At 41.4% G+C, this 288,358-nt stretch overlaps 3 protein-coding genes, 1 non-coding gene and 1 pseudogene across 4 annotated transcripts; 2 read left to right on the forward strand and 3 right to left on the reverse strand.

Moving 5' to 3' along the window:
• Positions 1-80,031: 80,031 nt before the first annotated feature.
• On the forward strand, positions 80,032-108,967 carry LOC116151880 (zinc finger protein 268). The gene is made up of 6 exons (XM_064479557.1): positions 80,032-80,175; positions 80,559-80,640; positions 85,111-85,311; positions 93,749-93,875; positions 94,166-94,252; positions 99,746-108,967. The coding sequence occupies exons 2-6, from the start codon at positions 80,608-80,610 to the stop codon at positions 101,260-101,262; spliced, it is 1,965 nt and encodes a 654-aa protein (XP_064335627.1). The 5' UTR covers positions 80,032-80,175; positions 80,559-80,607; the 3' UTR covers positions 101,263-108,967.
• Positions 108,968-115,457: 6,490 nt separating this feature from the next.
• LOC105093252 (anomalous homeobox protein-like) lies at positions 115,458-127,275 on the forward strand. The gene is given in 10 exon segments (XM_064479348.1): positions 115,458-115,517; positions 116,328-116,455; positions 118,365-118,488; positions 119,604-119,817; positions 120,228-120,348; positions 121,527-121,552; positions 121,555-121,818; positions 124,781-124,928; positions 126,719-126,803; positions 127,059-127,275. Coding segments are annotated over 10 exon segments (1,257 nt in total). The 3' UTR covers positions 127,146-127,275.
• A 7,673-nt stretch (positions 127,276-134,948) lies between these two features.
• Positions 134,949-136,619, reverse strand: LOC116151886 (methyl-CpG-binding domain protein 3-like 1; annotated as a pseudogene).
• A 556-nt stretch (positions 136,620-137,175) lies between these two features.
• TRNAA-CGC (transfer RNA alanine (anticodon CGC)) lies at positions 137,176-137,247 on the reverse strand. Its single transcript has one exon. It is a non-coding gene; the product is annotated as a tRNA-Ala (tRNA).
• Positions 137,248-141,013: 3,766 nt separating this feature from the next.
• CCDC7 (coiled-coil domain containing 7) lies at positions 141,014-228,097 on the reverse strand. Its single transcript, XM_064479558.1, has 22 exons — positions 227,605-228,097; positions 226,712-226,784; positions 220,282-220,380; positions 208,970-209,080; positions 204,349-204,459; positions 199,942-200,046; positions 192,200-192,310; positions 188,288-188,398; positions 187,815-187,946; positions 184,394-184,498; positions 177,683-177,793; positions 164,608-164,691; positions 161,129-161,212; positions 158,731-158,814; positions 157,366-157,449; positions 153,244-153,327; positions 149,744-149,866; positions 147,933-148,049; positions 146,605-146,730; positions 146,242-146,277; positions 145,373-145,468; positions 141,014-141,570 (listed from the first exon to the last, which is right to left on the reverse strand). Exons 1-22 carry the CDS (start codon positions 227,719-227,721, stop codon positions 141,524-141,526), a joined length of 2,151 nt encoding a protein of 716 aa, XP_064335628.1. The 5' UTR covers positions 227,722-228,097; the 3' UTR covers positions 141,014-141,523.
• Between the last annotated feature and the right edge of the window lie 60,261 nt (positions 228,098-288,358).

The following is a 288,358-nucleotide window of genomic DNA, read 5'->3' on the forward strand; positions in this document are numbered from 1 at the left end:
GAAAAAAAAAATATGAAAGCAATCACCTAGTATTCAGAATTTAATAAATATTTAGATAAATTAAATAACATAGATTTTTTTTTGTTTATTTGCTAAATCCTTTTTTTTTTTTTTTTTTTTTACTGTTTTCCTCTTAATATGGATGTGGCTCATGGATTCTATTGCACACTACACAACAGAAGTTAGTTCAGGCTCTCTTCTGGCTTTCTTTATAAAGGTTGTAAATCTCAGAAATGAGCAAATATGTTAGTTTCAGCTTGCTTCCTAGATCTTTTTATTAAAAATTACAAAGCCCCTTTTTTTAACTTCCCCAAAAAAATGTAGAGGAGGGTATTTTGTTTTTAGGTTTGCTCTATATTTTACAAAGAAGAAAATAACAGCAATAAATTGGGTATTAGAGCCAGTTTCCTGAAGGACTAAGCCACATTTGTTGAAATCCCTGTGTGGGAGGATGATGGGGCCTGCGGGGCGTGGGAAATCCTGTAACAGACCTGGCATCTACACCTTGGTCTAGAACATTTTTTCCTCCATCTGCCTTTTTAGCTTCTGTTTTGGCAGGTGTGGGCTGGTTTGTGGTTAATAAAAATAAGACTGAACCACAAAACCCCCTCATATTTGACACTGAATCTGCCATTTGAATCTCCCTTATGTTACAAACTTGACTACAGATCAAAAATTTCAGTAAGAGAATATCTCCATTTGCTTTGCATGTAAGGGTGTCTTAATTAAAAAAAAAACATAAAAACAAACAAAAAAGAGATAAGCTTGATTAAACAAGATTTTAATTTCTCCATATACAGTATATCTTCCGTAAGGCATTTTATAATACTTTAAGGATTCAAAATTTCAAATACAGAAAGAATAACTTTTAAACTTCTTATTATATTAAAATTTTCTTTTAGAAGATTTACATGAATACGAAAGTACTATTAATAAATAAAAACTCTAAATCAATGTAAAAAAAATTTCAGAACATTTAATAAAATGCCTGAATTTAAAGGAGGTCTGACAGGGGTAAAAATCTACACTGTAGAATGAATGGAAATCATATGTATGTAAAGGAAATACTTCCTTTGTATTTCTTACTGCTTTTGCACTTGTTTTTCTGTATATATTTTTGAAGGGATCACATTCATGCAAAGTGTTTAGCACACCGCCTGGCAGACAGAAAAGTTTAGCTATTATTTATATTCCCTCACAATTGTTCAATTATAACTTTCTCAAGTTCAGAACTAATTTCCTAATTTTAGTTAATTCTAGTGATGATATGTTGAAATTGTTTCCTAAAAAGTACACAACCGAGGCCTTACAAAGATGAGGGTTGTAGTCATGCACTCAGATCAATAATCCTGCTTGCTACCAGGTAATGCTTTTTGAACAGTGAATTTGGGGTAGATCAAAAAAATTATCAGTGGAGGGAGTTTATATACAATAAATATACTATAATTTAAGAATGAAAAACTGAGTGTGAACTCAAAGGCAATACAAAGTCAACTGCAGCACATAAAAAGCTGGGAAGAGGCAGCAGTTGACTCGATTTGTAACCTTGTGTAGGGTAATCTTGTGTATTTCATGTTTTTGTTGGCATTGATTAAAAATCTTATTTTATTTTATAAAATTTAACTTAAAGTGCTAAATAATTAAATAATATCTTCATTAAAATCAGGCAGCAAAAACAGAAAATGAGAGGAAGTGTAATATGACAAAAATAGACAAGGCATCTTGAAGAAAATATGAAAAACCAAAAGACTCTACAATTAAAAACCATGACTCTTAGGTTGTTAAAATATTTCATATGTTATGTTGTAAATGAGACTCCCTCAGCACATGCAGAAAATATTAAATTAGAATAATAAGCAGGTAGCTGTGATTGTGAGTGTATTAAAAAAGAAGAAAGTTTTAATTGAGTAAATGTACAACTTGTAATTTAAAAATGGTGTTTTATTAAATATCTCTCTTTAAACATAAAAATCAAAATTTGTGAAAAGGACAAAATTAGTATTTCTGATTTTTAACAGATTTTGTGGATAAAGGAGGAGATTGTTAAATTATAGAAGGCCTAAATAATTATTGTTTTGATAAAAAAAAAACCCTAATTCTGTACCTTCTAAACTGTAAATACACTTCTGTTTTAAAATCCAACAAAATATAATTATACTTCAGTTTTTTCAATTCATTTCAAAGACAGAAATTACTGTAAGGAAATAAAACCAGAATTTAATAAACAACTTATAATTTGCCATTTGGAAAAGCTTAAAAAGGTTTCAAAACTTTATAGGATTAAGAAATTGGATAATGAGAAGCACACACACACCCCCCTGAACACTGGCGCAGCAGTGCCAAACCTTACAGCCTGGGAATTTCAGGGCTGCCAATATTTTTTAATAAAACAGAATAATAAGTTAATTATTCATCCCAAGAAGTAAATAAAAGGTCAGAAAACATGTATCAGGGAAAGAAATTAATAAAGAAAAAACAAAAATGGTGATTTAGAAAACGAGGAAAAACAGATAAAATTAACAAATTATAATACTTTAAAATTTTCTCTTAAAGAAATAATCTCAAGCTAGTGAAAGAAAACCTAGAGGAAAAGATAATAAAGGGGAAGATATGAGTCCTCTTACTGCAAATTAAACAATTTTAAGGGACTTTTTTAATAAACAATAAAAATGTCATCAGTGTGTCTGAGTGTGGATTCATTTTATTTTTTCTGCTCAGCACTTATTTTGTACTTCGAGAGTCCTCAGGTATTTCTTCAGTTTTGGAAATGTTGAGGCATAATGTCAAATATAAAAGTAGTGCAGGAATTGCCAACTTTTTCTTGCTGAAACAGTCCTGATGGTTATAATAGGGACTTACCAAGTGGACCCTCAGTAACCACTTGCTGAGTGAGTGCATCTTCTCTGTAAATGTGCTTCTCCTTCACGCTTCCTGTCCTCCTTCTGGAGCTTCTATCAAACACATTAGAGGCTGTCTCATCTGAACTTTTGATTTTTCAATCTCTTTATCTGGATAAATTCCTTATTATTATTATTGAGTTTACTAATTCTCTCTTTCATTATATTTCTTCTATTTATGCTTCTTTTTAGAATATAATTTTCATTTCTAAATTATGTATATATTTATATCCATTGGTATGTCATTCTTTTTGTGTGTTATTATTTCAGAATCTCCTGCTCTTTTTCACAGGATGTATTCTTTTTAAAAATTCCACTGAGAATTCTTAACGTATTCATTTTAAAGTCAAATACAGATTGCCATATTTTTAATATTTTCTACGGTGAATTCAACTTCAGAATGCCTGTGTATACAAGTATTTTATTATCTCACACAGTTAACTTTCCTCACATGTTTTGTAATTTTCTTGCACACTCATCTTGGGTGGGAGGTACTTTATTCTTAGTCATACTGTTTTGAGCAGAGTTCATCTTTCTCCACTATCTCCACTCCCCACTCTTCTATAAAATGTACAGTTTCTCTTGGATGCTCTTTATGGATCATTTAACCAAGGGCCCTTGCCAGAAACAATGTGTCATTGACTCTCTCCTTTCAAACGTCTATCAGCTTTGTTTGCTTTTCGTTCCAGTGTTGATCAGTTATTTGTCTGATTATCCCCCTGTGTTAAACTCATACGGCTTATACTGCTGTGAAATGCAGTCACACGTAGGTTATCATTGACACCTGAATTACACAAAGTGTATACTCTTCAACTTTAAAGGGGTAATTTATACGTACGATAGAGACTTAAACTAGAAAACCTATCCTCCATTCTCTTCCAAATTCTGGGTACCATAACTCTGCTGCAAAAATGACTCAACAGTCTTGTTTCATTTTGCTCTTCACTCAGTGTGTTGAAGCCAAACTCTTGGCCATGTCTTTACTTCTGAGAATAGCCTTTTGACTGGAGATTTCTCCCTTTCAGAAAAATAAGTGTGTTCAAGCCGTGACTAACTAACGTGTGGATGGACCAGAACCAGAGAGAATCTCTGGCAAACAGAACGGCTTCTGTGACCTCGTCAAGTTGAAACCATTTCCTCTTTGTTGACTTAGATGACGCGTACTGCCTATGTCAGCGGGCTCTGTATGGTACTTAACTCACCTCCAGTAAACTGGTATTGTTTCAAATCAAATTTTATAGAATGAAGTTTTCTAATTCTCAAAGCATTGTAGGAAGATTTTCCTCAAACCCTGAATCAACCTTGTGAGACATCAGGTGGGATTGTTGTCCCATTTTTTAATTAAGTGGAGTCCAAGAGGTGTTAATTTTTTTGAGTTGGATTTTGTCCACTATTTCATGTAATCAAGCTTGATTCACTCTGCACTTCCTTACTAATTTTGGAAAGTATTTACTCACAGTTATACCGTGTAAAATAATTTTTCTCTTTGCTTGAAAATAGAAACAGGAGGAATTATGTGTAACGTGTGTGGAGATTCTAAAAATCGTTTTGGCTGGACGAGCGTATGTTACTGAATTTATAGACTGAATGGAGCTAAGTCCAGCTACTTTGCCGAGTTTGTTTCCCTTCACACTGACTAGCCGTACAATTTGCAGAAGGCAGTTTTAATTTCTAATGGTTTATGAATGGAAATGGGAAGGCTGAACTCTTCCTTTCAGGTACATCCGTAAGGTTTCCCGCTGATGTTTTGTCAAAGACTGTAATGTACAGCATCTATGTGAGTAAAGCTCCCTGAACAGACACCTACAAAGCCAAATCACAACTTTCCAAGGATATCTGAAATAAAGGTTACTGAACACAGCCTCCTGGATATGGTTTTTCTCTCCTCGCTTATTGAATGCATCTGCTTATAGTTTTCATACTTACCCGACCTTCTACTGCTTAATTGAATAAGCTGATAGAATTTCACCGAAGGGCAGGATTTCCTTTGCTTGGCATTAACGCTTTATTCTGCTGCTTGTCACCTGCCTGGCATCTGTTGTATGGATGTTTACAAACGGACAGGCTGTAACTCAAGTACAGCAGAAGTGCTTTCATTGTTATAAATCAAATTGGTTTAACTTGTGATGGGGTAAAGGCGGCCCCAGCTTTCTGATGACTGTGCTCCTTGCTGAAAATTGCTAGGTTGCTCTTTTCCCCCTTTTTCCTGTCGCCTTAACTGGCTTTGGAGGCCTTTACAAGTCCAGAGCAATACTACTTAGGCAACCACAGCTTTCTAATGTGAGTTAATGGGCCAAATGTGTTCAGCAGAACCGACCTTTGGTTTTATATATAATGTCACTTTAATTGATGTGAACTTCTTTATCTAGGTGTAGATATTGGATTACTTCTTACTTCTTTATTGCAATCAGCAGGGTGTTAATTTGATTTTTTTAACGCCTGAATTCTGTCATTCCCATTACCAGTTTCCTAATGAAAATCGATGGAGAAAATAAATTAAACCTAAATATTATAATCCTAAAAATCCTACTATTTTAAAATACTATAGTCATTTGCCTTTGGCATTCATTGAACCGTGTCTGGCTCGAAGCAGGATAATCAAGGTTTTTTTGCAACAGGCACAGAGCACAAAATACAGAACCAATTGCCAATGTGTACATGCTCAGAACAAGCGTTTATCAAAAGACATACTATGCCCTAGCATAAAGTAGGCATATGGAAAATATTTGAAGCTCAGAAAGTATAACTAAAGCTTAGAAATATATTAAATTAGCTGAATGGTAATTAGCATTTACGATGGAAATTTGGGGCCATTGTGAAACTGGTTATTTTATATTTAAATAAGTTTAATTTAATTATTCCTATAGTTTTCTGAGACAAAAAAAAAAAACATTTTCAACAGCTGCACTTAAAAACTGGAGAATTGGAAGGGATGAAAATACTGTTAATAATTTTGCTTCTTGAGAAGCAAGTTTACAAAGTTCTATGTTCTCCTGTCTTCAAAATAAATATCTTGGCTTCCTATTTTAACTGGTCACCAGACTCCCCTGAGTTTTCATTGATAATATCAAGCCTTGAAGGAAATTCAAGATAATATGGAGATATCCGTAGCTGAGTATAATGTTCAACCTTGCAAATTTAAAGTTAAGAAAAATTATCCTGGGTAAACAAACAGCAAAAGGAATATAGTGTTCATATATCCTATGTAATTCAGAGCACTTGTGTTAGGTATATGAATATTTGTATGAAAGACATAGTTACTGACTCTAAATTTTCTTGAAATTGATGAATGTTGACAAAACAATACCCTTTAGTCAATTGACCATAATATCAGTTTTCCCCATCAGATCAAGAAAGTGAAAACATTAACAGTAATTGCACATTCAGTGTGTGTGAATAAATAAGAGCTATGAGGAATAAATTGGGAATTGCAAATATTAACTACTGTATATAAAATAGATAAAAACAAATTTCTTCTATATAGTACAGTGAACTATATTTGAAGTCTTGCAGTAACCTACAGTGAAAAAGAATATGAAAACGAATATATGTATGTATGTGTGTGACATACATACACATACATACATGCTGTACACCAGAGATTGACACATTTGAACTGACTATACTTCAATTAAAAAAATAAATAAATAAAATAATATAGGTTAAAAAAAAGAGCTACGTTTAGCCCTCCTTTTAAGTTATGCCACACAAATATATGTCATTTTGAGTTTGTATGTAGAATCAATATCTTGCACTCTGGGGACATGTCAAGTATTATATTTATTATATCGATAAAATTATACTAATTACTAACATCAACGTTTTGTTATGTGCCACATACAGTTCCTTGGCGAAAATGGACAGAATTTTAGCTGCAGATTTATAACCAACCTTAGTCACTGAGGCCAGACAGTAAGCAACTGATGATTGCCAGAGAATAGTAAGCATGTGCGTATTCACGACTGGGATCCTTTTCCTCACTTAATGCTGTTTGGATGTCATTAGATTTACAGATCCTGTTATCTCACCATAAAATCACACCATAAATTTCAAGAAATTAATTTTTAACAATTCTTATTACCTAATGCTTACATTTTCCGCATCAACAACTCTGTAGGTTATGTCAATGTTTAACCCTTTTTTTGAAATAGGTAAACTTCACATAGAAAGATGATTTACTTGACAAGAATATCCTTTTTATAATTTTTAAAGGACTATTTTAGTTTTCATATGTGGGTGATTTTTGTGTGTATGTTTTCTCCACAAAATACAGTGTGCATAGGTGTATCTGTATTCACTTATTTATATATACAGTCAAATGAAAAGCTGTTTCTGGATGAGGCTGGGGCTCCAGTCTCAGCTGTGCTGTCCATGGTGGGAGGTGTGGACAGAACTACAATGATAATCTCACAACCATATGTATAACAAGCACTAACAGACATAAATAAAGGAGAAATTGATGGGAATACAATAATAGTAGGAGACTTTAACACCCCCAACATCATTGGACAGGCCTTCCAGACAGAAAATCAATAAGGCAGCAGAGATACTAAATGACACAATAGAACAGTTGGACCTGGTTTATATTTTCAGGACCTTACATCCCCAGAAAACAGAATATACATCTTTTCAAGTGCACATGAAATATTCTCTAGGATAGACCACGTACTCGGACACAAAAGAAGCCTCAACAAATTTAAGATGATAGAAATCATTTCAAGCATCTTTTCTGACCCAGTGGCATGAAACTAGAAATCAGTCATGGAAAGAAAAATGAGAAGAAAACAACTGCATGGAGATAAAACAACATGCTGCTAACAAACCAGTGGGTCAACAATTAAATCAAAGAAGAAATTAAAAAATACTTTGAGACAAATGACAGTGAAAACACAAACACACCAAATCTATGGGAGGCCGCAAAAGCAGTCCTAAGAGGAAAGTTTACAGCAATACAGGCCTTCCTCAAAAACCAAGACCGTCTCAGATAAACAACTGAACCTCCACCTAAACGAATTCGAAAAAGAAGAACAAAGAAAGCCTAAATTCAGCAGAAGGAAAGAAATAATAAAGATCTGGTAGGAAATAAATAAAACAGAGACTAAAAAACAATAGACCTATAAAGGAACACCATCTGCAAAAGGAGAAAGTGACTTGCTTTGCTGTGCGACAGAACCTGAAGCACTGCTGTGACTCAACTATGCTTCACAAGAGTTTTTTTAAGATTTCTAAGTTCACAGTATAATCTTTATTTCTTCTCTTCCATCATATCCCACATTTTGCTTTTATTAACTTTTCTAACGCATAAATATCTGATTGTGTCTCTTTTCTACTTAAAAGCTTCTAAAATCTCTTCATGGTCTAGAAAAAAATTATAATGTGTGGCACAATGTAGATTCAAATTACCATTCCACACACCTCTCCTTCACCCCCAGTCTTCTCTTCCATGTTCACACCCGTTCTCAGTGTCACAGTCACATGGAGTTCATTGTTTCACGAGCATAGGCACGCTTTCCAACTTGCATTTATTTAAACCATCTGACCACCTGGGATTTCCTGTTCCATCCCTGAGTCAGCCCAGAAGATTCAGCATTGTGCCCTCCACGGACATGTCTCTGAACGCTACGGAAGCTAACTAGCGCCTCCCGTGACCCGCCAGCCTTGGCTGTCCACGTAGCAGCCCAGCAGCGACCTAGGGCGGAGATCGCGGGCTTATCTCACGTGGGGTGGTCTGGCGCCCACTTTGCTCTGCCTTCTTTTATTTTTTGGCTTAGTTAATGACTTCTCTTTCTACTTTTATGAAACAGTATGATTTTCTCAGTGTTGAGATTCCCTGCTGTCTCACAGAATACTGTGCACATAGAATTTGTAAGTTAATTTTGAATTGAATTAATTTTCTTGGTGAATGTAACTATCAACTATCCTTCTCAAGTGGTTTCCTTTAGAAAAGTCCTTTTGCACTGATAGATTCTAATTTCTAAAACGAAATTGATTTTAATTTTGACCATAACATCTTTCAAAACAAAATAATGGAAACCACCATGAAATTCAAATGTTGGTTATGGGTAACGTTTTAAATGGTGTATCAAATGTAAAAAAAGAAACCCAATTCCCACGAAAGCCAGAGGGGAAAGAAGAACCCTAAACAATGCTATAACTGAAAGCAGAGGAAATTAATATAATGCGTGATTTTAATCCCAAGATTGGCACTTTTCTCCTTGGTTTGGGGACAAAATGATCATGTTTATAAACTTTTGCTTCTTGTTTTTCCTCATGATGACTTTATACATAGCAGACCATGCAACTAAAACAACAAAGGAGCAAAATGATACATTAAAAATCTAGCATTTTATTGCAACAATTTCTGAAAGTCAATTTTGAATGGAAATGGCACCTGTCTTCAGTCACCAGGAAAGACCCTGAGTGAGCCAGTGTCCCCACAGCACAGATTCATGCTGATAACAGCAGAGCTGCCTCCAAACTATCTGCCTTACTGAGGCTTGAGTGAGTCTCAGAATGAAATCGTGCAGTTTTTCTTTATTTTGGTTACGCCTTTGATCTTTTTTAAATACAAGCAGGTCTGGTTAAGAAAATAGCTAGAAAAGGTAGAAAGACATGCAAAAGAAAATGTTAATCATCACTTTTGTTGTCAAACGAGTTCAAGTTTGACGTTTTGACAAGTATTTGAGGTAAACGTGAATTCAGCTCGTCTTCCTATGGCATACAGGTCTCCCAGGATTTAGTTTTGGCAAAAGTAAATACCTAAACCAAATTTTAATCAATTCTTAAAGACCTCAGTAATGTAAGTAAATGGTGTTTTTGTTTGTTTGTTTGTTTTTAGTTTGGACTTCTGTGTGTAAGTGTCTGTGGAATCTTAGGAAAGAAAGAGTGAAATAATAAAATGAAAGGCCATTTAAATAATAGTTCAATCTGTATCTAAGACATAAGTGTAATATTCTGCTTTAAACAAAGGTGTAAGTTAGTATTCTTTTTTTTTTTTAGTTACTAGTAACCATTTCTATTTTCACCTGATTTATTCCCAGTCCCATATGTCACCTTTGTGTTTGGAGCGAGTTTGGATTAAAGGAGAGACGAGCAAATGAATCTACAATCTGGTTTTTATCAACATACATACACTCCAAGGGGTGGCCTCTAATTCTTATTTAAAAACCCACACCAAGTAACCTGGTTATCGATTTCTTTTACAAACAAGTGCCTTACAATACTGAACCATTTAGAGCGCACTGGTATTATCCTCAGAATTATTGGCAGTCAGCATAGCATTGGTTTACTCCTCCGAAGAGCTGGCATTTGCTCCCTTGACCACGGGTCTGTCTCTTCTGGCTGCCACATGAGATAGCTGAGCAGAACTCACCGCCTGCAAAGCTGCCACTTCAGTCTAGTCTCTCTATTTGCTTCTGTGTGATGTTTCCTGTCCTCCTTATATTAGTGCTATTCTTTGTACATCTCTCTTCCTTAAAGAAGTATTCTTTCATTTAAATGAGAAACATTTTTTAAGAGAGATATTTACTCAGGCCTAGACCTGCGGTTTGTTCCCCACCCCACCCCCCCAACTGCTAATCTGCCCTGAGGAAATGAATCTTGCTCTGCCTGTGATGCTGTTCTTTTGGTTGGATGTCTGCAGTTTATTACAGCCATGGATTTTACAGGTGTCCACGCTAAGCCTTCTCCTTGAGAGCAGAGACTAACTTGCCCAGTGCTTTGCTGACACAAAGACATTTTAGAAATCAACACAGTGCCTCAGTATCTTTCTGGTTAATACCAATTTGTGTCCACTGCTCACAAAAAGTAATTTTAAACTTGTCTCATGATCTGAAAGCTTTAAATCATTTCATGAAACCATACTGCACATACCACCACAAAACAACAAAACATCAACAGAGACATAACTGGGTCTTGTACATTTCTCTATTTTAGTTTTTAAACATCTTTGAGATCAAGTTATCTTTCACAGTACAGATAGAAAGTACCCTTTAGGTGGGAAGATCCCTCTAGGGAAGTCTCAGAATGAAAAATCTGCCTAGTTATGTACCTTGGGAGAAGAGTGAAGAACCAATGGACACACATTCTCTGCCAGTAAGGAATTTTTGCTGTTGTTTGTTTTTTAAAGTCTGTCTACCATCCCAATCTACCAATGGACAATAGTCACCTGATCCAAACAGCAATATTTCAAATACCGTAAACCCTCTTTACGGCAAGAGAAGAAATTAGAGCATTCTGCAATTAATAGACTGTGAGTATTTATACAGCCAGAGTATAATTTTCCAAATGTTTAATAATAGATCTCTCATAAAAATAAAATAACCTCACTTCAAAATTTGTTCTACCCACTCATAAGGGAACCAATGAGATGGGAAAAATGGTTCTATAGTTTTTTTTTTTTTCAAAAACAAGAATTTTAGAATAAGATAGCAAAGTTAAAGTCAAAACTGGTTACTCTCTTTCAACAAATGGTGCTAGGAAAACCTGGTGTCCACATGCAAAAGAGTAAAGTCAGACTGTTACCTTACACTGAACACAAAAATTAACTCAAAATGCATCAAAGTCCTAAATGTAAGAGCTAAAACTAAAAGTTTTAGAAGAAAAATCTTCATAGCGTTGGATTTGACAACCATTTTTTGGCTATGTCACTAAAGATACAGGGAATGAAGGGAAAAATAGATACATTGGACTTCCTCCAAAGTGTGCTCTTCTGCGCACCACACTGTCAGGAGAGTGGACAGACAATTCACAGAACTGGAGAGAGTATTTGTAAATGACATGTACCTGACAAGAGATTATATCTAGAATATATAATAAACACCTACAACCCAACACAGAGGACAACTCAACTGAAATATGGGCAGATGACTTGAACACACCTTCCTCCAAAGGAGACACAAACGGGCAGCAGGTTCAATATCACAAGCCCTCAGAGAAACACAGATCGAAACGCAGCAAGACATCACTTCACACCCGCTAGGTGGCTGATACCAAAAAAACACCAAGAACAGCAACAGGTCAGAAAGCAGGCTTGGTGGAGGATGCTGTGTAACTGGGACTGTGTGCTGTGCTGATGGGAATGTGAAATGGTACGGCCGGTATAGAAAACAGTTTAGAGGTCCCTAAAATAGTTTAATGCAGAACCATCATATGACCCGCCAATTTCATGCTGAAGTGTATGCCCCAAAGCATGGACAACAGGGACAGATACCAAGACCAGCATTTTCAGCTGCATTTCTCATAACAGCCCAAACGAAGGACTCAGATACTCATCAACAGATGAATGAATACACATTTTGTTTATCCATATAATGCAATATTATTCAGCCTTATAAAGGAATGATATCCCAATACATGCTACAGAGTGGATGAAACTTGAAAACTTTATGCTCAGTGAAACAGTCCAGACACAGATGGACAGACAGAATAAGATATAATTAGAAAAGTCAAAATCATAACGGCAGACATTAGAGTAGAGTTTAGCAGAGACTGAGGGTAGTATGTTGCTTAGTGGGTATGGAGTTTCTGTTTGGAGTGATGGAAAATTTCTGAAAATGGATAATGGTGATGGCTGTATGATATTGTGAATATATTTAATGCTGCTGAATCATCAATTTAAAAATGGTAACAACGGTCAGTTTTATGTTATGTGTATTTTACCATGCACTGAGTCTATGGTGACTGAACATGCATGCTAACCCTGATTAGAAGAGCAGGGATGGGATTTTGGCATATGCAAGGGCTCTCATAATGATCTGCTTGGTGACATGTATTCAAGGCAGCTTTTCTGAATGTCAGTAAACTGTTCCCAGTCGTGGAAAACACTGATCATTATCCCCCACCATGGTAGACCCTGGCGCCGTCTTCTTCTACAAGTTAGAAATCTGCACATTGATGTGTAACTTCTCTTCTATAGAGTCAAATAGTGCATAATCAAGTCAAAAAAGAATAAAGTAATCCTTTGTTTGGTCTGTTAAATAATACCCCAGTATAACACTGAAAATAAATGTCTTGTGTCAGAGCTTTGGTTAATTTTCCTTAAGTGTTCTATCACAAAATTATTTTAGTGAGTACTAATTTGTAATTAACTCCTCCTCATAAGCTCTTTATTTTGATACTCATTAATATCCAAATGTTATTCTTGATTAGAAACATGGCCTTACTATGTTTGGCCTTGATTATTTACCTAAGTGTAGAAAGAGGCTGTTAGACTTACAGGTCAAGCTCCCTTCCTCAAGGTTCTCAAGTAGGCTAAGACCCATAGCCTTCTAGAAGTGACTTCGTTACCCCACTGAGGCTAAACCAGCCTTATCCTAGCAGGCCCTGGTAGGCATTGCAACCCTTGTTTGTTACTGGTGAGTTTTCACATCTGATAAGGGAGATGTCTAGCCTTGGATGTCCAATTAAATCACAGAAAAAAAGGACACATTATTAATGAAACTATGCAAATAACATGTTGCTATTTAAAGTAAGGAGATGCAGTAAAATATAGTGTTTTGAATTTTCAAAGAACTCTGAAAATCGGATACAATTTAAATAATGCATTTCAGTTATAGAAGCACAGTCTACTAAACTTAGGATCAGAGATCAATTTGAAGGGCTCTGTCATATAGCCATCAGAAAAATAAAACACTGAAACAGCATCATCATTCTAGACAATTACTACCCACACCATAATTTTCCTCATGAATTCATTCAGTCCTCTGCTTTCAGAAAGTCATCTGCTTCTGAACCAAAAAGAGAAATCCTTGAAACAACAAGATTTAAAAATAACTATATTTATACAATGGAATACTACTCAGCAATAACAAAGAATAAAATAATGCCATTTGCAGCAACATGGATGGACCTAGAGATGATCTTTCTAAGTGAGGTAAGCCAGAAAGAGAAAGAAAAATACCATATGATATCACTCATATATGGAATCTAAAAAAAGAAAGGAAAAATAGAAGGAAGAATAGAAAAAAGAGGGCACTAATGAACTCATCTATGAAACAGAAACAGACTCACAGACATAGTAAACAATCTTATGGTTACTGAGGGAAAGGGGGTGGGAAGGGATAAATCTGGGAGTTTGAGGTTTGCAAATGTTAACCACTATATATAAAAATAGATAAAAAGAAATCCCTTTTGTATAGCACAGGGGACTATATTCAATATCTTGCAATAACCTTTAATGAAAATGAATATATGTATCTATATGCAGGACTGGGACAAGATGCTATGCACCAGACACATTGTAACTGACTATACTTCAACTGAAAAAAATAATAATAACTGGTATGGTCCCTACCTTCAAACAACTGTTACAGGACAGCGAAAGCCACCGAATGACGAGACTCCAGGACTGTGGCTAGCTCACTGCAGTAATCAAGGGCATAGCACTAGAAGAGAGCAAAGCCCTGCATTAGGGTGCAGTGGTCATTATTTAATGGAGACTTCATCAGTGTCTCCCCTGAAGGTGTGAACAGATCTTGGCTGTGACAATCTCCAATATTTTAAGTAATATGTACCGTCCCTGAAATATTCATGTCAATAATACCATACCTCTGTAAAATTAACCAGGAAGGCTGAGCTTTTCAGATTTGACAACTCTCTTCACGTGACTCATACAGGTGTGTGTGCCTAATGAAAAAAGATGCCGTACAAGTCCAGTTGCTTTTCACATCAATTTGATACGGTGAAAACCTTTATAATTTTTCCAGGAGTCCTTAGAAATTTAAAAGGTACTTTATTTTGGTCCTAAAATAAATCTTAAAAAATTTGTTTTTGTAAATTTGGTATGTAATTTTAGGCAGGCAAAAATCAAACATGTTATCAGAAGGTGTGTCACTTGATTAAGATGGGACAGATGCTGAGAAAGGAGCGGCAGCTGGGCTGTCCAACACTGCCTAATGTTCACAGTGACAAGACAGCACGCGAGCTAACCAGAAGATACAACTTTAAGGAAGCGTATCCCCTTCAGTGTGAAAACTTAGGCTGTTTCAAGCATGTTAATATACAGAATTTCCCATAGGAAGATTCCCAAATGGTAAGTAATGATCTTTTATTACTCTTTACAGGAGAATGAGTATTACCAGATTAATTTGTCATTTCAACAAATAAAGAGAAAAATCTAAATTTTAGCCTTGCTTTAATATAACATTTGGCACCAAAGAATTCAAAATGTTTTAATAAATAAAGCCACCGAATCTGAACCAACTTTAGCTGCATGCTAACACACACCATTCTGTTTTTCAGATCCATCACTTGCAGCCATTACAATCAAATGAAAATAAATATGCTTTCCTCAAACCTTCTACAACTTCCTATAAACAGTCATTTTTTCCTTCACTATTTCCTATTTTGAAACTTTACAAAACTACTTTATCTTTTGAAAGCAAAATTCATCCTATTCCCTCGAGTACATATTGTTTGCCACGAATATTCTAGTATAACTGCAACTACTCCTATTGACTATGACTTTTAACCAAGATCTCTCTCCCTTGCAGAGAGAACAGGGAGGGCGAAAGTGGGGACGCCTGCGTCGCACCTGCAGACCGGCAGACCGGCAGACGGGACCCTCGAAAGCTCCGCGCGCACCTTCTATGACTTCACGAGCGGTGTAATCGTGCCACTGCAGCTGCAGCAAAGGTTTTGGTGTCATATCTTACTTTGAAATTATTTATATTAATTAACTCTGGTGTTCACATTTTTAAATCAACTAAGCATTTTGGAAATTACGGTTAAGCTAATACGTTTCAAAACATAATGACTGCTGATACGAAAATTGGCAGGATAATAATTTAATTAAGTTAGACAGTTTTATATCTCTTTCATATCTTGAACATTATGTAGAGTAATATTAAATTAATCAGTAGACAGTATCCGAGATTAAGAAATAAGCTCAAATCTGATATATTTAAAAGGACAAAATCGTATTATTGCCCACACTGACAAAATCAGAGGGCATTTAGCCTTTCTTTTTAAACCAAAATTATTAAGCCATTCTGATTAGTGCAAGGAGTCGCCTTCATCCTATAAATTTGAATTGAGTTAGCACTTTCTTTGAGAAGGCTTTTTTAAATAGGAAAATTAGGTCTCTTAATTTTCTAGTAGCTATGAAAGAATATATAATACAAAATTAGCACGTGTTAAAATATATTTAACTCATTTGTTATGCATTGAGATGGTAAACCTAGCACCAAGAGCATATGAAGAAATGGGTATTTATTAACCGTTCTGTAAAAAATTAGAAATTTGGAATAGATTGCTAGGTTAGAGTTAAAAAAAAAAAAAAAACTACAGAAGATAACAAAACCATAAATTTGCAACTATCTTTTCTACCAAAAAGAAACCTACAAGCTAACACATAACTTCTATGTTTCTGGTCTCTAATCAAATCATCCTAGGTAATTAAAGAACACTTGACTTGGTCTGTGAAATAATTCCTGAGTATAACACTGAAAAGACATGTCTCCCCATATTTGCTTTCTTTCCAAGATTTGGATATTTCTCCTCATGATACCAAGCACCGTGAAAGAACCTGTAAAGGAAACATAAGACATTTTTACTGTAATATAGTATTTAACAAGTTTGATGAAAATTCTAGATATTAAAAGTCTTTTAATCTCTCACATTAATCATCATTATTCATATCATGTCTCCTCTGAGACAGTTTCCTAATTTCCAAAAGGAAGCAAGGGTCTAGATGATCTTTGGGCTCTAAGATTTTTTTTAAATTCTGATGCTAGCTGAGGTTCTTAAATTTTCAAAATTACATACTGACCAATAATTAAGCTTTTCTGTTTCTGGTGGGGTTTTTTTTTTGTTTGTTTTGTTTTGTTTGTATTTTAGGTATTGGAGGACTTTATATGTGAAACAGGCCAGTGGCTTTTCATTAGAGAAGAAGGAGAAAAACAGAAACATCACTGACACTGTGTTCAAATCAAGGCCCACAGGGGAAGGCTAAACCCTCTTGGTTGAAGAGATGGGGAAAGCCAGCAGCAGTTCAACCTTCTCACTGGATTCTAACCCCTGGTATCGCCTTTCCCTGCTCTCCCCCTCCACACTTTCAGAGAAACTCTAAGGCTGTGAGGAACAGAGTTTAAAAGCCACTGATCTGTGCAAAGTTAAGTACGGGGTATCTGTTGTGACACAGATTGTAACTTTGTCTATTCCAGGAGTCTAAGTAGCTTTCTGTTTACATTGGTCTTAATTCAGTAATTTGCAAGCTCCTCAAAATTGTCTTCTCTCTCTCCTTCTCCTTTCCTTCCTCTTTTGATTTCCGACCCTCCCCTTCCTTCCTTCTTTTTTTTCCACCCCAAATCTTTTTTTTTTTTAACATTTTTTATTGAGTTATAGTCACTTTACAATGCTGTGTCAATTTCCAGTGTAGATCACAACTTCTCACTTATACTTGAACATACATATATTGTTTGTCGCATTTTTTTCCGCTGTGAGCTACCACAACATCTTGTATGTATTTCCCTGTGCTACACGGTATAATCTTGTTTATCTATTCTACATCCTTCCTTTTTCTCTTCCTTCCTTTTATTGAATGTAGTTATAAATACAATGCAAGAATTCCAAAGTGAAGCTAGAATTTCATTGTAGTCCAGTCTTCTCAAGTAGGCAAATTGGACAGAGAAACGTGTCTGCTCCTTAGGCATGTAGGCCCTGGTTGTTTGCAGTGTCCATAATTTTGAGACAGGAGGGAAGGGGACAGGGCACTGCCATTCAAAGAATGACACAGCAATTAACACTAAGATGACAGAGGATTCAAATTCCAGTGGGCCCTGAGGCCCAAGGTGGTGGGATATTTGATTTCCAGTAGAATTTGAGCTTCATTATATGCTCATAGTTATACTGTTTTTAATTGAGATATAGTCAGCTTACAATGTTGTGTCAATTTCTGGTGTACAGCACAATGTCATACATGGATATACATACATTCATTTTCATATTCTTTTTCACCATAAACTACTACAAGATATTTAATATATTTCCCTGTGCTATACAGTATAAAGTTGTTTATCTATTTTATATATACCAGTCAGTATCTGCAAATCTCGAACTCCCAGTTTATTCCTTCACACCCTCCTCCCCCCCGGCAACCACAAGTCTGTACTCTATGCCTGTGAGTCTGTTTCTGTTTTACGTATAAGTTCATTTGTCTTTTTTCTTTTTTTTTTTTTTAGATTCCACATATAAGTGATATCGTGTAGTATTTTTATTTCTCTTTCTGGCTTACTTCACTTAGAATGACATTCTCCAGAGTCATCTATGTTGCTGCAAATGGCATTATTTTATTACTTTTTATGGCTGAGTAGTATTCCATTGTATAAATGTACCACAACTTCTTTATCCAGTCATCTGTTGTTGGACACTTAGGTTGCTTCCACATCTTGGCTGTTGTAAATATGACTGCTATGAACTTTGGGGTGCATGTATCTTTTTGAATTAATATTCCCTCTGGAAATATGCCCAGGAGTGGGATTGCTGGGTCACATGGTAATTCTATCTTTAGTCTTTTGAGGAATCTTCATACTGTTTTCCACAGTGGCTGCACCAAACTGCATTCCCACCAGCAGTGTAGGAGGGTTCCCTTTTCTCCACACCCTCATCAGCATTTATCATTTGTGGACTTTTGAAGGACGGCCATTCTGACTGGTGTGAGGTGACACCTCATTGTAGTTTTGATTTGCATTTCTCTGATAATTAGCGATATTGAGCATTTTTTCATGTACCTGTTGGCCATTTGTGTGTCTTCATTGGAGAATTGCTTGTCTAGGTCTTCTGCTCATTTTTGGATTGGGTTGTTTGTTCTTTCCTTATTAAGTCATATGAGCTGTTTATATGTTCTGGAAATCAAACTCTTGTCAGTTTCATCTTTTGCAAATATTTTCTCCTATTCCATAGGTTGTCATTTTGTTTTGCTTATGGTTTCCTTTGCTTTGCAAAAGCTTGCAAGTTTAATTAGGTCCTATTTGTTAATTCTTGGTTTTATTTCTATTGCTTGGGTAGGCTGCCCTAGGAGAACATTGCTGAGATGTATGTGAGATAATGTTCTGCCTATGTTTTCTTCTAGGAGATTTATTGTGTGTTGTCTTATGTTTAAGTCTTTGATCCACTTTGAATTTATTTTTTGTGTATAGTGTAAGGGAGTGTTCTAGCTTCATTGATTTACATGCTGCTGTCCAGTTTTCCCAGCATCATTTGCTGAAGAGACTGTCTTTATTTCATTGTATGTTCTTGCCTCCTTTGTCAAAGATGAGTTGACCAAAAGTCTGTGGGTTCATTTCTAGGATCTCTGTTCTGTTCCATTGATCCATATGTCTATTTTTGTACCAATACCATGTTGTTTTGATTACTGTAGCTCTGTAGTACTGTCTGAAGTCTAGGAAGGTTATTCCTCCAGCCTCATTCTTTTTCTTCAGCCATGCTTTGGCAACTCTGGGTCTTTAGTGATTCCATATAAATTTTAATATGATTTGCTCTAGTTCTGTGAAATATGTCCTGGGTAATTTGATAGGGATTGCATTAAATCTGTAGATTGCCTTGGGCAGTGTGACCACTTTAGCACTATTGATTCTTCCAATCCAGAAGCATGGGATATCTTTCCATGTTTTAAAGTCTTCTTTAATTTCCTTCATCGATGTTTTATTGTTCTCCATGTATAAGCCTTTCAACTCCGTGGTTAGTTTATTCCTAGGTATTTGATTACTTTGGGTGCTATTTTAAAAGGGATTGTTTCTTTGCTCTTTTTTCCTGTTGATTCATCGTTAGTGTAAAGAAATGCAATTGGTTTTTGCACATTAATCTTGTATCCTGCTACCTTGCTGAATTCTTTTATTAGTTCTAATAGTTTTTATGTGGAGCTTTTAGGGGTTTCTATATATAGTATCATGTCATCTGTATATAGTGACAATTTTACCTCTTCTTTTCCAATTTGGATCCTTTTTATTTCATTTTCTTGTCTTATTGCTGTGCTTAGGATGCTCATTGTAATATTAACATGGTAAATGTCACACCCACAGGAATGAAGGCAGTTTCAAGGCTGACCATCAAGGTCAAAAACTGGGCGGTGGCCCAATTCCTAGGAATCTCAGCCGCTTCCCCAAAGTAGTTAAACTAATCCTCCCACTTATTAGCATATAAAGTTACCAAACCCATGAAAACTAGCAACCCCCATACCTCATGGCCACTCTCCCTTCTGAGTGAGACAGACTGCATGTGTGTATCTACTTTTACTTTAAACTGAATACCCAACTCCCACACCTGTGGCCTTTCTCTTGCCTTTTGACACAGCCTGCATCCTGTCTATGGAGCATACATCTCTCTGAATAAATCTACTTTTACTCAATTGTGGCTCACTCTTGAATTCTTTCCTGAGTGAAACCAAGGACCCATACTTGGCGGGGCACACCCAGGGACTCACCCAAGACCTGGGACATGGCCGTCCTCTCGCGCCATGTTCTTTTTCCTGTATCAGTTTCAGAGTCCAAGTCTGAAACCGTCCTGCCTTGAACTCCTTTGGTAGAATCCTGACCTGACCTCTACCTAAAGTGGCTTCATGTGACTTGGTGCAGACATAGTAATATACTGATTGCAAGATGCTCAGTCCGCTACACTGAGAACATGGGCACAGCAGCATCTGTCTAAAAAATCTAAATTTTTGAATCTCACCTGGAAAATACTGTGGGCCTGTATTTGATGATGGGGAAATAATACAATTCAATATTACAATACTCAGATGCCTCGAGGAGATGACTTGTGTATACAGAAAGAGTGAATCAAAATATACTAAGGGAAATTCCACACATGGCCTCCCTCCTGCTCTGGGTCACTTCTTTGGCTCAATACTGTATTTTGCATTTTCCTTAGTTTTCATCAAGAAGCCTCCAAAAATAAATCCCACTTCCTTTATTCTTACCAACTGTTAACCTCCTTTCACTCTGGAGACCTCTCCCCCCCCACAAAACCCGGGCTATGAGAAGTGCTTTTTGGCTCAGGCATGTAGCGAATGAACGTGGATATTGGGGTCACACAGATCTGGGCTGCTGGGCTTAACTGAACCTCACAGCGTTTTGTGGCCAAAAAAGTATCTGTTTTTAAGACGGCTCTAACAAGACCCAAATCTACCTTCATCTAATTCTTCCCAGTATCTCTCTTCTACAAAGTTCCCCAAACCCAGGTAGAAGGCGGCCTAACCCTGATTTTACCCTGAAGTACAGAGGTGTGAACATTCTTTCCTCCCTGCAATTCAGAGTTTCCTGAGGAAATAGCGGAGCCCCCAGTCCTGGGCCCACAATATCCAAGGAGACTTTATTATGGGCATGGCTGACATGCTGGGTAAGATTCCTGGGGACTGAGTAGAGAGAACAGGAAAACTGTGACTGGAAAATAAAACATTTCTTTCCTCAATGTAACAAAGTGAGAACTGCACTTCCAGACTCTTTAAAATTTAAGTTCATTTTTTTCCTAGGATCTTACTTCTGAAAGTAGTAGTAACTTGTTTAATTTGGACAGTAATAAATACCTTCAACGATTTCCATCTTAAAAGTTTAAGAAAATAATAACAGGTCAAGACTGGCCTACCACCATTAATAATGCCCTGACCTGGACTAAGAGCTTTAAGCCCAGAAGCCAACTACGATCTATTTTTAGCAGATACTTGGAAGAATGCATTTAAAAATACTTTGACATATGAGGGTTCTTAAAAAGAAAAACAACAATTAGTAACACCCTCTTGGGTTGTTGTGAACATTTAATTTGGTGATACCTGTGAAGTGCTTCCAACAAGGCCTTTCACACGGGAAGAGCGCATTGTGTGTGTTGTCACTATGACCAGACAGCGCAGTTTAGGGGGGCCTCATCATTGCATCTTTCTCAGCAAACAGAAGGTAATACAACTTCTGTCTTAAAGCGCCCCGCCTCTTTTAAACATATTTATTGTCTAGAAAATTACGTCCTCTTATTTGGTTTAACAAGAACCTAATTTAGTTAGTTTAACTAGTGACTCTTATGCCTGCATCTTCAGATTTAAATTATCTTACGAAACGAATATAAACTTCTAGGTTGTAGACATCTCTGTGGGTATTTAAATGGATCTCAAAGACATCAGGCCTCAAGCTGAACTCATTTCACCTCTTTCTATCTCTCTCTCCATTTAAAATTGTTCTGAGATCAGTTAAAAATGTCACCGTCCACTCAGGTTCCCAGAATACAAAGTTTGAGTTATCATCAAGTTCTAGCCTCATCAATGCCCAGGAAAGTCACTCAACTAGTTACTGAGTCCTTTCAGTTTCATTTAAAATATGTCTTTCAAGCTGGTCGATTCCTTCCACCACCATTGATTTTATGAATTGAACTGAAGCCTTCATCTTTTCCCACCTGGACATCAACTGTCTCCAGATGTTTTCCACTGGACACTGACCCATCCCATATCCTGCAAGATCTCCATTTGACTCTCATTTGACGTCTTCACAACTTACTGGCTGTGAGAACTGTTGTGGGACGCAATGCAGAGGGCGGGTGACGTGAGCTGGTAAAGAATTACCAAAGACTGAAAAGAGTTTAGGAAAGTTTTATAGGGATGCTGTTATAGGCACCAGCGGGCCACACAGGCGAGAGGTGCCTGTGTGAGTGCCAGGGATGGGCATACAAGGTCCGTTATTGGGGGAGGGGGCCGTGCACACAAGGAGGAGGGGGCTGCGTGATCAATTCATGCACAGGTACCTAGCTGGTTGTAAGATCTCTCAGGACTTCCCTGAACAGTAGGTTTTCCGACTTCGATGAGGGCAGGATGTGAGGCCTGTCCTCCTGGGCTGAGTTTTGTTGGGGTAAACACACATTAAGAGAAGGAGCTTTACATCCAGCAGAAATGCAGGTGTGCAGAGGGCCCTGCAGTGGGGAGTGAGGGTTAAGGTGTCAGTAGGCTCCAGGCACACAGAGGGCCCAGGGTGGGGGTTGTGTGACTCCAGAGAATGCCAGCCGCCTCCACAAGAACTTGGGAGAGTTACTTGACATCACCCTGCTGTAATTTCCTCATCCATAACATGGAGACGTGATAGTAACTAGCTTTTAAGGTGACGAGGTGAGTCGAATCCACTGATACATTAAAAGGGATCACAAAGTGAGCGCCTGGCAGATGGAAAGCGCTATTACGACGGCTCATCCAAATGGGGGTGTGTTAGCAAAGCCCGTGCGGTGTCACAGAACTCAAGGGACAGTTCAGTGTCTACGTCTCAGGGAGAACAAGCACCAGTCAAAGTGCCTTTTCCAGTGTTCGTCGGAGAACCGAGGTCGCAGTGAAAACCGCCACCCGCAAATCTGGAGAGACGAATGAATTCAAGGAGTCACAACCAAGACAGGCTTACCTGAGGAAGAGCTCACTAGAACCAAAAAGTAGTAACGTTGGCAAATTGCTGGAAGTTGAGAGGACACCTGCAGAAGGGAGTCTTGGGGGTGTGGTGTGTGGGGTGTCTCCAGCCCCCACGGGTTTTGTCTCCGGAAACATCACCAGATTCTTACCGGGAAGAGCCAAGTAAAATACCCTCAGAGCTCTGACAGTGAAAGGGGAAAAGCAAGCATTCTGGAAGTTTCCCAGAACATTCTCTAGGGGAAGACTTTTCACAGCCCCACCACACTTGGGGGAAGGGCATATTCCTGACTTTAGCCCCCTTTGGGTTTCCAATCTTTCTTAGGGAGCAGGAAGGTAAGTTAAAAAACACTTTTGAAGGCCGTAGCCTTGAGACGTTCACCCACTAATAGACTGAGTTGTAAAAATAAGGTTACAGTTTTTACCACCATACCAATAGGGCTGCAGCGTAAGAACAAGGGATTGCGGCCAAGAGCTGCATAATTCACGCTCTATCTCAGGATGAGTTCTTAGGGAAACTCAAAGACAACAGGGGAGGGGGGAAAAAAAAAAAACCAAGGGCATTAGAGGAATTTAAAATTTCTGGCACCTAAAGCTATAGCAAACAGTAAAAACTGGCACCCAGCTCCTAGCTAGATCAACATAAAATTCACACTAAATACATACTTATCTAGGTTCCTACAACCCAATAAATCATGTCTGGATTTCAACCAAAAAGTACAAATCTTGCTAAAAGGCAAAGAAAACCACAGTCTGAAGAGATGAAGCCATCACCAAAAGCATACTCAGGCATGGCGCGGATTTTGGAATCATCGGGCAGAGACTCTAAAACAGCTGCGATTGACATGTTGCGGACTTTCATGGAAAAAGCAGACAGCGTGCGAGAGCCTGTGGACAACGTACACAGGAGGACTGAGACGTTAGGAGAGGATTCCTAAAAGCGCTGCGGGTCAGAAGCACTAGTGCCGTTTGCCACGTGTTTCCAGTTCCACGCCTGAGAAACTTAGAGGTCACCGCAGCAAGGAGGAAGCTGAAAACTGAAAAGCAACAACTTTTTCAAATCCATCAAAGAATTGAAGTCACAGGACAAACCACCACACTGAAAACTGGAGACACAGACAGACACAAAGAGGAACGGTTTACTCGGAACAGAAATGCCAGAAACCATTGATGGAGCTAATGTCACTTCTTTTTACTCAGAACAGAGTTTTTATTTTATAGTATTGTTTTTTGTCTTAAGATTTCCGTATCTCTGCTTACAGTACCTTGTAGTATGCCTTGTAATTTTTCTGCCCTTCAATAGGAAATTAGAAGGCATTTTCAAAGGTAAAAATCAGAGTTTGAAGAGACAAGAGCAATCATCAGACTTGAACTCAGATGTGGAGGAGAGTTGGAATTACTAGAGCAGCAACTTAAAACTACATTTACTGTGCTAGTAGCCATTACAGAAAACAAGGTGCCAGAGCAGACGGATAGTGTAAGCAGAGAGGTGGAAAGTCTAAGATCAAAGAGAAATCCTATGATTTTATCAAACATTGTTTCTTCTGTTATTGAAAGAATTATTAAAACACAACTTACCCAGCAGCCTTCTTAGAATATTGACATAAGAGATGACAACTTCCTCAGACGAAATCTAGAGGAAACAGGAAACTTCGGTGGCCTCACACAGGCTGTGCAAAGAATGCCTCGCTCTTTACCTGAATTCTTGACAAAGATGAGAAGAAAATTAAATGTAAAGCACTTAATTTATAATAATAATCACAGCTTCAACTTATTAAGGGCGTTTATGGCCCATGTGCAGCTCTATTCATGCTTTCTACTTTACAGCAATCTTAGATAACTAACCCTCTTCAGAACTGCATGTGAGAAACCAACATCCTGGAAAAAAAAGTAACCTGCCCCAAATTGCACAGCCATTCTTCACAGCTCTAGGACGCACATCTGTCTGATTTCAAAGCTTGCTTTTTTCCTGTCACACCACACTGCCTTACAAAAGATAATTAATTTTTAAAATTCTTTAAAACTCTTACTGTTCACTTTCTTTAATAATCTTCCTATAATCTATATGGCTTTGTTTAAACGGTCCAAAGAGTTTAGAGGTCAGGAGAGATAAGAAGTTGTAACTTGAGGTTTCAAGGCTGTGTAGCCTCAGCTGAAATGGCCCAGAGCGAGGTGCTGCGGGCAGGGAGGGCGCTTGGTCTGTTCTTTCAGACCGACCTTAACTTCGAGCAGCTTCCTCTCCAGCCAGGGGAGGGCTTGTGTGGGATTTCAGGCAAGCACGGTGTGCGTACGTCCGTTATGAGGAGCTCATGTCTTATTCTCGAAGATGTTTGAAGAGGGAGAATTGAGCCCTTTGGAGAAACCACGAGAGGACCCGCCGCGCCAGTCCACAGTGCACGTGTGGGGCGCCGTGGTACCTGAGCCAGAGGGACGCCTTGGGATGGAGGCAAGAGCACCGCTGCCTCCCAGAGTGTGAGGCTGTCGGAGGAAAGGCACTTCTGCAGGTCTTCGAGCTGCGATGTGCTTTTGCACTTCTATTTCACCAAACACCAGTTTTGCTTGAGAGTTGGAACTGAGAAAACATTCAGATGCCACACCTGCTGTTCCTTTCCATTGCCCTGTTTTCCCATTTCACTGTACTCTTCCGTTTTCCTTCATCACAAGAGTATGAGCAACAGCGCGAACCCTAGGCAAGAGGATGCTCCTCAGCCAACAGATAAAAGACATGCTTGTGGAAAAAAAAAATTGTCAGTTTAATTATATGAAACTAAATGATGTATTCCTTGTGGTTTTCTCTTTTTAAAATTTCTCATGCACTAAATCAACATATAGTAGAATTAGGAGTTAAAGCATGTTTGGTCTTGTGTACATGAGAAGGCGTTTGGATTTTATCCTATTGGCCTTAGGGAACCACTGTTAGGTTTCAATAGAGGACTGACATTAAAAGCTTTGATTTTTTAAGAAAATCACTCTGATGATCAGACAGATTGGAAAATCTCCTAAAATAACATGATACAACTACTCCTCTCTCAGCCTGAAACTATTTCTGCATTCCAAAGGTTTCTGGAAGCAGTAGCTTCAATGGAATCACAAAAGAGATTTATTCATGACTCCTCCAAATTATAAAATTATTATAATTTTTTTGATGGGAAGGAATAAAATTCCAATACCAGCCTCCTAAAATTCAAGCTTGTAGGGATAGCCCCAGATAAACTTAGCCATGGTACTCTGTTAGGGAAAAATAAAGTTTGGAAATGAAATTGTCCTAGAGAGACAGTGGGTGGGGGGGCCAGAGACACGTCAGTCACAGAATCAGGGACTATCCTTGGCTGAGTAGGGAAGCTCTTCCGAACCCTGGAGAAGTCCTTGTGAGGAGTAGGTCCCCCTCTGACCTAAGCAGGGGCTGGGCCAGCGGAGCCTTCCTACAGAGCTGAGACCAGAAAAGGAGACTGGAGCCCAGGAAGATAAGAAAGGCTAGAAAGCAGGGGTGCAATCAGTTGTGGCAAACAACAGAAAGCTCTGACTACAAAAAAGTCGTGGGTGCGGAGAGTCAGCTGTTTGCTGGTACTGGCAACAGGGCAGGGTGACAGCGGGTGCTAAGGGCATAGGGGTGAGTGAGAGACTCAGCACCCCAGATTTCATGGATAGAAGACTCATTGTCACTCCCTGTGAAGCTGGCAAGCACACTCAAAAGGCAAACACCACCACACAAAATACTCGTCCAAGTTATATGCCTTACATGTGAAGAGAGTGTAAGATTGTACTCTTTGTTCTGTGCCAAGATGCACGGACACAAAATTGTTATTGTCAAAATGCGAAGTGAGAATTATCTTAACAAATATGCATATAACACCATACTAACATGTAGGCTTTGTATGTTTTATAAACATAAATCAAACAAGCTGTACCCAGTGAAATCTGTAACCTGTGGGAGGGCGTCTGCAGGACTTCTTGTGCTAAAAATACTTGAAACAATTAGGAAGTTTAAATTCTGAGACACTGTTTTAAAGGAGTAATTTCTGCCCATGTCAACATTTGTTATATGCTCTGACTTTCTTCACCATCTTGGGATATTGTTACTAATAGAAAAAAATCTAATTTATTTTATCTAGATGCTGAAATGTTTAAACATTTTTCTTTTCTTTTTCTTTAAAATTTAAAGATTTACATTGTGAATTATACAGCTTACTGACAGAGTGATCTGTAATGAAACAACAAGAACTTCTCTAAACTCAATGAAATTAAACACTGAAATGTTAAGATAAACAAGAAGCAAGGAGTTAGACACACAAGGATATCAGGGCCAAGGGCACAGCCTAAGGAAAAAAATAAGTGTGTTTGGTAAAAACTGCAGTTCCTTAATCAATAATGCAAAGCAGACAGTTCAAAGGAATGAATGCAGGCGTAGTTTAAATTGTGACAAGTTCAAAGGAAATAGACTTACCATATGATCCAGGATAATTAGAAAAGACACATGCACCCAGTGTTCACAGCAGCACTATTTACAACAGCCAAGACATGGAAGCACCTAAATGTCAACAGATGTCCTTTACTGGATAAAGAAGCTGTGGTATATTTATACAAAGAAATATTACTCAGCCATAAAAAAGAATAAAATAATGCCATTTGCAGCAACATGGAACGACCAGAAGATTGTCATTCTAAGCGAAGTAAGTCAGAAAGAGAAAGAAAAATACCATATGCTATCACTCGTATGTGGAATCTAAGAAAGAAGAAGAAGAAGACGACACTAATGAACTCATCTACAAAACAGAAACAGACTCACAGACATAGTAAACGAACTTATGGTTACTGGGGAGAAAGGGAGTGGGAAGGGATAAATTGAGAGTTCGAGATATGCAGATACTAACTACTGTATTTAAAATAGATTAAAAAACAAGTTTCTTCTGTATAGCACAGGAAACTATATTCAATATCTTGTAATAAGCTATAATGAAAAAGACTATGAAAACAAATATATGTATGCATATGTATGACTGAGACACGATGCTGTACACCAGAAATTGATACATTATAACTGACTATACTTCAATAAAAAAAAATGGAAGGGGAATCTTGACTTGTTCACCTCTAAAGTAGCAGGCATTTTCTACAGATCAGATAGACTTCTAATGGTGACTCCGCTTTCGTCTAAAGAATCTGAATAAAATACAGTACACTAACATACAGAAGGAAGCAGCGCTGGGCAAGTGTCAGATCACCGATGTACCTTTTCAGAAACTTAGAGAACTCTGCAATTCTCTGGATTTTTAGCAAAAAAAGAAAATATTTATTTTTAATCATGTGTGCAAAAAATAGATACTGTTTCACTATAAACTCCTGTAAACTACCATGTAAATCTAAAATGCAACTTGAGATTGAAGAGGGTCCACAGAGAGCGTGGTGTGAGGGACTGCGGCTGCTCACATGACAGTATCTATGTCTGTCTTGGCGTTTTAAGACTCACATTAAAGTCCTGTGCGCAGGAACATTTCTAAAATATATTTATGATAAGTATTATTGCTAATAACAAAAAATCAATAGGGCGATGTGTGACAATATATGCTTACCAAGATAACTAAGGTAAACCATTTTATATAATAGTATGTACATTTAGCATCATAAGGAAAGGCTTTCAGTACACTTTTAAGTGCAAACAGTTGGTAACTAAGGAGTATGTGTAGTAGACGTACAGTAGGCCTGCACCCATGCTGCTCAGGAGCCTCCCTGGACGTGGAGAAGCTCTGCAGTCTGCACTGCCCAACGTGGTGGTCACCAGCCACACGTGGCGACTGAGCACTTGACAGTGAAGCCGCTGTGACCGAGGAACTGATTTCAAATCTCATTTAATTAATTTTAATGTATATCTGAAGAGCCCTGTATAGCTAGTATATGGTCTAGCTATATGGGGTCTAGAATGTAGGTTAGATTTTCTTTTCTGTGATTATCTAAACTTTAGATAAGTAATCTCAGAAAATTAATGAAAAGATAAACAGTACATTGTTCACATGATTTTCTGTGAATGATGATCTTATGAGTGACTTTGTTTTTCAGTCTTCTCGGTTATTTTTCCAAATAGTCAAAATAAACAAACATGTCATATATACAAGCAGATGTGTGCATGTATATTTGTATACATATATACATGCATGTATATACACACGCACATAGTGGAAGAAACAGTATATTTGAGGAGGAATTGTAAACTGGCACTGTGAGAGCCCAGTATGAAGCTCTAGTGCGGCAACAGAAAGCTCTGCTGACCACATTCAAGAGTCCCCAGGCGGCAGCGTCCTCGGGGGGTGGGCTGGGGCACAGCCCTGTGTGCGGAGCCAGGCCAGAGTACCTGTGGCTCACTGGCCTTTCTGGCCCCTTTGATGTCCAGGTTCTTAAAGTCCTTGACACTCCTTTTTGGAAGATTAAAAATTCATTGAGCCTTTTTATTTCTGTGATATCTCAGTATTTGCAAATTCCTCTCTCTCTTTTTTTGTAACCATGCCATTGCTTGTACAGAATTAGACATAACTCACTGCTTATGTCATTTCAGGGAAACAGGTAAAATCACTTAGATATGCACTCAGGGACTGATTTATAAGATTTTCATAAAAATCAGGAAAAACATTGCTCAGTTATAGTACAGAGTATAGAATGACATGTTTCATTATTCTTTCGTGCTCTTAATTTACTTTCTCTCCTTCACTTTTCTCCTGTTCCTCTACTTCCTTCTCATCTCTTTTTCCTTTTTATTTGACGACATATAGCATGATATGCTGAAAATGTAAGATTACTTTTTAAATCTTTTTAAGAAAGGGAACTACAAGAGGAAATGGTAGTAACATTTAATTTCAGTTATATTTTCTGCACATAACTAATTATACCAGTTATAACTTACTGTTATATCATATTGGCTACAGATAATGTAAAAATTACAGAAAACATAAAGAAATGGGCTAAAATTTGAAATGTGTGCTAGAGTAGCTCTACAGATGTCTAAACCCACTACAAGCCTTATATGAAATTTATTGAAGGAGAAAATCTAAAATAAGAAATTATGCATACTAAAGGATGCATGGACAGATGAATGAGTCAGGACTCCGAGGTTTGCCATAGTGACAAAGGAGATTAATTAACTTTACAAACATGTCTTGAACTAATATAGTCCACGTCAAGGCACTGGTCTAGGTGTTGGGGGTAGAGCAGTGAGCAGAACTAAGTCCCTGTTCTCAATAATGGCACACTATTTGGGTCTATTATAAATGTGTTTATGAAGCTGATATCTCGTTAACTGTCATGAATCCCAGACTTATTTATTGACCTTTACCCAAATTTGTCATCCCATGGTACCTGGCACATGATTGATGCTATGTGAATTTTTGTTCATGAAATGTATATCTTAACAATGGCTCAGTGACCCATTTCATTTTTTTCATTTTAGAACATTGGGTTTGCAACTTCTTTACTCTAAAATCCTACACTATAAATTAAAAATAATTATCTTCTGATATGCCTCATAGTCACTTCCATAGGGATTTGTGTCCATCCCAATGATACAGTTGACAAGAAGTTAAATATGGCTAAAAGCAGAGCTGCCCAGGATTATAGAATCTGAAAATCACTACTTTGTGGTTTCCTTTTACTAAAAATGTCGAGTTTTGCTTGACTTCAATTCAAAACCATACACATTTTTCAAACTTTCACATGACTTTTTCTCAAATGCTTCCTTCCAAATATGCTAATATGTTTTATTTATTTTTTTTTTTTTGCATAGTATAAATGACTAGCCTCAAAAAATATGGGACTGTCCAAATCTAGAACACCTTCTCTCTTCCTCAGGATCTGGTTTAGAATTACTTAATAAAGACAATTTTTTGTTCAGCCCCATTAAGGTATAACGTATGGGTTTTATCAGAAATTAAAAGGCTTTTTAAAAATTCACCCAGATTCTAAAATGTGGTAAAAACAGATTACATCCTTGCCTGAAAAATCTTTCCTGGAATTTTGTGTTTAAATGAGCCTTTTTACAATCAGAAGTGAATATTGTCAATTAGAGGAAGCATGAAACATTGGAGAAAATTTAAAAAAAAAAAACAAAACATAATTCAACAGTGGTTAAGCTTTCCTTGGTTTGGGAAATTTTGAGAATGGTTTTTGGAAACTTGCCTCAAATTTTAGGGATGCCAGTAAATGTTCTGTAAAACAGTAGATACTTCCATTTCATTCTGGTAGAAAACTTTTTTTCATCTGTACTAAAGTCAGAACAAGCTCAAGGTCACTGTTGGGCTTCGGCCTCTTACAGAATTATTTTTCTTCTATAAGGCTCAGGAAAGAGAACAGATTTTAAATACAGTATGCAAAGGAAACCTGCATTCTTACATTCCCAAGTATCTCTTTGCACTTAGAGTGCTTATCTGCAAAGCACCATGTTTCATTTCAGTGGAATATTTGACACACGGGCTCAATAGGTCTCCCACTCATATTTTACTTTGATTATGATGCTGACAATGTACAATCATTTCCTTTATTTATAAATAGCTTTTTAAAGAAAATCAAAATCTGACAAAGTTTAGATTGCAATGCGTTTTTGGTATGAATGGTGACATCAAACGTTTACTCTTTATGCTTTGTTAACCCTTCAGTCACGAATTCTAGCCAGAACAGCCACATATAGCCCTCTTTTCCTCATGTGCTAACCTAAACTAAGGTTCACAAATCTAAAGAGAGCCTCCTTTTGGTTTAAGCTCTTGGGCCTACATTGTGCTTCTGTCATGGGAGTGATGGTAAGAGGGACTAATTAAAAGTCCAATGAATGTGCCAGGGTTAAAATCACAGACTCTGCTCATTAACAGTCGTTTACCTAAGGATATTTCCAAAGAATTCTTTCCATGTCTGAAAAGAACAAAAACAGAAGATGGGGGGGGGGGGGGAGGAAGACGTTGAGAGAATCATCTATAAATATTTTATATTAGAAATGTGATTTTTAAAACAATTTTCACAGATACTATCAGTGGAGGAATCCAAGTATAAGTAGATTTTCAAATTTTTTTTTGGTGTGTGTGCATGAGGGTATGTGTGTACATCTGAGTGTGCGTGTTTTAAAGGGCGAATATCCTCTAAATCTAAAGAGTAGAAAAAGAAATAGGGAAAAAAAATCAGAGCCATTTTGTTAATTGTCTTTTTCCTGCTGTTTCCATGGTAATACTGGCTGCCAGACTTCTCTGCAGAGTGACAGTCCAACAATTCACACACTACACCCTTTCAAGCACAATGAATGGCCGTGAAAGAGGCCGAACAGGCACCATTCAGGAAACATGTGATATCTACTCAATGCACTACCTTTCATCCACATTTTCCAAATCGCAGTTAATTTAATTCTAAACAAATGGCTAAGGGGACAAATGAGGATTAGAAGGAAAAGAACATCTTGAGCTCTAACGGGGACGGTTTGCGAGGAGAACAGCTCAGCACTTTCTTCTGTTGCCAAGAAGCCCGGGTGTAAAGATACGCTTTCCCCCTTCATCTGAGGCCTTCGTTTAGACGCTGTGTCAACAACGAGAACCACGGCAGAACATTTCTTGGCAGCGCGGTTGGTGCGGGCTTTGGCTTTCCATTTGGAAACACACTTGATACATTACGAAGTAATTTCATTTACTATGAAATAAAACATCACATTAGCTTTTTCACGGACATTTAGGAGCTACCAGTTTTTATAAGGTTATATTTTCCTCTGTTTTTAACATCCTTTAAGGTTCATGAGGGGAAAAGTGGTGAATTCTAAAGTTCTTGTAATGAAATACAGGAATTATCTCTTTTTCTCCAAGGAATTATCTTTATTCAGTCTAGAGTTGCATTCTAGACTGAGCTGCATTCTAATCTAGACTTGCAGTCTAGAGTTTGTGTTTAAATATCAGTAAAGTAGGCCACAGTCACTTAAAAAATAAAACAGACCAAGAAAAGGTAAAATGGTGTCCCTGCAAACTATTTCATGCTGTTTAAATGAAAGCATCGTGAAACAGTCACCTCCTGTGTTCATATACTTTTTCAGATAAATGCCTCAGAAAACTCAGGAAAACGCATTTTAGAGACAGCATATATAAATCAATATTTCTAATTAAAAAAAAATTAAGGTAGTATTTTTTATTCCATTGATGTGCTTTATGCATTACAATATCGTGAACAATTTAGTTAGAGGTACACTCGTCAGATACCAAACTCAAAATTCCATATTCAATATGACAAATTCACCTCTAAGCACATTTGCATTTTCTTTGTTAACATTTAACGTTCTAAGAGACAATTCTTATTTATGTTTACCGATCCAGGAAAAAGAATCTGAATAAATTTGCTAATAATTCTTTGTTTCCATTACAACATAGTTCTGCTTGAAATATGAGCACGTCTGTAAACTTATCTTCACCACTGTCATGGTTACATAATACTCTTCTAATCCAAGTGAGTTATTTGAGAGGTATCACATAGGTCTTCAGAGAGCTTCTGTGAATTTTTGACTCTATAGTAGTTTCAGAAGAATACACTTTTGTTCAGTTCTGATTTGTCTGCTATCAGATAATCTATAAAGAAATGAGACTTGTAACGACTTTGGTTTCTGAGTGGATTAGTCATAGGGCTTAAATATGAATTGCCCTAAATCTTTTCAGAACTTTAAATGACACCAGGATCACAATATTTCAGTTGTTTGACAAAAGTCTTAAAATTCTTCCTTCTTTACTCACTTCTACATTTTTTTCTCTAATGGTCAGGACCCTTAGGGTGGACAGCCTATGGGATGTTGAAATGCAACATGAGGACAAAAGGTCATTTTCCTCACGTAGAGGAGCTGGTATCAGATGTTACCTGGTGAAAAAGTTGTGTTGGATGCAGAGATTCAGCTGAGGAGCCAGTACTCCTATTATTTCTGAAAATTTTAATCTGCTCAATGGAATCTTGATGATTTCCTTGTAAAGATGGGTAGAAATAGATAATTTTAGTAAGTAGTGACTTTTCGTGTCTAAGGAACCTGATACTATCATTTCACGGCTGGACTCAAAATGCCCAGCACTGAGCAGAGGCAAAGGGCGCCCACTGCTGGAGTGTCGGACACAGACCAGCCTCCACCCACACTCACATCACGGCCTCAGCTTTGCTTACTGGTTTTCGAGGCTGCATTCCTATGGGACTGAAACATACCTTGGGAGTTTCAACTGCTGAGAGAAGTGGGAAAAACCTGGTTTGATCATAGCCCAGCCCACCCCTGTGTGTTATTGTACAGCTTAGGGGACATGAATTGCAAACAATCCTACTCTTTTGTAATATTCTAAATAGAAAAAAAAAAAAAAACCTATGTTAAGCACTTAGAAGTAGTCTACAGAAGTGGAAATCCAGGTGAGACACAGTTACCGCAAGGAAAGCGTTACGATGCCTGAAGCACGCTCCCCGTGAGCCGTGAGTGGGAGAGGACAGGCTAGCGACTGGACAGCGGAGCTGATGTAGCTACACCCTGCACTGTCCATACACCTGAGCAACATCTCCCAGGGCCCCTTCTCCTTGGGAAAGGAAAACCTCCTGCGCTGGGTTTCCGATAAAAAAAATAATAATAATGACACCATATCGCACAAAGAGAGGAAGAGAACAATAGGAAATGAACATTTTATCCCAGTTGAACAAGTTGTCAAATTCTTCTAGAGAGGACGTTGGTGTCAGAGGATTCCTAGAGACCCAACGGATAGAGAGACCGAGGAAACCCGTGGATGGTGGACCGCACTGAGTGAGTGTCTATCCGAGCGCATGTCATCTGAGGAAGTGGTCCCCATCTCACCTAAATCTCAGAAGGTGGCATTACCCGAAAGTGGGGACATCCCTGGCTTGCAGGCCACTAGCGGTGTTGGCGCTAAAACCACTGTTACAGGGGATTTCCTTAGCTTCATTTCCCAGAGGGCCTGAAACGCTCTCACTGTAAAAAATGAGCAAACTTCCACTCAGTCCAGCAAGCTCCTTAAAAACAAAAACACATGGTGTTCGTCATGTATTTGTTTAGAACGGGTGTCTGTGGCCTCTTCAGGGACGGATGTCCCTGATCTCTTTCACACACTTGGTCCAAATAGAACAGGCCCTAAACTCAGAAGTTTCCACGAGTGCTGCTAATTCCCAAGTGATTTCAATGTGTTTATTAACCCTACTGAGCCACGCAAGAGTGACACTGACAATGGAGACATAAGGTCTTGTTTTACTTTGGGACACAGATATGTGTCTTTAACTTTACAATGTCACCATTCTCAGAAAGGGGGCTTCTGGCCTATTTAAACCTTATTTTGAGAACCTAATAAAGAACAGCTGAAAATCTTCATCTTTAGAAGAGACGGAGAAAAAACAGAAATGAATCACACAGCATTGTCATTATGGGCATATTAAGTCCCTATTACAGGGAAATGCAGGTCCCACGGACCATCTCAAAAGCTCCAGCAAACTCTGACCAAACAGCAGATGTCTGTGAATTTAACTTGTCACCTTAAAAGGCAGTATTTAACTATTTCCCTTCATTCAGGCAACAAACGGTTCTTTTAGGAGAGAAGGTCAGTGTTACTCAAATTCTTTCTACCAACAGACTGCTGATATTCTTATTTTGTTTTGGAGGAAGTTGTCAATGACCACTGGTCTTGGTAGCCATGCGTCTGTTCTAAAACAGGTAGGATAGCAAAGACTGTTGGCGGTTTTCTCTTACCTGGACATCCAGTTACTCCAGTGATACTTCCAACAAAGACACAGGGCAAAGAACCACAACTCCAAGCCTGCCCTCTTGGTGGCGAATGGTTTTGAGTACCTCTATGCAGAATAAAGAGTCTCTAAAGTGACTGGTCCAATCTTAATTGTGAATATTTTTTCTCATTTGCCAATACTCTACTGGCCAACTCTTAGTTATTTAGGTTTTTATTTTCTGTGGAATTTGTGGTTCTTCTCAGCTATTCAGCCATTCTGCCATTTTTAGAGGATAAATAAAACAGAATGAAACAAAAATCTGTCGGAGTTTCTATATTGCTCTAATTATTGATAAAGAGTATATTTGAAAAGCGGTCTAAAGTGAAAATCTTACATTATCAATTCACTTTATCAATAGTCTTGCTCCTTTCAAGGGGCGCATGGTGGGTTTGCCTTCCCTGGGCAAGGGTCTAAGTGTTTTGCATACATGAACTCAGTTTGTCTTCACACAGCCCCTTGAGATGGATGCAACAACTACTCATGTTCTAAGATGAGTGAAAAAGGATTAACAAACTTTCGCTTATTTAAGGTCACAAAGCTCATGAAAGCTACTGCAGGATTTGAAATCAGGCAGTGTATCTCAAAAGTTCTGAGCATTGAAACCAACTGTTGCCTCTCACTTACCCTTTATGTCTTTATATTTTGCCTTCTTAAAAAATATAAAAATATATATAGTGGTTTTTAATTATTTTATATGAATGATGTTTACTTAGATTTACTTATTATTACCATTTGTTTTCTGTTCCTCCTGACATCTAACTTTTTTCTTTCTTCTTTTCTTTTTTCTTTTCTTTCTCTCTTTCTTTCTTTTTTCTTCCTTCCTTCCTTCCTCTCTTTCTTCCTCTCTTTCTCTCTTTCATTTCCTAATTTCTTCCTCAGAAGTTTATTACTGTTCAGTTGGTTGTAATATTCTCTGATTGGTGGTACAATATCTCAGATTCTCCTCACTTTTATTGTTGTCACTGAGGAAGTATTTGATTGATTTGCTTTAAAGAACTTTAAAAAGATATACTATACATTAATACACATGAAAAGCTTTGAGCAGCACATAATAATACATAACTGTAAGAGGCTATTATTCAATGTCAATATCTTAGAAAAATACTTTTCCTAAATTAGCTCACCAGATAATCCAGTTAACTTACCTAAGAGAAACTTGATTATAAGTAACAATGCTAATAAATAAATAATGATAGTAATAACTATAATAATTGGGTGGTCCTTTCTGCAGGCACTCTTCTAAGGCCTGTTCAGCAATTAATTAATCTAACCATTGCTATGATGTGTCTATAGGTATAATTTTCTTTGCATTTATTCTGTTTTGGTTGCACATTCTTGAACTTATGTGTTCTTACTTTTAATTTATTTTTCAAAATTTTCTTCCATTACCTTTCAGATATATTTTCTGCCCCATTTTCTTTATTTAGTCCCATGAACTCACATGCTAAATCTTTTCACTGTATCACATTTATCTTTCACATTTTTTCTAATTTTTTCTGTCTTTCAGGCTTTCTGAATCTCAGTCTGCATATTTCTTCTGATCTATCTTTGAGTTTACCAATCTCGTCAGCTGTGTATCCTATGAAATACGTATGCTGGGTTTTTAATTACTGTATTTGAAAGCTCCAAAAGTCTTTGAATTTCCAAGATTCTGTTTCTCTTTCTTGTCTTCTAGTATCTGTACCTGCTTGAACATCTAGTTTCTTAAACTTATTATCATAGTTATTTTCAAAGTGCAATGCATTTTCACATCTGAATTTCCCGTGGGTCTGTTTTAGGTTTGTCTGTAGCATCTATTTCTTCTCTTGGTTTTAAGTTGGGTGAAGTTATGTCCTGATATGATTGGAAATTGTATTGAACTCCAGATATTGTCTTCAGAAAAATGATAGTATGCAGACTGAATAATGATATTTTCTTCCATAGAGGACTCACTGTTACTTCTGGTGAGCAGTTAGTTAGGGTTGGGGAGATTAATTTAAGGTTAATGAAGGCTGATAAAGAGCCTCCCAGTCTTCCAGCAGCCTCCTCAAAAGTCAAAAATATCTCAAAAGGAGAAAAGCAACATGGAGTGCAAGGCTCACATCTGAGCTGAACTCCAGACTCTCGTCCCCACAGCCGCCAGTGTTCCCTAACTTGCTGGCCCTCTAGTTCTTTCAGACACACACACACTCTTATGCATCTTGGCCTGCGTTCTTAACTGCTATACATAATGTAATGCCTGGCTGTGTCCAGACAATAGACAATCAGTCACTGGGAAGACAAGTATATTTCTAAAGAACTTACCCATGTTTCAGGAACTCTTTTAAGTACCTTACATGTATTATTATACTGATTACTAAAATCTCTAGGAAATCACATTTACAAATGAGAAAACTGAGTTTGGAGACATTAAGCTACTTGTCAAACTGGTGTATCTTCAAATGATAGGGCCAAGATTAAAAACCAGAATTGTGTGAAAGAAAACATTATTATTGCATTGTCTTCTTTATATTATTACTCTCTATTCTTTATCTTTCTGTTTTTTTCACTTCTTCCCCTGTCTCCTGCTCAGTCTCTTCCCCCCTTCCTCTCCCTTTCCCTTTTCTTCTTTCTTTATAAAATCTAAGGGGAAAATGTGATCCAAAGACATGCTCAGCCTGTATTTTGCCCAGCCCAAGTGCCAGCATAGGTTAGGGTGGACGTTATGATGACGCTGGCTAGCTGGTGACTTCGGTGGGGAGGCTGCATCTGCTTACTCGGAGGAGCAGCTGCACCATCTCAGCTGAGAGGCACAGTCCATCCTCCTCCCTGCTCTCCTGGACTCCCAACTGGCCATAAACCTCTCCACTTCTCGCCATCCTCTCTTCTCAGACATTAGTTCATGTACATTTATCTTTGATTGAGAACTGCCTCTACTTCCTAAATGTATCCATAATTTCAGTTTTGCCAGGCCCCAATCCATTCTCCAAACTTCAGCCAAACTGGTATCTCTAAATTGCACAACTTTTAGTCTCTTCAGCAAGTGGTGTAGGGAAAACTGGACAGCTGCAAGTAAATCAATGAAGTTAGACGACTCCTTCACAGCATAGACAAAAATAAACTCAAAATGGCTTAAAGATTTAAATATAAGATAAGACACTCTAAACTTCCTAAAAGAAAACATAGGCAAAACATTCTCTGACATAAATCTTAGCAATGTTCTCCTAGGGAAGTCTACACAGGCAATAGAAACAAAAGCAAAAATAAATAAGTGGGACTTAATTAAACTTATAAGCTTTTGCACAGCAAAGGAAACCATAAGCAAAACAAAACAACAACCTATGGAATGGGAGAAAATATTGGCAAATGATGTGATTGATAAAGGCTTAATTTCCAGAATATGCAAACAGCTTATTCGACTTAATAAAAAAAAAACAAACAACCCCAATCCAAAAATGTGCAGAAGACCTAAAAAAGCAATTCTCCAATGAAGACATAAAATTGCCAATAGGCACATGAAAAAAATGCTCAATATTGCTAAAATGCAAAAGATTTCATGATGTCACGTACCCGCCAAAAGCCTTCAGGGACATTATAAGTCCCTCTGAGTAGCCTCAGGAGAGGATGGGGAGCATCTCATGGTCTGCCCTCCATCACTTGTCAGGGGCTCTGCCTGTTCTCCACGGCTCCTTCACGTGCCATGTTCTCTTTTTTTTAAGTTAATTTATTTTTTTTCACATATGATTGTCTCTCTTTGGAATTGGAATGTCTTTACCCTTCCCTGTTTTATCTTGGGTAACTCCTCCGTTTTTATAATCAACTTAGTCACGACCTCCTCCAGGATTTTCCTAATCACAGAAGGCGAGATTTCCATGCGCTGCCGTCGGTCTCTGCACGGTCTATGTTACCAGCTCACTGGTCGTGTGGCCTTAGCTCCTTGTTTCCTCATTTGTGCCCTTGTCACCATCAGCATGATGTGGAAAGGACCCTGGTTAAATGTTGGTCTAATAAATGACTGAATAAGTAAGTGATAAGAAAATAAAGGCGTGACAGATTACCCATAGTGTGACCTAATTCACATGCAAGAAAAACTCTTAAACACATTTACACAAATAAACATGCATACTAGTAAAATAATCAGAAGATGACCCAGCACAATATTTATAATAGCTATATTAAACATGTGTTCAAAGAGCACTTGTATAATTCAAACAGCTACATAAAAGAGATTATAAGTGTGACTCCCAGTTTTACCACATCTGCATAGGACTTTACTGCACCTGGAATTTCCAGTGCTTTTTCATGCCATCTTCTGAAGTGGCATTGTGCTGCTGGGACTTGAGCCCCGATTTGATTTCATAAATTACACTCAATAGTTACAGGTTAACTTTGTATCACGTTGTTACCGCTTGACTTGGTGCCATGGTAGAAAGGAATGATTCTGCAACTGTTTCTGAGTGGCTTACAAAAATCGGAGAGAAAGAAATATTACTATATAGAGAAAACTTAGAGTTTTTCTACCAGATAATCTGGAGATGGATATACTTGCTCATAGAATAATAAGAGGTTGGACATTATATATTATAATGCCTCTCCGGTCTACTCCTCTCTCTGAACCAGTCTCTTCTGCCCCACTATATTTATTTCTGAGGCATAGAATCCTACACCTAAAAATTTTGAAATCAAGAGGCAAACTGGTGTTTGTCCGACTGTCTCCAGCATTATTGCCAAGTGGTTCCGTTTTTCAGAACTAACCACCTCCAGTAATTGCAGCTCAGTGCCCCTCAGGACTTTACTGCTTTGTCCCCAAGGTCAAGACCAAGTCCCATCCTCTTCCTCTGTTGGCTGGACAATAGCTGAAGGTAAGTATCTTCCTGCTTCTGAACCTTCTCTCTTTATTGCTGTTTTAAAACCCCTAAGCAAATCTAGACAAGAATTAGCTAACTTGTGTGGTTGGCTTTTTGAAACCATGTGCAAGTACATATATATCTCCACAATAAAAAATTTTTTTCTTAGATTCTGGACTGACTGTTTTTTCATCAAAATATTATATATATATATATATAAATATATAATATATTCCCCCAACACTAGCAAAGACTTAAAAATCGGTACTGCTATTATTCCCATAGTACAGATTAAGAAACTGAGGAACCAAGGGGTGAGGTTGATGTGGGAAAAAACGGACATGGGGTGTAAGGAGGACTGTGTCCCAGACTTCAGCTGAGCACCTGGGACTTGCCCTGCCAAGTGTGGGTCCTTGGCTTCATACAAGAAAGAATTCAAGAGTAAGCCACAGTTAAGTAAAGGTAGATTTATTCAGAGAGATACATCGAAAGGCAAGAGAAAGGCCACGAGGTGTGGGGGTTGGGTGCTCAGATTAAAAGCAGGTACACACTCCATAGACAGAGTGTGGGCTGTCTCTGAACAGGAGAGAGAGAGATGGCAGCCTTGAGGCACTGTGTTTTCAGTTTTTAATGGGCTCAGTGGCTTGATATGCTAATAAGTGGAAGGACCAGTCTAACCAGCCTAGGGAAGGGGCTGGGATTCCCAGGAAGTTGGCCATTTCCCATTCTTTGACCTTTTGTGGCCAGCCTTGGGACTGTCATTGCGCCTGTGGGCGTGTTCTTCACCATGTTAATATATTACAATAAGCATATAATGAAGCTCAAGGTCTACTAGAAGTTAAATCTCCCATCATTTTGAGCCTCAAGGCCTACAGGGGGTTGAAATCTTTCACCATTTTGAAGTTAATTGCTGTAGCATTCCTTGAATGGCTGTGCCCTGCCCCCTTCCTGTCTCAAGATAACAAGTGTGCAATGATGGAATTGAAATCTGGGACCAGAACATTTGACTCCAGAGTTCCTGCAGATGACATAGTGCCACTCTGCTATACGATGCTGTGCACAGTTGTACTCTGAAAGTACAAGCACTATGACAAGCGCATAGCTTGTTATTTTCCCTCCGTGATGGTCAACATTTACCAGGGGATCTGTGCCTCCATGACTCAAAAACCAGGGCGAATATTACCGTAAGCTTCTTCCAGCAAGCTCCACTACACATGATACTGTCACCAAGCCTGCTTATTTTTAAAACTCTAGTTCAATTAGACTATGTCATGCAATTATTTTTGCATTTTCCAATACATCACTAAATCTCTCAGTATATAATTTATATTTAAATATAAAAATACATATACGTACTTCAAAATATAACTGTGTTAAATTGTAAAAATCTCTATTTAAATATAAAGCCATATTTAAATAAATACATTAGGAGAAGGTTAAGATGAAATGTCTGAATGGTCTTAATGAAGCTTTTGCAAATTGCTTCCTGAGTCTATTTATTTGGTGAAGCAGCCTGGAGAAGATAAATAATGACTTCCCCCTTATGCTACAGAGCTAACCTGTTTTGAAATTTGAAAGAAATGAGAGGCAATTAGGAAATTTTACCATAATATTTAACAGTGAAAATTATATTTTTCCCCATTATTGTGATTCAAAATGAACATAATGCTTCCCCTCCCTAAAATCCAGTGGAAGAAGTTCAGAAACTTGAGATAATTTTGTCCTTGACAGGGACACAGTGACATCGTGTGGAACAGAAGAGAACAGAGCTACCCTACAAGGCCGTCCTGCTCTCCCCAAAAGAGCACAGCCTGAAATAGGAAACTAATGTCTGATTTCTCAAGTTCAGCTACTGAAGTCTCTAAATTCACCTTAGAATTCTTCATGAAGAATGTGAGTTCAAGGAAAGTGCATGCAGTTAATTGACACATTTTATAAGAAATATTTTAGACTCTAAAAAGAGAACAAAACCAAAGATAAGACATTATGATTCAAGAAAATGAAAATGAATATATGCGTGACTGGGACATTGTGCTATACACCAGAAACTGACACATAGCGACTGACTGTGCTTCAGTCAAAAAAAAGGAAAAAAAGAAAGGCATTATGATGCATACGCATCTGAGAAAATACATTAAATACTTTCCTATTTCCTGCCCTCACCTGCAACTGGCCCCAACACACGCCAAAGTTTATTCATACTTGTATCTAGAAACTTCAGTGATCTCAGAGCATTTAGAATAAAACTCGCAGCTTAAATAATTACTGGATGAACTTTCTTCCAATTAAATACTCTTCGGAAAAAACTGACAACAATGTATCTTATTCCAAGATTCTGTCCTATTTCAGATTTGGGGACATTTCTTCCATTATTTCTTTTATAATTTTTTATTGTTTATTTCCCTACTTTTTTCTCTTGAAAACTAGCTACTCAGACATTGTATTTTCTGGAGTAACACTTTATGTCCTACAGCTTAAGCTTTTGGACAAGTCTTCATTTTATTTTCTTAGTGTTATATTGATTCTTAAATTTAATCGATCATACTTGAAAAAATAAATAAATAAACCCAACCCCTTTTCTTTGTTAAATGTCTTTCTCATTTGTAAACTTTGCCATGAAAGATCTGGAAAGAGCTGCTTAAAACCCAAGTCATATTACACCTCCCATCTGCTTAAGATATTCTCTTCACATCTATTTATTTTATTTTACTTTTTATTGAAGTTTAGATGATTTACAATTTTGGTTTCAGGTGTACAGCAAAACAATTCAGTTATACATATGCATACATATGTATTTTTTCTTTTCAGATTCTTTTCCATTATATGTCATTACAAGAAATTGAATATAGTTCCTTGTGCTATGTTGTAGGACCTTGTTGTTTATCTATTTTATTTATAGTAATATGTCTGTTAATCCTCCAATCCTAATTTATGATATCACTTATATATGGAACCAAAAAAAAAAAAAAAAAAGGAAATTCCATTTACAAACCAGAAACAGACTCACAGACATAGAAAACAAACTATGGTTACCAAAGGGGAAAGGGCAGGGGAGGAATAAATTAGGGGTTAAAGATGTTCCCATCACAGTTATATATGTTGGAATTCTGACTGGGTCTTCTGCGTTGTCCCCAGTTCGACACTCCCAGCACGAGTCAGTGTCCACCGACCACATGCCTCTGCAGCAACTCAGCCCCTCCTAAAATGTTCCTCCCTCATTGCTGCTCTCCTGTCTCCTGTAGCTCAAAGCTGGTCGTGACTGCTGACTCCATATCCTCACAAAGAACACTGTCACTTTCCAGCCTAGTGTTTCCCCCAGAACTCTGCATCACTTCACTCCATCATGAGTCTCTCCTGGACAATTATTGTCGCTGCTGTATTCTTATTTATCTGTGTTTATGTCTTGTCTTGTGTTGGCCCCCACAACAAGAATGTAAGTGCCCAGTGAGAGCTTTTTTGTGGTGAGATATACAACTCACATTTGAAATGAAGGTTGTCCACTCAACGGTGTTCAGCAAGTACTAAAAAATTGAATAATGTTTTGATTCATATTTGTTTATTTACTTATTCATTACACACAATCTCTCCCAAAGAAGAGATTTTGAGACACTTTTTATTCTGTTATTTTCTCCCTCCCTCCTTCTCTCTCTCTCCTTCCTCCTTCTCTCTCTCTCCTTCCTCCTTTTCTCTCCTTCCTCCTTCTCTCTCTCTCCTTCCTTTCCTTTTCTTCCTTCCTTCCTTTCCTTCCTTCCTTTTCTTTCTTTCTTTTCTTTCTTTCTTTCTTTTTCTTTCTTTCTTTCTTTCTTTCTTTCTTTCTTTCTTTCTTTCTTTCTTTCTTTCTTTCTTTCTTTCTCTTTCTTTCCTTTTCTTCCTTCCTCCCTTCCTTCCTCTCTTCTTCCTTCCTTCTTCTCTTTCTTTCTTCCCTTATTTTCTTCCTTTTTTCCTTTTGTTCTTCCTTACAGAAACATGACAATTTTCATGCTTAGTGCTTAAGGAAAAATGATGACTTATTGCTAAATAGAATGTCTTTGTATCGATTCAGTTCTTAAAAGGAGTATTTGAGGGAGAGTATAGCTCAGTGTTAGAGCGTGTGCCTAATGTGCATGAGGTCCTGGGTTCAATCCTCAGAATCTCCATTAAAAAATAATAATTAAATAAATAAATAAACCTTATTACCTCTCCTCCTCCTCAAAAAAAAAAAAAAAAAAAGAGTATTTGGAAGTGGGCCTCTGAACACCATATTAAATTGCTGGACCAAATAGCAAAGCTAATATATATATAACCTGTATACACCAAATAGAGCTTGCACAGTCATATTTTTTTTTTCTAGTGGGAGTCATTAAAGGAACAGAGATATTTGATTTAGAACAATGCAGACATTTATTAGGTATGTTTGATTTTTCAGAAGGTTTTCAGACCTTTAATAAAGAAAGGGGGTTGGGTTTATTCCGTGATCAGTAAGTCATACTTACGTGGGGACAACTTTTAACAAAGTACAAGAAAAAATAAATTTTACAAATGAGAAAGGCATAGAATTCTTGATGATATGTATGTTAAAGTATTTAGGGAAATGATGTCTGTAACTTATTTGTATCAAAAATGCATTAAAAAGATGGGTTGATTGATGGATATAAAATGTCATGATAAAGCAAATATATTTTAATGTTGTTAGTATAATCTGAGTAGATAGATATTGATTACTCATTGTAAAATTATTTAACTTTCTCTCTATGTTTAAAATTACTTAAAATAACACTTAATTTTTAAATTACAACTAAAAGAAAAATTGTATGTTTACATCTTCCTAAAAAAGTCTGCTTTATTCTTAATTATTTTTTAAGATTTAAAGGGTATGTAGTTAAATAAATCAAATTATTTAGACAATTTAAACAACTTGCATTGTTAAGTAGATCAAATTGCTAGGGAGACATATTTTGTATGACTAATTAACCAAGGTTTTTTTCTATAGGAAGATAATATACAGATGAGTGTTTTTACATTCAATCTTTCTGTGTAGCTTTGACCCAGAGTTAGCATTTTGGTTTCTTGCCCTTCCATTGACCCCAATTTTCAGGGCTTAGAAATTGGCTGCAAAATTGGCTTTGGTGCTGAAACTTGGCACCAAAACCTAAAACCCAAGACCAAGTCGTCATTTTTAGTTTATTTTTCAAGTTTATTGGCAATAAGTCATAATAGTCATTTCTTTGCCTGAGATGATATTGCCAGGGGGTGTCAGGACACAATGTCCCTCAGGTGATGTTTCAGGAAAATCTGAAACATATGCAGTGAGATGATGGCCTAAGGAGACAAAAAGCAGTAAGCAGGAATTCAGAAATAAGTGAGAAGTTAAGAAAAGTTTAATTTTCTGGTATGAGGTATCATTCTGCCTCACTCATTAAATTCTCTATTCTTGCATGAATTTCCTGGCCAAAGACTCAATATGTCGATAAGTTGACTTACCATCTTACTATTTTTTGTGTGTGAACATTTTAAAACAGAAAGAATATAATGTCAATAATTTATAGAGGCTCAGCAAGATACATTCTCCAAGCTATGATTTCTCCACCAAAACTGGTTTATTTAAGAAGTAACACTTTCTCCTTATGTAGTACATGTTTGGTTAATTCAGGATACAATAGTAATCTCTTAGTGGAAAATATGTGATTCTTTCTACACTGTATCATTTGATTGGCCCAAAGTTCACCATTTCCTATCTCTCCTGTCTTCCTCTAGATTTTTTTTATCCCAACTAGGATACTCATGTTGGAGAGTACTTAGACCAAATATGGTAATTCATACCTCAAATGGTGTGTGTCTCCTAATTGATATGTAGAGTAACTGCAAAAAAAAAAAAAGCACACAAAATATACTATTATCGTTTCCAATTATTTATTCATTTGCTTTGATACTTGGTTGTCAATTCTAAGGTATTTTGGCTAATAGAACCTCTTTCATTTGTCTCCTATGTCCTTTTGTCATATGCTCATTAGTGGTTTTTGTTTATATTTTTTAACATGCCTTACTTTTCTGTCACTACAGTGTGCTCCAGGCTCACCTTGTATATTTTTTGCTTCACTCCTAGAATCAGTCATTTCTCTAAGGAATCTGGGTACCTTTGGAGAATGGTATTAGAAGCCAAGATCTGGGATCCAGGTATGTTCATTCCTACTGGCATGTCATAACCTTCCCAGCTGAGAGAGAAAAGAAAAAAATGTGTATATTCCAAGCCATATATATACACATAAATATATATATTTCTCTGTGTAACCATCTGCATCCTAATTAGACTAAACATGAGTTCATTCTGATCTCTCCAGCTCTAATCTATTCTCCATCGGTCATTCCAGCCTTCTGCCTTTGTGTAGCTGCAATTTCCCACTCACTTTATTAACTTCATCAACTAGAGTACAGTGCTTATTTGCAGCTCTTTCTACCTTGATTTTTGAGACTCACTTATTTCCAAAGTTATTTGTCAGTAACTTTTCCCCACTCTTTCCCCCCCCCCCACTCTTTTCAGGGAGGTTGTTTCATATATCTGTAGTACAGTTAGATTATTTTGTTAGGTTGTTTTGTTACATTTTTCATTCCCTCCTAAGATCCATTGACCTCTTAAATAATTTTTAAATTTGCATATATTAAGGTTCATTACCTTTGTACACATGTTTTGACAAATGCATAATATCACATACCCACGATTATAGTAGCAAGCAGAATAGTTTTACCCCTCAAAAAAATCCCATGTACTTCACCTATTCAACACCCTTTCTGCAGCTTGAGTCTTTTTAATTAAATCTCTTTCTCAAAAGGGAGGACAAAATATTACCCTTTATTTTGGCATATACAACTATATGGCCTTCATTATCTGACTTACATTTTCCTTTCTAGACATATCTTTAGAGTCATATTCAAAGTCAACCAAACATTGTACATCCCATGCAAATCAAATCAAACTGTATTTCTTAGACTGTATCATCTTGCTAATTAATTTACACTAAATACTTCTCCCTGTCAAAAATGTTGTTGTGGAAGGTAAGCCTGGAAAATTTCCACACACTCTTCAGAAATGATCTTGAATGTTACCACCATCAGAAAAAAAAAAAAAAACAAACCTGCTTGATCACATAAAATAAATTATGTAAAACATCTTACATGTTTCATTTTATTTCATTGTATTATCCTTTTATACTGTTATATTTCTATTATTCTTCCCCCTCACTAGAACTTAATCACCATGAAGAAAAATAGTGTTATTCATCTCTATACGCCTATGCCAGTGTCTGTCGTTTATTATTCGCATATCCAATATATACAAGTTGAACAGAAAAGACAATTAATAAGTGAACAAGTGAGTGGAGAATGAGTGAGCCAACCGTACACTTTTATTTCTGATTCTAACTTCCAGAATTTGAGCTTTTGGGGAGCTGAGGTTGATCTAAGGCTAAAATGTTAAATCTCGTCTGATAAGGGGAGTTCAACGGGACCTGGCATCTGATCAGCTGAGGTTCGCCAGGGCTAGTTATGGAAGGCTTGGGATGCAAACTTGATATAAACTGTATCCCCTTACAGCTGCTGCACAGCTTCCTTATTGCGTCCACTTATTTAGTTTAAAAAGGTGCTACATATCCCCATACGACTGCCTCCCTTGACTTTTATGAGTATACGTGTATGCACACACAGCTCCAAGAACGATTCTCGGCCAAATGGTGAATGTGGGCAGTGAGGCTGCGCTACTACAACCCTCGCCGTGGGAATCATTTTGTTCTTACTTCCACACTCTCAATACAAATTGGGCACAAATTTCAACATATTAGGTAAAAATATCGCCATATTCAGAACAAATTTCACCACTGAAATTCCATATTCCACAGGCCTTCATGCAAATCACTCAAAGCAATGAGACCCCAGCAGTGCCTCCCAAGACCCTCACTGTGCCGCTTGAACCACCATCCTGAACACTCGGAGTGCAGCTCGCGGGCAACAGCTGAATACCTCAAAAATCACGATGAAAAAGTGGTCTGTGAGGAAAGCTTTTCAAGTGTTTTCCTAGGATGGCCACACTCGCTTCGCCAAATCAGCAGGTTTCACATCAAGAACTGAGCACTTCCATGTTTGTCGGAACCAAACCCAGAATGTACTCTTTGAAGTTAATTCTAGTATTGCTAATTTAACAGTAACCTGCAAAAGCATCAATATATAAAGAAAAATCAGTATTTATTGGCCGACTACTCTTGTTCTGGACAACAGGTGTAAGTAAGACACTCACACACGTTCTCAGTCAGAAAACACCAGGTGGCAGTCCCTGAGGTGTGGAAACGCCACAGCCTCCGGCCTGCGTGTTAGTCACTTAGAAACAGAAGAGAACTCACTCTCACTGCTCGCTGCTCAAAAGCCAGGAACTGAGAGGCGAGTGTCAGTAGAAAGGAATGAGGCTTTAATCAGAAAAGCCGGCAGTCTGGAGAGAAGGTGGACTTGTGTTCTGAGACCAACCCTGAAGATTCTGCTCAGCCATGACAGAAGGGAAGCAAAAGCTGGGAGAATCTGAGTGAATCACTGAGGCAGGACGCTGGGCCTGCCTCCTTCTCCTCTGCGTGCAGACTGGCTGACTCCCTCTTCAGGTGTTTCCTTGTTCCAGTGATCTACCTGCAGGATTGCTAAGGGGGCTGTTGGGCCACACAGCTAGTCATTCTTTAACTACCTCGATCTTCATTCTTATGTCTTTTTATCTCAGAAAAGAGTCAACAGGTGAGGCAAGGCATGGTGTGCCTTCAAGAGCACATGAGTCAGGAGTTTGGCTAAAATGCCTAGTGATCGCATTCCTATAATTAGGTGCTTTCAAGGTTAGAGGGAACAGAAATGGGTGAACAAGAAAGCCGCAAAGGGCTGCTTGTTGAGACAGTCTGGAGGGAATATGATCTTCGGCCTGAATGATTCCATTGATTGTAATCAGCACATTCGGAATTATCTGTAATGAAATGTTCTGGCATGGACCTTTATAATAATTACATATTCCCAAGAGCCGACTTTTCAGAGCTAGGAGTTATTGATACTTTTATTTCAATTTGCATCCCCTACCCTCCCACACCTAAAAACAAAAAAAGGAAATTATTTCTACTCATGCTCTGAGATTAATTTGTATAAAGTCCAACAGATATGGTCGGGTGAGTGGTGCAACATTTTTGAATTAGGCTTCCAAAATTCTTGTCCTTGAACTAGGAAAGAATTGAGAAAATAAATGTGATGGGACAAAATATTAACACAGGTTCAGATTTTGAAAAGTTAGTGGAAAGGAGATGGCAAGCTAGGGTTTAGGGAACAGCCAAAACAATTTTAATGGGAATAAATAAATATCTTCATCATTGATTAGCATCAAATGCTAATCTCCTCAATCCTTTGATAATAATGAAATAATGTTTTACTGTCTTTAGCTTAGTAAGGCAGAGCATTTAGACATGTGCTTCTGTATAAAGCACTAAAAATGTTGAATTAAGGTATTTTTATCAAAGAAATACAACAAGTTTACTGGCTAAATGACTTTTTCCCTTTAGAAGTTAAACTAATTTTTATTCTCATTTTATTCTCATGTGGGAGATAAGATTTTTGCAATTGCTCTAACACAAATACTGCTAACCTTTGTTACAGTAACACTGTTCTTTTCTTTGGAGTCAGCGAAGCCTCAAAACCAGTGAACCATTTCCTGCTATGTGTTATTCTTACAGTTTCATTAGCTCCAGATCCACTGCCAGTTTGAAAGCTCCTATGCATAAAGCACTGCCAAGCCTGGAAGTATAATAAACCTTCTGTAATGTTCTTGGAAACCAAAGGCACTGAGCTCAGGGACTGAAGCATTTATACGTTTAAGTCAGGTATTGCAATTCTCCTAATCTCATGAGATTCTAAATGACCGTGGGATGAATAAAAACTGCTCTCTGCTGACAATGAAGCTTCACCCAAGTCCAGCGATGTAAAATGGGAGGCTGCGAAGCAGAAGGCAGGGTTTGCGTTCACAGATGAGTGAGACACCATGAGTGGCGGTATGAGTATTTGAGAACAAACGCTGAACAAAAACGCTCATAGGCTGTGGCCAGAAAGCACAGGCTCAAGAGTTTAAGTAAAAAAAACCAAAATAATAATAATAATAAAGCATACATTTACATGAGATGATAATTTTTTGGGGGGATAAATCTATACTTTTGTGGGGGGTTTTGTAGTCACTGAAAAATGTTTGATTTTCTGATGCAAACTTCCAGTTTGAGTAAAGGAAGTTGAAGCATGTAGAAATGTTTCTCCTCTGTAGTTAGAGGTGTCTGGTACCTATTACAAACTTTCTGACTATCATAATTTGTCCTCATTATGGCTCACAAATAATTCCACTCACTAGTCACGTATGATCCAGGTCTCAGACCTTAGACCAGACATGGAAACCCTGATCAAGCAAGCTTGGGTCCCTTCCTACTGAAGGAAAATATTAGGGTTGAGGTTAAAGTCAAAGTTGAAGCCAGCAGGAGTGACAGTTTAGGTGTCCTCAAGACCCTGAGTCACCATCTGGCTTTCTGCCTGCCACTGCTGAGGCAGTAGCCAAATGGCACAAGAATGCAGAGGCCTCTTCTGGAAAAACCAGGAGTAAGACCATTTCAAATAACAGACATCACAAGGCCTGAGAAAATTCTCTCTGCAGAAATACTATTTTCCTTATTTCTTTTTTGAGGATGTTAAGCCAGCTTCAGAAGTCTAAGGAAACACATACATTTTATTCGAATACGAGGAAGCCTCACACATCTTTTACTGGTTCTGGTCATATGTGTGGGATTTTCATGGCTGAATTGACCTTTTGGCATGCCTCAGTTTCCTCCTGTTCTGTACAAAGGGCGTAAATCAGACCCCAAGGGGTTTAGCCAAAGACTTCGCTTCTGTTGCCCTATTCTTACAAATTAGCCTCAGGCACTACTTCCCAAATCCAGCCTCCTTTCTGAGAACACCTGAAGTTTCGCTTCTGTCCACTGGGAACTGATTCCGAAGGCTGGTCGAGACACTGGCCCTTCCACTGAGTGCCCTGTGGCTTCTTCCTCCCCCCAGCTACATCCGGAACAACCTGACAGTAAAAAGCAGTGATGGCCTGTTGGAAGGTTGTCATTTTCCCCTATCCCTGGTCCTTCCTTTCCCTCGTCTTCCCTCCCTCAGTGATCTGGCTGAGCGTCTGCTCTCTGCATGAGGCGGGGAGGGCGGCAGTGACCGCCAGGCCCCAGATTGATGGTGTGTGGAAACCAGGGCCAGAGCTGCTGGCGGCCAAGAGCTTCTCCACAGGGTCCCATACAATACACTTTCCAGATTTCTGGGCCTGCGTCCAGCTACACACGTCTGTCTTGCAACTCTCCCTCCAGGAGAACGGGGTAGAGGATGGATGGGGGCGAAGGCCTGTGCGCGCGCTTGCTGGCTTATTTACAACTTTAACAAAATGTGCTTAGTGTATGTAACTTTAAGAAGCAGCCAGGAGAGAAAGGCCACCAGACTGTCTCGCCCCCTCCTCGGGGAGGGGGGGCTATTAGGGCCAGACAAGGGCCAGTCTGGGGGTGACGTCTTCCAGCCACGGAGGCAGGTGCAGGTACACACAGCAAAACACCCCTGTTATGCTTCCTGCACCATCAGCCCTGCTGCCACAAGCAATGGGAATTCCCATTCCAGATCATCACCTCTGTGTGTAACTGCTGTTGCCTGGAGACACAGTGCTTCTGGAATATTCTTCACTTGGGAGCTCCAGAAGGCTCTACAGCTGGGAAAAGCCTAACCTCCAAGGCCCCAGGGGGACTAGACTCCACCCCTAGGAATTAACTGAGGACACCCCCTTCCCCAGCTTCTCCCGGCGTGGAGTGAGGTTGTGTCCCCCAGAGTCCCGCAGCAAAGCTAAGGGGGAAGCAGGCAGAATAAAGTGCCGAGTGGCTGGAGTCCGTAGAGGACCCGCTGCATTTGCGCCCTCCGGTGAATCTGAGCTCTGGGTATAAGCACAAGTGCAAAGACATCACAAGCTCAAATCATATTCTAAAAAAGCATGTAACTTTTCTCCCAAGTAACTACAGCGCTGAGGTCTTCTGGCTCAAGGTCCCTGACTTGGCACATAAATCTTTCTTACCTCTTCTGAGACTCTGTTCAAATGACACAGTAAATGAATTAAAAGTTATAAATTCATAATAGCAAAAAGGAGAAGAAAGAAAGGATTCATGGTGAAGATGGCAAGTAGACGAAGGGATGGAAACGATTAAACCAAACAACATGCAAACACAGGAGGTGAGGACAACATAGGCTGCAGGTGAAACTCGCGGAGATCAGCAGAATGACGATGCAAAGTTAAAGGATAAATTCTTTCCTTTAACACATAGAGGAAATCGTAGACCCCCATCAGATCCTGCCTCATCCTGACTTGTGCAGACCAGGAGTTTATTCCCATGCAGCATGCCAGAGCACTGTTCTCTATAAAAGCTTCAAACAGTTTGAGGAACTAGACACCTAAGATGGATACTGTCACTCTGGGATAAATCACTAATAATTCCGGCGTCCTGGAGAACCTCAGGGGCGAGGCCAGCTACTTGACCGCTCATGCTAAAATGCTTTTTGACCGTCTTCAAGCTCCTTGTCTGTCATCTGAATCTCTCCATACAAAATATGAACAAATAAAGGCAACTAGATATTTGAAGAAACCCTCCAGCAATGACAGATGAAGCCCTAGATGAAGGTGACCTCAAAGCAGCAGGTGATTATGGAAATGGAAAAGATATTTGGAAAAAAATCGGTAAAACCCACCTCTACTTAGAAAATTTCAGTAAGTCGTATGTGAAGGAAGAAAAATCAACAGTAAGAAACAACCCAATAAACTACATAATAAAAAAGGAGGCAGAGTTTTTTTAAGTATGACTGATTAAATTTAAAAATCAATATAACACTGAGATAATAAAATGAAGACTTGTCCAAGAGCTTAAGCTGTAGGACATAAAGTGTTACTCCAGAAAATTCAATGTCTGAGTAGCTAGTTTTCAAGAGAAAAAAGTAGGGAAATAAATGATAAAAAATTATAAAAGAAATAGTGGAAGAAATGTCCCCAAATCTGAAATAGGACAGATTTCTTTAAATGATTTCCTTTAAGTCATTTAGCAAGAATCTGTGGAAGACGTACACATAGAAATATTATCAATTATTAAAACACTGAATATTGAAATAAGATTCTAAAAAGTTTCACAGAGAAAAACAAATCAAAACATTTTCTGTAAAGAAATAAGAATCAGTCTTGCATCTAATTTTTTTACAAAAACAATATATCCTAGAAGACAAGAGACAGAAATTTTTAAAGGATGGAGGGAGGGATATTTTTAAGAAATTAAAATTATATCTTTAGCCAAATCATGAATGAAGCATGAGTATGAATAAAGTTTTTTAAAAAGACTTTATCTTACAAGAACCCTCCATGAGGAAGGTTTTGAAACCGTACACCAGCAAAGCAAGGCTGGGAAACGAGAAAGAAAAAAAAAATGTTGCATACAAGAAATGCTGGACATGCTTAGGAGTTCAATTTAAAAAAAAATTCTTAGCCATGTGGAAGGCCTACAATTAATCTTTCCAAATTTGATCTGGAAGCCAGTTGCTTCTAAGAGGAATGTTTTCAATGTAAGAGAAGAGTGTAGTACAAAGGAAGATTCGAATTTGTAAGAACTTGGAAGATGTTAGAAATAAATGTGGTATTGATTTTATATCTCAATAAAAAAAGTGGAAAGCAATTTCAAATTCCAGGAAAAACAAAAATATATCCAAGAAAAATATGATCTAAGTATGAAGCAAAATAGAATGTGACTTATTATAAACAACTGACAGACAAGAATGAAAGGGAAATAATTTTCCTCGATATTTGGAATCCCAGTTTTGTGTGTGGCATAAGGGCCATAACAGCATAACTGAAGGAAAGGAAAGGGGACAATAGCACACTGCTTTCTCCTGCGTGAAAAACGCTCACCTGGTCACCATTATGTAAACACTGCTTATTGGTTGCTGACTTTTAGAATCAAGGTGAAGAACTTTATTTTAGTTACAGAACAGAAATAGGATGTGACAGAATTTGGAAGTAGAACTTGAGCAGAGGAGAGGTTACACTCAGAAAGTTAACATTCTCATCTTAAAAAGCAGCAAATCAAAAGACACCACGGCATGGTGATGAATTGAACTTTAAATGTACACAGTTATCCATGATTAGCCATGTGGTTACAAAGATGTCCATAAAAAGAACTAAAATCAGTGATATAACAATCAAAATACAGAATAGGAGGGAGGAGTAATCGAGGTTTTTCAGTAAACAGAGTTCTTATCTATTGGAACATGAACATATGGACATCAATAAATAGCCCTATTTTTGTAATTTGATGATAATCATAAAGTATTGATAACGGAAATACGCAAAAGTAGGGGCAATGCCTGTAAGAATCTGCTCTGTAATTAAGGGACAAGGAGGGGTGCTTGCCTTTTTATCACCCCTTTTGTGCTGTTCCATTTTTATACTACATGGCACGAATTTTTATAATGTAATAAAACATAAATAGAGCAGAAATGTTTATGAATCTGATTAAAATGTTCAATTTCAATTTCAACAAGTCCACTGGTTTTATTCTTCATATCCCACACTCCCAAAACAACCATCAAAAGTGTATAGAGTATTCAGACAAACAAACATGTAAAATTGAACATTTCAGCCAAATTAACAATACAAATTTGTTCAGTCACATAATTTTTTTTTCTCTTGCCAACTTCACAGCTGTCAATCAGCAGCAGAAACCTTCTAAATATTCCAACATCTGCTTCCATATGATTTATTCTTTCATTTTAAATAATTCCCAAGGTAGGCAGTAGATTTTTAATCAAAATTCATTTCAGTATTTTGGCCATCTTATTAAGCACCCCCCCAAAAAAAACCCTATTCTTTTCCCATCACGCCTTCCCTATTCTTAAACTGTTTTCATTTCTTGAATAATGTAATACTATTCGCCTTTCCTTCTACCTTTCTGAGGAGTGTCAGTAAAAATCCGAGTTCACCACCGCAATGGAACTCAAATGCCTTGCTGACAGGGTCTGGCATCATATATTTATATTAAGAAGGTAAAATTATTCAATATATAATAACCTTCATATTTTGAATCATGACTTGTGCATTTATTCTCTATCTGCTTTATTTGCTTTAACTACTTTCTAGATCATTTGGATTTGTCTTGAAATTTTAATTTTTATGCCCTTTAGCTAAGTAAAATTTATATTTCTGGAATGTAGTTCATTAATTCTACAATGCTGTCAGTTTTCAAAAGTGTTTTTGACAGGCCCTCATGTTATGGGACATTGTCTAGGGAAAGCCAAAGGGAAAAAAAACCAAAACAGAAAACACATACTTAGGGTGGATTTTTAAATTACTTACTATGGTTAGGCATTTCACAGTTTTAACCTTTCATTGAACAGGAAAGAATGATTTTATCCAGACTGTGATTTTTAGTTGCTCTAGTATTTTTTAAAAATGAGGAATGCATGGAGTGTTGTAAAGAGCAACATGTTTTCTGTGCCGGTTAGAAGAGAGCATTTTACTGTCCTCACTTAGAGTGGGTAAGGTTGATTTTTTTAATGTACTGAAATGTGAATATCATAATTTTGTTCCTTTGGTAAACGCCTTCATTAATGGGAAATGAACCTAAATCCTGAGTAGATTGAAAATCTGTCAATTGTTTTCCTGTCTCGAATTTTTAAAGTTAATTATTTTTATTTCCCACTAGTGCTTTTTAAAACTGCTCTGCTTCCTTCCACAACTTTTTTACAGAGAACATCACATTTCATTTTAAAAGCCCTCAGGGGAGAAAAGTCTCCTCCATAGGGATTATCTTAAGTTTAGCACCTTATATAAATGGAAATGAAGACACTGATTTGATACAAGAATGTGAGGTCCAACTATGAGAAAGCAGACTTCAGCTTACATTATTATGACATATCTTGTTTACACAGTACCAAGTCCTGCCCTCTCTGAGCTGGAATGGACTTGCAAGCAGCTTCCCACTGCCAGTGTCCTCCCAGACACGGCCCGTCCACCTCACACTGCTACCAGAGTTAATTGTCTACATCAGGGAAAGTTCTATCACTCTCTTTTGTAAAAACGCATTCACTCCCAGTGATAATGACACAAACCCCAATTCCTCCAGGACAGTGAACAAGGCCCTGTAGGGTGTGTTTGCAGCTGCCTGTGACCTCACAGGGGCCATTCCACTCACGCCAGGTTCTCAGAAGGCTTGCCTGTGCTGTCTCCTCCTCCATTCCACACACTCACCGCTCAGCACCCACAGTCTGACTTCCACTTTTACCATTGTACCCAAATGTCACCAAGGACACTTTTTCCTTCCTAAAGCACATTCTTCTGCTGCTGACTTTAGTGGCTTCAGCTGGATTTCCCCTGACCCTGCCTCCTTTGTGTTTACTCAGTTGCAAGCAGCCGTTTCAAGGTCAGCAGCTCCTCAAAACTTCGGGCTCAGCCTACTCATCCTCTCCTCTGGTCTCTGGTCTTTTTCTAGGGGACTGTACCCACATCTAAGAACGATGGCCATGTATGTACAGGTGACCCAGAAATCAGCATTGGGGAGAGTATAGCTTAGTGGTAGAGCACGTGCTTAGCATGCATGAGATCCTGCGTTTAATCCCCAGTTCCTCCTCTAAGAATAAATAAATACGTAAACCTAATTACCCCCCAATCCCCCAAATGAATGGCTTTTAAAAAAGAAAAATTTTTTTAAATAATAAAGCAGCATCTACACAGTAGCTCACTGCACTGGGCCCTCGGCCCTATGAATCAACTGCCCACTCAACACATTTCCTTAAATGTTGCAAAAGATCCTTAAATGCAACTTCTCCACAACCCAGATCATCAGTTCATCCCCTACTTAGTGTACATACTACTTAGTGTACATTACTACTTGCTATCTTGTAAAATTCTTTAGTGCCAGGCTTGATACAGTTCTCTCATCACCCCTACTTCCTTAACCAGTAAATTAAAAGTCTGTGAAGCATTATATTGTAAATCCATAACATACAATATTGTACATCAACTATACTTCAATTCTAAAAATATGATATTGTAAAATAAGTAAATAAATTTTTAAAAAGATTAAAAAAAGATTTTATTATCATTCATAATAATCTATCCAGTATTTCCACACTGCAGGTCTCAAGTTTGATATAAATCAAATGGGTCGTTTTTTTCCTATAATGAAAAAGAATATACTAAAGCTGAAAGAGATCAGAGTCAAATTTAAGTCACAAACATATACTTTGATTATAGATTTACATCTGGATGCACACATTCGGTTGAAATGTAAAACCATTTCTTACTCTAGACCACAGTCACAAGCTGGTTTCCCCCTCCGTTTCCCACATCTCTGTCCACCACCACCGTTCCAGTCCGAGCTGCCCACAGGTCTCTCAGGTCCAATAAAATAACCTCATGGAGCCATACTGTGATCTCAGCACAGTGTCTGGGACATAAAGTCCATCCAATCAATACAAGCGAATGGCCCTAACTTCAGCTTCTAGTTTCCTATTCCGCAGGTCTCCACAGACTGTGCTTAATCACAGCATCTTCTTCCCATTCTGTGATACATGTGGCACAGTGCTCTCACGCATGCTGTTTCCCTCACGGTAATGCCAGGCTCCCTCACACAGGACTGCACATCTGTGAGGAGAGTCCGAGCTGGTCCTGCTCAGTGACGCATCCGATGAGCCCTGCGGTACCTGGCAGATAACGAATGGTCTACACGTAGCTTTTGAATGAGTGTGCAAATGAATGAGTCTATGTGTAAAGCGCTGTTAGAAATGGAAACTTTTTAAGGGAGTCAAAACTATTTACTTGACAACACAATTAAATAGCTGGTGATTTGAAAGTCTATTTTGTTTGAATGAAACCGATTTGCCTCAAAATAGTTTGTATGTCTTGCTACATCAATACCTAAAATTTAAAAGTCACGTTTCTTTTGAAAAATCAAACTGATTTTCTAAATAACTCAATGGAAAATCTTATAAATGTACAAAATACTTGCTTATATGATGTTATAAACTGTTTTATGCCAAATGTTTTATACCTTTTGCTTTCTAAATACAAGATGTGCCTTATTTTGTTCCTCCCTAAAAAATCTTATATTTCCATTTTATCTATATTCTACCCTTCAAAACCATTACCTTAACCTTCACTTTTTAATAACTTTTAATGGTAGATTTCAGAAACATGATTTGAACATTGGACGCACATAGTATTCTAGACATTATGATTTTACTACATAAAAGAAAGAATAATCTATCCCAAACAATTTTACTTTTAGTCTAATTCTAAAGCAACTTTCTGGATTGCAATGAGTAAGTGTTCACGCGCACATAAGGCTAAGTTTGATGTCACTTAAATGTCATGGATTTAAGATTTTGAATTAAATTAAAATCTTCCCATAGTGAAATATGCATGTTTTTCTTGTTGTTTCAAAAATTGCTTTATATTTTTAAATAATTTTCTGCAGGTAGGTGTATCAAGGTACATTTAATTTTAAAAATAACTATAAAAATTTGAGAAATATTTCTGAACATTAATTACCACTTATAAAGCCAGTTTGTGAGTTAGTTGTAAATAAAGAATATATATATAATTTTCCTTATACTCTACATGGATTTAACAATCATTGTTATATTACATTATATTATATATCATGTACTGACAGTGCTCTTGCCATCTTAAGAAGACTGAAGACTGGAAGACTACTTGCACAAAACTGAAACTCCCAACGTGTCTGTTTTGTCTGTCTGTCCTTGTGTGCGTAAAACAGCAGTGAGTCTAGCTCAGGTGAATAACTGCAACTCAGGAGCGTTAAGCTCTCTGTAAAACATGCAGACTTACGGGCTCGTTGAGCATGCCTCAACTCAGCAATTTGGTCAGATGTGTTTCCTACCTTTATGCTCGATCCATTTATGTCTACATTCTCCTATGTCCTAATGCCCTCAGTTTTATTATTTGCTTTGATTTTGCTTTTCAAATAGAATTCTGAGCACCACACTCCCTTTTACATTTTCCAATGGCTCCCTAACACTTCCATGAGCATGTCCAAGTTTCTTATATTAAATGTAAAGTTTCTAACTATATGGCCGCAATTTTTTACTCTAAAATGTTCTCTCAGTAATCCTTGTCACACATTCTGTATTCCTTTCAACCCAAATCCTTTTTATCTCCCAAAGCTTTTCTACCCCTTTGCCTTTGCACATGGTCTCGTGGAACCACCCACCTCTTTTCCACTGGATGCCTCCCGCTTAACCCCCGAGGTCAGCAGCGGTGTTACCTTCTCTCTGGACATTTTCTGTTTGTCTCCAGCAGCCAAGCTCAGCGGTCATGAGTTCTCCCCCTGTTCCCCGTAGCACTTTGTCGTCAGGTCCCTGTCACTGCATTTGCAGTATTCATCAAACTGCACCACATTGCAGTGTTCTATCAACCTTTCTCATTCTGTTGCAAATATCTTGAGGGTAAAGAATTTGGTTTATTCATTTTATAGCTAAAATATTCTATTTCTTCTCATATAACAAGTAATAAATCTCTAGTGAGTTGAATGATGTGAGAAAACAAGAAGAAAAAGCTGGATTGAGAATTTACACAGGAATATAGTTTATGTTATTGTCATCGTTCTTCATAACTTCTGCCTATTGACAACCTGGTCATCTACATGACCAGGAATCCATGTCTGATGTCTCAGGAGACTTGTAGCAAATTAATCTTCTAGTGGTTTTTTTATATTGTTCTATTTGATCATCACAATTTAGTCTCCAACATGGGAAAGAAAAGGAATTTCATGTACAGGAGAAATGAATAAACAGGAGATAACTGGGATTTGTTAATAATCTGTAAAAATGTGATAAATTTTTATTGTCTGTGATAGGAACAAAATGAAATAAGTTGTATACCTAGGTTTTACTTATAAATTAAACACATTATTACCATTTTATTTTTCTATCTCATCTCTAAGAAAAAAATGTGTTATTTTACAATGATCTATCCAATTTTACATGGAAAGAACAATAAAATTACTCTTACTGCAAATAGGAGTTTCATTGTAATGACAACTATAAAAATGGTTTCTCATTCACCACAAGGTATATGGCACAGACCTATAACAATGTCACTAAGAAGTTCAAAATACAACTCTATAAAATCAGTGGAAACAAACAGACAAAAGTGTCTATCCTGTTTCCTTTGTCCAGTATGTGTGGGTGTTAGTATTGAAGCTCAACCACAAGTTGCAAATTATGTGTGAAATGAACCGGTTCTTCTCAGCATATCAGCAGAGAAGATAAGGTTACTTATGGAAATACAGTCCTGCTGTGTTATTTGCTACAGGACTCAGGTTGCATATGGCAGAAAGATGAACAACTTTAAATGACTTGTATGCTAATGTCACACTGAACCCTCCAAATGTCCCCATGAGATGGGGGTTGCTTTTATTCTCGTTTAAAAAAGGGGAAACTAAAGCCCAGAAAAACTAAATAACATGGCCAAGCTAGTGACAGTCAGCATCGGGGTCACCCCAAATGACCTCTAGAGCGAGTCCTCACCACGATCACAACAGCTTCCGACCACCTCTTCAAGTTTCCATGATGTGTGGGTCAGCGGATGCAGTGGGTACAGACACATCGTGATCACTACCTTCACACCTCCTATATCCTAACAAGTGGGCAGTGGAAAATCCCGCTGTCCTTAAACAAATGAACCCCGCTGGGACCCACCTCGGAGCAGACAGCCCATATCTGCAGACAGCAGAGAGAAGGCAGCCCTGCCGCACACCCAGTCTTGGAGCCTCTAAGGAGACGGCACCCTAATGCGCCAGCTTCTAAACACAGTTTGTACATCCACAAAGGGGATTTTTTTCATTCCACACAATCTATATTTGTAGTCAGATCATCTCAGGTGCCCTGCAAAATTGATGACAATCTGCCATCTACTCCCACATCACCTGAGAGGCAGAAAGAAACTTATTTTGTATGTGTTATGAAGACATCTCCTTTCCTGTCTCTAGCCCTCTTTGTAGGCCAGTGAAGCATGAACAACTGCCCAGAGCACTTTTCTGCTTGTATTTTTCTCCCTAAGCAGTGCCTGTTCTTATGGTGTCATCTAGAGTCTTCCCTCTTCTGTGGTCCAATATCCGTTGTCCTGCTACTTGCCGAGAAAAAGAAAGACAAAAATCTTGAAACTTGCCATGTGCTAAGCAACTTCACACACTCTGAGAAGCCCAAACACTGGGCGCTTTTTTAACTCATGCAGTACACTGGTGGCAGAGCCAAACTGGAATTTAGGCCAAACTAATCCCAAAGCCCATTTGTTACAGGCCACAGTTATTTCTCCTACTAAAAATGAGAAACATTCTACCATGTTTAATAGGAAAACTGCATACTCCTCCAGTTTAGATGTATTCCTTTTATGGAATGAAAGCATATGTATTAGATAACTGGCAATGCTTTTTAGCCTCTAGTATGTAAATATTTGAGGTTATTGAGTATATTACTACTCAAAGTCTGTTTTCTTATCTTTTATTTCTCATCTTTGTATAGTGAGTTTATAAAGTGTCTTCTTCATTTGTGGGGAAAAAGAGACACCTGAGATAAGATAATTCCTCCTAAGTTATAATAGATGAATTTGAAGCAAAATACTGGAAATTACTTATTGAAGTTGAAGCTGCAGAGCAATGTCTGAAGGTAGGTGGTGGCATCCATTAACATAGTCACCAAACAACTGTGGGGTGTCGCACCCCACATGATGTGGATATAATGAGATAGTAAAGATGTGGTTCTTGTCTTTCCCCATGAAAGTCTTCTCATTTCTCCTGGCTGTAGAATCACCCATCTTCTGCAGTTAGATGGGGGAAAAGTAAATCCCAGAGCAACCCAACACTGGTGTTTTCTCACAAAGGTCTCCAGGTGTTCCAAACAGCAATCTGCTGTGTTGAGTTGGCTCCTGGGGCCAAAAGGGGCCAGCCTAATGCAGGTGTATTGGACAGAAAAGCCTTACTACCCAGCTCTTAGAATGAACACCTAACAAAATCCATGAACAAGAGTCTGTGGCTTAAGTTGCTCAAAAAAACTCATGGGCCTAGCAATATACATCACAATTTGCCCCTACTACACTAATTAGATAGTGAAATTTAAGTTAAAATGGTAATGGCCAACAAGGATTTAATGTTTCATGGTGTTCAAATAATATTTACATTTATATAGGACTTTGCTGCCTAAATTCAAAAGAACAAATAATGTAGGGGTTTTACAGGAGGACAGGTTTAAAATAACTTTGTCATTTTTAACTTTATACACATTAAATGCAAGAGTTTATTATCAGAGATGATGGTGTCTGTGTGTGCTTAGCATATGTTCAGAAGTCAGTATTATGGCCACACAAACTCACACAGACACACACATTTCTTATAGTTATCAACTCTTGCTTATAGCCCTCAATATGTTCAATCTCCTATAAAATACTGATCAAATACTCATAGGTATGAGGTAAGTATAAAAGTGGAAGTAGTAGTTGCTATTATTATTATTATGTTACTAGAAATGCCTCTTCTTTAAAGACTATCCAAAAAGATGCTGTAATTTTGTATATTTTTTTAAGTCAAGGATCTTATTCACTATAGTGATGTACAGACTGCAATGGTTAAGTTACGGTGTTTCACATGGTTAGACATGTATCGCAGGGAGAAGGAGATCCATGAAGTTATAATGCTAACCAATAACATTTGTGTTACATTAGCACTTGAATATAGTTTTACTCACCATTCTTTTACAATATATTGATATATTCAATGTATTTTACAATATATTGAAAAATATTTCAAGCAGGCTCAAAAATGTAAGTAGGCACCAATGTAAAAATTATTCAGAATTGTCCAATTTCAGTGTTATTTTTTGTGGTTTCAAACTTTACATATAAAGTGGAATATATATAGGTATTGTTACTGACTCCAAACTCATTCTGCTTGCCGCAATTACAGGCCAATAAATCAGGAGATGAGGTGTTGGAGCAAGGTATAATGACTTTATTCAGAAAGCCAGCAGATTGGGAAGATGGGGGACTTATGTCCTGGAGAACCATCTTCCACAAGTCAGAATTCAGGCTCCTTTTACACTAAAAGTGGGAGGGCGTGTGGTTGGTTTCTGCAAACTTCTTGGTGCCAGAATTCTTTGTTCTTGCAGCTGTCCATGTGGGGCAGTTCATGATGTCCCTGTAAACCTCCAACAAAACAAATGTTATTTTCTATTCAGCAAATTTTTATCTTTATATGTATGGAAAAGTGTTATCCCCTTAAAGGTCAGAGCCTGGAGGACGGGCTTTCCTGTATATTTCAGGCTTTAGGCAATATTCTTTTACAAAAGGTGCAGAACCAGCATGACTGATCCCACGAAACAGAGCACAGTGTTAGAGCCAAAGGAACAGAGCTAATATGAAGTTGGATTTGTTCTTTTTTATTGCAGTATTATACTGGAAGTAACGTAAAATAAGACCTCTGACCTGAGGTTCTTACTGCTTTAGTTTAAGAGAATTGTGCAAAAAAGAGAAGGGTATGTCATTCAGTATGATAGGGATACAGTGTAACATTGGAAGTGTGTGCTCAGTGTAGAGATGAATCCAGAGGAAGTGGGGTGCAGTCTGCTCTCCTCTGTCAACAGTGAAGAGTAAATGACTAAGCCAAGGTCACTTGATGGAATAAAGAGGAGAAATCTTTTATGTATTTCAGAGGCAGTAACATTGTAAGAATGATTTGTGCAGCAGCCTGCATAAACTAAATAGAACAGTATATAGGTCAAAATGATTGAACCATCAAGCACCCGAGGTGCTGTGTTCACGTGAAATTAACACATAGGAAAGGGCTATTTTCTCTTATATGATTGTAATTACTAAATAGGACTTGGAGTTTATCTCATAATAACGAGCTCTTAAATACTCTTAAGCAGAAGAGTATGTGATCATCTTTGGTTTTAGAAGGATCATTCTAGCGGTTTGTTGACAATGATGAGACTAGGAAGAGATATTTTGTTGTAACACAGAAAATAATGCATAGAGGAAGAACTAGATCTTAAGATGCTAAGGAAGTGCTCTTGAAACTCTGTTAACATGCATTTGTCTTAAAAAATATGGAAGCTTAGGTGGTAATTCACCAGACTAGAAAAAAATAGGAAGGCAGTACATTTTGGGAGAAAATGAACATTGGACAAGACATGAAAATAAATTTGAATATGTTGTGGTCAAGACAACTGTAGGATGTTCAGTGGAAATGTTATAGAGACTTGGAGTATGTGGATCTAGAGGTTAGGAGAGAGGTTTAACCTGGAATCACAGGTTTGGACATCATAAGCATTAGTGGAAATAAATACTAATGCTATTGCCAAGATCATCCTGAATAAATGACCGTGGATTTAGCAGACCTTATCTGAAACGGTCTGAAGCATTTTCGTTGGTGTCTTATTAAGCTCCATACACGCCCGCTTGCCTCAGATGTTGCAGCACCAAACACCTCAGCTGTTTCCTGCTGTCACATTCTCACTGACCAAGTAAAAGGCGTTACTTTGATACTTTACACATGTTGTACAATCACATCTCATCTTTGAAGCCTTGCTTGCTTAACATGAAGAAGTCGTCTTTGGCATATCAAGTATTTTAAACAAAATCTAACAGATTTTATATTGTAGTCTCTCAAGTCATGTCATTTGTCTGAAACTTGACCACTTGTAGATTCCTGAGGAAGGACCCAGGAGAAAAATATTCTGATATCTCCAATGCTTTTTCAGTGATCCAGGGTGTTTTATTCCATCATCAATTGCAAAGTCTGAAATCAGTCTAAATCTTTGACTCTTAGAGGTTTTTTAAATCACCTTCACCACCTCCATTCCGCTAAAGTTACCTTTTCGCTCTGTTATCACCTCCTTTGACCACCACATTTCCGCATCGGATGCAGGTAAGATTCCAGCTTCATTCTTTTGCTGGTAGATGTCCAGTTTCCCAGCTCCATCTGTTATTGAAACTGTCCTTTCCCCTTTTGTAGTCTTAGCATCCTGTCTATACATTCTGCATACACACAAAGGGTTATTTGGGGGCATTCTATTCTGTCCCATTGTTCAATGTATCTGTGTTTATGCCAGCATCACAGCATCTTGGTTACTTATGTAATGATATTTGCAATTTCATAACACTTCTTTCCTAACAGTTGGTCTAAATATAAAACCAAAGCACACAATTTCTTTCTATGAGTATCTTAAATATGCTGCACCATTGTATTCTGGATTTGATGTTAAAAAGAATGGTAACAATATGATTTTCTTTCATATTTGACTAGTTTGGTCTTTTTTACCTACAACACCAAAGGATTCTATTTGGTTTCTCTTTGAAGTTTAATTATTTTACCATAACATTTCTCAGTGTTGGCACTAATAGACAAATATCCCAGGAATACAGGGTGTCCTTTCAATGTGAGTTTTCAAATTCTCTTTTATTTTTGGTAAGTTTTCTTGAATTACAATTTTTAGCATTTATCCTTAATAACTTTTATTTTTCTTCTCCAGAGTCTTGTATTGGACACATGTTAGACCTTGTTTGTCTATCTTTTATTTTTAGCACTTTTATCAAACCCTTTATTTTCAGTTTTAAAAAAATTCCTTCTCTTCATATGTCTCTTTAGGCATTATCTGCTGTATTTGATTTCAAGTGACTTCTAGTTCAATTTTCACTTCTGAAATTTATTTTTATTTCTTTCTAAGTACTTTTCTAATTTTTTTACCACTTTTTTCAAGTCTCCTTTTTCTTCAAGCAGATTATTATGAGTTTTTCTAATTATTTTTCATGTTTTTAAGTAACTTTTAATATTTTCTTGAGTTCTTTGGGATCACTTAAAAATACTAGGTTACAGTTTTCACTATTTAAAAAAATATGCTTTTCTGCTTTGTCTGCCAAAAAAAAAATTATTCTACTCATTCTCTTTTCCTTATACAATAAATTTATATGGGACTTAACTAAAATCCATTTCTGTGGACCATTGTTTCAATGAAATGAGTTTTCCTCTACTTTCAGAAGGGACGAATGGACCCAGACATCATTTCTACCTTTATGTTTCAAGAGCTCCCTGTCTTAACTAAGTTTTACTTGAGGAAGTGCTAAAACACGACACAATGCTTTTGTGAAATTTGATTCCCACTGCAACACTTTTATCTGAAACTTCTCTCCTTTGAGCATTATCCCTACTCTGATCAATCTGTGTTCAACTCCCAGCAGTTTCTATTCTCTTGGAAAAGAGATTACGTTTGATAGTTTCTAAAGTCCATGTGCTCCAGCAACATCAGATATCCTTTATTGTCCCTGTGCTCAAACTTGGAATTTGCCTACTATTGAAGCCCCTTCCACAGTTGTCTGTGTTTTCAGATTGATCTGTTGTGCCTACTGGCAATTTTATCGTTCTGCTGTTCTCAAGGCCATTAGAAGCACCGACTCCTTTTTTCTGCCTTTACCCATGTAGACGATGCCACTGAAAGGCGGTGTAGCTGTGGGCAGTTTGTGTTCTTAGGCTCAGGAGAAACTCTCGTCACCTAGGTTTTCTGTAGGTGTTGCTTATAGGTGCTTGCTTCTGTCGTCGCTCTTACCCTGTTACTATTTGTCATCTTCCCATAATCCTTCAATAAAACTGTTTTTATTCATTTGATTTTGTTTAAGAGTTAGATTTACACACCTGGTAAAGCTGTTTACCAGTCTAGGAACAGAAGTTTTCAAGTATCATTACTCTTTTCTTTTTAGGCAATAATTAGAAATTGACATCATTCCCCCAGGTGAGAACAGAACTTTTTAAAAAGAATACTTCATACAATTTAGTAGTGCAACTACAACTAAATAGGCTATTTAATCATTTTCATCCAACAAAAACCATTTCAAGAAAAATAACAAAAGGAAAAAATGGAGGTAAATTACCCTTTGTAGTGATAAGGCATTTCTGCTGGAAACCTAAACATGTTTAAAATAACAGTTAAATATCAAAAAATTATACATTATAGCCTGAAAATAAAAATCTACAGCACTACAAAAGCCATTTCCTCTACACGCCCAACATGAAACCTTGATGTTGGCTGTCATGGTTGCAAGTTAAGTCCTACCTTCAAAATAGCCATATAAGTTATAAATAGTCTCTTATAAAAATGCAAGGTGTTTTTTTTTTTGTTTTTTTTTTTTTTTTTTTAGTGACCAGAAAATGAAAACCCAGCTCTCTTCAACTCACCTTTATCCTTTTTCTCTTAATTTTACTAATGGCCCGAAGTAGGGAATTAATGGAAAGTTTAGCTGGGCTCCATGATGGCAATAGACATTTGTTTTCTATGAGGTTAAGTCATTTTCCAACAATAACAAAGCATTTCCAATAGTGGAGTAGGGAGACAGAGAGGTTCTTTATATTCAAGCAGGATTTTTAGGTCTGTGCTCCTTTTTAGATCTCACTGAAATTAATATTGCCTGACAGCTTTAAGACTTGAGTGCTGATTAAGCTAGACATGTTGTGGGAATAACAATGAGTTGTTCTTTATGGATAATTGGAACTCTGGTAACTTTTTCACTTGACATTCAGCATAGCCCTTTGGATGGAGAGTGACTGCGAATGGAATATTTGATCTTTTTGAGGAAATATAGTATTTTAATTCATTTTCTAACGCTCAATACCTAATATTGAGCCTAGCACAGAGTAAAAGATTAAAATATTTCTTGTATTCAGGACTAAGTAAATGAATGAACAAGTGAATGAACTAGTAAATAGAATTCAATTTTCATAAAGGCAACATTACCCTCTTCATCTCTTCAGATATTGAACATAGTCCTGGGCAATTTGCTATATGATATTCAATACATGATCACTTTAAGTAGAGTAGTCTGCATTTAGAATGGCGCATTTTGTGGTTAAGGTGAACACCAACAATCTGTATAAGGCACTGCGCCACAAATAAAACGGAAAACATTAATGTGGAAAAATGCTGTTTTCCCTGAATGTTTCTTGTGCCCTCATTCTGTTTTAGAACATGAGTGATGACCAATTTTTGCTGAAGAACACTTGAAATAGAGGATTTGACAGTTCGGTTTCTCACGTTTCTTTCCAGCATGCGGCCGCCTTTCTGTTCGGGGCGCTCTGATTTCTGCTTTGTCAGGTGAAATGCACTGGAGAGAAAGAAGACTGTATTTCTCTTCTTTTATCTTGATTTGCAACCTAAGTATTGCAAAATTGCTAAAGAAAACCTCAATACACAGGGAAAATGTGTCCAAAATGTATAACACTATGTTTTAGTTAATTAGGGCCATGCTCCTTTGAGAATAGCAAGCAAATATTCTGCATTTATAACCAGCTTTGTACAAATCCAATGACCTGGAGGCAAAGACTACATGAGTTAATTACTTCCACTAAATATCCCAAATCTCATTTTTGTATAAGTGTTCAAATACCTCACAAAAGCTGTTAAAAAGGCACAAGACTTTGTAAATTTAAATCTTATTTTTTTGTTCACATCATAAACTAGAAATACTAACTGGCACCAAAAAATACAAAAAATAAAAAAAACAGAGTAAGAAAAGAAGGCAAAAAAAAAAATACATTTTTTTATGTGAGTAAAAAATGAACTAGCTGCACATCGGTATTATGCTTATTTTCCAACGTGTGATAATTTTAACGTTCAATTCTAATGGAAAAATAATTTGTTCAAGCTTTAAACTACATCAAGAAAAATGAACAATGTCCATAATGATAACAGTAACCAAGCAGGTTAGCATCTTACCTGAACACTTTCACAACGTCTCTGATTTTAAATATATACATATATATAGTCAATGTTATTCTAAACTTCTACTTTATGTACTTGATCATGTCAGAAATTTACTTTTTTTTTTTAATTTCTTAAGAACTTTATCCTGGAGATGATTTTACTTGTATTCCAACTTAAGGCCAAACAAATAGTTTATTCGAACAACTCCAAGGAGCCCAAACCAACAAATTAATAGTTTGTGCCTAAAAATATGAGGAATTTTTTTGTCTTATTTGATCTGTGGGATTAAGCAATTCTAGTTGTCCAGATGTACTAGGTGTTGGATTATCTCAGGGAACTTGAACAAAATAGAAATAAAACTTGGTCTTTATTGCTAAAAATGGAAAGTCTGAAGATTGGAAACTTGACCTACTAGTGGCCTCAAATGGAAGCAAATTCAAACCAGAGCACAAGGATGGAAGACGTCCATGATGTCATCAGCCTGCACTCGCAAGGTTATCATGAAATGAGGAAAATCACCTCCTGATCTTGGCTCAGTGCCTGAGGATACAAAGTCCAAGGGGAGGCCTAGGTACTTTCTTTATCAAAGCTTTTTTATTTATCCCTAAAGTGCTTCTGAACACATTTTCCAAAAGTACACAAATGTGTGCTTCAGTGTACTAACAGGTGATAAAGGGAAAGACAGTGGTGTGCGGATGAGGGTTAGACGGAGCGATGTTTGGAGCCTAGTCCTGCGTAACGTGCTGGGCAGCACATACTTAATCTTTCTGAGGCTTCCTTCCCAAACGTAGGAAAGGTTGGTTTTTGCACGGACAGAGTCTGGCCCAAAGCAAAGGTGTCAGACGTTGTTACCTCTTCCTCTCCTTTCTCTTCTGCTGCCTGCTTCTAGACTGCTGCACATCTGGTCCTGTCCCAGAACCATCTTGCCCACAGCATTGGCGTTAGTGAGACTTGCTGTGTTTTCTTACTTGATTAATATTTTACAATCTTAAATAATGTATCCACATAGTTGGAGATTGTTGTACTCCAGGCTGCTGACTTACCTTGAGAATCACAGACAGCACAGCCCCTTTGGGGTGGATAATTGTGTGATGAGCTATCGGGCCTGGGGATTAGGCAGGTGGGGTTGGGGGTTGGGGGCGGAGATAAATTCACATGAAGCAGAGCTTGTGACATTTGTCAACCAGGACTTAAAGAGTAAAGGAAGAAGCAGGTAACACATTCCAAGCAGAGAAGAGACAAGCAGACTACAGGAGACAGTGTGACTATATTCTCTCTTTTTTCGTGTGGATGGTCTGATGAGAGAGGCTAACTATACATTACCTGAAATTCCTTAATGAGATCAAAAAAAAAAAGGAGCTGTGGATTACTGCCTCTGGAAGGATATTAATCAGCTTCTTACCCTGGTGGAAGAAGCCGTGTGCACGGAAGTGGACCAACTTGTGACAGTGCTGTGCAAGAAAGCACATCTCGGAGAAGGCTGCTGCATCGGTGTGCTCGTGTGACACATCCAGTCTGGAGGTGGGGTCTTCCCCTTCTTCCAGGATTGAGTACTGTTCTGGGTGTCCTGAGTTTGCAGGTGACTTTATACATGGCATTCATGAGTCCTAGTCTGCCAGGGATTGGCTTCAATTGGCTTCAGAAGTGCAGGGAGCAGGGGGCATGGAAAAGAAAGATGGGTTTTGGCTAATTTTACTTCATTGCACTAATAATCAGATAGTCTGAGAAAAGTTCAGGTATCATATATTTAGTGGCCTGATGAGGTACTTTGTACAGGGAATGACAGACTCTAGAGAATGAAATACATCAAGTAGAAATAATTTCTAGGTCATTGATGTCCTGTCTTTCATCATCAATGCTAAAGTAGTTCTACCAAACAGGACAGGATGTTTGTTTCAAGATTTGGATTGAAATTGCCTTGCTTGTTTCAAGTATGTTCACTACTTTATAATTTTTCAACTTACTTTTAAAGTGAATACTTCTCACATGCTTATTTTAAAGGTAAACCATAAATGTCTTGCTGAATATGCTTATATATGTGCAGCGCTGAGCCAGGCACCAGGCGGAGGAGGTGAAGGTGAGACATATTTCCAGTATCAGGCAGAGTTAGCACTGGCAGGAGCGAGGGCACGCTATGAGTGGCCAGCTCAGAGGAATAATCACTTGGAGGGAATAGGGCCAATTTGGAAATCTGTACCCAGAGGCCAGTGCAGATAATTGCTAAACAGAAATTATTTTCTTTCTCATAAATATCATTCTAACTATATAGAACATATAAGAACTGGTTTTAAATTTTAATGAGTGATTGTGTAACTGAACATGCATTTGGAGTTCCCCAAAATCTATGTCCCGTATTAGTTTTTATTTTCATTACACGCCCCCTAGCGTCCAGCATAAGAGGGGGAGAAAATGCCGTCAGACACTGAGGTGCCTCTCACAACCTGTTAGACCAACTGCGGCAAACTGTGCCTTCACTGAAAAGACCTCTTTGAGGCTCATGCCATTCGGCTATGCTGTTTTCTGTTCTTCCTTGTCACAGTCATTTCCTCGCATGTTAGCTTTTGCTGATTAACAAACTGACCTAAAACTTAATGGCCTAAAACAACCACTATTTACACAACTCATAATTCTGCAGGGCAGCAATTTGGATTGTGCTCCACTGGGTTTTATTTCTGGTCTCAGCTGGACTATTCCTGCCTCCAGGTTGCCTGAGGGATGGCTAGAGCAGGCTGCCCTCAGATGAGACAGCATATTTCTGCTCTGTGTGGTCTCCATCTCTGTGTGGTAGAGCAGCCTGGGCTGGCTCAGAGGTGCTGGGAAGAACCACAAGGGAACAATTTTGGAGGCAGCCAAGACTATCAAGGCTGAGGCTCCAAAGTATCATTTGCCCACGCTCCAGACACGTCTCCGCACACTCCACACACCCACTGACACAGCAGCAGGACCAACACAGATTCCAGGGGAGGGAAGAGATTTCTCTTCTGGACGGGGAGGTGGGGAGGTTTACCATCGCTGCTGGTGTGGATGTAGGGACACCGCTGGCTTGGACGCAGGGAGGGGCGCAGCCTGGTGGTCTCATCTGCTTCTCTGACCTCATCTTCAATTCCTTCTCCTCAGTCACTGAAGACTGTTCCTTTGCGTCATGGTCCATGTCCCTTCCCTATGACCATCCACCCTCTGACTGACTTCAGGGTCTCCACGCAGCATTCTCCTTCCCAGGGTCTTAAGCTCTTGGTCACCATAGCCCTTCTCCTCCATGTCCCACTGCTCACTGTTATCTTGCCACACGCTTGACACAGTCTACACTGGAGCAAATCTGCTTTGCAAATAAGAGAAGTGAACACCCCATTTCCTGGCATAACCTAAATCCTTTGGGCTCTCATCTTGACATGACCCTTGCTCACCGACATTCTTGGCCTTTCTTCTGGGCCTTTATGCCTTCTCCCCATATATCAGCTCCCTTCCTGGTCACTTCTCGTATTGTTAGATTCTGTGCTAAGTCATTTTAGTCACTCTCCCAGTTATATCTTCAAATTCTTTCAAAAATATGGCACAGCGACGTTGCAGGTTAGGTGCTGCTCCCTAAAGAAAACAAAGGGCCACAGCCACCCCGACATTCAGCAGCACATTAGGGACACAACCAGGCCGCAAAGCACACGCCTCACACTGGGGCCTGCTGTGCAGTGCACACTCCTTGACCTCTGCCACGGGGGTCGTCACTGTCTGGAGTACGTGGAGTCCTCACACGTGTTCCTTGTTTATTGCGCTATTTTAGCTCAGCCAGGACATTAATAAAGCAAAGGAAGATGAACCATATTTACAAAGGGACACAGAGGAGAGGCTTTTTTCCTCTGAGCTTTTGGCAAATAAACTTGAAACAGCACTAGGAAAATTTGATGGTTTGCACTCCACCCTCCTAAGCTCCAGCCATCCTAATCTCACTCCCCTTCCTGAGAGGGCTGGAGGCACACAGTAAATCCTTGGATATTTCCTGAGCCAGTTGTCATTTTTCACTTCTCTGAAATAGAGGAACAAAATACTAACAATATATTTTTTTAAAAAATTAACACTGAAAATGAGTTTCTATTTGTGGAAGCCAAGTAGTAAAATGTGGCATTTGCTGAGGAGGAACAGAATGAGCGCCCAAGTTCCGCTACCCGTGACTGAGTGTGCTGGAATCAGGGCACTGGTGAGACTTGCTGCTTCCACGGTGCCAACCTCCGAGTAGGGAATGGACTTCGTTTTCTGCCTTGGACGCTGACGGCTACCGGGCACTCAATTCACTGTAAAAATAAATACACTGTGTTCTTTTACCTCAAAGGTCATTATTTTATTTCAAATTTTTTGTAAACAAATAGAGCGTTTAAGACTGAGGAGAACACTTACGCCCATGGAAATGACCTTTTCACCAGGTCGCAGTGCTAACATTGAGATAAAGAGAAGTCCTTCTGGCTTACCCATGAGTTACCTTGAATTTCATGCTAACTAAAACAGCCTGTCTGCGGCCCATCAAACACACACTGTATATCTTCTTTAATCATTAAAGAAAAGAGCACGTTGACCAGAAGTAAAGAACGTCCATGTTTAAAATAAAGACTAAACGCCTCCCTTCCTCGGACACCCACGCTAGCACTCGGCTGACGCTGAGACCCCTCCCGCATGCCTAGGCCTCGCTGACTCGCCGTGAATGTGCCGACCTGCTTTTCTTTGAAACCTTGAAGAACTGGGTCCCAGACTCGTGAATGTTCTTTGTTCTGAAAAGATACGAAACTGTGCTGGAAACCCTGCTTGCCTGGAGCAGCACCTCAGAGCCATCTGGGAAGCGGGCTGCAGGCTAGTGTTCAGTTTGGCTCAAATACAAACCTTGATTGTTCTTACTGTTGATTGCTTATTGATTATTTTTGTTGACACTTTGAATAGCAGTGCAGAGTACTCACATTTGACACCAAGTTCTCTAGTATATTTTACCCCAAACTGGGATAATCTCCTTGGGAACCAGCACAAACCCCAAATAAGGAGGTTTAATGGTTCCACCTTGTAATTGCATTCTCAGGCCCATTTCAACCTTCCCCATTGCCCCAACTTATGAAAATATCTTTTTCCATTCTGATCCAGTTTTCTTCTTCTGATACCTTCACTGAGACCCCCCTTGTTTTCAGAACCTTGATGGGCTTGAAGCGCACAAGGTGAGTGGAGGCTGGATGGCCTCTTCCGTATGGTTTCTTTCACGTAGAATGTTTTCAATGTTCATCCAAGTAGTAACATGTTTTATTAGTGCTTCATTTACACTTTTCATTGTGATTAAAAATGCATAAAATGACATTTACCATTTAAACCATTTAAAATATACAGTTTTGTGGCATTAACTACACTTACATTGCTGTGAAAATGCCCTCAATATCCATCTCCAGAAGCTGCTCATTTTCCCCAAGTAAAACTCTGTACCCAATCGATTCCTGAAGATGGTGGAGTGGTAGGACCACGAGCTTGCCTCTCCTCGTGACTACAACGAAACCTCAGCTGAATGCTAAACAACCGTCAAAAAAGGCCTGGAACCTAGCAAAAACGATCTTCTGCCACTGGAAACATGAAGAGGGAGCCGTAGAGGATGGTAGGAGGAGTATTCTCGTGATACAGTTGGGCCCTGTGCCCCTAGAGTGGGTGACATACAGGCTGAAGATTTGTTGTGTCACAGGGGCCCTCCCACAGGAGTGAGAGCTCTGGGCCCCACGTCAGGCTCCCCAGCTCAGGTTCTGGCATCAGGAGAAGGAGACCCCAGGACACCTGGTTTTGAAGGCCGGGGATGCTTGGCTCCGGGAGCCTCATGGGGCTGGGGGAAAGGGAGACTATTCGCTTGAGAGGTATACATGGAATATCACATGCACCTCACCATCCATCTCCAGAATGTACACATTTTCCCCACGTGAAATTCTGTATCTATTAAACGCTAACTCCCCTCAGCCCCTGGCAATGACATTCTTTCTGTCCCTGAATTTGGCTTCTCTAGATACCTTATATAAGAGGAATCATGTAACAGTTTTCCTTCTGTGTCTGGCTTATTTCATGTATCATAGTGACTTCAAGGTTCATCCACATTATAGCATGTGCCATAATTCCTTAGTTGTTAAGGCTATGTAGTGTCCCATTGTGTGAACATCACATTTAGTTTATTCATCCATTGATGGAAATTTAGGTTGCTTCCACCTTTTGCTATTGTGATAAATGCTGTGTGCACAGAAAAATACTGCAAACCATATCAGTAAACAAAGAATGCTGAAACCATCAAGTCATCAGCTATTGCTGCCACCCCCCAATGAAGACAAGCCTGCAGCCCAGCCTCTGCAGCCACTTACAGTGGTGCCCTCTGTGCACTTATTTCAGTCAACAACCCCTAAGCAATGTTAAAACCCTTTCCCAGGACAGGCGTTTGGGTGAGAAACACCATCTAAACGCTGTTAATGGGGCAGGAGGTGGGTCTGGGTCTGGGGTGGGGAGAGTTGGAAAATCACCCAAAGGCCTGTTCTCCCTGCGGTGACCCCCCAGGTGAGCCCTGCTGCATGCAGAGGTGGCCACTTCAAGCTGGAGCCCTCACAGCTCAGACATCCACATCCTGGGCCTTTGGGCGAAAAACACCTGGGCAGCCCCATACTTGCCTAAATCTGCTGAGGTTAGGTCCAGCTCTGTCTTCTTCATGGCCAGGTTCTCTCTCTTGGGGGCTAGTGGGGTGGGGATGTCCACAGCAGGATTGTAAGGTCCATGTCCACACCACGGTCATAGGCCTGCACACAGCGTAGCAGGCTGTCAATGTGGTGGAAGGTGCAGTGGTCCAGGGACCCCTCCAGCCTGTTGGGGATGCCCAGCCTGAGCAGGTGTCTGACTACTGTGGGGTAGGCATAGAGTATGTACAGGGAGCCCTGGCCGTGCTTCCACACTCCCGGGGTGGATGCCTTGACAGGGTCCCTGGAAAGACCAAGAGGTCAGCCAGTAGTGTCCCCTCTGCCCACTGAGTTGCAGCAGGAAATCAAAGACACCCCTGTGCAGAAAACGGAACACTGCCAGCCGGCAAATATGCCCTCGGCCGGCATCTGGGAACTGGGCTGCTGTATTGGGTTGAATGGGGGTCTGCCCCAAAGTTATATCCACGTCCTGACCCCCGGAACCTAGGAAAGGGACCTTATTTGGAAATAGGGTCTTTGCAGATGTAATTAGTTATGGATCTGGAGATGAGGCCATACTGGATCAGGGTCCCATGGAAATACATCTTAGCGCTACTACCCTTGGTGACAAAGGCTTTTACATGGACCTTGGCAGTCAGAGCCCCGAATGTGCATGCAAGACCAAAGGATTAAAATTAACTGAGGCCTTTGTGAAGGACAACAATGGACAAGGGCTTTGATCTACTACTTACAAGGCGTGATCTAATGATACAATAACAAGAGAAGCTGTATTAGCACCGTGTGGACCAGGAGTTGGCAAACAATGGACAACAGGCCAAATCTGGCCAGCTGTCTGCTTTTGTGATTAAAGTTTTACTGTAACATTCATGCTCATTTTATGTAGTTTTATCTATTCCTGCCTTTGTGATACAGTGGCAGAGCTCAGTAGTTATGACAGACCTTTTTTTTTTTTTTTTTTTTTTTTTTTGGCCAGCCGCTGTTTTTACTTCCTCCTGGCTGTAGACATCACAAAACCTAACATGTTTACTGGTGATTGTTAGGGGCTGACTTGTGTCCCCTAAAATTCCTGTGTTGAAGTCCTAATCCCCAAACTCAGAATGTCACTGTTTAGGGTCTTTGAAGTTTAAACATTTTAAGGTAAAATGAGGATATTAGATGTATCATGGAAAAGAATCTGAAAAAGAATATATATATAGTGTATGTGTAACTTAATCACTTTGCTGAACACCTGAAATGAATACGACATTGTAAATTACCCATATGTCAGTAAAATAATAAATAACAAATGAGGATATTAAGTTGGGCCCTAATCCAATCTGACTGGTGTCCTTATAAGAAGAGGAGATTAGGACACTGACCTGCACACCGGGATGCCCAAATGAGGACACAGGGAGAAGACGGCCACCTGCCAGCCAAAGAGGGAGGCCTGAGAAGAAACCAACTCTGTTGCCACCTTTATCTCTGACTTTCAGCCTCCAGAACTGTGGAAACATCCATTTCTGTGGTTTAAGCTGCCCTCTGGCACTTTATCATGGCCCTCCTAATACTAATACCCTGGCCTTTTACAGAAAAGATCTGCAGACCCCCGTTATGGGCGTATATCAATGGGACAAAACGAAGAGGCAGGAAACAGACTCACAGACACATGGCAGGCAGATAATGGCTCTGGAAAGATGTCCACGTCCTAATCCTGGTACCTATTAATACATTACCTTACTTGGCAAAGGGGAACTAAGTTGGCTAAGCAGCAGACCTGAAAATAGAAAGAGTAGCTCGGATGGTCCAGGTGTGCCTAATGAGCCCTTCAAAGTGGACAAGGGAGGCAGAAAAGGAGGCCAGAGTGATGCGGTGTGAGGAGACTCAGTCCTCTCTTGCTGGTTTTGAAGCTGGAAGACCGGGGCTGCGAGCCAGGAAATGAACGTGGCCTCTAAAATCTGGAAAAGGTGAGGAAACAATTTCCCCCAAGAGCCCCCAGAGGGGAAACGCAGCCCTGCCAACACCTTGATCTAGCCCAGTAAGACCTGAGTCGCACCTTGACCTTCAGAACTGTAAGATGATACATTTGTTTTAAGCTACCAAGTCTGTGGTAGTTTGTTGCAGCAGTGAGGAAACTAACACAGCATGAGACCTTAGTACCTAACAGAGATTGGTTAACAAATCAGTGTGCAAAGGATGCTAATTCTACCTTTCAGCCTAAAACTTTTAGAGCCTTCCTTTCCACATTTAGTATTTAATCTATTTAGGATTTATTTTAAATGCATTCTGAGACAGCAATCTTTTTTTCTGTTATTGTATAGCTATCTCATTTTCCTACACAAATTGTTGAAAAGTTTGCCTTTTCTACAATATTTTCCTCCCATATTTTATTATGAAAAATTTGAAAGATATGGAAAAGTTGAAAGAATTTTATGAGTACTGGTGTTCCCAAACTTCAGACGTCACTCATTGTGTTGAATTTGCACTGATGGTGCAAAAGCAATAGGGGTGCATCGGTGGGCACTCAGATGCATCAGGGCGGTAGCACCAAAGTGTACTTGTTAGTAGGCATTGTGTTCTTCATCGTCACATTCACAGTTAAAAAAAAAAAAGGGAAGGACCAATTTCACTTCTGGTTGTCCTCGATGGAGCAGTGAAAAATAATTTTATTGTATCTCATCTCTCGAGCCATGTGTTTTTAATATCTGTGCAACATACATTATGTGCTGCAGTGAAATTCCTTAGCTGTCTCCAGAAAAAGTACTTGTGTGATGATCTGAGTTGGGAGTTGAGGTTTGCATGAAAGGACTTTTCTCAAAAATCAACCAAGTGAGCTGTCACTTCAAGGAAAACAAAAGACAACATTTTTTGCCAATGTAAGTGAAAACAGAATTTTGGAAATCTTGTATCTGCCACTGTGAACATAGATTCCCAAAACTTAAGATCCATGATAATAATGAATACGAGTTTTCATATTGTATTATGAAAGGTAGCAACATTTGGAGGATCTGCATTAGTCAGTGAACCAGCATTTTCATAATGACCAATGCATGACGTTACAAAATCATCCATGGTAAAACTGTCCATTCAAAGTACAAGGTAGACCAATGGATTTTAATATAATAGAAGTTCGCCCGTGTGGTTTCAGATCGTGCACTGCAAGTGACCTATCCCTTGTTCAGCTTTCACTAGGAAAAGATGCGCAGTTATCTGAGTATATTAAAATACCCTGTCCTGTTCCATCTACATACCTATGTAAGGCCAGATTTTTAAAAAATATACTTCCACAGAAGCAAAGATGCAACATATTGAATGCAGACGCACTTACGAGAGTCTAGCTGTTTTGTATCAAGCCCGGCGCTGGAAAGAGTCCTCCACACGCCCTCCTCCCCGACCCTCCCCCGCAAAGTAGGAAGAGAACACCACTCCTGTTTTTCTGGAAAATAAATTTAATTTTCGTAAAAATGTCATTTACATAACGCAATGAATCTTTGCGTTATTAAACTGTAATTTCGAGCTTCTACCATTCGGAAAGCAGGGACCTCAGCACACTTCTAACTCTATTCATTCCCCTCCCGAGATGCGCTCCCTCCATCGGTTTTCTTATTCTCGGGGTTGGTTTAGTGCCCGCGCGCAGGATGGGGCCCTGGAGCCTGCGCTTCGCGCCGCAGCGCCCCCTTCCGGCAGCGCTCGGCTGGAGCCGCCCGGCGCCGGGGGAGCGCCCGCAGAGGCTTCTGGGAGTGGTAGTTCGCCCCGCCCTCGCGTCGCACTGACGCATTTCCTGCGCGTCGCTGGCGGCCGCCATCAGCTCGGCACTGGCGGGGAGAGCCTCGTTCGGCGGACGGCGTCCTCTTCCCGTCACGGTGAGCTGAGCTGGACTGGGCTGGCCTCGTAGCCCCCGCGGGCCGTCCCCGAAGCACCCGGAACGGGCGCCGCCACGTCAGGAGCGAGGACCGAGCGGGTCTGGTTGCGGTTCCCGGCGCTGCGCACGCAGGGACTGGAGGAGCCGCTGGCGGGAGACCCTCCAGTTTCCAGGCTGCGGGACGGTGCCGACTAGTCTGGGTCCCCCTCTTCCGCCCTGACCCGATCGCGTGTGTGTTGGTGGGCGGAGGCGGGGAACCCCACGGCTGCTTGAGGGAAGGAGGCTCAGGCGTGGGGCGGGCAGGTGCCGGGCCCCTCCTGCGGGGGCGCGGGGGCGCGCGGGCGCGGGGAGACCTGTGCCCTCACGTTCTCGCTCCTCCTGCAGCCGTGTGGTCCCGCCACCCCCCGCAGGGCGCGCCCAGCTGGCCGTGGGGATGGCCACCCGGGTCCGGACCGCTGCCGTCTGGGTGAGTAGGGGTTTTAAGGTTTTCCTCTCGTGTCTGAAAAACTCCCTCGACGCCGATATGTGCTCATTGCGTCTCTTGTAGGGTCGGAGCTTGCCTGGAGTTTCCTCTCCTCACCCCGCTTCCAAGCCGCTGGGCCACCTTTAGATGACATTAGGCCGTCCGGATGTGCTTCTTGTCACCCACCTGTTAATTTACTCCTTCCTTCAGTCTCGTTTCTGCCAATTCTGTACCTTGAACCTTGAGTTAAAGAAGGGGTAATCATCTTCCAATTACTTCCACACGTATTTTCTTAATTTTTCTTTCTGTGTCTCAGATTTGGGGGCCTCCTTTGGGGAGTTGTGCAGTTGTTTATTTGCTTAATTAACAGTTTTTATTGTCTTTTGTTGGCTGGATCCTGGGCAGGTGCTAAGGGTACAAAGAAAAGTAGTTGTTGCCTTCGGAGAGCAGTGGTCTGGTGGGCACAGTGACACTTTAGGGGTCCCTCTGTGAGCACACTGTGGACGGGGGCGGGGACACACAGCACAGGGTCGGTTTTGGAAGGTTGGACACCCCCAGGAAATGCTTCAGAGATTAACGGGAGAGTCTTAAGCTGAGATTTGAAGGGTGAGTGAGGTGAACAAGGGACTGGAGGTCAGCCTAGGAAAAGGAAGCAGCGTGCAGATTTGCAGGGCTTGAAGCGAAGCGCTCTAGTATGTTGGTGAACGTTGAACGCTCTACGGTTGCTGAAAAGTAAAAGAATGGAGAGAGGTTTGTAGGTGATGAGGGCGGTGGAATGTGTATTAAGAAATGAGGCCAGAGCTACAGGCAGAAACCAGATCATAAAGGGCTTTGAGGATCATGTTAAAAACTTAGATCATATTCTCTCGAGGAGAAAGACCTATTGACACGTTTCCCAGGATTTTTGGAGGGGAGAGGGGAGGTAATTAGGTTCATTTATTTATTTAACAGAGCTACTGGGGTACAGGACCTCATGCATGCTAAGCATTCGCTCTACCACTGGGGTATATACACCCTCCTCCCCGGCCTCCCAGGGATTCTTTTTTGCCTTAGAGTCTGTTTTATCTTCATACAACTGTAGGAGCCTCCCTCTGAGTAATTGCTGGTTATGTCTTTTTCTTTAGCTTTTGACCTTTTTGGATCTTAATATTTTAGACGTGTTTTTGAAAAATCACATCATTGCTTTTTTTAAAAAAGTCAGTCTGTCAGTCTTTGTGTCTAAATGGAGCATTTTTTTAACTTTTTTTATTGAGTTATAGTTATTTTACAATGTGTTAAATTCCAGTGTAGAGCACAATTTTTCCGTTATACGTGAACATACATATATTCATTGTCACATTTTTTTCCCTGTGAGCTACCACAAGATCTTGTATATATTTCCCTGTGCTGTACAGTATGATCTTGTTTATGTATTCTACACTTTGAAATCCCAGTCTGTCCCTTCCCACCCCCGCCCCTTTGGCAACCACAAGTTTGTATTCTATGTCTATGAGTCTGTTTCTGTTTTGTATTTATGTTTTGGGGTTTTTTTTAGAGTCCACATATGAGCGATCTCATATGGTATTTTTCTTTCTCTTTCTGGCTTACTTCACTTAGAATAACATTCTGCAGGAACATCCACGTTGCTGCAAATGGCATTATGTTGTCGGTTTTTGTGGCTGAGTAGTATTCCATTGCATAAATATACCACATCTTCTTTACCCAGTCGTCTGTTGATGGACATTTAGGCTGTTTCCATGTCTTGGCTGTTGTAAATAGTGCTGCTATGAACATTGGGGTGCAGGTGTCATTTTGAAGTAGGGTTCCTTCTGGATATAAGCCCAGGAGTGGGATTCCTGGGTCATATGGTAAGTCTATTTCTAGTCTTTTGAGGAATCTCCACACTGTTTTCCATAGTGGCTGCACCAAACTGCATTCCCACCAGCAGTATAGGAGGGTTCCCTTTTCTCCACAGCCTCTCCAGCATTTGTCATTTGTGGACTTTTAAATGACGGCCATTCTGACTGGTGTGAGATGATAGCTCATTGTAGTTTTGATTTGCATTTCTCTGATAATTAGTGATATTGAGCATTTTTTCATGTGCCTATTGATCATTTGTATTTCTTCCTTGGAGAATTGCTTGTTTAGGTCTTTTGCCCGTTTTTGGATTGGGTTTTTTTTTTTTTTTCTTATTAAGTCATATTTGCTGCTTATATATTCTGGAGATCAAGCCTTTGTCGGTTTCATAACTGGAGCATTTTGTTATGATTAATGTGATGACTGATAGGTTTGAGAGAGAAAGGGGAGGAGAGAGAGGATGAATGAGAAGGGGATCTGGGGTTCTGCTTTATTGGGGTTGGATTGGGGGGTTGCAGGTTCATTGTTTATCGGTGAATTTAAAATATAAGGTGAGAATTAAGACATAGGAAGGGGAGAGTAGGGTCACTCAAGCAAGCGATTTTCGGCCCCCAGACTGTCTCCGATGGATCCTCAGGGTGGGGTGGCTGGGCTCTTCCTCAAGTTGTGTAGCAGCTGTGTGCATCCAAGACAGATGTCCTTGACGTCAGAGGCTTTCTGTACAGTCAGGTACTTGCATTACAGTCAAAAACAGCTCATTGTGAGGCAGCTATACTACAAACGTTCATCACCTAGTAGCATTTTTCGGTACTTCATTCCTTTTTATGGCTACATAGGGTACCTTTGTTGGTAGAGACCATGTTTTGTTTATCCATTCCACCATTCAGAGATGTTTGGGCTGTTTCCAGTTTTTGGCTATGATGAATAATGCTGTCACAAACATTTCTGGGTAAATGTTTCTATGGACGTAGGTTTTTAATTCTCCTGAGCGGATACCTAGGAGTGGGATTGCTGGGTAATTCAGTAATTCTGGGTTTAAGAATTTGAGGAGCTGCCAAGCTGGGTCCGAAGCAGTGGCGCCAGGTTACATTCCCACCAGCCATGCACGAGGCTTCCCCTTGCATCTCTCCCTCACGTGCTGGATACCTTGGTCCTTAGTAACGGTAACGTAACTGTCATGTCCTGTAGCATACATGCAATGGTTGTAAGGTAACAGTTTTGTTTTTTTAACTGCTAACAGGGAGACTAAGTAAAGTTCAGTATGTATTTGTAGCTCATTTTATCCGAAGAATACAGTTAAATACCACACATTAAGGTCAGTTAAAAAAAGTATTGTCTCTTGTAGTTTTGTTTCCAGTCGGAAAAACAAATGTATCTGTTGACATTTATTTTCAACTTCAGGGATTGCCTGCCTCCTTTTGGGTCATGTGAAATATTTAGGTGATAATTAAAAGTAGAAAATGTAAATGGTGCCTTCAGACAAGCCTCTGTCCCTCCTGCTCTGTTCTTCCTTCCCCCGGAGGTGACCGTTTTTCAGTTCCTGGTTCATCTTCTCAGGGATTCTTTTGTAAATAGAAGCAGACATACATGTACACACGCCCCCGACCTGACTCTACGCTAAGCCTCATCAGGAAGCCTTTTTCTGCCTCTGACCCCATGTCCCTTAGAGTCCAGTGTGCCTCGTCTTCCTTGTATCTCTCCCATTTTTACTTTGTGTTTTTTGTTGTTAAAATGGTTTCTGGAAAGAGCTTCCTCTGGACCCTTCCCTCTGACCAACTCGTACTTCTGTCTCCTCCCTTTCTCTCCTTTCCCACGTTCTCTGAATCGCCGTTCTCTCGTCTCCCTCTCTGCCCGGATCTCCTTTCTCGCTCTTGTGCTGAGCAGTTTCCCTCCCCTCCCGGCGGCTCTCCCTCACAGTGAAGACCCATCGTTCCTCCGACCTTCGTGTTCCTCGGGGACCCAGCACCCTTAGTGCCCTTAGCACCCTTGGGGACACTTCTCTTAGTCACTTGCAGCTCTGGGCTGACGGGCTCAGGTTCCCCTCGGGAGGCCCCCTCCTGTCGGGGGTGCCTACTTAGTGGTGACTTGGGGGACCTGCAGCGTGCTGGAGATCTGCCACCTGGGTCCGTTTGTCTGTCTGTGGCCATCTCTGGGCTTTTTCTTTTCCTCTTCTTGGAGGCCTCTTCTGTTTTTATTGGGAGATTCAAAAACGACCCTGCTGCCTTGCTCTCCTCCTGCTCTCATCATGTTAGCAATGAAAAGACTCAGAGAGGTGAAGTGAATTGTTCTTGGACGTCAGCTATCGAGAGAAGCGACCTGCTGGAACGCAGACTGACTATCTCATTCAAAAGCTGTTCCTTGCGGTCTCCTGCCGACAGTAGGGCTATTTGCTTCCTGAAAGCTTGGGGGCTGCTGCACTTTCGGGGCTTCTGGGGGCCTGTGCAGAGTCTGGGAGGGGGGACTTGTCTGTGCGATGGGTCCCCCGTTTCCCTTCACCCTCACTCCTGCCCCTCAGCAGCACTGACCACAGTCTGCGGAACCCGCAGCCAAGCCTCGTATGTTCACCCACAAAGGGGACCAAGGCTGGGGCCCAGACAAAATGTGTTTGCTAAAGTGAGCTTGCTCTTGGGTCCACAGGTCCCACCTCTCCAGGAACGAGACAGTCCTTGCGGTGGGATTAGAAAGCTCCAAGGCAAGGAATCCATCCTGGGTCCTGGGACCCCTGACCAGAGGCCCGTCCCTGGAGGAGCCTGGCAGAGGCGCCAGAGTCCCGGGACAGAGCAGCTCCTCAGGTGGCTGTGTGTTTCTCAAGACCAGCTGAAAACCAGCGATGCTTGGGTGAGCTGCTTTTTTCTTTCCACATCTTGCCTGTGCCTGTTTTTGGTGGGGAGGGGGCTGGGGATTCTTAGGAGGGAGAGTTAAATTAACTTCAGATCGTGTGAGATCTGTTTCCTGGTGTCCCCAGACTCAATTTTCAGCTGCTTCTCCGCTCCCCAGAATTACTCTTTTAATGGATGTTGTTTTGTTTACAAAATGTGTACTGTTTTTGCTGTGCCTGCATTTCTGTGTGTGTGGGTGGCATGCACGTGTGAGTCCTGCTGTACTGCTTTTATTTCTCATCCTCGTAGACTCCCCAGCTTATCCTGCACTTGCCTCACAGTCTGCGCCGACTTTTTTTTTTATTTCTGCTTTTTTTCCTCTGCATTTTTTTGGGGGGGAGGGGGTAATTAGGTTTATTTATTTACTCATTATATTTTTTTAGTGGAGGTTCTGAGGATGGAACCCAGGACCTCATGCGTGCTAGGCATGTGCTCTACTGCTGAGTCGCACCCTCCCTGGTCTCCTCTGACTCTCAATTGTTGTTCTTTTCCATTTGAGCCATCCTGGCGTGGTGGGACCCTGTACGGCTTTGCTTTGCATTTCCTGCTGGCTAAAGAGGTGGTTTTTGGACATTTGTTACCTTTTGTGGATGTTTTCTGTCTTACTGACTTAAAGGAGGTCTTCATATTCTGGAAGCTTATTAGTAATGCTGAATTTCAGGCCCCACCTCAGTCCTGTCATATCAGACTCCACGTTTCAGCAGGATTCAGTGATTCATGCACGTTGACGTTTAAAGCAAGCTCGGTATCAGATCCATATTCAAATTTTATGTGAGGTGCTTCCCTTACATCCAGTATTTTGTTAGGACAGTTTTCAAACATGCCACAGTTGAAGGACTTTACAGTGACCATCTGTATACTCACCTTTAACATCTTACTATATACTTACTTTATCGCATGTTCCATCTTTCCATCCATCTATGCATCTATTAACCCACCTGATTTTTGGTGCATTTCTTATATTTCAGACATCAGCATGCCTCCCTCTAAATACTTCACGATGCATAACACTAACTCTTGTTCAGTATTTCCTTGCAAGTTGGGTTTTTTTTTTCCTGTCTTGCCTTTTCATTCTATTAATGCTGGTTTTTTTTTTTCATCTTTTTTGGGGGGTGGTAATTAGGCTTACTTATTTATATTTATTTATTTTATTTTTAATGGATGGACTGGAGATTGAACGCAGGACCTCATGCATGCTAAGCACACGCTAAGCACACGCTCTACCCTCCCTTCCAGTGCTGTCTTTTGATGAATAGCTATTTCTCATTTTAACTTAATTCAGTTTACACATTTTTTTGCTTTTATTATTAGTGCTTTTTCTAAGAACTTTTTTCTTACTCAGTGCTTATGAAGAAATTTTTTTGTTCACATTTACCATTCACATTTAGGCTCACAGACATCTAGAATTAATTTTTTTTTTGGTGATTTAAGCATCCAGATTTACTTTTTTCATAAAGTTGTCTAACTGCCCCAGTCTCACTGAAGTGGTTGACCTCTGCCTGTGACTCTGCAGTGCCACCGTGTCGTATGTCAGGTGTCCATAAACCATACTTATGGTTTGGTTTCAGAACTCTTTATTCTGTTCCATCTCCTCCTCTTCTGTCCTTAGGCCAACGTCACACTGTCCTTATTTGGTAATAAGTCTTGCTATCCACATACTTCTAGTTCTGGGTGATTTTGAAAGCTGCCAGCAGTCACATGTGGGTCCTTGCGTAGACATGTGTTCTCAGAGCAGTTGGTTAAGTACCCAGGAGCAGGATTGCTGGGTTACATGGCGATTCTATGGTTAGGTTTGTGAAAAACCATCCTCCAACGTGGCTGTGCAGTTGTGCATTCCCGCCAGCAGAGAGTGAGAACCCCTGTTGTTCCTCGCCCTGACCAGTGCTGGGGAGCATCAGGTTGTTAAAAATTTTGCCTAGTCTATTAGATGTGAGGTGCTGTTTTATTGTGGTTTTCAGTTGCTTTTCCCTAATGGACAGCTAGTGTTACTGATTATTTTTTCACATGTTTTATTCTCTGTGGATCTTTGGTGAAGTATCTGCCCAGGGCTTTCCCCCATTTTTCAGCCAGGTGGTTTTCTTGTTACTGATCAAGAGTTCTTTGTTATCCTCGATTTCAGTCCCTCATAAAAAATGTGATTTGCCAATATTTTCTCTCCGTCTCTGGTTTGTTTTTTCATTTCCATAATACCAACTTCCACAGGGCAAAATATTTTACCTTTGATAATGCTTATTTTCTTAAATTTTTTTAAAAAGTCTTATAATAATCTGCTTTTATTCAACAACTTTGTGGCTTACCAAGATTTGAATTTTCTAAAATGGGTTTTGCTTTTGGTTTCGTATCTAAAATCTCATTACCCAAACCAAAGTGCTCAAATTAAAAAAAAAACTTTCCTCTGGAACTTTTATAGTTTTAGCTTTGCATTTAAGTCTGTGACCCTTTTTTAGTTAATTTTTGTATCAGGTGTGGGGTATGTGTTGAGGTTCACTTTTTTGCCTATGGATGTGCAAGTCTGTGCTGTGCCAGCACCACTTGTTGAAAAGATTATCCTTTCTCCATTGAATTGCTGGTGTCTTTGTAGGGGGAAAAAAAGAGATTCAAGAGACAGTGTTTATGTGGGTCTATTTCTAGGCTCTCTCTTGTGTTCCTTTGATCGCTGTGTCTAATCTTTCACCAGTACCCCCACCTGGATTGTGTAGGAAGTCTTAGAGTGCGCTAGTGGGGGTGTGGTACCTTTGTTCTTCTTCAGAATTGTTTTGGCTACTCCAGTTTTTTGCTTTTCCATATTAATTATAGAAGAGCTTGTGGATAGCTATAAAAAAAAAAAGCTTGTAAGGACTTTGATTGGAATTTCATCGAATCTATGAAGCGAATTAGGAAGAATTTACATCTTAGCAATACTGAGTTTTCCAATCCACAAACACCCTGTACCTTTCCACTTTTTTAGATCTTTGATTTTTTTAAACCACTGTTTGTAGTTTTATGCATTCATGTTCTGCACTTGTATTTTCTTTTCTCACCTGCACCATTTTAAGTAACAATTCAGTGGGTTTAAATACATTCATGAAGTTGGTAGTCATAACCACCACCCATCTCCACAGCACTCCTCCTCTTGTAAAACTGAAGCTCTGTACCCATTAAACAATAACTCCCAGTTTTCACGTTCCCACTCCCCGCCCCTGTAACCACCATCCTACTTTCTGTCTCTAGGATTTTGACTACTCTAGATAGCTCATGTAAGTGGACTCATACAGTAGTTGTCTTTTTGTGGCTGGCTTATTATTTGACATAATGTCCACAGGGTTAATGCATGTTATAGCACATTGCAGGACTTCCTTTTTAAGGCTGAACACTGATTCACTTATGTATCTACCACCGTTTGCTTACCCATTCATCCATCGACGGACTCTTAGATTGCCTCTGCGTTTTAGCTACCGTGAATAATAATGCTGCTTCTGTGAACGTGGATGTACAGATATCTCTTTAAGACCCCACTTCCTTTGGGGATATACCCAGAAGTGGAATTGCTGGACCACATGGTAATTCTAATTTTTTATTTTTTGAGGAGCCACCATGCTGTTTTCCACAGCAACCGCACCGTGTTGTATCCCCACCAACAACGCACAAGTGTGCTACTTAGTCCACATCCTCGCCAACCCTTGTGATTTTCAGCCTAACTGGTGTGAGGTGGAAAGCTCATTATAGTTTTCATTTGCATTTCCCTTATGATTAGTGATGTTCAGCATCTTCACATGCTTATTGGCCACTTGTGTATCTTCTTTGGAGAAATGTCTATTCCGGTCCTCTGACCACTTTTGAATAGGCTGGCTTTTTTGGTTGAGTTTTGGTTCTCTATATACCCCTGGCCTTCAAAACCAGTTGTCCTGGGGTCTCCTCCTCTTTGCAATGCTGGAACCCGAGCTGGGCAGCCTGATGTGGGGCTTAGAGTTCTCACTCCTGTGGGAGGGCCTCTGCGACTTAACAGATCTTCAGCTTGTGGGTCGCCCACCCGAGAGGTATGGGGCCCGATTATATTGTGAGCACCCCCCTCCTACTGTCCTGCCGTGGTTCCCTCTTCATGTTTCCAGTTGCAAAAGATCTTTTTTGCTAGGTTCCAGTCTTTTTTCGATGGTTGTTTAGCATTCAGTTGTGGTTTTGTTGTAGTTGCGAGGAGAGGCAAGCTCGTGGTCCTACCTCTCCGTCATCTTGACCGGAAATCCCTTTTTCAAGATTCTTTAGGCTCCTCAGGGTTCCTTGAGCTTTCATATGTATTTTAGTTTTTATGCATCGCAGAAAACATCATTGGAATTTTATTAGGGACTGCATTGAGTTTGTAGATCATTTTGGGTAGTATTGACATGTTATTAAGGAAAATAACATTTATGTTTATTTCTGTCTCTTTAATTTCACTTAGTACTATTTTTAGTTTTCATTCTACAAGTCATTTAACTACATGGTTAAGTTACTACTTTGTGATGCAGTTTTAAATGGAATCGTTTTCATAATTTGCTTTTCAGATTGATCATTATTAGTGTATAGAAATGGAACTGATTTTGGTGTTTTGACTTTGAATCCTGCTGTTTGCTGAATTCATTTGTTGTAACTGGTTTTGTGTTTTTTTTTTTTTTTTAGATCTTTAAGGTTTTCTACAATAGGATCATTTTGTCCATGAACAGAGAGAATTTTACTCCCTGTTTCCTAAGCTGGATGCCTTTTATTTCTTCTTGTTCAGTTGCTCTGGCTAGAATCTCCAGCACTATGTTGAATAGAAATGGTAAAAGCAGGCATCCTTGCCTTGTTCCTGATCTTTGAGGAAAAGTTTTCAGTCTTTCACCATTGAGAATGCTATTCACTGAGTTTTTATTATCTTGACGTGCTTTCCTTCTATCCCTACTTTATTGAGTGTTTTTATCATGAAAAGTTGCTCAGATCTGTCAAATGCTTTTTTTTGCATCAGTTGAGATAGTCATTTTTTTAACTTCATTCTGTTAATGTGGTGTATCACACCGAGGGATTTTCAAATGTTGAGCCATCCTTGCATTCCAGGAATAAATCCCATTGGTCATGGTGTGTAATCTTCTTAATAAGCTGCTGAATTTGATGTGTTGTTGTTGTATTGAGGATTTTTGCATCTATTTCATAAGGAGTGCTAGTCTTTAGTAGTTTCCTTGCAGTATCCTTGTCTGGCTTTGCTATCAGGGTAATCCTGGTCTTACAGAATGGATTAGGAAGTGTTCCCTCCTCTTTAGTTTTTTGTAAAAACTTGAGAAAGATCAATGTTAGTACTTCTTTAAATGTTTGATAAAATTCACCAGTGAAGCCTTGGCTTTTCTATTTTTGGGAAATTTTTTTTACTACAGACTCAATCTCCTAGTTACAGTTCCTTTCAAATTTTCTATTTCTTTGTGATGTAATGTTGATTGAAAGGCAAATGGAATTTACTCATTTCAACTAGGTTATCCAGTTTCTTGGCACACAGTTTTTCATAGTCCTTTCAGATAATCATTTTTGAGTCTGAACTAATCATTACTGATTTCCCCACTGTCGTTTCTGATTTTAGTAATTCAGATCTTCTTTTTTTTTCTTAGTCCATTTATCTGAAGGTTTATCAATTTTGTTGATCTCTTTAAAGAACTAAGCTATGGTTTCATTGATTTTTTTTCCTATTTTTCTAGTCTCTATTTTGTTTATCTGTATCTAATCTATATTATTTCCTTTCTGTTGCTATTTTTGTGTTTAGTTTGGTTTTTTCCCATTTCCTTAACTTGTAGAGTTAGATTGTTGGTTTGAGATGTCTCTTGTTTTAAATATAATTATTTATAACTGTAAGCTTTCTCCTCAACACTGCTTTTGCAGCATCCTGTCAGTTTTGTTCTGTTTTGTTTTCATTCATGTCCAAGTGTTTACTAATTTCCATTTTGATTTCTTTGATCTGTTGGTTAATACTGTGTTGTTTAATTTTTTTTTAAAGTTTGTGAATTTTCCTTTTCCCCCACTTTTTTAGTGATGCTTAACTTGATCCTTTGTGGCCAGGGAAGATACTTTGTATAATATTTATCTTTTAAATCTATTGAGACTTAATTTGTAGCCTAACATTACGATCTGTCCTGGAAAATATCTCATGTGTACTTGAGAAGAATGTGTCTGTTGTTGGTTAGAGTTTTCTGTATATGTCTGTTAGAACTAATGAGTTTATTTAAATTCTGTTTCCTTATTTTCTGTCTGATTGTTCCATCCATGTTTGAGAGTGGAATGTTGAAGTTTCCTATTATTATTATAAAACTATTTCTTCTTTCAGTTCTGTCAGATTTTGCTTCATGTATTTTTACGATCTATTATTAGGTATAACTATTTATAATTGTCAGTCTTCTTGCTGTATTAAACTGTAATAACCTGTAATTTCCTTCTTTGTCTCTTATAATCTCTTTTGATTTGTCTGATGTTAGTGTGGCCACCCCTGCTCTCTTTTGGTTACTGCTTGCATGGAATATCTCTGTTCATCCTTTCATTTCCAGTCTGTTTGTGTCTTTGGGTCTAAAATGAGTTTCTCATAGACAGCATATATTGGGTCATGTTTTTTAATCCATTCTTCCAAACTCTGTCTTTTCACTGGGGAGTTTAGCTGATTTACACTTACAGTAATTACTCATAAGGAGAGGTTTATTTCTGTCATTTGCTCTTTGCTTTTTATATACCTTATAGCATTTTGGTCATTCAATTCCTGCATTACTGTCTTTTGTGATTAGTTGAATTATTGTAGTGGAATATCTAAATTCCTTTTTCATTTGCTTTCATATAAGTTTTATAACTATTTTCTTTGTGGTTGCCATAGGATTATATTTAACTTCCTAAAGTTATAGCATTCTGACTTGAATTTATACCAGCTTAACTCCAAAAACATACAGACACTATGCTCCTTTGGGGCTCTGTCCCACCCCTTTTGGTTGTTGACGTCACACAATTACATCTTTATACGTTGTGTGCTCTGAAACATAAAACAATAGTTATTTCAAAAGCATTAGTCTTTTCTAATTATGTAGAAAAGAAAATGTAGAGTTACAAATCAAAGTTAAAATAATAACTACCATTAATTATTGCCCAGATGTTACCTTTATTAGATGTTTCTTTAGGCAGCTTCAAGGTATTCTCTAGTGTCCTTTTTCACTTTTATTTTTTTAAAGGATGAGACAGATTTATAGAACGGTATCCAAGCACACATTTTGCTTGCTTTGTTTTTCATGAGGGGAAGGTAATTAGATTTATTCATTTATTTCTGTTTGGAGGAGGTACTGGGGATTGAAGCCAGGACGTCTTGAGTGCTGAGCATGTGCTCTGCCACTTGCGCTGTACTCCCCCTCTAGGGTCCTTTTGTTTCACCTGCGGGACTCCCTTAAGCATTTCTTGCAGAGCAAGTCTAGTGGTAGCAAACTTACTTTGTTTCTCTGGTGATGTCTTAATTTTACCTCACTTTTGAAGGACAGTTTTGTCAGGTGTAGGAGTCTTGGCTCACAGTTATTTTGTTTTAGCTCTTTGAGTGTATGGGTTCATTGCCTTTTGGTCTCTGATCTTCTGATGAGAAATCAGCTTATACTCTTACTGAGCAGCCCTTTTGTGTGACAAGTCATTTGTCTTCTGATGCTTTCACGGTTTTGCCTTTGTAGAAAATTTGATTATATCATGTCTCAGTTTTGGGAGTCTGCTGAGCTTCTTGGATGTTTATATTCATGTCTTTCATCACATTTGAAATTTCATTTTCAAATTTGGTGTTGTCAGTTTTTGAAAATTTTAGCCATTCTAGGTGTGTATGATGTCTGGCCGTTTTAATTTGCAGCTCCTTAAGGATATATGATGTTGAGCATCGAGTCATGTGCTTATTTGCCATCCGTGCATCTTCACGTTCAGATCTTTTGCCCCACAAAGTGGTGGCTACTTACATCCGTTGCCTTTTTTTATTCCTCCAAATTTTCACAAGTCTTCTCTTCCATGGCAGCTCCTACCGGCCCCTTTCTCAACTCAGTTGACACTTCTCGGCAGCGCTGCCCGTTCCTCTGTTCTGCCCATGTTCTCTGCAGGTTCTTTTATCTGAGCTTCTTTACTCCCTGTTGCATTTTTGTGTATTTAAGTTTGCTTTCCTCTGCCATGCTGAACACTTCTTGCAGGCATGACTGCCTTGCATCCATTTTTATATCACCTACACCTAATTGAATACCTGGCACATGGTATTTGCATTTGTTTAATGAAAGGTTAACTGATTTAATGCATATAGATGGAATGCTTTCAATAAATTTTTGCTTTTCTCACAAAACAACATGTGAAGAATGGCCACCCTTGGCAGCCTTTTGTTTATGAGAACTGAGTAAAATAATTTGACATTGGATGGGAATATGCTGTTCCAGGGACCACTGTCATTCATGGACGTGTTTGTGGACTTTACCTGGGAGGAGTGGCGGCTGCTGGACCCAGCTCAGAAGCACCTGTACAGGAGTGTGATGTTGGAGAACTATAACAACCTGGCGTCCCTGGGTAAGTACTGCCTCCCTGGAAAGAGGGTATGGAATCTCCAGCCTCCCCTTCTTGGTTGCTGAAAGCTAAGGGACTTCTGTAAAATGTTTGGTGTTTCTGTGCTTATATTTAGAGACCAGGTTTTCTTATTCTCCCTTTGGCATCACATTATGCTGCTGAATGGTGTTTACTGCGCCAGAGTGCCCAAGGGCAGCTTCACCGTGCTGCCTCTGAACCGAGTCTCCCCATTCTTGAGAATTCCTGGATCCTGGGCAATCTTGGCGAGGTTGTGTGTGATTTTCCACTCACAGGGCACCAGCACACCAAACCCAGTGTCGTTTTCCAGTTGGAACAAGAAGAGCTGTGGATGATGCAGATCCCAAGTCAGGGCCATGCAGGTGAGTGAGCAGGACACGGAGTGCTTTTCCTCCGTGCCCAGACCTGGGCTGAGTTCTGACGTGACTCTCCCTTTGGGTTTGTACTTCTGTCTCGTTTTAACTATCCTGTCTTCGTTACTCCCCTCTCTGGCCGTCTCAGCTTCCTTCTTACGTTCCCGTGGTAATAGACTCATTTCATTATGCATTGAAGCAAGTGTTCCCTGTTTACTGCCCTCGGTATGACTTTCACACCCCTTCTCATTCCTGTTTTTTTAAAAAATGTCTTACGTTTATATTCAACAACCACAGTTCCAGTTTCCTTCTCCTTGGAACCTACTGATTAGGAGATACCACCCCTTCCATGTCTCCTTGCTGACCACCTTGCCACCATGCTCTCCTGCCTGAGCCACTCCCTGCCCTGTTACTCAGGTCACCCCACTGAGCCCCTCTCACGCTGCATCACAAAGGGCTCAGCCTCCTCATGGTTTACTGGCCCCTCTTGCTCTCCCCTCTGAGTCCAGAGGGGTCTTTTCTTATATTCTCCAGTTTCCTCGTATGTTGGAAGTTCAAAAGACTTCCATTCTGAAGATTTAAGCTCTTTTTTCTCTGTCGGTGACCGACAGCCCTGTCCCTCTTTCGTCTGCCCTTTGGTACTGGATTCAGTCAGTGCCCAGGGCATCTTTTCTGCATGTGCCACCCCCTTATCTCACTTTCAGAAAGTGGAATTGGAATGTCTCTCCCACTGCCCCATCACTATATGGGAACGTCCTCTCACCTTTCTGATGGCTGGTTCCTCTGTGCTCCTGGCTTTTCTCCTGGCACTGGGGTGTCAGCTTAAATCTCCTTTGTACACACTTCTCTTCACTAGTCTTGCCGTAATATGGTACTGTTTTGGTCCTTTAAAAAGAAGTCTTTTAAGGCCTCCGTCTTCTCCATTCTCACCCCAGACGAGGTCAGCATTACTTCATTTCTTGATTGTTCTACTTGTTAGCCAGGTTCATCCCTTTTCCTCCTACACTCCTAGTTCACTTTGGTGTTACTGTCAGACGTTTCCCTCTGCACCTGTGTGTTCTGTCATGAGCATGAGAGAGTAAATCAGCAGTTAATCTTGTATCGTTAGGATTGTTGCAGGTGCAAATTTTTTTTATTAATCCAAGTCAGCCTATTTAAGCAAAAGTGATTTATTACCATACATTGCAGAGCGTCCTGAAGTGGGGCACCTGTGGGGGTAACTAAATCCCCAGAGGTCTCTCTCTGCCTTGTCATCTAAGTGCATCAGTATTTTCCTCAGATTTCCTCCCTCATGGCCATCAGATGGCTGTCACAGTTCCAGCCGACACCTGCAGCTGTACCTGTGGCCAGTGGAGTAAGGAAGACTGTGTCTTCCCACATAAGCCTGTTTCCCAGGCAGTAAAATCTGCTCCAGGAGGCCCCGCAGACTCCCCGTGCTCGTTAGGCCGGGCTGTGATCACACACACTTGTCTGAAGGAGACGCTGGCGAGGGGAGTGGAAGCACCCCTGCTGGCTCAGGAGAAGCACACGTCACCTCCAAGGGGGCCGGCGTGGAGGTGGGTCCCCATGTGCCCGCCTGAAGTGCGCGGATGAGGTGGGAAGCAAAGGCCAGGCTCGGCTGCCCAGGAACGGGCAGGAGAGCTGCTGGGCAGGCGGCACTGCCCTCCTCCATCTGCCTCCTTAGCCACGTCGCGTCCAGTCGCACCCTTCCTTCCATCCACCCATCTTCAAAACCATTCTGCCACTCCTGCCCTCATGCTTGTCCTGTGTAAGTGCAAGTGTAGGGTCCCTGTTGGTAATCAGACCTGGTGGTGGTTCTCTGTGGTCTGGGGATCGCTAACTAAAGGTAAGTGATCCACGTACGGCCAACCAGACAGATGGAGCGGCAGAGAGAGGTGTGGGGCGGGTGCAACAGGAACGCTGTTCTGGGAGAGCAGCAACAGTGGGCACCACAGAGAAGCCACTGGTTTGCAGTGCGTGGGGCCCCTGGTTGGGCAGACTGTGGCCTAGTGAGCCCTTGGTTCTGCTCTCTGAGCTTAATTTCCTTTTCCGCTGTCTCCTGTGGCTAAACTCAAGATGGGCCACGGCCAGTAATAGTGATTAACACAGGCCTGAATCGTGTTCGAATCGTCTGTAACCTTGTGAACTCCTGCCTCCTGCTCTCTGGCTCCGCTGTTCCTTCCTTGTTCCTTAGTTTGTTGTGCTGCTCCTTGAGACACCAGCAGTGACCTCATTTTCTGCAGTTATTGAACTTTGCAAGTCTTCAGGGACAACACTGACAGGCAAACATTCGAGCAGGTCTGACTCGAGGGCACAGATTAATTACTCACTGGCCTGTGTTCTTCTTCTGGAAATAGTTCTGACTTTAAGACCATGTGATAGACAGTTATACTCCCTCCGAAGCCATTGTCATAGTCGAACAGGCTCATGTCCATTGCTCAGTGCATCCAAGGCGGGTACTGCCCCAGCTGGGAATCAGTGTTTGGGAAAATACAGTTTGGAGCCTGTGTGCAAAATGAATGAGCGTTCAGGTTTAGGATGTAGTGAAACTTGGAGTGCGGTGTTAAGATCCTGTGATGTGCTGTCTTCAAACCTGGCTGCTGCTGTGCTCCCTGAATACCCTTTTCTGTCCATTCCTTGGTCAGCAGGTTCCTTTGGGACATCTGGGCCGACTCTCCGCATTCTCTCTGTAGTCAGCCTCCAAGTATTTGTCACTGTGCCTGAGGGCATAGGCCTGTGTCTGGTTCCCTGTCCACTGGTACCTTTGCGTCGATGTTTAAACAGCATTCTGTCCACCTTGCCCCCTGTGTTTTTCATTCCCCCAGAGAAAAACCGTTTTCATCTCTCTTAGCTCCTTCTTCTGGCATTTACCTCCATGCTTTCTGAATAACCAGCTTCTGCTACTGCACCTTCACTCTCTCCTGTAGTTACTCAGTAGGAAGGGTAGAGATTTAATTCTCTCTCATGCTCCTTCCTCAGACTCCCCAGGATACACACGCTGCCTGGTCCCAGACCCTCATCGTCCTAATCGTACTTGTGGTTAGATCAGTCTTCAGTTTTTACGTCTTTACGACTGTAATTTCTGTTCACGGGTAAATCATGCAGGTGCACGATGGTTAGTTTTTGTTCATAAATCATTTTTTCCTTGAGTTGTTTCATTTGCCTGCCCACCTTCCTCTGTTCTCATTAATGTTTTTATAATTAATTTAACAACAGATTCTTCTTCATATATCTGAATACTCTTTTGGTGTATTCGGCTCAATTGGTGATTCTGTCCATTTCACCCTCGTGGTGACAACACTCCCGTGTCGTTTGACTTGCTCCAGTGAAACCTAATTTTCCTCAAGACGTGGCTGTACAATTATTACCCTGGAATCTCCTTTCAGATTTTATTGTCTGTTTTCATTGTGTCATCTTTTTTCTTGGTTTGTTTTCACAATAGCTGCCTGTGAAAGGGTGCATTTGGTATAAATTTTGAGACCTGTGCTCTGAAAATGTTTATACTTAACTCCTGAATGCTCTGTTTTCTCTCCTCTTGAGATGCTAATGAGAATTCAGATGCCATTCCAAATTTTGATCCGTTCTGTGAGGTTTTTTGTTTTTTTTCCTGGACCCTTGAGTAGCCACTGCTTATTGTCAGTCACCGTCATCACAGCGATGCTTCTTGGGAGTCTGTTTCCATCTGCTTGGGCGTCAGCGTAACTGCTCCCAGGAGGCGTGTGACTAGTCTGCAGCGTTTCCGCTGCTTCTCCTGGGCTGAGCGTGTTTGGCACGGAATAGGTATTCAGCCGCTGTTTGTTCAGTGAAAGTGATGAGCAGAGATCCCCGCCCACCTCTTTATAGTTTGCTCACTTTTCCTTGTGCCTTCTGAGGAAGGCATTATGCAAAATTTTACTTTTTATTTTTGTTTTTTTACTTTTTTAAAATTGAAGTGTAGTCAGTTTATAGTATTGTGTCAATTTCTCATGTACAGCATAATGTTTCAGTCATACATACACATTTGTTTTCATATTCTTTTTCATTATAGGTTGCTAGAAGATACTGAATACAGTTCCCTGTGCTATACACAGCAGGACCTTGTTGTTTATCTATTTTATATACAGTAGTTAGCACCTGTATATCTCAAACTCCCATTATATCCCTTCACCCTCCCTTTCCCTCTGCTAACCATAAATTTTCTGTGTCTTTGAGTCTAATTCTGTCTTGTAAATAAGGTCATTTGTATCACATTTTAGATTCTAAATGTAAGTGATATCATATGCTATTTTTCTTTCTCTTTTTGGCTTCCTTCATTTAGAGTGATGGTCTCCAGGTCCATTTATGTTGTTGCAATTGGCATTATTTTATTCTTTTTTTATGGCTGAGTAGTATTCCATTATATAAATAAACCATATCTTCTTTATCCAGTCGTCTGTTGATGGACATTTAAGTTGTTTTCATATCTTGGCTATGGTAAATAGTGCTGCTATGAACATTTGGGTGCATGTATCTTTTCGAATTAAAGTTCCCTCCAGATATATGCTCAGGAGTAGGGTTGCTGGATCATATGGTAAGTCTATTTTTAGTTTCTTAAGGAGTCTCCATGCTGTTTTCCATAGTGGCTGCAGCACACTGCATTCCCAGCAGCAGTGTAGGAGGGTTCCAGCATTTGTAGTTCATGGACTTTTTAATGATGGCCATTCTGACCTACGTGAGGTGATACCTCATTGTAGTTTTGATTTGCAATTCTCTGATAATTAGCAATATTGAGCATTTTTCCATGTGTCTTTTGGCCGTTTGTAGGTCTTCATGGAGAAATGCTTCTTTTGGTCTTCTGCCCATTTTGGAATTGGGTTGTTTTTTTTTTTTTTGTTATTAAGTTGTATAAGCTGTTTGTATATTGTGGAAATGAAGCCCTTGTCAGTCTCATCATTTGCAAATATTTTCTCCCTTGCCATAGGCTGTCTTTTTATTTTGTTTATGGTTTTCTTTGTAGTGGAAAAGCTTGTAAGTTTAATTAGGTCCCAGTTTATTTTTGCTTTTATTTCTATTGCCTGGGTAGACTGCCCTAGGAGAACATTGTTAAGATTTATGTCAGAAAATATTTTGCCTGTGTTTTCTTCAGGACGCTTACAGTGTCTTGTCCTATGTTGCAGTCTTTAAGCCGCTTTGAGGGTATTTGTGTGTGTGGTGTGCGGAAGTGTCCTGGCTCCGCCGATTCATGTTCACCTGCCCAGCTTTCCCATCACCAGTCACTGAAGAGACTATCTTTCCTCCATTGTATGTTCTTTCCTTCTTTGAAGACTGTATTTATTGTCAGTTCCTCATGCCTATTTTCATGTTTCGTTTTATTTTACCCAGAGCACAAGAGTTTGGGTACGCTTACACTTTAGATTTTATTTACATTCAGAACTGATACATGAAACTAAGAAAAACCTCACGACATGGCGTTTTTAAGGTCACTCTGTGCTATATACTAGGATCATGTTGCTATTTATGACATATGAGTATTTTCCTCTCTAGATGAAGTCCAGGAAATTGATGATCGTGTGGAATGGCATCAGGGAAGTCACGGCAAGCTGGGAAGCAGACCAGAAAGCTACCAGTGTACTGCGTTTGGAAGACTATCTCTTCATAGTACAAATTATGTTTCTTCAAGACAAGAACTTCATAAATGTGTTACACATGGAAAGAGTTTGAAATATATAGATTCTAGTAGTAATTTTGCTGGGAAATATCCCAGTGGGTTTCATGATCTTAGGGAATCATTATTCCATTCTAAACATGAGCAAGCTGTTACTGGAAAAAAATACTGTGAAAATAGTGGATCTGGAAAAAATGTCAAAAGAGAGTCACAGCTCATATGCCAACAAATGCACGTGGCAGGAAAGCCCTTTGAATGCAGTTCCTGTAGGGAGGCCTTCAGCAGCAAGTCATGCCTTGTGGTGGATCAGCGAAATCCTGCAGAAGAAAACCCCTGCAGATGTAATGGATGTGGGAAAGACTTCAGCAGCAAGGCCTGCCTCGTTGTGCATCAGAGAACTCACTCAGGAGAGACACTTCATGAGTGCAGTGAATGTGGGAAAACTTTCCGTTTCAGCTCACAACTCATCATACATCAGAGAATTCACACCGGGGAGAATCCCTGTGAGTGCTGTGAATGTGGAAAAGTCTTTGGTAGGAAAGACCAGCTCGTTTCACACCGGAGAACGCATTCAGGACAGAAACCCTATGGGTGTAATGAATGTGGGAAGGCTTTTGGTTTGAAGTCACAGCTCATGATACATCAGAGAACCCATACAGGAGAGAAACCCTATGAATGCAGTGAATGTCAGAAAGCCTTTAATACAAAGTCTAATCTTATGGTGCATCAGAGAACCCACTCGGGGGAGAAGCCCTATGGTTGTGGTGAGTGTGGGAAAACCTTTACCTTCAAGTCACAGCTCATTGTACACCAGGGGGCACACACTGGGGTAAAACACTATGGATGTAATCAGTGTGGAAAAGCCTTCAGTTTGAGGTCACAGCTCGTACATCAGAGAAGTCACACAGGAGTGAAACCTTACGTATGCAGTGAATGTGGGAAAGCTTTCAGGAGCAAGTCCTACCTCATTATACACGTGAGGACTCACACAGGAGAGAAACTCCATGAATGCAGTGAATGTGGGAAATCCTTCAGTTTCAGTTCACAACTCATTGTACATCAGAGAAGTCACATGGGAGTGAAACCGTATGGGTGCAGTGAATGTGGGAAAGCTTTCAGGAGCAAGTCCTACCTCATTATACACATGAGGACTCACACAGGAGAGAAACCGCACGAATGCAGTGAATGTGGGAAATCCTTCAGTTTCAATTCACACCTTATTGTGCATCAGAGAATTCACACAGGAGAAAACCCTTATGAATGTGAATGTGGGAAGACGTTTAATAGAAAATATCAGCTCATCTCTCATCAAAGAACTCATGCTGGGGAAAAACCTCATGGGTGCAGCAAATGTGGGAAAGCCTTTAGCAGCAAGTCCAACTCATTATACACATGAGAACTCATTCAGGGGAGAAACAATATGAATGTCACAGACGTGGGAAAGCCTTCATTTGGAAGTCACTACTCATTGTACATGAGTGAACGCATGAAGGGGAAAACCCGTATAAGTGCAGTCAGTGTGAGAAATCCTTCAGTGGAAAATTCCGGCTCATTGTACATCAGAGGATGCACACAAGAGAGAAGCCCTACGAATGCAATGAGTGTGAAAAGGCCTTCATTAGGAAATAGCCCGTTGTGCATCAGAGGGCTCATTCAGGGGGGAGACCCTGTGGATGCAGTGGCTGTGGGAGAGCCTTTTGTTGGAAGTCACAGCTCATCACGCATCAGAGAATTCATGCAGATGAGAAATATGTTGGTGAGTTAAGTGTAAGAAACCATTTCTCAGGAAATTCCAGAAAATTCATATAGAAGAGAAACTCTATAAATGGAACCATCTCTGTACACCAGAAAACCCATCCTGAAGAGAAGCCTCGTGTGTTTACAGCACGTGGAAGGACATTCAGAGAAAGCTGTTTCCTCTGCACTCAAAAAACGTCACTACATGTCACAGGAACCCTGTGAAATCTGTGAACCCTGTGAAAGTTATCAGGAGGAAGTCATACCTTTAATCTTATGCAGGTGAAGAAATACACAAATGAAGTGAATGTCAGTAATTTTTTAATATGCTAGCATTTACAAGGGAAATTCCATAATGGAAATGAATATGGAATACAGTCTTTTGAAATTCATGATCTATTAACCACTAGGATTTCAATGAGAAAATGTAAAACCATTGAATTTCAGGTATCAGAATCTCATGCCTTGGAGAAACCATGCTGTAAGTTAGGGAAATTCTTCATCTAGAAGTGATAAACTTGTAGCAGAATAGAGTATAATTCATACTATATATGTCTACACACACACACACACACACACGAAGATATATGAATGTTTCAAGTGGGGTAAATTCTCAGCAGGAAGGTTATATCACTATTACTTTGATTCATTCCTTTACAAGTAAGGGAAATTATGTTCCAGATGTTCCAAACTTTTAGGAAAAGATTGGAGAAAATATTCAAGTATCAATGATAAGCATGTTCATAACAGAACATAAAGATTTTTGAAAGTGTGTAAATAAATAATCAGGGTAACAGGACTACATCGTAAGGCCTACAGGGATACTCAGGTGTTCTGTTCCTCTCTGTACTATAAAATATGTTTCGTGTAGTTTGGCATTTTGCTTGTGAATACCACATTTGATAGAGAAATTTGCCAGGTAACAGTACCGCTTCTCAGGTATTTCTACTCTGGACAGCAGCATTCTTATTAAGAAATACAACCTGTTACTATAACAATATGGCAGTTAAAATGCATCTCAGCACTTCCAGACTTTTCTGTTACTTTGTGCCCTTTGTAAGTGGGCCTGACAACTACCTCTTTAGTTACGTAATCAATGTAGTGCCTGTTTTATGTGGCTGTGTGCTAGAATCTGTTCTGTCATCACTGGTGAGAACACCGTGGTTTTCTTCAGGAGCGTCTACAGCGCGTGCAGTCACGACGGGACCCTCACCCACGTGGCCCAGAGCTGGCCGAGATGCTCCAGGATTTACATTTTTAATGGACCCCCTCCATACAGAAAAGAAAGCTTAGCTTTTGTTCTCTGGTGGCATCTTGCTGCAATTCTCAATTAATTCCTTCTATGTAGATTACCCAGAGTAGCTTTCATTACCGTCACTTTTTAATCCTAGTTCACCTCTCTTTTGCTTTGACGTACCTGGTGTCCTCTCAGTACATTGAGTGGTGCTCCTGCAATGTGCACCTGTAGCTGTAGACTCAGGGTGGTGGGAAATCATCCTGCTGATTGCTTACGTAGAGAGTCGGTGTTTTTTCACAACCACACCAGTTACCTTATGTGCATGAGCAGTAGTCTGGAAAGAGCTGGGACCCTGGAAAGTGGGTCAGGGCTACCTTGGAGGAATACGAGGATTCAAAACTGCAGGTATTTCTGAAACACCCACTGCTTTGTGCTCTTCACTTCAGCAGGGAATCCCGTCTCTTACCCATAGCAACTTTCTTTCTTGAAGGATGTACTTAATGATTTTCTGAATGCCTGATCCTTGTGTGCTCAGCGCATAATGCAGGACCCAAAGTCAAGACACCGGGGGTGGAGAACGTTGATTCACAGAAGGGAAGAAGAGTCTTGCATAAGCAAAGAGTTTCAGGTACTTGCTACAGTTAAACCTGGAAAATACTGTGTATGTTGCCCATGTATTGCTATCCCAAGGAACATACATACACATATTAAAGAAAGAATGAACACATACTGTTCATCCTCTTCCCAGAGCCAGTTAGTTTAAAGCTTGCTGTATTGTGTGATGCAGACCCACCTGCAGCCTTGCCCACTAGAAGCCAGAGATGTTAGCATAATGTTGAAGGTATAAGTCAGATACTGTGTGAATGGATAATGCTGCATTGGGTCTGATCTTAAATGAAATGGAAAAGTTACCAGATAAATGAAACTTAGCAGAAATGAATAGGTCTGTAGCCAGTAAACAAAATAGAAAAGTTAAAAACAGTCTCTGGCTTGAAAATCTACCTTGCTCCTCTAACTCTGCCCCAGCCCCGGAAGAGAAGGAGGGTCCAGCGATTTTCAGTAGGAGTAGATAATTTTCAGGAAAGCTAATTCTAACATTTTACAGTACTTCACAGAAAATAAGACATTTTGGAAAAAAATGATGAAGTCATTTGTGAACATATATTTAAAAATCCTAAATGGACTTACCACAAAAATGTATCTAATAATGTAGAGTTTTTATTTTTTAAAGTCACGATGTGTAGCAGGCCACTAGTAGTGAACCCAGTGTTTCTTCATGACTAACGGGATCGCTGCAATTTTCGTGATGTCTGTGTGCCCAGCTAAAAAGCTACATTTCTCCATCTTTGTTGTAGCTGAGTGTGATCACGCTATAAATTCTGAGCAATGAAATGGAAATAGAAGTTGCTGAGAGGGTATAATGGGAATGTTCTTCAGAAGGAAAACATACAGCTAGGGAGAGCTCTCCCAGTGTCCTTTCATCTTTCCTCTTTTTAACATGCAACACATCAGACGTTTGGAGACTCAGTAGCCATTGTAAAACCATCTTAGAATTCTTCTTGAGGATGGAAGCCATCTGCTAGAGTTGAGCAGAGAAATAAGAGTGTCTGGGCTCTCTGGTGATAATGGTGTGGTTGTGCCAGCCCCAGACGACCAAATCTGGGCACCTTCTTACACAAAAGAGACACGAGCGATCTTGTTCAAGGCATTGTTCGTTTTGATTGGGAGGAGATTTGGTTCTGTCGTGTGAAGCGGAATCTGATCCTAGTTGAGACATGTTAGGATGTTTGAAAGATTGAATTAGAAATTCTTTATGTAAAATTAACCACTATACCAGAAGAAAGCCATATGAGTGTCTCACTACGTGTAGGTAAATCATTTGATGGACTGTAATACCCATGGATGATTTTAAATATTACTAAGTTGGAAATAGAAAGTAACTCCTTTAACTTTGTAGGGGATATGTTTAAAAAATGGTCAAATTTCTTGTTAGTGGTAAAACAGATACATACCATGAAATTAAGAAAATTAAAGAATGCTCATGACTTTTATTGAGCAGTGTAATGGCAGTTCTGGCCAATGTGTGATAACAAAAAGTTGTAAGGAATTAGGGGTTGGGACAGAAACAAAAGTCCTATTTTTTTGTAGGTAAGATTTTCATTTAGAAAAACCAACATAAACTACAGGCAGATGTTTAAACTACAGGCTGTAACTCATAGGCATAGAATACAAACTTGTGGTTGCCAAGGGGGCAGGGGGTGGGGTGGGAAGGGACAGACTGGGACTTCAAAATGTAGACTAGATAAACAAGATTATACTGTATAGCACAGGGAAAGATATACAAGATCTTGTGGTAGCTCACAGCGAAAAAAATGTGACAGTGAGTATATGTACATTCATGTATAACTGAAAAATTGTGCTCTACACTGGAGTTTGATACAACGTTGTAAAATGACTATAACTCAATAAAAAATGTTTAAAATCTCAACAACAACAAAAAAAAACAACTACAGGCTGTAAGGCAAGGAGATGTTTCACACGGCTCCGAGAGCTTGCGGCTTGGCCTTGAGCACAAGCACATCCCTACAGTTCCTTCGTACTCAGATCCCAGGCCCTGCTGAGGAAGACTTCCTGCCCTCCAAACGTCTGAAGGCAGTTTTGTGCTAAATCAATCAGAAGTTGCGACAAAGCTCGAACAGCTGAAACAGATCAGATTGATTGGGCCCCAACCTGAGAGCTGGCATTAGAACATACGTTCCCTTTTCTAGAAGTAAATATATAATCAGAGCAAAGAAAATGATCAGAACATTGTAAAATGACTGTAACAATAAAAAATGTTAAACAAACAAAAAAACCAAAATGATCAGGAATGTGAATAATGATAAAAGCAGTGTTTCACCAAAGACAGCCCCTTAAACGGGCATGCACATAACAACAAAGCCTCAAGGTCATGCAAAGACACAGCTAAAAGGAGAAATACACTCTACCAATTTAGGTGGACACTTCAGCGTTTCTTTCTCGGTAACATGACTTAGAGACCAAACTCAGCAAGGCTGTGGAAGGGCTGAATAACATCATCGGCAAACGACGTGGTGGACACGTCTAGAGCAGCCAACAGCAGAAAACACACTGTTTTCCGTTGCATGCGAGGCATTCGCCAATAGTTCATGTCCTCGCCCACTAATCTTAAAAATTTTTAAATAATTGAAATTGTACAAAATGTGTTCAGACTATAATGCAGTTTAACAAGACTCAATTGTAAAAAGAACAGGAAAATCTCAGAACACTTGGAAATTAAGCAACCCAATTCCAAATAATTCATGGGTCTGAGAAATTTCAAGAGAAATATGGAAAATCTTAAAGTATTATTCTATAAAACATGCAAATTAAAATACAACAGACCAAAATTTCTGAGATGCAGAAAAATCAGTGCTTCAAGGGAAATTCATAGCACTGAAATGCTTATATTAAAAAAGAATGAAGGTCTCACATCAATAATTTAAACTCCTACCTTAAGAAACTAGAAAAAAGAGTAAAATAAGCCCAGTGTAAACAGGAGTGAAATAAAAAGACTAGAAACTAATGGAACAAAGAGTGGAAGGGAATAAAGAACACAGATTTGACAACTTTGATGAAATGGACTAAATTCTTGAAAGAAACCAACTAGCAAAGCTTACTCGAAGAAATAGGTAACCTGAAAGTTGCTACAGTTATAAAAGAAATTAAATTCACAGTTAAAAATCTCCCAACAAGAAAAAAATCCAGGCTCAGATCATCTCACTGATGATTTCCATGAACTTTTAAGAAAGAAAGAATACCAGTTCTATACAAACTGTCAGAAAATAGGTGACAGGTACTTCTTAACTCATGAAGTCTGTGTTACACTGATTGTTTTTAAAAGATGTGATACTGACAGGTATATACAGAATGGATAAACAGGATTATACTGTGTAGCACAGGGAAATATATACACGATCTCGTGGTGGCCCACGGTGAAAAACAATGTGACAATGAATATATGTATGTTCGTGTATGACTGAAAAATTGTGCTCTACACTGGAAATTGACACAACATTGTGAACTGACTATAACTCAGTAAAATAAAATTTAAAAAACCCCGATGTTATCAAAAAGCCTACGAATGTTCCACATGAACATAGAGGTAAAAATCCTAAATAAAATGCTAGTTAATTTAATTCACCAGTATATAAAAGGGGTAATACATGAAGGCAAACTGGAGTTTATCTTGGGACTGCAAAGCTGAGATGGATTCCGTATTCAACCAGGGGTAGGAAGTAGCTTCCTCAGACTAATAAAGCACATCTGGAAAATGTCTATAGTTAATGTTATAATGGAGAAAAACTGAATAGCTCCCCCAAGATTGAGAACAAATCAAAGATGCTCACTGTGACCACTCCAATTCAACATTGTAGTGCAAGGCTTAGCTGACTGCATAAGGCAAGAAAAAGAGATTTAAAAGATACAGATTGGAAAGCAAGAACAACTTTATTCAGAGACAGCATGATTGCCTTCACTGAAACTTTTAAAAAACTTTACCAAAAAAAAAAAAAAGAAGCCACCATAATACACATGTCAGTTTAGAAATCTAGAATATAAAATCAATATTCAAAAATAGTTGTATTTTTACATACTTGCAATAGACAACTGGAAATTTGATTAAAATGCACTACTATTTATGATAGTACCACAAAAACCCATGGAATGAAGTCAAGTGAACTATATGCCGAGAACAATGCAGAAGAGGAGACGATGGCCAGGACAACGGGCGGACGTGCTGCGTTGGTGGAGTGGGAGGTTCAGTGCTGTTACAGCGTCGTGTTCCCCACGCGGATCTATAGACTGTATCCCATTCCAATCAAATTCCCAGGAGCGTTTGCTGTAAAAGTTGACAAGTGTGATACTGAGATTTACGTGGAACAGCAGAAGAACTACATACAGTGTTGAACAGGGAAAACAATGTTGCAAGACACACCATTTTATTTCAAGGCCTAACCGTCAGCTTCAGTAGCTATGACACTGTAGTTTCGTGAAAGGAGGGACATACAGATTAGAGTCCTGAAAAAAAAAATACTCTATAGTCAGTTTGTATCAAAGTTAGAAAAATAGTTCATTGGAAAGACGACAGTATTTTTTTTTAATGGTGCTAAACTTGCACGTCTGCAAGAAAAAAAAAAAGTCTTGATCTGTACTTTCACCACATACAAAAGTTAATTTTCTCAGGACTATATCAGAGGCTGAGCTTTACCCTGCTAAAGGGCTGGTTGTTAGCATTTAATATATTTAATTTCATATCTAAGACTATGAGGGTTGAGCCAGGATGGAAGAATGCTATATAAAGAATTTCTGGTAAAGTAGTAAAGCTCTGAGTCAGCATGGGAACAGGCGAGAGGGAGCAGTAAGAGATTGCCATTAATATTAGGAGGAAACCAAAGGGAACCCCTTTAACTGACTGGCTGATAATAAAAACGGAGAAATGTGGGATTCAGGACAATACAAAAGTAACAGCTGGAACAAAATTACGAAGCCTTCTAAATTACGAAGTAAGCTATTTGAAAGAACAAAGAACCACACAGAACAGAAAGGTGAATAGAAATAAGATGCACTGAAATAATAGAGGAAGCAGGAGAAAAACTATGACCGTGGAATTCCAGCTGGTAAATGTAGAAGAAATGATGAAGTTAGAAAGATTGTTATTTGGCAGCCACTATAGTGAGGACTGTTTCAGGCAGGAGTTACGATGAATGCTAAAACTTGTAAGCAAAAATGTTATGAGTAACAAATATTTCAAGAATCTTGTCATTTGGAAATGGTGGCCAATTACCCACCTCAGAGAGTCTTGTGTGCTCAGTAAACAGCCCTGGGCTCCGAGCCCCTGACCCCACCTCGCCCTGAACTACCAGCGGAGGCAAAGGTTTGTAGCAGGTAAAGGGGCCTTGCTTGGTCACAGCATCACTGCCCAGGCACCTTTGAGCCTGAAGCAAAAGGGAAAACCAGTAATACTCATCTTTAAAAAAAATTGTTTTTAATGTTTTGTTCATCATAGATTCTCTGGCAAAAATAATTGATCATTTTCAAAAATACTGTATTAAAATGTGACTTACCTTAATGGTTTGTTTTGTGATTCCTCGCTTGCCTCTCCCTAATCCCAGCCTTATTTGGAAGACGCAGGACTCTGGCCTGGACCTTACTGATACAGACTCCAGGGAGTGTTGGGCACCACCTGCTGGGTTGCTGCCCTGAGTAGTGAGCCTGGAACCCAGGGTGATGAAGGAGGCATGCCCTGGGCAGGGGCCATGCATGGCTTGGACCCCCTGGAAGACCTTCAGCTGGAGGTGCCACTCATCTGAGCTTATAAAAGAACAGGGTCCAACCCTCCTCTGCGGCTGTCAGCCTGAACTGCCTCGGGCAAAGCAAAAACATGGAGCACTCCTAGTGCCTCTGGGTCAGTACGTGGGTGGGGGTGTCTCCTGCTTCCGGCCCCACCTGCATCTGCTGTCTTCCAAGAAAGGGAGGGAGGGAGGACAGCTGAGTCACTCTCTCAAGCTCCTGTTTTTGCTCCTCCTGTCCCTCACAGCAACCTGCCCAGGACATCAGATACCCTGTCTCTTTTTTCCATTAGGCATCTATCTACTTGTAGTTCTGTGAACCCAATGGAGGGTCCAGAGCACTGGTCTCCAACAGCCACCAGCACCCCTAATGCAGACAGACATTCAGCAGATCTGATGAGTCTCCCAAGAGGTACTTACCCTGGAGCCTTCCAGAAGGCTTCGTGGGGCAGTGGAGGTTGGGCAGCAACTCCCTCAGGGGAACCCCTGGGGAGGAGGCAACTTCCTGGAGGGCAAAGAGGGGTTCAGGGTGAGGTAGACGTTCTGAGGAGGCTGATCTAAATGGCCTTCCAGCCTCCTGTGGATCTGGGATTTTTTTTAAAAAAATGTGTTCAGTTAATCATTATGGGGAAAGTTCACGAATCACCAGGAAATTTCTGAGAGGGGGGAAGTTACCTTGCCAGGTTTTGAATGTCTTAAAAATAAACAGCGTAGATAAGGAAATGATGGACATAGCACATGTTGAGTATTGACGCACTTAATTATCTCAATGCAATGAGGAAAGTGGTCCTGTTATGATTACAAATAATAAACTACCCAAGAGGAGAGAGAGTACAGAGGGGGTCAGTAACACAGCTATAAGTAATCGAACTGGGAATCCACCTCAGGTAGCCTGGGTCCAGAAGAGAATAGAAAATCTGGAGATAGTAAGGAAGTACGTACTAGAATGCATTAGGCGATAAGGGCTGCATTTCAGACTCAACAGCCCGAGAGAAGAGGAGAGAGGCCGCCTCTATTATCAGTGCATGTTGGAGAATCACATTTTGGCCTACCTTTTGCTGGAAGAGCAGGCCTCTATTGAAAGTGAAGCTTATGAGGAGTTTACCCTGATTTAGGATACTTAAAATTGTTATGTGCTTAAGTTAAAATGTGTGCTTTTGAGCCTGACAGTTAAAGGAGGCCCCTTATAGGTGGAGGGCTTCTGGAAAGTGTTTGTTGTAAAATTCACCGGTCCTATTTCCTTATTAGTAACATGAAAAAGGGACCTAACTCTCTCTTGGAGGGGCCTTGGGAGCCTCAAAGAAGACGGGTGTAAACCGTAACATCTTACCTGGGATGTACTGAGTGTTCAGTCAATGGCAACCAAAGAAGGAAACTCATAAAATGTCTTGAAATACATTTAAATGTAATTTAATACGGTAGATACTTGGGCACGTTGGGCCCCACTGACGGGTGAAACTCATCGGTGCTTTTCGGGTGGAGAGGACTCGGGAGTGTTGTCACTGAGCACCCAGCCCGTCCTAGAGGGCTGCGGCTGCCTTCCCACTGCAGGCGGGTTTGCCGCGTCCGACCGCTCATTTCCCCTGTTTGCGCGAGTCAGGGTTGCTTCTGCTTCAGTATCCTTGGTCGGTGGGGATTGCTTCCGCCAACCCGCTTGTCTCTAATTTTTCTTCCACTTCTTGAAAAGAAGCTTAAAAAGAGAAAAGCAGAAGATGATCTTTTTTTTATAAAACATGGGTAAGCAAAAAGAAGAAAATTAAAAAGCCAAGTAAAAAAAAAAACAAAATAGAAATTTTGTGAACCGGTGGCAACCAGAGTTTAACAATGTGGCATGTGTCATTTTATGTCTGTACTTCTCAAATGGGCTTGTATCACACACAGGTTTGCACCACGCAGTTTTTCTTGCACAAAGTATGGTGATCACTAGTTGGGTTGATAGCATTCTTCCTCGGCACCATGACAGATTACCTTCCAGGAGCCTGTCCACTTTCTTTAGTGTGATTTATTTAGCAAATCTTCCACCAGACGCTTGGATTCTTTCCAGATTTTCACGTGAACAAACGCTGAAATGTTTCAGTCTGCCGTTTGACGTCAGAGAATTTTGACCCTGCCCACCCTTTCAAAACCAACTTGAAGTCCTCTTTGTCTTATGTCTAGAGCCCCCTCCAGCTTGCTGTGCGCAACAACTCACAAAACTGTCAGCGGCACAGGGGAGAGGCCAGACGTGTCCGAGCCAGGGCGACGGCGGGTCCGTGGTTTCCCCTGCGTATTTGACCAGGGTTGGCGAGGACCCAGACCCACAATCGCAAAGGCCTCTCCCCAGAGCGTGGAGATATGTGCGCAGGATCCTGCAGGGGGTAGGATTCGCAGTGGCCTTTGCTACGACCAGGTCTCCTTGAAGGCACCCCTTCCCGCGGGGGACAGGCTGCGGCGTGCGGATCTCGGCCCTGGCAGGGCTTTAGCTCTGCAGAGCACCAGGGCGGAGGCATGGGGTTAGTCCAGGGTCACAGCTTCCTCCTGCTGCAGTGGGTGGGGGTCGTGGCGCCCCCTCCTCCACCCTAGCCCATGACTCCAGGACCCCGGAGCCGCTCCTTCCACACACTCTGGAACCTTCAGACCCCGAGACGCCCTCAGCTCATGGAGAACCAGAAGAATCCCCACCCCCCACCCCGAACCCAGGCGGATCCCCAGGCCCCCGGACGGGGGCGCAGAGCACAGGCCCGGGTCGTTGGGCGGGGCGCTTGCCCGGATTGGGAGAAGCCTCAACACTTTGTAGCGACCGTTCCTTTTCCGGCGCCTCCAAGGCGGTGCGGGCAGGTGCGGGCAGAGCACGTGTGCGCGCCGAGCGCAGAAGCCGGGAGCCAGTTCCGGGCTGGGGTGAGCCGGAGGCATCTGGGTGAAGGTGAGTGAATTTGGGAGGCGTCTGGGTGGGGGTGACTGAGTCTGGGTCCCGGGTGGGCCTCTGGGGCAGGCATCTCAGCCCGCGCGGGGAGCACGGTACCGGGGGCGCAGAGCCAGGGCCAAGCAGAGGGTGACCAGGCAGGACGCACAGCGGAGCCCCCCGCCCCCACTGGGCCGGATCCCCTGCGTGTTCACAGTGCGCCCCGGCACTACTTCCAGAACTCCGGAGTCCCGTCCTTATGCGCCCGGCTTTGGCCTCCTTCCTGCCCTTCCTGGAGCCAGGCGTGGAGGTGGGGTTGGTGCGGGAGGAAACCAGGGTCCCTCGCCTCCTGCCAGTCGTGACCGGCAGAAACGTGAGGTCCTGTATCTAGAGCTGGTGACAGGGCGCTAAGGCTGGGCAAAGGTGGCATAGACGGGAGTCCCCACCCCCACCCCCGGCGGGCGCCCCTGGAAGCAGTGTGGGGCGGAGCGGGCTGGAAACAGGCCAGACCCTCTGCCAGGAGCCCGGCTGTTCTCTGCGGATTCTCACAGCCTGTGTGGAGAGTGGTTTGGCAGCGTCTCCTCAGATCGCACCCTTTAACCTCGCTTCCAGGCGTCTGCTCCATAGGAGTAGGGGCAGTTGTGAACACAGGTCTGAACGTTATCCTGGAAAAAGCGGTCCCTGGCATGCTGCCTGAACGTCCAGGGCTGGGGAGGCGTTGCTGCAGGCTGCCGCCCCTCCTTTCGTGGGGTGCTTTGCAGGCCCGGGCAGAGACCAGGAGTTTTCTCTGCGGTGCTGGCCAGATTAAGTACCGCCAGAAACAAGCTCTCCCAGCTGTTAAAACGCCTTCAGTCCAGCTCGGCGTGGCTCACCTGTTTGTGTGGAGGGTGGGAGGGCAGAGCAGGGGGCGCAGCAGAGCGGGGTTTTGAGAGTAACATGTCAGGGTTCCCTCCTTGAACACACAAGTCAGCCTGCCTCGGGCCCCACTTCCGGGCAGAGGCAAGGCACCTCCACTGTCTCATCCTCAGTCCTCTCCCGGCAGAGGGGAAGCTCGGTGCCCGCAGCGATGTGAGGGCGAGGGCCCGGAACTCCAGCAGGGCTGGGCCAGGGAGGCTGGCGCGGGTTCATCCCTTTGTGTAGATTCCCCCCCTCCACCCCCTTCTCTCTTTCTCTCCTTCCTTCTTCCCTTTTCTCCCCTTTCCTTTCTTCTTTTATTAATTTGTCAGATGAGGGCAACCTTTAAATCTTACTGGTTTTCAAATATAAACTTTTTTTCAAAATCAAGAGTTAAAACCACATTTTGCTGATCCTGTCGCGGGGTTGGGCCCCTGGACTCCCCTTCGCAGGAGCGAGAAGGGCCTCTGCCCTGCCCCCGGCCCAGGGCACCGCCCCCCCCCCAACCCCGGCCACCATTTAGAGAGGCCTGGACACCCTTCTGGCAGATGCTGGGGAAATCTGATGACCGGACCCGGGTGGGCCCCGCCCCCACTGAACGCAGAGGAGAAGCACAGGAACCGTAGTGACCACGTGCGTGAGATGTGGGGGAAGTGGAGAGGAGGAGGTACGGGGAGGAGGCAGCAGCAGAACAGAGGGAAGGTTCAGAGGAGCGAGGCGAACTCCCAGCGTCAGCACAGGGCTGGGACCTGGTGCACAACCAAGGGCTGGACAGTTGTGGGGACTACGAGGCAACTCTGGGGGGCAACAATGCCACGCCTTCTCTCCTGACCCCCGCCTTCCAAGCACATGCGGCGGGACGGGCCTCGCAGAGCTGGTCTGCGGATTGCTGTGTGGTCAGCCTGTGGTCGTCGCGGGCCCTTGTCATGACCGTTGTCTTGTTCACAGAGGGGCCCCAGCGGACTCCGGATGCAGCGCCTCCTGCAGCTGCTGAGTGGCAGGGGCGGCGCAGTTCCGCCCCTGGCGGAGCTGGTGAGCTTCACAGGCAGGATGTGCCGGGAGGTCCAGGACGACCCCGCCCGGGCGCAGCCCTTGGTCACGGCGGTGCTGAACAGCCAGCTCCGCCTGCACCTCCTGAACAGCGTGGACGTGGCCCTGGTGTGCGCCCGCGTGCTGGCCCAGCAGCAGCAGTACCTGGCCGCCCGCCATTTGTTAGAGGTAGGACTGGTCTGCACGGGGGTGCAGACAGAGGTGCGGAAGCCACCACCTCCCCAGACGTGACAGAAATCCCCAGAAGTCAGCAAGAGCCTGGGGAGAGATGCTGTACACCAAGTTGGAACCATTTACTCTCAGCCAGTGAGAATTCCTCACTGGGTAGTCTGAGACAAAACTCTCCGTTTATCAAATCCCGATGGGCCTAGAAGGGTGGTCCTGGCTGGGACAGTCGGCATCCCAGGTAGTGAGACAAACAGTGAAACAGACCCTAGGCTCCTGGTCTCCATTTGGGAAGTCTGAAACTGCAGGTTTCTGGGTCACTCCTCTGGTGGTACTTTGAACCTCAGCTCATTTGGCGCCAAAACCTGAGCTGCGTGCATGTGAAGCTACTTATGCTCTTTATTTGCTCGCTTAAGGTGACTGGTACATTTTACTACCTAAATACTGGCATGTTTGCTTGCAGGATGCTGCCTGCCCCAGGCTATGCTGGGGTGGTGCAGATTACGCACTTTCTGCCTGTATTACTGTCTAAAATCTGAGAAATTCTGAATTCCAAAATCCATCTGGCTCACAGGATTGCAGTAGGACGTGTGGGGGGCTGTGTTTCCCTCTTTCACTCCCTGTTACATGCTGCTGTTGCCTTCAGGCTGCCCAGTTCTTCCCTGTGCCTTCTGTTTCTGCTCCCCACCCCCATCCCAGCCCCGGGGCGTCCTCCTGGCTGCCCTCCCCCGGTCCTCTCCGGCCCTCTCAATCTAGTCTTCACGCACCAGCCAGAGGGGGGTTTAAGACAGCAGGTGGCACCCCGGTGTGCACCCAGGCAGTGGCCCCAGAGCCTGCTCTCCAGTCCCGACAGTGGCCTTACTGGCTTCCGTGCTGTCCTCGAAGTCCCCAGCTCTTTGTCTTTGACCCCGTGTGAGCCACTCCCTCGGCCAGAGGTTGGAGCCCTGCTCTTTGTGTGGCTGGTGCCTTCCTGCCAGTCTGGTGTCTGCTTTCAGCGTCACCCAGTCCAGCTAGTGCTTCTTTATTCTCAAGGAGAGTCCCTCGTGTCCCTTCGTGGCTCCTTCCTCAGTTCAGAATGAACAACCTGTTTCTCTGTCAGTCTGTGTATGGTCTGCCTCCGCTCCTGCACCGCAGGCCCCAGGATCGAGAACGCCTCAGTTCTGCTCATTAAATGATCCCAACATAACACCTGGAACAGAAGAGGGCTCCATTTTCCAAATATGTCTGAATAAATGGATGAACACACAGGCTTGTAACAGCTGCTGTGAAGGCAACCGATGATGAAAAACTCCCAGGGGAGGGACTATAACTCGGTCAGGATGGTCCAGAAGTATCGGGAGGTGATGTGCTCTGAGACCTGAGACAGAGGACAGGGCCACCACATTGAGAAAGGGCGTTTATGGCCATTGGCCACTCCTGCAGGCGGGGAAGCCCCGCGTGGCTTCCCTGACGATTGTGCCTAAGGCCGACTGCTGCATTCTGCAGAAGACTACAGGCCTCAGCCCAGCAAAATGGGCTTTTCCTGATGCTGTGGAGTGAAAGCTAAATGATTCTCAGCACCTCCCTCACCAAGATGGTCCCAGGAACACTGGGGTTGAAGGCAGGAACCACACACTGACCATAGGGCCTGTGTCCAGGGTAGGCCCAACTTGGCGTCTTTGGCCAGCTCCCAAGCCTGGTTCCAGGACCAAGGCACACTGGGTTGGTGAGCTGTCAACTGGCACAGGCCGGGACCCCTTCATTCCCCCATCTCAGAATGTGCTCACTGAGCCCCAGGAGCCCGCCCTGCTGGTGGGAGAGAAAGGTCTTCCATGCAAGATGGGGGACAAGCCTCGGGCCCCTCAAACCTGACCTGTGGTTTGCGGTGCAGCTCTGCCTTGTGTGTTATGGCCGCAGGCTCGTCCCTGGTCCTCTTGCCGGTGCTCCTCACCAGTGGGCAGTGATGGAGTGCTTTGCCCACCTTGTCTTCTGGAAGGGCAGCAGTGCTCAGTCAGTGGGTGAGGCTGAGCCCCCAGGGACTTCCCACCTAGCCTGGTGGGGACTGGAGCCCGGCTGGCCATGAGGTGCCAGCCAGTGGGTGCCAGCCAGCAGCTCGTCCCAGGGCTCCCGGGCTGGCCAGGGCTCAGGTCTCATCAGGCTGTCGTCCGCAGGGATGCCGGGTGCCAGGAGGCAGCCCCGAGCTGGTGCAGCTCTGGAATGACATTCACTACTGTCTGCTCATGAGGAGGCTTGGCGTGGCCCTGCTGACCCCCGTGCAGAAGTTCAGGTGCAGGAAGAGGTAGGTGCCTGCCTTGATTTGCCCAGAGTCCCTGCGGCCCCCAAGGGATCTGCCGTCCAAAGCCACAGATGGGCTGAAGGGCAGTAGAGGCAGGGAGATAAGGGCAGGAAAAGCCAGGAGAAGCAGGAACAGTCAGGGTAATAGGTGCGCCATCAGCTGGTGCCCTACACTCAGCCACACTCTCCTCCTGCCCCACCGGCTGTGGAGACCAATGCCTGCAGGGCGAGGAGGGGGAGCCCTTCTTGGGACCCAGGCAAGAGTCCAAGCTGCAGCAGGAGCCACTGTCCATCCGGCAGGACCCCACAGGGAGGGAGTCAGTGGGCGGACACTCTGATCCCACCCTCCTTCCGAGGGATGGATGTCCCTCAGGTTGGCTAATCCCCATGGTCAGACACTGCAGATGGCCTGGCCTGGACCCCAGCACGGCCCCTCAGGGCTGCAGGACCCTTGAAAGAGAGAGAAACACGAGGGTGCTGCAGGCACGATTTGATCAACGTAGTGCTTAGAAGACTGTCTGGCACACGATAGCTGCTGAGTGGATGTTCATGGTAATTACCACCATGACCATGGTCAGCACTAAGTAAACGTCACGACCGGTTCTGGCTGTTTCCATCCTCACCATTCATGGATGAGGAAACCGAGGCACAGAAGGGTTTGCCCCAGGTTCCGCACTAGAGAGATGCAGGATTCCAGCCTAGACATCAAGACTGTGGAGCCTTTGTTCCTAGGTGCTCCCCACTGGCCAGGAGGGGCTGCAGGACTCGCTCTGGGCTCCTGACAGCCCAAGGGACAGGGGTTGCTGAGCCATGGGCTTGACTGACGGAAGAGGTGGAATCTTTTTGGGTCAGAGCGAATTGTTCTCTGGTGCCTGCCAGTTACGACTTTGAAGCCCAGCAGTTAATCCGTCCTGGAGTTTTCGGGGATGCAGTCATGAACCTCAGTACAGGTCCTGACAGCCTGCCAGAGGGTGGTTCTGCAGAGTAAATGACTGGGGGACCAGCATGGGGTGTTGGTGAAGAGGCCTCTGGTTGCTGGGGCCCTGCTCTCCTGGAGCTGCCCGGGAGCGTGGTTGGTGGACCATAGACCAGGAAACAGCAGGTCCCATAATTCAGAGCAAGAACTGCTAGATGGGACACGTTCTGTAGCGGCTGTGATGCATTGGCCCTTTGTTGTGGTGGGGGCTGCAGCAGGGACCTGGCGAGCCTGGGAGAGGCCTGAGCATGGGGACAGCTCTCTCTGGGCCTAAGGAGGGGTGACATGGGAGTCACAGCAGATGGCCAGTGCAGGAGCAGAGGCAGGAGGTTCTTGGAGTTCCGGGGAGTGGCTGTGGCTGGAGAAAGGGTGGTGTCAGGATGGGCTCTGGAGGATTTGCTGGCAGGCTGGATGGACTGGAGAAGGTAAAGGGAAACAACCTGGGCTCCGGGGCTCTCGGCCTGATTGGCTGGCGCGTGGTGGTCTATCACTGGATACCCAGGAAGGGCTGGGGGTGGGGGGTGGAGCTTCACTGGGAGGTGGGATGTGTGGGTGCGTTTTTGTCCTTCATGGGGATTTGTTCAGTTGACATTTGGGTAGCAGATCGTGTAGAGACAGGTTGCTGTTTGTTTATATGTCACTTTTTTCTTTTGGAAAAATTCCAATATACACACAGTCAAGAGAATAGTGTATCCAGCTTCAGTATCCTCATCATCCAGCTTCAACAGTCATGGACCATTGGTCAGTGACTGGTCCTGGGAAGTCTGGTGAGAGTGTGGCAGTGCCAGGCCCCTCCCTTGTTCGGGGGATGGACTGGGGGGCTGCAGCACACAGCCCGCAAGGAGAGTAGCCAGTGAGAGGAGAGGAGGTCTAGGCGAGCACACAGCTGGGCGCAGAAGAAGGGATCTGTAACCACCTCCCCACTGCCCTCATCCAGGAACCCACCGCCTCCCTCCCTCTGCCCTGACGGCCTCAAGAGCCGGAACTTCCCCAGAGAAGTTCGCCAGAAGCTGCAGGACTTTGCCTCGAGAGTGAGCGCCAACCCCAGCAAGGCCCAGCGGGTAAGAGCAGTGAGAGCCAGGCCACACACCCCTCCCTTTACCCGACCCTCTCTGTCCTTAGGGACACCCATCACTAGGTGCCTGACCGCCGACCCTTAGGTGACCATGCACCCTTTGGGGACGCCCACTTTTAGGGGAAGCCCCATCCTTAGGAGAACCCCACCCTGAGGTGATACCACACCCCTAGTGACTGGTCCACAACCTCAGTCACCCCTCATCCGACCCCCTACTCACCCCATCGCCCTAGTGGCCTGTCTGCCAGGGCGCTGGTGGGCTCTGCCTCCTTTGAACTGCCCTGGGGACGGCGTTCTTTGGCTGGCGGCCCCTGAACGTCGGTCCAGCTTGCGGAAGTACGGGGTCTGGTTTCCTCAAGGGTGTCTCGATATCCTGTCCTCCAGTGTGGCTTCGACAGGTGCTCACCGAGCACTCGCGGCGGCCAGGGCTCCAGCAGGAGGGATGGAGGGGCTGAGCTCTCAGGGAGTGGGCTGAGGGGGTGCGAGTGGGAGTCCTGCAAGTCGGAAAGCTGGCTTGCTTCCTTCTCTCCGAGTCTGATCCGGGGGCCTTGCTCAGTGGCCGCCCCGCCCCTTCCCTCCCCGTCCAATCAGCTGGACTCTCCCAATGACGCCCCACCCCCTTCCCTCTCCCAGTGACTGCCCCGCCCCTCCTCTCTGTCTCCAATCACCCGGAGTCTGGCAGTGACCGCCCCGCACATTCTCTTTCTGTCTCATCGGCTGGGTTCTCTCCCAGAGCTTGGTGCCGGGGCCCGTGAAGGTGGTTGGGATCTGGGTCCAGAGGAAGGACAGAGGAAGGACAGGTGCCTGATCGCAGGGTCGATCGTGGCAGACGCGCTGTCACACCGAGCGGGCCGGCGGACAGTGGTCTGGTGTCACCTCTGGAGGGTCCAGTCTGCAGGCCCTGCCCTAGGCCTCCAGACTCTGGGTGGTTGTCGGCGGTGCGGCAGTGTGACTGAGGAATGAGGCCAGAGGCCAGTCTGCCCATCGGCTCCGTGTCCCAGCCCGCTCCGTGCCCCTGCTGCCTGGTGTCCAGGCTGGCTCACTGTCCCGGCCTGGCGCTTCAGGAGCCGGCTGGCCTAGAGGTGCATTGTTTTGAGGCAGGAGGACCTGGCCTCGGAGACGTGCTTGACCGTGGAGCAGGTCACCAACTGGTTTGCCAATTACCGGCGGCGCCAGAGGGCCCTTGTGCAGCGTGCAGCGCCAGCCCAAGACGCGGTGGACAACCCCAGCGCGACGGAGGCAGGTCCACGCCCTCTGCAGCCTGTAGGCCACCCCCACCTTGGCTTTAGGTGTGTGGACAGGCCTCAGTGGTCAGGTGAGTGGCCCGTCTCACAAAACCTATGTCTATGGCCAGGCTGAGGTAGGGTCCCTGGTTACAGGACACCCTCCCCCACTCCACACGTTCAAGACTTCACCCCGTGGGGAGTGAGATCCCTGAAGCTGAGTCAGGTTGGACTCAGGATGGGCCTGGGTGGTGCTGCAGCAGCGTTTTGCCTTCGAGTTTACTGTGTGGTCAGGGCCAGGAGGCAGTGGGAAGTGAGCCAAGTGCCAGAACTTAGGATGTCCTGGGCTGGTAATTGCCGTTCAGGCCAAAGACAGATCAAGGGACAAACAGAATGCTGGGCGACAACCTTTTCCAGCTGGTGTGGTTGCTCTTAACCTGCTGGGAAGGGGTCTGGGATTCAGAGCACCCCCAGCCGCCTCTCGTGTCTGGTGCATTTTCAGCAGGACCTGAGGAAGGTGGGCCTGTACAGACCCAGGAGGCCACCCAAGGGCCGTGGGAGCCCCTGGCCCCGACCCCGGACTTCTCTGGAGATGGGACTATGCCACAATCACTGGCTTCCGGGTACTGCCCCCCTCATAGGCCATGGGACCGTCTTCCTGCTCAGCTCCCCCGTCCTCGGTGGGAGACCAGACCTGAGGTGGGCGTGGGAAAGCCTGCTGGACACTGGGACCAGGTCGAGGACGGCTGAGAACAGAGATGGCTGTGACCCCAGGGATGGGGGAGCCACTGGCAAGGAGCCCACGTCGGGGACCCACACTGGCTGCCCGGAACCTGACTCATAGTCTGGCTTCACGTCAATTTTGGAGACTGGGAAACACAGACTTGGAAAGACACACACGCAGACCTACCTCCAAGACAAACCATCTATTCTCGTGGTTTGTTTCTCTAGCATTTGGTCCAGGTAGTATTTATTCGAGTTAGTAACAGGCAGCAGTTCTTGAGTTCCTACTGTGGATCAGGCACTGTTCAAGCTCTTTCCGTCACCTCCTGGGACGCTGCATGAATGCAGTGAGGCTGAGGGAAGTGTGGGTCAGCAGCAGGACGAAGTTTGAGCGTGGGGCCAGGTCCACTATGTGTCACCAGCAAGCTGTGCCCACCTCTTCCACTTACCCTTGTGTGGGCAGCGTCTCTCATGACGCCACCGGGCTGGCAGCTTACACCCAGGCCGGCACTGCCCAGATGTGTGACCGCAGGCAAGTCCCTGTGACCTCAGTGTCTCACTTTTGTTCACCTGTGAAATGGAGGTAGCAATAGGACCACCAGTGCCATGCGGGTTGGTCCACAGAAGATAGGGGTGGGGAGTTGTTAACAAAAGCCCAGGAGTGGTGTCTGAGATGCCGCTAGCATTTGTGGAATATTCACTCTTTAAGTTACTAACTGCTGCCTAATATTCCTTAAAGATCCACCTTCATGTGTTTACTCAACTCTTAGGGCTTCCTAGTCACTTCCCACTGTCAGTACTGTGCAGCAACGCTTCATTGAAGGGCCTTGTCAGTCAACTGCCAACGTGGCTTTGGCTTCTAGCAGTGGTAGTTTTTGTGTGTCTGGAAACCTTGCAGCCCCAGGGAGAACTGTGAAGGCAGTGTGACTGGAGATGGGGAGGACCCCACAGCCGTCAGAGGCTAAGTGGCGTTGGGAGCCCAGAATCGCTAACTGGGCTGGAGTCTCCCCCAGGTCCCCCTGTCCCGGCCTGAGAGAGCCTCTGCCCACCAAGGGATGATGTGTGCTGTGTTCCCCAGGTCTCTGCAAGGTGGTGAGAGGTACCGGGGGGACCTGGCCACGGTCCTGCCGCTCTCCCCACTGTCCGCCCTAGCCCGGGCCTCTGCCCTCTGGCTGCTGGCAACGACACACTGGACCCCTCTCTGGCTGCCCCCAAGTCATGGCTGATGTCCCATGCACTGGCGTCCTCCAAGGAAGATCCCCTCCAGACTGGGCAGCTGGTCCGCGGTCTTGGGGTGGACTTGGCCATGCACCCTCCTGATGCTGCTGTGGCTGCGTCCATCGCTGCCCCCAGTGAGCCCAGCCCCACAGGTGGGTCCACTCTAGACAGACCCCATGCTTCTGCATCAGATGCTGTAACTGCTTGCGTCCTGTTTGAGGGGGCAGAATTTTGAGGTGCTTGGACTTTCTGCTCAGATCCCGTGTTACTTGGATCAACCCCAACCCAGTGCAGCTGGAACACATGCTCTTCCCACAGACAGCCCGAATAGGTCCCCTTTATTTTTGTTTCCAAAAAAAAAAAAAAAATGTGCACCTGCCTGAAAAAACAAGACAGCGAGGAAAGAGAAAAATGAAATGAAACGGCTGCCACCCCGGCAGTCTCCACTCCAGTCCCCGTAACTTGTCAACACCTGTTACAGCCCAGGAGGGCTGAGCTGCTCACACCCCTGCGGCCCCCCTTCTCTGGTTGGAGTTTCTTTCTGAGTTATAATTGTAGATCTGAATACCTTCCAAGAATATGTATTCAGGTATATATTTTGTCCACCAAACATGACAGCATCTTGTGACAGCCCAGCTGGTAAGGAGGATATCGGCACTGAACTCGGCCCGTGACCTCAGTTTCTTAGTCTTCGATGGTCACACACGTTTTCTTGGAGTTTCTCAGTGCTTTTCCTTTTTCGTGCATTGTCTGCTCTTACCACGTCGTTAACGTCTCCCCGTGTTTCACGCGTCCCCTCTGAAGGCTGCCTGCCGGGAGCCTGCTTCCTGCTCCCATCCAAGTGCTCGCTCTCTCGGCCTGAGGGGAGCCGCCCCCCAGGGCCCCTGTGGCTGCCTCCCTGGGTCTGCTTTGGCAAATTGAATTGCAGGCCTTATTCTTTCTTTCCTGACTCTTGTTTTGTTAGAGAATGTCTTCAGTGAACTTTACGAGGAAGGGTGCCTGCAAGGGACATTTTCCGAGTCCTTGCATGTTCTGAAATGGTCTTTAATCTACCCCCATATTTGATGACCACTTTGTCAGGGACAGAATTCTGAGTTTAAAATCCTTTCCCCTTAGAAATCTGAAAGCATCTCATCCTTGGAGCATCCGGTGTTGTCATTTTAAGTCAGATGTCTTTCCGATGTTCACGTATCTTTCCTCCCTCGGAGCTTTTTATCTTGGTGTTCTGAAATTTCAGAATGGTCCTGAGACTGGGTGTGAGTCTTTTAAATTAACTTTGTCAGCTTTCAATTTAAAGAGTCTGTGAACAAGGTCTCTGTTACGCTCTGGGCATTTTATTAGACTGAAGTGTAGCTGACTTATTCTGGGATGATACTCTTGGATAGTTTCTTTGATAATCTCCTCCCTCCAGTTCTCCCTTGAGAGCACGAATGTTGTTTGGATGTTGGAAATCCTGGAGCAATCTCCCAAAATTCTTATCTTTTAAAAAAAAAATGTTTTTATTGTGTGTGCTTTTGCCTTAAATTCGGTCTTCTGATACTTTATTCTGACCGTTACATAGTTTAAGAGAGCTCCAGGCTCTGTGGTGCCGTTACTGATTTTCCTTTCTTCAGAGATCCTGTTACTTTTCTAGATGCGATAGCTTCTATTTCTCTGAGTATCCTAATTAGAAGTTTCAGGAAGTACCTTTTGCTGCCTGAAGTGGGGAATGTTGGGATCCTGGATTTGGGTCCTTCCTTGAGTGGAGGAGGCGGGGCCCCAAAGAGGGAGAGCTCGAGTCTGGTTTCTCCGAGGCAGCTTTTCCGTCTGAGCAGACTGGTCTTCTGTTTCAGAGGCTTGCCTTTGCCTGCCCATATTTACTAACAGGGCTGGAGTCGGGAGGGCCTTGGGCAGCCTCACCCGGGGGTGAGGGGAGCTGGTCTTCACGCCGCGTCCCGTGTGTGTGAGGGGTGGTGGTCTCCGGGAGGTGTCCAGCTCCCTGCTGACCGACCGCCTGAGCACCAGGAGGCCACCCCGCTCCGCCTCCCTCGCTGCGAGCTTCTCAGGGTCCTTGGCCTTGGCTTCCCCTCAGACACCTGCCACCTGGGTGGGATGGACCCGTGCTCTGTGTTTGCAGAACAGGGACCTCTCTCCCCTGCTGGTTACCCATCCCCTGACACCTGCTTTGTTCTGGGCTTGGGGCTTTTTATTTCTCTTTCTCCTGGAGGAAGAAGATATCTCATTGATCTATTACGTTTGAAATAGAAATGTTCAAATTAGTGCTTAAACGAATTTCCTGGACCTCAGAATATCTTGAAAGTTGTGCAGGAAAGAGGAAACAGCATAAAACAGGGGTGGAGTTGTGTACCAAATGGCGGGGGAGATCTGGGCAGCTGGCTGGCAGACAGGAGGAGGGACTGTTGCCGAGGATCTGAGACCAGGGACTCAGGCTCGCTTTACCACCTGACAGACTTAGGGCAGAAATGGGCCGTCCTTCTTAGCTCGCTTTGCTCCTAAACATCTGTCGACCAGAACTGATCAAATCCACAGTGGCTTGCCTTAGAGAGGCCAAGGTCCCCTGAGATGTTTGCTGAAACATTTTAAGCGGAGGGAAAGTGCAGAGTAAGGTAGTGACACCTCGCACCTCAGTGACGTCGGGGTGAAGCCCAAGGTGAAAGGGGAAGGAAACAGCCCAGCCTCTGGCGAACGAGTACGAGAGGCAAGGAGGAAGCGGATGCCCACCTGTCTGTCCGTAGGCGGCGCAGTGGACATGGGGCAGGTCTGGATGCTGAGTCTTCTTCTTTCATTGAAGTACAGTCAGTTCACACTGTTGTGTGTTTCTGGTGGACAGCGTCATAGTTCAGTTGGATTCTGGATCTTCCGCACTAGGGGCTGGCGTGAGGTCTGCAATGACAAAGCAGAATTTGAAGTCAGCAAACTGTTACTTTGTTCGGGTCTTTGGGAGCCTGAAGAGGCCACTGAGCTCACCAGTGGTGGCTGCCCTCCCCTCAGCGAGGGAGCTGAGCCTGGGGCTGGACAGGTTGGACGCGGCCTCTCTGCAGGATTCTCTGTCGTGCTGCATGGGGACCCTGCTGCCTTTTCCAGCCCTGAGTTGTGGCATTTCTTCCTGTGCAGGATTTGCTGACCCTCCCAGCGTCAACCCCCAGAGCACGTACCTGCAGGAAGGTCCAGGCACCAGCGGTGGCCGGGCAGAGGGACTGGCGCGTGGCTTCCTGATGACACAGCCCCCAGCGCAGGCTCCCAAATTCATCCTTGCCCAGAGGTAAGCCTCAGAGCCCTGGAGCTCAGGCCACACATGCCATGGGCCGTAAAGAGGCCAGTCCTGGTGAGGAGATTTGCCCTCCAAGTGTGCAGCTCTTTCCTGATGGCCCTCGACTGAATGAAGGTTGTACTTTCCCCAAGAGTAAAGAACACACGGAAATACCGGAGGAGTTATGGGCACACATTCTGTGGCCGGTGCTCAGGCGTCGCCCCTTCCCCCAGAGATCTCCCTGGGCCCCGGCTGCCTCTTTCAGGCAACTTCTCTTTTTTTTTTGTGCAGTGGGGGAGGAAGGTGTGGTGGTAATCAGATGTATTTATTTATTTACTGGAGGTACTGGGGATTGAACCCAGGACCTTGTGCATGCTAGGCATGCACTCTACCACTGAGCTACACCCTCCCCTCTTCAGGCAGTTTCTTTTCCCCAAAGACTTCGTTTCTGAACAGCAGCAGGGTCTTGGCTTTATATTCCAAATTGTAGTTGTAAAAGGGCTCTGGAAGGCAGTGAGCAGCCCAGGGGCTGCACACTGTGGCGGTGGGGCTGGGGCAGCCATCCAGGTGACCTCCAGAGCGCAGCCTGTTAGGCAAGGGGGCCTCTGCAGCAGAGGGAATCTATGGTAGCGGCCACAGGACTGGGTCCCCAGGGTGCAGGAGCTCCCTAATCTGGGCAGAGTCACAGGGGGACGTGTGAGAGAGGAGGAGCCCCCCCCCCCAAGTCGCAGGCCCTGCTTGGGAAATAGCCAGACAGTGAGAAAATCCAGCCCGTGCTGACGGACTCACTTTTCCATTTATGACTGGGCGCCGCACAGACCAGAGGCCTTCACGGGGTCCCCTTGTGGCTTCTCCACTGGCCGACTTGCCCTTGGGCCCTACTGCCCTGGCCCATCCTTGCTCTGGTGACCTTGACTCCTTCTGTAAGAACAGCTTTGTTGGGGGTCTAACTGGCTTAAAGTGACCAGACGTGTTCAGTTGTTACAGATGATAGTTTTCTGAGTGTGACGCGTGTGTCCGCCACAGCCCATAACCGAGCTGCAGGTCTCGGCCATGCAGGCTGTTTCCACTCGCCTCCACCCCCACCTCCCCAGCATCGGGGATCTGCTTTCTTCAGCTACATTTTCTGGAATTTCGTACAAATGAAATCGTACAGCACATGCTCTTTTTTGGGGGGGTGCAGCACTCTGCCTGACTCCTCCGAGACCCACCCCGGTACTTTGGGTCCCCACAGTCCCCTCCTCCTCATTGTGAGTCCTGTCCTCGGCCCGGGTCGACATCACCGATGGGCGGGCACTTGGGAGCCTGGTCTGGGGGCTGCTGTGAGCCTTCCCGTATGCCTGGTGACCTGCACGTTTGCCTTTGTGTCTCTGGGGGAGGACCCCTAGGAGTGGGTGACCAGGTGCGGTCAGACTTTTAAGGATCCGCCTGGCCGCTGTTCTGAGGGGCCGCACCTGTTACCTCCCCTGAGTTGGCCCTGAGGGCCTCCTGACTCCTTCCCGCCTGAGGCCTGCCCCTTCTTTGTGGCCTTTTCTTCCTTCACATCCCCGCTGGCTGTCCCCTTCTCTGTGAGCCTGTGCGGATGTACTTAGACGTCCCGAGCCACCTGCTTCAGGTGCCACACAGGCCCCTCCCACACCCCACCCACCCGAGAGCCCTGCAGGCAGAGGCTGGTCCTGAAGAGGCACCTGGAAGGGCCCCTGATGGGCAGAGAGCTCTCAGGGCACACTGCTCATGGTGGACTGTGTCACCCTCCAAGAGGGCCTGGAAAAGGGCCTGTCCCGACCCTGTCCCTTTTCCAGCACCCCGGAGCTGGCCCCAGCCCCGCCTGCCTTTCCTGGCCCCTTGCCTGCCGTGGAGCTGAGCCAGCCCCTGCCCTCTGGCCAGGTGAGCCCTCCTATGAGGTTCCGTGGTTTCCCTCCTCCCTCCTGCACCCTCAGCTCGTGCCTTTAGTGTGAGTAAAACGGGCAGAGGTGACCACGGGGCAGTGGTGTCTTGAGGCTGAACTTCAGTGGAATGAGGACTGGACGCAGTGTTCCTCACTGAGTCCAGAGGGGCTGGGTCCCAGGGTCCAGGGTGCCCAGTGGGATGGCAGAGGTGGCAGAGGGTCCCTCCGTGTGTGACGCTTTGTTGGCCTTCCAGGTGCTGTGTCCTGATGGCCAGGCCTCCAGTGACGCCTGCTGGGGAGCCAGGATGCCCCTTGAGCATTCAGGGGGCAGCCTGGGCTGAGCTGCCCTTCAGGAGCCCGGCCGGTGCCCCAGGGGGAGCATGTGTGGACATCCAGCAACACAAGTTTCAGAGCCTTGTCCCCACTGGAGGGAGGTCCCCAGAGTCCCCTGGGGTCCTGCTGAGAAGCACCGAGGGCAGCTGAGCCCCCTGCCATGTTGGAAAAGTTTGGTTGGCAACTCCCTAGACTGGAGGCAGCACCTGAGGTCAGAAGTCAAGGTGGGTCTGTTCTCAGGCAGCAGCTGGCTGCAGCTAGGCTCCTGGGCAGGGCTGGGCAGTGAAGCCCTTCTCCAGAAAGGGAGGTGGCACTGCTGGCCACCCTCTCGCCTGTCCTGTCCTGTGACAAGGCCTCTCTGACTTGGTGAGTGCAGTGTGGGCTGCGTTGGACATGGCTGTGTCCGGGGCTTCCTCGGAGGCACGAGTGCTTGGGGACAGCCAGCCAGGGTGGGACGGGCGCTTTCCCCTCAGCCTGGGATTCACTGTGTTTGCTGCACCGATGTTCTGTTCAATTAAAGTTTGATGTTCTGAACTCCCTCATTCTCATTCACTCGTGTGTCTTGGACATCTGGCCCTCTCATGCCCGGCCGGCCTTTCACAGGCGAATGCACAGTCGGTGCACTGGTCCCGGACGGATGGGCGTTCAGATCATTTCTGGCATCTCTGTTTTACAAGCAGCGTCCAGTGGGCATCTCTGCAGGCCGCCCTTTACCTGGTTCCTCCTGGGAACAAGAAACCGCCCCGGAGGAGGAAGCAGCGGGGCCAAGCGCACAGACCCTGGTGCCGCTGACCCTCTCTGCCTGGTGACTTTGACGCCCAGGACAGCCACCTCCAGGAAAGGGCCCCTGACCTGGCCTCCCCCTTGTTGGGGGTCACAGATGAGATACAGCAGGGGGCAAAGCCACATCTGTGCCCTCAGGGCTCACAGGACGGGGCAGGGAAGCTGGGGAGTCAGGGGCACTTGCAGTTGTTGGGGGGTGGGGTGAGGTGTGGCGCCTCTGAGAAACCTGGATGCCTGGAAGACACGGGAGCTTCCCGGGGAGGGGGTGTCTCAGCTGAGACCACCTGTGCTCAGTCTCCCGCCCAAGGGCCCTCGGCTGCACCCTTCCCGTTGTCGCAGAAAAGTGCGTCACAGCTCGGTGTTACAGCTCGGTTGTGACAGCCACCTGGATCCGGGCGAGAAGCCAAGCAGCACTCGGAGAGTTGCAGAACCCAGTGGGGGTCCTTTCGGTATTTTTTATGGGGCTTCCCACCTCACCATCACCCCACCTCCCTCAGGAGTGACAGGCAGTCCATTTGGACAGCTGCTCCCAGGCTAGGTTCCCTCCAACTCAGGTCTTTCCATTTTAAAACATGCTTTTATTTTGAACCAGTCGAAAACTTACAGAATGTTGAACACAGGATACAGAGATTTCTGTCCTTGAACCATTTAAGAATGAGTCACTTAGCTGGTGCCCCACCGTTCTTGGGACTTGTTTGTGTTTCTATCGGATACGGAACTCTGCCCTCACAGCCGCAGGGTAGAATTCATCAAAATCAGGGCCTCAATGCTTTGCCCCCTCCTAGTTGCCAGCCCCCATGAAAGTTGTTAGTTGTCCCAAGAATGCCCTGAATTGTGAAAGAATCCAACTCTGCCTCATAACATGGGCTACGTTTACCTGACACCTCTTTCAGAGCCCTTCAGCCTGGAGCAGTCCCTGGTTTTTCCTGGGCTCCCATGACCTTGATACTGGAGGACTACAAGCCAGTTACTGTGTAGAACACCCCCAAGTGCCATGTCTGACGTTGCCCTGGAACTTGGGGTGTACATTTTTAGAAAGGATATCCTGGAAATGCCGCTGGGGCCTCGCCATGTCCTCCCAGCAGCACATGGTTTTGCTCACCTCATCTCCAGTGGTGTTCATCTCGACCGCCTGGTTCGGATTTTGCCAGCCAAGCTTCTCCACCATAAAGTTCTTCTTTTATTCTTTGTGTAAGTATTTTAGCAGGTGGTGCTTTGAAGCTATGTAAACATCCTGTTGTTCATCAAACTTTCTAGTAACTTGTTAGTTTCCCTAATCTCCTTACTTCAATCCCATAATTCATGAACACTTTACTCTCTCATTTACCCCAATTCTGGGATCTCAGACATCACCCACTTTCTCCCATCAACACACACACAGTGAGCACCCCAGTCTCCCAGAGTCACGTCAACCTTAGGATTTATCGTTCCCCCAAATGGTGATTGATGTAAATAACTGGCCTCCACAACCCGTCTTTTTCCCCACTCTTACCCACACAACCCATCACCAGGTGAAGAGCTCTCTTCAGACTCACACCTTCATCCAAATCCTGCACAAAATGTCAGGACAGTTAGTGAACATGTTTTAGGGTTAGGGGTTAGAGGGCCTTGGGAAGTGGGAAGTGCCCCCCCCCACCTCCTCAGGACCATGCAGAGCCCTGGGCCTGTCCTGGTCTTGTTCTGGGTCCTTTCCTAAGGCCAGCAGAGCCTGGATGCTTGGCAAGGAGGTGCCCATGTGAGGGTTGGTCTCAGTCAGAGGCAAGACCAGGGTGAAAACGTCGCACTAAGGTCTCCAGGGCACTTTCCTCCCTCCTGCCCTTGGCAGACACTGGGCTTCACCCTGAAACTAATAATTAGACAACAGAGGTTGAAATTCCCCATGTTATAAAAACCACTGTACCAAAACTGACACAAAAAATAAGATAAGAAATTGCATATGTCTAGTAGATGAATCAAATCAATAGTTGAAAAGCCAAAACAACTAACCAAAAACAATTATAAAAAAACTTTCCACAACGAAAGCTATAGGACCATAATCATGAAATATTCAAAAAAATTATACGTTAGGAAAAAAAAAACACCTGAACTCCTCAGGTTTGCCTGGCCCTGCACAACAGTAGGTGAGCACCAGCCCTGGCACCCACTGTGGTCCTTGCCCCACCCACCTGCACCAGCATCTTCAGGTCCCAAGCCATAGCACCCAGGACCCAGTCCACCCATCAGTGGGCTGGCACCAGCCCTGGGGTGTGACATTACCCACTAGTGGGTGGGAAACAGCTCCATCCTACATCAGCCACACCAGCTCTGGGACACCTTGAGCCCCTCAGCCGGCTGCTCTGGGATCTGGACCCATGCACAAGTGGACCGTCACCAGTTCCTGGGCACAGTAGACCCCACAGCAAGCCGTGTCAGGAGCTGGACTCCCCACCAGCAGGGCAACACCAACCGTGGGGCCTCCAGGCCACGGTCCTGTCCATGAACAGCAGCACACTAGTTCTGGGACCCCTGGGCCTGCAGCCAACCATGCTGGGACTAGGCTCCATCCACCAGTGAGCCAGCACCAAGACCAGCACCAAGACCTCCTCTGGCGAAGCAGCCAGCGTGCCAGGACCCAGCCTCACCCACCAACGACCAGTATCCTTCACACAAGGCAGGGACTTCAACCATGCACACAGGGGGCCAACCATACCTACCAGCATGTTTACAGTTGTCACCCCACCACAGCAGTAGGACCCATGCAGCCCACAGAGGGCCACTCCTAGGGAATGTAGTTCTGCTTCAGAGGGGAGTGTGCTAAAGCTGCCAGGGCATTTCCGACAGAAGGCCAATTCTCCAAGATCAGGAAATGCACAACAATCTACAGATTCAATGCAATCCCTATCAAGATACCAATTACATTTTTCACAGAACTAAAACAAGCAATTTTTTTTGGTGGCGGAGGTAATTAGGTTTATTTATTTATTCTTAGAGGAGGTGCTGGGGATTGAACCTGGACCTCCTGCATGCTAAGCACACCCTCTACCACTTGAACTATACCCTCCCTCCTAGAACAAGTACTTCTAAAATGTGTATGGAAACACAAAAGACTGCAAACAGCCAACACAGTCTTAGTAAGAAGAAAAAAGAGGAGGTAGCAATCTTCCTGATTTCAAATTCTACTACAAAGCTATAGTAATCAAAACAGTGTGGTACTGGCACAAAAACAGACACATAGATCAATGGAACAGAATAGACAGCATTGAAATAAGCCCAAACTTATATGGATAGTTAATCTGCAACAAAGGAGGCAAGAATATACAATGGTTAAAAGACAGCCTCTTCTATAAATGGTGTTGAGAAAAGTTGACAGCTACACACAAAAGAATCAAATTGGACTCCTTTTGTACTATATACAAAAATAAATTCAAAATGGATTAAATAAAGACTTTAATGTAAGACCTGAGACCATAAAATTTCTAGAAGACATAGGCAGTATATGCTCTTTGACACTGGCTTTAGGAATTTTCTTTTTGGCACTGCCTCCTCAGGCAAGGGAAATGAGAATAAAAAAACAAATGGGACTATATCAAACTAAAAAACGTTTGCACAGTGAAAGAAATGATCAACAAAATGAAAAGGCCACCTACCAAATGGGATAATGTATTTGCGAATGGTGTGTCCAACAAGGGGTTAGTATCCAACATATATAAAGAACTTATGCAAAAAAAAAAAAAAAAAACCAAAATAACTCATGCAGCTTGACTTACAAAAAAAAAACCCAATTAAAAAATATGCAGGACCTTACATTTTTTCCAAAGAGGACATACAGACGGCCTGCAGGAACATGACAAGATGCTCACCATCACTCATCATCAGGAAAGTGCAAGTCAAAAACCACAGTGAAGTTATCACCTCACACCTGTCAGAATGGCTGTCCTCAAAAAGACAACAAAAAAATAGTGTTGGTACGGATGTGGGGACATGGGAACTCTTAATACTCGGTTGGTGGCAATGTAAATTTGCGCAGCCAATATGAAAAACATTATGGAGAGTCCTCAAAAATTAGTGATAGAACTACCATCCAATCCAGCAATTCCACTCCTAAGCATTTAGCTACTTTGAGAAGATATATGCACCCCTATATTCATGGCAACATTGCTTGTGACAGCCAGGATATAGGAGCAATGTAAATGCCAGTCAGTCCAGTCAGTAGATGAATGGATAAGGCAGATGTGAGCTCTCTATCTGTATCTATATCTATATCTCAGTTTCTCTTGATTTTATTGTTCTTTTAAAAATTAAAAGTATATCTTTTGCCAATACAGGTTAGACTATTGCTAATGTGATGAAGTGAGCACTCAAGTTTAATTCTCTGCTGAATTTCAGTAGCACTTGAAAAGTTCTGTTTTCAGCTCAAGGATATTTATGCTGTTCTTCTGGAAGAACAACTTAGTAACACACAGCTGTTAAGCTGTACGCATGCACCTGAATTCATGTGTGCTTTTATTTGCAATATATATATATCATGTAGTACTACTCAGCCATAAAAAAGAATAAAATCTTGCCATTTGCAAAAACATGTTTGGACCTAGAGGGTATTATTATGAAGGAAATAAATCAGAGAAAGGCAAATACTGCACGATTTCACTTATGTGTGGAATCTAAAAGACAAAGCAAATGAACAAACATAACAAAACAGAAACAGAGTCATGGATAGCAGAGGAGAAACTCTCCAGAGGAGAAAGGATGGAGGGAGGAGAGACATAGGTGAGAGAGATTAAAATTTCAGATTAAAAAATACATGAGTCACTGGTATGAAATGTACAGTATGGTGAATATAGTCAATAACTTTGTATTTTGTGTGGTGACAGATGACCGCTAGACTTACCATGGTGATTATTTTGAAATGCATAGAAATACTGAAGCAGTATGTTGTGTACCAGGAACTAACATAGTTTCACAGGTTGATTATACTTGAGAAACAAACAAGCAAACACAGAAACTCATTGAAGAAGAGATCAGATTTGTGGTTGCTACAGTCAGGAATGGGAGGAAGGGGAATTGGATGAAGGCGGTCAAAAGATACAAACTTCTGGTTCTCAGATAAATAAGTACTAGGGGTGTGCGACACGGTAAAGAGGATTAACATACTGCATGGTAGGTATGAAAGTCGTTAAGAGAGTAGATCCTGAGTTCTCAACACAAGGACAGTGTTTTTTCCTGTTTAATGTTGCATCTAGGTGAGATGACAGATGTTCACTAAACTGACTGTGGTCATCACTTCATAAGTCAAATCGTTGTGCTGCACACCTTAAACTTACATGGTGCTGTTTGCCAATTAAACCTCAATAAACCTGGAAGTAAAAATAAAAACAAAATGGAAGTAAAATCTAAAAAAAATAAAAATTAAGATAAAGACTCCCACATTTCTGGGGTTTTGGTCTGCCTGTGAACGTTCCTTCAATCTCCACGTCTGGGGAGTTCTGAAAGGGTGTCTCTGCTCCTGGCCCACGTGAAGTGAACCAGTAAAGAATGTACATCATGAAGAAGCAATGTGAAACCGCCAAAACATATAAGGAGTCATGAGGAAAAGAAAAAAAAATCAGTGTGGCTAAATAATCATTGGTTTTAAAACAAGACGTTAAAATACATTCTTTTTTAACATTTTTTATTGATTTATAATCATTTTACAATGTTGTATCAAATTCCAGTGTAGAGCACAATTTTTCAGTTATACATGAACATACATATATTCATTGTCACATTTTTTTCCTCCATGAGCTACCATAAGATCTTGCATATATTTCCCTGTGCTGTACAGTATAACCTTGTTTATCTATTCTACAATTTTGAAATCCCAGTCTATCCCTTCCCACCCTCCGCCCCCTTGGCAACCACAAGTTTGTATTCTATGTCTATGAGTCTATTTCTGTTTTGTTATTTATGCTTTGTGTTTTTTTTTCTTTTAGATTCCACATATGAGTGATCTCATATGGTATTTTTCTTTCTCTTTCTGGCTTACTTCGCTTAGAATGACATTCTTCAGGAGCATCCATGTTGCTACAAATGGTAAAAGACATTCTAACTAAAGTTCTGGATGATTATCACATGGTAGAGAAGATACAATTTTATTTTTTATTGTTTTATGTATTTCAAAATTTTTTGGGGGGGTGAGGTCACTAGGTCTATTTATTTATTTATTTTTTAATGGAAGTTCTGGGGATTGAACCCAGGACTTCGTGCACACTAAGCATGCACTCTACCGCTTGAGCTATGCCCTCCCTCCCCAAGAAGATTCCATTTTAATATAACTCGGTTTAGGGAAGATATACATATACTCTTACTTTTTTTAACACATCTCTTCAAGAAACTGATAAATCCATCTGGCAAAAGTAAGTAATGATGAAGAGAATCTGACTAGTACAACCCACGTGACCAGGCAAATAGACAAATGGATACAACCAAGCTCAGGCTTCTTGTTAGATTAATGATGCTGCAAATAGTCTCTCTCGGCAGCATGGGTCCCCCCAATGGCATGTCGATTTTCATGAATCAAACTTCAAACACATACAGATCTAGGAAAAAAGGGAAAGTCTGGCCTTTCATTACATGCAACAAACCCCAGAAAAATAGAAATAGATATCTTATTTGAGAACATAGATATAAAATCCATTGAAACCCGATGAAATGTTTTGGGATCTATTGGGGAATATCACCTCAAACGAATAACCCATTCTGACTAGGTAGCTGGTGCTCTGTAACTGAGGGCAACAACCTGATCAATCCCATGACTTTGGTAACTGTTAACTTTAAAACACAGATAAATAACATACTAATTGAACAGAAATGAAACAACAACACAGAGGTAAGATCATCTTTCTCTCCCCACCTGAAACTCAATTTCTTACCCCAGAAAGCCCTGTCTTTGTTTTCTATGTTACACAAATGAGTTTACAATAAAGGAAAGTATTAGTATACTTTTTTTTCTCTTTTAAAGTATAGTTGTTGTTTAAGTTTTTTTTATTAGTATATCTTAAAGTTTCACAAACTCAAAGCAAGAACGCTGCAAAGAGACATTAATAAAGCGCCGTGCAGAATTTCATTGGCACCATCATCTCTCCTTGTCGTGGTGTTTGTCAGGACATCCTTCTTGGCCCCTCATTCTCTCTGCCTTGCTCGCCAGTCTGTCTGCAGTCAGTGCTATTGCCAGTCTCTCTCTCGCTGTCTTCACTTTCCTTTCCTGATCACTGATCTCCTCCTCAGTGACCAGACACTGTCTGCAGAGGAGCTGCGGGATGCCCAGACCAGCTCCTGGAGTCATCTCTGACAAATCTGAAGACTGGGCAGAGGTGGTCCCGGGGCTGGGGTTGGGACCGCCTGTGTGCACCCCTGGCAGGGATTCACCAGCGCATCTTGGTACAAGTTTTTGCAAGGCTTTGGCAAGATCCAGAGGACTCAGTGGTTCTCCTGTGCTGCTGCGTGCCTGGAGTCCTTGCGGTCTCCTCTGCCAGCACAGCTGCTGGGGGGGGTGTCCAGGGTTTCCTCCTCGTGGCAGCATCTGACCTCATTGCCGGGATGGGATGGGATTCTAGTAACTGGTCTCGAATATGTAAGTGGACATCCTCAAAGGGATGGAGATGTTTCAACCTGGCTTTGGTTGGAACTGTTTTCCCCAGTCACGATGCTTCCTCTGCGAAGTCCTCACCATGGAAAATCCAAAATCATCTGCATCTACTGGAAAGCATCCACAATGCCTGGAAGTTTAACTTTCTTTGTATGTGCTGGCATATTTACTTTCTGATTTTTTTCCAAAGTCTGTTTCAGGTGTTCTCCAATTTCCTTTTTCCTTCACACACACCCTATGTCCCTTAACTTGTCGGGTATCTCACAGAGAATAACTACTGCTAACTACTAGGTGGAAGCTTTACCCTGGTAGTTGCCAGATCTGCAAACATCTCTGAGATTCCATTGTTCCCAAATTTCACCTGATTATACTAACACAAACTTCTTTTCTCCTCCAGTGGTGATCTGGTCTTCATCCCTTCATCCTTAGTAAATTCAGGATCCTGACACAAAACCTCAGTATTTTCAACCTCTCCTTTTCTACTGAATCTTTCCATCAGCATTTAAATACCTTCCGATCTCTCCGAACTCCACAGAAACCTGTCACCTCATGTTCCTGGGGCTCTCAGCCACCATCCCTCCACTCCTGAGTTGTGAACCACTGAGAAAGGTCATTTGATTGTGTGTCTCTGTCATCTCACCTCCAACCTCCTCAGACCTCCCCACCCTTCCGTCGGACTTCACCATTCTTTGGGGGTTTCCACCTGGTAAGGGCACAATCACCACTTTGTTACTAGGCCAAACATGGAACTTTTCATTATTCAGCTGACATGATCTTTAAGTGGAAAATGGCTAAGTATGTTTGGAACAATTGAGACATGTGAATCACATTTTACAGCTGTGAACCTTACAAAAATCTAAATATGGAGTAGGTATGTTGGGTACGATTCCCCTTACAAAGTAGGACTGTGCTGTAAGTGCGAAGCACAAGATGGATTTTGGGAGCTCAATACCAGAAAGGGAATATAAACTATGTCATTAGTCATTTTTACATTGATCGCGTTCAGAAATTAAATAACATCCTTGGCTGTAACGGACAATGAAAAAATATATATAATATAAATATTAGGATTTGTTCTAGTTCTGAGAAAAACGTCCTGGGTAATTTGATAGGGACTGCATGAAATCTGTAGTTGTCTTGGGTGGGTAGTATGGCCATTTTGTTGAGTACTATGCTGGCTGTGGGTTTGTCCTAAATAGCTTTTATTATGTTGAGCTATGTTCCCTCTATACCCACTTTGGTAAAAGAGTTTTTTGGTTTTTTTTTTTAATCATGAATAGATGTTGCATTTTATCAAATGCCTTTTTTTTTTTTGCATCTATTGAGATGACTGTGATTTTTGTCCATTCCCTCATTGCTGTGGTATCACTTTGATTGACTTGTGTGTGTTGAACCATCCTTGTGTGAATCTGACTTGATGACGGTGTATGATCTTTTTTTATGTGCTGTTGGATTCTGTATGCTAATATTTTGTTGAGGACTTTTGCATCTATGTTCATCAGTGATATTGGCCTGTAATTTTCTTTTTTAGTAGCGTCTTTGGTTTTGGTGTCAAGGTGATGGTGGCTTCACAGAATGAGTTTGAGAGTGTTCCCCTTCTTTAGTCTTTTCTTTTTTTTTAGTGGGGGAAGGTAATTAGGTTATTTATGTAATGGGGGTACTGGAGATTGAACCCAGGACCTCGTGCATGCGAGGCATGAGCTCTACCACTGAGCTGTATCCCCCCCCCTTTAGCCTTTTGGAAGAGTTTGTGAAGGGTTGGTTTGAGCTCTTCTTTTGTATGTTTGATAGAATTCCCCAGTGGAAGCCATCTGGTCCTGGACTTTGGTTTGCAAGGAGTTTTTTAAATTACAGATTCTGTTTCACTTCTGGTGATCTGTCTGTTCAAATTATGTATTTCTTCTTGATTCAGTTTTGGTGTGCTTTATGCTTCTAGTTCACAGCATTTTCTTAGGGTTTTTTGCATTTCTGTGGTATTGGTTGTAATTCCTCTTTCATTTCTTGAGCCAAGAGATTAAATCTTTAAACTGTAGAACTTTAAATACCTCCTGACACTGTTTTCACTAATGCAGTAGTGATAAGCATGGTTTGAAATGTTGCAGTAATTCTGGATACTGGGAAAAATCTAAATACATAAGAGCATTATTTAGTTTTATTTCATTTGGGTTTTCAAACAGATAAGGAACCAAAATATTTAATAATACTATTTAGAAATATTAGAAGCTGGTAAAAATATAATAAATAAAGCTTCACATAAAAAGAGGCACATGATTAGATAAAAACAGGAATGAAAATTCACCAATCTCAGGGCCAAAAATATAAAACAAAACAACAAAGACACCAGGCTATTAAAACTCAGCCAGTATTTACAAGTTTTTTCCTCCCATTCTTTTCAGTGTCCCTTTAACACCAGTATCAGTGAAACTTGATATTAATAACACTCTCACATGGAATAAGTTCTTTGAGTTTATAAATGATCTTTTATAGTTCAGCGAGAGTTAGTAGTATGATTTGTAAGTCTCACTAGGTTTAGTAAGTATTATATAAATACTAAAGGCTTTGATCTCTTTAGTGAATTTCAGCTTTAATATAAAACAAGGAAACTAAAGCAAGTTCTTTTCTGAATTCAGTTCCTCTACCTGGACGTGTAAATGTATGGAGGTGGCTTTACACAGTGTCATAAAGAACGGCTCTGCAAATAACTGACCCTTAAATAACCATGACAGTATCAGAACACGTGGAGCACACGTTTCGTTTAATTGCTTTCACAGCAGAGGCACGGCTGGGACATTAGTGAACAGAAGCCAGGAGGACTTCAGCACAGAGTCCTTTCTTACCATTGGCAACACAGAGGCTTTGATCTTCGAGTTCCTCGTTTGTTCCAGACAGTAGAGTTCTGAGAATAAACAAAGTTACTGGATTTTTCACTTAATTCAGCCTCTGATACACACACAAGCATTTCTAAAACTCAAGTTTTGTGCGTTTCTCATCATTAGACTACATTTCACAGTACATGGCATTTTTCAAAATACTATTTAGCGATTTTACCAGCGCAGTGCTCACCACCCCGGAGAAGGGCGCAGCACACTGAGAACTGTTTTCTGATCAGAAAGTGCACGTCGCCCCTGCCCCCTGACTCACTGTGACATCTGCTGGTGCTGGGGGACCTCCCAGTGAACACGCTCACCCTCAGCCCTGGACACCAGGGCCCTGCACATGAAGGTAGCCGCCAACACACGACAGGGGAAGTGCGTTCCCTAACCCTCCCCAAAGTCAAGCCTCCTGTTCTTCTGGGAAGATGTTTTCCTCTCATTAAGTACTAAGGCATCAAATGGTTACACTTAGATCACCCTCTGCTCCTGCTGGGACTCGGCTCCCCTGGACCAGCTCCATGCGAGACTTTGGAACTGAGTATTCGGGACATCAGCTGCTGATTAGAGATGGTGACAGATGGAAAACGGCGTGCTGCAGGCGCTCCCGCCACCTGAGTGCGCCTTGACGGTGTCAGTGAGCCCGTAGTTTTTATGAATAAAAAATTTTTCTCCTAGCTTCTGCACAGAGCTTGTTTATAAAGATGATACTCTAATTTACATACCAGAGTGGGCCTCTCAGAACCCTCTGGCTGAGGCAGTCCAGGTCTGTCTTCTGCATCTCACCGCCTTTAGAACAGCCAGAGCACAAAGGTATTCAAGAGATGAAAGGGATACACACGGTCTGGAGCTTTTTCAGTTTACTTGAAGCATCAGTGTGATCTCTGTCTGACCTGCCTGATAGTTGATGGCAGCCACGCCTTCCAAAGACCCTACTCACTTGTGCCCACTAATCCTGGACTAATGCAGGCTGCTCAGAGTCCCTGGTCGAGACTGAGGTCTCCTGCCCACTACTGAGGGCCGCCCTGCCGTCCTAAGAAGCACCCCCCCCCCACCCCCCGCCAGCAGCTCCGCTGAAATCCCACGCCGGCTCCTACCTCTCCGGGAGCTGCACACAGCTGCACCTGGCGCAGATCAGCAGGGAGGTTGCCGAACAGCCCCCCGCCCTCCCCAGCCCTGTCAGGATCTCTAATCACTGGCAGTCCTCGAGCTGTGTGCTGTCTGCCCATCGTAGGAGCCACAAGTCTGCCGGCTACTTAGATTTCAGCGAAGTAAAATTAAATAAAAAAATTTAACCTCTAGATTCTCAGCCCCACCAGCCACACTTCAAGAGCTCAGTAGCTGCGGGTGGCTCACAGCGCCCGTCCCGGAGGGCCCAGGTACAGAACACGTCCGTTACCACAAGGGAGTCTTGGGGAGCGGGCTGTGGTTGCCCAGGAAGAGGTGTCTGGGAGGAACACCAACGTGAAGCCAGGACAGACTGAGTCTATTTTTTGGGCCCCGCTCTGCCAGTGGCTTTAAGATTCAGATTAAAAAAATAAAAAAAATCAGCCGCAACAATTTGTATATGGGCTGAGGTATTAGTTGACTTCCCTTAAAACCTCAAGTAGAAGCATCGTGTCCACACGGGCTGCACGTCCAAGTCACCTCTAGAGTCTGCTTTAACTGGGGCCGAGAGCGCGTGGCCTTTAGAGCACCCCAGGGGGGGCTCACTTTGTAGACAGGCTTGAAAGTCAGCACTGCTGTAGCACACACGTTAGCTCATTTAATCAGATGATCACATAACATAAATCCTACCCACTGTCATCTGGACAGTGCACAGAAGCAGACAGATGCAGCACTGGTTCCAGCAGTCACCACTGATGGGGCGGGCCGCCGTGCCGAACTAGAACTCATGTGGGAAAAGTGATTCCACAAAGAAGCATAAAACTTACATTGCTCACAATCCAGCTAGTGGCAACTTAGCCACAGTTCTCTTTCCTTCATGTATTCTCTCCAAAACTTTGACAAAAGTTATTAATACATTTCATTTTTATATAATCTCTGGGATCTTTGGAAGCTTCAGAAAATAATGTTATCAGGGAAGGATTACTGTTTATTTTCTTGACTGATACTTCATGCTCAATTCATGATTTCTTTTTATGTATGTTATACATATTTTTACTGCTGTGTAAAGTATAAATATCTGTATACTGAGAGATTATAGGGGATAACCACTATTTCATTCATTTTATTCTACTTCATATTGTTTTTTTAGAAATCCAATATTTCCTTATTCAATGTTGATACACAACAGAACTCCGAAATACTTAGGTTAGTATTGTTCATTGCTCTAATTCCTGCTGCGGCAATGTAACATTCAAGGTGCAAAAGGATTCTATGTAAGTTTAAATACCTGTGTCAGTAATAACCCAAACTGGATTTAAGACAGTCCCATCTAATGATACTTATGCTTTCCAGAGCACAGTCCAACTGTGGCTAGAAACACCTTTATCATTATAAACATTACCAATAATGCTGATTTTCATATTAATAAAATATATAACATATAATTATAATAAATATAAGACTGATGTTAGCAACAGTGCTGTTAACACTGATAGGCAAGATTCACGGTTACCACTCCCATCACTTGTGTTTGCACCCCTTCAGACTTGCTCTCACGTGTCAGTGAGGTTCCTGTCACGAGGCATTTATGTTTCCTTCCTTTCCTTTTTGACGTTGGTCGTGCAGTGTTTGAACAGTACCATCTTGAATCGGGAGTATTTTCATCGTTTGAAATTTAGAAGACAGCTGGCAGGGAGCAGGGTACAGTGGCGCGCAGTGGTAGAGCACATGCTTAGCATGCATGTGGTCCTGGGTTCCATCCTCAGCGCCTTCATTAAAAAAATCAATAAACCTACACCCTCCCCTAACAAAAGACGACTGTGATACTTTCAAAATTAGAAAAAAGGAAAAGCAGTTCAAACATTCAAACTCACCTGCTGCCGATCAGAGCACTCCATGGGCAGCGGCCCCTCCCGCTGCCGTTCAGGACGCACCGTGGGCTCCAGGCCTGTTGTTTTCATAAGGCTTCCACTCCCGCAGTTTCACTACTGTCTCCACAAATCTGCTCGTTATTTATTTATCCTCAGAAGTGTGGGCGGGTTACAGGTTTTTGGGCAGCTGTACGTGGCACTTTAAAGGAAAGTTATTGCGGGATTAAAAAAAATAGTTTTATCATACTTATGGTGACCAAAGGGGAAAGTGGGCTGTGGGTATAAATTAGGAGCGCGGGATTAACAGACACACACTACTGTATATAAAATAGATGAACAGCAAGGACCTACTGCACAGCACAGGGAACTAGATTCACTGTCCTACGTACATATATACATGTATTCTGCTTAAAGTTCTTTTCCATGGTAGGTTACTTTAAGTACGTATAACTGAATTACTTTGCTGTACACCTCAAACCAACACATTGTAAATCAACCATCCCGCACTTTAAAAAATGCCACAGAAGTTTAATTTCATTGTAGTTAACACAATTTTTATATGAAAAACACTGTCAAATATGAGTATTAACAACAGAAATGGAAAAGGAGTACTTAGGTCTGACTCCCTGTTTGCATGGAAACAGTTCACATCACAGTACCCAGAGAGCTTGTTAAAGCCGGTTAGTGGGCTTGAACCAACATACAGCTTCTGTTTCAGTAGATCTGAGATAGGGTCCACGAATGTGTATTTCTAATAGGCTTCCAATTAATGCCCAAGCTGCTAGTCCAGAGACCACACCTTGAGAAGCACTGACAGAGGAATTTAAAAGGTTCAAATTCACTAGAATTTCGTTTTTTAGAATACATAAAATGTGTATGCATAATATATCTACAGTTCTTCAAAAAAAAAAGTTTTAAATGAAAATCAATTTCTGAGCTGCAAAAGAAAGGTATCAAAAGAAATCCGCGCAGCTCCTCTGAGGAGAGGACTCGTCTGTGAGTTCATGGGGTCCAGAGTGGACGGCACACGGCTGTCAACTCCAGGGACGTTTGCTGCGACACTGTAACCAGATTGCAAACTGGAAACCAGCAAAGTGCCCGTTTCACAGAGGCCCAGTTACACAAACTTTGAAATGCACAAATACAAAGGACTGGAAAGGAATTAGGCTGCTTTGGATGTGCTGATCTGGAAAGATTTTCAAGATTTATTATTATGCTTTGAAAAATAAAGGAGTAAAAATAATGCATGATTTCTTTGAATACACAACAATAAAGGCGGAGGGCCAGGAGCCCCGTGCTCGCCTCCCACGTGGAAGCAACCGGCACAACAAACCAATGAGAACAGCCCCGGGGAGCTCTGCTCAGAGAAAAGCAGCAGAGACTCGGAGGCGCTCAGAATCCAAGGGTGGCTGCACTGGGAAGTGTAGGAAGCACTTCCCCTGAGTCAGCTCGTCCTCCAGCCCAAGGCGGCCCCTGGGGGGAAAGGAGAGGACCCCAGCAGCCTCACCGCCATGAAGGACCCGCACAGCTGCACCGAGGCTCGTCCTGAGCTGACCAGGCTGCCTGGAGTCCGTCTTACCATCCCCTCCCCATCACCCCCTGGGGCAGGTGCTGTCCCTGTCCCTGTGCTGAAGACCTGCCCCCAGGACCCAGCTGCTGGCATGTCCCATTCTCTGATGTTGAGAAGCCATAGCGCCTCTCCACCTGTGAAACCAGAGGGGCTGCCACTGCTCTGAGACCCACCCCGGGGCCATTACGAGGCCAAGCTCCTGCTGCTCTGCACTCCACGTTCTGGCTCGAATGGGTCATCACCTGGATGCCCTGCTGCTGCTCTGTGACTGCCTCCTTGGGCCAGAGCTGTGACCTTGACCCACCATCCCCAGGTCACGCTGCTACTGCACCTGCTCGCGGGGCCCAAGCCATCACCACCCTGTCACCCCAGAGCCCGTGCCGTTGACCTAGGCCTCATTTCCGCAGGACAACTGCACACACCCACATCTCAGATGCCAGACCAGACAACAGCAGCACAAGGGAGACAACAGGCCAGTCCTTGACAGACACACACAGACATTCTTAACAAAATACTAGCAAACAGAATTCAAGAGAACATCAAAAGGATTATACACCATGATCAAATGCAATTTATCCCTGAGATGCAAGGAAATCAATGAATGTGATATGCCCCACTGACAACATTAAGGATAAAAATCTCAATAGATGAAGAAAAAATCTGACATATTTCAACACCACTCATGGTAAAATCTCTCAAGTCCGACATATAGAAGGAATGTACCTAATAGAAGGAATGTACCTAATAAAGGCCACATGTGACAAGCTCACAGCTAACGTACTCAGTTAGGTTCGAAGTTAAGAACTTTTCATCTCAGATCAGGAACAAGACAAGATGTCCATGCTCACCATTTCTACTCAGAACAGTACTGGAAGTTCCAGTCATAGCAGTCAGAGAAGAACAAGGAAAGGCGCCCAAGTCAGAAAGGAAGAAGTGAAGTGTAGCTGTTTTCAGGTGATACGATCTTACACAGAAAGCCCAAAAGACTCCACACACACACACAGTCAGAACCAACAAATTCAATAAAGTTGCAAGATACAAAATCAAAATTCAGAAATCAGTTGAATTCTTATACACTAACAATGAAACATCTGCAAGAGAAAATGAGAAAATAATCCATTTTGCAATACCATGAAAAAACAATACTTAGGAATAAATTTAAGCAAAAACTATCTTAAAAATTATAAGACATTAATGAAAGAAATTAGACACAAATAAATGTAAGATATCTTGTATTCTTAAATTAGAAGAATTACTGTTGTGAAAATGTCTACACAAAGCCATGAAAAGATGCTCAACATTGCTAATTATTAGAGAAATGCAAACCAAAAGCAATGAGGTATCAACTCACACGTATCAGAATGACTATCTAATCAAGTCTACAAATAACAAATGTTGGCGAGGCCATGGAGAAAAGGAAACTACTGTACACCATTGGTGGGAATGTCTGTTGCTGCAGCCACTGTGGAAAACAGTACAGAAGGTTCTTTAAAAACTAAAAACAGAACTACCATATGATCCAGCAGCCTCCCGGGTGTACATTCAGGAAAAACGGAAACACTAATTTGAAAAGACATGTGCACCCCAGGGTTCACAGCAGCACTAATTACAACAGCCAAGACATGGGTGCAACCCACAGGCCCACCAGCAGAGGACTGGGTTAGCTAAATGCGGCATGCTTGTGTGTGTAACGGGCTACTACTCAGCCGTGAGAAAGAACACTGTCGCGTGCAGCAACGTGGACTGACTTGGAGAAGACCGTGTTTAGTGAATTAAGTCAGACAAGGAAAAACATGGTATCACATGCAGAATCTGAAAAATGGTACAAATAAATGTATATACAAAACAAACAACTCAGATACAGAAAACAAATTTGTGGTTATCAGAGGGGAGAGGGAAGGGGGTACAAATTAGGGTTGTGGGATTAACAGATACAAACTACTATGTATAAAATAGATAAGCAACAAGGATATACTGTATGGCACAGGGAATTATCTTGTAATAAACTATAATGGAATATAATCTGCAAAAATAATGAATCACTATACTGTACATCTGAAAGTAACAGAATATTGTAGATAACTATACATCAATAAAAGAAATGGAAATGCCTGTCAGTCGAGAAATGGTTAAATCAGTTACAGCACATTCATATTACAGAATATCATGCAGCAACTTAAAGGTGTGAGAAATAAAAGACCTATGTCAATTTACCTGGATCAGAGGTAAGGAAGATCCATGCACATATATATAAGAAAAAAAGAGACAGATGGACAGATAAGAAGAAAGGCTTGGAAAAATTTACCTGCCTCCTGGTTGTCTGTCTGTCTGGGGGAGGGCCCATAGGTTTTAGGCGACTGGGAAATGTGGTCGCTGGAACCACGGTATGAGGTTTCATTTCGTACACCTTTGTACGGCAAGGATTCTTTACCTTTATAGATAGGTTTTACAGCTGTAGAGATCATAGCAGGCAGAGTATCTTTAAGGTCAACCTTTTTATTCCCTGAGGTCAATTTTTTTTGATGCCCTAAAAAAGCGGAGACTAGTTTCATTAAATTATTCTAGAAATGACCTTCTTTCAACTTTTAGAAACTTAAAATCTTATTAATCCACTTCTAAAGTACAGCTTCTGTATATTTTTCAATAATTTACATAAAGCAGCTTTATTAACCCAGATATTTTCTCTGGTTTTCTGTTGCTGGGTATTTGGTATTTATAAACATAAACAGTAAGAGTATAAATGAAGAAAAAGAAATAACAAAAATTACATAATATGTTAGAGAAAGACCTTTTTAAATAGGTCAGTAAAAAGAAAAAAATACTTAAGCAATCCAGTCAATAAATTCTCAAAGTTTTTATCTGTAAATGAGACAGCATACCTTAAAGAAAAGTCTGTATTCCTACGGTGAAAAAGTCGAGAGCTAGAATAGAGGGGGGTATGCTAAAGAAATGCTATTTTAAAGAGACATATTTTGAGCACTGTCAGAAACAAAACTGTGTAATAATGACAAGTTCAATATGCTCACTTGAAGAAAAATACATTAAAATAAAAAGCAGAATGTGGAGAATTTAGATGGCACTTTCTCAAAGTTAATAGAAAAACCTACATTAATGTGTTTAGTTTTCACAATATATAGCTCACAGAGACATAAGGCATGATTATATAACACCACTGGAGCAGTGGGTAAGAAACAGGGTCTGCAAATGAGTTCTTAAATGTTAGTAGATTAGATGGTTGGGAGATGGTAACGAAGGGAATGGAAGAAAATGAACATAATATTTATTTTCCTTCACACTTACCCTCATGTTTAGTCTTTCTGTTGGACTTGCCTGGGACTGGACAAAAGAGAAATACGTAAATATAAGGAAGAGGAACAAGATGGGTTTGTGTCAGTCATTTGCAGGACCTGTGACAGCGTGGGAGACGGAAAGGTTGAGAACAAACTGGTTCCGACTCAGCAGTGGGGAAGGGGGAGCTGCGCCAGACACTGCTCATTCGCCGAGAAGGCACGTGTGTCAGACAAACTTCGTTCAGAGTTTAGTTTCTCTGATATTTTGCTAAACTGGTTATATGGCTAAAGCTAGTAAAATCTGATTATTTTCATATAATTAAATCTTTAGTCATTAAAAAACCATACCGTACACTAAGAATATTAGAAATACCTGAATGTCCTTTGTCCGGTGAAGGAAGCTGCTTGGTTTTATAAGCACTTGGTCCAGCCCCCAACGCTCTGTGAAGTGGTTTTGGATGTCCAGTCACAGGGGGTGAAAAGTACTCGGAAGGTTCTTCTAGAAATAGTTAGAAAATATGCTAGCTGTAAGATGGGTCACATTGATAACTAGTTTTATTTTTAATACTCACACAATAAGTTAGTGGCCAATAAAGATAAAATTTAGAAAATTAATGAAAATTCTTGGAGATAAGTAAAATAATAAAGATATATATATACTTAGAAGGACCGTTTGGGGATCAAAGCTAAGGGAAAAAGCAAATCACAGAAGGCATCATAAGACCCCATTTCTGTGAAATATCCAGTGCAGGTAAATTTCATAGAGACAGAAATTGGTGTAGTGGTTGCCTCGGGCTGGGGGACTAGGAGGACCAGAGGACAGAAGGCAGTGGGATTGTTTTCAAAGTGATGAAAGCAAAAATTTGCAAAAAAGAATTTTATACCCAGGAAAACTATCATTCAAAGACCAAAGATGAAACAAAGGCATTTCCAGATTAAAAAAAGAAGAGATTTTGTTTTTATACTACCAGCCAAGTCTTAAAAGGCCAAGACAAAATGACACCAGATAGTAACTCAAATCCACATGAAGAAATAAAAAAGCACCTTACAGGTCATTATGTAGGTAGATATAAATGACAATGTAATTTCTTCTCTCTTATGCAGCAGTCCTTTTAAGCATAAAACTATTGCTGGATGTATAAAATAAAACTCAATTTTACTTCTACATAAGAGCATTGAATTATTCAAAAACTACATTAGGGAAACAATTTTGTTTGCAATAGCATCAAAAATAATAGTAATAAACTTAACAGAGGGGCATGGCTTGTACTAAAAGTTACAAAATGCTGCTGAGGGAAATTAAAGAAATCTAAATAAAGAAGTAAATTCAATGTTGATAGACTAGAGGAATAGTATTCCATTGTGTGTAGAGAGTGTGTGTAGAGAGAGAGAGAGAGAGAGAGAGTGTGTGTGTGTGTGTGTGTGTGTGTGTTTTGTGGCAAGTCACGCCACAGGAGCTGCCTCTCAAATGACCACAGGTCATAAGGCTGTGGTCTCTGGCACAGATGCCAAATACTGTATCAAAAGGCTACTATTCTACTGCCAGGAAAAAAGGGTAAATTAAAGCCATTTCATGTTCAGGCTTGCCAGGATTTATCTACGATATTTCTGAACAAAAAGTGAGACATAACAAGAAACTGTACTATAATAACTATGCTAGGAAATCACACACTACTTTACAGTTCCCTCTGCAGCGTTTACCTTCGTTGTCAAAGGGCGCTAAGTGAATCACTCTCGTTGTGTATTTACTTGCTGTGTTGTGCCTGGAATACAGATCCTGATGTGAGAATGCGTTTTTGTTTTCAAGTAAATTCATACCTAAAATAAAATTTAAAAAGAAAAATTACATGATAATTTCACATCAAATTCCTTTCCAACTTGGATGCCTATTGCATGTTTCTCCCCAGTTTCACTGAGAAGTAACTGACATACACAGCTGTGTAAGTTTAAAGTGTGCAGCAGGAGGGCTCAGCTTACATGTATTGTGCAATGGTTACCACAACAGACCGAGGTAACATCCAGCGTCTCATATAAACACAACAAAAAGAAAAGACAGAAAAACAGAAAAAATGTTTTGCCTGTCAGGAGATTTACTGCCAGGATTTACTCTCTTAATAACTTTCCTATGTATTGTATCATCTCTCTGATATGTCCAGTTCTTCAGTCATTTAGACAGCTTTCCCCCATCTGGTTGAGAAAAATTCTCTTGTAGAGGAAGGTTCTTTTATAGCATTTTGATGTGGTGTTTTTAGTACCTGCAAACACAGATGTACAAGGGCACTTTGGGGGTGAATTAGAGTGATCAGCAGCAGAGCCCTCACTGTGTGTTTTTAACCTGACGTGGAGGGTGGCACACTGATGAACACTTTCCATTCTTAGCATCTTCCTTAATATTGACCCTTTTTCCCAACCCTGTAATACTTTGAAGCAGAATATTCACTTCTTCCTTTCTTCTGTGTACTACATTTAGAAGGACGTGTGTACAGGAGTCACTTCAGAGATCAGAGCTCCACGCATGGAACACTGGCCTCCCCTCACCCCAGTCAGTCAGCGCTCGCTAGACTTACTTTTCATAAGCCTTACTTCCTTGTGAATGTAACAGGTACAGTTGTAGAACACTCCCATTTAAACAAAGATTGTAAACCTCCTAATGTACTTAACCAGTGGCTAGAGAGTAAACTAAAGCCACAGGGCCAAGAGGTTGTAAGTGAGAAAATAAACATTGCTGACATAATTTATTTAGAAACTATGACTCTAAGCTAGCCATTCATATTTGTCGAGTAAGAGTAAAGTCTGGGGAGGGTATTTAAATCACTAAAAATCAAAGCCTTAAGGCGCGTTAGGGTCATGGGTCCTCACTGTCACGTTTGCATGTGTTCTTGACCTTATTTTCATGAAAGCATCAAGGCTACACCATTTGCATGAAGGTATTTGGTAAACTTTAGTATCCAGTGTCAATACCATTCTGGATGCAGGCGGTAGAGGTAATACCTCACATGACCTCTCGAGTTCCAACAACTAAAACGTAGATTAAAAAATACACTGTAAAAAAGTATTGCTGAGATGGCATAAAAATATACTCTAGAGACCAAAAAGGAAGTAAAAGCATCTAAATTGGGAGTTTGTGCTAGAAAGGAGTGTGCATGTGCGTGTGCGCACATGTTTTATAAGCCTGGCTGACCTGCAGTAATGTGGGCAGTCGGGGAGAAGACAAGGTGGGAGACTCCACAATAAAGACAAATAAAAAATAAAGAAGGCACAGTCAAGCAGTTTAAAATAAAATACCCCCAAACAGGACTTCAGTATGTACAGCTGGCGGCCGCCTATGACAGAAGCTGAGCGGAGGGACGGGATGGTAACAGCGCGGAGAAACATCAGAGTGCTGTGTTTTTTAAGTTAGTGCTACGTATTTTCTGAGTGTTTAAAATATTTCCTAAAGACTAAACTTTAAAAAGCATACTACAAAAAGTACTCTAAATAGTCAGATATTTATTTTATATCATATCTTTTACCTTGACTGTCAACAGGTGAAACATTGATCTTGTTTGTTGAAAATTTAGCTGGTGCAATGGGCCAAGTAAAAAGATCTGCTTGATGCTGTGGGGACATATCTTTGTCTTCAAATAAATTCACACCTAAAATTAACAAGACATGGTCACTGTGTGCACACTGCTCCCCAGTCTCTGTAACTTAGTCTTCGTTTCTGTGCCTGTGAATTCTGCCTCCCTCGTGAGGACGGGGTGGCCACTTCACCACTCCAGTCTGTATGAACAATTCCTTCATTTTTGCTTTGTTTTCTTTGTTCTGCGGTCTGACTCAGCATCTTACTTAATTTTGATCTTTAATCCAACCATATTTCACCTTAAACAAGAATATCCATGTCCATATTTGACCTGTACTCTCCTTTCAATTCCTTTTCTCTTAGTAATTTATATTGCTCAAATTTTATTCAGAGCATTTAATTATAAACTCACCCTTAATAAATAACTATAAAATAATTAAGCTAATTTTGTTGTTAAAAGGCATGACATTGTATTTGGCTGTAAGTGGGAGCACTTTACCGCCGTGACTAAGGCTGTTGCTCAGAAATGACAAGGACCCCATTAATAAGCAACAATGAAGCAAAAGTAACTGAAAAAACCTAGACAACAATACTCTAAAAATTAAAGACGTGGAAAATGGCTCATTGTAACAGATCAAATTTGTCACGAGTAAAACACAAAACAGATTTAACTGCTTGGTTCAAACAATTTCATTTTTACATCACCAGCTTTTCCCCCATTAAAAGCTGCTTGAGTAAATAATTTTTATATGATTCATTTTTAACAATACTTTTTTCAGGAACAAAAGTGAGGATGTAATAAAATAAAGCATTCAAAAGCAAAGTTTCAGAACTCTTGCCTTAATCTTAAATTTCAGTGAAAACACACATGTGGGTGCTTGTATCTGAAGATTCAGTTACTTTCAAATTCTAGCTTTCAACATCAATTCTGCAGAAAGTTCATAACTACAGTACTTCTTGCATCAAACAGAAATGTGTCTAACACTGTTACTATTAGGACTAACGTGGTAACTGTGAATTGTGCAGCTCGGCTAGAAAACGCCACTCTAATACAGACACCGTTACCTGCCAACCAGTGAAGCAGCCCTCTCGTACCGCTCACCACCTAGCCTTTTTGCTTTTGCAAATTCAAAGCAACATTCCTTTCTAAGCCAGCAAAGACAGTGAGCAGAATGGCAGCTGCAAATATAAACCAAGAATATTCCAGAGTCATTTTGCATTAGATTTGGTGGATTACTTTCCAAATGGATGAGTTTAAGAACTAAGTAATATCTAGCTAAATTTCCATTGATAGTAAATACTAGAGTTTAACTAAATAGAAGAGGAAATTCATGAAGATTTCTGATCATTAACACTAACATATAGTTACTGCTGTCACTAACGATGCACAGTTAACTGGATCCCAGAGACAGCACAGAGCATAAATGCTGAACTTGAAAACTTCCTGTTATTACCAGGGTGATTCTTAAATTGCGTCTTGATTTCATCACCCATTGTCCCTCTGTCACAAGTTCTATGAAAGTCTCTACGGACATAACACAGGTTTTAAAACACTCTCTGAGGTGACATCAGTGCACACGTCTGTCTGTATGTGTGTGTGCGTAGCGCTGGCTTAATTAGTATTCGTTACTGCAGATGAAGAGTCACGATAAGTATCTGGACTGCAGAATCAGAAGCCTTAGCACTGGAAGGCTGCTAGCCGTCATGTCAGCCTCACGACCCTGAAGCTGCAGGTGTTCCGTGATGTGATTGAGAACACGTATCAGGACAACTAAAAACTAAGCACAAGCGGATGCCCCATTAATTCCATAACCAGTGCTTTTATACACAATGCCATCTCTCATATGATGTTAAGGGTCTTGGGGAGTTCATGTGATCAGCAGTAGCACCACCGCTGGGGCTGCATCCCACTCCGTTTGAGTTTTTATGATGTGATTTGAACATTTCGATGGATTTAGAAATGAATAACTACGTCAAATCAGAGGAAAAATACACAAAAGTTATTAAAGAAAAATTCAAATTGGAAAGGGATAAGTAAAGAATGTTGATTACAGAAGGGCATGTACCAGAGGCTGGAAACCTACCCGGAACCCAGCACTATTATTAGGCAGCTCTTACTTTGCTGTAACAGCTGAGACCAGGACTAGGTGTAAAGACTACACTACGAACTCTGGAGCCAAAATACACATCAAAATCCAAAAAGAGGTGGCAACCAGCTTGGGTATCGTCACCAAAACGATCCACAAAACTTACAGTTGGGAAGAACAAGTTTCAGTAAGTGCGTCACAATATTTTGTGAGAGTGACATGAGCTATGGCGACGCACAATGAGAGGTGTCAGCGGTATGACCGAGGCTCTGGTTCCCTCCACCTGGTACAGGGGAGAATGAAAGGCCTCTTTGCAAAGAGCACACAAAGATGCTTCTATCAGCAAGGAAGCATGAAGAAGAGCATTTCACAGCAGACAGAATTAAGGACGAGAAAAAAAAAAGAAATGTGCTAGAGTAATCTAGAAAGAATCACCGTCACCCTCCTTCACGACACCCCACCCCCACTGCCTAAGTTACTTTCCAGCCTGCTCTCCTGGACTCCCTAGGACATGGTCCGCACTGCACTGCTTCTTTGCCTGTCTCCTGTTTGGGGGGTGAATCCCGGGCATGCGAGAGGACGCCCTGCAGGAAAGCAGCACGCAGGGCGCCCTCCCCTCGGGGGCTGGCTGCTGCCTGACTGCGACGTGGTGACGAGGCTCCCGCAGGGCCTGCAGCACTGAGTCTCCTTCTGGGCGGTGAGAAGCTAGCGGCGCTGCTCTGCGGGCACCGCCGTGCGCGCTGGACGACAGCTGTTTCCCTTCTGACTGTCCCTTTCCCCCGTTCTTCTGGTAAGCTCTCTGCCTCCTCTCAGTTCACACCGAAGATCAAGACGAAGTGTGTCAGGCTGTTACGTCGGACAAGGGGCGGGAGCGTGTGAACCACATGACAAGACTGAGGACGTCTACTTCCCCTGCGCTACTGACAACGTGCCCGATATTTTAATTGTGCAGAGGGAGCTCGTAATTAGTGAAGGAACTGTCTGCTAAATCCCTCTTTCAGTCTCATTCGTAAGCTAGCCTTTCTGTCTGTGCAAATCCAAAGCAGCTATCCCTCTAGCCTGAAAACACAGTGATTAGAACCGCATCTGACATGCTTCCGTCAAGCACATTCCAACCTCACCACGGCCCTGAATGTCTGAGGCTCACGTTTGAAATGAAGGAGTCCTGAAATGTACGCCCTGTAGTTAATCTCCCGTTGATGGTAACTGCTGGAGCTCCACTCATCACAGCAGGGAATTTAGGATGACAGTGTACCGTGTAGTACCACCACACAGGTGCTGTAACCATTCAAGACTCAGACTTAAAGAAACTCTAGAGAAGATAAACAAACCAGAAAGATACTTGCAGTATCCTTGTTCTTACCGAGATGACTCTTGGATTGCGTCTTGACTTCACCCTTTCGTAGACCTTTCCCGACAGCACCTGGGAAGCGCTCTGTATCGGTCTCTACAGAAATAAACAATTTCAAAACACTTTGCAAGGTAAATACTGACTTGTTGCGTGAGGTTGTGTGTGTGCAATGCTCCTTTAATCAGCATTATTTCATTACACAAGAAGAGTTCTAATGAAATGTCTGACCTGCAGAATCAAAAGGCTTTAGAACAGAAAGAGCCAGTAAGCCATCATACAAGCTTCATCGCACTGAGGCTCAGAGATGTGTCGAGAGGCGACCAAGGCCACGGATCCAGGTAATGACACGCTGGTCCGTAACTCATGCCTCATAATTTCCTTAACTAGGACTTGTCTCATAAAATACAACGTCTTGTGCACATTTGTCATCCTAGGAGAGTTTACCTCAATAAACATTAAGATACATTCACGTGTGTACATTAAAAACACATTCCTATGGTAAGGATATACCTGTGAAGCGGACATAACATTTCTTCCCAGGTCGAGTTACGAAGTATGGGCGTCAGACTCACAGAATGTTGCTGTGAGGCAGAGATTCTTGTCACATCCAGGAATACTTTAATGTCTTTTTTTAAAAAAGGATTGTTAAGTCAAGTCGGCACCGTGACGGAAAAGAACAAGTAACCTGCGGACAGAGGCAGGCGCGCTCTCGAGCGCTCTCAGCGGAAGGCCTTCTGCCCGCGGAGGAGGCCGCGGGTCGCCTGCGGGAGCCGCGTGGCCGCGCAGCCCTTTCCGCTTGGGTCTGTACGTGCTTCTTCCTTTCTGCTGGATTCAGACACTACTCTCTAGGTCCAATGTCAGGAAAAGAAATTGGAATGTAGGTAAAAGATTTCATATTGCAAAAGGAATCATTAGAATTGGTGACTCTGGGTCAAGAGTCACCTATTGGGTTAAGTTTTGTGGGCCACATTTGGTTCTAGCACAGCAAGTAATTCGAACTGGAACCTGTCGTATCCAGATAGTATACACCAGAAGTCTTGTTTTGGAGAAGGGGTTGCCCACCAGCATGCCCAGCATGCGTTACCAGGGCAGCACAACTCTATCACCACTGCAGTCTAAGCAAAAGACTGAAACCAAAGGCACGCTGGACTGGGCAGGACAGGTTCTCAGCAATCCAGCTGGCAGCATTTGTAAAGTAACGTGTGCTACAGCGACACGTGACTGGGGACACGAGCAGGCACGCTTCAGCCCTCCGACCCTTCTGCAACACACACAATTAGAGGAACTGACTTGTCTGAGTCGAGGAAGCAGAGGGCCCTCAAATAAGCAGGGAGGCGCCGAGGGCAGCCCTCGTGGGCGGGAACGGTGAGCGCAGGAGCGGGAACGGTGCGCACAGGAGAGACCGCGTCTACTAGAGCCACAGTTGCCTCCTTCACAGTATGTTGCTTTAAAAATTTTTTTAAATTCTGTATTTTTTAATTGAAGTTCATTAGTGTCATATTTTTAGATTCCACATATGAGTGATATCATGTGGTAGTTTTCTTTTTCTGTCTGACTTACTTCGCTTAGTAATGATGATCTCCAGGCCCATCCATGTCGCTGCAAATAGCATTATTTTATTCTTTCTTATGGCTGAGTAGTATTCCATTACATATATACATATATACATATACACGTATACATACACACACCTATCTCACAACTTCTTTATCCAGGCATCTGACGATGGACATTTAGGTTGTTTCCATGTCTTGGCTATTGTAAATAGTGCAGCTGTGAACACTGGGGTGCATGTGTCTTCTTGAATTGTGTAACAATCATCATAGCCGATTTTAGAATCAACTTCATACTTATACCGATTAAATTCCAGGGAGATGGAGAAACATGATTCCCATGTAGTTTTGTTCCCTTATCCCCATTTTTGTGCTAACTTATGTTACACCTAAAAAATTAAAAACAGTGTTAAAATTATTCCTATAATCATTTCTTTATGAAACTTCATAACTTTTAAAGTAGCTGAGAAAGGTAGAATGAGTGTAGGGTATTTTTACAGTGTCTGTGAAACCAGCATTCTTATTTACAATCTGTGGTTCTTTTAGTTGGTTCCTGTGGATTCAAGTTACCGTCTGGTGTCTTTCTCTAACCTGAGTTCATCCTTGTTCACATCAATCCTCTTCTTTGTGCTGCTCTTGTGAAGTGTATGTCCATACGTTAGCGGCCCAACCACACATTTATATCTCTTGTGTTATTACAATCGTCTTTAAATCAACTGAGAGAAAGAAAGAGACAATTAAGCATTTATACAGTCTTTTGTAATTTTGGAGTTATTCTAAACTGTGTTTTTGGTTGTGTTGTTTGGTTTTTTATTTCTTTCTTGTGAATTCAATTTACTGTGTGAGATCACTTTCAGTGGCAAGAAGTTCCTTTGGCATTTCTTGTAAAGCAGAGCTGTTAGCAATGAACTGTTTGAATTTTTATTTGGTTGGGAATCTCTTTAATCTCACTGTCAGCTTTGAAAGACATTTGCCTGCCGTCAATTCCTTGGCTGACAGATTATCCTTTCATTGTTTCAACGTTCCATCTGCTGCCTCCTGGACCCGTAATCTCTGTCCCTAACGAAGGTTCCTGGGGGCCCGTTTAACAACCTCAGCTGGTTTTCTCCTGTCGCTCTCAAGATTTTACCTTTGCCCTTGTGTTTTACCAGCTTTACGTTTTCACTCTCACGGGTCTGGCTGTGGTTTCTCTGTGCTCATTCTACTTACATTTCACTGAGCTTGAATGTGTGGATTCATAGTTTTCACTGATTAGTTTTCATACTTCTCGGCTGTCTTTTCGAACATTTTTACTGCCCCTTTCTCGCTCTGTTTCCTGTCATTCCCAGAACCTCACGTTCGTTGTTTTCTTCTCTTGAACCCTTTGGCAATATTTTCAGAGTTTACATTTGGTTCTTTGACATTACGTTTTATTTCTTGTTGATACTGTCTATTTGACAAAATACTTTCATATCTTTCTTTTCTTCTTTAGGTGTTGTTTCCTTTAATTCTCTGAACACGTTTATAATAACTGTGAGGCAGTCACTGTCCGCTGGGTGCCACATCCAGGATTCTCACAAGCACACTCTGTTTCCTGCTTCTTCCTACGCTTGGGTCACAATTTACTATTTCTTTGCATGTCTAGTTTTTTTCTCTTTTGCTAATAACTGGGTGTTTCAGACAATATATCATCTCTGGATTCTGTTTCCGTTCCCCTTTCTGGGGCTGGTTGGCTGGCTGGTTGGTTGGGGTTTTTCAGAGCTCTCCCACTAGCACCTCTCTCGCCTGATGTGTGCAGCCCCAGTGCTGCCCCTCAGAGGCATGTCCTTGGCTGCACACAGCTGCCTTCTGAGGTTCATGCTTTAACAGGCTCTGAACATCCATTTCCCTTTTTTCTCTCTTAAGGTGTTTTCTTTTTTTTTTTTTAACATTTTTTATTGATTTATAATCATTTTACAATGTTGTGTCAAATTCCAGTGTTCAGCACAATTTTTCAGTCATTCATGGACATATACACACTCATTGTCACATTTTTTTCTCTGTGAGTTATCATAACATTTTGTGTATATTTCCCTGTGCTATACAGTGTAATCTTGTTTATCTGTTCTACAGTTTTGAAATCCCAGTGTTTTCTTCTTTCAACATCACAGAAAACAGCACAGAAAAGTGTGTCTAACTCTGTTACTCCAGGCCTAATAAAGAGGGAATTGATAACCAATGAAGCAACCATCTGTCATATTCTTCCTCCCACATTCCTCAGCTAGCCCTCCTGCATTTGCAAATTCAGGAGACATGTCTAGGCTGAAAATACAAAGTGAACAGAATATAGTTGGGTATATTTGTACCAAGCATATTCTAAGGTTATTAAAGATTGTTTTTTATGGATTATATCCTAAACGAATGAGTTCTAAAATTAATAATATGTAGCAAGTTTTACATTGATATTTAATACCACAATTCAACTAATTAAAGGAGGGAATGCATGAAAACTTTTGCCCATATAAGAAACCATCAATGTTGTTACTAATGATCCGTATTTAATTAAACTCCAGAGGAGATAAGTAAACCTAAAATCTCAGATCTGTAAAATTCTTGTTCTTACCAGGGAGATGCATTGATTGTACCTTGAACTCTCCGTTCATTACATTTCTTTGAATTTTTTCTGCCAACCGTTCTACCTTAGTCCCTGTAGGAAGGAACAAATTTCAAAACACTTTGCATGGTAACCATTTACATACTAATATGTGTGCTTGCACATTTGTGGGGGACGAATTTAATCAGCATTTTTTATTGTGGAAGATGACTTATGTTGAACCGTCTGGTTTACAGAATCACAAAACCTTACGTTGGAAAAGATTAAGCAATTATACTAGCCATGTTACACTGAAGTTTAGAGATTTTCAGTAACAGACCAAAACCAAATACCCAAGGAATGACAAAACTGCATAATTCCTTGCTAGTGTTTTCTTTTCTATAGACTGCTATCTCTTATGCAAACTGAAATCATCCCAGAGAATTTCCAGGTTTACATTAAAAGTACATTTATTCTGTAGGGATCCTGATAAGGCAGAACTTAGTATTTTTTCCTAACAGGACAAGATGCAAACCAATCTTCTTAGTCACAGAAACTTAGCTTGAGCCAGAAATTCTCTTACTTAACCCAGGAGAATTTTAATACCATTTAGGCTATGTAACTGTAAATCACGGAGGCATCACTGGGTTGGGAGAAGGTGCCTCTGAGATTCCTCCAGCATGCAGACCTTACGTCTTGCCTAGCAGAGGAAATGGTGAAATTTGTTCCAGAGCCAAGACTCTGACTGGATCCATTTCCATTTGAGTTCTTCTGTGATTTGAACTTTTGGCAAATAATTAACAACTATTAACTACGTTCAATGACATGTAGAACTCCTGGGATTGACTAAGAAGGTATTCATACTGAGAAGGGATGACCAGGACTGGGACTGAGAGGGGACGTCCTGGGTGTGCACATGTGCACACGAAGCCACAATCTCTACTGCAGCTGCCATACCGTCAGTGGGCTACAATTTTAATTATACAGGGAAATGCGTAATTAATGAAATAACTATCTGTTAAATTCCTCTTTCACTCTCATCCACAAGGTTGCAGTTCTGCTTCTGCAAATACAAGACAGCTTCCCTTCCCTGGCCTGAAAAGCAGAGTGAGCATGGTAATATCTGACACGCTTCCATCAAGCACGTTCTAAGCTCACTGTGTCACTGAATAATCATGGACCATTTTTGATTGAATCAATTCTGAAATTAGCACTCAGCAGCTAGTGCTCCAGTGGTCGTCACTGCTAGAGCTCCCGTGACTACGGGAGGGAATTTGTGAAGACTTGTTACCCTGCAGTAACAGCAGACAGGTGCTGCAGCCGTTGACGAGCCAGACTGCAGCTAACTCCAGAGTAGGTACGTAAGAAACAGGCTTCAAACATTCTTGTTCTTACCAAGATGACTCTTGGACCATGTCTTGATTTCAGTCTTCACAATACCTCTTCCAATAATATCTGGGAAGGATTCTGTATTAGTCTCTATAGAAATAAACAGTTGTAAAACACTTTTGTAAGATCAATAGTAAAATGTGTATTTTGTGTGTGTGTAATGTACCCTTTAATTAGACCTTTTTATTATAGAGAAGAGTTAAAATGAAATGTCTGGAGTGCAGAATCATAAGACCTTAGAATCGGAAGGGACATGAGCAATCATACAAGGTTCATTATGCTGAGGCTCAGAAACGTTCAGTGAGGTGACCAAGGCCATGTAATCAGGTAACGACAAAATGGGCCATACACTGACGCCTTGTAATTCCTTACTCAGGGCTTTCTGTATAAAATCCAAAGGCTTTGGTAAATTTAAGTCTCCTAGAGAGTTCTCATAAACATAACTCTCATGTATACAATAAAAACACACGCACATGGTAAGGACGTGCCCTGTGAGGCAGGACGGGACACTTCCCCTTTCTGTATTTCATCTGTGCTCTCCTTTCAGCTCCTTTCCTCCTAGCAATTTTTATTGCTCAAATTTTATTTAGAGCATTTACTTATGTATTTCCCATTAATAATGTAATGAAGTTAATTTTGTTCTTGAGACATTTTATTTTCTTAAATTTTACTTTCTTTTGAAGGGTACTTGACTTACGATGCTGGTTTCAGGTGTACAGCAAAATTACTCAGTTCTACATATTTATACATGTATTTTTTCTTTTCAGATTCTTTTCCATTGTAGCTTATTACAAGAAACTGAATACACTTCGCTGTGCTGTACAGTAGACCCTTGCTGTTTATTTTATATACAGTAGTGTGTGTCTGTTAATCCTCTCAAGAAGACATTTTAAATTGAATGGATGTAAATGGGAACACTTTGCTGCTGTCCCTAAGGCTCTTATTCACAGCTGAAAAGCAACTAAATCAGAAACTGAGAGAACCTAGACGACAATACGCTGACAATTAAAGACACAGGAAAACGGCTCATCACACAGACCAAGTCTGTCAGAGTGAAACACAGAGAAGGTTTCATTTTTACATCACCAGCTTTTCCCCAGTTAAAAGTAAGTATTTTTATTTGATTCACTTTTTAACAATACTTTTTAAGGAACAAAAGTGAGTATCTGAGAGTTCAGCTACTTTCAAATTCTAGCTTTCAAGATCAATTCTTCAAAACTACAGAATTTCTTGCATCAAAGAGAAATGCATCTAACACTATGATAATCCAGGACTAAGGCAGTGTCTGTGAGTTATAAAACTCAGCTAGAGAACGCCACGAGTTCTCTAAAACCATGAGATGAAAGGCCTCTTTGCAAAGAGCACACAAAGATGCTTCTATCAGCAAGGAAGCATGAAGAAGAGCATTTCACAGCAGACAGAATTAAGGACGAGAAAAAAAAAAGAAATGTGCTAGAGTAATCTAGAAAGAATCACCGTCACCCTCCTTCACGACACCCCACCCCCACTGCCTAAGTTACTTTCCAGCCTGCTCTCCTGGACTCCCTAGGACATGGTCCGCACTGCACTGCTTCTTTGCCTGTCTCCTGTTTGGGGGGTGAATCCCGGGCATGCGAGAGGACGCCCTGCAGGAAAGCAGCACGCAGGGCGCCCTCCCCTCGGGGGCTGGCTGCTGCCTGACTGCGACGTGGTGACGAGGCTCCCGCAGGGCCTGCAGCACTGAGTCTCCTTCTGGGCGGTGAGAAGCTAGCGGCGCTGCTCTGCGGGCACCGCCGTGCGCGCTGGACGACAGCTGTTTCCCTTCTGACTGTCCCTTTCCCCCGTTCTTCTGGTAAGCTCTCTGCCTCCTCTCAGTTCACACCGAAGATCAAGACGAAGTGTGTCAGGCTGTTACGTCGGACAAGGGGCGGGAGCGTGTGAACCACATGACAAGACTGAGGACGTCTACTTCCCCTGCGCTACTGACAACGTGCCCGATATTTTAATTGTGCAGAGGGAGCTCGTAATTAGTGAAGGAACTGTCTGCTAAATCCCTCTTTCAGTCTCATTCGTAAGCTAGCCTTTCTGTCTGTGCAAATCCAAAGCAGCTATCCCTCTAGCCTGAAAACACAGTGATTAGAACCGCATCTGACATGCTTCCGTCAAGCACATTCCAACCTCACCACGGCCCTGAATGTCTGAGGCTCACGTTTGAAATGAAGGAGTCCTGAAATGTACGCCCTGTAGTTAATCTCCCGTTGATGGTAACTGCTGGAGCTCCACTGATCACAGCAGGGAATTTAGGACGACAGTGTACCGTGTAGTACCACCACACAGGTGCTGTAACCATTCAAGACTCAGACTTAAAGAAACTCTAGAGAAGATAAACAAACCAGAAAGATACTTGCAGTATCCTTGTTCTTACCGAGATGACTCTTGGATTGCGTCTTGACTTCACCCTTTCGTAGACCTTTCCCGACAGCACCTGGGAAGCGCTCTGTATCGGTCTCTACAGAAATAAACAATTTCAAAACACTTTGCAAGGTAAATACTGACTTGTTGCGTGAGGTTGTGTGTGTGCAATGCTCCTTTAATCAGCATTATTTCATTACACAAGAAGAGTTCTAATGAAATGTCTGACCTGCAGAATCAAAAGGCTTTAGAACAGAAAGAGCCAGTAAGCCATCATACAAGCTTCATCGCACTGAGGCTCAGAGATGTGTCGAGAGGCGACCAAGGCCACGGATCCAGGTAATGACACGCTGGTCCGTAACTCATGCCTCATAATTTCCTTAACTAGGACTTGTCTCATAAAATACAACGTCTTGTGCACATTTGTCATCCTAGGAGAGTTTACCTCAATAAACATTAAGATACATTCACGTGTGTACATTAAAAACACATTCCTATGGTAAGGATATACCTGTGAAGCGGACATAACATTTCTTCCCAGGTCGAGTTACGAAGTATGGGCGTCAGACTCACAGAATGTTGCTGTGAGGCAGAGATTCTTGTCACATCCAGGAATACTTTAATGTCTTTTTTTAAAAAAGGATTGTTAAGTCAAGTCGGCACCGTGACGGAAAAGAACAAGTAACCTGCGGACAGAGGCAGGCGCGCTCTCGAGCGCTCTCAGCGGAAGGCCTTCTGCCCGCGGAGGAGGCCGCGGGTCGCCTGCGGGAGCCGCGTGGCCGCGCAGCCCTTTCCGCTTGGGTCTGTACGTGCTTCTTCCTTTCTGCTGGATTCAGACACTACTCTCTAGGTCCAATGTCAGGAAAAGAAATTGGAATGTAGGTAAAAGATTTCATATTGCAAAAGGAATCATTAGAATTGGTGACTCTGGGTCAAGAGTCACCTATTGGGTTAAGTTTTGTGGGCCACATTTGGTTCTAGCACAGCAAGTAATTCGAACTGGAACCTGTCGTATCCAGATAGTATACACCAGAAGTCTTGTTTTGGAGAAGGGGTTGCCCACCAGCATGCCCAGCATGCATTACCAGGGCAGCACAACTCTATCACCACTGCAGTCTAAGCAAAAGACTGAAACCAAAGGCACGCTGGACTGGGCAGGACAGGTTCTCAGCAATCCAGCTGGCAGCATTTTAAAGTAACGTGTGCTACAGCGACACGTGACTGGGGACACGAGCAGGCACGCTTCAGCCCTCCGACCCTTCTGCAACACACACAATTAGAGGAACTGACTTGTCTGAGTCGAGGAAGCAGAGGGCCCTCAAATAAGCAGGGAGGCGCCGAGGGCAGCCCTCGCGGGCGGGAACGGTGAGCGCAGGAGAGACCGAGTCTACTAGGAGCCACAGTTTTACTCCTTCACAGTATCTTCCCATTGCTCTTAAGTTTTTAAAAAAATCCTATCCTGCTTGGAGTTCCCTGAACTTTTTTTAAAAACATGTTACATAGTATATACAATTTTCCCTTTTAAAATGTCTATTCTATGAAATGATGCCATTCACAGCAGCATGGATGGACCTAGAGATCATTAAGTGAAGTAGCTCACAGACAAATGACATATGATATCACTTACATGTGGAATCTAAGAAAAAAACGATACAAATCTTATTCACAAACCAAAACAGACTCATGAACATAGAAAACAAACTATGGGTACCACAGGGGGAAGCGCAGGGGAGGGATAAAATTAGGAGTTTGGGATTAACAGATACACAGTACTATGGATAAAACAGACAACAGGGACCGACTGTAGCACAGGGAACTATACTGAATTTCTTGTAACAACAGATGAAAATCTGAAAAAATATATATGTATGTGTATGTAAAAAGGTCAGATTTTCAAGTCTTATTAAATTGTTTGGTTTCCTGCTTTAAAAATGCTTACTAATATATTCACGGAACTGTGTAACAATCACCACAGTCAATTTTAGAATCTGCTTCAGATTTATACCACACAGAGTAAATTCTAGGTAGATTTAGAAATGTTACCTTCATATTCTACATTTATAGTTCTCTTTATAACTTGTTACCCTATTTTTATATTTGTAATGTGTAAGCATAAATTCGCTTATCACAATTGCTTTTTTAATTATTTACATAACTTCACGTCCTTAAGAGAAACTGAGAGAAGACAGTGCATGCATGTGCAGTGTTTATATAATACCCGTCTTGTGTGTGACGTCTGGCTCCCGTCTCTGCCATTATTCAGAACCACACCGTCTGACCTCTGCCGTCCTCGCTGTGCCCTGCACTTTGAGCTGCTGATTCTTCCTTCTGACGGTGTAAACGTACTGAACTCTCCACCGGCTGCTAAACTTTCAGTTACTGTACTTTCAACTCCTGGATTACCATGTGGTCCCTTCTAGGTGACATATTTCTCTTTCTAAGTGGTGTATACTCCCTATTTGGTGAAACACTGTCATCATACCTTCGCTTCCTTCTTAATAATGTTACATTTACTTCTTTGAACATATTCATAATAACTGTTTTTCAGTTGTTCTTTAAGTCCAAAGCCTTGCGTGCTCGTGCGCAGTTTCTGCTATGTGCCTTCTTCCCTGTTGTACATCACATTTTACTGTTTCTTTGCATGACCCATAACCAGATGCTGAAAACTGGGTATTTTAGATTCATAATACAGCCTCTCACCATACTGACTTCATCCTCTTTCAGGGCATACTATTACTGTTTTCTTGTTTGTATTTTTAGTTATTTGGCTGAAATATTTTACTGAAATCATTTCCCTCTGCAGTTTGAAGCCACGAGAATTGCTCTCCAAGGGAAGAAGCCTCGGATATGCAGTCCCCTCTGGACTTCGGTGGCTTTAGCAGTGCTGTCTGTCTCCTTCCGTCAGGTCTCTGCTGTCTGCCTCTGGGTGTCACACCAGAAGCCCGAGGGCAGTGTGTCTATCACTTACAGGAGTCGAGGCCGCAGCGTGATCTCTGAACTACCCAACACAACTAACGGGCTCTACTCTACTACCGAGGAGACACAATAAATGTGCCTGATCTTCCCAATAGATGGAGATGGAGAGCACTGGTAACCAAGGAATTAGCCATCTGTTCACTCCTCTTGTCACTGTCACATTCATTCACCAGGGCCTTTCTCCTTTGGCCACTGCAAGCAACTTTCTATCTCAGCCGGAAGTAGAGAGCAGAACGAAACTGAACATACTCACATCAAGTATATTCTGAGGTCCCTGTAACATTAATTTTATAACTTAATTTCTAAACAGATGATTTCTAAAACTCATAATACCTAGCTAATTTTTAAATGTCTAATAAATACCACAGTACAACCAATTATCAGAATATTCACAAAGATTGTACCTATATAACAACAACACATGGGTACTCCTGTCATTAAAAATTCATACTTAATTAAACTCCAAAGAAGGTAAATGAACCACAGAGATTAGACTTGCATAACTCTTGTTCTTACCAGGGAGGCTCTTTGGTTCTATCTTCACTTCCCCCGCTAAGAGGCGTCTTCCAACAGTATCTTTCAAACGTTCTAGGTCAGTTTCTACAGAAATAAACAAATATCAAAACACTTTATAAAGTGATCCTAACGTGATTGTGCATGTGCACGCGCGCGCATGTGCGTGTGTGTGTGTGTGTGTGTGTGTAGCAAGATGTTCGTTAGCCATCTCACTAACGAGTGGGCAGCACGATGCGACGTTTGGGCTGCAGAGTCACCAAGCCTGAGAACTGGAAGGGCTGAGCCTTGTTAAGCTTCCAAACCACTGACGCTTTGAGACGCTGATGATTTGACAGAGACTGTGTATCCAGACAATGACAAACTTGCTGTATAACCTTACAGCTTATAATTCTTTATCCTGAAGGGTTTATGATAATAAAGTAACTTTTAAGTTTCCATTAGAGTCATAATCATACTGTAGGGGTACATATCCACTGATGTGGAACGTAAAATTTTTTTCTCACAAGTTATGTTGCAAACCATGGTCTGCACTGTCACCATGGAGAAGAAATTCTTGGACTCATCCAGGAATAAATATTAATGCCCTTCTGTTACTTAATTGTAAACAAAGTGGGCATCAGTGATGGAAAACAGTAACAGGACGTTTTGCAGACTGAGAGAAGAGTGCTCTCCCAGGTCCCTGAGGCTTGAAGACCCTGTAGCTTGGGAGGAGGAAATGGTTACATCTGTACAAGTACCAGGACTGAGATTGGGCCTCCTTCCATTTGAGTTTTTAATGTGATTTTAAATTTTTGCTTGATTTGAAAACTGCAACTAGGTCCAATTACAGGAAAAATACATGCACGTTATTAAAGGAGAGTTTATACTAAAAAAGAAATAATTAGGAACGATCAACTACTGGGTCTGAAAGTTGTGGTGAATTTGGTTCTAGCAGAGCTAGTACCTGAAGTTAGAAACCTGTCACCATCAAGACACCAGATGGAAGTCTGTCCTGGGAAAGTGGCTGGGTCAGGCGGACGAGAGGCTGTGCAGCCTGCACCAAGCGGCTACTGCTACAGCGCCGCCAAGAGAACGAACAGAGGGGCTCAGAGGAGGCAGAGCACGTTTTCAACAATCAAGTAACAGCACACTGTGAAAGGATTAAAGATCCACAGCAAAATAAAGCTGGGGAATGTTAGCAGATAAACTTTAGCTTCTCTGGTTCTTTAGTGGGGAGGACTTGTTCATCTGAAGTAAGGAAGCAAAGAATCCTCAAGTAAGCAAGAGGCAATGACACAAGGTCAGGTCAGGTACTAGGAATTAAAACGTATGTGCTGGAAATTTTTATAATTTATAATAGCTTTTAAATTTATATTCTAGTAAAAGTCACAGTTTTCTCCGTATCCTCCCATTTCTCAGATTTTTTTAGCCTATTCTTGTTGGTGTTCACTGAGCCAGTTTTTTTTTTCCTTTTTCTTTTCATTTTTCAGTTTTATTAGGTAGGATTATTACTGTTTGCACATACACAATATATTGCATGTAAATACATATACACAATATACTGCATATATTTTTAAATTTACATATATGTACTGTTCACTGTTTCTAAGAACATTTAGAGCTTTAGCTTTTTAATCTTACATAGTTATCAGAGGAAAAAAGCCAACCACAAAATAAGAATTATTTAAAAAAGACACACACACCGTGCTATTAACAGCAACATTATTCACAACCGCGAAGACATGGAAGTGTCCCAAGTGCACACCGACAGACGGACGGACAAGGAAGGTGCAGCACATACATGCAGTGGAGCACAGCGCACCCCTGAGGAAGGATGTTTTGCCTTTTGCAGCCCTTCATTCACTCTTTTTTTCACTTCAAAACCAGAATTTTATAACTGGCATAAACATTTCCATTGCATAAAAAACAACAAAACACATAGAAATAAACTTAACCGAGGAGGGTACCTATACTTGGAAAACTGTAAAACACTGACGAAGGAAACTGAAGATGATACAAAGAATGGAAAGATATCTTGTGCTCTTGGATTGGAAGCATCAACATTATCAAAATGGCTGTACTACCCAAAACACTTCACAGATCCAATGCAGCCTCTCTCAAAATACTCACGACATTTTTCACAAAACTAAAACAATTCCAAAATTAATATGGAACCATAAAAGACCCTGCACTGCCAAAGCAATCTTTTGTAAGTCTTTTTTTTTTTTTTCCTCTTCTTTTTGTTCTCTTTTCTTACGGTCTGATGCCTAGAGAAGGTCCTTTAACATGTGTTGCAAAGCTGGTTTGGTGGTGCTGAAATCTTTCAGCTTTTGTTTATCTGTGAAGCTTTTGATTTCTCCATCAAGTCTGAATGAGAGTCTTGCTGGACACACAGGTAGTTTTTAAAAACTATATGACAAATCATACAATGTGCCCATTTAAATTGTTCATTTTAATGCTTTAAAAAATATATTCAAAGTTCTATAACCATCACAATTTTAGAAGAGACTAGACAATGTTCTGACCACAAAAAAGAAATAGTTATATGACATGATGGAGGTGTTAGCTAAAACTAGGGCAGTAATCATGTTGCAATATACAAATGTATCAAATCGACATGTAAATTTTAAATATACAATGCTCTATGTCAATTTTTTCTCAATTGAAAGAAGAATTTACTTCAGACTTGTAATTAAATTCCAGTAATTCCAGTGAGGTACAGAAATGCTACCTTTATATAGTATTAGTCTTTCTTCCCCATTTTTGCACTATTGTTATACATATTATAAATATAATAACCTATCATATAATTATTACAATTGTTAAAATTTTGTTCAATTATTGTTTAACTGTTTATTTCCTTATGTACATGTATGTATACTGTCCTTTGTAATTACAGAATTACTTGTACCCAGCCTTTTTTTTAGGGGATTCAAATGTTGACGGACATTTAGGCTGCATGCCTTGGCTACTGTAAACAGTGCTGCTGTGAACACTGCGGTGCATGTAGCTTTTCAAATTAGAGTTTCCTCTAGATACCTGCCCAGGAGTGGGATTTGCTGGATCATGTGGTAACTCTATTTTCAGTTTTTTGAAGAATCTCCATACCGTTCTCCACAGTGGCTGCACCAAACTGCATTCCCACCAGCAGTGTAGGAGGGTTCCCTTTTCTCCACAGCCTCTCCAGCATTTATTGTTTGTGGACTTTTGAATGATGGCCATTCTGACTGGTGTGAGGAGATACCTCATGAGCACATGAGAAATTCTTTTAAAGACACACGTTAAGTGATACATAGATTGGTTAGTTAGAATGAAATTATTATAGTTGTCCCTCAGTTATCTGCAGGGGATTGGCTCCAGGACCCCCTGTGGATACCAAAATCCACAGATGCTCGAGTTCCTTACATGAAATGGCTGAGTATCTTCATAACCTATGCTCATCCTTCCGTACACTTTAAATCCTCTCTAGATGACTGTAATACCTAATACCACGTACATGCTACACAAGTTGTTGTAAATACAAAGTAAATGCCATGTAAACAGTTGCCAGTGCATGGAAAATTCAAGTTTTGCTTTTTGGAAATTTCTGAAAAATTTTTTTCCTGAATATTTTTGATCTGTGGTCGACTGAACCTGCAGATGCGAAACCAAGGGGCACAGAGGACCAAATGTATTCAACTGCTCCACGTTTGAGTCTTCTGTTTTCTTTTGTAACTGCGCTACACAGCTGAGCTGCTTTAACTCCCGGCATCGGCTCCACTGTGCCCAAACGCAAACCTCTACTCACCTACCACTTTGTTTAAACCTAATTGAAATATTAGGTCACTAACTGATGGATTCATTTCTGGAAGATTTTCTGCTGTATCTGGAAGGTTTTCTGCTGTATCTGGAAGGTTTTCTGCTGTATCTGGAAGATTTTCTGCTGTATCTGGAAGTTCTGAAGCTGCTTTATTTTTAACTGTAATAATAAAAGATTACCAGATTAGTTGATTTAAAACTAACATTTTGTTGGGGTAAAATTATAGTACATAAAATTAATTAGAGATATGTTACCTTACAATTACTTAATCCTGTTTAATTAATAACTTAATATACTGCTTATTCAATTAAATACAAACAGGGCTAATAATTTTTAAAAGCTTAATAGCTACTAGAGGCCAGCCATGATAACGAGCATTTTTCACATATTATCTCATTTAATCCTCACAAGAATTCTAGGAAGTAGGTATTTTTATTCTCATTGAACAGATGGGGGAAGTAGAGTTTAGAGAGATTATGCATACTTTCAAAGGTCACACAGTGTTGTTAAGTGCAGGAGCTTGAAATGAATTTTGTTCTTTTAGACTCCAAAACTTATTCTCCAGCAAGCGAACTCAAATGTCCTCTGGGACTGGGCATGTGACGTGAGTGCACCGTAACCTGACGCGCAGTAGCACGAGCGGCAGATGCAAGGCGAGGGCACAGGCACACCGCACTTTACTGCACGTCACAGATACTGCTCTTTGCAAACTGAAGGTGTGTGGCAACCATGCACGGAGCAAGTCCATCAGTGCCATTTTTCTTTGTTTTTTATTTGAAGTATAGTCAGTTCACCATGTTGTCAAATTTCTGGTGCACAGCATAAGGTTTCAGTCACATGTGTTACACACATACATTCCTTTTCATATTATTGTTCACCACAGGTTACTATACTTGTTGTTTGTTTAGTTTACATATAATAGTATCTGTGAATCTGAAACTCCCAATTTATCCCTTCCCACCCCCTTCCCCCTTGGTAACCATGAGTTTTCTATGTCTGGGAGTCTCTTTCTGTTTTGTAAATGAGTTCATTTGTGTCAAGGTTTTAGATTCCACATATAAGTAACATCATATGGTATTTTTCTTTCTCTTTCTGGTTTACTTCACTTAGAATGACAATCTCCAAGTTCCATCCATGTTGCTGCAAATGGCATCATTTTATTCTTTCTTATGGCTGAGTAGTACTCCATTGTATAAATATACCACAGCTCCTGTATCCAGTCATCTGCCGATGGACATTTCGGTTGTCTGCATGTTTTGGCTATTGTGTATAGTGCTGCTGCGAACACTGGGGTGCACGTATCTTTTAAAATGAGAGCTTCCTCCAGATGTATGCCTAGGAGTGGGATTGCTGAATCACATGGTAAGTCTATTCCTAGTCTTTTGAGGAACCTCCACACTGTTTTCCACAGTGGCTGCACCAAACTGCATTCCCACCAGCAGTGCAGGAGGGCTCCCTTTCCTCCACAGCATCTCCAGCATTTGTCATTTGTGGACTTTTCAATGATGGCCATTCTGACTGGTGTGAGGTGATACTTCAATTGCAGTTTTGATTTGCATTTCTCTGATAATTAGCAATATTGACCATTTTTTCATGTGCCTGTTGGCCATTTATATGCCTTCACTCGAGAAATGCTTATATAGGTCTTCTGCCAATTTTTGGATTGGGTTGTTTGTTTTTTAGTTATTAGGGTATATGAGCTGTTTATATATTATTATTATTATATATATTAATATTAATATTAATCAATATATTAATATTAATATATTAATTAATATATTAATATTAATTAATATTAATAATAATATATATTATATATTATTATTTGCAAATACTTTCTCCTATTCCGTAGGTTACCTTCCTGTTTTGTTTCTATTTATCTTTTCTGTGCAAAAGCTTATAAGTAAAAACCACAGCTTGGCCTCCCACTTTGGGAGGTATGCAGGCCCTGCGGAGTGTTTCCTCCCATCACTGTGAGCAATAAACTCAGCCTTGCCTTATCAAAAACAACAACAAAAAAGGACGAGTGATAAGTGTTGGCGAGGACATGGAGAAAAGGGAACCCTTGTGTGCTTCTGGTGGGAATGTAAATTAGTACTGCCAGCGAGAAACACATGGCGGTTTCTCAAAAAATTAAAAATGAAACTGCCACACGATTCAGCACTCCCACTTCTGGATATGTATCTGAAGGAAACTAAGTCAGAATCTTGGAGAGAGATCTGCACTCCCACGTTCGTTATAGCATTAATCACAATAGCCAAGATACGGGAACAATCTAGGTGCCTTTCAACAGACGGTGGATGAAAGAAACATGGTGTGTATATATATATATAGAAGGGAATATTATCCAACCATATAGATAAGGAAATCTTGCCATTTGTGACAACATGATGGACCTCGACGATACTATGCTCAGTGAAATGTTTGACAGAGAAAGACAAGTACTGTATGACCTCACTTTTATGTGGAACCTAGAAAGTCCCAAACGCACAGAAACACACCGAGTAGACTGCTGTTTGCCAGGGACCCAAGGATGGGGAAAATGGGGAAATTAAAGGGTCCTAAACTTCTAGTTATAAGAGTAAGAGATACAGTATGGTGATTGTAGTCAACAATGTTGTACTATACTTCAAAGTTTCCTAGAGAATAGAACTTAAAAGTTTTACTCCAAAAAAAAAAAAATTATGTGAGGTGACAGACATGTTTATCTTTCTGTGGAATTCATTTTGCAATGTAAGTGTGTATCAAATCATCACATGGTAAACCTTAAACTTACATAATGTTATATGTCAATTATATCTCAACAAAGCTGGAGAAAATTTTTAAAGAATGTGTGCATCTTTTTATGTACCTGCTGGCCATTTGTATGTTTTCTTTGGGAAATGTCTGTTTAGATCATCTGCCCATTTTTCAATTGGATTTTTAGAGATTTTACTATTGAGTTGTGTAACTTCTTTACATTTTGGATATTGATATCTTACCCAATATGTAATTTGCACATATTTTCTCCTTTACTGTAGGGCGCCTCTTCATTTTGTGGGTTGTTCCTTTCGCTGTGCAGAAGTATTCTGGTTTGATGTTGTCCTACTTGTTTTTGCTTTTGTAGTCATATCCCCCCCAAAAAAAAACTCACTGCCAGGACCCCACTGTCAAGGGGCTTTTCCTCTATGTTTTCTTCTAGAAAATTTATGGTTTTTGGTCATATGTTGCATATTTTAATCCATTTCAAGTTGACTTTTGTGTCATGTATAGGCTGAGGGATCAATTTCATTCTTTCGCAGGTAGATACCCAATTTTCCCAGCACATTAATTTAAGAGACTACCTTTCCCCACTGGGTATTCTTGGCTCCCTTGTGAAGTATTAGTTTACCTTATATGCCCAGGTTTACTTCTGGACTCTCGACTCTGTTCCATTCATCACTGTGTCTGTTTTTATGCCAGCACCACACAGTCATGATGGCAGCATCTTCGCAGGATGTAGTCTGCAATCAGGAGGTGCTATGTCTCCAGGTCTGCTCTTCTTTCTCGGGATGCTTTGGCTGTTTGGGGTCTTTCAGTTCCACACAAAATATAGAATAGCATTTCAATTTCTGTTGAAATGCTGCTGGAATTTTGATAGAGACTGCATTATATCTATCAATGTTTTGGGAGGTATGCACTTTTTAACAATATTTAATTCTTCTACCCCACAAACACAGGATATTGTTCCATTTACTTGTGACCCAAACCATTTTTTTTTTCATCAAAATCTTACAGTTTCTAGTATACAGATTTTCACCGCCTTGGCTAAATTTATTCCTAAGTAATTTATTGTTTTGATGCTATTTTAAATGAGATTTTTCTCTTTTCCAGGTAGTTTTTTCTTTCATTCTTTGCTAGTGTACAGAAACACAACTCATTTTTCTATATTGATCTGTATCCTGAAACTTCACTGAAAACTCTTTTTTCTTCTGAAAGGTCTTGGTGGTGTCTCGGGGGCCTCCCACACACACCACCACGCCATCTGCAAACAGCTACTTCTGCCTCTTCCTTTCTGACCCGGATGCCTCTTCTCTCTTTCCTGTGGCTCACTGCTTTCAGCTAGGACTTCCATTATTTTGCTGACTAGGAGTGGAGAGAGTGGGCACCTGGTCTCATTTCTAACATCAGGTGAAAACCTTTCAGCTTTTCACAGTTGACTATATTACTAGCTGTGGGTTTGTCATATATGGCCCTTAGGATGTTGACTATGATTCTCCTGTACCACTTTGTTGGGTTTTGATCATGAATAAATGCTGGTTTTCGTCAAATGCTTTTTTTTCTGCATCTCTTGGGATGATCATATGATTTTCGTCCTTCATTTTGTTAATGTAGTGATCAGGCACATTTACTGGCTTGTAAATGTTAGACCATCCTTGCATTCTGAATGATTCCCACTTGATTACAGTGTATAATCTTATACTATTGAATTTACTTTGATAGCATTTTATTGAGGATTTTGGTATTTATGGTCACCATGGATACTGGACTGTCATTTTCTTTTTTATTGAAGTATAGTTGATTTAATATGTTGTTCGTTTCAGGTGTACAGAAAAGTAATTCAGATATTTCTTTCACAGTTTCATGATTCAATCTTTATAGGTTTTACGTTTCTAGGAATTGATCCATTTTTTCTGGGTTATCCAGTGTACTGATGTTCATATAGTCTATTATGATCTTCTGTATTTCTGTGACGTTCAGCTGTAATTTGGGGGAAACGTGGTCTCATGCATGCGGTCTTTGAGCTCCTACTTGCCCACGTAAGAACAAGCCTGGGGCTGGGAACACTTTTTACCAAGAGATAAAGAACACACACAGACTCTGTCAAACTGATCACTTTGTGTGGGGGAAATCTTTCCTTGTTTCACACTCAGTGCGTGTGCGTGCTCTCGTTCAAGTGCGGAGATTCTGGGTCTTGTGGAATCTGCCCCACTGTCTTCTCTGTCTCCCGTGGGGCAGGAAGAGGGCTCTTCCTCTGTGGCACAGGAGGAGCGTGCATAGGCAAGTCGCCTTCCACTGGCCCCGGGGAGAGACCTGCTAACCGTGGGGACCGACAGTACTGAGGCTCACCTTGCTCTGGCTCTTCTCATGTAAGCAGAAATTGTTTCACCCAGTGTTCGACTGTATTGTGTTTTCATTAGCAATTCTGATACCAAGAGGAAATGGGCAAAAGTGCTCAGAGTCCTCGCCTGAACTTAGTAACCAATGAACAGCACCTGCTCCCTTGGTGCGCAGTATTCTACTGGTCAGTATTGTTTCCTCTTTCAGTTATAAATTTGAGTCCTTTTGTTTGTTTGTTTTTTGTTAGTCTACCTAAAGGATTTCCAATATTGTTTATCTTTTCAAATAATCAACTCTTTGTTTCACTGATATTTTTCTATTATCTTTCTAGTCTCTACTTCATTTATTTTTGCTTTAGTCTATTATTTTCTTCCTACTGCTAACTTGGGGGTTATTCTTCCTTCTCTAATTCCTTTACGTATACTTAGGCTATTGACATGAGAGCTTCCTTTTATCTTAGTGTAGGATTTATTGCTGTAAATTTCCCTCTTAGAACCACTTTGCTGTATCTCATCAGCACATTATTTTTCATTTTCATTTGTCTCAAGATGCATTCTGATTTCCTTTTTGGTTTCTTCTTTGACAGACTGGCTGTTCAGGAGTCTGCTGTTTAATTCCATGTATCTGTAACATTTTCCATTTTCTCCCTGTTATTGATTTCTAGTTTCATAGCATTCTTGTTAAAGATGCGTGACATAATTCCAATCCTCTTAATTTTGTTGATTTTCTTTGTAGTCCTGTATATGATCTATTGTGGAAAATTTTCTGTGTGAGCTTGAGAATAAGAATGTGTATTCACGTCAGGTTGGATGGAATGTTATGATGTCTTTTAGGAACCTCTGGTCTATAATGTTATTCAGGTCTATTGTGTTTTAATTTTGTCTAGATGATCTATAATGTTGGAAGTGGGGCACTGAACAACCCTACTATTATTGTATTGCTGTGTATTTCTCCCTTCAGTTATGCTAATATTTGCTTTACTGAGATGTTCTAATGTTCTCAACACTGGAGCATCTAAATAATCATACATATCTTATTCAACAAAAGGATATAATTATGTGTGTATATGTATAGATATACACACAAAATTGTATCTTCTTGTTGAACTGACCCCTTTATCACTATATAGTGACCTCCTTTGTCTCTTTGGACCAATTTTGACTGAAACTCTGTTTTATGTGATACAAGTACAGCCACTCCTGCTCTCTTCTGGTTGTCGTTTACATGGAATATCTTGTTCTGTCCCTTCACTTTGGGCCTATAAATTTCCTTAAAGCTAAAGCAGGTCTCTTGGAGGTAGCCTACTGTTGGATTTTTCTTTTTAATCCATTCACCCATTCACTGTTTCTGAGTAATTACTGATAGGTAAGATCTTGTTATTTTCGTTTTGTTAATGTTTCTTTTAGTTCCTTTGTTCCTTTCTTCCTCTCTTGCTGTCTTCTGCGGTGATTTATTTTTTGTAGTGATATGCTTTCATTCCTTTCTCCTTACACATGTTTTTACCACAAATATTTTCTTTGTGGTTGCCATGAGGCTCACATACTACATGTTACAGACATAGTCTATTGTAAGCTGGTAACAACTTACTTCAATCACATACAAAAACTTTACATTTTTCTTCACCTCCCACATTTTATGCTACTGATATCACACTTCATATCTTTTTACATTGTGCATCCAATAACAAATCATTGTAGCCACAGTTATTTAAAATTTTTTTTAACTTTTATACTAGAGGTGAAAATAGGTTCCTTGGTTTACTTTAGCTCTGCATTTTAATTTCATTTACTGTGGGACACTTTTTGTTCCATGTTTCCGCCAAACGAAAAAACTGTTAAAGCACTTTCTAACCTTCCAAGATGCAACATTAAATGCAGAATTTCTTCTTATTGGGTCTATATAAAAAAATTGATGTGATCAAACTTTATGTTCCTTCACCATTATATTACACCCTTAGTATCAATTCCTACACATATTTCCAAGATTTCTAACTGTTATCAATTGGAAAAAAGAATACAGTTCTTTTGGAGTGCAGCATACCTCCTCATAGATCACACCTTGTACTTCATGTTCAGAGGTCTGCTGAAACTTGAGCCTAGTTACAGGTCGAGAAGCAAAGAGGAGAGATGGGATGAGTCTTGAGGAAAATCAGGAGTGTCTTGCATGGTGACCACCTCAAAGGAGGCGATTACAGTTTCCTCAGTCAAAGCTTAATCTCATCATACAAAGGTGGGAAGCCTTCTTGTAAGGACAAGGAAGACTCAGCAGGATTCAAGTGTCAGTGTCCCTGGCTTCATCACTATCTTCCCATGTATCACCACTCCACTTTTCAAGATCCCACTCCTTTCCAATCAAAGTTCTCATCTTAATAGCAGAAACTCTGTAAGGTTGGAATTCAGTGTGTTTTATAATTCAGCCACTTTCAAGAAGACACTAGATTTGGTTTTCAGCAATCTCAGCCCTGCAGCTGCAGGAGATGCGAGTTCCTTTCGCAGTAGACATAGAAGCTTTCCAGTCATTTATGTGGTGCTTGAGCTGGGAATGTGACTCCCACCTGAGCTCGCCGTTTACTTTCCCCCATCTTGTCCAGCACAATCAGGAGCAACCAGTCAACCTCATTATATTCATTAGTTTGACAAAAATGTTCTAAAGTATCAAAGAGATGGTCACCCAGAAGCCTACATCGTAATTATTTGATTATGAGAAGTCAATGGTGATTTTTGGTAGATTTCTCTTGCAACATCAAACCATGAACCATCAGTGTTCTCTTTACTGCTGGAAATAGTCATCTGTGCATTTAAAACTAATCAGATTAGAAAACTAACTTAAAAAACCCAGAACCAATTTGGAAAATTCATCCTTGAGATTCTCTTCCAAAATCTGTACCAGGTTGGGCTCTCCAGAGGAGAAAGAGAAAGAGATTTTAAGGAATTGGCTCATCAATTGTGGGGGTTGACAAGTCCAAAATCTATACGGCTGGATTGCAGGCTGGAAATTCTGGCAGGAATCAATGTTTCAGTCTTAAGTCTAAGGCAGTATGGAGGCAGAATTCCTTCCTCTCTAGAAGACTTCAGTTTTTTTTCTCTTAAGGTCTTTAACTGAGGAAACATGCCCACTCACATTATGAAGGGTAATCGGCAATAAAACCAAATGAACAAGAACTACAATTATCAACAGTGATGTTGAACCAAAAAAGCAAGTTGCCTAAGAAGACGTACAGCACAACTATAAACAACCAACAGCACAAACCCTTTACAGACGAAAGCACCCCTGATGCAAGTGTAAAGAAATGCACTGCAACGACAAACACCACACTCAGAACAGCAGGAAGCAGTGATGTGCGAAGAATAGAGGGAGGACTTAAAATACGAAAGACACGTTATATTTGTTAAGCTGGAAACAGACACACCAGTGTTCATTACATTAATTCTTATACCTTTCCATATTTGAAAATAAAAGTAACGGAATCTAAAACACCTGGGTTTTATTTGGTTCATAAGATGCTCAAAGATAGATTAAATTCTCTATTATACTAAGTTAAAAATCCAAATAAAAATTTTCTAGTCCTTCTGATAATCTCCATTTTTCCTCAAATCCATTTTTGAAGCAAATAGAAAAAAATAGATAAATAAATTTATTTAAAATATACACCAAAAAATATACCAATATCAAGAATTACAGTAGAAAATACAGAGCAATATCAAAAGCAAGATCCAGTAAAGAATGAATGCTCCTTTTCCCTTCTTGAAACCAGATTACAGTATCAAGAACAGGTGTACTGAATAACAACAAATACGTTTTAGCAGATAATGATACTTGACAAGAACTGAAATGTGAATGCTGGCTAAATGTCTTACCTTTAAAAATGAAGTAACCATAATAGCTCTATAAGATTCCATGAAAAATATTTCCTAAACTTGTTCTCTATGAAACAATATTCCAAAAAATGAGAAAGGTAGAGTTCCTTCCTCAATAAATTTAAGAAATATACTATAAGAATTAGAATAATAAAGACCATGAGAAGTAGTGAGGGGTGCTAATAGCATTAAAGCATTTACAAGTTCCGCAGAAATCCAAGTTTTGGTAAAGTGTGTTCTAAAACATTTAACTTCAGGAAAATATTCACCTAAGAACATAAAGTAGCTGTACACTTAAATGTATTTTTAAATTGTCAAGTGTTTTATGACAACTATGTTTAAATGTCAATATCATACATACCTCCCAGTCTTTCCAAGAGGTAAACTCCACTTGTTTGAATTTGATCCTTGTATCCTGCAGCTGATTCTACATCGTTAAGTGTAAAAGTCTCATCTGAGAGTTCATCCACATCTTCATCAATCAAGATAAAGAGAACTTTCAGTAAATTAAACACAGGAAACACGACTGAGACTATCTATTGGGGCCTAATTCCAAGAAGGTTAGGAAAATATTCTTTCATACTACGTCAGGTAAGAAGAAAAAAGTGATTACTTAGTGAATGCCAGAAGTTCATTTAACAGAGTTTAATGTTTATGCTTGATAAAACTCTGTGAAAAAGCAGAATTATCAATTCACTCCTAGGCATTCATTTGCTTAGTACAGAATATATTTCTGTCTCAATCCAAAAGTTAACACCTTGATTTATGGTGAAGCACCAAAAGATATTCCTATCAAAATTATAAAGTAAACTAGAATTATGAATCATTATTATGTTAACAATTGTTTAGTTCTGGTAAAGCTGGTATGGTAAATATATGAGGCAGAAATTATGATGATCTTCGGCTAATATTTCTTACATGACTAACCATACAGATCTGTCAGTATAGATCTGTCATATACATTTTTTTAATATGATGAAAACTCAAAATCATCTTAAAGCTGCTCAATGAGCTACAAGAGAACACAAATATACAATTAAATAAAATCAGGAAAACAATACATATACAAAATGAGAAGTTCAACAAGAGATAGAATCCAGATAAAAGAACCAAACAAATTCTGGAGCTGAAGAACACAATGACTAACCGAAGAATTTAATAGAAAGCTTTCAGTAAGCAGACTTGATCAGCAAAGGAAAAAGAAATCACTGAGCTCAAACACAGGTAATTTGAAACTACCCAGTAGAACAACAAAAAGGAAAAGAGTGAAGAAAGCCTACAGGACTTAAGAGATGCCATCAACTGAACAGTTACACACAAGACAGGCGTTCCAGAAGGAGAAGAGAATGAGAAAAGCACAGGAAGCATATTTAAAGAAATAATGGCATAACACTTTCGAAATCTGAGGAGGGAACTTGACATCCAAACTCATGGATCTCGAAAGACTGAAAATAGACTGAACCCAAAGAAGTCTATGCTGAAACATATAATTAAGTTGTCAAAGCTAAAAGACGAAGAAAGAGTTCTGAAAGCAGCAAAAAACTTACTGCATACAAGAGAACCCCCCATAAGATTACAGTGGATTTCTAAGCAGACACCTCACAACTACAAGAGAGACAGAAAACAACTAATAAAATGGCAATACTAAGTCCTTAACTATCAAAATTACTTTAAATATAAATAAATTATAGTCTTCAATCAAAACACATAGATTGGAGAATGGATAAAAAATAAGATGCTATTACATGCTATTAACAAAAGATCCAGTTTAGACTTAAGGACATACATAGGCTGAAAAGGAAGGGATGGGAAAAGATATGTCAAGCAAATGGTAATCAAAGGATATCAGAGGTAGCTATACTCATGTCAGACAAAAAAAGACTAATAGAAAACCCTCCCAAAACACAAAAAGAAGGTTATTACATAATGATGAAAGGATCAATTAAACAGGAGGATGTAACAAGTTAAAATATATATGCACCCAACAAATGATCACCTAAACATATAAAGCAAACATGGACAGATCTGAAGAGAGAAATAGCAAATCAATAATAGGAGACTTTAATAATCCATTTACAATAATGGACGGATCATCTAGACAGAAAATCAGTAAAGAAAAATAAATAAATATAAGTAAAATCAGTAAAGAAACAGAAGGCTTGAATTATTCTAGAGAGCAACAACAACCACAACAACAAATGCAAGGCATGCTAAATGTCAAAAACCAGTCTGAAGACTATCAGCACCAGACTCGTATGACAGAGATTTTAGAATTATCATACTGGGTGTTTCAAATAATTAATATGCTAAGAGCTCTCACAGAAAAAGATGCAACATGCAAAAACAGAAGGGTAAGGTAAGCAGAGATCATTTGGAATCTCTAAGAAAAAAAAATCAAAAGAAAATGTTACAAATCAACAATACTACAACAAAAACATAGAATGCTTTGATGTCCTCATCATTAGATTGGACATAGTCAAGGAAAAAATCAGTGAGCTTCAAGAGATGACACTAAACACTCCCCAAACTGAAAAGAAAAGAGAAAATTAATGGAAAAAAAAAGGAACAGAGTATTAGAGATCTTTTGGACAATTACAAAAGGTGTGATATACACATAATGAGAATATCAAAAGGAGAAACAATGCAACAGAAGAAATATTGGCTGAGAGTTTTCAAAAATTAATGACAGACATCAAACCATTGATCACAGAAACTCAGAGAACACCAAAAAAGGATAAATACTAAAAAGTCTACACCTATACATATCATACTCAAATTGCAGAAAATCAAAGTCAAAGAGAAAATCTTGAAAGATTCCAGAGCAAAACAAAAACAAAATACAAAAATACCTTATCTACAGAGGGTAAAAATATCTTGTACTTCTCATCAAATTACGCTAGCAAGTAGAGAATGGAGAGAAATATTTAAGGTGTTGAAAGAAAAACAAAATCAACCAATCTAGAATTCTGTATCCTGAAAAATTATCCTCCAAAACTGAGATAAAATGACTTTCTCAGATTTAAAAAAAGAAATGAAGAAATGTATTGCCAATAGGCTTGCAATTGCAAGAAAATGTTAAAAGAAGTTCTTCAGAGAGAAGGAATATGATACAAATCAGAAATGTAGATTTACATAAAGAGAGGAATGGCATTAGAGAAGAAATAAATGAACGTAAGTAATAGAACATTTTTTTCCTCAAACTTGGTTGATATAACAGGTAACAGTTTATTCATAATAATAATAGAAACAATGTATTCAGTGATTATAGCTTATAGGGAAATAAAATGAATGAATGAATGACAAAAATGTTAAAAGGAGCAGGAAGAAGGAATTGGGATTATAATTATCAGATTACCTATACTACTCATGAAGTGGCACAGTGTTATTTGAAAGTGGCTTTCAATTAGTTGTAAATGTATACTGCAAATTCTAAGACAATCACTAAAAAAAAATTTTAAAGAAGTGTAATTGATATGCTAAGAAAGGAAAGAATATGGAATCATATTAAATATGTGATTAAAGGCAGAGAAGGTAGGAGAAGAGTGGAAGATGAAAAATAAAGTACTTGGGCATTGAAGAGAAAATAGTTACAAATACGGTTAATATTAAATCAAATATATCAATAATCACTCTAAATGTGAATGGTCTAATTAAATGGTCTAATATCAATTTAAAAAGATTGTCAGGGTCAATAAATAAACTAACCCAACTATACGTTGTCTATAAGAAACTCACTTTAAATATAAAGATAAGGTAGACTAAAAATAGAGGGATGGAGAAACATATTATGCTAACACCAATCAAAGTAAAGCTGGAGAAGCTATATTAATATGAGACAAGGCAGACTTCAGAGCAAGGAAAATTACCAGGGATAAAAAGAGCACTACATAATAATACAGGGGTCAATACCACAGAAAACATAACAATTCTTAATGAGCATGCACCTTACAACAGAGCAACAAAATACATGAGGCAAAAACAGAACTGCAGGGAGAAAGAGACTAATCTATTATTATATTTGCAGCTTTCAATATCATCTTATCAGTAATTGACAGATACAGCAGGCTGAAAATCCATACCTTAGAAAATTTAATAGAATAGAAAATGTATGAAGTACACACTAAGACCACGATAGATTTAAGCTACATTACTCTAATGCCAAAGCTAGACAAAGATATTACAATACAGAAAATATACTTCACAAATAAGATGCAAAAATCCTGAACAAAATATTTGTAAATTGAGTGTCTAAAAATAATTATATACCATGACCAAGTAGGATTTATTCCAGGTACGGAATGCTGATTCAGTATTCAAAAATCAATTAATACAATCCATCACATCAACAGACTAAAGAAAAAATTATATGATCAGCGAAGCAGAAAAGCATTAAAAAAAACAAAACCCAAAACCCATTCATGATAAAACTCTCAATAAACTAAGAATAGTGGGGAACTTCCTCAATCTGATAAAGAACATCTACCAAAAAAAAATCAACAGATAACATCACACTTAATGGTAAGAAACTAAATGCTTTGCCTCTCAGGTCTTGAATAAGTCAAGGATGCCCCTTCTCATCACTCCTGTGCAATCTCACACTCGAAGTCCCAGCTAATGTAGTAAGTCAAGAAAAGGGAATAAAGGTATATAAATTGAGAAAAATAAGCAGAACTTTTTTTGTGGATCAACAACAGCAACGGAACACCTGGAATTATAAGCTGTTATAATAAGTTTTCCAGATACAGGTCAATACATAAAAGTCAACTGATTTCCTATATACCAGCAATGAACAAGTGGAATTTGAAGTTAAACACAACAGCATTCATATTAGCACCAAAAATGAAATATCTAAGTATAAATCTAACAAATGTAAGAGAGACATCAAAGATTTAATGTAGAGATGTTCCATGTTCATGGATAGAAAGGCTCAATATTGAAAAGCTGTCAGCTCTTTCCAACTTGATTCAATGCAATCACAATCAAAATTCCAATAAGCTATTTTTGTGAGTTTTGGAGAAACTGATTCTAAAGTTTATATGGAAAAGCAAAATACCCACATTAGCTAGCAAAATACCCACATTAGCTAACAAAATATTTGTAAATTGAGTGTCTAAAAATAATTACATACCATGACCAAGTAGGATTTATTCCAGGTATGGAATGCTGATTCAGTATTCAAAAATCAATTAATATAATCCATCACATCAACAGACTAAAGAAAAAATTATATGATCAGCAAAGCAGAAAAGCATTAAAAAAAAAAAACCCAAAACCCATTCATGATAAAACTCTCAATAAACTGAAGAAAAATAAGGTCACAGGACTGATGCTACCCAACTTCAAGACTTCCTACAGAGTTACAGAAACCAAGACAGCTGGTGAAAGAACAGAGGAATAGGTCGACTGTAACAGAACAAAGAGACACAGACCTACACAAATGTGGTCGATGATCTCTGACAAAAAGGCAAAGGCTATTCAAGGAGAAACAAGTCTTTTCAGTTAATAGTACTGACACGAAAAAGGTGAATCTAGACACAGACTCGTCACCTTACCAAAACTAACACAGAATGGGGCACAGACCCAAATGGAACATGCAAAACTCTAAACCTCCTGGAAGATAACAGGTGAATGTCTAGGTGATCTTCAGTTTGGTGTTGACTTTGTAGACACAACACCAAAAGCACAATCTTCCCCCTGCCCCCGAAAAAAAAAAAAAAACCTGGTAAGTTAGACATCATTTCTTTTAAGTTTAACATTTTTTATTGAGTTATAGTCATTTTACAATGTTGTGTCAAATTCCAGTGTAGAGCACAATTTTTCAGTTATACATGAACATACATACATTCACTGTCACATTCTCTTCCGCTGTGAGCCACCACAAGATCCTGCATATACTTCCCTGTGCTACACAGTTTACAATCTTGTTTATCTAGTCTACATTTTGAAATCCCATAGACATCATTTTTAAGAAAACAAACACATGCACGCAACTTCTGCTCTGTGAAAGACACTGTTAAGAGAATGATAACACAAGCTGCGGGCGGGAAGGAAGTATTTGCAGAACACATCTGATAAACAACTGTTATCCAAAATACACAAAGAACTCTTAAACCCTGACAATCAGAAAACAAACAACCCAATTACAACATAGGCAAAGACTGAACAAATATCTTACCAAAGAAGTCACTTAGACAGCAAATAAACATATGAAAAGATGTTCACAGGGAATCGCAAATTCAGACGAGATACCACTACACACCTATAGCGAAATCTAAATGCTGGGCACAACAAATGATGTCAGGGATGTGGAGCAATGGAAACACTGGTGTGTAGCTGGTGCGAACACAATACACTACAGCCACTTTGAAGACGGTTTGGCAATTTCCTACAAAGGTAAACACAGTTCTACCATATGGTCCAGCAATCGTGCCCCTCAGTATTTACCTAACAGTGCTGAAAATCGATGTTCCCACAAAAGTTATGCAGTCAGTACCCAATGGGTGCTAAGCGGTTTGGACACAATGAATGAAGAAAAAAGCCATTGAACTTTCTTGTGGTTTAGGATCATTATGAAAAAATTACTGAAACCGTACAGACACCATGAACTTCTGTCTGAACTGTTTATAAAAGACTGTGCAAACACTTACCACAAGAAAGCAAATAGTTATACTATTATCAGACAAAATAAACATTAAGGCAAAAAAGGTGTTTTTAGAGATAAAGAGTGTACTTTTACAGAGACAAAGGCTCATGTCTACCAGGTAAGTCTAACAAGTATAACTTGTACCCATGAAATAACATCATTTTCAAATATATGAACAAATCTGGCAAAACTACCAGGAAACATAAGAAATCTACCATCACAGTGGGAGACTGTAACATCTTGGTAACACAAAATGAACAAACAGAACTTCAACGAAATTAAAGAAGCACTGATCACCATAGTAAACAAATGTGATCTGACAGATGTACACAAAAGATGTGCTTCAACGTTCATAAATCTAAGACAGAGGGGTTCTATGCTCACTTCAACTAAAAATAAATCGATGATATTGAAACTTATCATACTTACTACTTAGTGTTTCCATTTCGACAGGCCAAAGTTTCTTAGTCTGAGGCTGGTTTTTTGACAATTCCACTTCCTCCTCGGTTAAGAGATTTAGTGCCGCTTTCTGAGCTACAAGAAAGATGTTTTTAATCCATTAAACAGAAAACTGCATTTATTGAAAATCCTCTGTAATTCAAATACCTGTTAATTATCCAGGAATATTCCTTCTCATGTTTTGAAACAAAGTCAAATACCACATTATTGAGAAAGTGAATTACAAAGTGAGTACGTGAAGTGTCGAAATAATGGAAGTGCTTTTCAAAAGAATAGTTTTACAAGGCATTCACATTTTAGGATTCAATTCAGTATTTTCGTAACTGATATGGGTGAGAAAAAAAGAAATGATAAATAATACATTCAAAATAAATTTAGAAGAAGATTCAAAAACAGATTAGGTAAGAAAGACAGAAAATACAAGTGATGATACACTTACTTCTCAAATACCCATACTTCCCATAAAGGTAAATGTATTAAATGCTCCATTAAAGCACAAAGATTGTTGCACTGGATTAAAAAATAACTAATCATATACAGTTAAGTCAAAACAATATAAAAAGGTTAAAGTAAAATGATGAAAAATTATTTTATGCAAATAGTTACATAAAGACAGATACTGAGCTAACATAAGGCACAAGAGACAAAAGGCACAAAAAGCTACTACGAAGTGTCCATCACAGAGACGGGTTTCAGTTCACTAAGAATATATAACAGTTTTAAACGTGTATGTTCATTACCTATAATCTGTATGTAATACATATGTATCTGTGTATTTTCCCTATGATACAAAAACTTTGGAAACATAAAACTAAAACTGACAGAACTACAGAGAGTAATGGAGAAACAAACACTCAAAGTAACGTACGTTACGTACGTTACGTACGTTAACGTACGTTTCTCACAAATGATAAAATAAGCGTAGGGCTTCAATGAAATTAAGACGGTAAAAACAACACATCAACTTCACCTAATGGAGAACGTACGTGCACACACACGTTTTATATGTTAGGTGCATGTGTGCACACATGTATACATGATACAGCATATAGCATGTACGTGATTGAATATTCAAAAACTAAAGAAAGAAATTTAGTTAAAAATAATTATACAATATTCTTAATAATTATACATACTACCAAGTCTCACTTCTCTGGCAGTTCCAAGTGTCTTAGAGATGAGCTTTTTAAGGTTTAAACTGCATCTTTAGGTGAAAGATTTTCATCTGATTTTTCATCCATTTTCTCAGCTACAGTAGAGGCTCTTACTCCAACAGAAAGTCAAATAGCTGCGTTGTGAAACCTCTGGATTATTAATTCATACCAAAAACAACTCAAACTTTCCTTCCAGTTTTGTAACAATTTAAGCAAACACACACAATTTAAACAAATGATCAGATCATCCTACCCCCTTCTCCTGCCTCGTCTTCCCCCCCATAAAAACCCTCTGGTGCATTTTCAAAACAGATTATGAAAGTAACTATAAAAATCACCAGAGTGCTTTCCTGAAACTGTGGAGGATTCTTGTTGCTTCATAATACACTTAGAAAGTTGTAATTATAGACTTTATCTTACTAAGGGTATTCACATTTTAAAAATACTTTAAAATTTTTAACAACATACACGACTGATTTAAAAGTTAGACTGATTAAAAAGTAATAATTCCAAAATAAGGAAAGAAAATAGAAAGAAACCTGGATCAGGAAGAAAAACAGAAAGCACCCAAAAAAGGAAATATTTAAATCCAAATGTATTAATAAGCACAATAATTTTAAGTGGATTACAGGTTGTAGGGATAGACAAAGACAGTCATACAAGATTTATGAACAGTTTAACTATCATTTATTTATAAGAGAGATCACTGAATTATAAGAATATAGGCAACTGAAAAGTAAAGAGGTGGGAAAAGATGTACCGCGCAAACACCAACCAAAACAGTCTGCCGTAGCCATATCAATGTCATACAAGACAGGGTTTTATTCAAAAGGTCTTACTGAAGACAGACTTTCATAAAAAGGAAATGTTGAGTCCATATGGAATATCCAACATCTTTATTTGCATGCACCTAACAACACAGACACTAGCAGGAAAAGGACAATACCACAGGAAACAGGTAAACCGCAGTCACAGTGCGAGGGTTCAGAACACACTGCTCCACAACTGACAGAGTGAACACGATTCAAGAAAACCAAGAAACAGGAATTTAAAGAACAATAAAATTTGACTTAGATGTCTGTAAGCTTGTAGCAGATACACATTCATAAACAAAACTCTCCTTAAAACAATTAAAATGTAAAATGATTGAATATACTCATAATTAGAATGCTTTTCATCTGATGCCTCGTCTGTTTTCTGGGCTTCAGGAAGAAAGGCTTAAAAAGCACTAGATAGAGAACCAGATCTGTGGTGGAGCCTCTAGATTTACAACACGTGTTCGTTATCCGAAAATATTTTATCTCACTTTTTAACGGTAAACAAACACATCTAACTGAAGTGTAAACACGTGAATACACTTTTCACATGTGTGTATATAGATGCAGTCTTGTTACTTTCTGGATATACAGAAGTATTAAATATATTAATTAGAAATATTATTAACACTATTATAAATGTTTTGAATTATTTAGTTTTCCTACAATATTCATACTTTTGAATAAAGTTTAAAATTGTTGGTATCAAACATGAATGAGGAAAATACATATAATAATAAAAAAACATATAATAATAAAAAATACACATAATAATAAAAAATACAGAGGGTGAAAGAGTGAAAGAAACATATCAGACGGGAAAAATGGGGCGCGCCAAGAAAGTGGTGGAGTTAGACCCAAAAATATCCGTAATTAAACCGCAGATGATTAGGAGAGGTAATTAAAAGACAACAATCAGGCTGAATTTTAAAATACATATACTTATAAGTTTCTTTGTAAGAGATACAGCAAAATCATAAACATACAGGAAAATTAAAGGTCAGAAAAAAATGTATCATGCAAACACCGACCAGAAGAAACACTGACAGCAGATAAGACAGTTTTAAAGGAAAATAAATAAAAACTATAAAAATGATGGAGTTAGTCTCTTCATTAGGACAAAATGTCTTGTCTCCTGAAAATACTATCAACTTAAAATTTATATGCATGTCAATAGGAGAGTGTCATAAGATATAAACCAAAGCCTCCCACAACTACAGGGAGAAATAGAGAAATCCCCCAAGTGTGAGGTTTAACACATCAAATTCAGGAATTCTAACAGAAACAGATAAATCATCAGCAAAGATCCAAGGTCATGGCGATAATTGCTACAGAAGCAGAGAGTTGAAAACACAGTCATAAACAAAACAGTGATCTGGGTTTAATTAGAAATAACTGTAAGATTTATATTTAACTACTTACTATCCAGATCCTCCTTTCTGGTAGCTCCAAGTTTCTTAGCCTGAGACTGGTTCCTCGAAAATAAATCTTCCCTCTCAGGAGGGAGATTTCCAAGTGTTGTCGTGTTCTTTTTCTGGTTTTCAAGAGGAAATGCTAAGTAGAAAAAAAATACATGTGTAATGGAACATCTGGATATGCCAAATAATCATCAATTTTTCTTTCCAGGTAGGTGACGTGAGAAAAACCAGGTGAAGAGTTTTCACAAGTGTGTGTCTTGTTACTTAGCAATTACTGACTATGCAAATACCCACCCAAAGGGATGATGGCGTTTACTTCGGTTCTCTAATTATCTCAGGGTATCCACACCTTAGGGTCATTTATTTTTATTTCTATAAAATATATGCTCAAATACATATTCATGAACCAAAGGGGAAAAAAGTGTTTTGATGAGTTTCATTTAAAAATGTGAAGTTTCCTTTAATTATCGTACTTACTGTGGCGTCTTTCCCCTTTGGAAGTTATTTGTTTCTTTACTTGCACTTGGGGTTTTGAAACTGAATCCTGATTCACGAACGTAAGGTCTTTATCTGGCGCTCCATAGTAACCTTTATAAAGAGATGCAGTTAGTCCACTAAACGGAGAGACACATCTATTGTGAAATCTCCAGATTTCAAATTTATAACAAGTATTCAATAGCGTTTTCTCTCATTTTTATAAAATAAATTATTATAATACTAGATCTGTGATAAAAATGGATGATGTTGAAGCAGTCTCATTATTTCATAAATAACCCTAAACAGCAAATGCATTGTATACTGGTCTTCAGCTTTCACCAGCTTTTTATGTCAGGTTGATACATAATAACAGAACAAGCAATTTAAATGCCGCACACAAGGTCACTCTAACTGCAACACACTTCACAACCATCCAAGTGTTCAAGCACAGGAGACTGGGGGAATAAGCTGGACACACACACACCAGCTATGCGCCGGTGCAGCTAAGTGCTGCTGCAACAGGAGGCAAGGGTGTTTACGTCAGACGTAAGTATCTGTACACAGAGCGAGACACTCCCTCCCCATCTGCACTCATACACTGGACGCTTGCACGCCATCATTTCATGCAAAGATGACAGACTGGCTGAAACACTGGTGGAGCTGGTGCCCTTTTCTGTTTAGACTCTCACTTATATTACTGCAGTAGCTGAATAAAGGCTTAACTGTTACTGTCAGTTCTGTTCGGTGTCTTTACAGACCACCTGCACAACTGGCAGCTCCTTCTCACTGACAGATGGCTGCAGGTGGGGTGGCCCAATTCAGCACAATGTCTTTCTGGAAAAGCAAAAAGCATGGAGATCCCCCAGGGCACTTTGGGGAGATGCTAGGGAAGTCTACGGGCTTCTCGGGGAGCACTAGCTGGTCAACTGCAAGAGGCTGAGGGTGCAGCAGCACGCCTGGCCAGCCACACCAGCGAGGCTCAGAAGCGCTGAGTCAGGGGTGCCGTGCAGCCCTCTGGGGAGTGCTAGCCGGCTGCTTATGGAAGCTTCTGGGTGACAGGGGACCAGGGGTCCTTCTGTTCAGCCCCAGACTCCCTGCCCACATGCCCGGGGGGTCCAATCAGAGATGAAACAGAGGGGCTCTGGGAACTCTAGGGAAGCGATTCCTTGGCTACTGCTACTGTCCTCTGATGACGGGACAAAACCTGCCGCGTACTCTGCAAGCTAAGCGCACCCAGCAACTGCTGTACGTTAACGAGGCCCCGGACAACGACGGGCAGGCCACAGCACAGCACGCTGCTGACGCTCATGACCTAGCGCAGTGAGGACAGGACCCTGGGGCCGCAGGCCCAGGATGTAAAGAAGCCTCAGAGACCTGGTCGGGTTGCACGGTGAAGGAGGTGACCTTCTTTCCTTTTCTTCCTTTTGTATACTTTCTAATTCTAGTCTGATAATTTGCTTAATTCATAAGGTTTGCAAGCAAGCAAAGTACAGAAGGCACTGATTTCAAGGAGGTAATCTTACAGGTAGTGAGAGACAGTGTAACTTGTGGGCTGTGTCGCTATAAAGTCCCTCCCTCCTTAAGAGTGTCCTGACAGCAGAAAGTCGGCTCAAGGAGGCTGCGGGGAGCAGCCAAGCCCCTCTTCCCCAGCTGGGAACCACTGGGCTCTGACAGCTCTGCCCCCCACCCCATGGGCTCCCGAGGACTAAATGCGTGTCTGGACTGAGCTTCCAGAGGTGACAGCGCACTGTGAGCCACACTGCTAGGCCTCAGTGACAGTCGTGGACGGGAAGGCTGTTAACGAGACTCCAGCTCACCGGTGTCCCCCCTGCTGGTTATCAAGCTCAATAAACCTCCTTCTAAGTCTGCCCATTCATCAGTGACATAATCCAGACCGTCACTGACAAATCCCTGGGCAGGAAAAAAGCGACTCCTGCCAAAACGGCAGAGAAGGAATGTCACAGAGAGCGACATGAAAATCACCATGCTATGAGCATACACTCCCGGGGGATCCAGGTAAGGGTTTTCCCAAATATACCTCCAGGTCTGGTTTTCACACAATGGGAGCTCAAAAGAAGAGACGACTGGGCTCTGCAGCTGGGAGCTCACGGCCACACAGGGTGCCATTAGGGGCCAAGTGGCAGCTGCTCCGGGGCCACCCGGCAGGGACCCCTACGACTAACGCAAGGGCGGTTCCTTCTGCTTCGCCCTGTAAGCTCCCGGGCGGGGGGGGGGGGGGGGTCAGAGAGCCCCCCCCGCCCAAGTTTTACCCAGCCTTTCTGGCTTAAAGAAAATGAGACAATGAAACGTCCAGTGTCCTTTCGTCCACAGTGAGGAATGGAAGCCCTATGCCGTGGGTCACATTTCAAAGCAGATGTGGGGGTGGGGACTGCATTTCTTGGGCCTTTGGACAATGGTGTACAGGGGCCTGTGACCCCCAAGCCCCCTTGCTTGTGAATGAGGGGGAAATTAAAGCTCTCTGGCTTCCTGTCTGAAGACACCACCACCAAGGCCCCTACCCAGACCTGACTGCAGCTGCAGCCCCCTACTCCTGCAGGGGGGACCCCCACTGCAGGGACTGCTGTGGCTGGTGCCCTGTCGTGTGCACCCCTGACTGCAGGCACTCCAAGCCCTGAAGGAAGGTGCTGCAGGCGGGACCGTCTCTGTGGGGCGTATGGACGCCTGGAGACCTACCACACTGCTGGTGCTAGCGCTCTGTCTCTCAAAACAGCACCAGCTGTCTCAGGAATTGGAAGAAAAAAAAAAAAGCTGCCCTCACTGCTGTGCTTAAGGAAGCCCAGGTTCACATCTGACCTTCGCCCAAGGCTTCAGGCCCCTGGAAACTCAGTGAGGCATCCGTGGCTCATCAGTGCAACACGGCCCTTGACGCGGGCACCGCCTGCCGCTGTGACGGCCACGGAGGCTACTGCCCGATCTCGGGGAAGCAGGTGTGAAGCCATTCACATCACAGATGCCCTCTGCAGCACCCAGTCCACATAATGATCACGGTCAGCAAGCTTCATGCTTAATGGGCTGCGATGCACCTATAATGTCCTTCCACGAGGCCACAACAGGAAGGAGTCCCACTCCCAGACGGGGTGCCAGCCTCCCACAACACTGGTAACACCCTCCTGGTGGGTCCAGACAAGGGTACTGCCCAACCAGGCTGGACGCCCTTCCGACCAACATGTAGCAACACATCTAGGACATTAATACGGACAAGGCACAAGCACCTATGACCCACGTGAAGGTCCTCGGAATAAACTTTGAAGGGACAGTATATCCCTCTCCAGAGGCAACAATTTGCCAAGTTTTTATCATGCTCAAGCTCTCAGCCCCAACAAGTATGAAGGATGCCCAGCAGTGGATGCGGCTGTTCAGCTACCGGTCCTCATGGATCCCTGCGTGGCCACCCTGATGACAGCACCCGTCAATCAAGTACCGAAAAGACACCAGGATGCCCTGGAGACCCTCCAGCTGGCTACACAGGCAACCCGTTCCTCGCCCCCCTGAATCCACTGCCTTTTAAGTCGACGGTCTCAGCCGTCTCTCTGCCAACTGGATCCTGTGGCAAAGGAAAGCTGCCTCACGAGCCAGGCGCCAGCTGGACTTTGAGACCCATGATCTCCCGGAGGGCTGAGCGCAAACGCCTCCCGGAGGACCAGTGACCAGTTACCGAGCCTTGGTAGGTACCGCGCCTTGGTGGGCACCGAGCGCAGAAGTCACGTCAGCAAATAGCCTCCAACCAAATGTTACATGGTTTTTGTTCTCTAGTTGTTTTATGGTATTCACATTTCTATCAAAATGGAAGATTTCTATAAATTATATGGTCAAATACATATTCATGAACTAAAGAAAAAAGATCTGATTAATTTTTCTAAACGTTAAGTCACCTCTAATTGTTATACTTACTATCAGGTCTTCCCCTTCCGGACGTTACTTGCTTCTGTACCTGCATTTGGAGCTTTAGCACTGAGTCCTGAGGCTTAAGCACAGGGTTTCTGTCTGGAATGTCATCACGAGCTACATAAAGAGATGTGTTTAGTTGCTTAACAGAAAAACAGATCTACTGTGAAATCTTTGAATTTTAAATTGATGACATACAGCAAAATTTTTCTCTCACTCTGATGAAGTTATAAGTAAATTACCATAATGTCAGATGTGACATACAAATTGTGAGAGCATTTTTAATGCATTTATGTTGAGAGTATCACTAATATTTCTAGGTGTCTTACATATATATAAACATATATAAACATATATACAGTCTAATTTTCTTAGGGTATTTATACTTTAGGCTAATACATATTCATAGAACTAAAAATAAAAATGATTATGTACAGAGTTACTCATAACATACTTGTAATTGTAAAATATTCAAAACCTATAAATTTTCAAGCAGAGATTAGTTAAATAAATCAGGTATATATTATGCACTGTGGTATAATACAAAGTACAGTAAATAATGTGGAACAAATAGCTGTACACAGGGCTATCACCCCAGTGAAGCAGATCTCCATAAACTGACTTGGAGGAATTTCTAGAAATAATAGGAAGTTAAAAAATGAAAACTTAAAAGGGGCAAACTTGTACTCTCTGGGTAAGAAAAAAAAAGAAATGAGAAAAACAGAAAAAATAGAGGAGACACAGGAAAGCCGTCACAGAACAGCAAGCCTGGTGACCCCCAGAACGAGAGGGAGGACCAAGGGAGGGGAGGCAGCCCTCTAAGCACAGCTTTTCGGTTCATTTCTATATATTTCAAAATAAACCTAAATCAAGAAGGCTAAGAAGACGGGATGAAGACAAGAAAGCAAATGAAACGAAACTGCTGAAGGGAAAATAAAAGCAGTGACCCATCAATGCAACATTTAACACAAGCCCTCTGTCGGACAGGAGGGTCGGGCGTGTGGGGAGGCAGACCGCAGACAAATCATGACATCCTTTAAACCCTGGTTGGTTTTTCTAGTGGTGTGTGCTGAGCAATTCTGAAACCGTCTGAGAAGCATTACAGGACTGAGCAAACGAGCAGATGTGCTGATGACGCTCAGAATCCAGCTCCCCCGGCCGTAAGGTCCCTAATGTAGCAAGAGCCTCTGTCTGGGTTCCTTCTGCTGTGAGGCCATCCCTCAGCTCTGCCTGCACTGCTGGGTCCAGCCCTTGGCGAGTGCTGCTCCAAGGGCTAGAACAGAACAGCAGTGAAGCTGGCGCCCCTGTCTGGACCACCGCCTGTGCTCTGGGGGCACGTGGATCAAGGAGAGGCTGCGTCACTGACATCTTCAGGCATCTAATATGCATGCACAGGTGCCAGTTTTCACTTTACGCTAACACAAATTCATAGAACTAAAAATAAAAACCAATAGGTAAATAAGGGTTAATTGTTACTTTGTACAATTGTTTGGCTTGTTACCTGAATAGACCAACTCAAGAAACTTGTATCTCTCTCCTCTCTCTCTCTCTCTCTCTCTCTCTCTCTCTGTCTCTCTCACAAATTAGTACAAAAAGGAGGCTGGTCCGTGAAGCACAATGCTTTTCTGAGAGGTGCTAGTAGGAGGCAGGACTGGTGGGCAGGGAGGCACCACTGGGTGACTTGCAGGACACCAACAGGGCACTTTGCCTGTGAGGTAAACGAGTCCCATGAAGTACTAGAGGGGCTCTCGAGAGAGCCACCGCATTGTTTACATGCGCTTTTTTTAATTGAAATGTATCTGATTCACAATATTGTGTCAGTTTCAAGTATACAGCATGGTGATTCAGTATTTTGCAGATTATATTCCATTACACGTTATTACAAGAGAATGGGTATATTTCCATGCCATACAGTATATCCTTGTACTTATCTATTTTATACATAGCAGTTTGTATCTGTCAATCTCATATCCCTAATTTGTCTTTGTCCTCTTCTGTTTCCCTTTTGATAACAAGTGTGTTTTCTGTATCTGTGAGTCTGTTTGTTTTGTGTGTATATATATTCATTTGTATCATTTTTTAGACTCCACATAAGTGATATCATACAGTATTTGTCTTTCTCTGTCTGACTTACTTCACTATATAATATCCTCTAGGTCCACCCACATTGCTGCAAATGGCAGTATTTCATTCTTTTTTATGGCTGAATAATATTCTACAGTGTGTGTGTGTGTGTGTGTATAAAATCTTCTTAATCCAATCATCTGTCAATGGGTTGCTTCCATAAGCTTTTCAGTTCTGAAGGAAAACAACTGTCTTTCTCTTTAGCCTGATTCACCAACCAAGATGCTCAGTAAGTCAAATGGAAGACTCAACAGATGGTCTGTGAGAAAACTAGGGAAGCAGTTGTATAGCTACTGATGGGTCCAAAAACGTTGCAGACCCTGCATGCTGACTGGCACCAGTGCCTGCCGTTAGCTGTAGCACACCCCTGGGACTAAGGGACAGCCTTTGATGCAGGGAGTTACTGAGACTCACACTTAAATGAGAAAGCATGTGGAGTCCTGAGGATTGCTTTGCTTAGCAACTCAGGTAGCATGAAAAAGAGGGTGATCTTGCTCAACTTAGTGTAGGGTTTGTCACTGTGGAACCCCACTGCAGAACCTGACAGCCCCATACTGCCCAAGGGGGCAGAGGAAAAGGAGGACGAAAGACTCGCACATCTGAGACCTTCCTCACTCCTTGGTTGGGTACTACTTTGGCGCCAACAGGGTAGCCCACCCACTGTGAGGTCCCTGCCCCTGAAAAACACACCTGGATCACCATGTGAAGAGGCTCTGAAGTCTCCGTGCACCACCTGACTGGTCTCTCAAGTGGCGGACGGAGTGAGCACAGGAATAATACAAACTTTAACCAGACTTAGATTTCCAGTTCCATTCAGGCCAACCATGCTGATTCCCCAGCCCAATTAAACCTACTTACAGAGTGACATCAGCTGGCTCACGGCACCGTCCGGATCTTAACTGGCAGATTTCCAGGCATGGAAAAAGCAGCTACCAACAAGACAGTCTGTCATTTGGTCAGGACTGTCAGTACTGTCTGACCACTGAGCAGACCTGAAGATGGTAAAGGGCTCCCACTCCAGGATGATCTGGTTAAAGATCCACCCCTCCAAGTCTCTAGGTCTGGTTACTCAACAGTGGACTCTCAGGAGAACGCTGCTGGACTTCCCACCGAAGACCTCTAGGCCAGGCACTGGCCATGGACCCCAGCGCACGTCCCCAGCTAACAGCCAAACTGTGACGCCCCTATGACTGATACTAACGCTCCTCCCTCTGCTCCTCCAAGTGCCGCTGGAATGACTCAGAGAACCCTTCACTCCTTCCACCCAGACTTCTCAGCTCCAAAAAAAAAAAAAACAGGTACCAGGTCAAGATTCCTACGTCAGCAGCAGTGGTCTGGGAATGCACGCCAAGGTCAGAATTCAAAGCGGGGTGGGGGAGTACTGCATTTTTAGGCCTTTTAGGACATCGCTGCACAGGTGACTGACCCCCATAACATCTGAGCCCACGTACTGGGGGAAAGAGGTAACGCTCCATGGTTTTCCATCTGAGGCCATCACCGAGGCAACCGGTACTTAAACACTGCTCTGAGTATATCCTCTCAATCACAAGACTCCGTTTTTATAGCCCTCACCACTGAGTGCAGGTTGGTGTAGAGGCATTCAGCTCTAAGCCCTGGGGGAACTGCTCGTGGGGCGCGTGGAAGACTGTAAACCTCCACGCTGGACAGTGCCCAGCACCTGTGTCTCCCAAAACACATTCCTGGAACAAAAAGAAATAACTGCTGTCATTGCTGAGCTCAACGAAGAGAAAACTCTCCATGAGACCATTTCCCACTCTAATAATGAACTTGACCTTTGCACACAGCCTCGGGTGCAGGTGACTCAGTGGACGATTCTGGCAGGCCAGGTCTGCAGTGCAGCCCCGAGTCCTGATGGGACCTGATACTGCAGCTGTCACACAGGCTGTCTTCCTAACAGGAAGGACTCGACATCCAGCAGCCAACCAGTCAAATGCCCTTTGCTGCATCCCTCTGCACACAAATGATAAGGGCAGCTTAACTCACATGGAGTCAGCTGCAACAGCCCACCAACGTCCTCCACGTGGCTACAGGCCGCTCAGGTGTCTGCCATCAGCGCAGAGACTCAGTTAACGCACAGTCATGACCTCTGAGGGGCCTGCTCCGAGAGGGCGTGCTGCCTGCTGCCCAAGTAAGCCCGAGGCGGACAGCACCCAAGAAGGAGCAGACGCCCTGCCGACCGCCCACAGCTCCCGACCGGGCCGCCAGCACAGACGGGGCCCCACTGCCTGCACCCTAGTGAAATTCCGGGCCGTGGTCTCTACGGGGCATGACACCTCACTCCAGGGGAGGAGATGGCCACGCTTTGGCCATTCAACCGCAACAAACAAAAAGAGGCCCAACAGACAGTGAAGAGTTCTTCAACTACCTGCATTTCCACTTTCCTGTGTGGCGTCCTTGCTGCCTCTCAGCAAGGACACATCCAAGAGGACACCCGGAAGGCCCTCGACCAGGCCTTCCGCGCCTCAGCCGGCGTCTGCGTTACAGACCTCGGAAACAGCGGTGGCACTCACGCTTTAGTCAGAGCGTAAACGTCTATAAGCATTTGCCCAAACACCTATGTGTGAACCCAGATGCAAAAATCTTCCAGCGGGGTTACTGTAAAATAACTGAATGCCTTCTGTGACTGTTCCCCTCGCCAGGAAGCTGTTCCCCTCTGTGAGCACGCGCTCTTCACTGGAATTTCTGGCTGTGACACTGAGTCCCATGGCTCAAGCTCAGGGTTTCCGTCTGGTCCTCCATCCCAGGCTACATGAAGAGAAGAACTCAGTCCCCGAAATAAAAAGGAGATCTACGGTGAAATCTCCAGATTCCAATTTATAACCAGTGAACAGCCACACTTTCTCTCATTTTTATAAAGTTATAATTAAATTACCATAATGGGAGATCTGACATGAAAACTGTGAGAAAAGTTTAGACAGCTGTGCGTGTGTAAGGTGTTTTATCAAATCATTAATATTCCTCGACTTTAAATATGTTTTATATTGGTCCTGATTTTCTTAGTTTTTTAATATTCTTAGTTACTATATATTCCAAGCAATGAAAACACATGTGCGCAAGCTTCTTCATGACGGCACACCTGTAACGGCAGGACACTCAGAACGACGTGAACACCTGAGCACAGGAGACTGAGACTGAGTACCGCACGGAAGCCGTGGTAACACAGACACGGGACGTAATGTGGTACCAGCAGCTGCACATACACGTCGTAACAGGAGCGAAAAGGACCCCGACAAGCTGACCGGGAAGCATTTCTCAGGAATGATGCCTAGTGGGGAAACACCCGGAAGAGAGTATCCAGCATGCTGCCTTTCGAGCAAGAAGGAAAGGGAAGCTGTACAAAGTGAAACACCACTCAGCGGTGTCGCTGCGCACACGAGTCACTGCAGACACTGCCGGCCCAGCTGTGCCAGTGGCTCCGGGCAGCTCTCAGCACGTCTGTAGCACTGATGGACAGGCTGTGATACAGCGAGTTTCTGAGACTCGTGTTTACTGAAAAAGAATCCAGACCTCTCAGTCTCACTTGACCAGCAGCCTGAGGAGATGGAGCCGCCACCCTGGAGGCGCGCCCCTTGTGAACGAGGGGAGGGACAGCGGCAGCTGCTGGCCACGTCACTGCAGACCCCTGGTTCTGAGTGCCCTGGCAGGGGCCACTTTGTCCAGTGAGGTCAAGGAAGGGGACGGGGAAGAAAAGACACCAACACCTGACACAGTCCTCCTGCTGCTGGCTGACATTTGGTTTCTGAGAGGCTCGTCCACCCACGATGAGCGCCCTGGCACCACCTAGTTCCTCAGCAACAGCGCCCCGAGGACGGGAGGCACGGACTCTCCACCGAGCATCTTATGCCAGGAAGCCACGGGGGCCAACACGCAGCCCCACGAGAACCAAACGGTGAGGACACTTAGTGCCAGGACACATGCCCCTCTCTCTGCCCCTCCCAGAATCAGAGAGCTCAGCCTATGTTTGCCGGAATGCTTGAGTTTAAGAGTAAACCGATTAGGGGTTGGGCCAAGGTCCCTATGTTCCCAGTGGCATCTGAGGATGTACGCCAACTCAGACTTCCAGGAGACAGTGGGAGGAGCCTGCACTCCTTGGGTCATCTGGATACCAGTCTGCCAATGACTGTTATTTCCACAGCTCTGACACCAGGAGGAGGGGGAAAGTCAGTGCCATCTGACCCTCACTTACACCCGACCACAGGCTCGGGGGGACTCCCCTGGGCACCACAAGCCTCTAGTTTTCTAGCTCCCATGACTGAGTGCGTTATTAGTACAGACGTATCTTCTTTGTGAACTTCAACTCGCATCAGCTCCCAGCCCTGGGGAGTAGCGCTGCCGTCGGGGCCATGGCAGGGGGGCAGATGCAAGACTGAAAACCTACCAGACCACCAGTGCTAGAGATCTGCCTCCAAAGACAGCCACTAAGGGAAGAGAAAGAAATTACTGCCCTCTTTGCTGAGCTTAAGCAAACCAAAGACCTCTTTGAGACCACTCCCCGAGTCAGTACCTAAGTCAGCACGGCCTCAGGTGCCTGTCGACTCAACTGGTTACAGGCAGTTTAACCCTGTGGTGCAGACAGATCAGGACGCTGGTACTGCCTGCCACTGTGACGGCCACAGAGGCCACTGCCTGAGCCCAGGGAAGCAGGTGCGAAGCCACTCGTGTTGCAAATGCCCTCTGCAGCGCCCTGTCCACGTAAATGCTCAGGGTCAGTTAGCTTTGTGGGTAATGGGCTGCAACACACCTGAAATGTCCTTTCACAAGGCCACAAGCAGAAACAAGTCCTGCTCCCAGATGGGGCATTAGCCTCCCACTACACTGGTGACATCGTCCTGGAGGGCCCAGGCAAGGGAACTACCGAACCAGGACAGGACACTACGTTCACCTGCGTTCTGCAACACAGCCGGGTCGTTAACGGGGATGTGGTGCAAGGACCTCGCACCCAGGCGAACCCAGGGAAAACGGCAACGTGCGTCACTGCAGGGGAGACAACTGCCAACGCCTGTCCTCTCGGCCGCAGCAAACACAGGAAGGGCCGGAAACCTGTGGGATTATCCACCGCTCGCACTCACGTGCTCCCCAGTGCGGTGCTAACTGCAACCATCTGTTGAGTTACCCAAAAGGCCTCTTCATTCAAGTGGCTGTCAGCCAACAGGATGCTCTGGAGGCCAGCGAACGGGCCTCCCCGGCCTCTCCTCCCCAAGGCCCCTGACCTGCTGCTGAGTTACAGCTCGCAGCACCTCCTCTGTCCAGCAGCTGGAGCCTCTGGAAGGAGGCGGCTACACGGGACACTGGACTGCATTGGGCTGGTGGGCTCCGCACTTCGGGGAGTTACCTGAAAGGCACACACCTTTTGAAGGACAATTATTTGCCTTTTACTGGTGTTAGTGGATAATGAGCACGTGACCCACGGCTACGAAAACCGGAAATCCCGAGCAAAGCCGCGGACGCTCCAGCCTTGGCGCCCCGGTCACCTGAGGGCAGGTTATGCTTCGAGTCCAAGCATAACGTTTCCACAAGATCTACAGTGAAATAGATTTATGAGCCAGAGGACAAGGTCTTTGGCTGTAATCGATCTTCAGTCATTTAAAGCTACCTGTACTTACACTTACGGAGTCTCTTCTCTCTCTGTCTCTGTGCTTCTGGTTGGGTTTCTGACGCTGGTTCCTGGTGCTCCGGCGTACGATTTTCATATGATGCTCTATCATAACCTACGTGAGATATATATTTAGTCCACTAAATAGAAAAATACATCTATTGTGAAATCTCTATATGTCAAATTTATAACAAACACACAGTAACATTCTCATTTTTATGAAGTTGTAACTAAATTACCATAATGCTAGATCTAGTAAGGTTATTGTGAGAAGCATTTTAATAGATGTGTTTTGAAGCTTTCTCGTTACTTCATAAACATTTCTAGGCATTACATATAGTTTATATTTGTCTCTGTTTCTCTTAGGTTATTTATGTTTTGTAGATCATGTTGACTTCATAGACCAACCAATAAAACGCATATGTACAATTTGCTAATTACAGCATTACTTGTAATTGCACATAAATGCTCATGCATGGGAGTGAATGAATAAGCTAGTATGTACTATAAACTTCATCAATTACGGTAAATATGGTTCAAACAGCTGTGTGTAGATAGTTAAAAGGAATCAAATGAACCTCTATAAACTGAATTGGAGAGATTTTAAGGAGACAATATTAAGCAGGGGAAAAAACCCAAAAGGGAAAAACTTGCAGGGTACACACTAGATAAGGAAGAAAGGGAAATAAGAAAGAGAATTAGAGATACTTACCTTTACAAAATGAAATAAGTGAGACAGAAAATAATGGAGCTGGTTACCTGCAGGAAGAAAGGGAGAGAGCTGGGGGAGAGACGGCTCTCCTCTAAGACACCTGGATGCATTAATTTTTACCTTGAGAAACAGGTTCATCTTCCAAATATTTCAAAAATAAATTAAATCACAAAAAAGGAACTAAAACTGAAAGCAAACTTAAAGAAATGAGCCTAGTGAGAGAGAAAAGCACTAAGGCCAGCAACTCGTCAGCACAGTGTCTGACACCCGCGGGCAGAGGCTGGAGACTGTAAACACACGGCGAGCATCTTCAGTTGGCTGGTGTTTCTAGACCTCTGTGCTAAGCAATTCCAAAATCATGTTAGAAGCACAGCAAGATGGAACAAACGAGTAACGTGTTATGTTTATTCCGTCAGGACTCACACGTGGAAGAAATACACACACAGGAAATAGAAGAAGGCAAGAACAAGCCCTGAGGGAATGGACCAAATCGAAGATTTCCAAGATTTATCATGAACTCTAAGCGCGTCTATGCAGGCTTGTACGCACACGTGCAAGTCTGCGGGCACACGTGTGTATGAATCATATGTGGATACGTATATACGTTTATGTAAACACGTGAATGTACTTAAGGAGGCTGACTCCAGGCTGGGCACAATCACAGACAATCAGAGGCCGACCCGGCAGTTTTCATGGGGAAAGGAGCGCCTCAGCCCACAAGAGACTCGAGGTAGCTGTGGTCGTGGACACCGCTGCCTTCCCCGCCACGCTCTCATCCTGCTGCTTTCTGAGTCCGCTCACCTCACGGGAAGCCTCCTGGCAGGGGTGGGGGTAAGCGGGGGCTCACTGGGCACTGACCTGTGCAGCGGCCCACTCACGCACCACACTGCCTACATTGCCTTGTGGGTGGGGCTGGAAGACCCTTTCCTCAGGCCCGACTTGGCACTCAGGACGAGCCTCCACCCAGCCCTCCCACCACTACCTCCCAAGGACACAGGACCCACAAAACAGCAAGAGCCTTTTGTCTGGGCTCCTTCAGCTGTGGGACCGTCCTCTCCCACGTCTCAGGCCAGTCTGCAATGGTGCATCTACCCTCAGCCCTGCTGTTTCAAGAGCGGGAACAGAACGCTGCTGGAGCTGGGCCCTTTCCTCTCGCTTGCACTATTGCAGTACATGAATAAAGGCTTGATTGTTACTTTGAGTTTGGCTTGTTACTTTAATTGGCCATCCCGGGAACTGGCACCTCCCCCTCAAATTGGAGCAGCAAGCAGGGGCAGTAAGCCCAGTGCTCTATGGAAGGCAGAGCCCAGGGGGCGTAGTGAGTCTGGGGGCACGGCGGGCTGGGATGGGGGAGGGCGCTGCAGGGCCATCAGCAGGGGGCCAGCGCGTGCAGAAAGCGCTGCGGCCACGCGGGCGCTCCCGGGGGCAAGGGTCACTTGCAGATGGGCTTTCAGCTTGGGGGGGCAAAGGTTCTTCCCTTCAGATCTTGATCCACTGGCCAGGACACCTGCAGGGCAGTCAAGTTAGAGACTCGGCAGAGGGGCTCTGAGAAGCCCAGGGACGCAACCTGCGGCGACTGCTGGGGGTCCGGCAGTGCTGCCAGCGGTGGGGCCAACGTCACCGGGGCCACCCCTCGTCGCGGAGCACCCAGGGACCGTGCTCGGCTCTGAGCTTGTTCCTGGAACCGAGGTCAGCCTGTGACTTACTGGGCCATGTGCTTTAGTGAAAACAAACATGAGAACCATGGGGTCACTTTTCCCAGCTATGAAAGAGATCTTAAACCCTGGTAGCCTGCCTCCACGTTGAAGGAATTCATCTTGTTAAACTTAGTGGAAAAGGGCGCACGCACTGTTGAGCTTGTCACTACACAACACGTTCTTCAGAGAGTCTTGGGAGCAGTCACGTTGGCTGACGAGGTGGGAAAGGCGGGAGTGAAAAGAGCAAACACTGGAGACCCCCTCCGTCCTCAGCTGGGCACAGTTCTGGCTCTGACAGGATGGCCCACCTCTGATGAGTTCCCCGCCACCGAAAGCCATGTCCACACCACCAGTGCAGAAATGAGAGCGTCCCTCTGAGCCACGCTGGTGGTCCCAGAGTCTACACCGATGGAGTGAGGATGGAGATTCTTCACCAGACCCAGACTTCTTGATTCATTTATTCCAGTCTTTCTAATTTCAAACTCAAGTAAACCTCCCCATAAGCTCTGGTCGCTGGGCAGCGCACAACCTGGGCATTAACTGACAACCTGCTGGCGCTGCTGCCAGGGCAGCAGCGACTTACCAACCATAAAGCAACGTGAAAATGGTCCCCAGGAACCTGCTCCCAGACAATCCGGGCCTAGATCTCTAGAAGAGACCTACAGGAACATCCAGTGATGAGGGTCAAAGAAGCAGGCCAAAGGGCTCGCTACCAAGGAACCCGGCCTGCAGGGGCCGAGGGATGCCCAGAAGGAGGCTGACCTGGGGGCCACGTGCTGACAGCCCCTGTGAGCAACACATGTGCTGTCATCATCTCCTTCTGCTGAATCTTCACCAGAATCTGAGAGCCCACCAGCCCTTATCAAGCACTCTCCACTTTCAAAGATGAGCAAGACAGTGGGTTAGACCAGGTCCCTCATTCCTCAGCGGGAGCGTGACGACCTAGGCTAAGGTCAGGGGTCAATGGGGAGGCGGGGAAGAGCTGGATCTCTCGGCCTTTTGGATAACGGGACTGGGGCTGACCTCAGCCCCGACACCGGGGTGAGGCAGAGACACAGTGTCCACTAGGTGAGGGCACGGGGTCCGGGTAAGGGTCCCAGGCCATCGGGTCGGAGGCTATTACCAATGGGCTCCTTACCCAGACCCAGCGGGGGTCGTGGCCCTTCAGCTCGCTACACACAAGCTCACAGTCCCACTCAGGGCACAGAAGACGTCCTCTCTGTTGATGACATCCTCTCAGTGGGCCCAACATGGGCACTGCCAAAGGCTGGATGCCCAGCAGACCCACATGCGGCAACTCAGTGGGGCCTTTACTACAGACAAGGCAGAGTTACCTGGTGCCCTGATAAAATTCCTGAGTATGATCTGTAAGGGGCAGACACCTCACTCCAGAGATGAGTCCCAGGCGCTGGTCCTCTCCACCGCAACAAGTGGAAAGAAGGCCCAGTGCCGGCGGGGTAGTTACATGACGTGCACGCTCCTATTCCCCATGCAGGGTCCGTGAGGGCACCTCCCTTCAGTGAGGCCACGACCAAGGGGATGCCATGGAGGCCCTGCGAGGCCCTGCCTCCCCCTGCACCCTTCTACCCAACGTGCTCTCTGAGTTACAGAACTCGGCAGTATCTCTGTGTACCAACTGGAGGCTATGGCAGAAGACCACCAACACAGGGCAGAGGTGCCCCTTTGCGCTTTCAAACTCCTATCTCCAGGAGCCAGCTGGAAGGTACACAATCTTTACAAGACATTTACTGGCCTATTACAGAACCATGGTGGATACTGAGTGGTTGACCTATGACCACGGAACACCCACGGGGCCAGAAATACCAACCAAAGGGCACGGGTAATTTTGTCTTAGTTCTCTAGTTAAATTAGGGTAGTCACACTGTAAGTCAAGATGTAAGGTTTCTATAAAATATATGTTCAAATACATATTCATGAACCAAAGAAAAGACCTTCTGAGGAGCTTAACTGAAAATAATTTAAAGTTATCTATAATTAGTATACTTACCACTGAGTCTTTTCCCTTCAGAAGGTCTTTGTTTCTTTGCTTCCAGCTGGGTTTCCAACACTGAGTCCTGGTGCTCAAGCACAGGGTTTTCAGCTGGTCCTTCATCATGAGCTACATAAAGAGAGGTATTCAGTCCAAAAAACGGAAAAACAGAAATACTGTTTGACTCTATACTTTTAAGTTATTGACAAACGTACCTCAGCACTTTCTCCCATTTTAAAGAATTATAATGTTCGTAATGCTAGATGCGATATAAAAATGGCGAGAAGGGTTTCTAACGGATGCGTGTGGCTCAGGGCCACAGGACAGCTCTGGACCCGGGGGTACCTGCTGGCTGTGACCTCCACAGAGGCTTACTGTCCAGCTGAGAGAAGCAGGTATGCAGCAGCTGATGCCACAAACGCCCTTTTAAATACTCCTGTTCGCACAGAAGACCAGGATCAGTCTGCCTTACGCGGAATGGAGGCACACGTCAGGATGACTGTATGCGTAAGCTCACTACGTGCACCTGTATGTGGATGTGCATGTGTTCAAACTGAGGCACTGACTCCAGGCCAACATCCTACGTGTGATCTTCCAGGCCCAACCTCAGACAATCACAAAGGCTTGACTGTCAGCTGTCGTGGGGGAAGTCCTCCCCCCCCCACTGCACTCGAGGCTCGGCCAGGGCCCTGCAGACACCGGAGGAAGCTGCAGTCATGGACTAAGGCCCCTCCAGGCTGGCAGGATCTGCATTCTTAGTCTGGGTGCCTCGACGCCAAGGCATTCTTTGGTGGGTCCCCTCAGGCAGCACACTGACCCAGACCACCTTCCACTGGCCCCCGCAGACACTCTCACTGGTTCTGACTCCGTTTCCAGTGCTTTCGCATTCCTAGCCCTCTCCACTTCCACCTCATCTCAGCCTCCAGTCAACAGACAGAAACAGCTCTCTGTCTGGGGCTCCCCCCGCTGTGGCGACCACCCTCCAGCCAGCCCTGTCAGCACGGCTACCTCTGACCCCCATCAAGGCTGCTCTCGGGGGACAGAGCCCTGGTGCAGCTGGGACCAGCCTGTGCAGACTCTTCTGCTACCACAGTGTGTGGTTAACGCTTACTCCCGCTTTCAATTTACTTTCTATCTTAAGTGACCAACTCAAGAACCGGCAGCCCTCTCCCTGACAAGTCAGCGCAGCCATCAGTGTGGTCAACGGAGCGCAGTCCCCTCCTGGAAGGAGCCGCAGTGCGTCCTCAGGGCTCTGTAAGGGGCACGACCGGCTCATCTACAAGAGTCAGAGGCCCCCCGGGCACGTGAGCACTCCGGTCACCGCGTCTCAGGAGGTGCTGGCGGACTGTGCAAGGTGCTTTAGGAGAGCGCTGTTTCATCGTTACAGCCGCTTGTTTGTTCTCTGAAGGAACTACGGTCCTTCTATTTTAACAGCCCTGTTTTACTGGCCAAGATGACCAGTGGCTGGGTCAAATTAAACATCAAACAGAGGGATTTTGACAAAACTGGGAAGCAATTCCTAGGTTAATTACAGTTCCATCAGTCATGGGCCTGAAAGCTGTTGGCGACCCTGCACTCAATGACTACCGTTAGTTCCAATGCTCCTGGAACTGACACTCGGCCTGCGACGCAGTGACTCCTGAGATGCAAGATTTAATGACAAGGAAGGCAGAGTGCTTAGCACCAATTCTCCCAGCGACCTGAGGAGACCTTAGAGATGTGGGTAGCTCATCTTCACACTTAAAGAAGCATTCTGTTAAAGAAGTGATCCTGTAAACCTGCTGCGTGGCTAATACAGAAACCCGCTCCTGGAGGACTTGGCAATGGCCACATCGCACAAGGAGGTGCAAGAAAGGAGTACGAAAAAACACAGCCAACATCCAAGACTCTCTCCTTGCTTGGCTGGGTCCTGGTCAGGATGTGACAGATGGCTCATCTTTGTCTGTGTAGAACCTGTTCTGAGTGTACTTGAAAAGACCACAGGGACTCCATGAGCCACCCTGGTGGTACCAGGATACACAGTGAAGGAATAATGATGTAGATGATGAGAATTTTTTTTTTTAACCAGACTCAGGTTTCTCGGTTCATTTGTGCCACTACTCCTGGACACCAAACTCAATCAAACATCTTCATAAGGTCTGGGAAATTGGTCTACAACATAATCTTTTTTCCAACATTTTAAATCAACTGTACTTCAGTTAAAAAGCAAACAAACTACCAACTAACCCATTTAAAATATGGGCAGAAGAACTGAACAGACACTTTTCCAAAAGAGGAAAAGCAGACAGCCAACAGGAACATGAAAAGTTGCTCAACATCACTAATATCAGGAAAATGCAACTCAGAATCACAATGAGACACCATCTCACACCTGTCAGAATGGCCACCATCAAAAACAACACAAACATAAATGTTGGCAAGGATGCAGAGAAAAGGGAACCCTTGTACACTCTTGGTGGGAATGCAAATTGGTGCAGCCACTATGGAAAATAATATGGAGGTTTCTCAAAAACCAAAAAGTAGAACCACCATATGGCCCAGCAATTCCACTCCTGGGCATATATCTGAGAAAAACAAAAATATTAATTCAAAAAGATATATACACCCCACTATTAACAGCAACACTATTTATAACTGCCAAGATACGGAAGCACCCTAAGCGCACATCACTAGATGAATGGATAAAGAAGATGTAGCATATGTGTGCAGTGGAACACAACATAACCTTGACCTTAACTGACAACTTTCTGGACACATAGTAGTGGATAACGCCAGGAAAAAATGACTGATCAGAAGAGAGAGTGATGTAAAAACGGCAGGGTAGTAACCCCTCCTGGACCATGTGGGCAAAGGCCTTAAAGAGATCAAAGCGTGTGTTTACCCCAAAACAGGGTCTCAAAGGAGCAGACTGATGGGCTGTGTACCAAGGACCGGGCAGTGGGGTGAGGCGAGCCGGACTAACGCAGACACCACGCTTCTGCTTTTCCCAGGGACACGCACCACAAATCAGAGCACTCTCCCAACTTCTACCAAGATGTTATGGGTTTCAGAATAAACAAGACCACGGGTTAGGGCAGGCCCCAGGTACCCAGGGGGAATGTGAGGACTTGTGCTGAAGTCAGAGTTCAGCAGAGACGTGCAGGAGAACTGCATGCCCGGGCCTTTGGGGTGCTGGTGCTCTGACCACTGTGTTCCCCACAACCCCCAACACCCGGTGAGGGGGCAGTGATAACGCTGAGGCGGTCGTCCAAAGCCACCAACCACGGGAAAACTCCCCAGACCCCACATCAACAGTGTGCCCACTCAGGCCACCTCAAAATCCCTATGCTGTGGCCCCCGCTACAGAACGTATCATTGGTATAGCTGTACTGCTAACACGAAGCCCCACCTGCACCACCCCTAAGTCCTGATGGAAACTGCCACTTTAGCAAGACGGGCAGAAGGCTGTGACACCGCCCAACTACCAGAATCTAGTGCCTTGCTTCCCAAAAAGAAATGCCTAAGGAAGAAGAATAAGTAATTGTCCTTACTGGTCAGCTTAATGAAGCAGAAACTGTCCCTGAGATTGCTTCTTCATTCAATAGCTCAGTGGACCTGGGCATAGGTCCTTGTGTGTGCACAGCTCCAGTGACGACTGGCAGCTCAGTGACGCAGTCCCAGGCACCAGCTGTCTGTGACGTTGTGACTGCCACAGAAGCTACTGTCCAGGTGAGGGGATTTGGTGTTTTATAACAGACAATGAAACACCCGAGGCAGCATCACGGTCAGCTTGCCACATGGGGAATGGATTGCAACGCCTCACTGATGTCCTTCCAGAAAGCTACATAAACTCAACTCTCCGTCATCAGACAGCCATGCCTGGGAAACATCCTGCACCCAGAGGGAGCACATCCCCCAAGGGCACCACCAAACAAGGGCCAGTGGTCCTCCTGACCCACATGCAGCAACGTGGCTGGACCATTACTACAGTTACCCAGCACCTAACCGAAGCCCCTGGGCGTGACCTGTAACCTCCCATTCCAAAGAGGAAGCCTGCCAAGCCCCGGCCCCCTCCACCTCAGCAAATGAAAGCGAGGCCCCGCGGTGAGTGGGATGTTTGGCTACCGGCACTCTCATCTTCCTTACGGGGGTTCTTGGTGGCATCTGCCCATTAGGTTACCAAAAAGACCACTCCTTTCAGTGGAGCCACAGAGGAGGCACTTGAGGCTCCCCAACAGGCCTCTCAGGATACCCTTCCCTTGCACCCACTGATCCCCAGTTGCTGTTTGAGTTACAGCTCTCAGCAACAGTTCTGCTCACCAGTCACAGTCTGTGGCAGAAGACTACTGCCACAGGGCGCGGCGCCCTCTGCTCTTCCAGCCTGCTGGAAGGTACGTGTCCTCTGCAAGAAAATTATTGCTCTGAAACTGAGTGTCCGACTGTATGCCCCACGGCTGTGAAACAATACAACTGGCAATACCAGCGAAAGCTATGAACTCTCTGACTTTTGTTGTCTAATGGTCTTAGCGTATTTACAACGATGGCCCAAGAAACGAGAAATGTTGCATAAAATGTAATGTCAGACACATATTCATGAAATAAAAAAATCTGCCGAGCTTAATCAAAATAATTTAAATTTATCTGAAATTATCATACTTACTAACGTCTGTTTCACCTCCAGGTGTCCTTTGTGTGTTTGCTTGCTCTTGTGTTGTCGATGGTAAGGTTTGATGCTCATATGTAAGATTTCCATCTGGTACCTTATCCTGAGCTACTTAAGGAGAAGCACATAATCAAACAGAAAGACAGATCTACTGTGAGACCCCTAACTCACATTTACAGAGATTTATGCACAGCATACATTTTCCTCATTTTTATAGTCATATGTAGATTACCATAATGCCAGATCTAATATGAAAATAGAAGAGTCTTAGTTGGTATATGTTGAAAGTGTCTCAACATTTTATTAAAAATCCTAGGCATCAAATATGCTTTATATTATTTCTCTTTTTCCTAAGCTTTTCATGTAAGTTAAAGCTTAAATACAGCATCAAACACCAGCAAGACAGAGGACTAAAGAAGCTCCAAGGCCCTCTTTCCCCCATGGACACAGAGGTAGCAACATACACCGGCCAAAATACCTTGATGTGAACTCTAGAAACCAGTTAAGAATCTGCATCACTTATGTGGATTATTTACCAAGAAAACCTGCACCAAAAAGGGTAGGAAAGCTCATGGCATCTTGCCCATCGTAGCCCTCCCCACCTGCCCTGCACAGTGCGCCACAATCACAAGGAAGCCTTCTAATTTCCAGCTCCTCCACTGGGGTAAAAAGAGTGAAACTTGCATGCAACTTTCTGGCATGTCTAGGCAGTGCCTGCGGCACTGGTTTCTGTCTTGCCTGACCTGGTGAGTTGGATGGGGACAGCTGCAGAGCTGGGTCCCAAGTTAAAGGCTGCTGAAAACAAAGGCGAGTGCCATGACGCATCAGAGCTGCGGAAGTATGAAGCTGTGCAAATGACGGAGGAGCAGGAGCTCACAGGCTGAGGAACGTAGCAGAAGCCACCAACACAGTTCCTGAGAAGAAGCAGGAGAGAGACTCCTAGGAAAAGAGTTAAAAGTAGCCACACACACTAGAAAATTAAATTTAATTAAAAAATATAAAAATGAAGACTAAAACTGAAAGCCAACGTAACGAACTTGCTGAAGGAAAAGAGAAGCACAAAGCCAAGCACCTTACCAACAGGACTCGACACACTCTCAGCCTTGGGCAAGAGAGTGGGATGTAAAAAACATCCACAAAAATGTCAGTGGGCGTTTTCCTGGTGGCGTCAGCTAGGCTGTTGTGAGCAATTTTAGAAGTGCTACAGGAAGGAGTGAGAGTTTAAACGTGCTGACGCTGCTGGAAGCCACTGTGCAAGGACACACATAGAGGGTGGAGGGAGGCAGGAACGAGCCCTGAGGGGCCAGCTGGAGCTGAGGGGCCAGGAAGAGCGCAGGATTCCAAAGTGTGTCTGTGTTCGCAGGTATACGTGTGGATGGATGTGTGTGTGCACATCCTGTGTGTGACCTCTCAGCCCCACAGGAACTCACAGAATGACTGGAGTCCGCATAGCAGAAGCCTCCAGCCCACGCTGACGCGACGCGCAGTCCTGCGTGCACCGCTGCTGACCCCGAGCCCCACTCCAGCTGACCAGGGTCCCACACGCACCTGCGTTCCAGCCCAGGCATCTCCACTCGGAGGCCTCCTGAGACACTGCACTGCTCAGACGCCTCTGCCTAGACCACCTTATTAGGTGCACCTGGAAGGCACTTTTCACAGTCTGACTCAGGGTAAAGTACTCATCCACTCTCAACTCTGCCTTGTCAACCTCAGGGCCCAGGGCCCAGGGCTCTTTCAAACAGCAGGAGCCTTTTGTGTGGGCCAGGGAAATCCTGCCCCACCCTCTCCTGTCTCTAATGACACACCTGACCCTTGACCAGTGCTGGAAAATGCAGACTGGTAGAGCTTCAGCCCTTTTCTGTTTAGATTCCTGCTTATACTATATCAGGCTAAGTGAATAAATGCTTACTTTTACTTTGTTTGGTTTGTTATCTTAATTGGCCAACTTGGCAACTGGCAGCTCTCTCTCTGGTACAGTGAGCAAACTGATCAACAGAACAAAATGCTTTTCCAAAAAAGTAAAATCCCTGTAGACCCTACACAGCACTCGCAGGTGTCAGAAAACAGGTGGGTCACCCTGGGGCAGGAGGTGTCGGGGAACAGGTGGGTCACCCTGGGGCAGGAGGTGCCGGGGAACGAGTGGGTCACCCTGGGGCAGGAGGTGCCGGGGAACGAGTGGGTCACTCTGGGGCAGGAGGTGCCGGGGAACAGGTGGGTCACTGGGGCTGGGCAAAAGCAGCACTCCAGAGGGTGAGGCTCCAATGGGAACCTCTGCCAGTCATGCCAGTGCAACTCGAGGAGCGCTGGTGAGGCCGCAGAGCACCCCAGAAGGTTCTCGAGAACTGTTAAATACGACTGTCAGTTTGAGGGGAACACTGGTCCTTCACTTTAGCCTCCAAGCTCTGGTCAACTTCCCCTGATGTCCCTCTGACCTCAGGGCTGAGAAAGTGAGGGCAGCATTTCCCAGGTTAATGGCTACGGTTCTCCAGGTGGACCAGATGTCATCAGAGACCCTACAAGCTCAGTCACACTCTCCGACCACTGTTAGTTGTGAGGCCTGACAGTGAGACCCCTGCTTTCAGTGAGAAAGAACGTAAAAGGGCTTTGGAACACTTCTTCCACTGACCCGGAGAGAACCCCAAAGAGTGGGTCGCACCAGACCCAGGTTACTAGGTTCGCTTCTGTGACTCTCGCTGGTTACCAAGCTCAATCAAGTCTCCCCATAAGCTGTGGCCATCAGTTGTCACACAGTCAGATCTTAGTTGGCAAAGTTTCAGGCACACAAAAATTGGCTGCTGCCCAGAAAGGAAAAGTGACGTAAAAATGGTGATAATGCTCCCTCTCCTGGATGACGTGGGCAACAGCCGTAACTTAGGGTCCCCAGAGGAGTAAAGTAATGCTCCCCGCCAAGGCAGAGCGCTGGTCAGATTACGGGCTGTGAGGACCCCACGGGTAGCCCCACTAGGGCCCACTCTGTGGTGGCCGCCGTGTATACAGCAGGTGCTGCTCTCCCTCAGTCAACCCTGAGATGCATCAGACACCGCCACACACACTCATCCCTACTGCAGCTGCCAATCCAAACAAACAGCATGGGGTTACACCGAGGCACCTACGTCCCCAGGGAAGACACGAGGGCCCGTTCCACGGACGAAGTTCACACTGCAGGTGGAGGGTAATCGTACTTCTGGGGCTTTCTGGACACCTGTACACTAGTAACCATAGTCCCTACCAGCCTCACAACAGGATGAGGGGAAAACAAACCATGCTGTCTGATCTGGGGCCACCAGCACCGACAGAAACCTCCTCCGGCCAGACTCTGGTCCATTCCATTGTTACCGCCTCTACTACTGAATGCACTTTTGGCAGAGATGTGCCATTTATGTGACCCAGCACTCTCACTCACTCTAAATTCTGATGGGATTTGCTGAAGTTAGGATATGTTAACAGGCGGAGAATCTTCAGCCACCCAATGACCAGAATCCAGTGCCCCTATCTTCCAAAAGCAATACTGACCACCTGGGTGTAAACAACAAACGTGTCCTTGCTGCTGAGCTTACAGAAGCCAGCACATTCCATGGACGATTTCTCCACTCAGCAGCCCCGCGTGGCTTACGCACGACGGTCTGGGGGCTGATTAAGGCTGCACAAAGTGCCAGTACCAAGGAGGCACGAACGCTGTGCCTGCCGTGGATGCTGTCGCCCAAGAGGAAGAGACCTGGCACACAGCAACCCTCTTCATGCACATGACAGGATCAGTGAACCCTAATGTAGGGGTAACTGAAATATGCCACTAACGTCCTTCCCCAGGGCTCCCTAAGTTCCCCATCTGCGTGTCTTCAGCCAGTCGGGCAGGACATGGACAAAGCCCACTCAGAGGGACTCCTAGCCTTCCACTACACTGACAGCATCCCTCTGGGGGGCCCAGACAAAGGCGCCATCCCACAGGGCTGCACTCCTGCTCATCCACATGGGGCAACGCGGCTGGGCCATTAATACAGACAAGGGCCTCATGTCCAAGTGAAACTCCAGGCCATGTGACCTACAGCAAATGTAACATCTTATTCCAGAGGAGACGTCTGCAAATCTCTTGGCCCTCTCTTCCCCAAGTTATACAGAGCCTGAAGGCTGGTGGGACTCTGACTACTAACATACTTGCGTTCTTCCCGCAGGGACCTGACGGCTCACATGGACGGGGTGAGCATAAGGGTTGTTCCCTCTGAGTGGAAACCCAACCAGCAAGACGCTCCAGAGGACTTCCAATAGGCCACCCACGCTGCCTTCCCTGGGCCTCTCTGACCCCTGCTGCTTGCTGGTGACTGAGCTCAGCAACATCTCTTCACCCACTGGAACTACTGCAAAAGGACACTGACACAGGTCAGAGGTCTGTTGGCCTTTTGCAGCAGGAATCTCCCAGGGCTGGCTGAAAGGCACACACCCTTTGCGAGTCAACTATCCACCTGTTAAGGGATTGCCCTTCACAGATACTGAACGTGGAATAGTCTTACGATCAGGAATTCCAACTAAACTGTATCAGTAATTTCACCTCTGTTCTCTGGTCATCTTAGGGTACTCACACTTCAAATCAACATGTAAAATTTCCACAAAGTATAAGCTGAAATATATCTCCAGGAAGCAAATAAAAAAGATCTTCTGAGGAGTTTAATTTAAAATAATGTGAAGTTACTTATGATCTTTTTTTTTAACAACCCCCAAAATACAACTAACAGAAACAAAATGAACATGATTGCATCATACTAAACAGCTTCTGCACAGCCAAGGAAACAACCAGGAGAGTAAAGAAACAACCTACAGAATAGGGGGAGACACTTGCAAACCATGTGTCTGATAATATTGATGATCACTAAACCTACTAGAGAGTCTTTCACTCTTGAGAGTTCTTTGCTTCTTTACAGGCATTTGAGTTTTTGCTACTGAATCCTTTTCATCTGACACTTCATCATAACCTACATAAAGAAATGCACTGAATCTACTAAATCAAAAAACAGATCTACTATGAAATACCTAGACTCCAACCTCATACAAGTGTACAGCAGAATTATCTTTCATTTTGATAAAGTTAAAAATAAATTACCATAGTGCTAGATATGACATGAAAATCGAGAGAAGTTTTAATGAGTGTTTTGAACACATTTCTGTAAATCTCATGTTTTGTTATTCATACTTTGTTACTATATAATCATAGGCCAAATAATGAAAACACATATGCACAAGGTTACTCATTATAGCATCATTTATAGTTGCATAATATTCAAAACCACCTAAAATATCCATCACTTATTCTTTGAATAACCCAAGATATATACTATAGTCTATGATGTGGTATAAATAATGGTACATAATCTGACATAAACAGCTGTACACATAGCCATAAAGTGAATAAAAAAGTTCTCCCAAACTGACATGAAAGAATTTCCAAGAGAGAATGTCAAGTGAAAAATAAAAGTGAAAAAGCAGGTATCCAGTGTAATACCTTTGAGGTAAGTAAGAAAGGAGGGGAAGTTAGGGGGGAAACTGAGAAAAATACAGAAGCACTTACATTACACAATGAAACAGGAATGATAAAGCAGAAAACAATACCGACAGTCCCACACAACAGAAGGCAAACGGAGGAAGCTGGCGGAGGGGTTCAGGAAAGGATGTGCGTGCGCGCACGCGCTCTAGCTCTCTCTGTGTCTCTCTTAGAAGTAGGTGAATATTCTGCATATCCCCCCCCCAATTATACTAACAAGGATGTGAAGAGAGCACTAAACATGAAAGCAACTTAAGAACTGAACCAAATGAACTAAAAAAGAAACCAAGCCCTGATCCAAGTAACTCATGAACACAGCGTCATATCTCCGTCTCTGGTAAGAGCAATAAAATCATGGACTCTTCTACCTGGTTTGTTTTCCTACTGGTGTGAGCTAATCAGTTATAAGCAACGTCAGGGCCACACAGGACAAGCGAGTAAACAGGCGGATGTTGTACAGAGTTAGGATTTACACCATGAAAGAAAGGATGCCGTGCACAGAGGGAGGAAAGGACACGCCTGAGGGGTGGATTGGAACCAGAAGCATCTGCAGGAATTCATCACTTCTAAATATGGCTGTGTGTACATACATGCACGTACGCACAAGTATGTGTGCAGGTCTATGTATGCATGAATATGTACATGTATGTTAGGATATACGCAAGTGTTTGTGTGTATTTTCTAGTCTGGGTGCTCAGAACACCTCAAAGACACCCCATGGGAACAATCAGATCTTTGTTTCTAACAACATTTCCCACTTAAAACCATCAAGGCTCCTAGGAACAACAGCTGACGTCAGCTATGAGACAGGAAACGTGCAAGTCGGCGAGGGACATCTTGTCATACTAAATAGCAGGGCGTTTCTCAGTGACTAGGAGCACTGGGGTCATATAAGGACACAGAAATTATCTTGAATAAATTCCTACTTGCCAATGCTAGGGTAATTTTAGAACTAAAAAAGAAGAAAAGTATGAGCTATAAAACCGCAGAGAAGACGAGAATCCACAGCTTCACATCGACAGTAAAACAGTAAGTGGAGGAAGGAAGAAGTGCGGGTGAGGGCAGGGCAGACCAGGTGCCAACTGCTCGAACACAGAGGTGGTGCCGGAGTGGGGGAACCACCATCGTGGAAGCGTCAAAGCAGAGATTAGTTCAGGGAAGCATTGCGACACATCCTGAATCTAGGCAATTTTGACAGGGAATAGGATATCTGCATGATCTTAAAGTATCTTTGATAGATTACTTATTACTAGATAAGGAAAAAATAGTAAGGTAGAGAAATCAGAAAGCACGTTGACAGGTGATCATTATTAAAATCACAGATTAATGACGGATATACACAGTGCAGCGCTGGATGTGATGACCTAAGAATTACATCAGACAAGTCCAAAATGAGGACCCTTTCTTTAGTCAATATCCTTCAAAAATGTTAATGTCAAAAAAAAACAAAGAAAAGCTAAGGAAATATTCTAGACTGAAGAAGCCTAGAAACATAACAACTACATGCAACACCTGACACTAGACTAGATTCTGTACTGGAAAGAAAAAAATGTCATAAAGGATAATATTGGGTAAAATGACAAATGCTGGATTATGAATGGTAGGTTTAAAAAAGTATTACATTAATCTTAAGTTTACTGCAATTGAAAATTGTATCGTGGCTATACAGAAAATAAGCTTAAACCTAGGAAATACATGCTGAAGTATCAGGGCTATGATGTACGCAACTTGTTTTCAAATAGTTCAGAAAAAATATGCTATATACACATACGTAACTGATTATACTACATAAAAGAGCAAATGATAAAGACAAAAAAGCAAATGGAAAAAATTTTAATGATCTAGATGAAGGACATACAGGTTTTCTTTGTACTAATTATTTTAACTTTTCTATAAATTTAAAATTATTTCTGAAGAAAAACTTCCTAAAAGATAACCACAATCAAAAATGGTAATATTCATACCATCCAAGGCAACACTCCAAAGTACTGATGCATTAGCAGAATAAAAACACTGAAACCTACTCCTCCGTGGAAGCAAAGAAAATACTGGCCAAAACCCAACAAAGTCAGCATTTTCAGAACTCCATGTTTTAAATAAAGGCCTGCAGTAATCTGAGAAGCATTTTTTTAAAATGACTGATTCTTGGTAAAACCAGTGAGCCTTCCAGCATGTGACTATTCCCTAATTCCACTCTCCTCTTCCCAGGTCCACTGCTCCCTTGTAAATCAACAGGCTTACAACTACAGTTGTACAGAATTTATAGACTAGTCCAATAAACTCACTAAGCAATAAAATAAATAAAAACACCAAACCCTGGGGAAGGGGAGTAACCTGATCTCCATAGTTGCATATTATATTTAAAATGGCTAGTCTTCAATTTAAAAAATGAGGCATGAGAAGAAACAAAGCAGCCAATACACAGTACAGAAGAGAAGCAGTCAACAGAAACTCTCAGTGAGGAAGCCCAAACACTGAACTTACTAGAGAAAGATTTTTAACCAGCTTTTATAAATATGTTCAAATAACTAAAAGAAACCATGTCTAAAATTAAAGGAAAGTATAAAAATTATATCTCACCATCAGAGAATATCAATAATATGACAGAAATCTGTTAAAGAATCAAGAAGAAATTCTAGAGCAGAAAGAACAGTGACTGAAATGCCAAGAGGGAACCAAAGGCAGGACTAAAGAGGCAACAAGTCAGTGAAACTAGAGGTAAACTGAGACTGTCCAGTCAAAGGGTCAGAAAGAGAGAGGGATGAAGAAAAATGCACAGAGCCTCAGAGACTGGCGGAAACAAGAGTACCAACATATGTGTAACGGGCACCTCAGAGGAACAGGAAAGAAAGAAGAAAGAATTTGTGAAGAATAATAATCATTAACTTCTCCAATTATGAAAAACTCTAATCTTCACATAAAGAAGCTCAACAAACTCAAAGTGCAATCAAAGAGATCCACACGTAAACATATCATAGTGAAATTGTCAAAACCAGTTTTTGAGCTTCCACAATTCTTAATTTGAGATGGGATTTTTGAGGTTAAAACTACCTGATGTCCATTTTTTTCAGAAGTTTTTGATCCACTAAAACATTAAACTGTTTTATTCTGAAGCCTCTGAATTATTAAGAACCACCAAAGTTTCCTTTCATTTTTACAGTAATTTAAGCAAATGACCACAATTTTTTAAATGATTAAAAAGTAAGTCCAGACTATGAAGTGTAACTAACCATGAGAGTGTTTTTACTGAAAGCAGGAGTAGGCATTGCTGTTTCATACACACACTTAGAAAGCTGAAAACAGACTTCATTTTTCCAAGCATACTGAGTTTTTTTAAGTTTTCACATTTTAAAACATAATTGATTTAGAAATTGGAATAAATAAAAATAATGATTCAACATATTTTAAAAAGAAAAATGGATTAGTGGGGAAAAAACAGAAATTACTTCAAAATATTTAAATTCAAATAATCAATAGTTATAATAATTGTAAACAGATTACATGTTCTAGAAACAAGTAAAGTCACATTGGATTTATAAGCAATCTGACTAAAAACTGCTTGTAAGACATACCACCAAAGTTTACATTTAGAAATGTAGAAAATACAAAATACAGAAAGGTGGAAAGAAAATATATGAAGAAAGATATGCTATGCCTATATTAACCAAAATAAATCCTCTATAGTTCTGTCAATGTCAGACAAAGTAGAATTTAAGATCAAGGACCTTACCAAAGATTAAGATGGTCTCTTTAATATAAATAAAACATTGAATTCAGCAGAAATATGTACTTTTAAAAATTTGTATACAACTAATAACACAGGCAGTACTACAAGGAGAAATAGATAAATCCAAAATCATAGCAATAGAATTCAATGTGCATCACTCAGTAAATGGTAGAACAAACAACAAATTTAAGAATACCAAGAAATAAAAAATTTAAATAATATAAGTTTTAAAAACTTTACAGTGATGTTTATAAGGTTGTTATCAGGCTATACATTCATGATTCAAATTTTACTTGATTTAAAATCAATTAATTTAAAAAATAAATTAATAATTTTTATAATTATCATATTTACTACTGAGTCTTTTCTTTCTAGCAGCTCCAAGTATTAGGCAAAATATTTTCATCTGATACTTTACTCACACTCTGAGCTGTAAGAAGACTTCTAAATGCACTAAGTAGAGAACCAGACGTGTGGTATCAGTACCATACGCAACACATGTTAATTACCCAATACCTTCTCACATTGTTCAATGATACAAGCAAAGCATACTTTGTGGTAATAAACTACTAAAAGACACTACCTACTTAACTATAAACATATGTGACTATATATGTTTTCACTTGAGCAAACAGAACCAGCCTTGTTATTTTTTTAGATACTCTGGGATATCAAAAAACTTTAACTAATAATTTAATATTGGTTGATATTCTCTAGTTTTCTTGGCATAGTCACACTTTACAATAAAGTTTAAACTGGGGGTACCAGATATGTCTAAGAAAAAATATGTAACGATTTAAAAATAAAAAGCAGAAACAAGACTAAAAGAAAGTTATCAGGCAGGAAGCACAAAGAAAATGGTGTAACTTAAATCTCAGAATATCAAAATTTGACCAAGTGTGATTATGAGTGCTAATTAAAAGACCAAGAATCAGGCTGAATTTGAAAAATATACAGTACAAGCTATACTACATACTATATACTATACTATATACTAGAGACACAGAAAAATCGTAATGATACACAAAGGTTAACGCAACAGGATAGAAAAAATGTGTCGTGCAAACAACCAGCCAGACGTTAGGGCCACATTAATAGCAAGCATGGTAGTAAAAAAATACAAACAAAAACTGTAAAAATGATCAAGGAGTTCCCTTTACTGGGATGAAAAGGTCTGTCCTTTAGGAAACTTATTAATTTTAAATTTACGTAAATGTCAATAATGAAGTATGATAAGATAGAAAGCAAAACTTGACCAAACATAAGAAGAAAGAGAGAAATCCATAATCTTAGCAGGGAATTTAACCCAGCTAACTCAGGAATTTTAGAGCACACAGATAAATCACCAATGGGCAAAACAGTGGGAGACATATCCATGAACCATGGAACAAAGCTCTGCTGAATTTAGTTGAAAATAATTTTACAAGAGTTTAAGTTAGTTACTTACTATCGAAACTGTCACTTCCAGCAGCTCTGAGATTCTTAATTTGAAGTTGGCTTCTTAACATTAAAGCTATGCCCGCAGGCCATTGATCTCTAACAGACAGCATATCATTTGGCTCAGTTATAAGAAATGCTAAACAGAAAAACAGATCTATTATGAAACTTCTGGATATGCCAAGTAATCACCAAAATGTCTTCTAATTTGTGCAACTTTACAGGAAGAGGACTGCAAAGCTACAGCAGCAAACTATCTACTTAAACAGACCATGACAGTGAAGTGGGAAACTGGTGTGAGTAGTTTTCACGAGTGTGTGTGGAGGCAGTCTTGTCACACAGTCTTGTTACACTCACCACACAAATACCAAACAAAAGGTACCAAAGCTTCCATGTCAGTTCTTTAGTTATCTTAGGGTATTCATGATTAACATCAAAATGTAAACTGTTTACAAAATACATGCACAAACATTTTTAGAGTGTTGTTCAATTATTCTATTTCCTTCTTGATCTTAGTTGTTTTACCCATTATTTAAAGAAATCCAAAGGAAAAAAAGATCTTTTGATAAACTTAACTTAAAATAATTTAAAGATACCCATGATTATCATTCTTACCAGTGCGTCTGTTTCCTCGTTGTCTCAACATTGGTGTGTCAGGTTTTGACAGTACTTCATTCTCAGGCAGAAGGCTGCCATCTGACTCCTCATCCTGAGCTGCATAAAGAGACTCATTTAGTCCACTAAACAGAAAAACAGATTTACTGAGAAATCTCTAGATGTAAAACAAGTACACAGCAGCATTTTGTCTCATTTTTATAGTTACAATTAATTTACCATAATGCTAGATCTGGCACGAAAATTGTGAGAACAGTTCTAATGAAGTTGTGTTTTAAGCTGTTTTATCATTTCCAGGACATAATGTGCAGTGAAAAAAATGAAAAAGAGGATACCTAGTATGCTATCTTTTGAGTAAGAACAAATGGGAAAGGAGGGGGGTGGAATGGAAAGAAACAGACATTTACTTTTACAAAATGAAACACAAGAAAGATAAGTCAGAAAGTAATATACTTAGTTCCCTTCAAGGGGGTGGTACAGGAGGGCTGGGGACTGTGAAGGGAAGGAATGCCGGAGGTATTTCTCTAAGGACAGCTGCCCTCTGCATCTGCAGGTTCCACATCCGCAGATTCAACCAACTGCAGATTGCAAATACCCAGAAAAAAAATTCCAGAAAGTTCCAAAAATGAAAACCTTAATTTGCCACGTGCTGGCAACACAAAATTTCCATTGTATTTGTAACTATTTGCATAGCATTTACATTGTCTTAGGTATTATCATCTAGAGATGATTTAAAGTACATGGGAGAAAAAAATAAAGTATATGGAGGATGAGGACAGGTCCTGTGCAAACACTACACCATTCTGCACAAGAGACCTGAGCATCTGTGGACACTGGTACCCAGGAGGGTCCTGGAACCAACCCCTGTGGATACCGAGGGGGCAACTACATACCTTTTGCATAATTATACTTTGAGAAGTAGGTTAATGTTGTACATATTCCCCCCAAAATAAAATTAAATCAATAGAATAATAAAAGGGAAGCAACACTGAAAATAAATAAACAAACAAATCTTCTGAAGGGACAAACAAAGCACTAATTCAAGTAACCCAAGAGTACAAATCTGGCGCACAGCCTGGCCGAGTCAAGAGCGCGAGATGCAGGCAAAGTCATGAAATCCTTCCAGCAGGTTGGTTTTCCTAAGGCTATGTGGTGAGCAACTCTGAAACAACTTAGCAGCATTATAGGATCCATCAAATGAGTAGATGTGATGCTGTTGTTCAGAGTCAAGCACAGTGCACTGTGGAAGAAAGGACATATACATACAAAAGAAAGGAAAGGAAAAGCACGACCGGAGGGGATGGACTGGAACTGAAGATGTTCATGAGAACTCTTGATTTCTAAACATGGCTATTTATATGTATACGCATATATGTGCATGTAGGTATATATACGTATGAATGTGCGTGTGTGTGTACTGAGGAGTCCGGCTCCAGGCCAAAATCTTATGTGTGATATTCATGATTCACCATACGCAATTACAGACAGACATTTCAACAATACTATTTGGAGATTTCAGTACCCCCAATTTAATGGATAAAGCAACTAAGATCAAGCAGGAGACAGAATGACTGAACAACACTATAAATTAACTAGAGCCCTGCAGAGGTCTACAGATATCTATATCCCTCCAACAAAAGCTGAACACATGTTCTTCTCAAATGCATGTGGAACATTTGACAAGATACACACTATGCTAGGCTATAAATCAAACCTCAATAAGTTGAATAGGATTGACATCATATGAGGTAGGTTCCTTACACTCTGTAGAATGACATCAGAAGTCAGCAACAGAAAGAGATTAGGGAAATCCACAAATAAGTAAGAATTAAACAACACACTCCTAAATGACCAATAGGTCAAAGAAGAAATCACAAGGGAACTAGAAAACAGTTTGAAATAAAGGAAAACAAAAATATACCAAAATTTATGGAACAGTTAAAGTGGTGCTTAGAGGAAAATGTATAGCTCTAAACACCTCATTTTGAAAAACAAGAGAGCCCACAATCAGCAAACAAACTAAACCCAAAGCAAGCAAAAGGAAGCAAGAAATAAAAACCAGAGCAGAAATAAGTAAAATAGAGAAGAGAAAAACAATAGAGAAAATTAACAACCCCAGAAACACTTGGTTGCTTTAATAAGCAAAAATAAATCACTAAATGTACTAAACCTTATTAACAGAGTAAAAGACAAAATGTAATAGAGTTCCTAGCTAGGGCGACTGGGCAAGAAAAAGAAATAAAAGAGCAATGCTGTAAAGAAAAAAATTAAACTATCTCTTCTCGTAGGTGTTGTAAATAGAAATACACACACAATCAAAAGACCCAAAATCTACTTTAATAAATACATTCAGCAAAGGTTTCAGATTATAGGATCAACATACTGACTCAACTGGACTTCAATACACTAGAAATAACTGGAAAATAAAATTAAGAAAAATAATCCCATTTTCAATACTATCAAAATCAGTAAAACACTTAATATATTTAACAAAAAAGTGTAAGACTTGTACACTGAAAACTACAAAACATCACTGAAAGTAATTAAATAAGATACAGTAAAATGAAAGACATCCTTGGTTATGGATACATTAGACTTAATATTGTTAAAATCACAATACACTCCAAATGATCTACAGACTCAGTTTAATCCCTAGCAAAATCCCAGATGGCTATTTTGCAGAAAAGGGTAAGGTGATACTAAAACTCATACAGAAATTTAAGGGACCTAGAATACCCAAAACAATCTTGAAGAAGAAGAAAGTTGGAGAACTCCCACTTCCCAATTTAAAAACTTACTATAATAATCAAAATAATGTGATATTAGCAATAAGCACAGTCGTAGATACTGATGGAATAGAACTGAGTTCAGAAATAAACCCTCACATTTATTTATGATTAACTGATTTTCCAAAAGGGCATGAAGGAAAATCAGTGAGGAGAGATGAGTCTTTCCAACAAATGATGGTGGGAACTACTAAATACCCACATGTAAGAGAATGAAGTGGATCCCAGTGTCACACTATGTACAACTCAAAGTGGACTGTACACATAAATATGAGTCAAAATAATGAAACTCTTAGAAGAAAATATAAGGGTAAATTTTTACAACCTTAGGTTAGGCAATAGTTCCTTGCATATGGCACCAAAAGTCCATGTGACTAATGAAAATGCAGATAAACTGGACTTAATCAAAATAAAACTTCTGTAACTGGAAGTACAATGTAAGCTAGAAGTGTCATCACTCACATGTTTGCCTCAACTGGGACTACTGATCAGAAGACCTGTGTGTGGCCTTCCTGTAACATGAGCTTGCCAAGACTGAGCAAATTCCAAAAGAGCCATGCAGAAGGCGCAGGGCATCACTTAAACCTTATTCTATTCATGGAAATGGGTACAAGCCAGCCAAATTCAACATAAGGATACAACGGACGATCTTTTAGCTAGATTAGCTAAGGAAAAAGAGAGAAAACTCAAACAGCTAAAACAAGAAATGCAGGCCAGAACACTAGAATAAATTTTACAAAGCAAAAAAGATTTTAAGTCAACTCTGTGAATCATTGTATGCCAACAAATTGAATAATCAAAATGTAATGAACAAATCCTTAGAAACAGCAACCTACTAAGACTGAACCATGAAGGAGGAGAAAATCTGAAAATACCTGTAACTAGTAAGGAACCGAATCAATAGCCAAAAACTTCCCAATGAAAAAAAGTCTAAGAATGGATGGCTTCACTGGTGAATTCTACCAAACTCTTAAAGAATAATTAATACCAATCCTTCTCAAATTCTTTCAAAAGACAGAGTAGTAGGGAAAACTTCCTAAATCACTCTAGGAGTCCAACATTACCTGTTACTGAAGCCAGATAAAAACACTATTAAAAAAAAAAAAGAAAGAAAATTGCAGACCAATATCCCTTATAAAGACAGATGCAAAACTACTCAACAAAATACCAGAAAACCAAATCCAGTAACATATTAAATGGACTATATACCAAGACCAAATGAGATCTACTCGAGGAATGCAAATGCACTTCAACATAAGAAAACCAATGTAATACACCACGTTAAGAGAGCAAGGGGAAAAAACATGTAACCATCTCAAATGATGCAGAAGATACATTTGACAAAATCTGACACCCCGTTAAGGTTTTTTTTTTTAAAAAAAAAAAAAAGGACACTGAGAATAAAATATCAACATGATAAAGGCATTTATGATAACCCACAGCTAACATCCTACTCAATGCTGAAAAACTGAAAACTTCCCCACAAAGACTAGGAACAAGACAAAGACCTCCGTTTCTCCCACCCCTGTTCAACACTGTACTAGACGTTCTACCCAGAGCAATGAGAAAACAAAAGGAAATCAAAGGCAGCCAACATAGCAAGGAAGAAGTGAAACTATCTCTATTCACAGTAATGTGATCCTATGTACAGAAAACCCCGAAGACCCTGCATAAAAACACTGAAGTTAATAAATTCAGCAAAGGTTCAGAATACAAGATGAGCACGGAAAATCAGTTGTAATTTCTAAACGTCAGCCATGAGTAATCTAAAAATAAAGAAAAAAATTCTCTTTACTAGAGTATCAAAAAGAGTAGCATACTTAGGAAAACGATTAGCCAAGGAATTACAAGAACTGTACACTGAAAACTACCAAACATTGCTAAAGTAAACTAAATACATGGAAAGGCACCCTGGGTTCATGGATGGGAAGACTAGTGTTATTAAGACGGCAATACTTCCCAAGGCCATCTATAGATTGAGTGCATTCCTTATCAAAATCTGAAAGGCCTATTTGCAAAAACGGAAAAAAATTGATTCAAAAATTCATATGCAATTGCAAAGGGTCTCTAATAGCCAAAAATGGTTTAATATCCAGAATATATAAAGAACCTCTACAATTCAGCAAAACAAACAAATCAATTAAAAAATGGGTCAAGGAGTTCTATGGACATTTTTTCCAATCTTTTGCCAAAGATTACCAACAAATTCCCAACAAGCACACACAAAGACGCTTAACATCTTTAGTAATCGGAGAAATGTGAATCAAAATCACAGTGAGATACACTTCACGCCTACGAGAATCACCACAACTTAAAGAAAAAGGAAAGCAAGTGCTGGCAAGGATGCGACTCCTTGTACTCTGCTACTGGAACACACAATGGTGCAGTCACTATGGAAAACAGCTGTGCAGGTCCTCCAAAAGCCGAACAGAATTACCTTATGATCCAGTAGTTACACTCCTACCTGAACAACTGAAAACAGAGATTTAAACAGATACAGTACACCATGTTCATTGCAGCATTATGAACAATAGCCAAAAAGGGGGAATCAACCTAAAAGTCCATCAGCAGATGAATGGATAAACAAAATGTGGTATGTACACACAATGAATATTGTTCAGCCATAAAAAGTGATAAAATTCTGACACATGCTTCAATGTGGATGAACCTTGAAAACATTATGCTAAGTGAAACAGGCCAGACACAAAAGGACAAATATTGTATGATTCCACTTACATGAAACATAACAGGCAAGTTCATAGAGACAGAAAGTCAAGTTAGAGGTGAGTGGGGGCTGGATGGAGGCGTGCATGGTAGTCATTGCCCAACAAGTTCCTTACTGGGTGATGGAAAGTGGTGGAAACAGATGTGGTGACGGCTGCACAACGCTGTGAATGTACTTAATGCCACTGAATCGTATACTTTAAAGATGATTAAATGTCACTTTATGTTATGTATATTTTACCACAATGAAAAAAATTTTTTTGTCAATTGATTATAAATTCTGTTCAACTACTGGTAAAAATTCATTTAAGAACCATGAACAAAAGAAAGTGTCCTGACCATAAGAAGACATATTCATCTCAGACAAGCAATCATCCTAGGGGGCAGGTAAAGGCATTCTCACTTCAGTGCACAGAAGAAGAGCACAGCCCTCCCTCTGCATCACAATCATTTAATTCTGTTTGGAAGTCCAGGCCAATGCAATCAGACAAGGGTCGGTCAGAAAAGCCATGTATGTTGGAAAAAAGAACAGATTTACTATTTTAAAAAATATGTTACACATAAAACACCTAAAGAATCAAGCTAAACAAGTAATTACTCAAGTCACCTTTTTTCCTGCTGTACCCTGATGGCCTTTGGCGTAATACCACGTTAAGGACTCATAACACTCAACGCTGTCATTTGGTTGAGGCAGAGCCATCAAGGCCCTTTTACATAAATTTTAGTGGAGATAGACTGAGTAATATGTAAACTCAGCAGGTTAATTTTTATATACTGGTCAATATACTTGTATATTACCTTACGACTGTCTAAGAAGTTATTTCTCCGTTTAAGTCATGTTCTCGATTCATTTATTTAGAGTTATAATATGGGAACACACAATCATTAACATTTTCATCTTATGAAACAGGAAATCTTACCATCCAATTCTCTTTCTTCTTGGTAAGTCTGTTTTTCAGTCTTACTTTGTAAATTCTCTTCTGAAATGGTAGCCTTAAGAACAAAAGTTAAAATAATCACAGATTATACATTTCAGAACTCTAATTACCGTCTTTGATATCTGCTCTGTCATCACAGAAACATCTGACTTTTCACTTCTTCCTGGCATCTGGGAATCTTGGAGTGTGGCAGGGTCCTGAGCACTACTGGGCTCTTCCTCTTAAATCATTCCAAGTAAATCGTGTCAATAACTTTTTATTATGATTCTAGTTTAGATTTATATCTTCACGTGATTCAATCTCTAGACAAACTCAAGCGGCTTTACAAAATTATTTTTATAAGGCCACTTTAATAACTTCTACAGTAAAAACATTGTGACCATATGTTAAATATGTATGGCCATAGTTTCACTTCTCTTCTTCCCAGAATTTTTACACCAAGAATTTCTTAATTAAACACTATTTTAACAAAAGCAATTCTAATAATTTTCTAGGGTTCGTTTAAGGCATATAAAGTTATTTCAAAATGACTATGCTTTCACAAATACCTTAACAAAGAAAACTCATTTTTGTGTATTAACGTGAAATAAAAATTTCCCTGTCTCAGTCAGAAAGTATGTCTTTTAATTTATCATTAAAGCTCTAAGCCACAACTTCTTTGTTGATACAGATTACAATTTTTATTTTAAAATATTCCCTTGATTCCCAAATATCACTTTAAAATCCTAAATGTAACACAGGTTGTATCCAAAGGCAAACGTTTTATTCTGTTTAAGTAAGAAATGCTGATGTTTTGAATGAACACTTACCAACAGCACTGAAGGGGTCTAGCAACACAAAATGAATAGCTTCCAAGTTACTGCACTGTGTCTCACCTTTGAGATGTCAGTCTCCAGTGGCTTTCTTTTAATAACAACAGTGGGGGCGACGAATGGTGCTGTTGGTCTGTCACTCCCTGGAAGTGATGCTCTGGGAGACTGTGAATCTTTCATTTCCTTGCTCGGTAATACTCTTGTAAATGATTTACCACGGGTCTCTGATGAAAGTATATGGAAGAGATCTCCATCAGCTAAAACGTCATCTGAACTCTTCAGAAAATGTGATCCGTCCTGAGACTCGAGGATCTGTGAAAGATCTGAAGTATCAGGGCTAGCTCTTCCCTTCTCTGAGGTTTAGAATTACTAAACGTCTGCATTAGGTTATCTGAAGAACATTTTTTATTTGTAACTGAAGACTCATGTTCACAATCTATAAGAATAGTGAATACACAGTTACAGGTGTTCATTAGTGAATATTAACACAAACATGAAGTGATGCTGGATAGGAAGCCAAGACACCTGCTGGGCTTCCAGACACACACACGGGCTCAGCGTGGCCAGGATGCAGAATGGGAGACCCTGAGTTCACCTCCCCTCACAGGCACACCAAAATCATACCTATTTACAGAGCAACTACTGATGGGAAAAGCAGGAAGATCAACACAAAAGACCCACTAAAGACACAAAGGACGAACCACGACAAGCTAAGCAGGAAGGGCAGAGTCATGGTACAAAGGAGACGTGCACCCCAAGCAGACAGGCCACACAGGGAAGACAGCTATGTGTGCACAGGTTCTCCTGGAGGAGCCAGCGGGCCAAACCCACTTCGGGCTCCCCTGCCCAGGGGTCCTGCACCAAGAGGATGAGCCCTAGAGCATGTGGCTTTGAAGACCAGTGGGACTCACTTTCGGGAGAGTCGGTGGGCTACGGGAAATAGACTCCACTCTAAAAGGAAACACACACAACCTCATGCCCCCAGGACTCAGGGCAGAAGCAGTAACTTGAAAGGAGCCTGGGTCAGACCCACCTGCTGATCTTGGAGAGCCTTGCAGAGGCAGGAGGCATCGGAGCCCCCCATGGGGACACAGACATTGGCGGGCGTTTGAGTGAGCTCATTCCATTACGTGGCACTGGTGGTGCCGGGAGCCACTTTGGAACACGGCCTCTAGCTCACCAGCACTGGGACCCAGCCCTACCCTCCCGTCTGTCAGCACCAGAATTCAGACACCTAGGAACAGGAAGCTCTCCAGGCAGGAGCATACCACCAGCTGCCTTAAGACCCCCTGAGCTCACAGCCACCTTGGGACATGTCCCTGTCCATCACTGAGCAGATACCAGCCCCAGGACCACCACAGCCTACAGCCTGCCGTGGTAGGACCCAGCCCACCCACCAGCAAGCCGACACCAGCCCCAGGCCACCACGGCCCTTCAGCCAGTAACTCTGGGATCCAGCCCAACCTACCAAAATGGGCAAACACTGGCTTTGGGACTCCCAGGTAGATGGGACAGCCACATAATCAATCCAGAGACAAGAGCCCAGAAAGAGGAATATTTCTTAGACATGCTGGAGCAAGAGATTTGCTACAAAAGGCAGACATGGAGCAGTAAGTTGTAAGCAGGTGGCTAGAGCACTCTTTACCTAAAGAAGGAGAAAGAGGTCAGATTCAGTGAAGTCTGGAAAAAATGGCATGAGTATGGCTGGCAGTTCCCAGGCCAACAGCAAAGCCTGAAAGGGGCTGGAGAAAACTGCCGGGATGAGCTGCTCTACAGCTGGCCTTGAAGCAAAAGAAGGGAGGGAAACTATTGGGTTGACACAAAGTTTGGCATGATTTTAAGAGTTACAGATAGAACAAACTGAGACAGAGGGTGGAGCTGCAGCCCTGTCCTCCTCAGCTTCCCCGAGGGTGAGACCTCAAGCCTCCCTATGCTTACTCGGCACTGAGAGTCCTACACAGTGTGCAGAAAGGAGGTGAGCCGCGTGGAGACGTCCAGCCTCGGGAGGTCCTCCCTATAAGGCTGGCTCCCGGCTGGCGTCCGGGAGCTTGCCAGGGTTCCCACCACCCTGAAACTTGCCAGAGTGCCTCCCTGGGCCCAGACTGTACAAACGATGTGGTTTGTGCTGAACACCTGCTTTCCTTCTAGGAGTCTGGTTTTCGGTCTGTCTGACCACCCACCAGTAACAGCCCTGGGTACCGAGTGTCTCAGGAGCTTGCTGCCACAGTGCGCTGCTGGAGGGAGCAAAAGCATCCAGCGTGGCTTCACTGAGACAGGACTCTTACGTGCTGATACCCGATTTTTCCCAGACTTTGCCCCACGTGCCTTCTCCCTTTACTGAGTTTGCTTTGTATCCTCTTCCTGTAACACCATGATGACTGTGTACTGAGTCCTCTGAGTCCTCCTAGCAAATCACTGTACCTAAGGATGCTCTTGGGGATCCCCAAAACAGCTGCCATCAGAAGTGAGATTCACTACAATGGCCCCTGACTCACTACAACAGGGGGAAAAGGAGTCGTGAAAGGCTGGGATGGGATATGACTAACTTTTGACCACCAGGCAGTTGCTCTGTATGAAACAGCAGCTGAGCCGCTGCCTGGTGTGAGAGGTAAAGGTACCTACGGAGTCTGAACAGGGTACATTCAACTCCAGAAGAACTGACTTACTGGATCCCCTGGCTGCTCTTCTGGTGCTGAGTAAAGCGAGGGGAAAAGGTGCAGCCTGGGTGATGTCTCTGGTTTTTTTTCTCCACCAAGTGGGAGGAGAGAGGACCGGAAAATTTCCCAAAAGTGAGCCCTGGATGGGCCAAAGGCAATAAAAATTAGTTTGCGGTTTCTCTCTCCTCTGGGTGGAAAAAGAAAAGTTACACTAGCTCCTAGAGCTGAAACAATGCTTTAAATAAACCGGAGGAAGAAGCGGGCGTGGAGGTGGAGGAGGAGGGACGCCAGCGTTCCCTTCAGCCTGCCCTGCCACTGCCGAGGCACCGACCAGTTCCCTGTCTCACCTGTGATTCCCCTGCAGCGGTAGTGTTAACCCTGTAAATGCTAAGTTCACAGCTAGTATAAATGTGCAACGAGGACAAAAGGGGAATTATTTTCATGGCTTTGTATTTTGTAGCTCCTGTATGTGGATATATGATAAAAATTGACATGGAATGTTCCATGTTTTAAATTTCACAAATGCTAAACAACATCCTGATAAGGGAAAGCTGCAAAGGAAAGTGTTAACAGGACACATCCTCCTGGCACTTACACCAGGGGTGGCTGGTTATTTAGGTTCTTTGAATATTGAAAAGAGGACGAGACTCCATGATTCGTGATTTTTGCCTACTGGAACCTCTGAGAAAGGAGAGGCAACAGGGACAGAAGAGGCAACCCCTAACTGAAGGTATGCTCTTGGGGCTTTAAAAAGCACTTTCAGTTGCTAATAGATGTCTGGTCCTTAGAATACGATGATTCTCCATCCCGACGTGCCCGTTTTTGAGCAAGTCCATTTGGGCTCTAAAACTGACAGAAATGCAGCTTGGGAAAGCCTTGACTGTCAGCTGGAATAAGGCTGTCTGTTTCTAAGCCTCGGGGAGGGGCTTCAAGGTGGAGTAGAAGGACATGGGGCTCAATCCCTGACAAACACATCAAAAATACACCTCCACGTGGAATAGTTCTCACACAACACCCACCAAGCTCTGACGGAAGATCTCGTGCAAGTGGAACTACAATGTAAATCTTTACCAAAAAAAAAAAAAGCAAAAGCAAAAGGACATCAGGGCAGGTCCTGTCCTCTGGGGAGGGAGCAGCAGAGAAGGAAGGGCGCCCTCACACTGGAGCCCCCTCTGCAGCAGGGGGTCAGCAGAACAGAAGGAAAGCTTCAGAGGCCAGAGGCGAGCACAGGCCCGCTTTGGGGCAGGCAAAATGGAGAGGAATCCAGGGCAGAGGGAGTCCATGGGGTCCGTAGCCCGAGGGGCAAGCGGGCTGTGCTGGGATGGAGTGCTGAGTTCGGGCTGCAGAGAATGGAGCCAGGAAGAGACCTGGGGTTGATGGCGCAGAGGCAGCATCGGGGGGAGTGTGTCCAGGAGAGCCCGGGCCCACTGGAGAGACTCCCCAGTTGACTAAGGTGACGCTGCCATAGTGGCCTCCTCCTCTACGAGCCCACAGGGTATTGCTCGGCCATGAAGACCTCATGGTGAATGCATTCTCGCAAACGGGGTGTGCAACACCCCCATGGCAAACTCCTTCTCTGCAAGCCCACAGGGTGTGGCTTGATCCTGAAAGCCCTATTATTAACAAGCTGTGTGTAATGAGGGACAGGCGATGACACCACAGAGGGCACCTCCCAGGGGACATCTCCTCTCCAGGTGGAAGCAGGGTAGCCCAACCAACCATGCACAGCAGTCAAAGTGACCTGGGGTTTCTACTCCAAGAACTGGGGAGCAGACCCAGCCACTAACAGGGATGTGACAACTACAGAGCAAAGAGGAGGCCCCACTCAACATCCAGGGCAGGCTCTGGAAAACTCATCAACAACCACATCCCCAGTTAGTGGGTAGCAGCCAGCACACATGCAGGACAGGCACGGCAACCATCCACACTAAAAGCAGCTCTCACAACAAAAATATCAGATGCACGCAGTCTGCACGTGGGCTTGTCCACATAAAAAGACCACAGTAGGTAACTATTATTCCTAAATCCATAGAGTTAGAGAAAGTAAAATGAAGATGCTGAGGAATCACTCCCAGTTAAAACAAGAGAAACTCCCGAAAGAATGAACCAAGAGATAGACCTCTACAGTCTACCAGAACTTGAGTTCAAAAAGGAGGGGATAAATGCTCTGGAGGACACAGAAGGAGCTATCAACAAAAATGCAGAATATTTGAAAAAGGAAATAGAAACTATAAAGAGGAGAAAATTAAAATCAGAAAACTCAACTGCCAAGATAGAAGCCAATCTAAAAGAAGTCAAAAGCAGAGCAAGTAATGCAGAAGAACAAATAAGTGATTTAGAAAACAGGATAATGGGAAAAACTTAATCAGAAAAGTAGACAGAAAAAAGAAAAAAAGTTGAAAGCAATACAAGAGCCCTAAGGTATAATACACAGTGCGCCAGTCTATGCACAACAGGGGCCCCAGATGGGGAAGAAAGAACAGAGAAAGATCGGAAATGTATTTGAAGAAATTATGGCTGAAAAATTCCTATCCCTAAAGAATGAAACAGGTATCCAAGTGCAGGAAGCACAGAGGGTCCCAAACAAGATGAACACAAACAGAGCTACACCAAGACATATTAGTATTAATACGTCCAAAGTTAAAAATAAAGAAAAGATTCTAAATGTGGCAAGAGAAAAAGAGTTACCAGGAAACCCTCCACAGAAAAACTGCTGGCAAGAAGGCAGCAAGATATATTAAAAGTCCTGAAAGAGAAAAACCTAGTACCTAGAAAAACTATCATCTGGAACAGGAGAGAGAATTTCTCAGACAAGCAAAAACTAAAAAAACGCAGCAATAGTAAACCTACCATAAAAGAAATACTGAAAGGTCTTTTCTAAATAGAAAAGAAGCAGAATCTATAGAAGAGAAAATCACAATTGGAAATGTAGTAACAACAGTGAACAGCAAAAAAAACAAAAAAACAAAAAAACAAAAAAAAAAAACCCCATAAACATCAAGGTGTAAAAGAGGACATAAAAATCATAAAATGTGAGAGAGAAAAGCAAGAAAATGTAATTTTTTTGTTTTTTTAGGATGTGTATGAGCCCATATGGTTACCAGTCTAAAGGAAAGGGATATAGTAATACGTTAATATACTTGAAAAACAGGGTAACCACATATAAAAGAAATCAAGCATCACTGAAAATCATCAACTCAAAAAGGAAAAAACAATAAGAAAAAGAAACAAATAAATAATAAACAACTAGAAAACAAGGTTTAAAATGGCAATAAACAGACATCTATCAATAATTACTGTAAAAGTCAATGGACTAAACTGTCCAGTACAAATATAGAGAGTGGCAGACTAGATAACAAAAAAGAGCCCACAATATACCACCTTTAAGAGACTCACTTTAGGGCAAAGGACACACAGACTGAAAGTAAGATGGAAGAAGATATTTATGTAAATGGAAATGACAAGAAAGCAAGAGTAGCAATACTCATATCAGACAGAACAGACTTTAAAACAAAGGCCATAAAGAAAGATAAAGAAGGACACTATAATAATGATTAAAGGAGCAATACAAGAAGAGGATATTACAGTCATTAACATATATGCACCCAATATAGGAGCACCCAAATTCATAAAGCAAATACTAACAGATATAAAGGGAGAAACCGATGGGAATATAATAGTAAGAGACTTTAACACCCCACTAACATCATTGGACAGGTCTTCTGAACAGAAAATCAATAAGGCAATAGAGATACTAAATGACACATTACAACAGTTAGACTTAGTTGATATTTTTAGGACCTTACACCCCCCCCCTAAAGAAAGACTATACATTCAAGTGTACACAGAATATTTTCTAAGATAGACCACATACTCAGACACAAAAGAAGCCTCAATAAATTTAAGAGGACAGAAATTATTTCAAGCATCTTTTCTGACCACAATGCCAAGAAACCAGAAATCAACCACAGAAAGAGAAAGAAGAAAAAAACAACCGCATGGAGACTAAACAACATGCTGCTAAAAAAACAAAGGGTCAACAATGAAATCAAAGAGGAAATTTTAAAATGCCTTGAGATAAACGACACTGTAAGAACAACCACGCAAAATCTATGGGTGCAGCAAAAGCAGTCCTAAGAGGGGAGTTCATAGTGATACAGGCCTTCCTCAAAAAACAAGAACAATCTCAAATAAACAATCTAACCTACTACCTAAAAGAATTAGAAAAAGAAGAATCTAAAACCTAAAGTTAGAAGAAGGAAAGAAATTTAAAAGATCAGGGAGGAAAGGAATAAAACAGAGATTTAAAAATAGAAAAAAGTCAATCAAACCAAAAGCTGGTTTTTTGAAAGAGTAAACAAAATTAACATACCTTTGGCCAGGCTCACCAAGAAGATGAGAGAGAGGACACAAATAAATAAAATAAGAAACAGAAATGGAGAAATTGCAACCAACACTATTGAAATTTTAAAAATATGTAACAATACTATGAACAACTATATGACAACAAAGTGGCCAACTTACAAGAAATGGACAAGTTTCCAGAAACATACAGTCTACCAAAACTGAATCAGGAAGATATAGATCACTTGAACAGACTGATCACTAGAAGTGAACTACAATCAGCAATTATAAAAAAAACAAAAAAAAAAAACAAAAAACAAAAAACCTCCTTGCAAACAAAAGTCCAGGCCCAGATGGCTTCACTGGGGAATTCTATCAAACATACAAAGAACTCATACTAATCCTTACCAAAACCTCCTAAGAGACAGAAGAGGAAGGAACATTCCCAAACTCATTCCATGAAGCCACTATCATCCTGATACCAAAACCAAAGATGCTACCAAAACAGAAAATTACAGGCCAATATCACTGATGAACATAGATGCAAAAATTCTCAACAAAATTTAACAAACAGAATCCAATAACACATAAAAAAGATCATACACCATGATCGAGTTGGATTCATCCCAAGGACGCAAGGATGATTCAACATATACAGATCAATCAATGTGATACACCAAAGCAACAAAAGAAACGACAAAAATCACATGATCATCTCAACAGATGCTGAAAAGGCATTTGACAAAATTCAACACCCATTTATGATATAAACTTTTACCAAACTGGGTATAGAGGAAATATATCTTCACATAATAAAAGCTATATGACAAACCCACAGCCAGCATAATACTCAGTGGTGAAAAGTTGAAAGTTTTCCTGGTAAAATCTGGGACAAGACAAGGATGCCCACCCTCACCACTTCTACGCAACATAGTATTGGAAGTTCTAGCCACAGCAATCAGACAATAAATAATAAATAAAAGGGATCCAAATTGGACGAGAAGAGATAAAATTGTCAATATATGCAGATGACATGATGCTATATATAGAAAGCCCTAAAGGCTCCACACAGAAACTACTAGACCTGAAATAAGAATTTAGCGAGGTAGCAGGATACAACATTAACATACAGAAATCTGTTGCATTTCTTCACACTAACAATGAAATATCAGAAAAGCAAAGTAAAAAACAAAAATCCCTTTTAAAATCGTATTTAAAAATACTTAGGAATAAATCTGACCAATGAGGTGAAAGACTTACATGTGAAGAACTACAAAACACTGATCAAGGAAGTTAAAGATGACTTAAAGAGATGGAAAGATATCCCATGCTCTTGGATTGGAAGAATTTACATTGTTAAATGGCCATACTACTCAAGGCAATCTACAAATTTAATGCAATCCCTGTCAATTTACCCAGGACATTTTTCATAGAACTAGAATAATCCTAAAATTTATATGGAATCACAAAAGACCCAGAATTGCCAAAGCGATACTGAAGAAAAAGAACAAAGCTGGGAGAATAACACTCCCAGATCTCAGACAATACTACAAAGCTACGGTAATCAAAATGGCATGGTACTAGCACAAAAACAGACATATAGATCAATGGAACAGAATAGAGAGCCCAGAAATAAACCCACAGACTTAGTCAATTAATCTTCAAAGGAGGTAAGAATATACAGTGGAGAAAAGACAGTCTTTTCAACAAGTAGTGTTGGGAAAGCTGGACAGCCTCATGTTAATCAAGGTAATTAGAACACTCCCTCACACCATACACAAAAATAAATTCAAAATGACTCAAACACTTAATACGGAACACCATAAATCTCCTAGAAGAGAACATAGGAAAAACATTCTCTGGCATAATTTGTACCAGTGTTCTCCCAGGACAGTCTACCAAGGCAATAGAAATAAAAGCAAATATAAACAAATGCAACCTAATCAAACTTACAAGCTGTTTACACAACAATGGAAACTATACACAAAACAAAAAGAAAACCTCCAGAATAAGAAAATATATTTGAAAATGATACAACAGACAATGATTAATTTCCAGAATACACAAACAACTCATACAACTTAATAACAAGAAAACAAACAACCCACTCCAAAAATGGGCAAATAACCTAAAAAAGCAATTCTCCAATGAAGACATAAAAATGGCCAACAGGCATATGAAAAAATGCTCAATATCACTAATTATCAGAGAAATGCAAATCAAAACTACAATGAGGTATCACTTCACACAAGTCAGAAAGGCCATCATTCAAAAATCCAAATAATAAATGCTGGAGAGGGTGTGGAGAAAAGGGAACTGTCCTACACTGTTGGTGGGAATGCAGTTTGGTGCACCCATTATGGAAAGCAGTATGGAGATTCCTTTAAAAATTAAAAATAGACTTACCACATGATCCAGCAATCCCACTCCTGGACATATATCTGGAGGAAACTAATTCAAAAAGACACATGCACCTCAATGTTCACTGCAGCACTATTTACAATAGCCAAGACATGGAAGCAACCTAAATATCATCGACAGATGATTAAATAAAGAAGTTGTGGTAGATATACACAATGGAATACTATGCAGCCATAAAAAATAATAAAATAATGCCACTTGCAGCAACATAAACGGACCTGGAGATTATCATACTAAGTGAAGTAAGTCAGAAAGAGAAAGAAAAAGACTATGATATCACCTATATGTGGAATCTAAAGAAACAATACTAATGAACTTAATACAAAACAGAAACAGATTTACAGACAAAACAAACTTATGGTTATCAGGGGAGAGAGGGTGGAAAGGGATAAACTGGAAGTTCGGGATTTGCAGACACTAAATGCTATACATAAAATAGACAAGTTAATACTGTATAGCACATGGAATTATATTTAATACCTTGTAACATCCTATAATGAAAAAAGAATATAAAAAGGAATATATATATATGTACAACTGAATCACTATGCTGTACACCAGAAATTAATACATTGTAAATTGACTATACTTCAAGAAAAATAAATAAATAAAACAAAGACCTTACTACAACTAAATCAACTGTACTGAACTGAGGACCCTGAGTTGAGAGGCCCAGGGTGGAGGCCATGTGGGGGCCCTGTTACCGCTACTGCCTGACTAATGCATGTCCTCATGGGATGTACAGCCATTGTACCACGTGCTGCTCTGTGTGATTATATTTTGTGTGTGTGCCCTGACGGCCATGACACTGTCTTGGCCATGACACTGTCTCAGCAGTCAGCTGTAACTTACTGGCTGGAGTTATGCAGTACCTGAACTGGTACCCCCTTAGAAAACTAGTAAGGCAGCCACTCGGATTTCTAAGATATGGTTAACAGGATTTCTTTTAACTAGCTACATCCAGGACTCCTAAAAGGCATAACTGGGACCAACACTATATGTTGGTGTCATCCTGGAGTGTGGGGTCCCACTGATAATAATTTTACTCCTGGCCAAGGGCCATGGGGACGCACTGCACAGAGAAGAGTGCAAACAGCAGAAACTAAGCTGCTATTCTTCCAAAGACCTGACTGCAAGGTGGAGTCTTGGCCTGCATTTGGGGCCCTAGACTTTGAGAGGGTTCCTACAATTCTCAGAACTGATAAGAACAGTTTACCATGTCCAAACTGTTAATACAACATAGTGGTCCTGCAGAACACCTGCTCTCCTCCTGGGAGTTTGGGGTTTTAGCACATGACAGTCCGAGGGCGCTACACGAGTCTCTAACGAGCTTCCCTGCAGACATTTCACCTGTGCTGTCACAGTTCACTGCTGGAGGAGTCGAGAGCATCCTGTGAGACTCCAGTGCAAGAGGACTCTGGGGAACTTGTACCTGGTGTCTCCTGGGTCTTTCCCTTTGCTGACTTTGCTTTGTGTCCTTTTGCTGCAACAAGTTACTCTATGCTGAGTCCTGGGAGTCCTCCTAGTGATGGGGGTGGTCTCAGGCATCCATCACACAGGGCTACCGTTTTCGTATTTTATATTACAACTGAGTTTGCTGTTTCTTTCTGAGATCATGTAATTGATATGGAAGTCCTGGATTACTAAGTCCAGCAAAGGTACACAGCCATGCAGGTTGGACAGCTGTCCTGCTGATCAAGTACATGAACTGGTGAAGAACCGTCTGAACGGCTATGATCATCCAACAGTACTGCATGCAGAGAGGGTAAAGTGCTCTCCAAACAAAATGTGGTGCGCACGGGAGTGCTGCGGAACACTAGCGTGTTTAGTTGAAACGCTGCTGGGCACCAAAGTGCGCTCAAGGGACAGGACCCTCTCCTGTTTCAGCTTGTAAGGGTTCCTCTTTAAAATCTACCTTATGCCTACAGTTTGGGTCACTAGTAAGTAATATGTTCCTTGCACAACAGTTAACTGAGGAAGTCATGAGACGTCCCCTAGTGTTTTTAATGACAAGGTAAATTTTCATTTGTAGAAGTTTCTTCTGGTAAAAATTTGAAAGAGAAAATAATTTTATTTTTTTTAATTTCATAATGAGAGAATACCTTTTCTTCACACATAATGCCTTCCTTGATCATCTAATCTAAATTATCCTTCCCTGTGACTCCCTGTATCAGGGAGTTTTATTGTCTTCATTTACTACTTTCTAAAATTACCTCGCTCATTTATTTCACTTGTTTATTGCCAGTCTTTGTCACTATACTGTCAACACCACAGGATAACAGGCCTTATTTGTAGTTTCTCAGTAAAACCTAAAGCCCAAAAGAGCACTCTCACATGAAGGTGATAAAATATTTGCTGAATTAATGAATTTGGTGAATAAGGGAATGAGCAAATTTAACAGCTGATCATCTAATCTATGGAGAAGAAATGCACATGTATTAATGCACTTCCTCTCTAGTACAGATGTGCTTTATAGCAAATATAATCAGTACTGGGGGAAAAACTAAAAAAAGGATTTAGACTAAAGTAGGTTGGCTGTGTAACTCTTAAAAATAAAACATAAATAGTTTACATTTTCATTTCTAAAAGGTGTAAATTTCAATGCTGTAAAACAATTAAGAAAAGACAACGCGCATGAAGTGAAACACTAAATTACTAGCATCTGTTGTGTCTGATTAAATATTTGCCACTAATTCATTCCCTAAGCCAAAATAAATTGCTAAATGTTGTTAAGTGCGAAAACTGTCCTTTATTGTAACCAACACCATGTGTCTGCTCAGGTGGGATCTCCTTACTTTACTTCCATCCATTCTCTGAAGGTTTGGGAGACTTTTCCAAAGTACTTCAGAAATTCTGTTGGGGTCTAAAAAGTAACCCAAAAGGAAGTTCGATAAATAATATTATGCCATATGCTTGATAGTTTGAATTTTTATTATATTCAGCAATATTCAACCTAAAGCTGTTAAGGGCAACTCTGTAAAAGCTAGCAAGCTGAAACGACACTATTCCATGTCTTATCTCTCACTGTTCTCCTTAGTACAGGCTCCAGAAAAAGTAACAACTGACCTTCCCCTGGCACACTGTGCACATCCTAGGCACTCCTCTTTGCTTCAACTGTTCAGTGCACTTCTAACACCATTTCCACATATTCCCGTTAAAATCCACCCAACTGTCTTTCTTAAATTACACACTGTGTTACTCTCAGCCCAGCCAGAAACAACCGTTCCTCCCATCTGCTGCAGCTTCTCGTTAACTTTCTATGGAATGCATCTTCTGTATTGTGCTCTACTTATTTCTTCACACATCCTGCGTGTCTCACTGGGATGTCGATGCATGGAGGGCAATGACCGCACAGCTGCCATCTTACACTCCCCAAAATGTCTAGCACAGAGCCTTGCAGAGCATGGACAGCCAGCCCATGTTTCCCTATTTAAACTAAACTTAATTGAAATAATCTTCCCCTGAAGTTAGTAAACTTCATCCATTCTTCCACATCCCGTCCTCAGTCTGCAGTCCCACCTGGCCCATTGGTCATTCTTCCACGTCCTATTATCATTCCTGACTCTCACTGATCAGCCACGTAGCAGTAACTCACAGCAACGCTGCCACAGCCCCTCAACATGACTTTTCCAACAGATCGTAGGAAGAAACTGAGACTGCCTTTCTACATCTTCACAGGGACTGGAGATTCTCTTTAAAGCACCTTTAAGTTAATGATTCTGCTTTCCGACACTCACTAAATACATAAAGATTCTATCAAATTCATCAGCAGCAATAAATGTACAGTATAAAAACACCTTATATGAAAAGTTACCACTTCATGTTCTTCAGGTGACAAACAAATCACTGGCTTTCCAGCATTTTCAAAGCCTAAACCTCACCATGTTTCCAAAGGAAAAGTACAGTAGTACGTCACGTTCTGCCATGAACTTCACATCACTATACCAGAATCACACTTTGTTTCTATTTCTTCACTGTTCATAAGCTGGTTGTGGTCCCATTAAAGCTGAAGATAATTATTAAGACTTTTTCTTATACCTTCTCAAATATCCATATTACTGACCACTCATTATTTATAATGTAAAGGAATAAATGACAGAAAAAAATCGACCCCTAAGTTTACAAAGCAACAAGTAAATAAACCAAAGTCTAATTTTTTCTGATATAACATTAAAAACATATATGCTTTAAAAATATAAATAATCACTACAGACATTAAAACTGGATTAGTCATTACATTCATTACCTAATTCTTGCTAACTCATCTGGGTCTGTAATCTAGAACTATTTAAAATAGCCATGAAGCAGAGAAATACATGCTTCTAGGTAATTCCTCTTTTCTGGGTGGCCAATCTAAGCTAAAATTTTATGTGTACAGTAAAAAAAAAATAAGTCTCATGGACACTGAATTTGAATTCTCAGTAATTCAGGTCAATGACTGGAAAGAAACACTGACACAGTTTGTTCTTACTCTCGCTGGACAGCAGCCTCTTACTGACCCAGGGTGACGCTGCCCTGATGGGTCTGGCGCAGGCTTTCTGCTTCTACACTGCTTTGTGAACAGGTCTCTGAATCAATCATAATGTGTTCAACAGACCACTCACTAGTAACAGCTTTAAGATTTAATTGGGTAAGTCAGTCAACTCAATTATTAATGTGCCTACATATGCAAGAGTAACTGAGCAAAAATGGAAGGAAGAAAAACGTAGTTCCTCACAGATGCCCGCTCCCAGGGCACCACACGGACAGCAGGCTGAAGCCCACTCCCCGTCTGGCTCAGAACAAGGCCCCTGCTTGCCTAGGAGCTTTGGGCGCAGGCGGCTGGCTCTGCGCTCACAGGGGCCTCCAGATCCGGGCTCGGGGAACGGAGGCCCGTGCAGTCTTCACCCTCCCCATCTGCCTCGCTCCCTCTCGCCGGTGTCTTTGAAAGAAGCTCATGCCCTTCTCTGGTGCCGTGACTGTAGCAGTGGACACCCAGGGACACCTCCACATCGCCTGGCTCTGGTGGCCAGCGGGCTTATGCTCCCAGGCCCCACAGGACAGTGACCAGCACAGCAACCACTCCCAGGGCACAGCAAAAGGCCACAGCCCCAGGGAGCTCAGCCCTTCTCTAAGAGGCCCACTGGTTTATCATTACAGCTGCAGCCTGAGGGGAAAAGTTCTAATTAAACACACATCTAGGGCTGATGGTAAACACTTCCTGAGACATCAGAGAGCAGGCAGTCTTCACGCTCTCCCTTTGCCAGGCTCCAGACACTAGCGTATCTCAGAGGGAAGCTCTCCTATGTGTCTGGTGACCTAGTGTTTTAAGCCATCATCCAGGGTACCCCCTGACCACCTGACTCTGATAACCAGGGGGGCTTGTGTTCCTGGGTCTCACCAGATGAACAATCAGAGAGACAGTTCTTGGCAGGCTACCAGCTCCAGGGCACTGCGTAGCCAGCAACTGAAACACACCCACAGCCTCTCTGCGAAAGGGCCCCACCTGCTGGACCAGGGAACACTGGCCTTCGGTGCAGGCCTCAGCCTTGGCACTCGCCTGGGTTACAGAGCAGCGATCACGGCACAGAGACTAGGGGATGCCAAACTTGCACCCGCCCTTGGCCGTGCTACAGCTCACTGGTATCTCCCAAATGGAGCCTGCACACTAGTCTGGAACCCCAACTCTTGCGGCTGCTATCCTGGGGCCACCTCCACTGTACCAGGCCGGGGGCCAGCCAGGCTTATGCTCTCAGTCCCTTACAACTGTGCGCATGTGCATTCTTTAACAGCTGTTAGGCAGAGGGTCTCACTTCAGATGAGCCTGAGTCTGGAAACTGAATGAGATCCTCCCTCTGAGACACTGACTGGTCATGGAACACCCTAAACTACTAGAAGATATTACAACTAAAATCAGAGACAACACAGGCCTAAGACAGGGTTGAAAAACAAGGTCACCCAACACGAGACCAACCCTTTGAGACTGGGAGAGGAGACTGTTTCATCTAATGCACAGAAAACAACAGAGTCAAGTAAAACGAAGAAAGAGGGGAATATGTTCCAAGTGAAAAATCAAGATAAAATCTCAGGGGGAAAAAAAACAAGAAGAGATACAAACTACAATGTATAGAATAAGTGAGCAACAAGGGTATACTGCACCGCACAGGGAAACACAACCACTGGCTTGTAGTAACTTTAAATGGACTGTGACCTATAAGAAAATTGAATCACCATGTTGTACACCTGAAACTAATATAAAATGGGGGCTCAGTTACACATCAATTAAAAGAGGAAAGAGTATCACAGAGATCTTGTCCGGGTGGTGGAACAGACAGCCCTTGAGCTCACCACCTCTCACGAACACAACAAAACCACAGCTGACTGCTTCATAACCACTGACGGAAAAAAAAAAAAAAAAAAAAGCCTGGAACCCATTGAGAAAGATCTTCAGCTGGAGACACAGAGAGGGAACCGTCACATCCCCCCGGGTGAGCTACCCCCACCCCCCACAAGCTGGACAAGAATTACACCGCAGAGGCTCACACACAGGAGGGAGAGTTCTGAGCCCCACATGGCTCCCCAGCCTGGGGATCTGGCAGTGGAAGTCAAGCCTCCAGAGCATCTGGCTTTGAAGGCCAGCGGGCTTTGGCCGCAGGAGCCCCACAGGACTGGGGGAAAAGGAGACTCTGCTCTCACAGAGCACACACAGGCTCACAAGCACCAGGGTCAAGGGCAGAAGTAGCGATTTCACAGGGGCCTGGGCCAGACCCGCTTGTTCCAGAGGCCTCCAGGGGAGCTGGGGCTTGGCTGCAGCTCTCCCTGGGGACACAAAAGCTGGCGGTGGACATCTGGGGAGTGTTCATCTCCATGAGATTTCCTGGAGGCTGACAATTTGCTTGGGTCATTGGCACCAAGACCTGGCCCCGCACAACAACCTGTAGGCCTAAGAGATGGGACGCTTCAGGCCAAAGAACAAACTAGGTGGGAACACAGCCCCACTCGTCAGCAGACATGCTGCCGAAAGACTTCCTGAGCCCACAGCTGCTGCCAGACACGGCCCTGTACATGGCCCTGCCCACCAGAGGGCCAGCACCTAGCTCCATCCATCAATATCAGGCACGGAGTCCTCCAGCCAGGAAACTTGCACAAGTGTCTAGTCCAGCTTCACCCAAAAGGGGCAGACACCAGAAGGAAGAAGACAATAATCCCACAGCCTGCGGAACAACTCCACAGATGCAGGCCTACTCAACCCTGGGACCAGCTGGCCCCTGGCTCCTGGGTGATGAGATGGGAGTGCACTGCTGGGACACACAGGACATCGCCTACAGACAGCCACTTCTCCAAGGTCGAGAAACATAACTAATGTACGTAAAAATGCAACCAGAAATTTAGACAAAATGAGGCAGCAGAAGAATATGTTCCAGGCAAACATACAAGATGAAATCCCAGAAGAAATAAGTAATGAGGAGAAAGTCAATGCACCTGAGAAAGAATTCAAACTAATGATCATGATGATGATTAGAGAACTCAGGAAGAGAACAGATGCACAGAGAGAGAAGTTGGAAGTTTTTAGCAAAGAGTTAGAAAATAAAAGGAACAACCAAGCAGAATTGAAGAATAAAATCACTGAAATGAATAGCACACTAGAAGAAACCAAGAATAGACTAAATGAGGCAGAAGAACGGATCAGTGAGCTAGAAGACAGAGTACTGGAAATCACTACTGCAGAACAGAAAAGAAGAAAAAGGGAAAGAAACGAGGATAGTGTAAGAGACCTCTGGGACAAACATGAAGCACACTAATGTTCACATTATAGAGTCCCAGAAAGTGGAGAGAGAGAGAAAAGACCTGAGAAAATATTTGAGCACACAATAGCTGAAAACTTCCCTAACTTGGGAGAGGAAACAGTCACCCAAGTCCAGGAAGTGCAGAGATTCCACACAGGGTCAACCCAAAGAGGAGCACAGCAAGGCACAGAGCAGTCAAACTGACAAAAGTTAAAGTTATGAAGAAAACGTTAAAGGAACAAGAGAAGAGCAACAAGTGACACACACGGGAGCTCCCATAAGGCCACCAGCTGATTTTTCACCAGAAGCTGCGCAGGCCGGAAGGGAGCGGCGTGATATATCTGAAGAGATGAAAGGGGCAATCTACACCCGAGAACACTCTACCCAGCAAGGCTTTCACGCGGATTTGATGCAGAAATCACAAGCTCCACAGACGGGCGAAAGCTAAAAGGGTTCAGCACCAATAAAGCAGCTTTACCACAAATGTTAACAAAATTTCTCTAGGTAGAAAAAAAGAAGGCCACAGCTAGAAACAGGAAAATGACAAAATGGGGGGTGCTCACCAACAAACATACAGTCAAGGCAGGAAATAATCTACATACAAACTAACCGGGAAGTTAAAAGAGAGAAGTAGCGAAATCATCTGTATCCACAATAAGCAGTTAAGAGATACACAAAACAATTAGATGTAGAATATGATATAAAATCCAGTAATCATGAGAGGAGGAGGGTATGAAGGCAGGGTATCTAAAATACATTTGAAATTAAGAGATCAGCAATTTAAAACAATCAGGTATAAATGTAGACTTCTATACCAAAACCTCATAGTAACCACTAAAAATCTATAGTAGACAGACACACAAAAAAGAGAAATCCAAATGTAACTCTATGCTCATCAAATCACAAGAGAACAAAAAAAGGGAGGTGGGGGAAGATCTACAGAAAAATCCAAAAATTAACAAAATGGCAATAAGAACATTAACTATCAGTAATTACCTTCAACATAAATGGATTAAATGCTCCAACCAAAAGACAGACTGGCTGAATGGATACAAAAACAAGATCCATATATATGCTGTCTACAAGAGACCCACTTAAGAGCTGGAGACACAATACAGGTTGAAAGTCAGTGTCGGTGTCGCGATATCATGTACACATACACACCGTATGTGGAGGGAGCTGATGGCTACTCTCTTAATTGATTTTTGTAAAAGGGTTTATATAGGACATGCATGATGCCTCACATACCACCTAAACAATGCTAATAATCTTAAGCTATTTAGGTTCCCAGGCTCCAGGTTCCCAGGCTCCTGCAGTAAGCACAGGATGTTACATGATCAAGGACAGATTGTTTGCAGAATAATCATTCTTCTCAAGTGCACATGGAATATTCTCCAGAACAGATCACATGCTGGCCCACAAAACAAGCCTTGGTAAATTTTTAAAAATTGAAATCATATCAAGTATCTTTTCCAGCCAAAACATTATGAGATTAGAAATCAACTACAAGAAAAAAATTGCAAAAACCACAAACATGTGCAGGCTAAACAAAATGCTACTAAACAATCAGTGGATCACTGAAGAAATCAAAAAATACTTAGAGACAAATGAAAATGAAAACATGATGATCCAAAACCTCTAAGACACAGCAAAAGCAATCTTAAGAAGGAACTTTATAGCGATACAAGCTTACCTCAGAAAACAAGAACAATCTGAAATGAACAACCTAACCTTACACCTAAAGCAACTAGAAAAACGAACAAAACCCAAAATTAATAGAAGAAATCATAAAAATTAGAGCAGGAATAAATGGAATAAAGAATAAAAACAATAGATAAGATCAATGAAACTGAAAGCTGGTTCTTTGAAAAGATACACAAAATTAATACACCTTTAGCCAGACTCATCAAGAAAAAAAAAGGGAGAGGGCCCAAATTAATAAAATCAGAAATGAAAAAGTTAAAACCAACACCACAGAAATACAAGGGATCATAATAAGGCTACTATGAGCAACTACACACCAACACAAAGGACAATCCAGAAAAACTGGACAATCTCTTAGAAACGTACAATTTAACAAGACTGAACCAGGAAGACACAGAAAATATGAATAGACCATTTACCAGCACTAAAATCAAATCAGTAATTTTAAAAGTCCCAAGAAACAAAAATTCGAGGCTGGATGGCTTCAAAGGCAAATTCTACCAAACATTTTGAGAACAGCTAACACCTAACCTTCTGAAACTATTCCAAAAAATTTCAGAGGAAGGAACACTTCCAAACTCATTCTATGAAGCCACCATCAGCCTAATACCAAAACCAGAGATAATACACACAAAAGAAAATCACAGGCCAGTATCATTGATGAGCATAGATGCAAAAATCCTCAACAAAATCCTAGCAAACCAACTCCAACAATACATTAAAAGGATCATCCACCATGATCAAGTGGGATTTATTCCAGGGATGCAAAGATTTTTCAATATCCATAAATCAATCAGTATGATACACCACATTAACAAATGAAGAGTAAAAATCAGACGATTATCTCAATAAATGCAGAAAAAGCTTTTGACAAAATTCAACACCCATTTATAATAAAAACACTCCAGAAAGTGGGGATAGAGAGAGTATACTTCAACATAATAAAGGGCAGATATGACAAACCCACAGCTAACATTATTCTCAATGGTGAAAAACTGAAAGCATTTTCTCTAAGATCAGAAACAAGACAAGGATGCCTCTCTCGTCACTTTTATTCAATAGAGGTTTGGAAGTCCAATCCACAGCAATAAGAGAAAGAGAAGAAATAAAAGGAATCTAAATTGAAAAAGAAGAAGTAAAACTGTCACTGTTTGCAGATGACATGGTACCATACATAGAAAATACTCAATATGCTAACAGAAAACTACTAGAGCTCATCAATGAATTTGGTAAGATTGCAGGATACAAAATTAGTACACAGAAATCTGTTGCATTTCTAAATACTAACAAGGAAAGATCAGAAAGTGAAATTAAGGGAGCAACCCCATTTACCATCACATCAAAAAGAATAAAATACCTAGGAAAAAACCTACATAAGGAAGCAAAAGACCAAAAAAACTTCGAAAAAACTGAAGATGACACAAAAGTTGGAAAGATATACTGTGATCTTGGATTGGAAGAATCAACACTGTTAAAATGACCATGCTACCCAAGGCTATCTATGGATTCAATGCAATCCCTATCAAGTTACCAATGCCATTTTTCACAGAACTGGAACAAAAAATGTTAAAATTTGTACGGAAACACAAAAGACCACCAACAGCCAAAATAATCTTGAGAAAGAACAACAGAGCTGGAGGAATCATGCTCCCTGACTTCAGGCTTTATTACAAAGCTACAGGAATCAAAACAGTATGGTACTGGCACAAAAACAGACACATAGATCAATGCAACAGGATAGAAAGCTCAGAAACAAACCCACACATGTATGGTCAATTAACCTTTGACAAGAAAAGGCATGAGTATACAATGGAGAAAAGACAGTCTCTTCAATAAGTGGCACTCAGAAAATGACAGCTACGTATAAAAGAATGAAATTAGAACATTCTCTAACAACACATACAAAAATAAACTCAAAATGGATTAAAGACATAAATATAAGACCAGATGCTATAAAACTCCTAGAGGAAAAAAAGGAAGAACACTGACATAAATTGCACAAATATTTTTTTGGATCCGTCTCCTAGAGTAATAGAAAAAAAAAAAAAAACCCAAGAATAAAAAAAAATGGGACCTAATAAAACTTAAAATTTTTGCATATCAAAGGAAACCTTAAACAAAATGAAAAAAACAAACTACAGAATGGGAGAAAATATTTGCAAATGATGTGACTGACAAGAGACTAATTTCCAAAATACACAAGCAGCTCACACAGCTCAGTATCAAAAAAAAAGCAAAAAAAAAAACCACCAATCAAAAAAAGGGCAGAAGATCTCAACAGACATTACTCCAAAGACGTCATACAGATGGCCAACAGACACATGAAACGATGCTTGACATCATTAATTACTCACAAAATGCAAGTCAAAACTACAGTGAGGTATTACATCAAAACCGGTCAGAATGACCAACATCAAACTGTCTACAAGCATTAAATGCTGGAGAGGGTGTGGAGAGAAAGGAACTCTCCTACAATGTTGATGGGAATGCAAATTGATGCAGTCACTGTGGAGAACAGTGTGGAGGTTCCTTAAAAAAAGGAAAATAAGAGTTACCATATGATCCAGCAATCCCACCCTTGGGCATATATCCAGCGAAAACTCTAATTTGAAAAGATAACATGCATCCCAGTGTCCACAGCAGCACTAGTTACAATAGCCAAGACATGGAAGAAGCCTAAATGTCTATCCATAGATGAATGCATAAAGAAAATGTGTTGTGTATATATATATATACACACAATAGTATTACAATATAATACTATTCAGCCACAGAAAGGAATAAAATAATGTCATTTGCAGTAACATGGATGGACCTAGAGATTATCATACTAAGTGAAGTCAGTCAGTCAGAGAAAGACAGATTATCGTAAAATATCAGTTATATGTGGAATCTAAAAAAAAAAATGACACAAACCAACTTACAAAACAGAGACTCACAGACTTAGAAAATAAACTTATGGTTACCAGAGGGAAAAGGTGGGAGGGAGGGATAAAGTGGGAGTTTAGGATTGGCAGATACAAACTATTATGTACAGAGTAGGTAAACAACAAGGTCCTACTGTATATAGTTCCCTGTGCTATTCAATGGCTTGGAGTAACCTTTAATGAAAAAGAAAATGAAAAAGAATGTGTATACACATCACTATGCTGAATACCAAAAACAAATACAACACTGTAAACCAACTCTACTTCAATTTTTTTAAAATGAGGAAAGGAAAAAAAAAAAAGAAAAAAAATTAAGGAAACAGAGATAATACCTGACAAAGGGTTCAAAGTACAGGACATAATAATGTTCACCAAACTCAGGAGAAAAAATGGATGAACACAGTAAGAACTTCAACAAAGACACAGAAAATGTAAGAAACCTACAAACAGATGTCACAGAGCTGAAGAATACAATAACTTCACTGAAAAATTCACTAGAGGGGCTCAAGAGCACACTAGATAAAGCAGCCAACAGGGTAAGTGACCTCAGACAGGGCAGAGGAACTCACCCAATCAGAGCAGCAAAAAGAAAATAAATTTTTTAAAAAGTGAAGCTAGCTTAAGGGACTAACAGGGCAGTATCAAGTAGACGAACATTCACATTAAAGGAGTCCCAGAAGGAGGAGAGAGAAAAAGTAGAAAACTCACGTGAAGAAATAATGGATGAAAACTTCCCTAGCCTGGGAAAAAGAACAGACATCTAGATCCAGGAAGTCTAACTTATGGTGAAAAAGAATATGAAAACGAATATATGTATGTTCATGTACGACTGAAGCTTTGTGCTGTACACCAGAAACTGACACAACATTGTAAGCTGACTACACTTCAATAAAAATATATATATATATGTATGTATGTATGTATGTATGTATGTATACACACACACACACACATCTAGAAGTCCAGAGAATTCAAAATAAAGTGAACTCAAAGAGACCCACACAAGGACATGTTATAATTAAAATGTCAAAAGTTAAAGATGAGGAGAGAATCTTAAAAGCAGCAAGAGAAAAACAACCTGTTATGTACAAAGGACTCTAAATAAAAGATTTTCAGCAGAAATGTCACAGGCCAGAATAGAGTGGAAGAATATACTTAAAGTGCCGAAAGAAAAAAATTTCCACCTAATACTCTAACAGGCAAAGTTTTCATTCAGAATTAAAGGAGAGATAGAGTTTTCCAGACAAGCAAAAGCTAAAGGAGTTCACTGCCACTAAACAAGACGTACAAGAAATGTTAAGCAATTTCTTTAAACGGAAAAGAAAAGTAACAAGAAAACATGTGAAAGTGTAAATCTCACTGGTAAAGGTTAATATACAGTAAAGGTAGAGGGTGAGTCCCTTATAAAGCTGTGTAAAGGTTAGAAATCAAAGGTAAAATAAAAAATAATTACAACCACAATCATTAGTTAAGGGATACAGTAGATAAAAAGATGTAAAATGTGACATCAAAAACATGAAATATGAGGGAGAGTAAAAATGTAGAGCTTTACAATATGTTTACACTGAAGTTGTTATCAACTTAAAGTAGACTGTTATCAATAATCACTTTAAATATAAATAAATTAAATTCTCCAATCAAAAAAACAAGAGTGGCTGAATGGATTAAAAAAAACACCATCTATAAGCTGCCTACAAGAGACTCACTTCAAACCTAAAGACACTCACAGACTGAAGATGAAGGGATGCAAAAGACATTCCATGCAAGCAAAAACCAAATGAAAGCTAGAGTAGCTATACTTTTATGAGACAAATAAAATTTGAAACTGACACCATAATAAGAGACAAAGAAGTGCATTACATAATGGTAAAGGGGTCATTCCAACAAGAGGATATAACACTATGCACCCGATATAGGAGCAATAAATATATAAAGCAACTATTAACAGACCTAAAGGGAGAAATATAAAGCAATACAGTAATAGTAGGGGTCTTTCATACTCCACTTACATCAACAGATAGATCATCCAGACTAAAAATCAGTAAGAAGGCATTTGTCTTTAAATGATGTTAAGCCAGATGAACTGAAGAGATATACATAGAACATTCCATCCAAAAGAAACAGGACACAAATTCTTCCCAAGTGCATACAGAACATTCTCCAGGACAGATTATATGCTAGGCAACAAAACAAGTTTAAACAAATTTAGGTAGATTAAAATCATTAAAATCTTACTAAGCATCTTTTCCAACCACAACAGTATGACTACAAATCAATTACAAGAAGAAAACTGGAAATTTTACAAATATGTGAAGATTAAACCACATGCTACTTAAAAACCAATATTCCAACAAAAATCAAAACCAAAATCAAAAAATACCTTAAGACAAATGAAAATGAATATACAACATGCTGAAACATGGGATGTAGTGAATTAATGAGGAACTTTCATTCATAGTAATAAATGCCTACCTCACAAAGAAGAAAAATCTCAAACAAATAGTATAAATGTATACCTCAAGGAACTAGAAAAATAACCAAAAAGTCCAAGTTTAGTAGTAGAAAGGAACAAAGATCATAGCAGAAATAAATGAAATGGAGACTAAAGAGACAACAACAACAAAATCAATGAAACCAAGAGCTGGTTCTTTAAAAGAGAAACAAAATTAACAATTAGCTAGATTCACAAAGAAAAAAAATAAAGTTCACAAAAATAAAATCAGGGGAAAAAAAGGAAATGTTGTAACTGGTATCACAGAGATACAAAGGATCAAAAAAGAGGACTATGACAATTATATGCCAACAGGATGGACAATCTAGAATAAATGAACGAATTTCTACAACATACAACCTTCTAAGACTGAATCATGAAAGATATCTGAACTGACAGACTACTGCTATTAATAATATTGAGTCAGTAATTTTTAAAACTCCCTATGAACAAGAAAGTCCAGAACCAGGACACTTCAGTGGAGAATTCCACCAAATATTCACAGAAGAATTAATATCAATCCTTCTCAAACTCTTCCAAGAAGTAGAACAGAAAAGAATACTTCCAAATTCATTTTACAAAGCCAGCATTACCTTGATACCTAAACCAGACAAGGACACTACAAGAAAATAAAATTAGATATTCCTGATTAACATAGATGTAAAATTATCAGCAAAATACGAGCAAACCAATTCAACAATATATTAAAAAGATTAGACATCATGATCAAGTGGAATTTCTAAAAAGGATGCAGAAATGGTTCAATAGCCACAAATCAATCAATGTAATATACCACATTAACAAAATAAAGAATAAATATTGTATGATCATCTCAATAGCTGCAAAAAAAATTTCATAAAATTCAACATTCATTCATAATAATAAAAAAAAAAACCAGCTCTCAACAAAGTGGGTACAGAGGGAATGTAGTCAACATAAAAAAGGCCATGTGTGACAAACACACAGATTACATCATTCAGTGGTGAAAAGCTAAAAGCAATTCCTCTAAGATCAGGAACAAGAAAAGGATGTCAACTCTTGCCACTTTTACCCAACATATTATTGGAAGTCCTAGCCAGAGCAATTAGGCAAGAAAAGAAATAAAATTAGGCACCTAAATTGGAAAGGAGGAAACAAATCTGTCACTATCGGCAGATGACATGATATAGAAAACCCTAAAGACCCCACCAAAAATCTGTTAGAACCAATAAACAAAGTTACAGGATACAGAATTGACAGACAGAGACCTACTGTATTTCTATACACTAAAAGTTAACCATTCAGAAGAGAAATTAAGAAAACAATGCTATTTACAATTCCAACAAAAAGAATAAAATTCCTAGGAATAAACTTAACCAAGGAGGCGAAAGCCCTGCATCTGAAACCTGCACGACACTGACGGGAAACAACACAAACAAATGGAAAGGGGTCCCATGTTCGCTGACTGGGAGAATTAATGATGCTAAAATGTCCATCCTATCCAAAGCAGTCTATAGATTCAGTGCAACCCCTATCAAATTTCTAATGGCATTTTTCACAGAAACAGAAGAAACAATCTGAAATTTGTATGGAACTGCAAAAGACCCTGAATAGTCAAAGCAATCTTGAGAAAGAAGAACAAAGCTGGAGGCATCATGCTCTCTGATTTCAAACAATATTTCAAAGCTATAGCAATCAAAACAGATAAATAAATGTTTTAAAATAAAACATTATTTTATCAATGACAATTCTATATTGCATCAACTGTCCTGAAAATAAGATGCAAATATTTGGATGAAACAAAGTACAAAAATCAATATGTATTTGATTTACAGATTTATACTTGATGATAATGAATTGATATGTCCAGAAGGCAAAAAGCAAAATTCCAAGAACAAAAAATAAAAGAGAGAGAGAGAGAATTTTAAAAAATAATATACAAGTGATGTAAAAATTAATATAAAAGGCAAACTTCTTACAGGATATATTACAGCTTCTATTCTGGTTATTTTCTTACCTGCAGATGTTCTACTTTACCATTTGTTTTTTGTCCACCTGAATCTGCCACTAGTGCTCTTCCCACTTCCTTCTCCAACGGAGTGTATTTTGAATCTTCGCGTTTAACTTTTATTTTACCAGTACCCATTTCTGTTGCTGTCTTGCTCTTCCCCTCACTTCTAAGTAACTCCTTTTCTTGATTTAGGAAACAGTCAAGTTGATGTTCAGCTCTTTCAGCTTCCTGAAATTTTTTAAAAAATTAACTGTTTATTAACCGTTATTTCTGTGACAGTTTCCTGCCAATATTACAATTTTCAGGAATCTTCATACATTCATACTCACTCTACTTCTCAATTTTATTTTTACAGAGTTGGAGTAAGCTAAGTTAAACCATTGGTATAATCCATAGTTTAGCAGATCCATCAAAATTTAAAACTATAAAAAATCTCTTCCACTTAAAGGGCTATTTTTATACCGAAGAGGTTCTCTCTGCCATTATTTTTTTTAAGGTTTTAACTATTACACAGGCACAATAAAAGTTAATAAAATGCATACGTTGTAAAAGGTGATAGAATGTACCCAGCATAATTAAGATCTACGTCAAATAATAAAATAAAACTTAAAAAATAATTTCTTCTACACTGAAATTTTTCTTTAAAATGTCATTTTTAATGTTTAGTTATACAAAATTAACAAGTTATTTGTATGAAAGAACATACAGATCAACAGAAGAGTTCACAATCTCACCACAAACAGAAAACTCACTGCTGACTCCTTGATGTATATTCTTTTTATTTAATTATTTCTAAATATAGCTAATGCATATATGTATATATATAGTTTTAAATTGTTATCTAGATTGGATCATACTATACATACTAGCATAATATGCTCTTTTCATTAAATAATGTCACATATACGTTTCCATGATGATAAATATACACCCCAATCAGAATAGCTAATACATTTTAGTATCATACCTTTATTTAGCGAATTTCTTATCAATGGACATACTGCTAATTTTTTAAATTTTGCTATTAAAATTTTATATTCTACATACTTGTACATAATGTCTGTACACTTTTTTCTCCTTTACAATAAATTTTTTAGAAGTGGAATGGTTCACTGAAAGACTGTCTTTCTAGGACTTTTGCTATATAATTTTCTTTGAGAAAAGTTATTAATTCATACTCAGAAGCATGTGAAAGACTGCTGATTTCAGCATAAATCTGAAAATATTAGATATTTCTGTTCCTTAAATTTCTACCAAAATGGTAATTAAGTAAAAAAAATCTATCCCTCTGTTATTTTAAGTTGTGATTATTTGGTAACTAGTAAGGCGGAATATACTTGCACGAGTCTTCCTGGTGTTCCTCGACTGTGACCTGCCTATTTGTGTCCTTTGTCTATTTACAAGGAAGGCTACCCATATCTCCTGTAGACTGTAAAAGATCTTTATATGAGACATTTTGTAAAAATTTCCATTTATCTTTGTATCTCATGAATTTTTTAACCATAAAAAGTTTTACATTTATATATAGCTAAATACATTAACATATTCCTTTCCGGAATAATGCTTGAAAAGCACTGCTGTAGCCAAGACCATGCAATTGTTACCCAGGGTTTCTTCCAATACCTTGACAGTTCATTTATTACTTCTGGACCTTAAACCAATCTGCACCTCACTGCAGTGTGCTACATGTGCTACATGACATGTCCTACAGAACTAGAACTCAACAATCTTTTCATAGTACTTCATTTTTCTGATTATTTTATCCTTCTATGAACAAATTTTAATAACAAACTGTAAAATACTAAGTTATTATATTCATTTGAATCCGTTTCTGGACTTTTCATTCAGTACCAAATCCAGAGTCACACTGCTTTACTTATTGTATTTTTATATTTTACATTGGTTTTTGCATGAACAAATCCTCCCTAATTGTTGTTTGGAAAATCACTAGTTTCTTATCTTAGTACATCCTATAACAATTTGGTAAAGCTCAAAAACAGTCCCTCTTATATCTAGAAATAAACTGCTTTACGTTTGTCAATTTGAAGAAAATGGAAAATTGAAATATTCTTAATATTGAGACTTCAAAACCAAAAGTATAAATGTCGATTTCTTCACTGTTTACCTATAATCCTCATATTTTTCTTCATATAAAACTGTGTGTTTTTGTTAAATATGATATACTAATATTACGAAAAGAATTTTTTCTATTATGGTTTCTAAATTGTTTCAGTAAAAGAAAGCCTACTGCTTTTTTATATTGCTTCTGTCCCCAGCTAATTTCTTGAACTATGTCACTAATAAACTCATGTATTACCTTGCATTTCTCAGAAGAAAAATTATATAATATACAAATCATTTTACTTTCACCTATCCACTTAAGAAAATGTAGCTTCTTTCATTCCTTGTTTTATGATTTAGTAAGAATTTGAAAAAAAGCCATAAGAACCAACATCATAGTTTAACCAAGTTTAACTGGAAAGGCTGCAGTATTCTACTTTTACATAGAATATTGTCTCAGTTTGAAATAGAATTCTTTAGTTTGATTAATAAGCAAGATAACATTACTTTCAGCTGTTTTGGGAAGAATAAATATTAAATTTTAGTAATATATTTCTACTGCACAAAATGAGTACACTTTAAACCTGTTAAAATAACACAATGGAGACCTGTTAGTTTACAAGGTCAAAATTCATTTTAAAAGTTCTTTAAAGATATTTTCTTCACTTGTTAACAATTTTAAAGGAACATGATATCTTTTACCTGTAAAGCTAGTTGCAGTTGTTCCCGGAGGACTCTGTTCTCAATTTCCAGAGCAAGTGTTGCTTTCTAGGATATAATATGAGGGGGAAACGTATTTATTTGGTATCTTGCTTTTACTACTATCATAACTGTCACCTTTCTAAAACCCACAGAAAGCCAAGATGATCATTTGAGCACACACACTTACTGCACACTTCTCAGGCACAATGGTGGATACCTTCTGTAGCTATAGCTTCCTATTGCTTTTCCAGAGGAAAGCTGACCTTGAATGTGGGAAATTGTAACTATCATAAATTAAACATTGCATTTCTCCTTTTCTCAAGGCCTAAAATATTTAAATACAAACATCTCAAATTTTAAGAAGCAATTCTACTCTTAACATAAAAGAATAGAGTTCATAAAAGAGAGTCCTTAAAAGAAACACAGTTCTGATTTTTCTAGAATGAGTAGATTCTGTTATGCATGGAAAGTCTCAAGGATTCTCCATCCAGATGGACAACAGTTTGAGAAACCGTATCTCAAGTCCCTAGTTCTGATTCTTGTACAGGAGAGTAAGTACCTACGGACAAACCCTGCCACACGTAACCACCAAACAGTCTAAATAAAATACAAATATCAACACTAGAAAGCGACCAAGAGAAGGCAGATTCCTGAGCGAAGGCGACTCTTGGAAGAGGAGGTAGTCCTACGTAAGAGTCTTAGAGCTTCCCGGCTTCCAGTCTGAGGGAAAGCCCTGTCCGACCCAGGCAGGATACCTAATAGCTGATTTAAAAAAAAAAACAAAAAACCGAGTTTTCAGAACTTTCAAACCAGCGGACAGAGTTCAAGGCAATCACAAGCACTGGGAAGGTTCAGGGGAAGTCACACAAAGAAGGGGTCCACAGAACAGAAGCCCCAAACCATTCCCACAAACTCCACACAAACCTCCCGACCCCTTGCCCACATACACACGGGGAAGACGCTAAGCCACCTAGCAAGAGCTAGAACTGAAACGCAATTTGAGCTGCTGCCTAAATACAGAATCTTCATTTTGCACCCAATCATGTTAATAAGATATTAAAACAAAACAAACAAAAATAGTACCAATCATAAGAAGAATACAGCAGAATCCAGAGTTTCAACAAGATGATGTTCCTGATATCCAAGATGCAATTAAGAACTATTTGAATTTGAAGAAACAGGAAAATGAGACTTCCTCTTAAGAGAAAAACCCATCTACAGGGAATGAGGTTCAAGATGGGGCACAGGAAGAGCCTGAACTTATCTCCTCCCAAGGAGTCAAGAAATATTCACCTACGTACAGATCAGTTCCCTCCGAAAAGGACCTGAGGACTAGCGAAACACACACTCCACAACAAAGAATAAAAAGGACTACATGGAGAGAGGCAGGAGAGGCGGAGAAATACTGCTGCCAAAAACCCCACCCCAGCCTAACAGCACACAACAGAGAGGAACCTCAGCAGACAGATGCTCTTCCCAGAGGAGCAAGGCACTGGTGCCCACATCAGGCCCCCGGTGCCTGGGATCTACACCAGAGAGAGGAACCCTGAGATGCCTGGCTCAGAAAGCCAGGGGTACCAAATGCTATAGAAATGAGGCCCTCTGTTACAGGGCTCACCTGTGGTCTCACTCACCTGGAGACCCAGGGAAATAACAGCAGTTTGAAAACTGCCAAGACTCTATGTGAAAGGGGGTCATTTTCAAACCTAAAAGCATTAGCTGGAGGGGTGGTGGACAGCAGGAATGCTGCCCAGGAAGCAGAAGCACGGGCAGGCACCACTCTGCCCTCCCCACTTGGCCCCAGGCAGGCCGCAGGGCTCGGGTGCGGGGGTGCGCCAGCCAGCAGCACCCCTACCGCACTGTTGCAGCCGGAGCGTCCCGACCCCGGCGAGGGTGGGCAGGAGCAGACGGCAACAGCATTCCCCTGCGCCCTACCTAGTCTGCCAGCGGGTGACAACCGCCCCCCCACACCTGCAGGCTGGGCGGTGAGCACGAGCCGGCAGGGCAACCCCCCTCTGCCGGCCGGCCCCAAGTGACCGCCGGGGCAGCCTGGCCTAAGGGGCTCTCTGGCCGCACGGCTCTGCGAGCTCACCCTCCCACTACCTTCCCGGAGCCAGAGCGCCCCGCTCCCACACTCCCCAGCCACCTGGTTGGTCAGGGGGGTGCTCACCCCACACAAGGGACGCCCCTGGAGGGGCTGGGGTTCCTCCGCTCCGTGGGACTGTAACAGCTGGAAGGAGAGTCCTTGGCAGGCCACCACCCTCAGGGCACTGCAGGGATATCTGACCAAAACACAAACCTCTTAGCTGAAAAAGGCCTATTTACTCAGCCTGGATCTACACCTGTGGGACCGACTTCAGACCTCCCACACTTCTAGAGGCCAAGGACACACTCCCAGGGAATGGAATCAGGGAGACTGTGCCTGCGTTCCCCTGGCCTCACTGCAGTTGGACAAGACTCCCCAGGAAGGAGTTTATGCACTTACCAGGAGCCCTGCTCTGTCCAGGTGGCGCCCAGAGGACATCTCCAGACCTCGGGGGCTGGAGGACAGCTGGGATTACCACTGTGACTCCACAGCATGGTATGTGTCTCCGTATTTTACAAGCTGCTACCTGAGGGCCTGGCATTAAACCAACCTGAAACTGGGTGTTAAACGAGACTCCCCTTCTTGGAACACTCAGTAACATGGGCATTTCAAGAGCTAATCCAGCAGCACCCGCACAGAGCCTGGCAGCCAAGTGTTCTGAGCCCTCCCTCTCCATGTAGCCAACTGGCACAGCTGGGCCAGGCAAGGGCCCCAGGCCACACTCGCCCCACACAGAGATTTAGCCACAGCCAGGACGGACAAGTGACTCAACCCCGGCCCCCTCTGCACACCAGCCTTGGCCCTGTCACAGCTGGTGTACGCACACAGTCCACATGAGAGATGCCCGTGAAGAGCCTGACTCTCGTGGCCCTGGAAGGTTGTGCTTCTAGGCCACACAGAACAGCTCCTACACAAGATCACTCCTTCAGGACTGCAGGAGGTAGTCATTTCACCTGATAGATACAAACGCAGAGCAACAGGCAAAATAAAGAGACAGAGGAATGTATGTTCAGCACCAAAGACCAAGGCAAATCCCCAGAAAAAGACCTCAGTAAAACAGAGATGAACAACCTGAAAGAGTTAAAACTCAAAGTACTTTACGTGAACCGGTGGGATTCTGAACAGACACGCAAGAATGGTTTAACATCCAGAAATCAATCAATGCAACACACCACATTAACAAAACAAAGAATAAATACAATTAACTTATAATTAGTCTGGTTATGAGTGAGTTGAATTATTGCAAAAACTCTGTTCTCTCTGATTGCAAAATCCAATCTATACCCCAACTAACCAGTAACCAAAAACAAAAAAACAACAACAAAACAAACCAAAAAAAAAAAAAAACCCTAGATCATGTAAAAGCCAAAATTTTGTAAGTTATTAAAACATTTTATAAGCATTATAATTACTTGGACAGACAGATAACAACATCAACTGATTCTAGTGTCCATGCCTGCCTAAGGAAGCAACACTGAACGCATTTTCGCAACAGTTGACCCTTGAACAACGTCGGGGTAGAGGCACCCACCCCGTGGAAAGCCCACATAGATCTTACACTCAGCCCTTTGTATACATGACTCCACATCCCCAGATCCAACCAAGCACAGACTGTGTACCACTATAGGACGTATTTACTGAGAGAAGTCCACGTGCAAGTGGACCCTTGCAGTACAAACCCGTGTTGTTCAAGGATCAACCACAACTGCAAATGCTGAGCAGGATTCAAAGAACCATGTTTGCAGTTCAGATTTCATTACCCATTTGTTCTCTAACCCTAAGCAAGTCACATTTTAGCTTCCACTGATCTCTGTAAAGTGGCCTAGATCAGTGATAGTTCATAATGGAGATTTGAAGGAGGGAAATAAATTCCTTTAAAATTGTCGTTAAATCCACAGTATACCTCATACAGGAAATTCTCACTTTAAATTCAGAAGAAATAATCTAAATGACATGACCTGCTATAGACTGAATATCTGTACCTCCCAAAATTCATATAGTGAAATCAAATCCCCAGTGTAATGGTATTTGGAGGTGGAGCCTTTGGGACTTGAACAGGTCATGAGGGTAGCATCTTCATGAATGGGGTCAGAATCCTCATAAAAGAGACTCCAGAGAGCTCCCCGGCCATTCTGCTATAGAAGGTACAGCAGGATGGTGGCCAGCCAGGAAGCAGGAATCGGGTACCCACTGAGCACCAGACCTGCCAGTGCCCTGACCTGGGACTTCTCAGCCCCAGAGACATGAGAAATGAGTGTCACTGAAGCTGCTCGCCGGTGCTGCTTTGTCACGGAAGTCTGTCGTGGTCTCAGCATCGTGTTCCTCCCCCTAAACTCCTGTGCTGAAACCCTAATGCCCCTGTGGTCACATCAGGAAGGAGAGCCTGCGGGAGGCGATCAGGGCACAAGGGCAGGGACTGCACGAGCGAGATCAGCCCCCCTGCAAGAGAGGCCTGAGCAGGCTCCTTGCCGTTTCCGCCATGTGAGGATGCAAAAAGCAGCGTGAAGCCCAGAAGAGGGCCCTCGCCCCACAATGATGCCAAACACCCAGCCCCAGAACTGTGAGAAGTAAATTTCTATTGTTTAAGCCACCCAGTCCCCAATACTGTGAAAGCAGTCACACGGAGTAAGACATGGCCCAAATGAACTAAGACACTAGTTTGAAGACTTCTGACATTAATAACGGGATTATAATAAATTTTTTAAATACACAAAATGCTATTCTACATAAAATAAGCCGTATGGTATGGCTCCATGATCTCACCCCACAGTTACGCTCTGCATAGTCCACTCCCTGAGTACAGACGCGACCACCTGTGACTCGCTTTCAGCCGCCAGAACACTGCACAGTGACGAGATGGCACCCCCTGTACTGAACTGCATTATCCAGCTGACCCTTGAACATGGGTTTGAGCTTGCATGGGTCCACTTACACAAGCATATTTTTCAATGAATATACTACCTGTACCTCCATTTTACAGATGTTTAACTAAGCGTGGGGAAAGTTTGTGTTTGATTGGAGATCTCAATTTGTAGAATCAAAAGAACTAGGGTCTGAGATGTGATTTTATCTAAGTTCCTTTAGCTTCCTGCCCGTGAGTGAGTCATCTATCAATGCCTTCGTTTCTGAGGCAGAGACAGCAGTACACAAATTTTCAACTGTGAGGGGGGTTGGTACCCCTAACCCCCAGTTGTTCAACAATCAACTATACAGCTGAGGTGATAAGGCGTCATACTCGTGAGCATGCTACATCACATAAGGCTCTGTCTTAGCAAACACGAGAGATTCTTTGCTGGCCTTACAGAAGAAGCAAGCTGCTATAATGTGAACTGCTCATGGAGAAGGACACGTGGCCGAGTGTCTCAGTTCCACAACTGCAAGGAACTGAAGCTCACATCCACCTGAGCTTGGAAGACGACCCCCAAGTGAGCAGAAAGCAGACCTCAGCCACCACCTTGACTGCAGTGTGGGCAGACCTGGAGCAGAGGACGGAGCTAAGCCACACTCAGACTCCCAACCCACCCAAACTGTGAGACGATTTAAGTTGTTTTAAGCTGCAAAGTGTGTGATAACTTGTTACGCAGGAATAAAAAACTACCATCATAAAGCTGATCATTTCATATTCAATATCTCAAGCAGTGCTCTCATTTTCTTCCCAAATTTATGTTATCTGATTCTTGAATCACACAGGTATATACCTGTGGGACACTTTACAGCTACTCACTGGGTAAGAGTGACCCAGTGACATATGACACAGCATATGATGTGCTGATGGTTAAGAAACCATCTTGTAGCAAAAGAAGGTTTACCAAAACCCAGATGAAATAAAGGGTTACTTGTATTCTTCTCATTGGACCACATAAGAGTGGGCTATATAGTTTACAGTTTCTAAAAATCTTTAGTATTTGTTTCTTGCACCTCATACATTTTTTAAGTTAGACCGGGTAGACTGTTTTACCCACTTTAGTGATGAAAAGTATGAAGCTCAAGTAGGTTAAAGGGACTTGTCCACTGTCACCAGTAGGTCCATTCTGACTCCCACCCTACATGATGTTCTTTCCTCCAAGATGTTGCCCATAACTGAGTGAACTGTAGGGATTTTTACAACCTGGACATTAAAGATGTTTGGATTTACCATCTGATTTCCTGAAACCTGCTGAGAAAAGCCAACCAACAAGAAAGAAGTATCTTAGGAAGAAACTCAGTACACAGACACACACACATCCTACATCCACATACTAACCCGCATACACCCACTAGTGCTGTCTATGTATCTGTCTATAATGTAAATATACACACACATATATACACACATACATAATTATCAGAGCCTTAGTAATCAGATTTTGATGTGCAGAGAGAGAGTCTACCTGAACTTGATGCGTATCTTCTTTTACTTTTGACTCTCTTATTACAGACTTCTTCCTGAAAAAAAATATTTTTAATATATCATGATACCTGCATGAACTTTGTCAGGTACTTAAATCATTTTTAAAAAGTGAAATTTTGAGAGCTGCGGCCAAGGTGGTGTAGGAGGACCTGAACTCACCTCCTCCCACAGGCACACCAAGATTGCACCTATCTACAGAGCAACTATTGAGGAGAATGAAGTGAAGACTCTTGGAAAAGAGTTTCCACAAGTAGACGCATAAAGAAGTAACCCTAATGAGATGGACAGGGAGGGCAAGGACTGCACAGAAAGACACACTCCTGGATAGGTGACCCACAAATGCTAGGACAACTGCAGAGGCTCTTCCCAAGGAGCAAGGGATCTGAGCTCCACATCAGGCTCCCGACCCCGGGGGGGGTCCTACACTGGAAGAGCCCCAAGAACATCTGGCTTTGAAGGCCAACACGGCTTGCCTATGGGAGAGCAGGGGGCCTGCAGGAAACATAGACTCTGCTCTTCAGGTGCACATGCAAAATCTCACATGCTCTCAGTCCCAGTGTAGGGGCAGTAATTTGAAACTTCCAGTTATAAAATCAGTAAGTCATGGGGATGTAATGCACAGCACAGGGCAGATAGTCATTAATATCATAGTAACTTTTATGGTGACAGATAGAGAGTCATGATGATCATTTTGTAATGTATAAAAATACTGAATTACTATGTCATATGCCTGTAACCAATATATCAATGATACTTCAATATAAAAAAATAAAATCTTCATAAGGAATTTCATGTTTTTATCAACTGTATTTCAATTGAAAAAAATCATATTTTTAAAAGCCATAAAATTCATAAAGGTTAAATGATAAACAACTGAATAACATTTCTCTAACTTCTCATTGGTACGATTAAAATATAAAAAGGTGAGATGGGGCAAGGATTTTCAAGTACAGTGGTCATTTTTTCTTCTCTAGTCATCTGTTTTTCTCTAAGACAAATGTCAAGACCATTTGTCTCATGAATTTCTTTCCAGAATTTGTGGAATTCTATAAAGACTGAATTCATAGCAATCCCATAAAGACTGAATTCATAGCTTCTTCAAGCAAATTCAAAATGCGCAAGTTTGGTTACTAAAGAAAATATTCATTTAATAAGGCTATCCTACAATAATCCACATACATAAAAATAGGTACTTTTTAATAAAATAAGACAATCAGGAAGTACATCAAAAAGAAACAGCCTAGGCTGGGGGATTAACATACAAATTACTAATCATTAACTAAACCATCAAGTAAACATTGTAAATCCTTTTTCCCCTAAAATTATTTACAGATTTAATTCTGTTTACCTCTTCCTGAGTATCTTGGGTTCATTCTACTCATTTTTAGTTCTCTGTTCTTCCCTTCTCAGCCTTCTCCCCCAATCATATCTCAGCCTGCTTATAAACTATATATTTGCTGAAGTTATATTTTTGTAGACACCTGTTAATAAGTTACATTTATATGATCTCAAATTGTATGTAATGAAAATATAAATTTACAAGGAAAAATGTTAACAAGGATCTTTATGTCTTACTCTTCCAAATCCTCAGATTTTTCTTTTTCTTTTTTCTTCTCCATTTTCAGAGTTTTCTTTGTTCGATCACTTGTAACCTTTGTTTTCTGTGAAAGTTTATGTAAGCCAGAAAAAACAGTTAAGGAGACAATGAATTACAGGCAAACATGTGATAATATATAGTACTAAGATTGCCATTTTACTCTGAGACTCACCGTACTGTTTCGAGGGAAATTATCTGAACAGAAGCAAAACAGAATTAACAATACAGCCAGAATGTTTGCAATTGTGCTTTACTGAATATGAGCTGCAAATAAGCTAATATGTATCAAAACAATTCAATCATCTGACAAATTACAGCCAGTTCCGCCATAACACGATATATGCTGTCCTGAAAACCACCTTATCATGAAAAATCATGTGATAAAAACTGCAGGATATTTGAGGAAAATGGGGATAGGTGCACGGAATGCAAAACACTATCAATGATGCATCAGAAAAAACCAGAAACCTAACAAGAACATTAATCCAGTTTTACACAGTTAAATGATTAAAAGTATATACTATGAGAAACGTAGCTCTTTATCTTGAAAAAGACATAAAGCTTGTTTGTGGAAGTGAGCATCAGTCTCCAACTTGTGAGTTACTACACAGCACGGGAAGGGGGTTATCTGAAACTGGATGCAAAGCTGTACCACCACACTGGGACTGGTGTGGTGCACTATAACCATGGCAAACCAGGGTAGCTTGTGCAAGCTGCTTTCCACCTTCACCTAGTACTCTTTGCAGATGAACTTGTGTGTAAGCAAATGTAAAATCCACATTACGCTCAAACTGTTGAATCATGTTGGAACAAATCTGCATTTCAAAACAAATGTAGAGAACTGACCACATGTTTCAAAGTATTCTTGAACTACTATGTACTAATGGATTATTTTATACAAGAAAATATAGAAAAATTTCATAATTATTGAAAAAATTAGATGAGCTTAACATTAGAGACCTATTAAGGTACTGAGAGGTTATTTCCTGTTTCAGACTACAACTTCCATTAGATACCAAATTCACTGTATAGACTTCTCACGAGTTAAACACTAAATGTAACAATTTCTCATAAGACAAAGAAAATAGTATAATAATACATTTTAATGAGAATTATTAAGGTCCAAAAATAATTTTCTAGTTTAAAATGAGTTTTGGGATATATTTTCTATTTAATAAAATCTAATATATTGACAATCAAAAAATACTAAAGTAATTAAAGGGGAAAAAAAGACTAAAACAATAATGAACAGATCATCAGAGCTGTGGGACAACTTCAAATGGATTAATATGCTTTTAACTGGAGTTCATGATGGAGAGGAGAAGTGGGGAAAGTAAATATTTGAAGAAATAACGGCAATTTTTTTCAAATTTGATGAAAACTACATATCCACAAATCCACAACAATATAAGGAAAACTACCTCCAAGACACATCATAATAAAATTATTTAAAAGCAGCATAAAGAGAAAATCTTAAAAACAGTGGAGGAAAACAGATTATATACAAGAATAAGGAAGACAGCAGACCTGTCAGAAACCACGCAAGCCAGAAGGCAAAGGGTATCTTTACAGCACTGGAAGGGAAACAAGGTCAACCTAGAATTCTCTGTCCAGAAAAAATATCCTTCAAAAGAGAAAGTAAAAAAAATATTGTTTTTTGGTCCAGATATCAAAGAGTTGAAAGAATACACGAGCAGCATAACTGCACAACAAAAATGATACGGAACCCCTTAAGCAGAAGAAAAATGACACCAGATGGAAATAAATACACAAATGAAAGAACACCACCACAGATGGTAATTAGGTTGGAAAATACAAAGACTGCTTTCTTGTTATTTAAATCTCACTGAAAGTTAGTATTTTACAGTAAAAACACAAACAATGTGTTGTGCAGTTTATGTTGTACGTAGTAAAATGTATGACAACAAGAGCACAAAGGCTGGAAAGGGACCAAGGAAAGCACGTTTCAAGGTTCCTAACCATGAAGTGATTCAATAACACTTGAATAGGGAGTACAATAGCTTACAAACAAGACTGTAAACCCTAAAGCAACCCACTGAGCAGCAAAGTAAAAAGTAATACAGATGTTGCCACCTGGAAGTGGGGTGCTGTTGCAACACATAACTAAAACTGTGGAAGTGGCTCTGAAACTGGGCAGTGGGCAGAGGTTGGAAGAACTTTATGAAGGATGAAAAAAAAAGTTAGCATATTATGAAAAGAGAAAAAGTCCTTTAACCTGATAAATGGTATTGAGGTGGGGAGAAAGGCGGGCTGACTGATCACAAGAAACAAGAAAACATTCCCTTCAAAATCAGCAATGAATAAAAAATGTCCACTCTCATCATGTCTATTCAGTATCATTTAAGAGGTCTTTGCCGGTGTAACAAGACAAGAAAAAGAAACAAAGTGTTACAAACTGGAAAGCATGAAAATTCAGGCTATCATTAGGTACAGACACTTTGATTATGCAAGACATTATGATTGGGTAGCTAGGTTTGTAGATGCAAAATCCAATAAACAAAAATTTGTTACACTTCTCTAGCAATAGCTTTAAAATATTTTAAAAGATACAAATTAAAATTGCATAAAAATACGAAGCACCTAAGATTAACATAAGTAACAAAAATGAGTAAGAGGTTTATGAAGAAAGTCGTATTTATTGTAAGAATTTTTAAAAGCCTCCAAAACTGAGATGTTTAATGTTTATAAACAAAAAGATGTATCCTGATATCCCAGATGTAAAGCTCTCAGATTTGATGTACAGGTTCAATGTAATTGCAGATTTGGACAAGCTAATTCTGGAATTTACATGAAAATGCAAAGGGCAAAAACAAATTTTTATAAATAACAAGGTGTGTTGACTTGCCCTACAAAATATGAGGACTCACTCCAAACATATAATCATTAAAAATCTCTGGCATTGGTGTAGGAATAAACCAGGTCAAAAGAACAGAACAGAAAGAGCAGAAATCTTATTCCACAGTGACATTTTCCAGCAACAGCACACCAAACTGTACATATCTAGGCAGTCCTACTGAGGGAGCTACAGGAGAAAGCCAGGTAAGAGCAGAGATGGAACAAAGGAGGAGTCAGTAAACTGCAGTCCAAATCTGCCCTGCTGCCTGTTCTTGTAAATGAAGTTCTACTGCAACGCAGTCATGCTCCTTCATTTACGCTTTGCCTGTGGCTATTTCCAAACCACAGAAGCCGGCCTGGGTAGCTGCAACACAGACTTCACGCCTGCAAACCTAGAGTACTTGTCTTGCCTTTATGGTAAACACTGACACCTGGAGTGAGTAAACGGATACGACAGTAATTAGAGAGACATCACCAAGTACAATGGACACCAAGTAACTGTGCCCAGTGTCCGTCCACCCTTCTGTTGAGAAACAGCACCACATTTAGAAGGGTTCTCACCTCCTTTATCTCAAATCGTCCTGGTGACATCTGACCCAAGCAAGGCCACTAAGATCCAGTCATCTAAGAACTGACAGCATGGAAGAGAAGCCGCTGGAGCCGAGTAATTCCAGAGCCAGCACCCAAAGGGAGGAAAATATCGCTAAGTTCCCTCCAGAAATTCCCTGACAGGACAGAAGTGGTGGCTGTCCAGGAGTGTCTGTTTCTGTAACTCTTAAGAGTTGTCCTGGCTCTCTCTTTCACCAAGCACATTGTTCAATTCTTATTCAATCCTTTCAGATGCCCTAAGAGCCATCCAGCACATTTCTTGCTTTAGAGAGGGTCAGTTTCTTCTGCTTACACAAAAGAGAATAAAACCCCTAACTGACAAACAGGAAACTTACTGCCTAACATTTGGCAACAAGGATGAGAACCAAACATGGCTTTGGATTATTAAAATAGATTGTCTACAAAAATAAAATTATTAAGAGAGGATCGCGTTAGGAAAGTAGGCCTCTTTGGAAGAAAACTAATGCAGCTGTTACTAGAAATCCTGAGCCTGACATAGCCCTGCAGCAGCTGCCCTCTGCCTACCGTCCCCTTCTCCGAAAACAGGCTGCCTCTCTTATCTCCTGGTCACCACCCTTGTGTGGATGCAACACTGCTCCCACACGTGCAGAAAGGCTCCTTCCACATTTACCATTCACCCTGGCACACTTCTTTAGGTTTCAACATACAAAACCCAAAGAAACAATACAAGGAAGCAAAACTAGAAGCTGCTGCAGCATCTTCAAGTCACGAAAGAAGCTCCAAGGATTTCTGAATGTGGACCTAACAGTGTATGATTAACTACTGCTAAATTCTTGCACTTGGCCAGACGACTCAATTACTTAATATGACAATTTACTCCTTTATTTTTAATTTGTTTATTTTCTGTTCCAACGTGGAACTATACCTAAACGGAGCTATTCTCAACTGAACATACGTGACAGCCCTGATCTTGTATATGACGCTGACGCAGGACCACTGCTTCTCTGACCGAACAGGTAGAAAACCTGGCACTAGTTTTCCTTTCTCCCCTAGTAAAGAAGAAATACCAAGTAACTAACACCAGTGGTCAAGGTATTTTTTTCATTCTATGTTGGTTTTGTGTTAAAACATACATCTTATATTTTTAGGTAGTTAATAAAAATTTGCTTCTAATCCATTTGACCTTGTATAGTGTGAAATTTATAAGCTATATAAAAATGGAAAAGAAGAAAGGAAAAGGGAAACAAATTTTATCCTTGTATTTCTATTCACTCTATGTGGTAAGAGTGAACTGGGACACACACATTACATAGTTGCAAACAATGCAACAAAATGCGTTTAAAACATATTTGCAAACCTCATTTATTGATATTTTAATAAAGTTAAATATTTGGCCTAGAAACATCATTCAGAATGTTTCAATTTTATGTCTCTTTTTCACAGCATCCTTTTGGTTTTGATAGCTGGTATGGTAATTTAGAATATTGATATTTATGATTTTTTAAAGCACAGCTGCTACCAATTATCAGTACTGGTATGTACACCATTTTCAGACAAGAAGGTAACTAACCTTTGTACTCTTCAACTTCTGTAGTTCATTTTCCAACAGCGATTTCTCCTCTGACAACACTTGAAGATCATTTTGAATCTCCGTGTTTTTCTACAAGCAAATATCCTAATTTCGTTAATTATGAAAAGCAAGTATCTCAATACAGAGAAGTTATTAGGGTACTTAACTATTAAAGTTGGAAAGTCTTCAATAATTCATAAAAGTAATAAACTTTGGTATAATTGAAGTGCTTCTGACTGATAATAAAGCATATTAAGATTAAAAGAACAGACAAAACTTTTCCAGCTCACATATGCAAAAAATGTCTTGAATAAACTGAGCAGGCATTAGATCTTTATGTAAGATTATGTATCCTGACAATTTTTAGAATATGTTGACAACATCAAGGACAAAGGACAATTTTTTTTCCATATGATTAAGAATACATTCCATATGGTAAGAGTACGTTTAGTTTTTGGTTTTTGTTTTTTTTTTTTTAACTGATGTGTAGTTGATTTACAGTGTTAGTTTCAGGTATATGCATATGTGTACACAGATATTTTCAGATTCTTTAAGGACCAAGTACAACTTCAAACTGAGAGTGCTATACTTACAGCCTCCAACAAAGCTTTATCATTCATAGCTCTGAAAAACAAACCAAAAACATCTAGAGTGTATAATTCTACATTTATATTTTCATTTATATAATATAGTTATAATTTCTTTGGAAAAAAAAGAAAAAACTTAAAATAATACAAACAAGGTCAGAGGCTAACCTTGACTGGCATTCCAAAACTTCAGTGGCCACCCCAAGGATAGTGTTAGTTTGCTGTGCATCTTTCCACAACTTGTTCCATGGATTTAGATTCCAGTTCATGTGCCTATTTGATTCTATAATTTCTGTTAGTGGGCTGGATGTCTGTATTGCTTTCTTTTCCACATAAATGATGTCACTGTATATTTGTTCTCAACTTTTTTTCACTTAAAACAATTTCCTAAATCTATTTATACTGGTAAACACAGATCTACCTCACTCCTTTTAAATACCACTTCTTATTCTATAGCAGGATTTAGCAAACTTTTTCTGTAAAGAACCAGATAGTAAATATTTTAGACTTTACAGGTTAGAAGATGTCTGTCACCACTAACCAGCTCTGCAAAAGCAGCGACAGATGGTGGGTAAATGAATGGGCGTGGCTGTGCTCTAACAAAACTTTACCAAAACAAGCTGTCAGCTAGATGTGATTCATGGACTGCAGTTTGCTGACAACTGTTCCAGTGTGGACGGACTGTATTGTTCTCACTAATGAATGTTTTATTTATTATAATCAGAATTTTAATAGCTTTATTGAGATACAATTAATATATCACAAAATTCACTCAAAGTATACAATTCAATGGCTTTTAATATATTCACTGAAGTTGAGTAACTATTGTCATGATCTAATTTTAGCACATTTTAAGTACCCCAAAAAGCAGCTCTGTAGCCCTTCAGACTAACTCTACATTTCTTCCAACACTGCCCCAGCCCTGGCAGCCACTAGTCTACATTCTCTTGCTATAGATTTGCCCATTTTGAGTACTTCATATAAATAGAAATATACAATACATGGTATTTTTACTGTTTTCTTACACTTAGCATGTTTTTCAGGTTCATCCGTGTTGTAGCATGTGTCAATACTTTGTTACTTTTTACTGTCAAATTATATCCCATTGGATGGATATACTCATTTTATTTATCCATTCGTCAGTTTACGGACATTTGGACTGTTTCCACTTTTTGACTATTATGAATAATGCTACCATGAATATCTATGTACAAGTGTTCGTGTGGACATATGTTTCCTTTCAATTATAAACTCTTCTATTTCTTAAGAGTGTGAAACAATGGTACTAATTCCTCCTTAAATATGATAGAAACAGCCTAAATGTCCATTGACAGATGACTGGATAAAGAAGATGTAGTATATTTATATGATGGAATACTACTCAGCCATAAAAATGACAACATAGTGCCATTTGCAGTGACATGGATGTCCGTGGAGAATGTCATTCTAAGTGAAGTAAGCCAGAAAAAGAAAGAAAAATACCATGAGATTGTTCATATGTGGAAGGAAGGAAGGAAGGAAGGAAGGAAGGAAGGAAGGAAGGAAGAAAAAAGAAAGAAAAGAAAGAGAAAGAGAAAAGAAAAAGGAAGGAAGGAAGAGAGAGAGAAAGACAAATGAACATAAATACAAAACAGAAACAGACTCATAGACGTAGAACAGAAACTTGTGGCTGCCAGGGGGAGGGGGGTGGGAAAGGACAGACTGGGAGTTTGAAATTTGTAGGTACTGACAGGCATATATAGAATAGACAAACAAGATTATACTGTATAGCACAAGGAAATAAATACAGGATCTTGTGGTAGCTCACAGTGAAAAAGAATGTGAAAATGAATCTATGTATGTTCATGTATAACTGAAAAATTGTGCTCTACACTGGAAATTGACACAACATTGTAAACTGACTATAACTATCTATCTATCTATCTGTATCTGATGGAACTCACCAGTGAAGCCATCTAGCCTGAGCATTTCTTGTTGGGAAATATTTAATTATCAATCAAATGTTTTAACATGTTACAGTTCCATTCAGATTTCCTAGTTCTTGAATCTGTTTACTCTGTATCTTTCTAGGAGTTTGTCAGTAAGTTACGTGTAGTGTGTGTACATACTCTGCCTAGTTCTCAGGGTCACTTGCCCTTTTTGTGGAATTATACATTCTTATTCTCATTCCTTCTATTGTACCTGCACACATTTTCTCCCAGTCCACTGCTTATCTTCTGACTTTGATTCATTTTTGAAGATGTTTTTAATTTTGATAGAGTAGGATGCCTTCCCTATGTTTACGATTTTGTTTTCTTACATTTATGTCTGTAATAAACATTAAATTTAATTTTTTGGATGCAGTGAAGCAAGCCGTCATTATTTTTTTGGCCATATGGACGCCTTTGCCTTGCTAGTGCCCAAACTGGCCACTGAAATTCATTGAAGACTTTGAATTTGCCACATTGGAATTATGATGACTCCACCTCTGACATAACGTAACTACCTGTGACACACGGACCTGGGCTAAAGACAGTCTGAAAACCAAGACAGCTTTTTACCCTTACTTCTGACCCTTCCGCCTCCTCAGGAAAAGCACCATGATAGATTTCTTACTTGACCTGCTTTCCCATCAGGACCACACATGATTCTGGTGATGGGTCATATTCTCACCAATGCTGACAACTTCATTCCCAAGACCAGTCACCAGATCTCAGCACTCTGCTCACCAAAGAGGCACTAGGCCTTCAAAAACTGTCCTACAGTCCAATCTCTAGTTGGACTCCCAATTCATCCCATAATTGAAGAAAGAACTTTTCAAGGTCGTGTGGTGTCCTGAGCCCTATTCAAACCCTTTAGGGAGGGGTGGATATGACTTCCCTTACCTTAAGCCTTAGAGAGGCACTCAGAAAACTGGTTGATGTTATGTTATGGAGAAGGCAGGCAGTAACAGTCAAGGAAGACCTTCCCTGTATACCTTAACTTTTCTTCCCTGCTTTCCCAAAAACATGGACAACAGAAACTACAACTAGCGAGAAAGGAGGAAATGAAAGAGAAAAGCCAACCTCATGCCCCAGCAGGCTCCAGCTGGGGTACTGGGGCAGGGGAAGGGAAGAGAAGTCCTAACTCTGAATGAAAATTAAAATACTGACTTAATATATGACAGGGAATTTTACTTTCCAATTCAGGATATTGATGACGATGATATTTAAGTTTATCATCTAAGAGTGATCGGAGAAGTCACGGTACTGTCCTAGTCTTTACCTAGGAGCAGGGGAAGTAAGCCCAAATAAGCAAATATAAATAAGCACAAGGAGTCTGCAAAAAGCTGCTCTGTGACTTCATTCTGCGAGACATGCTTTTTCAACAACAGTGAAACTAACAAAGAGCCACCTGTAAGAACTGTGGGTACCCACACTCACTTTCAAGATACTTCTCAACATGCAAAGAAACATACTAAGCATATTTTGACCAGACAGTTGTTCAAGGCTGACTCTGTGAATAAGACAACGCAAGCTGGAAATTCTCTCCTTCAGTCAACTAGTCCTTCCCACTGCTCTGTTATGCCCAGGAATTCTAAGACTAGTTTTAACTAGCACCCACAGTCTAGGACGAGCAGTTAGAATAACCAGTAGTACAGAGTGCTTTAATACCCTGTCCCAATGGGAAAGGATGTTTGTGGAAACCAGCCTCCTACTTTAAGAATGCTCCTGGAACATGTTAAAAGCTTTCATCTGACAAACTGTGAAGGTTCTGGCCTTACCCTTTTGATAGGGAGGATTCCAGTAAGACAGAAGTGGGTAAAAAGTAAACAGAGCCTGAATATTACATACCAAGTACCTGGCCACCCAACAATGCAAGCCGTGAGTCCTCTAGCTCCAATTGTAGCAGCTGCCCGGGACATCCTTTTCTTCACACTTGATCTAGTACACTCATCTATTAAGTCTTGACCACCGAACTTGATCACTAGAGAAAATCTGATCATGTAAAATTTCCCAATTTTTCAATGTTGAATCCAAAGAAAATTTTTGAAAATGCTGTGATGTGAACTTTTCTGGATATGTTTTACTTTATTTAAAACATTTATTTAAAAAAGAATTATATGAGTTTACAAAGAATTATACCTAAGTGAAAGTATATACACAGACTATACTCTTTGTATGACTGTAATTTTGCTTTTTAAAAATTGTGGTAAAGTACAAATAACATAAAATTTACCGTATTAAGCATTTTAAGTGTTCAGTTCAGTAGTCATAAGTATATTCATATTGTTGTACAGTCTCCAGAGCTCTTTTCATATTGGAAAAAACTGAAACTCTACACCCAGTAAATAACTCCCTGCTCCTCATTCCCCACGACACTGACAATCATCACTCTACTTTCTGTCCCTTTGAATCTGGCCATGCTGAAGGCCTCATAAGTGAAATTATACAACTCTGTCTCTTTGTGACTGGCTTATTGTACTCAAGCATCCATGTCCTCAGGATTCATCCATGTTGCACCGTGTGTCGGAATTTCTTTCTTTTTAAAGAATGAGTGAATATTCCGTTCCATGCATGTATCACATTTTCCTTATCCGTTCATCCACCACTGGACACCGGGGGTGCTTCTAGCTCTTTTCTATCATAAATAATGCTCCAGTGAACACGGCTGTACAAGTATCTCATCAAAACCCTGATTTCCATTTTGGGGGGCATATGCCCAGAAATGGAATTGCTAGATTATATTTTTTGAGGATATATCATACTGTTTTCCACTGTGCTTATACAACTTCACATTCTGTATTATTATAATTTTAAGGTTTAAAATTATACACATAAAAATTAAGAACACTAAGCTTTTTAACACAGGTTTTTTTTTCTTATGCTTCCAAGTTTTTAAAAACAAATATGCACTCATTTTTATAATCAGGAAAATTAATTATTTTAAAAGCTTACCTTTGTAATGTATTTGCCTGTCTTCCAAATACTCTCAACATGGCATTAAGCCGATTAATCACTGAATTACCAGTTTCTACTGTTAAAAAAAAAAAAAGGAAAACATTTAAAGGTATCACAAATGGCTGAAGTTACACCCAAATGCTGATATAACTGACTGCTGTATGTGAGAAGTAGATAAAGAGCAGATAGCAGAAATGTGCAGCATGTATCAAAGGGGCCAAATAAATCAAGTGTATTGAGAAACTAAGTAAACCAGGGGCCCTGCTTTGAGAGGGTCAATACTCCTAAAATATTCAGAGTATGCTGGGAGAAGCCAGCTTTAGAAGAACCAAATCCAGAATCTCTTATAGGCAAGAGAGTAGTTAAAAATGCTTGCATAAAAAGTGATATGGTGTAATAAACAATATTTTAAAATTAATCTGATAATAGCATAGGACATAATTTAAAATTATGCCCTGCATATGGTAAAGGATTACAAAGAACATCAGTTGTTACTGCTGTCAGAATTTGAAAACACAGTTCCCAGGAGGGAGAAAAGGTCCTGCTATGGACAGAATGTTCATGTTCCCTCAAAATGCATGTATCAAAACCCTACCCTCCGACGCAATGATACTTGAAAGTGGGTCTCTGAGAGGTAATTAAGCCCTGAGGATGGAGCCACACCAGACTCTATGAGAGCACCTGCTTTCTTTCCTCTGCTCTCTCTCCATCGTCCGAGGACATGGCAGGAAGATGGCCACCTGCAAACCAGGAGGAAGGCTCTCCCAGGACATGACCGTGCTAGAACCCTGATTTGAACTTAGCCTCCAGAATTGTGAGAAATACACTTCTGTCATTTAATACACTCAGCCTGTGGCAATCTGTTTGGCAGCCCATTTCTACAACTCTACTAGCTCAGGAACTTCAACTCAGCAGCTCAAGATGTACAGGTGGGAGCGTCCCTCTTCCAGCACCAGGTCCAACAGCGTGGGGGACCGTCCAGCTGCTCTTCCTCAAGTTCTCACTGTGAATAATTTTAAAACAGAAGAAAAGAGACCAGAGAACCCATTGAACTGTTCCATTAAAGGCCCTTTCCTGAGCACCTCAGGTTAACCAGGTGGCTTACAGAGTCATTCTGAAACAGCCAGAATGGTAAGAGGAGATTGAGCTGTTTCCTGTATTCTGTGGACGGAGCAGGACCTCTTTTCTCTATTATAAAAGCTTCGGTATTTTATTAATAAATTAATAAAAATTATTAGTAATGACTGTGTGTTATTTACCAATGGACTTTTTCCTCTTGGAAAGAAACCTAAGAGACAGTCAGCATCTAGGGTGCACGTTACACAGAGGGATTACAGAAATGGGATAAAACGTACCTCACATGCTCTTATCCTGCTTTATCACTTTAAATATCAAGGAAAATGCTTCTAAGCATTTTATATAAAGTTATCTTATTTTTTTAAAGCTACACAGCATTCCATTGCTGTAAGGTTCTGTCATTCATTTAGCCAGTCCTAAAAATCCATGTTGCTTTCTGTTTTCACTCTTACAACTTTGCTACCAGCAGTACTGTTGCTGGAAACAGAAATATAGAAATTATCTATATGAACATCAGAAGAATAATAAATAAATTATGGCATAACCATAAAATTAAATACTATATGGTCATTAAAATCACTTACACACTCATGCCAGTACCTCTGTAAAGGCAAATTACTAAAAACAAAGTTGTTGAATGTTTCCAATAACTTTCTTCCATTTTTGGTACATAATACCAGAGTGAACTCCAAACACATGTGGACAATTTTCATTTCAACCCACAAAGTATGACAGAGTCCTTTTTTTCCACATGTCACCAACGCCAATTGTTGTAAATGTCTGACTTCAATACCTCTCGTAAGTAAAATACTCTTCCTTGTTACTTTACTTTGCATTTCCCTGACAACAATTTGGTCAAGCATCATTTCATCTGTTTTTAGACATTTTATTTCTTCCTCTGTAAAATGCTTCTTCACATGTTTGTCCATTTTTCTCCTGAGTTGTCTGCCTTTTTATTATTCATTTGTAGGCACCAATTAATACTAGCATGTTGTGTGTTAACACAATTAATAGTCTGCTAAAATGCTGGAGAGGCTGTGGAGGAAAGGGAACCCTCCTACACTGCTGGTAGGAATGCAGTTTTGTGCAGTCACTGTGGAAAACAGTATGGAGATCCCTGAAAAGACTACGAATAGACTTACCATATGACCCAGGAATCCCACTCCTGGGCTTGTATCCAGAAGGAACCCTACTTCAGGATGACACCTGCACCCCAATGTTCATAGCAGCACTATTTACAATAGCCAAAACATGGAAACAGCCTAAATGTCCATCAACAGATGACTGGATAAAGAAGAAGTGGTATAGTTATACAATGGAATACTACTCAGCCATAAAAATCAACAACATAACGCCATTTGCAGCAACATGGATGCTCCTGGAGAATGTCATTCTAAGTGAAGTAAGCCAGAAGGAGAAAGACAAATACCATATGAGATCACTCATATGTGGAATCTAAAATTAAAAACAAACAAAACATAAATACAAAACAGAAATATACACATAGACATAGAATACAAACTTGTGGTTGCCAAGGGAGCGGGAGGTGGGAAGGGACAGACTGGGAGTTCAAAACGTAGAACAGATAAGATTATACTGTGTAGCACAGGGAAATATACACAAGATCTTGTCGTAGCTCACAGAGATACAAGTGTGACAGTGAATATGTATATGTTCATGTATAACTGAAAAATTGTGCTCTACACTGGAATTTGACACAACATTGTAAAATGATTATAAATCAATAAAAAATGTTAAAAAAAAACAATTAATAGCCTGCTATTGCTTACTGACATTTCTAATGTACAGAATTTTTGAACTTAGCCAAATCTACTCATTTTTTACTTTTATACTTTCTAGGCTTTGTTTCATTCTTTAAAAGTCCCAATATAAACAAATTCCCTAATATTCTTCTTTATTTTATAATCATGAGCTATATCATACTTACTGAGGGATATATAAAAATACATTTATAGTTTAATGAACAGTCACAAACATCCACACAACCAGCACTCGAGGTCGGCTCCTGGCCTCCAGGGTCTGCCCAGATCCTAAGGGCCTCTCTACGCAGCCTGCCCATTCATAGCCCTTTACTTTGCCCTACAGGTGCAGACTACCCTGTTTTTTTCTTCTCACCTTTATATCTTTTCTACCTTTATTAATATCCTTAATAAACAGTTAAGTTTCCTAGCTTTTAACTTATTATAAATGAAAATGCTCCATATATTAGGACTTCATTCAGTCACCAGTATCTCTGGAAGACAAATGGTGTCAGCAGTGGCTGGACTGCAGACATTTTCATTATGACATGCTTGTCCCCTATATGACTAGACCACAATCTATGTCCCCACTCTACTCTTCACTTTGAGGACTATTACAAACAAAACTGATATGAAAACTCTTGTACCCAAGAATCTAAGGACATCACCAAAACAGCTAAGTAAGAGACCCTAGCCTCTGTTCCCCAACAAAGACCAGCAATTAAACAGCTGTCCACAGAACAGCTGCCTGGGACAGCTCTGGAGTCCACTTTAAAAACTTCAGCAACACACTGGGATGAAAAACCTGAGAATAACTGCACAAAAATGAAAAGAACCGCTTCACTGTGTCTGCGCCACCCCACCCCCAAGCCAGCATGGCTCAGTGCAACTGCCCAGCTAGAAAGAGAGAAGGAAGAGGGCGGTGAGCGACAACTTAACTGACCTTTCCTGACACGGCACAGAGGATCTGCCTGGATCTCACCCCACCCAGAGATGAGCCACACAGGCGGCTAGGAACAAGGTGGGAAAGCAGGGCTACCCGTATCAGCCGCGGAGCTTGAGTCACCACAGCCCCCAGCCCGCTCCGCTCAGGAGCCCAGCAGCTTTTAGCACTGACGGCGAGCACAGCCCCCGCGGACACCCTGCAGTTTTCACCAGCTTCACCCCGGCACTCACTTGATGCCAGCTGCCTGAGGCCCTCCCCATTTCCTGCCCCAACCACCACCGTCACGGGAGCCCAGGAACCACCCCAGCAGCCAGCAGAAGCCTCCGTGGCTGAGACACCAGCCTAGACCTCTGGGGCTCAGACTCACCACCACGCACACACCCAGGTCCAGCACCTCCAGCTGTACATCCGCGCTCTCCCAGCCCTGATCGTCAGCACCCTCCACTGCCATCTGCACACCCACAGGGAGACAGTGCAGCCACAGGAGAGCACGCCCACGGCAGGTTCCCCACAGCTGCTTGTGGGCCGAGATCAGGCCATCTTCTATCTCTGACATGCACCACTGCCCTCACCCCACCTGCACCTAGCCCCTCCAACCATGCCCCAGCATGCCCCTGGCCTGTCACCAGCTCCACTGCCGTGTTCCAGCAGCGAGAGACCCAGAAGCCACAGTGATGCACACTGACAGCCAGGGCTTCTGAGCTGAAGATGTGCCCACAGTTAGCCCCACCCTTGCTTCCTGTCCTGGGCCCCACCACTATGTGTGTGTTTGCAACTGGCCACTGTCACTACCCAGGCACCTGCAGCTGGCCCAGAGCCAAGCACATGTGTACCACCAGCGCAGGCCACTACCACTGCCTGCCCGGGGCCTTGCTGCCCCACCTGAAGACAATGCTGAGGACCCCATCAGCCTTGCAGCTTCTGAAGACTCCTGCAGCATTCACAAAGGACCACCCAGCTGTCCGCACTGTGGACTGCAACAGCCTGAGCCGACGAGTCACAGTGCCCCGAGACCCAGTCCACTTCCTGTCCCCACACCTGCCCCCCTACACCACGACCCCTGGGCTCGTGGCATACTTGGCATTCCCCTCCCCCCTCCGTGGCTGAAAATCCTTCCTTACTGAAGTCATTCCGTAAAGTCTGCAAGAGATGACTGCTTCTTCCAACGTGCAGGTGTCTACAAAAGGACACAGGGCTCATAAGGAATCAGGGAGACATAACTCCACCTCCAGTAACTGGCCCCCAAGACATGAAGGGACAGGAACTGCCCAATAAAGAATGCAAAACAATTCCTCTGAAGACGCTCAGAGAGCTATAGGAGAACAAAGAGAAACTATGTAACGACATCAGGAAAATAATACAAGACCAATCGTTCAACAAAGAGGTAGAAAACATTAAAAAGAACCAAACAGATTTTAGAGTTGAAGAATACCATGAAATATATACTAAAAAAAACAAAAGTAGGACTACATCAGACTAAAAAGCTTCTTCACAGACAAGGAAGCCATCAACAAACTGAAAAGGCATCATACGGAACAGGAGAAAGTATCTGTAAACCACTCAATGACAAGGGGCTAATATCCAAACTATATAAAGAACTCATACAGCTCCATAGTTAAATAATCATCATCATCATCTGATTTCAAAATGGGCAAAGAACCTGGATGGACATTTTTCCAAAGAGAGCGCACAAATGACTATCAGGTACATGAAAAGGTGCTCAACTACACTAATCACCAGGGAAATGCAAATCAAAACCACAGTGAGGTATCCCCTCACCCCTATTAGAATGGCTGTTACCTAGAAGACAAGAGATAACAAGTGCTGACAAGGGTGTGGAGAAAGTAGACTGCTGATGCGCTGCTGGTAGGAATGTAAATTGGTGCAGCCACTATGGAAAACAATATGGAGGTTCCTCCAAAAATTAAAAATAAAACGACATTATATGACCCACCTCTGGACATATATCCAAAGGAAAAGGAACAGGTTATCAATGAGATGTATCTGCACTCTCATGTTATCATATTAAAAATAACCTAAATGTCCACTGATGGATGAATGTATACATACGTATATATGTATATAGTGGAATATTATTCAGTCATAAAGAAGAGGGAAATGCTGCCTTTTGCCACAACATGAATGGATCTTGAGGGCATTATGCTAAGTGAAATAAGTCAGAAATGAAAAAATGAATACTGTATGATATTTATATGTTGAATATAATAAAGTTGAACTCATATAAACAGAACAGAATGGTAGTTACTCAGGGATTGGGGTAGAGGATATGGGGGTATGATGGGGATATGATACCCAGTTAGAAAATGAGTAAGTTCTAGGGACCTAATGCACAGCATTGCTATTGTAGATAACAATACTGCATTACATACTTGAAAGTTGCCAAGAGAATAGATTTTAAAAGTTCCTATCAGAAAGACGAAAATGGTAATTATGTAACATTACAGAGGTATTAGCTAACACAATGGCGCTAACATTTTGTAATATATAAGTACATCAAATAGCATATTGTACACCTTACACTTATACAATGTTATATGTCAGCTATATCTCAATAAAGTTGGAGAAAAAATAAAATGGTCAATTAAATCCTCAAAAGGCAGAGAAAGAGCAGACCAAAAGTTGGAGCAAACTGGAGAATGTCATTCTTAATGAAGTAAGCCAAAAAGAGAAAGAAAAATACCATATGATATCACTCACATGTGGAATCTATTTTTAAAAAATGACAAATGAACTTATTTATAAAGCAGAAACAGACTCACAGACATAGATAACAAACTTATGGTTGGCAGAGGGGAAGGGGTGGGAAGGGATAAATTGGGAGTTTGAGATTTGCAGATACTGACTGGTATATATAAAATAGATAAACAAGTTTATACTGTATAGCACAGAGAACTATACTCAGTATCTTGTTGTAGCTTACGGTGAAAAATATGAAAATGAATATATGCATATTCATGTATGACTGAATCATTATGCTATACACCAGAAATTGACACTATGTTATAAACTGACTATACTTCAATTAAAAGAAAAGTAAAAAAAAAAAAAAAAAGTTGGAGCAAAGAACAAGGGCAACAAACAGAAAACATTAATAAGCAGACACTAATCCAACTGTATCAATAATCACTCTGAACATCAGGGGTCTAAATGTACCAACTTAAAGACCAACTGCCAGAGTGGATCAAAAACAAAACCTCGCTATATGTGTTAATTTCAGGTGTGCAAAGTGATTCAATTATACATATGCATATATATTCTTTTTTCAGATTCTCTTCCATTATAAGTTATTACAAGTCACTGAATATAGTTCCCTGTGCTATACAGCAGGGCCTTGTTGTTTGTCTGTTTTACACATACTAGTGTATATATGTTGATCCCAAACTCCTAATTTATCTCTTCCCCCAACCCCCTTCCCCTTTGGTAACCATAGTTTGTTTCCTATGTCTGTGAGTCTATTTCTCATTTGTAAATAAGTTCATTTGTATCATTTTTTTTTCTAGATTCCACATAAAAGTGGTATATTATATTTGTCTTTCTCTGACTTACTTCACTTAATATGATAATCTCTAGATCCAACCATGTTGCTGCAAATAGCATTATTTCATTATTTTTGTGGCTGAGTAATATTCCATTATATATGTTTATACACCACATCTTCTTTACCCAGCCATCTGTCAATGGACATTTAGGTTGCTTCCATGTCTTGGCTACTGTAAACAGTGCTGCTATGAACACTGGGGTGCATGTATCTTTGTGAATTATAGTTCCATCTGGATATATGCCCAGAAGTGGGACTGCTGGATCATTTGGTAACTCTATTTTTAGGAAACCAACTTTAAATATAAAGACACAAATGGATTAAAAGTGAATGGAAGGAAAAAGATATACCACGCTAATATTAATCAAAAGAAAGCAGGAGCAGCTATATTAATTTTGAACAGAGAAGACTTAAGAACAAAAAAAAACGTTATTAAGAATAAAGAGGGGCATTTAATGCTAAATGAGTCAGCTCTGCAACAAGATGTAATAATCCTCAATGTGTATGTGTCTAACTACAGAGCATCAAAACAAGTGAGGCAAAACTGGTGCACCACAAGGAGACAGAGATGAATCCACCATTGTAACTGGAGACTTCAACACCCTTCTACCAGAACTGGACAGATACAGTAGGCAGATAATCAGTAAGGACTTAGTGAACTCAACATCACCACCATTCAGCTGGATACGATAGACGCTACAGACTAATTCACACAACAACAGTAGAATATACATTGTTCTCAAAGTCACATGGTACATACACCAACACACACCATATTCTGGGCCATTAAATACACCTCAACAAATTTAAACAACAGAAATTATATAATGTCTGCTGTCAGACCCCAACACAATTAAATTTAAAATCTGTAACAGAAAGATAGCTTGAAAATCACAGCATATTTGGAGATTAAACAACATACTACTAAATAGCACATGTGACAAAGAAGTGTTGGAGAAACTAAAATACATTTTGAACTAAGTTAAAGTGAAAATGTAACATCAAATTTTGTGAACTGCAATGGAAGGAAATATATAGAATTTAATAAATATATTACAACAGAAGAAAGATATTAAATCAATAATCAAAGCTTTTACCTTAGGAAACTAGAAAAAAAGATCAAGTTAAATTCAAAGTAAGTAGAAGAAAAGAAATAATAAAAATTAGAGCTGATATCAATGAAAGTGAAAACAGGAAATCATTACAGAAAATCAAATAAACCAAAAGCTGCTTATTCAAAAAAAATTCAGAAAATGAATACACCTCTAGCCTAAACTTATGCCAACAGATTTGATAATTTAGATGAAATGGACCAATTCTTTGAAAGATGCAATCTAGGAAAACTCACACAAGGAGAAACAGATATTCTGAATAGAATATGTATCTTATATCTTAAAGAAATGGATCAATAATTGATACCCTTCTAAAACAGAAAGCACCAGGACTGATTTCACTGGCAAATTCTACCAAACCCATAAGGAAAATCATACCAATTATCTGCAGTCTACTCCAGATGACAGAAGCAAAAGAGAGACTTCCTAACTCATTTTATGAGACCAGCATCACTCTAATATTAAGATCAAAGACATTACCAAACAAGGATAACTGCACACCAATATCGCTTATGAAAACAGATGCAAAAATCCCCAAAAAGACAGCAAACCTAATCCAACAAGGTAAGGGAAAAATTATACACTACTATCAGGTGAGATTTTTCCCAAGTATGCAAGACTGGGTCAATATCTGAAAATCAGCTAATATAATCTATCATATCAATAGTCCAGAGAAGAAATATCATATGATCATGTCAAAAGATGCAGAAAAAACATTCCAAAAAATCTAAAACTCAGTCATGACAAACAACTCTTTGCAAACTAGAAATAGAAGCAAATATCCTCAACTTGATATAGGAAACCAAACAAAAGACCTACAGCTAACACCATACTTACTGGCAAGAAACCAAACGCTTTCCTCCTACATCAGGAACAAGACAAGGGTGTTCCCTCTCACCACTCCTATTCAACATCACGCTAGAAGTCCTAACTACCACAACAGTATAAGAAAATAAAAAGTAAAGATTGAAAATGAAGAAGTTGTCTTCTTCTACAATGGATGATTGTACAGAAAATCCCGAAGAATCACCAAAAATCTCCTGGAAGTATTAAGTGATTATAGAAAGATTACAGTATACACGAGTAATATACAGAGGTGAATTGCAACTGCTTTCTTATATACCAGCAATAAACAAGTAGAACTTGAAATTACAAACACACAAGTTACGTTAGTACCAAAACCTCAATACTTAGGTATTAATCCAAATATACGTGTACAAAATCTCTATAAGGAAAAGTACAACAATGTGATGAGAGAAATGCAAAAAAAAATACATAAATGGAGAGATAATCCATGTCCATGGGTAGGAAGACTCGCTACTGTTAAGACATCAATTTTCACCAATTTGATCTGTAGATGTAATGCAATCCCAATCAAAAATCTAGCAAGCTATTCTGTGGATATCAACAGACTTATTATAAGCTTTATACAGAAAGGAAACAGATCCAAAGAAGCCAATAAAATACTGAAGAAGAACAAAGTTGGAGGACTGACACTATCCAACTTCAAGACTTACTATAAAGCTATAGTCATCAAGACAGGCTGGTATTGGCAAAGAACAAACAAATCCATCGAACAGAACAGAGATCCCAGAAACAGACCCACACAAATATAGTCAACTGATTTTTGACAAAGGAATGAAGGTAACTCAATGGAGAAAGGTTTGTCTTTTTGCCAAATGGTGCTGGGAAAACTGTACATCGATATGCAAAAAATAATTTAGGCACAGACTTTACACACCACACAATAACTAATTCAAAATGAATCACAGATTTAAATATAAAAGGCAAAACAAAATTTCTAGAAAATAATATAGAAAAAATTCCCAGTTACACTGTGTTTGAAGATGACTTTTAGGCATAACATCAAAGGCATCACTCATGAAATAAAAATGTTCAACTTCATTAAAATTTAAAACTTCTGCTCTGCAAAAGATACGTTAAGAGAATGAAAATACAAACCATGGACTGAGAAAAAAATCTTTGCAAAACACGTATCTGACAAAGAATTTATGTCCAAGATATACAAAGAACTCTTAAAATTCAACAATAAGAAAGCAAATGACCCCTTTAAAAAGGTGAGTAAAAGATCTCAATACTTCACCGAAGATATATATAGATGGCAAATAAACACATGGAAAGATGTCCAATGTCATATAGCATTAGGGAATCACAAATTAAAACATGGAGTAAAATAAAACAATAAAATAAAATAAAATATGAGATAACACTAAACACCTTCTCGAATGGCTAAAATCCAAAATTCTGACAACGCCAAATGCTGACAAAGATGTGGAGCACCAAAAATTCTCATGCTCATTGCTAGCAGAAATGCAAAATGATGCAATCTCTGTACAAGACAGTTTGGCAGCTAAACATATTTTTACTATATGATCCAGCAATCGTGCTCCTTGGTATTTACCCAAATGAGTTAAAAAAATGTCTATCCACATAAAGAATTTTGTTTATAGCAGCTTTATTCATAATTGCCAAATCTTAGACACAACCAAGATGTCCTTCAATAGACGAATGGATAAACAAACATGTACATCCATACATAGATTCACACAATAAAAATAAATGAGCTATAAAACCATGAAAAGACAGAGGAATCTTAACTGCATATTGATAAGTAAAAGAAAGACTATATGATTTAAAACAGAGGATATTCTTGAAAAGGCAATATTCTAAAGACGACAAAAAGATTAGTGGCTGGCAGGGATTCTGGTGAGTAGAGAGATGAACAGGTGGATGTGGGATCTTCAGGGCATGAAACTCTTCTGTGTGACATTGTAACGGTGGATACATAACATTATGCATTTGTCACAAGCCGCAGAACTGCATGATACAAAGACTGAAACCGAGGTAAACTGTGGACTTGAGTTAATAATAATGTATCAATACTGGTTCATCCACTTTAAACAATGCACCACACTAATGCAAAATTTAATAATTGAGGAAACTGTGCAAGGAGTGGGGAAGAGAGTGAGCATGTGGAAACTCTGTACTTTCTGCTCAATTTTTCTATAAATGTAAACCTGCCCTAAAAAATAAAGTTCATTAGTTATAAATGATACAACATGAAGATTAAACGATAGTCTAAAAGAAGGAAAAAACAGTGGAATTCAAAGGTCGCTTTCGTCTTAATGGTTAGGCTCTGGACTCTAACAGAGTTTAGAGAATGAGGGAAGACGAGAATAAAAGCAGGCTGGAGAAGTGAAGAGGAGAACTGTTAAGAAAGAGAGAGTGCGCACAGGAGGAGCAGCAACGCAGAGAACGAGCAGACCTGCAGCAGCGGCGCCCAGGGACCGAGACAGCTGCCACAGGAAGACACGTCGCAATCTGTAAAAGGGTTTTCTCCACACTGTGCAATGTAACTGTCCTCTACTGCCCTTAAAAACCATGAGTAAAGTTTCTACTATTATACTTTATTCTTCTGGAACCTGGGCTCATGGTTAGAAGATGTGCCCCTCTGGCCTACAAGTAGGTACAGACTTCCACTTTTGTCCATGATGGAGCAGCAGGGACCAGAATTACCCTTTTACTTTAAACCAATTAAAATCTGGACAAAATATATGAAACAGCAACATTCAGATACAGGAAAACAAGATCCAAAGCAGTAATCCCTAACAGAAGGAAAACAAAGGCGAGCTCTGCGAGGACCCCAGCTTACTGGCTGGAGTTCCAAGGCCACAGCATAAGGAAGGGAAATCCAAACAAAGCTTGCCAGTCTCCCTGAGCTCAGAGACAGGATATAGCACATGGGGAGGCCAAAGCAGCAGTAACTCACAGGGCACAGAGTTAGACAGAAGGCAGCTGTGCAGATGAGGGAGACAGAGCTCCACAGACGTGCGCGGGCTCCTCGCAACACAGAGGGCGCCTTTTCCTATGTGTCTGCGCCAAAGCTCCGGACCCCTCTCCACCCACCCAGCCCGCCAGGGCCACCTGGGGCCGCAGCCTCCCCGGACTGTGCAGTACGTGCTGCAGGACGCAACACGTCCACATGAGGGCCTGCGGCTCAAGTCGTCAAGGACGGGATTGCCCTCAGCTTCTTTCAATCAGATCTTATTTTCTACTTCTAAATTCTATTCCACAGCATACACTTCATAGCTATTTCAAAATTCTCTCCAATATTAAGACAGGAGGAAGGTAGTCTCTCCTTTCTGCTGACAAGTAGGCAGGAGTCTGAGTTCTTGCAGCTCTTTATATTCCAGTTAAATCCTTAGTGTGCTTGAGATGATCCGTAATGCACAGTCACAGACCTACAAGTGACCTCCCCAGCTTATCACCGCTCGCCTCAGAGGCCTAGCACACCTGCAGCATTTCTGTAGCACATTCTAATCACAACTGAAAATCCTCCATTCCAAGTGACAGCATGGCGCTCTTCAAAAAGGAGTCTGTTCTTGGTAGCAGGTAGCGGCCAAGGAACCTCAGAGTGCACTTGACAGCCAGCACCGCTGTGTGGCTCCGAACTCCAGTGAAGTTACGCTGTAACTTAATAATTATTACTCCAAATCACAGAAAATTACAGAAATCACTGCACTCAGCAGAGGTCATTAATACAGCAGTGCTCAGTGAGTGGAGACTTACTTGGCTCTGTCGCAGAAACATCTGCCATTTCTTCAGTTGAGTGGGCTTTTAGGAATTCTGAAATAATTAATAGTGAATTTGTCATAAGTTTCAAATATCAATTTTATGTATTGAGTTTAAATTTCACAGTTTTTA

Source organism: Camelus dromedarius, chromosome 26 (genome assembly GCF_036321535.1).
Source record: "Camelus dromedarius isolate mCamDro1 chromosome 26, mCamDro1.pat, whole genome shotgun sequence".
Lineage (NCBI taxonomy): Eukaryota > Metazoa > Chordata > Mammalia > Artiodactyla > Camelidae > Camelus > Camelus dromedarius.

Bases quoted from the DNA above. Each gene is read 5' to 3' on its own strand.
- CCDC7 (XM_064479558.1), bottom strand. From the start codon at position 227,721: ATGAAAGATTCACAGTCTCCCAGAGCATCACTTCCAGGGAGTGACAGA. The intron at 209,081-220,281 runs GTAAGAATGATA...CTCCTTAAGTAG, and splicing joins ACGAGGAAACAGACGCACTG to CTCAGGATAAGGTACCAGAT. The intron at 184,499-187,814 runs GTAAGTAGTTAA...TCTTTCTTGTAG, and splicing joins CAGAAAGGAGGATCTGGATA to CTCAGAAAGCGGCACTAAAT.
- LOC116151880 (XM_064479557.1), top strand. From the start codon at position 80,608: ATGGCCACCCGGGTCCGGACCGCTGCCGTCTGG. The intron at 80,641-85,110 runs GTGAGTAGGGGT...TTGGGTCCACAG, and splicing joins TCCGGACCGCTGCCGTCTGG to GTCCCACCTCTCCAGGAACG. The intron at 85,312-93,748 runs GTGAGCTGCTTT...ATGCTGTTCCAG, and splicing joins TGAAAACCAGCGATGCTTGG to GGACCACTGTCATTCATGGA.